Source organism: Athene noctua, chromosome 3 (assembly GCF_965140245.1).
Source record: "Athene noctua chromosome 3, bAthNoc1.hap1.1, whole genome shotgun sequence".
NCBI lineage: Eukaryota > Metazoa > Chordata > Aves > Strigiformes > Strigidae > Athene > Athene noctua.
Genome location: NC_134039.1, coordinates 24,815,284 through 25,103,641, shown reverse-complemented (window position 1 = coordinate 25,103,641; position 288,358 = coordinate 24,815,284). Strand labels below are relative to the sequence as shown.

The following is a 288,358-nucleotide window of genomic DNA, read 5'->3' as shown; positions in this document are numbered from 1 at the left end:
GCTCCAGTACCTTTTTGTCAGACTCCTTCCCCTTCCACTTCCCTTATGGGCGGGCCGCTCCCTTCCCCTAGGCTCACCCCACCTCCTGCTAGGGGAGGGCCCTGCTTTATCAAGGTGTCTCTCTGGGTGGCCGCTTAGATTGGCTCTCCGCCCCTCGCCCGGGCTCTCCACCCCTCCTGGAACACTTCGCCCACCTTTCCTTTTGTTCTCTCCAGCTCTGTACTCCTCACCCATACACTCCTCCCCTCTAGCCTCATAGCTGGCTCTATACCCCTCACCCGTACATGCCTCCCCTCTAGCCTTGCTCGTGGTTGTTGGCACTTCCTCATTCTTTTCATCGGGACCATTTTTATCTTGTCCTCCCCCTCTTTTTTTGGCGCCATTCTGGGGCACATAGGGCGGTGGTCGGTCCCAGGTTTGTATTGATTCTGATATTTCTGCAGCGTTCCTTGCCTCCTCTACCAAATCACCCCAGAAGGATTTTCTTGCCTCCTCTACCAAACCGCCCTGGAAAGATTTTACTTGTTTTCGCCCTTCCTCTTCCATAAGCGGATCGGGGTCCGAGGATTGAGGGAGTGTACCACCCTCCTGCGAATCCTTTGGCTCAATATAATCAGTATTGCTTGGGAGGTTAGTAGTCTGAGCTCCAACCCCTAATCTCAGGGTGGCCAATAAACAGTTTTTTGCTGCCTTCCCAGTTTTCTGCTTCTGCACAGTTTTCTTAAGGGCTAGTTTAACCCTCCCCCACAACTTAAAGTCTTTCCCACAACCCGAGGGTTGTAAAAGCCTCGCGCCAGTGCGAGTAAAATCTTTAAACTTGCACTCAATTCCCCACTGCTTATGTAACTGTGATACGACCTTCACGACAGCTTCCATCTTCCTCGCAGGTCCTTGGGAACTGTAATCCGACCTTCATAAGGCGACCTTCACAAGGATGTTCCCCCTCCTTGTTGGTCCTGAGAACTTATATTCTCTCCTCCTTGTTGGTCCTGAGAGCGTCTTCCCTACAGCAGTGGAACACTGGGCGTCTTCCCTAGCAAGCCGTTTCCCACTTCCCGGGTTTCGGCACCATTTGTTGCCTAATGATGCTTAACGACCTGGCTCAGGGAAAAACAACACAGCGGCCAACCCCAGGCCACTTGGTCCATCTGCACACAAACATCAATGTGATGGATGGCAAATGGTGTTTATTATTGTATAACACTGCTTTTTATACCCTGGGTTTATGACGTCACATCTGTCTGCCTACATTTTATCTTCCCGTACAACGCGATATCTTTCGAGCGCCAGACCCTAACTCCCACAGTCCCAATTCTATAAGCTCTAAATTTTTATTAATTATTGCATATCCTTATTTTCTTTTTCCTTCTATTACTCAGGAGGAGCCGTCAATAAATAGTATTTCTCCTTTTTCTAATTCAATATCACTTAAGTCCGGTCTGGTTTTTGTTTGGGTCTCAATTACTTCTAAACAATTATGTTGTAATATCTCTGATGGTTCTCCAAATAAAAATTGGGCTGGACTTTGAGCAGAGGTCACCCTTAATTCTAAATCAAGGGAGTTGATCAGTATTGTTTCATACTTTAAAATTCTGCTATCTGTTAACCATTTTTCTGCTTTTTGTTGTAAAACACCTCTGACATTATGTGGAGTATATACATTTAAAGGAGCACTAAAGGTAATTTTCCTTACTTCTTCTATTAATAAAGCTGTGGCAACCAAAGCTTGGAGGCAAGCAGGCCATCCCCTGCTTACCAGATCAAGTAACTTAGAATAATATCCTACAGGTTTCTTAACTCCTGCCCAGTCCTGAGTAAGAACTCCATATGCTGTCTGATTCAATATATTCACAAAAAGATATGGCTTAATAAAGTATAAGGATTTGCCACCACAGGGAACTTAGTGATCATTTGCTGATTTACAGCTCTCAAATCCTGTACCATTCTATATGATCCGTCCTGTTTCTTTACAGGGAGGATGGGTGTGTTGTGAGGTGACATGCATGGCTCCAATAGTCCCTTCTCCAAAAGTCTATCAACTATTGGCTTTAATCCCTTTTGACCCTCCATTTGTATAGGATATTGTTTTATTCTAATTGGACGGTGCGGGTCTATTATTTGGATACTTATAGGAGCCATTTCTATTTTTCCAGAGTCCCCTTCTTTATACCACACTGAGGGATTAATATCTTCCTCGTCTTCTTGTGTTAGATTATATATTTTAATTTGCAATTTATTCCCCTGGCTCCAGATGCTTAAGTTAAGTTTTAGAATGAAATCTCTTCCCAATAGGTTATATTCTGCTTTGGGGAGCAGAAATAAATCATTAAGACAGATTTTTTCTTCTGCTTCTATTTCTACATCTTTTAAAATAGGCACCTGAAAGGGTTCCCCTTTTGCTTCTATTACTGACATGTAACTTTTCCCTTTTTCTGTTCCTTTTGGTAGTTTCAGTATGGTTGATTTTTCGGCCTCCGTATCAACTAAAAATAAAACTTCTTCTCTGTGGGGACCAATTAATAATTTTATCAAGGGCTCTGTTGATGTTGAAGTCCCCAAAAGATATAGCCCCTGACACCACTATTCTTCTTGAAAAATTATCTCGTTCTCGTTTTCGGCAGTTTCTTTTAACATGTCCCTTCTTATAGCAGTAGTAACAAATAGGGGCAGCAGACCTTTCTTGGTGAGGTTTTTCCCGGGTCGGCTGCTCTAATTTCTTCTCCTTCTTTTCCCCAGAAGGAGTCTGATTTTTCAGGCTTTCCCTTACGGCCACTACTAAGACCTTCACCTTTGTTTTCTGTTTTTCTTCATCTCTCCTAACATAAACTTTTTGGGCTTCTCTAAGTAATTCTTCCAATCCCCTTTCTTGCCAATTTTCTAATTTTTCTAATTTCTTTCTTATATCTTCCCAAGATTTTGCCACAAATTGTGTTCTGAGGAATGCTGTTCCCACTACTGTATTTGGATCAATGCCAGAATACATCTGTAGGCTTTTTCTTAACCTTTCCAACCATTCCGTTGGAGATTCATCTTTTCCCTGTTGTTCATTAAATGCTTTATTAATGTTCTGTCCTCGGGGAACCACTTCCCTTATCCCTTGAATAATTAGCGTTCTTAGCTCTCTCATAATTTGTCTCCCCTGGGGTTGTTGGTGATCCCAGTGGGGGTCCACGTTTGGCCATTTATGATCCCCTGGAGGTCCTGCCTGATTTTGTCTCTCCCAAATTCTCATTCCAGCTTGCCTGATCATTCCTCTTTCTTCGGCAGTAAATAAGATGCCTAAAATGGACTGTACTTCTTCCCAAGTGTAAGTATTTTCATCCTTCTCTGTCCCTTCCTTGTTCTTATCCCCTTTTTCTTCAGATTTCTCATCCTTTTTTAGTGTAAATATTGAAGCTGGATAGGGGCGTGAAGTCCTGATCCACAATTTTGCTCAATCACTTTCTTCTTGACTAAAAGGTCTTCTTGAGTAAACATATGTACTTAAAGCCTGGCAAATCCCGTCTTCAAAAGATCCAAAAGTAGGCCAGAAGACATGTGGTTTTAAAAGTTCCTTTGGACATTCAACTATGCAATACTGGACTAGTTTTAACTTACTTTTTCCTCTTCTAGGACCTCTTTCATTCCAATTTCTAATCATTATGCTTAGTGGACTATCTGGTGGTATATCCAGTTTTTTCTGGTCCCGGGTTTTTGATTCTCTTTGACCCATCTGGGGTTTTACTGTGGCGATTCCTCTCACCCTTGTAGGGGGTTAGATCCAGGGAGCTGAATCTCTTACCCACCCACGTATCTCCTGGGAATTTTCTACGGCAATTCCTCTTGCCCTTGGTTACCGGTAAGTGTCCTGTGGGGGGGCTGAACCCTTTACTCACCCACGTACCCCTAGAACCCATGCTTCCACCAACGAGTCCTATAGGATCCGCTTCGGTCCTTCTCCGGCCAAATCCCTAGCGGGAGGTTGGAACCGTAGTTAGAAGACCTACACACTCGATTCGGAACTCAAATCCTGTCTCCAAAACTACTTTCGTTTCCAGAATGAGGTTCCGTCTCAATCACACTCTCACACACAAGCAACTGAATCCCACCCAACCGAACAGTATCCCTTATACTCACGAATCCATCGTCTTCGTTCGGGTCTTTGTGCACCAGAATTACAGGTATTTTATACTGCAGTCTTTCCTTTGGAGCTCCGATTCTTTTGACAATTGCTTCTCTTTTTGTCCGTTAATCTCTGGAGACTGACCCAGACTGTTGCCTTTGAGCCACAACCTGTGGGGCGCCCCTCGAGAAGCCACAGTCCAGGAAAGCACACTGAGATCATGTCGAGGTCACCAAATTGTTATAATCAGACAAAGCCAATTTTTATAAAAAAATATTTTTATTTGGGTTCAATCGATTTAGGGTGAGAAGCAATAGGCAAAGCAGTGCTGGGTGCATGGAGAGCCACAACTCTGCCACACGCACACCGAGTTCCAAAAACCCCACGTTTTTATACTCTTGTGTCACTGTTTTTAACAAGTGTTTCTCGTCAGATGATTGTCCTGCTCTTTTCCATTGGTCATTTGGGTTGCTGGGGTCAATGTCCTCCTCCTATTGGGTCTTTTGAAAGTCTCGAAGCCTTGGTCTCCTGGCGCACTTTTCTCCTATTGGATCTTTTAAAAGCTTCATGATCTCATCCTTTTGGTGGGCTTCTCTTCAAACAGCAATTACTTATCAGCTCTTGGTGGGGTTTCTGAGACACAGTTACATTGTTCCAATCTGAATGGCCCATTTTACATTTAATTGTCTAACATTTACAGGTCGTTCAAGTGTATCATACCCGCCTTGCCCAGCCTAGCAGATTAGTTACAATAGTTTTATTACAACACCCGCCCTGCTTAATTTAGCAAATTAGTTACAGTAGTTTATCACAGTGGCATTCTTGTTTGCACTGCAAACTAAATTGTTAAAGCACATGTGTTCAATGACAGGTAGGATGCATTTGGTTCAAGTTGTGAGAAGGATGCTCTACAGGCTTGTTTTGTTTAATCAATTGAAATTATTGAATGTGAGGTGCAGAGCTAAGCCATTTTCCATTGTTTGGATTTTTGCATCACTTCACTTATTTGAGGTGTGTACAAAGTTCAGAGATTCTGGACTACTGTGACAAGGCCTCTTTTTGAAATGGCTACGTAGATTTTAAGACTAGAAAAAGAGACTGATTTATAACTGTGATTCTGAGCCTTGTAACTTCCCCTGGTTTGCTATGATCATATTCTGAATTTGAATCTTTTCTCATTCTTCATGCCAGGGCCTGGTTCACGTTCAAGTGCTCAGTTGCTTAGAAGAGGGCAAAATTTTACCTTGGTAACAAACCCAGGATTATGCAAGTCTGTCTCAGACTTGGAATTTCCAACTCTTAGATCATAACTTTAGCCCCCCTGGAAAATCCATTTCACTTTAAAAACAATTATGATGTTGCCTTAGATTACATATATTATCAAGCAAATGGCAGAAAGTGAAGGCAAAGTTTACAATTTTGGCACTGCAGCACAGAAAAAGTAGACAATTCTGTAGCAGAACAGCACCCACAAAGGTCTGATCTGCTCCTTGTGCCTGGTAAAATTGCTGGGTAATAGGTTGTTTTGGAAAACTTTAGATTTCTGGAAAGCTTATACAGCCAGTGAATGTCTTGTGTCTCAACACTGAAGTACTTTTGTGGACTCCCATATGTAGTCCTTAACTTCTCAGTAGAAATATCCATGCGTGTCACTGGTACATTATTCTTAAAGTTAAGAAAAAAGGCTTATGTTTTAGTAGGATTGAATCTTAAATGTAACTAGTCACTTAAAAATAAGAGCAAGAAATGGCCTCTGGAAAGCATTGAAAGTCAGTTTAAAATATCTTTAACAATGAAATAAAGTATGAAGAGTGAATATGTGGTAAAACCCTATGACATCAAGAATCATGGGAGCAAGCAAAAAGCCTCCTTCTATTGTTTTGCTTTGAGTCATATCTGTGTTTCTTACATATTAGCATGTCTCAAGCAAGGCTAAACATTTCATGTAACATGATAACCCTGGAAAACATACTGTAATTTTGGAATAATTCCTGATGAGGGTTTATGAATTTGTCAGCATCTTATACAAGTAAACGAACCAGATCTCCAAGCCACAAAATGCTGCACTGCTCTGTATTACCACAAGGACCACTTTGTGCAAAGACTGTTTTGCTCCAGCATAATGAATATGATCTCTGCTATTCAAAAGTAATAGGAACACTGAATAAACCATGATATGAGAGAAACTGACTTTCTTGTTTTGCTGGTTTCGCAGGTTTTTGGGTTTTGTTGGTTGGTTTTGGTTTGGGTTTTTTTTGGGGGGGGGGGTTTTGGGTTTGGGTTTTTTTGTTGTTGTTGTTTGGTTGTTTTTTGTTTTTGTTTTTGTTTTTGTTTTGTTTGATAGTTCTGTGCTGCCACCTATTAACTTTCTGTTATTGTCACTTGAAGCCCGAATCAGGTCACCTCCCTCTCCTGCCTCTTACTGCCCAAGAGGAGCATTATAGTCCTCTCTAATAGTGCCCCAGCAGCTCAGGGCATCTTACTGCAGTGAAAAATATGTGTTTGGAGTTATTATTTCATATAATGTAATGCTTTTGAGTGGGGGGAGTTTACGTGAATGATTGTGTTCAAGTAGCTGGAGATGAACAACTGGAAAAACTGAAGGACAGAGAAAGACGAGCTTCTGATCCATGGGGAAAAGAGGAGATGGCAAACACCCTGTGGTCCTTGTTCTCTAATATCTGTATGTTTCTATTACAGATCAAGGCTTTACTTAGCAAAGGTGTTTTTCAGGCAAAATGAATATTGTCATTCAACAGTATGCAGATGCTTATAACTTTGGCCTGGGGGTGAAACATCAGATCGTTTCTTTAAGAGGTGACAAAGGAAATCTGGCTGGGATTGAACACCAAAATGAGTTTCTTAGTGGGAAGACATAGGGAGTGGTAACCTGGCATGGAAATGGTGTATGAACAAGACTGACTTCAGCTGACATGTTAGAGTGTGTTGGCATCATTTGGCAACTAACTCATGGATGCAATGTCTTTTATGTCTTTCTGCACTAAGCGTGTATTGCACAGCCACTGAGACACAGCAACATTTGTTTCATTGATGCAGCTAGTCCCTGCTAGCCTGTGTTGCTCATTTTAAAGAAAATGATAATTTTCTCATAGTGTAAACAGTCCTAATTCCAGTCAGTTCCTCTAGCTAGCTTTTATTATTCAGATTTTAGCAGATGTTTTTCATAGCAAAAGCATCCTGTGTGTATTTAAAGCAAGTATCTACTTGATGCAGTAGTGCTGTGTTAGGTCAGAGCGATGTGATTGAAATATCACCATAGAGCTCTACGAAGAGTGTCAAAGGGTCATGTCTGATATCCACGTGCTGCTTGTCTGAAGTCCTTCTTTTGTCTCATAACAGAGCTGTATTCTGATTGCAGACTGGCAGTTATCCATACCCTCCCTATTTCCCCTACTCCTTATGTGCCAGCCCACATAGAAGCTTTCTATTAATTTATCAAATTTTCACTGGGTTCACTTTGTTATTTTGCAACTGTTAGCCTGTCCGTTTGCTTAATTGGTCCATTTCCCGTTTGTCTGTGAATCATAATTTGAAAGATTTTTAGCTAACTATTAATTGAATACCATTTATAACATGATTACATTGTCTACATTCTCATTTTTGCACAATCAGTAAGAGAAGGGCGTTTTTATTATGATGCATATCAAAGTCTATGGTTAATTGGTGGTTGGAAAATGGAAGAAGGTGGTGGCTCTGTCCAGTAATTACAGAGTAGAGGAGTTTTAACCAGTTGAAAGTGGGGAGCCAGTTCAGGTTTCTGTTTCTGTGTTTGGCTGAAGAAGGCCACAGGGATAAATGCATGGCTGAGGTATGTGATCTTACTAAGCTTGTTAGGCCTTGGTGGATCAGAAATGGTTTTAAGCCTGCCACTGTGCCTGTTGGGACGGTAACGTGACTAATGGTACAAATGCTGGGACTGGGCCCCACTACTGTAATCCTACTTTGTGCCTTCAGAAATGCAAGTAATAGTGAACCTGTATGTTAGTTCAGGTTCAGCAAGGAACCATTGGGTGCACAAAGTCTTTTTCAGCCAGATACTTTCTCCTCTCTAGGACCACAGTTCAGCACCCACTGAAGTCAGCAGACACCCTCCAACTGCAGTAGATGGGCTTTTTACCAGACCTTTTTGCACCAGTGAGGGGTGCAGCAAACTCTTGAATTTGTGGTATATGATAGCCATGTAAGCAGCCTTTATCCTAGGCTGCTTGTGTGACTGTTGGTTGGGCAGCAGCATGTGAGACTGTCAAGGTCTCTCAAGCTTTCACAGTTGGCACAAGTTCTCCACCTGCCTTGTCCTCATATGCAGTGGAGGGCAAAGGTTGGGATAGAAGCTGATCACCCACCACTACGTTTAGTTTCAGTCAGGAAGGCAGTACCCTGGCATCACAGCTGCTACTTCTCCAATCTCAGTTTGGACATGTTGAGCTCAGCATCCAGGGCATGAATAAGTCACAATTGAGGAGAACAACCTGTTCTTTCTGTTCATTCATATCCAACATCCTTCATGATTTAAAGTGAAGCCTGTTGTCCTGGTTCAGCTAGGATAGGGATAAATTTCCCCAGCAGAGAAGGGGAAGGGATCTGCGGGGGGGTTATTCATATCATGCTGATGTCAGGTCCAGCGCGGCAGCACAGGAATTTTTTCCTTTGTGGCTTTGGTGATGGGGAGCATCAGGAGCGAGCTGTCTGTAACCATTGAGGTATTTCTCTGTATAACTTTTGTCTTCTTTACTGTTATTACTGTTTATTGTTGTTATCATTGCTACTGTTGTTGTTCGGATTATTATTTATCACACTGTTGTATTAAATTTCTTCTTATTTTAACCCGGGGTTTGTGCCTCACTTCCAGCCTGACCGTCTGAGGGTGGGGGAGGGGCAACAGCAACGTGGTGTCTGGTCCCGGCAGGGCCTAAACCACCACACCTGTATGAGAAGTTGATCCATAAGAGATGGATGAACCTCACTGTCTCTTTTGTGCTAATCCCACAGCTGAAGGTTTATACAGTGTCCGCCTTTGTAACAGCTTATGATTTATAGGGAACTTGGGAGCAAATAGAAGTGTGCTGTTAGAAACGTTATGATGGATGACGGAAAGTACAATGAACTTTGTGAGAGAAAATGAAAGCTATAGAGAGCTCCAAGGCTGCACAATGAGACAGAGAAGGTCCTCCAGGTTTGCTGAGTTATGTCTGAGACTAGGCTGAGCTCACGTTTGTGAGGGCAGGGCTTGCACTCAGAGACAATTGGAATAAATGTTGACGCAGTCTTCAGGTCCTGGCTTTCTTCCCAGTTGTGCCTGGGACTAGGAAGATCTGGACTATTGATTCAGATGGATTTTGGGTTTGTAGTCACCAGAGCCAGATTTTGGAGTAGCATTTAAGTTCTCAGTCATGGCATGGTTCCCAGAAACAGTTGCCCCTCCCCGTGGCACAAGCAGACAGAGTTTGGGTGGTGTGCATAAAGGGTGCTGGGCTCCTCCTCAGGCTGCAGGGGAGCTTCTGAAGAGCCAGCCTGAAGTATTGTCTTTGGTTACAGCAGAAAAACACCACTCTAAAATAAGAGAGGCATAAAGATGCCTCAGTACTAACGTCAGGCAGAGTTGGAGTCTGTCCATCACTCTGGTGTTTCTGTGTGTCCAGCTTGGTTCTGGTGACTATAAACATCCACAGAAACACTCATCTGTGCCTGTGGTACTGCGACAATAGACAGTGTCTAGGCTTAGTTGTTCCTGGCTAAATTATTTAAAATAAAACTTGTAGGTTTAGCCAAACATAGAATTATTATTTTGGCAAGCAATAAAACTGCAGGGCTGTGAACCATCTAAATAATCCCCCAGCTGGCCAAGGGAAGATTATAACTACAAACAAAAACAACTCTCAAGTTCGAGTAACCCTACAAACTTGCTGCCATTCCAGAATAGTTGCTAATCACAGATGTGTGTTAGTCTTCTCTGAAAAATACACTGAGAAGCAACAAATTTCAAAGTTGCAGTAGTGTGGACATAATTTTATTTACACTTTCTGTGCGTTGGGTCCTAAGTGGCTCATTCTCCACTATTAAATTTAAAGAGAATGATATTGCACCCCTGTCAAAAAAGGAATGGAGCCATTTAAATGTTGACTGGGAGGAGATGTGTGTCCCTGCTGAGCTGAACACCTCCCCAACTGAATTTTGGAAGGTTCCTTAACCTTTGTTCTTGAGGTCATTATGCTGCCAGTGTTTAAACTCTTTTACCTAAACAATGCTGGTAGGTTGTGGAGCATACCATTACACTTGGTTACCTCCAGCTCTGGGAGGGCCTCTTGCTTCAAGTGCTTCCCCTGCTGCCATCTCCCATTAAATGGAGTGGGCCAGGTCAGTCCAGCATGAAAACAGTTATGTCAGTATTGTAAAAGAAATTAAAAGCTCTGTGGGAATCCAGGAGACAGACCCCCAAATTAAGGCTCTTTTAGCTAAATACAAGCATTAAGATATAAAGATCAAGATAGTATAGCATTCCAGTGTGGCATTTGATGTAAAAGATAAAAGGGGAACTTATTTCAGAGGCGAGATTGTTTTAGCAAGAAAAAGAAATCTCAGTATCTGTGTTCAAATGCATAAAACTACATTTCCAATACTGTTTTCTCATATACTAAGTGAATAGGACATCTAGTTATGTTTTTAAAAATTAAATTAAGTGACACTAAATCAGTGCTTTACAAAGCAAAAGGTAGTAAACCAAGAACATCTAATAAGGTAACAATGAAATATTTGGCCAGACTTCAGAGTATTAGAAACTCACACAACCAAAAGGAGCTGAAATATCTTACTGTGATATATAGGAGGCCTTAGCTTCTCATTTATCTGTGGTATTTCTTACTACACTTCACAGTAATATGTTGTGTTCCCAATGGTATAGATTTCTATATGTTTTTGCTAAAACCCCAGATGTTTTCTAGGTAAATCTTGGGAGAGTATTTTATTGTGTTTCATTTCTCCTTATTTACAATTCACTCATCTTGAACTCCAGCCATTGGTAATAAAAATCCATAGAGTCTGCAGCTGAGCCGAGTGGACACTATTGTCCTTTTTTTTCAAGTCAGGGATGGGTTGATCCAAGCCTTGAGCAGAATCCAAACCACTAGAGTTTTCAAAAAGTTTATCTCTCTTATTTTTTTTAACCCTTCATGCATCAGGAAATAAAGAAACGGTTGCTTTGTCTTCCTTTTTTTCCCCCACTCTCTTGTAAAAGGTTTAATACTTCTTCACCACTGCATCATTTCCACAATTGTTGCCCACAGGATTGTCCTTTAACCAAGCCCTTCTGCAAAGACCAGGTCCTGCCTGTCCCCTTCTACTCTGTCCCCACTGAGTAATTTCATACATCACATTGGAAGAACATCACTCATTACACAAAAGAGCAACATTCAGTTAAGAACTCTTTTTTTTCTCACTTCAGCACACCCGTGGAGATCAGAGGCCTGACATTGCTGTAGCATTAGTCAAAGAGATGGCTGTCCCATCCTCTGTGTGCCCAGCAGCCCAGGGCTCTCTGTATCCTGCTGCCAGGCTACCTTCATCACTTATCTGCCATTTTTCTCTGCCTTCCTCTGGATTAAAAAAAAAAAAAAAAGCAATATAGAGGCACAGTCTTGCCTCATCCCTGAGCCACTTTGCGCTTCTTAACTTATTAAGAATACTTCCTTTTCTGCCTTGCGGGTACTGCACAGTGTTCCAGCCGGACACTTACAAACCCAAGCTCCACTTCCTCTTCCAGAGAGTTGTTCAAGGCCGTTATTAATGAATGAAAATGTAATAAAGCCTGCTGTCTCTTCCTTTTCTTGGTCTGCCATCTATTTAAATTGTAAACACCTTCAGATTCTCTAGTACATCAGAGAGATTGTGGTGCTCGACTTGCACTGAAATCAGCCTGTGGTTACTGGAGAATTCGGGTCTCTACATCTGACAAAATCCCTGCTTAATGACATAGAAATAATTAGCCAGCCACTTTGCTGCAGTGGGGCTTCAGTTAATTTAAAAGAGCTGAAAAGTTTCATTTCAGAGTTACTGTGGTCAGTGGCACATTCCATCACAGGCATGTTTGATTCAGGGATGTCAAACAGATTTTTATATGTATATACCCACCCACCATATGTATATAAACGTGAATCATTCCACAGCATAATCTGATCATGTTTTCTTAGTGATTCTGGGGCTGACTGATCTGTTGGGATTCTAGAGGGCTTTCTGCGAGAGCATGGACATGTGAGCAATCCTGCGTGAGAACAAGACTGAGAAGAGCCTCAGCTAAGCAAGAATGCGATAAGGATGTGACCCTGAATGAGGGGGAGAAACTCGACAAGACAAACAACCCCCGGAAGGGGTTGGGACGGAAGAGGAACTTACACAAGGCAGGAAGCCTGGCAAGGCTGATGTGGCACTTTTTATCCAATCGTAAGAAGGTTTAAAGCGCGGGCTAAGTTAACTGTCCAATCTTGAGGACTTGTACTGCATGTTACTCACGTGTGCGGGAGAACATTATAAAAGGGCTTTCTTAGTTGCAATAAACGGGCATTGCTTGATCACATTGGTCGTGTGCGTGCTCAGCTCTCCTGCAAGTGGTGTCTCTGAGTGGGGCCCTCAAGACTGGCACAAGTCTTCATTGAGGAGGACTTGCTGGAGTGCAATCTGAGGGGGAGAAAGTCGGCCGACATATCCAGGCACTGCCCCGGTGTCTGAAGGTGAGAATCAGCGTGCTGTAACTTTAAAGGGAGAGATAGAGGGAGAGATTGAAGATAAAAGATCCGCGAGAGGCGGCGGCTGGGGAGGAATGGGGGCTACCCTTGCCAAGGACGAACAGGCAGTGGTGAAACTCCTCCAGTGTGTCCTCTCTATGAGGGGGGAAAAATGTAAGTTCACTCTGGAAAGTTTAAGGTGGAGCCGAGAAAAGGGACTTATACAGAGTGTAGGTCTCGCGTTTGATATATCTACTTGGGAATCTATAGGGAAACAGCTTTGGAATTCGATCAAGGAAGGTCAGCAAAAGAAGTGAGCAGCTATAGCACACTCTGGAAACAAATCCGAGAGACTTTAGGGATCGCAGCGGCATCTCATTCTGACAATCCGCCTCCGATGCCGGCGCCCCTAGCGGCTCTCGTCGCGTTAGATCAGAGAAAAAATCCGTTCGTTTCATCGATCGCGCAACCGGGCTCGCGGCGGGCAGCGGGGGCTAAACCGAAAGCCGCGCGGCCGGGAGCTGAGAACACCCGAAGGGCACCTGATGCCCTCAGGAAGGAGAATGAGGCGGCATCGGGGGAGTCCGCGGGGTCCGGCAGTGGGCGGGGCGCGCAGTATGGAGTTGGCGGCGGCGGCCCGGGGCCTCCCTGAGCCCCACCCCCTGCCGCGGAGTGACCGCCTGCGGCCCAGCCCGGCACCGCGCTCGACACCCCCCCCCCCTGACAAAAGTGGCGATTTTTTTCACAGAGAAGGTGCTGGCGCTGTCATGCAGCAATGGCTTCAAATATTCTTAATGATGTTTTCATGATTGTAGTATTTGTCATTTTATGTTGTGTCAGTAATAAGTGTAAGGGGCCTCTTTGTGTGGTTGTGTGATTGTTCTGCGTGTGTGAGACACAGCCCAGCTGCAGCTGCAGAGTCATCGGTGCTGCGGTTTGTTTGGGCTCAGTGTTCTCAGTGTTACAGGTAAAATACCTCCTCTAACGGGAGGCAGTAATTCTGTGTTAATTGTTGTCTTGAATTTAGGTGCATACTCTGCGGGGAGAGTGCACCTCTGAACCATCTGCCTAATGAAAATATTGTCAAAAGATCATCTACAGGCTTACATGGGTCGTAGATGCTGGTTATGAAGAGGAAAACCAGAATTATGGCCTGAACCCCAGTGTTCTGTAACAAAAGGGTCAAAAATTGTTCAGCTTGCTTATTTTATTACGGCTCCCCCTAATAGTATGCCAAGAAGCCACAATTACTCAGGATTTGGATCAGCAGGTACCTCTTAAATATTTTAGGCTCAGACAGTGACACAAGATTGACTTCTAGTAAAATGTACTCTCACTAAAGCTAAAGCGTCTGTTACAACAACAAAAAAGGGGAGATGCACAGTATCAATCTACACCTCATGAAAGGCTAAATAAGGCATTATATGTCATGAACCTTTTAAGCATTCCCCTGTCTCACAGGTGCCACCAATATTGTGTCATTTCTCATCACAGATACCAGATCAACAAGAAGTCCAAAGCAAAGCTCAAGTGGTAACAAAAACCTAGAAAGGGGCAACTGGGAAGGACCACATATCCTTTAATAACCTGGGGAAGAGGTTATGCTTGTGTCTTCACAGGTCACAGTCCCTGGTGATTACTGGCAAGGTGTGTGCAACCATACCTGAGGTGTGAGAGGCAGCCAGCACTCAGGATCCAGCTGTGAGTGCTGTGGATGCCCCTGTACCAACAGTTTGCGATCTCTTCGACTGATAATTTAAGTAGAATGTCTGGGTAATGTTTGTTACTGCAACAGAACAAACTACGCTACAGTTGCCAATTCTTTTAAGAGAAAATGCTAACAGTAATTGCAACTCCTTAATGAGATATATAGGCTTACTAGTCACTAGTGAAAGATGTAGTTTAGATGAAATGTAGTTATTAATAAGGATGAAATGTTGTAAGAATGTGTGTATTCAACTTTCTTTGTTTAGCAATATTAAGAATTAAGAACTCAAGTGTTTAACCTTATTAGAAACTCCCTTGGTTTTCCCCCTGGAGTGCTGGCCAGGCTCGGGGTGGAACCCAACAGGAGGATGGAACCAGATGTTTCCACTCAAAGAAAAGTGCCAGTTATTTTGGCCTGTTGATTTAAAGGCTGGACCTGCTTGCAGCGACTTTGGATGCCTCACCTACGGATGGACGCATCATGTAGGGTTTCCAGTTTGTGAGGAAGGGTACTCTGAATTCTCACTGCATCCAGGGTTCCCTAGCAATTGCGGATCTGAACGTTAGTACTCCTATTAATTAAGTGTGCTACTCTGTATTTTCCTTACTGTTTATTTTTGTAGTATTTAGTTATATCCCTTATTTATGGGTAGTGAAATTAGCCTACTCCTTTTAACTAGTAATTGTAACTGCTGTATTCTTTTAGCCTTCTGTGGAACTATTCTAAGTATGCTGTGTTTTTGAAGTTTGTCTAAGCCCCAATTGATACAGCTCTCAAACAAGTCTTGCAGGTGCCACAGCAAAACAAAGAAAGGGGAGATCTGGGAGGCATTGGCCTTATACAACTCTGACACATGGTTGGTATAATCAGACAGTCTAGCTAGGATGGCAAAATGTGACTTCTTCAGCAGTACCAGTAAATGACACTTGGTTTTGTAGTGATGCTTACACGATGAGTTTACATCTTGAAGAAGGAAGAGTATTTAATAATGATTCGGCTAAAAGGTTAGCAATTACTAGATGGTTAAAGGATTTGGTTTTATATTGAATAACAGTTTTGATTGTCATTGTAATCTTTTAATGATGTTAAGCTGTGTGTGGAAGTGTTTTGTAGAAACAATGGACCGAACAATAAAAGGGTTCTAGATTGCTCAAAAACAAAAAGAGGGATTCGTGGAATGGTTAGAAAACAACAGACACGTTATGAGCGATCCAGACCGAGTGGCCTCACTGTAACAACAGGCTGTAGCTGGTATGAAGAACACCTGCAAAGCCAAGGGGCTGAGAAACTGCGTGCGTAGCAAGAAGATAAGGAAGCTGAACTGTTGAAAACAAGATGCTTGCTTAAGCAGGAGAATGGCACGTGGACACCACAACCTTTTGGCAATGTCAGCTCATCATGAGTCTTAACAAAACCATGACTGAACCACCAGAGTTAGATTTGTTAGGCTCTATGCCACCCAGCTTTGATGCAGTAGTGTTTAAAGGGAGTGGGAAAATAGCTGCCTTATTAGTTAATCCTAATGTACCCCTGACTGTCAGCTGAACTGTGTCACCAAGCAACCCTTCATATACCGGGAACCAACCTGGTGATTACTGTACCCCAAAATGTCGGTATTCCAATGTTTGGGGCAATAACACAGTGGGATTACGTTTACCCGACCACACCTTCTTGATCTGTGGGGACAGAGCATGGCCTGGAATTCTTTCCAAACCAATAGGGGGCCCATGTTATGTGGGAAAGTTAACTATGTTTAACACAACCATGACAGATCTTTTTAACAGAACATTGTTTAATTACACAAAACGCCATCGGTCCAAACGTCAAGTGTTCCAGCTAGGACCTAGATGTAATGATCGAGTGCAATTTTGGAATAACCCTACAAACATTATTGCTTCCCTAGTGTCTCCAGTTGGGACCAAAAAGGCATTACAACTAGTTACTCGTCTTGCATGTTGGAGTGCTACACAAATGAACTTGACATCAAATATAATAGGTGATTTGGCTATGGATGTCGAGAGTCTTAGACATGCTGTACTTCAAGATAGGGCTGCCATTGATTTTCTGCTTTTAGCACAAGGGCATGGGTGTGGAGTTTGAAGGAATGTGCTGTATGACTTTATCTGACCATTCGGTATCTATCTATAATAATCTGAGAAAACTAAAAGATAACATGAAGAAGTTAACTGTTGTAACATCACCCTTATCAGAATGGTTTGCTTCGTTGGGAATCACAGGATTGAAAGAGTTGTTATAATGGGGAATTGTTGTAATTCTTGTAGTTATCATGCTTGCTGTTATTTTGCCGTGCTTAGTTTCTTGTATTAGACATTCGGTACAAAAGGGCCTGCAAGAAATTCGGATTGCTCAAAAACAAAAAGAGGGATATGTTGGGATTCTAGAGGACTTTCTGCGAGAGAATGGACATGTGAGCAATCCTGCGTGAGAACAAGACCGAGAAGAGCCTCAGCTAAGCAAGAATGCGATAAGGATGTGACCCTGAATGAGGGGGGAGAAACTCGACAAGACAAACAACCCCCGGAAGGGGTTGGGACGGAAGAGGAACTTACACAAGGCAGGAAGCCTGGCAAGGCTGATGTGGCACTTTTTATCCAATCGTAAGAAGGTTTAAAGCGCGGGCTAAGTTAACTGTCCAATCTTGAGGACTTGTACTGCATGTTACTCAGGTGTGCAGGAGAACATTATAAAAGGGCTTTCTTAGTTGTAATAAACAGGCATTGCTTGATCACATTGGTCATGTGCGTGCTCAGCTCTCCCGCAACTGATCCTTCAGGGGAAAGCACTGCTGCTCAGAGAACACCAAACAGCGGGCAAGACCTGCTCGGATCCTCATAAGCACTGCTCCCTTTTCACGTCAAGTAGAAGGGTAATGGAAGGAAGTTGTTGCAGCTCTGAAAAGGTGATTTATCTCCCCACGTGCCCAGTTGAGGTTGACTGGCTGTGAGTCCAGCCTCTTCCCTGACCTGTGTTTTCTGTGCCAACATTCAGGGACTGTGCAGTGCTAGAGACCTAGAGCTGTGATGCAGCTAACTGGTAACTCCAGCTGTCTGCAAGGCTGGAGGAAATTCTTTCTTGTTCTAGTAAGCAGCTAGAGTGGTAAGTGCCATTCTACTAGATTTTTGAACAATTATTTAATTTTCCTTTGATTTCTTGTTACTTGGACAGCTGAAATGCACTTAAGCAAAGCAGATAACAACCTTTTTGCTTTGTGCTAATTCTTGTGAATTATTTACTTATTTGAAGTGATAGAAGTTATCTATAGGGTGTGAAGTTTGTAATTTTTGCTCCATGTATCAGTAGGTCTGACTGACTGTAATTACCTGAAGATCTGAATCTTTCTTGTGAGTAAATCCTTCAAAACAAAACAAGTTAAAATGGACCAAACTCAAAATGCCAGACAGGAGCACTCTCACAGTGGATCTAAGAACACGTAACAATTTCCAGGCTCCAAACTCAAGTTACACAAATTGTATCCCAAAAGGTACTATAATTTTTAAGTTTAGATAAAATTATTTTCTTAAGGCACCACAATTCAGTGGCAGTGCTAGCAGTTGATCTTCAGTCCCGTATCCTAGCTACTGCCATTAAAACCTTCAATGCAATGTGTCCTGAACTTCAGAGAAAACTACCTCCAAATGCCATGCCTCAAGCTCATGTCTAGAAATATTTAATGAGCAAAATTTTAATTCAAGTTGCATTAAAATAATTAACAGAGAGAGCATCAAAGTACAGTATCTTCCCAAGCTAATAGTATTATACAAACCCTAAATTTCTAGCAAACCAGAGAAAGGATTATGCTGATCAACCATTTTCAGCAGGGAAGAATTAATACAAGGCAGTCATTAAGAACCAGCAATCATGGCTGCTATTTACTTTTATTTTTCTTCTCATTTGGAAACAAGTGCTGTGCCTGTAGCCTACAGCTTTATTTACCAACAGTGAGGCTTCAGTCTGGACTGAAGCTGCATGGGTCACGGATTCCTCATCTGAAACCTGTGGATCTTCTGTCATGGTGTCTTTTGGGTGCATTATGTAAAGGTCACCCTTATAGTTATTTCCCCCCTCTCCATTTTTCAGCTCATTCTGACTCTACTTGTGCACTGCTAAGGACCAGCTAAAGAAATTTTAATTCTAGAGTGTGAAGCTGTGTACATATATAGTACTAAACATTTATATAGTATCTGCCCTTAAAATGTCAATGTTTGCCAAGCGATTCTATATATTGGCATCTTAGATGAGATAAATATCCCTCAAAGACTTTCAGTGATGTGATGGTTTTAAGACCTGCTTGGACCGGAGACCATGTTGCTGTTGCCCCTCCCCCACCCTCGGACACAAGTAGGGCACGAACCGCAGATTAAAATAAGAAGAAATTTAATACAACAGTGTAAAAAACAATCTGAACAACAACAGTAGAAATGATAAAAACAATAAACAATAATAACAGTAAACAAGACAAAAGATATACAGAGAAATACTGCAATGGATACAGACAGCCCCGTGCTTCCCATGACCAAAGCCACAAAGGAAAAAGCTTCCCACGCTGCCGCGCTGGACCTGACGTCAGCATGGTATGAATAACCCAGCTGGAGATCCCTTCCCCCTCTCTGCTGGGGAAACTTAACCCTATCCTAGTTGAACCAGGACATAATCCACCCCTTTATTCTATACCATCTGCGTCATGTCCAGCTGCCATTTAGCAGTTGACAATAACAAAACAACAATTTAGAAAGGCACAGCATAATTCACGGCATGTTCTCACCCAGAATCAAGTCCCCCTGTGGTACGCATCGGACCTCTCCATTGTCCTGCATCACCCACCAGGTACACCCAGGTCCTTGGGCAAAAGCAATCCCGTGGATGGGTTTGCCTTTACCTTTGCCTGGCGCAGGACTAAACCAGGCCATTTCCCCCAATATATTCCTCATGCACACCACAGGGACTCTATCCCCATCTACAGCACGTGGAGGTTTTGACTGAGCCGGGCCAGCTCAACTGGCAGATCCTCTTGTGTTGACTAGCCAGGTGGCCTTTGTTAGATGCATGTCCCAGTCTTTGAAGGTCCTACATCCCAGTGCTTTCAATGTGGTTTTTAACAGTCCCTTGTAGCTCTTGATCATCCCAGAGGCTGGTGCGTGGTAGGGGATATGGTAGACCCACTCGATGCCATGTTCTTCTGCCCAGGCATTTATGAGATTGTTTCGGAAGTGGGTCCCATTGTCTGACTCAATTCTCTCTGGGGTGCCGTGTCGCCACAGGACTTGGGTTTCAAGGCCCAGGGTGGTGTTCCGGGCGGTGGCGTGGGGTGCTGGGTAAGCTTCCAGCCATCCAGTGGTTATTTCCACCATTGTGAGCACGTGGCGCTTCCTGTGGGGGGTCTGTGGCAGTGTGATGTAGTCGATCTGCCAGGCCTCTCCATATCTGTATTTCAGCCATCGCTCTCCATTCCACTGGGGCTTCACCCGCTTGGCATGTTTGATTGCAGCACACGTCTGACATCCGTGGATGATCTCTGCAATGGTGTCAATGGTGAGGTCCACCCCTCGACCTCGAGCCCACCTGTATGCTGCATCTCTACCTTGGTGGCCCGAGGTCTCATGGGCCCACCGGGCTATGAACAGTTCACCTTTACGCTGCCAGTCCAAGTCCACCTGAGCCACTCTAGTCTTAGCAGCTTGATCTGCCTGCTGGTTGTGTCAATGTTTATCAGTGGCCCGACTCTTGGGTACATGGGCATCCACATGGTGCACCTTCACAACGAGGTTTTCCACATGGGCTGCAATGTCCTGCCATACTTCAGCAGCCCAGATGGTTTTACCCTTTATGTTGCCAGTTGTTCTGCTTCCATTGCTGCAACCATTTCCACAGGGTATTCACCACTGCCCACGAGTCGGTGTAGAGGTAGAGGCTCGGCCACTTTTCCTGCTCAGCAATATACAAAGCAAGCTGGATGGCTTTCACCTCTGAAAACTGGCTCGATTCACCCTGTCCCTCAGCAGCTTCAGTGACCCGTCGTGTGGGACTCCACACAGCAGCCTTCCATCATCGATGTTTTCCCACATTGCAACAAGACCCATCAGTGAACAGGGCATATCGCTTCTCCTCATCCGGCAGCTCATTATATGGTGGGGCCTCCTTAGCACGTGTCACCTCCTGCTCTGGTGACATCCCTGAATCTTTGCTCTCTGGCCAGTTCGTAATCACCTCTAGTATCCCTGGGCAGCTGGGGTTCCCTATTCGAGCCCGTTGTGTTATCAACGCAACCCATTTACTCCACGTGGCATCGGTTGCATGATGTGTGGAGGAAGCCTTTCCTTTGAACATCCACCCCAGCACCGGCAGTCAGGGTGCCAGGAGGAGCCGTGTTTCAGTGCCAACCACTTCTGAGGCAGCCCGAACTCCTTCGTACGCTGCCAGTATCTCCTTCTCAGTTGGTGTATAATTAGCTTCAGAGCCTTTGTATCCCGGGCTCCAAAAGCCTAGAGGTCGGCCTCGGGTTTCCCCAGGTGCTCTCTGCCAGAGGCTCCAGGTAGGGCCATTCTCTCCGGCTGCGGTGTAGAGCATGTTCTCAACCTCCTGCTCTTTCTGGACTGGCCCGAGGGCTACTGCTTGGGCAATCTCCCTCTTAATTTGTTCAAAGGATTGTTGTTGCTCAGGGCCCATTCAAAATCGTTCTCCTTACGGGTTACATGGTAGAGAGGGCTCACAATCAGGCTGTAGTTCGGGATATGCATCATCAAGAACCCCATAGCGCCCAGGGAAGACTGAGTCTGCTTTTTAGAGGTTGGTGGGTCCATGGCTGTTATCTTGTTTATCACCTCCATTGGGATGTGGCGACGCTCATCTTGCCATTTTATTCCTAGGAACTGAATTTCCCTTGCAGGCCGCTTAACTTTCTTTTGCTTAATGGCAAAGCCAGCCTTCAGGAGGATTTCAATTATCTTCTTCCCTTTGTCAAAGACTTCCTCGGCTGTGTCCCCCCATACAATGATGTCATCAATGTACTGCAGGTGTTCTGGAGCCCCACCCTTCTCCAGTGCAGTATGGACCAGTCCATGGCAAATGGTGGAGCTGTGGTTCCACCCCTGGGGCAATCGATTCCAGGTGTACTGGATGCCTCTCCAAGTGAACGCAAACTGTGGCCTGCACTCTGGCATTATCGGAATGGAGGAGAATGCATTAGCAATGTCAATCGTGGCGTACCACTTGGCTGCCTTCGACTCCAGTTCATACTGGAGCTCGAGCATGTCTGGCACTGCAGCAATCATTGCTGGCCTAACTTCATTCAGGCCACGGTAGTCCACAGTTAGCCTCCATTCGCCATTAGGCTTTCTCACTGGCCATATAGGACTGTTGATGGGTGAATGAGTTTTGCTGATCACCTCCTGGCTTTCTTGTTGATGGATCAGCTGATGGATGGGGACCAGGGAATCTCGGTTGGTGCGGTACTGCCGCCAGTGCACCGTCCTGGTAGCAATCGGCACTCGCTGCTCCTCAATCTTAAGCCGCCCCACCACTGAGGGATCCTCTGAGAAGCTGGGTAAGGTGGACATCTGTTCAACCTCCTCCAGGGCAGCTACACCAAAAGCCCACGGGTACCCTTTTGGGTCTCTGAAGTACCCTGTCCTGAGATAGTCCATGCCCAGGATGCACGGGGCATCTGGGCCAGTCACAATGGGGTGCTTATGCCAGTCCTTCCCAGTCAGGCTCACTTCAGCTTCCAGTAAGGTCAGCTGTTGGGATCCCCCTGTCACTCCAGAGATGCAAATGGATTTAACCCCACTGTAGCTCGATGGCATCAGGGTGCACTGAGCGCCAGTGTCCACCAAAGCCTTATATTCTTGTGGGTTTGATGTGCCAGGCCATCGGATCCACACTGTCCAGTCAATCCGATTATCCCTTTCCTCCACCTGGCTGGAGGCAGGGCCCCTCTAATCCTGCTCATCATCACTCACTTCTTGCAAGAATAATTTACTGGTCCCCTCAAGAGGGTCAGACATAACGTTGGCCATTCTATTCTGTCTAGGGGATTTCTGACTGGACATTGGAGTGGCATTTTTCTTGGAGGACTCCCCTTTCGTGATGGTCTTCCCTTTCAGCTTCTCTACTCATGCAGCTAGGGCGGCAGTGGGCTGTCCATCCCACCTCCTCATGTTTTCTCCATGGTCGTGGAGGAAAAACCACAGGGTGCCTCGTGGTGTGTACATTCTACTGCCTTTCTCTTGGTGGGAGGGAAACATTTACTTCTAATGGCTGAGACATCAGCCCATGCAGGTGGAATGTAGGACATGTCCTCTTCCATTTTCTGGACCCTCTGAGACAATTCCTCCACAGCTGAAACCCAGGAAATTTGGGATGAAGGGAAATTTTCCTCATATTGCCGGAGCTTGCCAAGCACTCAATCCACTGTTAGAGTGTGGGTGTCTGTCCACCAGGACACTATTGCCAGTGCTTTCGAGTGTGCTTCTGGTGCACTTTTCAGGAACTTTCTCCACATCAGGTGTGTGCAAGGGGCCTGATCTGGGTCCATGGGTGACTGCTCATCATTCAGATCACCATAGATCATCTCAAACACAGCCAGTTCCCTGAGATTCTGAATTCCCTTCTCAATGTTGGTCCATTTGCTTAGCTGACATAGGATATCATCCTTGTAGGGGTGCCTCTCTCTTACACTGAGCAGGAATTGCCTCTAAAGGCTGAGGGTTTGAGTCTGTTTCCCTATTTTCTTATCAATGCCAGCATCCTTGGCCAAATATCCCAGCTGCTTGGCCTCTCTCCCCTCCATTTCAAAAGCACTGGATCCATTGTCCCAGCATCAGAGCAGCCAGGTGCAAATCCGCTTGCCTCCCAGGCGGCCGAAATCTCTCCGCATATCTCACAGCTCAGTCGGGGATAGAGATGGGACAATCACCACTGGCCCTTCCTCCTGTTCCCGTGCTGGGCCTGGCTCATCCCCATCCCCCACTTTGGGAGCTGACTTTCTGGCATATTTGGTTTTCTGTATCAGGGCGACTGATACCGGCACTGGCTGGCTCTCTGGCTCAGCTGCTGTGCTGGTGGAGGCAAGTGATACTGGTTCTGCCTGTTCCTCCGGCCCAGCTGCTGTACCAGTCAGTTCATTCTCAGATCCTGCAGCCCTTTCTCCCCCTTGAGGGCAGTGGGTGGTATTAAAGAGGACACAGTAGGCATGGGTAAGTCCCCAACACATTGCAGCCATTTGTGTCTCCTGGGTTTTGCCAGCTTGGTAACACACCCTTTCTAAGCACTCCATCAGCTTATCAGGGCTCTGCATTTGTTCAGGAGTGAAATTCCAAAGCATTGGAGGTGCCCACCGACTCAGGCCTTTGCCCATCTTTTCCCACAGCCCTTGCCACTCACTATTATCTGACCTCGGGGCAGGTTTCTGGGCACTGCATTGTTAGAGAAGTGCCGCATGGCCCAAAACAAGATCTGGCAGACATTCAGAAGGCATAGTGCCGCAATCACACTGGCCTGCAGGCTCCAAGGATAATAGAAACTCTCAAAAACCGAGAGGATCTCTTCCCCTGACTCACCCATAGAGGGGGTGAGACCCCTAACAAAAGCCCAGGCAGCAAACAGGTACCGGCGCTCCCCCACAAACAGCGATACAAACGCATTATAATCAGTCAATAACCAGTACATCAAAATAAGACCCTTTATACATTTTCCACCCATAACAAACACCAGCACTGGTATCACATACTGGATATAAAGGTTAATCCAGCCCCATCACCAAGCAAATGGGCCAGCATTGCAAACATTTTCTTATCAAACAGTACAAATACAAACAGAAAAATTACACCCAACAGATTGTTCTAACACACTCTGGTCAGAGTCTGTCCCCTTTTCATTCTTATTTCAACCCTCTTGTGCCCCACTTTGGTGTGTCAAAAAGTCTGTGATGTATTTAAGTCCTGCCGGGACTGGAGACCATGTTACTGTTGTCCCTCCGCCACCCTTGGACAAAAGTAGGGCACAAACCCCGGGTTAAAATACAAAGAAATTTATTACAGCAGTATAATAAACAGTCTGAACAACAACAGTAGCAATGATAACAACAATAAACAGTAATAACAGTAAACAAGAAAAAAGATATACAGAGAAATACCGCGATGGATACAGACAACCCCATGCTCCCAGACCAAAGCCACAAAGCAAAAAGCTTCCCACATGCCCCGAAGGACCTGACATCACCATGGTATAAATAACCCCCCTGGAGATCCCTTCCCCCTCTCTGCTGGGGAAACTTAACCCTATCCTAGCTGAACCAGGACAAGTGGTTTTACAGCGTATTTTAGATTGCACCATTACTCTCCTTCAATGAGAAGGGGAAAAAGTCTGTGGTATCTAAAACTCTGTGTGTATCTTCCTGCAAATGCAGTAATCTCACAGTAGCCTGTTTTTCCAGTGTGATGCTGCCTTAGCCAATCCTTTGCACCAGAGAGGAAAAGCTGTGATATATTCTCAAATTCCAGTAGCCACTTACCTTATAGTCTTTCCTGCTGTCTGTCCCTAAAAAATGCAGAGTTTGAGAAGTTGTTTTTTAAACATTCCTTAAAATGAAAAGAACGACTGTCTATAAGGGAAGAGAAAAAAACCCTATACATTTCAAACATAATTCTGAACAACACCTGAATTTTTAGTATGAAATACTTGTAATAAATTGTGTAAGATCAGTCTTGTGAAGTACTAACATTTCAAGAGAGGGAAAGATTTTAATTTCAAAGACAGATTTGAAGATCATTGCCTGGACACAAAAAGAGGATAACTCGAGATTTCACTCCAGAAAAAGGCAAGGATGCTGCATTCATTGAATAAGTTATTAGTGTTAAATTATTAATTCAGTTCTGTGTCAGCTTTGAACTACTTATTAGCTGTTAATTGGTACAGAAATTTTATAAAATGTACAAGTAATTTTAATAAATACTTCTAAACACTTTTTTTACTGTATGCTAAATGAAGAGCATGTGGAAATGGATGCTCAGTCTTCATCTGCATCATTGTAATGTATGGGTTAGTCAGATTAACAGTGCTCTTCAAGGAAGGGAAGCAGGCACTGGTACGCTGGGTAAGGAACAAAACTTTAGAGGCACCTATGCTGGTTACTGGAGACAACTAGTAACAGCCTCTCAGCGCACATGAAATTGTGTCTTCTCTTGTGTTTTTTGTTGTGACCATCTATCTATGAAAGTCCCTGCCCAAGGTTTCTGTTGTGTTCAAGCATCCGAGGTCCATAATATGAATTGAGCAGAAAGAGATTGCTATAAATATTAAACAGAAAATGTTTGCTATAATGAGAGGAGTAATTTCCCCTTGCAGTATGGGGAGAAACAGAACCTGACAAAGCAGAGGAGGACACTGGTTCTCTACAGCATACCTGTCCCATCCTTTCTGGCTCCCAAAAGCAGGGAGGGCCCATGAGCCGAGTTCAGGGAGACATGTCCATGAAGGGAAAGAGTTAAGGATCAGTTAGTTTTTGCAGCCTGATCTTCTAGGCTGGAAGTCTTCTGCACTGACTATCAAGGTCCATTCAGATTTCTCAAGTTTACAGGACAATATACTATTGTGATTTAAACTTTATTTCATGAGCTTGTTAAGAAATATAATGAAAAAACATGACAGACAGGGGCTCAATCTCCTTTTGCCCAGACTAGTCTATCACATTAAATCACTTATTCACCATTCAAGTCATAAGATTACATAATTTATATCTCATGATTCTTAATATCATGCACCTATGAGCAAAAGGAAAGAATTCATTACCTAGCCGATGGTGAGAGTGGTCATGCTTCCTCTGTCATGGTGCAGGCATCCTCTATATCACACTGGGAAGCACAAATACCTCAGCAGTCCAGCTGCTGTTGGATTTGCTTCAAAAGTTCTTTGGGTAAACTGATGTTTTATACCCTTCAGCCTGGAGGTTTGGTTTTATATCATTTCCATATGTTAGTGGATTCTGAGGAAACTGCCAGATAAAAAATAATGGTCACTGGGGATAGCAATATGCAGGTGATCATAGCTACATAATAGCCCTTCACCTTTTCCTGGCCACCTGTCCTGATAATGTGTTGCCCTTTCTTTGACCTAATGGCGGTGGTCCCAGCATACATCAGGCCTTAGCATGAGCTGGATTAGCCAAAATACGAGCAGGAGTTGAGTGAACAGTCTCAACTGATCCTAATATCCCTCAGCACAAGAGCTTGTTGTAGGATTTTCGAGTGTTCTGCATGGAACTCCATCTGGTCTCACTCAGGTCAGTGCTCAGTGGAAGAGATGTTGAGCCACCCATAAAATCTTCTGGAAATCCCATTCTCTCTGAAATACACATCTGAGCTTTTTCCCATTCCAGGAGAGCAGGAACTTCTCTTACTACTTTTTGAAGGCTCTTTGAAGATAAAGAATGTACTTATTCTGATCTTTTCCACATGCTCTTTTTTCTTTCATCACTGATTATTCTTTCCTGTTTTCCTGTTCTGTCAACTTCTCTATCTAACCTATCTTTCTGTTTGGCTGAGCAGTTTCCACAGGGTTGGTAATACTTATACACACACCAAGTGAAGATCCTTAAGCCAGGCACAAATGCCTTTTAAACTACATTTTTTTTCTGTTCAGTAAGAGGACAGTTGAAACTATACTTTGCCACCCATAAAAATGCACCAAGGTGGCTGCATGCCCTTGGTGAATGCATGCCCTTGTGCACACACACAGGCACTCACTAGAGATGTAGAAGCATCTGTTTGAAAACTGCCTCTGATTATCTGCGTCAAGCTTGCATTTAGATAATACTTTCATATATTGTTAGGTGTTTTATAGCAATGTGCAAAGACATTGTTATCCTTTTACAGATGGGCACATGGATACATGGACACAGGCACATGAGAGTTCCTCGGGAATTGATAATCCTGATCCCATTGATCTCCAGTAGAATTTAGGTTCCTATGAACCTAAATCACTCCTGAAATCAGATTCTTGCTTTGGTGTGTATTACATTCTTGAGATTACCAAAGTAGCTTCGCTCAAATTGTCATCAAGCCTGTTGGTGAGCATGGGAACATTAAAATTTGTCTACCTCAGTTTGGGTTATACTGAGAACTTGATTTGCACAGGGAAAGAGGAATGAAACAAGTAGCACTGATATACACAGACTTGCAAACACCCACAAGACTTCCTCATGCAGATTTATTTAATGAATGCTATTTCTTTTCATCTCCCCTCCAGTGACTGAACTGAAGCCTCCTGAAAAATTTTTGCAGCCTTTGATGGCATCATGACTGAATAAGCATGATGTTCCAATGGTACAAATCTGTACCCTGCATGCTATTTGATTTAACCTGTGAAAGGACTGATAAATATTTTCTCAGTAAAAGTTATCAAAAGTAATTCAAGATATAGAGCAGAAGCAGAGATGATTCATAGTTTAGTGAAGGAGGACTTTACCTAGGTCAGGATGTATGCTTTTATTCCTGCAGGTACCACCCTTGGAGAAGCTATATTAGCTTTGTCACCAAAATGGGTTAAAAGAACTTACCAACATCAGTGTGATGTAGATAAGCAGATACTCATTTGTTAACAGCTGGGTGCGTAGGGGAGTCCTCTCACCAACAACGCACGCCTATCTCATGTAACATGCTGATTATATAGGATACAGTAATACATATTAATCAAGTTCTCATACACAAACATGATAATTCCTGTAACTCATTTCCTTATTCCCATCTCTTTCCAGTCATGTGCACTTGAGTCCTGAAATGAGTCGGGGGCTGCTTGTGCGACCACCACAGACCACTGATCTAAAAGAAAGACCCCCCAGTCCTTTGACTCAAGAAATTTGGCTCACATTGCAATTCTAACATGCTTTGAGGCCCTTTCACAAGACAGTTTTTAAAACACCTGGTCTGAAGGGCAATAAATCATCCTTACCGAACAATCTAATAATGGTACCTCATCTAGCAGTGTAACTGCTTGTATGGTTACTTAAACTAAAACCAACATCTCTATGACTACTTAAAACATTACACCACTATCTTTTATAAAAAACAATATTCCTGTGAAATTCCATTTAATTGATTAGTCCGAATCATTCCTTATCAAAATCTCCAAAAATCATCAACTCAAATTAATAACAAATCAGTAACAATCAGTAACAGCTTCTGTGTCTGTTTTCTCTTTGTCTTTGCTTCGTGTGTTAGGGTGGGAAAAATGTCTGTCACTAGTCTCATATAGTGGATTTCAAAACTGCCTACTGTAGTCTCAGCAGGGCTTCTAGGAATAAATGTAACACAAATAATTATAATGGTTCTCTTCAGAGCAATAAAGCACTAAAAGCTTCTCATCTTTTAAAACATGCTTTCTGCAGTGTAACCAAACAGTGCAAAGACATTAATGCTGTAATAGCTTTCTACAGCACTATAATGTGAATTTTTATTCCATCAGAGAAATAACTAATAAACAGCAATATCAGATAGAAGAATACATTTTGGGACAGGGCAGTCCATTTAAGTGGTTACACATCCAAGGAAACTGTTGTGAGAATCAGGCAGGACAAGGAGGTAGGGATATACTTCAGTAATGTCAGGCATCTTAGTCTGTTCTGAAAAGTATGAGTTCTTGTCATGTGTTTATACCTACAGAAGACCAGAGAAGTTCCCACTTGGGAGAAAGTTGCCTTTGTAAATGTTTGTTTGTGAATGCTGGTTTGGGATTTCCAGTCAACAGTTTTGGTCAGGATAATATTTTTTTTTCACTTAGTGGTTTTCAAAGGAAAAATGACAACAGAAATTTCTCAGCACTTTAGTCATTTTTGAGTAACTCCCTTGAGTAACAGGAACACAGAATTATGACACAATTTATAGCTTTCCCATTTATTTGAGTATAAATATATTTCAATGACCCCTTTATGTAATGGCTTTATCTGCATATTGCCTTTAACAAAATTTATAAAATCTGGTTTTTGTTTTGAAAAGCATCTTTTCTGTTCTTCCTGAGATGTGTGCTTAACCATAAGGCAATTTGTGCTGATGTTGCAACAGGAAACTTGAGTATCAGCTGTCATGTTTCTAGTCCTGGCTCTTAGTCTGCAAAACACGGGTCCTGAGATCATTCTTGCCTTTCCAAGGCCATAATATACTCAAAACTATGGAGCAACATAAAGTTCTGCCCCTGAGACAAAATGGTACATAAAAGATGGTCTGGATCATGAAGCAAGCATCAGTCCGGATGCCCAGCCAATTTTTACTCCTTGCTTGTGAGAATTAATGCTGAAGTGAGGGACTCTGCTTGAAGGAAGCAGAAATCATCCACAGAAGAGGTTTTAAAGGTTGGACTTAAAATAGTACATTTTGCTGTTGTGATGAAAAGCCCCTTTTTGCCCTCTGAGTTTAAAGTACTACCTTTGTGCTCTGAAATATTTAACAACAGAAAAGCAAAATATCTTGGAGTTTCACTCTTGCTTCTACTCAGGTATGTGCATGTGACCCATTTTCACAACCTGAAAATAATGTTTTCAGTCTGACTTCAAGCTTTATATGTTTCAGATCTAATCCTATTGTTATAATTTTTGAGTGTCTGTGAACAAATAAAACCAAAACAGATCAGGCAGTGCATGGTGAAAGTAAACCAACTCTAAAACATGGCAGTTAAAAAAAGATTGTGAGTAGTAGAAAACGTACATGCAACCAGGTGTGTACCTGAGCCAGCATTGCTAATGATCCTCCTGGTACATTATTATTGTCTTCTCCAGCATGGCATGCTGTATTCAACCCAGAGCTGGCTCTTTGTACTGCCTGAAATGGAAAAGTGAATGAAACCTTGCAGCTTTTTTCTACCAAGAGGTGCTTATAGGATTGCAAGTCCCAGATCATAACATTCCCAGTGTGTTTCCTGTCGCCATTCGATCAGGACTCAGACCGGGTCTGCCTTGCATTAGTTATGCTGACTGTGGTTCACATAGATATCTCCCAGACTGTCTCGCATCCAGTGGGCTCAGGTAGTGCTACGGGAGTAGCCATAGCAACATGGCACTCGACAGGACCTGCACATCCACCCAAATTGCTGGATAAATACAGAGACTGCATAATAAATGTGCTCTCAAAGCTGCCACTACTTCCACTTGTATGCTGGATCCTGAAGATACTCCTACAGCACTTTCTTGATGAGAAAATCCATCAGAATTAGAAAGAAAAAAAGTAATTATTGTGTTAAGATACTATTTCAGTCCCAAATATTTTTCTCCACTCAATCTTGGCTGGTCCCTTTCCTTTGTGCTTAAGTCCTCATTTTAGCAAATCATCTGAGCCTAAAGCCTTTCACAGGTCTAAATGATGGCAATTTGGAAATGGGAGAAGGCATGACAAAATGCTGGGATGCTACAGCCTCTCTGAAGATACCGGAACTAGTGGCAAGCTTTAAACGTGTTTCTTGATCCAAATTCTGCTCCAGGAACCTAAGGCTTCATCAGCCATAAACAGGGCTGATTGCCAGTGGGTGTTGGGTCTCTCATACATCTATTTCAGCTGGGAACTGTGTGTTCTGGGGCAAAGCCCCTGCCTGAGCATGGGAGCCTGTGTTAGCTGAGACAAGGTGTCACTGAGGGTTGTTAGATGGGTTTTGAATTGTTTCATAATGATAAGAATTCCAATTAATATATTGCTTTTAATGTCCTGATGATATATGGTTTTATAAAGCTAGTTCATCTGTTTAAGTTTCTAATAGCGCCTTTAAAGGCAGCCCCACCATTTTTTTCAAGTTATAATTTAAGCTGACAAGAATAGCAATTTTCTCCCAGTGCTTAATATCACAAAAGATACCAAAGTTTATACTTCTGAAAACTTGCTCTGTCAAATAGGTATTTCTTGGTAGTAAGATCACATATGCCCTCTGCTGTCCCTTCAAATTGTGTGGAGTGAACACATATTATCAGAATATTATTGTTATTATCATTGCTGATATTTAAATATTATATGAAATCTAAGAAAGAAGAAATATTCTGAACAAAAATAGTATTATTTATTAGAAATTAGCCTGAACCAAACAATAGTTTTATATCTAAACCTTGACTGTTGGATATTAGGGAATGTCACTGAAAGCTCACTGCTGTAAAGTTTAATAGCTGAATCAGAATGAAGGTATCAGATGCTGGTTTTCCTTGTAAATGTTTCCCAAAAGGCCGCACACAGAATGATACAACTGGTACACTATTGCTGTCACATCTCCCTTTAAACTGGCAGCCCCATGAAGCTCTACCTCTGCCTTAATATAAGAATCAACAAAAGCCTCATTTTTTAAATGTAACTCAAGTCCCTGTAGAACTACCATTGCGTTTAATGAAAGAGCTGTAAAGGATCCTTGCTGAAGATTTGAAGTCCCATTTGTCAGGGAGTAGAGAGTCCTGTTTATAGCTGATGAAGGGACCTGGCAGACAAGCTGAAGTTTGTATCCATCTTATTTAGCAAACTTAAGGGCCCAAGCCATTTGCAGAAGCATGCACAGCACAGATCCTTTTCAGCCCTCTGTTGTGTTTGCCTGAATTTTCAGAGAGGTGTTCTTGCGCAGAGCTACCTGCAGGACTGTGTGTCCTAGGGAAGGCATTGTGTTGCATGGGGGCATTCAGGTAGCTCCATCTTTGAGTATGCCGGTGGAGTCTTTGGGCTTACACTAGGTGCAGAATAGTACAAGGCGATATCTTTGGAAAGCTCTGCAGAAATAATGCTTTTCAGATTTTCAGTTTTTGTTTTTCCTAAGCACATAGTCTGATGTGCCTCACAGTTCACAAGAGTCATTTGGAATAAGATCTTATATACAAAACTGCATGCCTTTACAAATAGATCTATAACAAAAACCTAGATAAATCTCTAAATATAGATAGATATAGAGGACATTACGGTTTTTCAGTAAGCAAACTGCTTGCTGTTTTTACATTCTGAATTTCCTTGATTTTTCAGAGATGGTTAATTTTAAGAAACTAATGTGTTGATAGCAAGCAAGCCATTAACAATCTTGGGTACACTTTATATTGTGCTTAATTTACTCTAGCAGCACAAGTGTTGACTAGAATGCACTTTTCCATATTAATTCCTGTCTTCTGACAGCACATACTTTTCTTGACAAAGATAAGTTTCCAAGCACTATTCAAATTGCTCCCTGCTTTTTGTGCAAATTGTACACACAGTATTACTTTAATATTTAATGATAGCTGAGTGACTACTGGACACCCTACTTTTAAATTATAGCCTAATCCTGATCTCATTGGCTCCTAAGAACTCCCATTTTATATGGCACTTCTGAAGACCACGTGTTCCTCTGAAAGTCACACGGCAGTGGTCAGCTAAGGTGTTGAAATAAACTCTCCACAAGCCATGGGGAACATGGTGGAATTCTAACAGAACCTAATTTTGCTAACTGAGAGAGATAACTCAAGAGGCCAACCATTTTCCATGGATGTATGCTAGGCTGGCACAGGACAGCACAGAACGGGATTGATAAGGTTTTCTTTGAGCTACTGTGATTACTTAAGCAGACTGAATTTTGTCCCCTGCCCAAACTCTTGGATAGACTCCTAAATTAATTACCATGCCTGTCTAGCTAGCTCATGTATGATCATATGAACACATGTTGTGCCTTCATACAGATTATTTCTGCTAATGCTCTAATTAAAATGCCCCCTAAGACACTGTTCTCAGTGCCTGTATTGGAAATACGCATTGAATGCTCAGCCAAAATTATCCGTTAGGGTGCAATTAGCTGTGAGCAGAGCACTGAAACCTGGAATAATTTTGACTAAGAGGTCAATTAGTGTGATTGGGAGGCAAAGGAAGCAACTAGCCATAGTATGGTCAGAGGGAGCAATCAAGTTAATTGAGCAGTCAGCTGATTAGGAAGCAACTAGTGAGAGCAAGATGAATTTTCACCCTGGAAGTGATGAATGTAGATCTGTCTGGAGTGTTCAGCCAAACAGAATGCTCAATCAGCATTTGATTAACCTGAGCTGCCCCCTAGGTGAAGTCATATACATAGGATATAAATATGTATATGATAGTCTTATCACATATGACGCTGCCAAGAGCTGTCCTGTATGTAATAAAATATTAGCAAAATTAGTAAATAATAACTGAAAAAGACTAAGTAAAAGATAACTGTGTATTCAAGCAAAATATTTGTATATCAAACAGATGACTCCTTTGCAACTCCTCTGTTTTTAGATTACATTTTTGTTTCAAATCTAAATATAAAAATTTTTTCTATTGTCTAGTAATGTCTTAAAGTAAGACTAGGCTCTGAGGTTAATTAAAGTTCACTAGAAACGAACTTTTTACTATCAGACCTATGCCTTTGTCATTAACATTTAGAATTGTTTGCAATGTAGAATGAAGAAATTAAAAGCTTTGAGTTTGATTTTGAGGGCATCTTTTATCAACAGGGAAACTATCCTGATACATGAATATTGCTGTGGAAGTCCCTAGTTCAGGTCCAGAGGAGGAAGGGAAAGATAGGTGGGCTTAAGGGTTCTTTCAATACCCAGCCCTGCTGTCAGTGACACACCTGCCCTGGAACCTGGGGACAGTCCTTGCAGGGTGGTGGCACTGGGGTGATGCACCAGCTAAAGGCGACTTTCCCCTCTGTGTAGGAGTGGTTGGTTTGGTGTCTTCACCAGATTCCTAACTACTCACATGTGTGAGTAGTATGGCTCAGGGGGGCTGCAGCTTTGCCCACCCTCTGGCTAAGCAGCTATGTAGGCATGGGCTGAGCTGGAAGTCGCTGAGGAGCACCAGTCTAGTATCATCTCTCTGTTCTGGTAGTTAGCTGCAGCCAGGTGACAGGGACAGCAATTTCCCCAAAACTGGGAGTCTCCTCCAACCTCTCAAGGCTTGGTGGCAGGAGCTGGTGGGCATCCATGTTTCCAGCTCTGCCATTGTTCCCACAAAACATGCAGCAGCCACACAGATGGAGTAGGTCACACTCTTCTAAACAAATTCCCTCATTTCCTCTGTACAGCACTTTTAAACCCAAACGGAAACACGTATCGCTGGTCAAGCAAATGAGTAAGAATGTGTAAGGCGATGTCTGGCAGGCAGTGGAGGAGGCAGGCTGGAAACTCCTCCACATCCCTGCAGCAGAGATGGCTGTCAACAGGGCTTGCTTGTCTGAATGTGAGCAGTGAGCCAGCTCTTGTCCTGAACCACTCCTCCCACAGGGAGAGGAGTTTGGCCCGGTGGCAGCAGCGTTTCAGCTGGGACTTTGCAGACATGCTGTCAGTATTTTGCAGAGGAGCATCAGGAAAACCTCTGGAGAAGGAAAAGCCAGAGAAGTGCTTAGGTTTGGCTCTTCTAAAGGCTACCCCAGTTAACTTTGGTTTTATCTCCATGACTCAGAAATGTATGAAAGTAGTCTATTTTTATTTTTTTAAAATTAGGTCATAAACAGCATTGTGCCAATCTGAGCAAAGGCAACACTTTCTTTATATTGGCCATCTAGATCACCTTTCCTTATAGTGGAAATCATTACTCCCTACATTTATTTCTTGTTCCTGTTTATATGTGAAGAAGTAATTGTTTAGCATTTGGGATATATCTTTTAACCCAGACTAGTTCTGTTTATAAGTGTATTGTGGTATTGGATTTTATGTTGCAAAATTTCCTTTATTAGTTCCTCAAACCATACCAAAGTTATATTATTTTAGCATTGAGATAGTTGTTCTTTTTTTCAAAATACTTATATCTCAAAGCTCATGCTCCCAAATCTACTGTAGTGTAGCAGTCACCAGTTCACTTCTCATATGTATTGATTTGGCAGCGATCAAACCACGTAGATGTCAGTAGACCTACTCATTTATTCTGGAGAAGGATGAGATCTCCAGGGGCTATACAAATAAGTCTGATTTAAGATTTGTTTTCCAGAAATGTTTCAAGTGCCGTGTACTCTGTGTCCATAATTAACATGGAGTCTCATAATCTTTGAAACCATAGTTTATATTACTGATTGCACAAATCATTTGGGATGCAACTGCAATACAATTCTGGAATTTTTTCTCATGGTAAAAGAAGAATTATGACAGTGGAAGTGTGATGCTTAGCAGTAAAGCACTGACCCATCCTACTCAAGCCAAGAAGTAGTTCAATTGGTTTGCAGATTACAAGAATATTGCTTTCTGTACAGAGTCTAAAGAAGGTTGAAACACTCAGTGAGCAAATTATTCCTGCATGTCAAATGATGCTCTGGGGTAATGGTTATTGTGGCTTCCAGAGTCCTGTCCATGGTAAAGCTCTGTGGTGCATTTTTGGATTGCCACCCATTGCCCATTGTCCCAGTTGATCCTGAGATGTATTGGCCCTGTCTGGGGAGAAGTAGATAGCTTCCTGACTTGCAGTGTGTCAGGAGGGTTGTGTGCTTCTGGTTGGACTTGATGATCTTAAGAGTCTTTTCCAATTTAAATTACTCTATAATTCTATGTGCTGCACAGAGACTGCCTTGTGCTGCTCTCCCTGCTCAGTAATGCAGAGCAGTAATTTCCCAGGAGCCCGAGGAACTTCTTTTCCTGATGCAATCGCATGTGTCTGGATTTACTTTGGTGGTATTAGCCTTCTTCAGAAGCTGTCAGTGCATAACTTGTCAAGACATGCCTGTACATTTCTATAGCATGTTTTGTCCAGTTGTTCAGTGCAACACACAGTGCATAACTGACTCTCACTGTCCTGTGGGGAGCATCTTCTGGCAGAATGGCGTAACTGGTGTGTGTGTGTAGATGACAGTTCTTCCAGCTTTTTCCTGGCTGAGAGTCAAGAGGTCAGTTTGAGTTGGTAGGATTTGGGGTTTTCTCTTTTGTCTTTAAAGCGCACACCACTATATGGTTGTTTAAAGAACTTCTTTCTGTATGTATGCACATATGAGAGAAATTCCAACCTGGTACAATCAAGTTAGATCTAAAACATTAGCTCTGTTTATCTTCTTTGCACTGTGTTTAACTATGGTGACTACTGATTATAAATGATCTTGCCATTAGTTAAATGACAAATACAGACACACACTTATCTGAGAAACTAATGACAAATGGCTGAATGTTATAATTTAATGAATATAAGACCACTTTTGAAAGACTGCAACTCACAGGGACACCATCCTGTTTGGCTCATAAAATCAATATCATAGGTAGCCAAACTCATAAAAGATATGAAGTTCCTTTGACACAATGGTCACCCAGAGATGTGCCCGGCAGAGGAAACAGGTGGGAGAGTTAACTGAAAAAAATCCAGTCATTTTTACCTTATTTCCTGTTTTGCTGTACATCTCTTTTAAAACTATATTTGAGTAGATACATCCCAGATTTTTTCAGTTTTAGAGTAGACAAAGAAAGGTCTGTGCCACCACACCTCACAACTAATTAGTTCTTTACCTGAGGAAAAAGAATGCCAGGTGTGTAAAGGCATCACTGAAAGAGTAGGACAGTATTTCTTCGTTGTGTTGTTGTAATGTCATGCTAGACACAATTTTGTCTCCGGAGTTCCTACCAGTTCTTCCTTTCAGGAGAGCCCCATCTAACCTCCCAGATCAGTACATTGTTGTCCTGGCTCAGTTAGGATAGGGTTAAGTTTCCCCAGCAGAGAGAGAGGGGGAAAGGATCTCCAGCCAGGTTATTCATACCATACTGATGTCAGGTCCAGCATGGGAAGTATTTTTTACTTTCTCCTTGGTGGTCTTGGTGGCAGGGAGCTGTTCCGTGACTATTTGCGGTATTTCTCTGTATATCTTTTGTCTTGTTCACTGTTATTGCTGTTTATTGTTGTTATCATTGCCACTGTTGTTGTTCAGATTTTTTATCACACTATTGTATTAAATTTCTTCTTACTTTAACCCAGGGGTTTGTGCCTAAATTCCAGCCCAACCGGCTGCGGGTGGGAGAGGGGCAACATCAACGTGCTCACCAGTCCCGGCAGGGCTTAAACCACCACAGCCTTAATTGGCGCACCGACGTGGGGCACAAGAGGGCTAAAATATGAATAAAAAGGGACAGACCCTGACCGGAGTGTGATGGAGCATCTGTTGGGTGTAATTTTTCTGTTTGTATTTGTATTTGTTTGATAAGAAAATGTTTGCAATGCTGGCCCACTTCCTTGCGTGGTGGGGCTGGATTAATCCTTATATCCAGTGTATGATCCCAGTGCTGACGTTTGTTATCGGTGGAAAATATATAAAATGTCTTATGTTGTTATACGGGCTATTGACTGCTTATAATGCCTTTGTATTGCTGCGTGTGTGGGTGGGCCGGTACCTGTTTGCCGTTTGGGCTTTTGTTAGGGGTCTCGCCCCCTCTGTGGGTGAGCCAGGGGAAGAGATCCTCTCGGCTTTGGGGAGTTTCAATTATCCTTGGAGCCTGCAGGCCAGTGTGATTGCGGCACAAAGCTTTCTGAATGTCTGCCTGATTTAGGTTTTGGCCATGTGGTATTTCTCTAGTAAGAGCAGTGCCTGGAAACCTGCCCCGAGGTCAGAAAATAGTGAGTGGCAAGGGGTGTGGGAAAAGATGGGCAAAGGCCTGAGTTGGTGGTCACCTCCAATGCTTTGGAATTTCACTCCTGAACAAATGCAGAGCCCTGATAAGCTGATGGAGTGCTTAGAAAGGGTGTGTTACCAAACTGGCAAAACCCAGGAGACACAAATCGCTGCATTGTGTTGGGGACTTGCCCATGCCTACCGTGTCCTCTTTAATACCACCCACTGCCCTCAAGGGGAAGAAAAGGCCACAGAACCTGAAACAGTATCTGGACTGGGGGGACAGGCAGAAAGTATCACTTGCCTCCACCAGCACAGCAACTGAGACAGAGAGCCAGCCAGTGCCAGTGTCAGAAGCCCTGATACAGAAAAGAAAATATACGAGAAAGTTCGCAGAGTGAGGGATGAGGATGAGCCAGGCCCATCATGGGAACAGGAGGAAGGGCCAGAGGTGATTGTCCGATCTCTATCCCCGACTGAGCTCTAAGATATCCAGAGAGATTTTGGCCACCTGGGAGGCGAGCAGATTTGCACCTGGCTGCTCTGATGCTGGGACAATGGATCCAGTGCTTTTGAAATGGAGGGGAGAGAGGCCAGGCAGCTGGGATCTTTGGCCAAGGATGCTGGCATTAATAGGGAAATAGGGAATCAGACTCAAATCCTCAGCCTTTGGAAGCGACTCCTGCTCAGTGTAAGGGAGAGGCACCCCTACAAGGATGATATCCTATGTCAGCTAAGCAAATGGACCAACATTGAGAAGGGAATTCAGAATCTCAGGGAACTGGCTGTGTTTGAGATGATCTATGGTGATCTGAATGATGAGCAGTCACCCATGGACCCAGATCAGGCCCCTTGCACACACCTGATGTGGAGAAAGTTCCTGAAAAGTGCACCAGAAGCACACTCGAAAGCATTGGCAATAGTGTCCTGGTGGACAGACACCCACACTCTAACAGTGGATGGAGTGGTTGGCAAGCTCCGGCAATATGAGGGAAGTCTCCCTTCATCTCAACATTCCTGGGTCTCAGCTTTGGAGGAACTGTCTCAGAGGGTCCAGAAAATGGAAGAGGACACGTCTTACATTCCACCTGCACCAGTAGAAGTAAATGTTTCCCTCCCATCAAGAGAAAGGCAGCAGAAGGTACACACCACGAGGCACCCTGTGGTTTTCCCTCTACAACCATGGAGAAAACATAAACATGAGGAGGTGGGATGGACAACCCACTGCTGCCCTAGCTGCACGAGTAGAGAAGCTGAAAGGCAAGACCATCACAAAAGGGGAGTCCTCCAAGAAGAGCGCAGGTCCAGTGTCCAGTCAGAAATCCCCTAGACAGAATAGAAAGGCCAACGTTATGTCTGACCCTCTTGAGGGGACCAGTAAATCATTCTTGCAAGAAGTGAGTGATGATGAGCAGGATTAGAGGGGCCCTGCCTCCAGCCAGGTGGAGGAAAGGGATAATCGGATTGACTGGACAGTGTGGATCCGATGGCCTGGCACATCAAACCCACAAGAATATAAGGCTTTGGTGGACACTGGCGCTCAGTGCACCCTGATGCCATCGAGCTACAGTGGGGTTGAATCCATTTGCATCTCTGGAGTGACAGGGGGATCCCAGCAGCTGACCTTACTGGAAGCTGAAGTGAGCCTGACTGGGAAGGACTGGCATAAGCACCCCATTGTGACTGGCCCAGATGCCCCGTGCATCCTGGGCATGGACTATCTCAGGACAGGGTACTTCAAAGACCCAGAAGGGTACCGGTGGGCTTTTGGTGTAGCTGCCCTGGAGGAGGTTGAACAGATGTCCAGCTTAGCCGGCCTCTCAGAGGATCCCTCAGTGGTGGGGCAGCTTAAAGTTGAGGAGCAGCGAGTGCCGATTGCTACCAGGACGGTGCACCAGCGGCAGTACCGCACCAACCGAGATTCCCTGGTCCCCATCCATCAGCTGATCCGCCAACTAGAAAGCCTGAAGGTGATCAGCAAAACTCACTCACTCTTCAACAGCCCTATATGGCCAGTGAGAAAGCCTAATGGCGAACGGAGGCTAACTGTGGACTACCGTGGCCTGAATGAAGTTACGCTAGCAATTAGTGCTGCAGTGCCAGACATGCTCGAGCTCCGATATGAACTGGAGTCGAAGGCAGCCAAGTGGTACGCCATGATTGACATTGCTAACGCATTCTTCTCCATTCCGATAATGCTAGAGTGCAGGCCACAGTTTGCGTTCACTTGGAGAGGCATCCAGTACACCTGGAATCGATTGCCCCAGGGGTGGAACCACAGCTCCACCATTTGCCATGGACTGGTCCATACTGCACTGGAGAAGGGTGGGGCTCCAGAACACCTGCAGTACATTGATGACATCATTGTATGGGGGGACACAGCCGAGGAAGTCTTTGACAAAGGGAAGAAGATAATTGAAATCCTCCTGAAGGCTGGCTTTGCCATTAAGCAAAAGAAAGTTAAGCGGCCTGCAAGGGAAATTCAGTTCCTAGGAATAAAATGGCAAGATGAGTGTCGCCACATCCCAATGGAGGTGATAAACAAGATAACAGCCATGGACCCACCAACCTCTAAAAAGCAGACTCAGTCTTTCCTGGGCGCTGTGGGGTTCTGGAGGATGCACATCCCAAACTACAGCCTGATTGTGAGCCCTCTCTACCATGTAACCCATAAGGAGAACGATTTTGAATGGGCCCTGAGCAACAACAATCCTTTGAACAAATTAAGAGGGAGATTGCCCAAGCAGTAGCCCTCGGGCCAGTCCAGAAAGAGCAGGAGGTTGAGAACATGCTCTACACCGCAGCCAGGGAGAATGGCCCTACCTGGAGCCTTTGGCAGAGAGCACCTGGGGAAACCCGAGGCCGACCTCTAGGCTTTTGGAGCCGGGGATACAAAGGCTCTGAAGCCAATTACACACCAACTGAGAAGGAGATACTGGCAGCGTACGAAGGAGTTCGGGCTGCCTCAGAAGTGGTCGGCACTGAAACACGGCTCCTCCTGGCACCCCGACTGCCGGTCCTGGGGTGGATGTTCAAAAGAAAGGCTTCCTCCACACATCATGCAACGGATGCCACGTGGAGTAAATGGGTTGCGTTGATAACACAACGGGCTCGACTAGGGAATCCCAGCCGCCCAGGAATACTAGAGGTGATTACAAACTGGCCAGAGAGCAAAGATTCAGGGATGTCACCAGAGCAGGAGGTGACATGTGCTAAGGAGGCCCCACCATATAACGAGCTGCCGGATGAGGAGAAGCGATATGCCGTGTTCACTGATGGGTCTTGTCGTATTGTGGGAAAACATCAACGATGGAAGGCTGCTGTATGGAGTCTCACACGATGGTCACTGAAGCTGCTAAGGGACAGGGTGAATCGAGCCAGTTCGCAGAGGTGAAAGCCATCCAGCTTGCTTTGGATATTGCTGAGCAGAAAAAGTGGCCGAGCCTCTACCTCTACACCGACTCATGGGCAGTGGTGAATACCCTGTGGAAATGGTTGCAGCAATGCAAGCAGAACAACTGGCAACGTAAAGGGTAAAACCGTCTGGGCTGCTGAGGTATGGCAGGATATTGCAGCCCGTGTGGAAAACCTCATTGTGAAGGTGCGCCATGTGGATGCCCATGTACCCAAGAGTCGGGCCACTGATGAACATCGACACAACCAGCAGGCGGACCAAGCTGCTAAGATTAGAGTGGCTCAGGTGGACTTGGACTGGCAGCGCAAAGGTGAACTGTTCATAGCCCGGTGGGCCCATGAGACCTCGGGCCACCAAGGTAGAGATGCAGCATACAGGTGGGCTCGAGGTCAAGGGGTGGACCTCACCATTGACACCATTGCAGAGATCATCCACAGATGTCAGACGTGTGCTGCAATCAAACATGCCAAGCGGGTGAAGCCCCAGCGAAATGGAGAGCGATGGCTGAAATACAGATATGGAGAGGCCTGGCAGATCGACTACATCACACTGCCACAGGAAGCGCCACGTGCTCACAATGGTGGAAGTAACCATTGGATGGCTGGAAAATTACCCAGCACCCCACAGCACCACCCGGAACACCATCCTGGGCCTTGAAACCCAAGTCCTGTGGCGACACGGCACCCCAGAGAGAATTGAGTCAGACAATGGGACCCACTTCCGAAACAACCTCATAAATGCCTGGGCAGAAGAACACGGCATCGAGTGGGTCTACCATATCCCCTACCACGCACCAGCCTCTGGGAAGATTGAGCGCTGCAATGGACTGTTAAAAACCACATTGAAAGCACTGGGAGGTGGGACCTTCAAAGACCGGGACATGCATCTAGCAAAGGCCACCTGGCTAGTCAATACAAGAGGATCTTCCAGTTGAGCTGGCCCGGCTCAGTCAAAACCTCCACGTGCTGTAGATGGGGATAAAGTCCCTGTGGTGCGCATGAGGAATATATTGGGAAAAATGGTCTGGTTTAGTCCTGCGCCAGGCAAAGGTAAAGGCAAACCCATCCACGGGATTGCTTTTGCCCAAGGACCTGGGTGTACCTGGTGGGTGATGCAGGACAATGGAGAGGTCCGATGTGTACCACAGGGGGACTTGATTCTGGGTGAGAACATGCTGTGAATTATGCTGTGCCTTAGTAAATTGTTATTTTGTTATTGTTAACTGCTAAATGGCAGCTGGACATGACGCAGATGGTATAGAATAAAGGGGTGGATTATGTCCTGGTTCAGCTAGGATAGGGTTAAGTTTCGCCAGCAGAGAGAGAGGGGGAAGGGATCTCCAGCCGGGTTATTCATACCATGCTGATGTCAGGTCCAGCGCGGGAAGGTTTTTTTACTTTCTCCTTGGCGGTCTTGGTGGCGGGGAGCTGTTCCGTGACTATTTGAGGCATTTCTCTGGGTATCTTTTGTCTTGTTCACTGTTTTTGCTGTTTATTGTTGTTATCATTGCTACTGTTGTTGTTCAGATTTTTTATCACACTGTTGTATTAGATTTCTTCTTATTTTACCCCGGGGTTTGTGCCTCACTGCCAGCCCGACCGGCTGTGGGTGGGGGAGGGGCAACGGCAACGTGCTCTCTGGTCCCAGCAGGCTTAAACCACCACAATCGTGTTCATATGTTGTTGGCTCTTTCGTCTGTATTTCAGAAGTATCCATGAGCCTATGTGGTAGAGCTAATATCAGATCCCCCTTTTTCTCTGGCTTCCAACTGGCCTGAGTCCAGCATTTTACTTCCAGTGCTATGTGTACTCTTACTCTTTGCCCTGCTCTGTTTCCCTTCCTTGCTCAGTTAAACAGGTTCCACTTTGCGGAACCTTTGTTAATACCTGTTCCCTTTCAGGGAAGTAGTTTTGTAAAGCCCAGAAAGGACCCAGCAAGCTCTCATAGCTTTTTACTTGTATTCTTCCAAGCCAATTTCCAGTCTCCTGTATGCTGAATTACTAGAAATCCTTTATTTGGGAGGCACATTGACTCACCCAAGGCAATGCAACCTATGTAGATTTGCCAACCCAACCTCATCCCCTCTTTCTCTGAGCTACTCCTGACTGGACTCAAGGAGCCCTTTACCTCTCCAAGTAGACTCTGAGAGTGGAAACCATCACCTGGCACTGCTGAAGCTCATAGTCAGCCTCCTAACCCAGGTCCATATCACCTTATTTTATTCCCTGCACATACAGTGTTAAAGACAATGGCTTCCTTCTCTTAGAGCAGTGCTTCTCAATCTGTGGTAAGCAGACCCCTGGGGGTCTGTGATGTCATCACAGGGGGTATGCTGAAGGTTTAAAGCAGAGGTGGGGAACATCCAGCCCGGAAACATTTGGTCTGGCCCACAGCAAACACTGTGCATCCTTTTGCCACAGCTGCCTCCTGTCAGTGCTACTTTCATATGCTCCCCCTGCCTTTCCCCACTCGCCCTGATACACTAGTATATTTAGTACTACTATGGTTGGTGGGACTCACTTTAACTAGGTGTTTTTTCTCTTAAAGACATTTTCTTAGCCTGACAGCCCTCTTTAGAACCACAATGGGACTGAAGTTGGTTCCTCCAAGTGGTAACCCTGGACCCATAAACAAAAATATATGGTGAATGAACACAGATAAACAAAGGGGGAGGTGAGAAGAATTGTAAAAACTTTTCATCAAATCTTCATCTAAAAATTGGCATAAAATTCAGAATTAACATATTAAAATACCATAAAATGGGCCATTTGAGCAAGGAGAGTGTTGATGCTATTATTTAAAATTCATATGGAATCATTGCAATAAAGATATTACAATAGGAGTGTGTGTGTGTTAAGAGATTAACTTATTTCCCCTTCTCTCCATATTTGAAGATCCTTCATGAAAAACTGAAATAATTATTGGATGCAGTCTAGGGCTTTAAATCTTGAATTAAGTCTTGGTGGTCCACGGCCACATAAGGTATTTAAAGGGGGTCCATGGTGAAGGAAAGGTTGAGAGCAAAGCAAGACAGCCACAAGCACTTGCTGGAACAGCTGTGCCTGGAAAAGGCAGAGGAAGAACAGTTGTGAGAGAAATTACTGAAATGACCATGCCAATTTTTCTTCACTTAACAAGAACTGTTTGCCCAGGTTCCACCTAGCAGTCAGTAGCTGAACTGTGTTGCAGGCTCCTGGAGTAGGCATGAGTTTCACTGGTGTAGTTCTTCTCTTGCTACTCCCTGTAGTTCAAAGCTTGAGATCTGAAAACTACAGTGGAAGGAAGGGGGTTCACTAGCCAGCTGTGGCGCCAAACCCCAAAAATTAAAGGTCTTGTTAAGGGAATGGATAACTTGAAGAAAAATGTAAGGGCTGCGTATACATCAGTAAACAGAGGCCCATCTGATCTCTTTTGATTAGCAAGTGTAGAGAAGTAAAGAGCAAATTCTGAAATATAAACCAGGTTCAGTGATCTGGTCTCCCTGTCACAAATGGTGTTTTTTACACTGACATGTTGATTTCATGCAGGAGTTCATGGAGTTCATGGCCTGCTGAATCTTGCTGACCATTCACAGATACATACCTATATAGGTTTCTGTATGTGTACATGCATAAAATCACAAAATAAAATAGATCATATAACGTAACATAGCATAGCATAATTAACATAACATACTTAGATATAATTTATGTGTTATATAAAGCAAGTTGTAAGGGACTGTGTTGGACTGTATGTCTCAAGCATTGCTGTCACATCACCACCATTTCCTGGCCTCAGTGTCCCATGGACAGGGAGAAGTACGCTTGGGAGAAGAGCAACTGTCCCAGACGAAACCATGACATCCGCCCGAAGTTAAATCGGGATGAAGAAGATGTGCAGGCCAACACGACCACTGTGAATGCCGGGGCATGCACGCTTGAAGGACCATGAGATAATAGTCCCATGGAAATGGGCGGACTGTCTGGAGGAATCTGGGACAATAAAAAGACTGCGTACTTCTCTCCACATACACATATCTTCACATCTCTTCACATGTCTGCACTTCTGAAGCTCGGAGCACCATCATCTGCACTGCGATTGGGCCAACAATACATCACTGGATTCGTGGTGGTGGTGGTAGTAACTAACCTTGCTGCATCTCTGCTGTTTTTCTTGCTTAGGGATTCTGACTTTTCCTTCCTTTTCCTCTCTGTCCTATTGCTATTACCAGTTGTATGCTAAATAAAGTTCACAAGGTTGTACAGCATCTGACCTCGTTTGTGTCTTAATCTTGCTCTTGGGATAGTTTAAGAACCCTCCCCTATATCGGATCAGGACACAAGCCCTATAGTTTTTGCTTTCCTGTCTGCCTGGAGCCATTTGCTAGTTGATAAACTAAAGAGCCATTTTAATCAGCACAGGCTCATCTTTTGCCTTGCTGACTGGAAACTGCAGAGACTTACACAGAAAACAAATCTGAGTGGTTTTGGACAAAGACTTTCTTCTGAAGCACTTAATATGGGGAATTCAGCAATTCTTGTAAGATCATGGTGAAAGATGCTCGTGTCATCCCCAGTACTACTGCTGTCATTAGCTGCCTCCTTTAACCCAGGGAGACTTTGGTCCGCTCCTCTGTTTAATCACAACACATAGTGCAGGCATTGAATGTTGTACTCTAAGCAGTGCCAGAGTAGGCTGGACATATTAACATCCTCTTATTCTATCCAGTAAGAAGATCACAACAAATTTACCTGTATTTTAGATTTTGTAATGTATTTTAATGCATAATTCTTGTTCATGACATCCATTGCACACAGAGGTTTTTGTTAGGTATTAGCATCATTTTGCCAGTCTCTGTAGATGTTTTCTGTGAGCTAGTGCTTGCTCTGGGCTCAGCTGTGCTCTCAGACACCTGTATAAACCCACAAGTAATTTCACTGAAGTTATTGAAGTTGCTCTGAACTTGTACCACCGTAGCTGGAATCAGGAGGTAATTCATTTTGAAATTCTTCAGCATACAGCAAACACTCAGCACTACCCACCCACACAGACAGAGAGGCATAGGTACATAAATGCAGGTGGAGTTCATAAAATAAATGGCCTGACCAAGTGTATCGACCCAGATGAAAGCCAGATGCTTGGGAAGGAAACACTTTCCTCACCAATTTGGCCTAAAACCCACCATCTTGTATACAGTCAGCCTCAGCTGTGTTGTCAGGACAAAAAATAGTATTCTTGGGAATATTTACAAGGATGACTACACACACACTTTTTCTTCCTTTGAGGTTTTCAACACATGCTGTTAGGCTTTGAGTTTTCTAATTAAAATAAGTCCTACATGTGTCACTATCATATGAACTGTGGTACTTTTTCTGCTAACCTGTTTCATAGTGTAGATCCAGGGAAGTCCTTCGAGTGCTGGTTGCTGTATGTGTCCAGGGGGTGCCTCTGCATTTACAGGCACATTTTCTTTAATCACATACATTCCTTAAAAAGTGCATGTTAATGTACTTGTGTCTGATAGGTAAATGCCTCCACGTTTTCAATGGCCACATAGGGCTCTCATGGACTTGCAATGGCATAGCCCATCTGAGAGGCAATGCAAAGGACCGGTGCCTTGAGTGGAGCAGAGGAATTATGCTTCAGAGAACAGTGGGCAGCATATTGTCACACACACTTTTTTAGGCTGTTGGAAGAGATCCCACATCCTGTCCCATGAGGCAGGCTGGATGATGAACAACACCATGTTTCATCTTCTTCTTTCCCTGAACCTCTTTTGGTGTCCTGGCTTTGCAGCATCGAAGCTTGGTGCCACAGTGAGGAATTGTGCAAAGTCCTCTGGATGATATAAAATGAACCAGGTAATTATTTAACTTCAAGAGAAGGACAAAGAGTTTCTTCTGAAGGACTTAATATGGGGAACTCAGCAATTCCTGTAAGATTGTGGTGGAAGATGTTTGCAAACCTCATGGCCCTGTGGGCCAGATGTGCTGGCATATGATCGGGAGCCTCTCAAACCACTGTCTGGTCATCCTTCTAAAGGAGCATTCCACACACTTGGCATCTAGAAGCATGTCTAAGTCTAAAAAAAAAAAAGTGCAAACAAATCCAAATCTGTCTATTTGTGCTCCTAGCAGGATGGATATAAACTTACTGTTTAGTGTCAGGGCCTGAATAATGAACTCTGAAACAAAGTCGACCTCTAGATGAACCTCACAACCAAACATTATCCATTATTAGTATCTGCTAATTAATAAAATCTGTATTACCATTAGCATTTATTATTAGTATCTGATCACTAAAGAAATATGTATGCTCACTAGTGAAAGATGTAGCTTAGACCAGATCTAATCAGTAGTGAAGATGAAATGTTGTGAGAATGTATCTAACTTTCCTTGTGTGACCTTGCTGGAAACTTTGTGGGAACAGAACCAAGTAGATAAAGAGACTCCCTTGGTTCTGTTTGGCATTGTTCAAGGCTGAGAATCCAGGTGTTTGGTCTTGTTGGAAACTCCCTTGGTTTTTCCCTCCTGAGCCCTGGCCAGGCTTTGAGAGGAATCCCACAGGAGCATGAAACCAGATGTTTCTGCTCAAAAGAAGGTGCAAGTCATTTTGACTGGATGATTTTTGAAATATAAGGCTGGACCCTCTTGCTGCAACTTTGGAAGCTTCACCTGAGGGTGGACGCACCGCGTAGGATTTCCCACTTGCAGGGAAAGGCTCTGGAAATCCTCGCTGCAACCGGGGCTCCCCAGCAACTGCGGATCTGGATGATGGTAACATGTGCAAGTGGTGAGCTATCTTTCTTAATCACTATTCTCCCTGTCATGTAGTAATGATTAGGTGCATTACCTTATTTGTTCTTATTTTCTATAATTCACTGTATGAAGTAATAATTAAGTGTACTACTCTGTATTTTTCTTACTGCTTATTTTCTGTGTTATTTGGTTATATCCTTTAATTATTAACAGTAAAATAAGTCTACTCTTTTCACTCTGGTGTCTGAGTTTAATTGACATCCTCGATCAGCAAAATACTCTGGTCTAAAACCTGCATAGATGTGTTATGATAAGCAAGTATATTAGTTAGGATGTGGTGCTGTGCTGACTTGGCAAGGTGACTTCCAGATAGGAGCTGGCTTAGGTTCATCTGGCCCAGGAAGCAGGTATTACATGCTCAGCTCTTGTCTGCTCCTGCCCATGGTGCCATGCAGAAGAGAATTAGAGTTACAGATTTCAGCCAAAAGCCACCACAATCTGACAGCTTAAGTAGCCTACAAGAATACAAAGATCTCATCACAGATATGGACATTCTCAGCTGGCAGGATGTGACAAATGGTCAGCCCAGCATGCAAACACATTAGATGGTACAAGCATACTTCTCAGAGCTGAAGATAGGTTTGTTGGCTGTATCGCGATGCAATATTGCTCAGCTAGGACTGTGTCCACTTTAAAATGAGGAAGATGTTGGGACATCATTCTCTGGGTTAACATGACTTGTCCCTATATAAGATCCTGCTCTCACTTATTTAGTAGAGAAAGAGACCAGTGTATGCTTTGGTCTGCTTTTAGAGATCATTTTCTTGACAAATTTCTAAACGGTCAGTTTTTCATACAGCACAGAGACAACATCCTCCCAGCTGTCTTCTGAGCTATTGGTCACAGGCTCCATCACTACAAGCTCCACAGCAGATGGGTCAACATAGTCTTCAGACATGTCCTTTGTGGGTTTATCTCATCCTGCCTCTGTCACAGGGACCACAGAGATGCCCCACTCTGGCACCATCTTCTGGCCTAACTCAGGCTTTGCAAAGGAGAGCCATAGGTAAGCCTCTGGAGAATTGACTGCTTTGTATTTAGGACAGGAAAACACAGCCCTTTGTTTGGCCATGTGCACACAGTATAAAAATATAACACTATAGTATGAGAGAAGGCTTTGGTTATATTTCAGCTAATGGAATGGAGCAGCCCACATCCCATTTCACATCCCACTCTCTGGCTTTGTGTCTCCAAACATGAGTGGCAGGTGAGGCCTTGGATGGTAGAGAATATGCCTGTGTTCCCTGGACTAAGTGTTGTTATTTTCTTGTGTTTCACAATGGGTACAGCTGCAGTAAGGACTCCATATGTAAAGAGAATCTTTTATTTTCATGCCTTATGTTATAGTAAGCTTAGCTTTCCTATGTAAAAAAATCTGCAACTGTCCTCCAAGCAGCACATAGATGCCTGGAGGAGGTTTCTGGAAAGATGTGTTCTGGGAGTGCAGAATAAACTGCCTAATAGTGAGCATCTAGCTCTTCCCTGTTGCAGGGGTTGTGATTATTTCCAAATCACAGGCAGGGCTGAGAGCAGCCCTGATGCCCACAGAGGTTCTGCATCCTCTGCCTCCTCCCCCTGTGTCATTATCTAGCTCTGTGTTGTGAGACAGAAGGCAGTAACACCAGCGATCTTGCAGCAGGGTGCTGCTGATAGGGCCTAGGCTTTGAACTTGGCCACTGCATCTTTTTGACTCCTACAGAAAGACATGGCAAGTCCAAGAATAAATTGGTGCTGAGTGGGGATTTGTGTGAGTGCTGCTCTGGCCAAGGTAGGCTCATGAGAGAAGGAGGACAAATCTCCATTACATGTTTGTACAGTGAAGCAGAGCATATTTGTCCCCAGAGCAATGACGACAATCATATCAGGGGGTTTGCTGAAGATCCTGTGAAAAACAGGATGCAGCACAGCTCTTGAAACACAGTTATGGTTAGAATTTCTAGTCAGTGGTTAATTCTGATTATTTTGGCATTTGGTATAGACCTGCATGTGAGAAACGCTCAGTTGCCAGTTATCAACGGCTCAGACAGGACGCGGTGTGAAGCACTCTTTATTACGTTCTTGCAAGACCGGGCGCCCCACCAGGTGGACGCGCCTAACAGCCATCGTGCAATGGTTTATATCCCTTTCTCCCAACCGTGAGTTCCCTCCCCTGATTCCTCACTGGCTGAGTACCACAGGGTGTACAGACTTCCCAAACCGCTTACCGATACGCCCCTTCATGTATGTGTTCATATGTCGCATGTTCATGGAAATGAACCTTGGCTTTCTCCAGGGCAGAGACGTTGATGTGCATGAGCTCATCACGCAAGTGTACTAAGACAGAAAAAGTGTGAAATTCAGGTTCCCCAAGTCTCTCAGTATCTGCATCCATCTGAAGCCATTTCTAAGTACTGGTCATCACAGTTGACAAAAGGGCTACCTGTCTTCTCACCCTAGGCCAGGAATTTCAGTGGTTGTGAATTGCTCTCGTTAATTGCTTTGGTGAATCGCTCCTGCCATTCCCATCAGGCTGAATATGCAAAACCAACATTCTTTCCCTTACATGCACAATGATAAAAATGGAAACACTGACATTTTGGGGAAAACAAAAATTTTTTTTTTTAATTCTTGTTGGTACCTAGCTACTGGTCTATGTCCCTACGTGCCCATTTCTCTAACTTTAATAACTTTGGAATACATGGACCAGTTTCTCACTCCCAGGTTGGCATGGGGATACTGTACTCAGGGATCAGGTCCCATCGTTTTTCTGAAAATGGATGCTCAGGCATGAGAGATACTGTTAGTGGTCCTATTGAAGAAAAGGTTGATATGTCCTTCCTTCCACTTTATTAGCCACCAGAGAACCAACATGATGCCAGGGATGGAGAAGCAGAAGGAAGGGGGAAAGTATTTGAAACCAAGCTTCATTAATTCAGCTGCTTGGGAGAACAGTGTGTTTGGAAAGGTTGAGATGTTTCATTTGACCTAAACAAAATTCTTGGACATTCTTCAGTTGAAATGTTTCATTCCTGCCTATTGAACCAAATCAAAACATTTAGCTTTTGTGAAGCACTGTAATGAAGAGCTTGGGAGGGAGCAGCTGCAGCTCATTCTAGCAGTACTTGTCTGCCCGATGGTTGGGAGAGGGTGACGTTCCTTTTCAAAAAGGGCAATGTTGATCATCTCCAAGGTATTGATGAATTAAGATGGATTTCTCCTAGGTATTAGAAAACAATGAAAGACCCCAGTCTGTCTGCTGTCCAAAAAGAGTGTATGTCCTCCTGCCATAAACAGCTGTCTGAAGGGAAAAACAAGTTGTGAAAATGTCTTAATGGCCCAGACTTCTAGGAAAAGGAGCTGATGTGACCTCCCTCTGTGTGTGTGAGTGCTCACATTTGTCAGTCTGTCCTCTAAGTTGTGTCTTTAGTTAATGACCCACTTCAAACAAATTTGGGCATGTTTATACATATATGGGGCAGATATTTGGAAAGCAGTTGGCCTCTACTGTTCCACCTTTTCGAGTGTGATCTAGCCACTAGCCTCAAGTCCTTCCCTGCTGTTCCCATATGTGTATCAGTGAACAGTGAAGCATGTTAAGACAGTGAAAATTGTTGACAGAACACTTCTCCTTTCCACACCATTGCCTGAAAGTTAATCCAGACCCCTAAGTGGAAAACTGTGATTAAAATCATTTCCCTAATTTGCATAGGGTGAGTTTGAACTTGGAGCCTCCTCTCTCTTAGGACACCTATCTAAGCACTCTACTACAAATTTTGTGGTTTAGATGTCTCTTGCTGTGTCATGACACAACAAAATGGCACAAAAAAGGAAAGGGAGACCCTACAGGGCAGAGCTGGTGTCCCAGGGTGAACCACTTAAGGCAGCTTAATGACTGATGGAGATGGAGTTTCCCTGGAGTTCAGGGTGCCACAGGAGAGGAGACTTTGCCAAAGAGATGCTGCCCTGGAGGCTTCCCTTAAAGCATTTTTCCCTGTTGAGTGTTTGTGGAGTGCAACCACAGTTTAGACAGTAGTTTCCAAAGGAGCATAAGAGAATTAGTAATTTGATCCAACTGAGTTTCAGAAGTGTCAGGGCCCCTCCTAGAGGCTCCCCAAAGCCCCTTTTAACGATGCCAGATCCTAGCAACAGCAAAAGCAACCATTGGTCTGTTCCCAGGAACAGATTGGCTTGTTGGCACATCAGTGAAAAGGAGCTTTCACACAGTCTGTTCACCTTGCGGCTGCCAGTTCGGCTGCCGCTCTAAGTGTTTGATCTAGCAAAGGCTCCAGCCCAGAAAAACAAAGCTCAGCATTTCTAGTTTCTGGCTTCAGGAGTTTGTTGCCTGCCTTGTTGCTTTGCTACCAAAAGCCCAAAGGCCATTCTTCAACGTTTCCTAGTTCAGTTCATCCTCAATAAAAGTCACACTCTGTTAAACTGTATGCCAGCTGTAGCTTTCTCTTTAAATTGCTTGCACTGTAGCGTTTCACCTCCTTATTACCCCTGTGCTATTACATTTGCTTGCTACTAACTACTAATTTAACACAGGCAGGTGAGCCAGCACCACTGTCCAAGGTCTGGAGTGGTGCTTCCCTGGGTATCCCAAGGGAAGGGATTACAAATGATGCTGGAAAAGTGATGCTATGACCTCACCATGCCATGATGAAATGCACAGGGAGAAGGGACTACAGAATTTCTAACACACTGCTTTTTACAATTAAGAAAGACCTCATATGGAAAAAAGTAATACTATAGATGACATTCAGGGAGTTGGTGAGGCTAATCTGCATTGCAGTGATCCTGTTTAACCCAGACACTCATCCAAGCGAAGCTGATTTGTGCTTCAGTCATTTCAGAGCTAAGATGAGCTGAGGGACACATCTTCACACCAAAATCTGCCCCACCAGATCTGGTTACAGATAGATTGCCTGGTGGAGTGAGTCTCATACAATACTCATAAAATATTTAAGGAAATCTCAAATGTATAGTCTGAGAAACAGGCACTGAGAAGAACTGTTTGTTGGGGAGACTTTGATGTGAAAGATGAGCTACGTTTTCCTGGTGAAAGACAGGTTCATTGGGTATGTTCCCTCTGTCTGGCTCTCCCTGCTTTTGCCAGGATGGGGAGTCCTGCATAGTCCTTCTTGAACATTTATATTTGAAAAGTAGAACAAAAAGGGGATTAGGAGATGTTACCACTTTCATTTTGTAACTGGAAGGGAGCCTTGATATATCCATTATCCACTCACAGCTGATGCTATGCTGTCTAGCAGCACTGAAATTGCAGGATGACATTTATACCGCTGATGGCATGATTTATCGGGGTTTTGTTACCTAAGGTAATTCCAATGAGGCAATAAATCTACATGTCAGTAGGAAAATACTCAGTTTACCAGCTGTGCTCTATTTTATAGCCATAGGTTTAACGCTTTGAGAGGAGCATTTGCTAAGCATCATTTTGCAATTAAAGGCAAAGAGGAAATTAAATGTTCCATTTTTGTTTTCAAAAAAAGATAATATTTGTTTCTCGTAATTTTTCTTTCTGTTAATATTATGTAACTCAGTGTCTTTGTCTTTTTGCTTGCTCATCAGCTCAGCCCAAAGATGGTATTAAAATACAAAACTGGAACTCTGCTTCACCAAGAAACCCTAGCCTTTCAATGATGTCAACCACTTCAGCCCTTTGTTTACTGACTCAGCGAAGATTGCCAAGAGCCTTGGATGTATGGAGAATCACAGAAGTGGGCGTTCTGCTTATGAGGACTACCAAAAGTCTACATCCAGGTACAGGCATTGTTGGGACTTTCCTTCAGGATATTTCTGTAGGGAAGAGATGGTGTTTGCTGTGATATCTCCTTTGGAGGAGCTGCAAAATACAGGCAAACCCTTGATAAGAGACTGAGTCATTATCCCAGAAGATACTGGAGAACATAAAAGACTTTGAAATGTAAGGATCTCCCTCACTGCTTTAGGGATAACTGGCCCCAAATTGCATTTCACCAGTTCACCAAGAATAAATCACCCTTCATTCATCATGTCCCTTTCAAGGTTTGTTAATACAAATGCAGAGACACCTCCCTTGTGAAGGTAGTCCACAAAAGGAGCAGAAACACAATACATCATGGCTGGTTTGACCTTGTCTTCAATTGATTCCACCTAATTTTGAATCCAAGCATAAAACTGATATTGCAGGGGATTTCAGAGGGTCCCACCATGTGGGCTGCATGTAGATATTTGAGGTAGTGACAGACAGCCAGAGGAGTAAACTGGGCTGTATGTGGTTTACAACACCTAGAAATCCCATTTAAAAATAAAGCATTGTCTCCTGGAGAAGGTAATTGTCCCAAAAAGGCATTTGCCATCTTTAAATTAATTTCACATATACTAAGGGTGAGAAACACCTATCAAAACAGATCCTTAGCTGGTTTCAGTTATCTTGAATCTGTCTCCTTCGGAGAAATGACGACAGTTGACAATGTCAATTTTAAGGCTAGCCCCTATGTGGACACTGCCTGCTACAGACTGATTCCTACTGTGTTGTGCAGTGGATAGGCCTGCACATGCTTGCTGCTAAGGTTACTTTCACAGTACTCAACCTACATTTCTCCTTTTACAATGATATTTCACTGGTGATATTTCAGCTGCACAAAGCCTTTGCCTTTTTTGGGATTTTCCACCCACCTGCTGTATCCATCCTGGTATCGCATGTCCCTGTGATTATTTATTGAAGACAAGCATTTTAACTATTTTACTTTTCCCCTCCCACAAATTAGCCCCTTGATCCCTCATAATTTTTGTGTCATTCTGTAATTCCTTGTTTATTGTCAATATTTTTCTGGTGATGAGATGTCCTAAAATGAACCCATATATTTTATTCTGGTCTCATGTCAGCCTAAATCTAGAGTTTCTAGCAGAGTAGTACTTAAAGCATCATGGATGAGGTTGCATGTTTGGTGCCTCAGGCCAAGATGCAAGAAGTGGATGAACTCTATGTTGCCTGTATTAGAAGTGGGAGAACTCTATTTACCTGCATTTATTAATAGGAGAAATTTTCTTATAGTCAGTGAAGCTCAGTCACACCAGGCACTGGTGTATATGAACATTAGTATTTCCAACTTCCCCTCTACACAGCTGCACAAAGGGAATCTTCCACTTTGTCTCCCTACTCCACAAGGACATTGCCATAAAATTGTAACAGCCTTTTTTGTTCTGTCAGATTGCAAATGCATCACTGGCTGCTTCTTAGCCTTCTTTCAGCGTTATTGCTCTCCATACTTTTCCCTCCAGTGAATGCCATTTCCCCCCAATAAATTAGTGCACCATTTCCAAGACCTGCATCTCACTTATTTCCTGCCCATATTTCTAAGCTCTCTAGGGCTCTTTGTATTATTTCTCTTGCTCTCACTTGTCTTTCCCTACTCTCTCCTCTCAACTTAATGTTATCAACATATTTTATTAACGAGCTGTTTTATTCCCCCTTGCACATCAGAAGTGGAGATGATCCATGAAATGAGAGCTACCCATTGTCCCTATAGGGAACATATGAGATGCACCCCCCTTGTCTATTATTATTCCTTGTTTGCAGTCCTTCAGACAGTTCCTGTGACAGTATTTATGTCTAATCCAATGGGAGATAATATTCTGAGAGTCACTTTATCAAATGCTTTCCTAACTCCCAGATCCTTGATGCCTGCTTGTCTCCCTGCTCTCATTCATTTTGTAATTCTGTCGACTTTATATGCATTTTTTTCATGGATGTGGTCTTTGTAAACCCATGGTGCTCCTTGCATATGTTTCCATAAAGAGGTCTGTGTAATTCTCTGGACATTATAGGGAGAGCCATGAAAAAGATAGCTTTGAAAGACAGCGTGAAAGCTCTCGTTGTGTTCAGAGATCTAAAGCTGTTTCCAAATAGTGACATACACCATACTGTTTGACTGAGCTTGAGGAGAATAACTCTAGATAAACATGAGGAGATAAAAGAGATTGCTTTCATCCTTATGAATTTCCTTGTATTGTGTGAACTGTTTTCCAGTGGGGATCGAATCACATCTTGTCTCATACAGAAAGCAGAAGAAATCATTAGCTCTGCTAATTGTTGAAGATAAAGAGTAAAAGGCCATGACAGTTTGCTTTGTGTGTGGTTAAACTTGTTAAATGCATAAATTAAGCAATTCTTTTAATTCTCATTTTATTCATTATTATTATGGTATTCCACCATGCCATCACACTAGCACTCTTCTTTTTATGCAATTTGAATTTAAACTATACCTATTCTTGTTATACACATTAAATAAATAGAATTACGTTGTAGTACACAATATCCAATATTTTAATTTTGGTATTACATTATACAACAACCTTTGAGCATACACAGTGTGAACACAATTTAGCAATGCTTCTGTAGAGAACTGATAAGTAGTACAGTTGAATCTTAGGTGTTGTGAAGCCACAGTATAAGTATACACAAATTTAGTAGAAATATGTGGGTTTGGCCAGCTAGGATATTTTGGGTTTATTGTTTATAATTGATTTTAATTTACAACCATTTGCTTTTGAGAATATGTGAACATGCTTAAAGCATCTTTAAGGTTATATGTTCAATTAGATTCTTAACTAATGTATCACACTGAGAAATGGATGGGAGTTGAGCTATCAGGTTTTTCAGCGACATCGGGTTTTTCAGCAGCATCAGGATTCACTGCATTAGGATTTTCAGCTATCAGCTGTGTGCAAGGAAGGTGATAGTATTATCACATGTCTTTTGACACTGAAGCTTAGAGACATCATAATGTCTGTTCAATGTAAATGTCACCCTAAACTTTTCCCTGACTTTTGCACCTGAGCAGTGTTAAATCTGATGTATTTTTAGGGTGTCTGTCTTGCAGAAAATGAGAAAATTAGAAACTGATACTTGCAATTTTGTGCATGGCTATTGAAAATCAACAATATATCTTTTGTACTAAATGCAAGTGCTAAATACCAAGGATGAGTTAAAGCCCTGATCTGTAAAGCACTCTGGATCTCATCTGAACCTTGGCATTTCAGGCCTACAGTTGCATACAGCTACTATGTATACAACATTTCACAGCCTTTCACAAGAGGCAGCTGAGCCTTCTCACAGAAATTTTCCTGTTCTGTCCCTCTAGTATCTGTTGGCATACAAATAAATAGAATTGTACTTCTGGAGATAAGCCTTTCCTAACATAATAATAGTATCAATCTGTGACTTTCTTAAAGACTTAGAAGCTTAGAAAGACTTGAATTCTTGATGCGTTTTACAGTTAAAACACTTAAACTGCTGCTACCTCTAGCAGCTCAGAGAGGAACAGTTCAAATAGCAACCCAACGGCAGGTCATAGGTCCACAGCTGATGCACCCAAAGCACTGATATTTTTGCTCCCCTCTGTAATGTGCTGTGCTATGTATGTTATAGAAAACGTTGGATTCTATTCCACCAGATAATATTAGCATGTAGCAGAAGAAACTACAGCATCAACACACACAGACATCTCCCCACGCACTTTAGCACTTTAGCTCCTGTCTCACAGGAGCTGGGCCACTATTTTGAAAGGTAAACTAACTTGCTAACAAAAAGTTTTGAAGCCTTCAATGAACATCTGCTTAGAGAAGTTATTGCCTCATTTAGACTCACAAAAGTCTGTTGCCATCCAGCAGCTAGCTGGCTACATAAGTTCTTAGAGAAATCCTACAGGTCTCACTTTCCCCACCAGCTCCCTCTGTCCTGTTACATGTGGGGCTTTGACATGGGACTAAGAGCTACATGTACACTTAGAGTGCAAAAACCAAATGGGTTTGGGGAAATTAGTTCAAATGGGGCCTATACCTTTGGGATTTTTAAGGTCAGGGGTAGGAAAGGTGCAAATTCCCAATGAGATACACATAGATTGTGATATTAATAAATTCAGAGTCTTGCCTGGCAGAAAATAATATACCAGAACATGAAGGTACAAGCATATGTGTTTTGTTATAAGGTTCCTTTAAAAATAGGTGCTGGCAAAACAGGATTTCCAGTTCAAACAAAGGATATTTTCTTGGGTCAGTCCTTTGTTAATTTAGTCACTCTGAATTTCATCAAATAGGGGCTATATCCCCAGGAATTCCTCTGACAAAGGGGTCCTCAAAAATATGGAAGATTATCCAATTACAATTTAAAGAAGCATTACAGCAAAGAAGTCTCTGAGGAAAAGAGCAGGAAAGAATGAGAGGGAGTGTGTGTGAGAGAGCTTCACTTTCTCTTATAAGTAAACTGAGGACAATTATACCTGCTGTTAAATTTTTATGGTGAGTGGAGTCAATGTCCCTGATGTCAGGCATGGACCTGCCTGCTCTCCTTCCTTTCTTCTCTTCTGACACATCTCTGTCTTTTGCTATGTGCAGGCGCCGTGCCTATACAAAATACTGATATTGGGGGTTTTTTAGATTTACATGTGTTAACAAAAAAAGGGATTCATGAATTAGATGATCTGTTTGGGATATATTGGCAGAGAAAAAAGATCACTGTTAATCCCAGGCTGAGTCAGGGGACCAGTGGATGGCTTCTCCCAGGAAAAAAGGGAGATGCCACAGAGCCATTACCTTTGAAATCCCACCCAGAGCAGGATCCTCAAGAGCTACCAGCTATTCCTAGGCTATTCTAGGTACTGGGAGTTGCCCACAGAAGGAAGCTGTATTTTCATGTCCTGAAGAACTGTGTGATGGTGGGTTCCTGTCCCATGACCAACAAAAGTACTGTGCTCTCTGGCACAGGAGAGTGCTCAGCTGATTCAGCAGCATTTGAAATTGAAGGATGATCAAGTCCATTTACTCTTCTTTATCACTAACAACACTTTCCAACCTTGATCTTGTTGTTTAACCTTGCTGTTTAACCCTTGCAGCTTTGGATCTGACATCAGCCTGGATGCAAGCTGGGAGCTCTGCATTGCATGCTTCAGCAGCTTCCAACACCAAATTCCCATGTCCTATCATTTGCTCCTTTACCAGTCCTGTGTATTGTATCCAAAACTCCTGTTAGCTTAATTTCATGTTCTCAAGTTTCCCTGGCTTCACTATGTTCAACCTAAGGTCTTGTTTAGGGCAAGTTACACTACCCTGGACCCTCATTATTCACTCCTTTATCAACCAGGATTCTGCTGTTTACAATGTTACATCATAAAACTTTTAGGACCATTTTAGGAATTGTTTTTCCCCACCTCTTTTTCCTGTCCTCCTAGATATATTTTGGCACTCAAAACCTTTGCTTCACTTTCCTTGCACAGATAGAGATAAATGGAGATCATGAAGACCTTTGCCTTCTGTATGGTTTAAAAGCCTTCTCTCATTGACTTAACTGGCTCTGCACCCTTCCAGACGTCAGGGATTTCTCTTTGTTGCTGGTGTCATTCTGGTTTTAGAGCCCAGTGGAGTCCTAGGCCACTGTTGGAGCTCTGGAACTGTAGTGATCTATATAGAAAGCAACTGTGGATTTGAGTTGCAGCATTTTACATCTGCATGTGTACTGCATGTATAAACAATGACTTACAAACCAAGGAGTCCTGCCGGATCATTCTCTGCATCAGCAGTTTGCAAAGTTTTGAAGCACAGCGGGCCATTGCTTTGTCTGCACTGATACAGCAGCTTGCAGAGACTGCCAAAAAAGACCAGGTTAAAATATTGTGTCCCCCAAAAACACCTTTTACACTGGGTTATTTCAGCAATCCAGCTTGGAGTGTGGGCAGGGAGGAAGGAGAAACATGCCAGACTATGGCAGCCAGATGAAAGCAAGCAGCCAGAAGTGGGGGAGAGCCTGAAAGTGAGGAGCCCCTCAGTCTGGCTGTGCTTCCAAGCCCCTCCAAGGCTCTGTGTTTCCAGTAAGCTGTCTCCAGGTCTCTCCTTGCTGACAAATGAAACCACAAGTAGAGCAGGTCTGAGTGGGAGCTCTGGAGTTCCCAAAGTTGGCAGGAAGGCAGAGGAGAGGCAGCCAAGTGTAACATTTGCTATGCTGGCCATGGAGGGGGCAGCTCCCCGCGGGTCTGCTTCCAAATCTATCAATGCCATCATCAGCCTGGAGGCAGCCTGTCTGTCCTGAGCAACAGTGACTCACTGCTACACCACACAGCTGGATTATTTGGAGTGGGTGCACAGTATTTGTCACACTGTGGATGAGGATTTGGCTATGTTACGCAAGCACAGAGGCTGTCTGGGCTGTGGGGTCAACCTTTAATATACACACAGAGGTCTCAAACTTACTGCAACAGGACAAATGTGGCAAGGGCAAAACCATTACATGCACAGAAGAAGGGTAAGACACCGCACCAGTGCTAAATAATGAAATTTATTGGAGTAGACAACACAAAAGTTGAATGATTGTTAGACTTCATTCACAACCTGTCTAATAAGACCTATGATGAGTATTACAGTCTGGGACTGAGTGTTTAAAAGTGCACCCTTGACATGCGTGCTACTTTAAGGAACACTCAAGTGATAAATTTGTTTTACAGTGCTTAAGGGAGATTGAGTGTTCCCCTGCTCATAAAAGAAGTCTCTGATCTTACTGCAGATGCAAAACAGAGCTTATTTTGCTGTGATTCTGAAACAAGGGAGGGATGAAATCATCAATACAAGCCTGGCATTTGCGTGACAAGTCCATCGTTTCATGTTGCACAGCAATGTGAAGCTACCCTGGAAAGTCCTTGTTTGATACATTGTTTTTCCAAACATTTCTCCCATAAAAAGCTCCCCATACTGTCAGAATACTGAGTTGTGCCAGTGTTTGCCAACAGAGTTGTGAATTTTGGATTGGAAATCCACAAATAATAGAACTGGAAAGGAAACAAATTTTATGTGTTGCTGCTGAAGTAATTAATATGGTTCTGTGTACAGCCTGAGGTATCACTATGGTAGGGTCTCAACTGAAAATAAAAAGAAAAACGATGTTGCTTTCCAGACTGTGCCCACTATCTGAGGACAGCTGTTATCCAGCAGAGAAAGCCATAAAGCAGTGTTCTGGCAATGGGGCTCTGTTCCTGTCTTTGCCTTGGATAACTTTAGGCAAAATGGTGACACTCTGTGCCTTAGTTTTCTATTCTGTAAAAAAGGAAGATAATGATGTGCTCTCCTTTGATGTTGTGCTAGAACATTAACAATTCAATGTATGGGCTGCTGCTCTTCAAAAATTACTTCCCCTCCAGCTAGTTTAGATGTATCTTTTTGCCAATTTGAATGAGTTAGGGAGGTAGGTAGCATCTAAGATGCAAAGAGTCAGATAACTTCATCACACCCCAGAAGACCTTTAAGTAGAAAACCACAAATATAAGCATCTGATATCCATGGTAATGAAAAAGGCTTGAATGTGTGAACTAAATGTGATCACAACTCAGTTGTAGGTATAGCTGAGGAATGTCTGCTGGTGTCTTCACACAGTCTCCAGCAAACTCTTGGATGTACCCACACTCAGAGAAGGCTCAGCTTTTGCTGTGCTGGGTAAAGATGCTGGCTGCTTGGTTGGTTGCAAGACACCTTGCAGATCTCACCAGAAATGGTTTCCTCTTTGTTGGCTTTGATGCACCAGCCATTCCCACCCACCCCAAAAGTAGTCCTTTCTGAAGTGTTCTGATCAGTGCTAAAGTCATTGACAAAGTTGCTGTTCCATTATCATTAAAGGACTCTTGGGTGAACAACCAACTGAGGAAGAAGGTCCACCACAGCTTCTGTTTCCCCATATGCAAGCAGAAAACTTCTGATGGTTTATTAATTTCAAAGGGTCATATTCAAGCTGCCAACTCTTGCATCTAAAATTCATGTACAAGAGCATCTATGTCAGACAGCCAGCTAGGGAAGACTTCCAGGCCCCAGCTCACTGTGAGAACAACAGATGATCCAAGGCAAAATGCTCCAGTTAGATGCCAGTGTGGAAGGTTGGGATATGGCCTGAAGCCTCTTTTACCACTGGTCCTTGTTTCTTCTTCTGAGATGAAAATTGAGGCCTCACAGAATAAAAGGAGGCAAAGCTGATGTTCATCACCAAGCTCTACGCAGGTCAATGCAGCCCTGTGTGAGCCCTCTTACAAGAAAGCTGGAAATACAAGCTGGCAGCATCCCAGAAGAGTCAATGCTGTCTTCTCATGTATGTGTGAAAAAGTCACAGATACACCTTGGCAAAGTGCTGTATGGTGAAGCACTTTTGAGAGAGACCGTTTTATTTTTTTCGAGATACTTCTCCTTTAAAATTTAATAAGAATTGTTTTGGATCCCAAGAAGTGGTTGAAACCATTTTCTCACAGATGGCAAATGCCAAATCCTTTAGGAACACCGTTGGCAAAAGCATGTTGTGGTTGTCTTATGTAAGAGAAATGTTTTCATAATGGGTCCTTTTGCTACTGTGATAGTAATAAAGGTCACAGGTAATTGTATTCACTTTATAAAGTACAACGTTGTTAAATCTTTTGTATAAAGATAAAAGTACAAAAAATTTCTAGTCTCCAGTAGAGACAGGTTCTCCCTGAACAGAGGGAATCCAGAATCAAGCAGAGACTGGAATTTTAAAGTTGTTATCACAGATCTTTTCCAGTGCCCCTGGTAATGCAGAAAATAAAAGAAATTGCCTATTTTTGATCTTACTCTCAGCAAGCCACATAAAAAAATCCAGGATTTACTATCATACCTTGAAAAATGTGCCTTTGCTAATCTCTGTTAATCCACCGGAGAGGCTCTTGAAAATAATCACTATAACTAAGCCTCGAGCCTTGAAATATAGTTCTTTCAGCCTTGATTTCACAGATCAAATAGTCACCAGTGTTAAAAAAATCAAAAAGAAAAAGGAAAACCTGATGTTTTTACTGAGTTCTTATATTGTATAAATATCCAGGAACCATTTGTGTTTAACCTAACAGATGCTTGGTCTTTGCAGGTTTGGGCAGCAGATGTTACAGTGCTTCACAAACATCCCTCAGATTTTCTTTGGAAGAACCTGGAGAGATTTAGGACAACCCTTGACCGTGTGTGCAGGTTTAACCCCTGCCGGGATCTGAGAGCACGTTGCCGTTGCCCCTCCCCCACCCGTGGCCGGTTGGGCTGGAAGTTAGGCACAGACCCGGGCTAAAGTAACAAGGAATTTAATACAACAGAGTGATAGAACAATCTGAGCAACAACAGTGGCAATGATAATAACAATAAACAGCATTAACAGTGAACAAGACAAAAGATATACGGAGAAATACCGCTAAATGGTCAAGGAGCAAACCCGCCGTGTGTATAGCAACCCCCAAAACCAGAAGCGAAAGTAAAAAGGCTCCGCCCCTGGACCTGACGTCAGCATGGTATGAATAACCCGGCTGAAGATCCCTTTCTCTCTCTGCTGGGGAAAAAATCTTGACTCTGTCCTAGCTGAACCAGGACACCGTGCTATCATTCTCTGTGACCCTAGCAGTCAGGTGAGTGCCCTGAGAAAGATCAGCACATTCTCTTACCCAGATGGCTCTATTGCTGGATTCCCTTCAGAGATTTAGGATCATGTTGTTAAACTCCTTGTAGAATCAAGCACAAGCAATCCAAACATGGCAAAGCTGTGATCTGTCTCTGTTAACCTTGCTTCAGCGTGGATGTTAATTATTAGCAACTGAAGGACTGTAGAAAAACAGTAGATTGACAACCCCGCTTGCTGAATAAAAGGCTAACATCCTCACAATGATCGAAGCAGGGTTTCCATGAGTGTGAATTGCCAGTGCACTGTTCTCTTCCACTGTGTTTCATGAAAGATCCAGCTATGCCTAGGGCTATTCAGCCCATGGCTGCCCATTAGTAACTGCTATCAGCTTGGCAACTGTGCTGAATATTTTTAGGCAAACTTCTGTTGATTTGGGAATGAAAAAGAGCTCAAGATAATTTTTTACCTTGTAGTTGTCCAGTGGCAACTACGGTTTTGGTCATTTTCAGCTAGACAAACTCAAACTAGTGACAATAGGGAAGACGTGTGATTTTCATAAACAGTGTAAGTTACACAGCTTCCGCAAGGTAGCATAATTTACACTTTACAAACTGTTATGTGAATGTTGACTTTTGGTCACACAAAAATGTGACTTTTCACATTTACTCCTCTTCTATCTCAGTTTACCCATACTAGCTATTACAGCAGTGCCAGGGAATTGGAGGCTGAAACTTGCAATATGATTACCTCTGCCAGGATTGCTCCTGGCTGTGGCTTCCCTGGGTAGTTCTGGAAGACCTTCAGTAAGGGAAAACTCCCCAGGCAGTCTGCTTTAGTGTCTCACTCTATGCTTAGAAAAAGCTTTCCTAGTGCCTAAACTGAACCGTTTCTGCCTCAGTTTTAGGCCTTTCCTTCTTGTCCTATCCACTTGGACATAGAGAACAGATTGCTTTTTCTTCCTTCAGCAGCCTTTTGACATACTTGCAGAATTGTCATGTCTTCTTTTCTCTCCTCCTTTCTCTGGTTTACTTAATTGAAACAGTGGAATTTCAAGGGTCTTAGATGATGAGTTGACCTTAAATATATTTAAAGACTGGAAATGGATTTTAAAGACCAAAGAAAAAAAGCTAGAATTTGGTAGTGGTGATTAGTATTTATCTTTTAAATTATAAATAGCTCAGAAATACATTGGAGCACCTACCCTTTCAGCCCTTTCTGGTTTGTCTATAACAAAAAATTGTCTTTATGAAAAAATGTAGAATACAAATAAAGAGTGGTATGTTGAGTTTGGGTTTGTTTTTTTTTTTCAGGCTGTGGCTTGGTACACTCCTCTCTAATGGAACAGAAGTCAAGGATGGGTGGCAAAAGATTAAAGTAAAATTTTAAGAACATTGTTATATCAACTTTCTCAATAACAAAGCAAAAAGAGGGATGGGAAACTGAACAGGAATTTACAATAATTGATACAGAGTGGAAGAGGGCTGACCCACGGCAAACAAGAATAAAAAGACAAAGCTTCATAAAAGGTATCTGACATTCACTGTGTGTGCTCTGTAATTGCAGCATTGTGCCAGGCTGGCTCTGTAAGTGGATGCTTTTAAATGAGCATATTGGCAAGCAATTTTTAAAAAGCTTTGGAATTTTGAAAATAAGTATTAACCTTAACCTTCGAACAGGAATCCAGCCCAAAACTCCTGATAAGAGTGTGTTCGTTGTCAGTCAAGACTAAGTGAAAAGTAATATCCAGGTAATGTTGTTCTTAAAATGTGACTTTATTATTATATATTATCCTTTGAGCCCCAAGTTGGAGACCACAACTTGGAAAGCTTTCCGCCAAAAATGTTCATGTTCACAGAATTATTTAACTTTGTCTTGAGAAGGGTGTGCCTGAACTCAGTCTTCTCTCAGTCCACTGTGCTTTGAATGGGGATACGGACTGATAACCATTGCTTTCTAAATTGCTTCAGAACTGTCTTCTAGCCTTTGTATCAAACTTAAAATTGGTAGCACTATGAAAAGTGTGGTTCACTGGTCTAGCTGCAGACAATTCAGTCTGGACACCCAGGTCTAGTCAAGAACCCCTGAGCTGAGCTATTCACCATTTTGAATCAGGAACACAATATTGGTGTTTTTTCCTAAGTCCCCTTCAAAATATTGGTTCCAGGGACTTTTGAGTCAGGTTCAAGACAGAAAAACATGTATTTAAAAAATAAAGGACTGTCCAATCTAGATATATTTTTGCAAGAAACAGTGGGTGACCCTTCTCATGTTTGTCATAACTGCTCTCTCTACGTTTCTTCTCCAGACTGTAGCTGGAGATGTTCAGAAGATGAGCAGTTTCCAGAATAGATTAAACTGACTGTTCTTCACAAGCTTTGTTCTTAAAAATGGCTATATCACTTTTGCTCAAACTCAGCAAAGAAGCCAAATCAGAAGCAGGAAGAAATTATGTAAAAATTCAGTGCAAAGACTTCAAGTCTGGCAGAAGTACAACCAAAGGCAAATGGTAAATTATAATGTGATCTGTCAAACAATATAGACATTGCAGTTCTTCCAGTTACAACTAAATGCAGAATGTGTCAAATATGTGTGTGCTGTTTGTTGGGTATATCACATAAATGTCACATATGTGTGTAGTAAACACAAATCTATGCAAAATAGAATAGTAAATATGCTAATGCAATACAATAAATAATGCAGTAATAGAGAAAATAGACGTATTTTTTATATTCTGTGCACATACATGCATGTGCAAAATATGTGAAATACACACAGTAAACTTAACTGAATTTCTGTTTACAGGGAAAAAAAGACCTCTGCATCCCTTTTCCCTAATCAGAGTGCCTGGTGCCAAAGTCCAAACACTCCCCCACACCCTCACTTTTCTCTGGTTAGACCACTAACCACAGGGAATGATGGCAGCAGTTTGTACAGGCAGTTCCAGTGTCAGTCATCACAGCCTGACCCTGTGCCAGGTGAGTTCAGATGTGGTGTATGTTGTAGCATTCACAGTGGCAATAGAGTGGATTTTCTGACACAAATAGCTCAAGACTTAAAATACGTGTAAGTCACCACCTCTTACTTCTATAGTTGTGGTCTCCAAACTTTTTTAATTGTGCACTGATATCAGTAAAAAAATTTTTGAGCACACACTCCCAATATATATACATTTATTTATTTGTAAATTAGATAAATTTACCACTGCAATAATATATTATGTACATTATAAAACATACACATGAATAGAATTTTAAAAGGATGAGATAAAGATAAGAAAGTACTATTTAAAAATTTAATTTTATTTATTAATATTACAAAAATATTTTCTTCCTGCACCCCAGTGGATTTTCTTGCATTGCCCCTGGAAGACCACTGCTCTATAGAGCTGCATGTGTCAGTAAGATGCGAGGAGGCTGTTGTTACTAATACTAATGTATTTAGGAAATGAACCAAAATGTTAAGAATCAGTAAGAAAGAGACTCTTATACTGGCTGTGAATTTTTAATTAGTCAGTGATTAGAAAGTCAATGTGTAGTTCGGATACATCAAACTCAAAAAGATGTTGACACACTGGAAAGAGTTCAGGGGAGGATGACGGAGTGACAAAGCATTTGAAAAGATTGATTCATAAAGATTAAAAAGACCTAGATGTGTGTTGGGCAAGCAAGGTGATTGTCATACAAGGGGGTTAAGACATCACAGCAGGAGAAGAAACAGTCTTAGATCCAGGAAACAGAACTAGAAGGTATAGGATCAAAGTGAATCACAGGAAGGCTTAGGTTGAATATGTAAATAAAAAGGAGTTTTGATGATCTATATATAGTCTTCCAGTTGTTCTCATTGCCTCATTCTGTATTTTTAACCCCTGGCAAGTTTTAAGTGCTTAGCTGCCATTAATTTTAAAGAAACTGGGTATCCAGCTCCTGAAGACACCTTTGTAACACTCGTTCTGTCTTTATGAACATTTAAAACCAGACTGGTCAAATTATTTGAATATACTAAGGAGGTCACCCTGTGACTGATGTAGATAGCTGACTGCGTAACTGTCAGGAGTTTTTCCCCGTTTCTAGGAATACCAGCCTGGGAAAAGCCTTTCAGCTTGAGCCAGGAGACCATTTATGCACCTGCTTAGCTTTACACACCCAAATAGTAATCCTGCAGGAAGGGAAGACTCTCAGAAGATCCTTGTCAAAAGTTAAATCTAGGCAAAGTAGATTAAAACCTGATAAAGTCAGTTGTAATAGACTGTCACGTCCCGCTCCGACGAGGGGGACAAGTGACTCAGATTCGCAAATCCCCAACTGGAGCGGACAACAAGTCTCCAAGTTCAAGCATTTATTAACTACCTACAATGCACTAACTGAACACATGATAATTGGCTAAGTACAGAGCAAGTTGTGGTGAGCAATATAATATGCTTTGCATTTCTTAATAGAAAAAGGAAAAGAGGGAGATAGAGGGAATGGGGGGATACAGATCACCGGTCTGGGTTCCTGCGCTGATCCCGCCGGCGAGGGTTCCAGGAGGCCGCCGTCTTCTTCGCTGGCATTCGTCTTCTTCCCTTCACTGCTTTCTCCAGACGGTCGGGGCGGGGCAGAGAGAGAGAGAGCCCTTTCTTCCCCCCTTTGATTTATACCCATTTTCCTTGGGTCCGTCCCCTAGATCGACCCACATAGCTACGTATCCCATGTACAGGGAGGGGTAAGGTGTTTCATGGGATGATGTCATTAGCATGATCATGACAGCCCTCGTTAGCATATTGAGGGGTGTCAACTTTAATATGTATTTTGTGGATAATGAAGCAAAGTTCATTCACCGGACACATGGCCCTTGAAATTTGCCCAGGTGCCCCAGGGCAGAGCCGTCCTGTCTCCACAGGGCTCTCTCCCCCAGCTACATCGGGCAGCGTTATCAGCTTCGGCCTCCACAGAATGCACCCTGTGACTCAGAGTTTTGTCTTGCGAGTGTTTGAGGCGTTTCTTCAATCAGCCTCAACTTTTGCTTTCCCAGGTTGTTTGTCTTAGTTTCTCACAGGCCTGGTTTCTCATCTCTCACATAGACTTAATTTTATGGCTTGTTTCCTGCTCTGTCTTAATCACTGGTAGCATCAGCTGCCGAGTGTCTATTTTGTGTAATCCCTGTTTTGCTAAAACTTAGTTTGTCTTAGTGTCACTCTGGTCTTCTGCAGAGCTGGGTCCCCCATACGTGTTCTGCTATTCTCCAGGACAGGGAGAAGCTGGGGACCAGAGAGGGAATTGGCACCTACCAGCTGCAGGTGCTGGTGGCATTGGAGGTTGTGCTCTCATGAGTAAATGCTGTGGACAAATAGGAGCAGGTCTGTAAAGCAAACCCCATGATGCTGCAGACCTGGCATCCACCCTGTACACATGTCAAGGGCTATTTATTTTGTACCAGCTCTAGGCTGGTCCAACAAGCCATGAGAGGGCACCTGCCTCTGCATAGCACAGGTCCTTGTTGGGTATGAAACTTCACGGGCTGCTGTGTAGTCCACTCATGCTCACCGCTGGACTGCACAAAGTGCTTTGTGCCTGAATACTTGCTTATGGCCACAGTACCTGAGGTGTGACTCTGGAGGACATCTTCTGGCTCAGTTTCATTCAAGAGGAAACCAGCTTGTCACTTGATAGTGCTCCGTGATGTGAACCTGAGCACAGCGCATGGGGGGAGTGGCAACTCCACTCCATGTGTGTACTCTTCTTTGGACCCAAAGTGCTACAGACACATGCAAGGACATCCCCCAGTACTTCTCCCAAGCCAAAGGGAGTTGACTGGCACAGCATGGATGAGCTGCATGCAGTCCTCTTTGTACATTCCCATCTTCTGTCACATCTCCGCAGATGGAGGTCAGTGCTCTTTGCCACAAGCTATATGTGGTTTCAAGATTTTTTCCCTTGCAAATGTTAAAAATAAAAACTTTTTCAATAAAGTGATATGAAACCATACCTCTGAGACTGTAACACAATCACATTGTTCCAGGACACAAGGCCTTCAGGCAGAGAGAGAGGGCCTGCCTGCAGATTTGTTTCCTGCATGTAAGAACTCTGAAGGCAGAACTCAAAGCAAGGTGGTCTGTCACACATTAAATATTTCTGTAGGTTTTCACATGCAACCTGCATACCCTCAAGTCTCTCTTCCTCAGATCTTTGCAACAGATAATTTACTATTTACTTATGATTCATTTTCAGGTCTTTTGACAACTGAATTATCAAGTTATTCCTCTTAATACTGCCAGGAGAATTAATATCATCCAAGATCTCAGATTAAAAATTAAATATGGGTATAACCATTATTTTCCCCCAATAAATATTGATGTATAGTATATATTTCTGCTGGATTTTTCCAGAAATGAATATATAGAGAGATGTAAGCATCCTTGTTATTTTATTACAGCACAAAAATTACAAGTGTTTTAGGCAGATTTATACAAGTACACCTCTAGACATTATTGCTGATGGTGGTGGAATGATGATTTTCAGTTGTATGATGGAATTATGATTTTGAAATGTATGATTACTTCCTTTTTTTCTTTTTGATTTTTTCTTTCCTTGCTTAAAAATTTTTAACTAGCAGGCTTATAAAAGATGAACAAATGGAGTCCACAGTAATATGCATAAATGCAGTCTTGCTTAGGTTCTGATTTGTAAATGCTTCATAAAATCAGACTTACAGAAATCAGTATTTTTAACTTGTTTTCCCCTGCAAACATACTTTAATAACTATTATCTTTAAATATGTATAGTCACTTTCTTAATGCCGTAGTACAGCAAAGTTAGGTCAATGTCTTTGAATCAAATTAGTGATTCAAAGTTTTTTGCATTTTCCTCTTAGATACTTAATTTTGCTTTTCAAAATCAGTTTAGCATATGTTCATATTTCAGAAGTACAAAGGCCCACTCAAAACTGCAAAAAGATGGGCTATGGGCTTCACAGATGACATTGTTTGATGGTATTTTCTTATTAACTTGAAGTATTTAGTTTCTCATACATCTGTTGTATCCTTTCCAGCTCCTAGCTCTCCTCTATAATAATCAAACATTATCTTTTCAGACTCTTTTTTAGGGGATGTCAATAACAGCAGTTCACCATATTCTAGTACAGAATGAAGTGTGTTTAGTGGCATGATGGTGTTTTGAGAACTGTTTGCCTCTCCTCTCCTCATGAAGCTCAGCATTTTACCTTTCGAGCTGCTACAGAACAGGATTTTCACTACTTAGTTCCAGTGACTCCTGTGGCTTTACTCTTGAGTCATTTGCAGTTGTTAAGATGGTTCCTTTCAGCAAACATCCATCCACATGAAATTTTAACTGGCACTTTACTGTTTGTCCACTTTGCCTTCTGAGTCCCTCCTGAAGCTCTTCTGAATACTTTTCTGTGTTGCTGATGACAAAAGACCTCACAAGTTATCTAAAAATGGTTTGACTTCATTTCTCACTATAATTTATTGTCTTTTTTTATTAATTGTTGAACTGTCTGTCTGGTTTTCTCTTCACCCAAGTGGCCTCATTTTCTTCTCAGACTGAGAGATAAGAGGGGAAAAGCTACTACTGCCATAGGTCACAAAAGTTCAAGCTGACCTCCTACCTCACATTTTCCTCAGAAATGCATCATTCTGGTGACAGCTTTTTTTGTTGTTTTTGATTAATTTAACTCTGAATCAAAATGCTCAGCTGTGAATTTTGCAAGGAGTTTAAAAATAACCGTGGAGTGTATTGTGAAGCGAGCACTTTGAAGCCTCAGCCAAAACCAGGGAGTTTTGTCAACCAGAATGTTTCCATGTTGCTGAGGAACACTTAATAAAGCTTTCAGTGGCAAATTGAACCTGCAGACAAGGAACATATTTAGCACACATTTTCAGTGAAAAGGAGCCAATTTTGTCCCAGAAATTGAGAGTTGAGTGAGATGCATTTGCTCTCTTGCATTGTCCCAATGACTTCTCTAGTTTATGGGACTGCCCATGTAATTTCTAGTTAGCAGTGAAAATGTTTGCAGATTCATTTTCAGTACTCTGGGGAAAAAAACAAACAGGTTATTCTACCTAGAATTTTGAAGGAAGGAAAAACTTGGGAAAATCAAGGGGACAAATAATAATTCTCTGTGGCCAAATATGGAAATTGTGAAAGGAATTAAAGATTATTGCCAATGTCTTCAAGTAATATAAACAAGTACAGCTCTTTCAAACTCACATCCTTCCTTCATGGTCAAATAAATTACATTATGAATACTTCAGTGTCACTGCAAAAAATCAAAGATTTATCCATGATTTTGTCAAGAGAGAGAGGAGGTGGCATTCGATAAGAGGCTTTTCTTAAGACTTTAGGAAACCCAGATATCTCTGCCACTTTTGATGTGGGTGACCAGAGGTGACAGTAGGGTGTGTGTAACAGGCTGTCCTGTGAACTACTTCAGAAAGTCAGTAGCGCTGACCTGCATGGTGTTCATTAGCATCACTTACCAATGAAAACATCATCACCATGCTGAGATGTGCTACCACATTTGGCACTTGCAAACTCCGGTTGCCAGAGAGAGGAAAATCTGGAGAGCTGCAGTGCCTTTGAGATGTGAACACTTCCAAGCACACAGGTCCCCTGGAAATATCACCAGACCTGTCTGAATGAAAAATATGTTTATTGCTCCTTGCTCCTCTTGAAAACTGATTGCTATGGGGAAACTGTGGTTGTAAGTGTCAGGCTGGCCTGCAAAAATGCAGTTCTCTCCTGGATAAGATGGCAGAACAACCTGACCCTCAAGAAGCCATGACTAAGGATGGCCCTTTATCTTCTTGTTGCCCATTGCAGCATACACTCTGTGACCAGGTCATATAATGGAGTGATAAAAAGAAGTCCAGAGGTTCAATTCTGAAAATTACTCTCATATAGTAACAATACTTAGTTCCCATTAAATCTCCAAGTGAACTTGCTTAAAGGTGGTGTTCATATCAGTAGAAATGTGGAGACATTTACAAGCTGATTCTATGGTAAAAGAATGTCCAGAGCTGAGATTAGGTTTGAACACAGCTCCAGGAACTGACAGAAAGCCCGAGTCAAGGAGTGAAAAAGCTTGTTCCCTCCCTGCCAGGAATTTATGAAGAATTGCAGGTAGTGAAAACAGGGAGCCAAAACATGATGATTTGCAGTGAGACTTGTAGATATGTATAAGGCAGATAGTCTGAGAGCATCAACTAGAGGGAAAGTGACAGTGAGGAGGAAAATAACACAATCTCCATTCAGATAGTGCTAAGGGTTTGAAGAAGTACATGTTCATGGACAGCCAGCGCAACTGTGATTTTGGCCAACCAATGCTTGGTGAAATCCAGTTCAACCAAAAGTCTGCAAGAGAGAGTTTGAGCCTTTAAAGCAAATGTATCTTAGTGATAGCTAGCGACCTCACATGTGATTATGTTTATCCCAATGTGTCTTTTATTTAAAATGTTATTCCATAAAACAGAAGAAACAGAGAGTTTTTATTGGTAGCATGCTTGTTTCTTTAATTTATCTTCTTTTTAAAGTAAGTATGTGGAAATAATGACTGTTGTCATCAACAGGCACTCTGTATGCAGGAACTAGCTGGAAGAAAAATCCTTCAGTTCCCAGCTACGTGAGTCGGGAAGGCAGAAGAAGGTCTACTCAGTCAGCAGGGGTGGGTAGAGTTGCTACAATACAGTTTTCAAAATAGCCAAACAAACAAAACCAAAGAAAATAACAGTAGAGTTTTTTAAGAAAATACAATTCAGAATACAATAATTTCTTTATTTTGTTGGAAATTCTTTAAGCGTTCTTTCTGTGAGAAAGACCTATGCCAGACCACAAATACAAAGCATCTGGATTTGCTCATTGCAACTTGTTCACAGATACATGCATCTAAGTCTAGAGAACTTTATGTCTGCATCTTAGGTTTCCATTAAGTTGGAATCTATTTATGCTCCTTGTAGGAAAAAGAACATATAAGTGCACACCCAGATGTGTTTTTTAATCTATTTGAAGACTCTGTTGCTTGCACTATCCTACCTTAAGACCTAGAATCGAGCGTCATTAATGAAGCCCTCATGTGTAAATATGTACACCCTGAAACTTGAGTTATTGCAAGTTCCTCTTTCAAACTTCTTGGTTTCTAGACTCTTCACAGGAATTGGTTGTTTGATTTTGCTTAATATCAGTTGCATGATTCAGTCTAATGCAGAATATTTTCTCTATATTTGTATTTGTACTACAAAATATCATTAGATATGCAGATGTTGGCAATATCTTGCAACATGTTAAATATTATTCCAATTTCCTATCTCTACTTTTTAGCTTCTATTACAAAAGCTATAATAATTGATGGATTTTGTTGATCAAACAACTTCTATATGCAAGTTATTATTATTGCCATAATTATTAAATTGTGCAATATGTATCGGTATTACTCATAGTGGTTAATGTTCTCCAAAGTGCTATATATATTTTAATATCTATATATAGGTAATAAGAATGAATAGTCAGCCGATCTACATCAGGTAGAAATAAAGATGAAAAGAAACTGGAGGATTATTGTTTGTGCTCACTGTGTATGTGAAGCATGGGGCTCTTTGCCCAGTTACAAATTTAAACAAATAAATACGTTAGTTTTGCCTTATCTAAAATGATAGTAATAACACGTATCTCCTAGGGGCAGTGTGAGTCAGCAGTGTTTGTAAAAAAACCTTTTCTATCTTTAGATGAGAGTCTCTTCAAAAGTGCAATGAATCAGTGTTTTTTTCAGTGGCACAAGATTAAATGCTTTTTTATTAAGAACCCGCCAGTTCCTGAGAAACTTTCTGAATTAAAATTACACAAACACTCAAGAAAACCATGGCCAAGTAACTTGCTTTCTAATCTTTAGGTTTGCTACATGATAGTCAGGGTTTAGTGGAACAATTGCAATAGCCAAAGACAACTATGTGACATTTCAGAGATTTATGGGGAGGAAGCCCTTAGCACTACAGGCTTGATGCTGGTTCACACTGTGAAAACAGTTCATCCTGTGATCTGTGCTGTTATCAGCAGTAACTAACTCTGTGCCTACAGTTATCCCAGAGCAAATGAAAATGAGGATGTTTGCTTTATTTTCAGCAAAAGAGATTTAAAAGAGTACTTCATATTACAGTGTGTTAAAAGTTTGGCCTGACACTAACATGACTGACTTGTAGCAACTTATTAAACCCTGGTATCGCAGCTGTGCTGTAGACCCCTATAAATATATCTGCTTCACAGATGAGTCAAGCTTTCATTCAGATACTCCTTACAAAATCCTTTTACCTGATAGAGTTATGCTTTCAGTCAAGGCAGATTGTCAGGAGCACTAGCTTAAATCCCAAGAAAAGCTCTCATGTGGGCTGGCCACTTGCCCATTTTGTCACGAAGAGGTGTCCAAACCAGCTGAGACAAAGAGGTGAAGATCTAGAAGTTCTTGCACAGGGTAAGAAATAACAGAGCAGCTCAGTTTACTGCAACTTAAAGGACCATGGGATGTGCTTCTGAAAGTGAGGTGTGTACAGCACCCATGAAGACACAGTACCTCAAATGTAGCTTTGCAGTGTGGCCTCTCATGCACAAGCAAAACTACATGCTTATAGAATAAAGATAATTTTATATATTTTACTGCTATTTAACTATAATGATTGTTACAGACAGTTGTTGATGATTTTCCCAAATGCTCTCTATATTTGTAGTGCTATAATGATGATTATTAAGAAAACATCTGGGTATAAGGTATTTTGACTCACTATGATCTTATTTTTTTATAGAAACAATCATAATGATCATGTAGTCCTAACTCCTCAGTCATGAAACCACACAGTAGACAGGAGATTCTGAGAGACACCAGAGACTGATGACTCAGAAGCACAAAAGGTTTGGTCCCATATGAAGGTAGTTTCAATATGGGAAACTGGAGTAAGTAAAATTTAATCACTGAATGCATACTGTATGGATAGTCTTATTCCAACTAGAACTTCCTTTTTCTGGCTTAATCTGTTGCACTTTCAAAATGACATAACTAAACAAGAAAAAAAACCTCTTATTTTGAATGGAATATCTGTAGAGGCAGTTAAATCCCTGTGACCTCAGTGGTATAACCATACTAGTAAGTTCTCCCATACAGACCACCTTAATAAACACCTTCACAAAGTATCCTTTAGACAACATGTTCTCTACTATATATTAACTGTAGAGGAATATCCGTGAGTATGAACTGAACTCAGATAACTTAATAATGACAGTAAATTCCTGGTTTCCCCATGAAATGCATCTCAGATTGGTACTCACGAACTGTGAGCTTCCTTCCAATTCCCAGTGGACAGTGTTTGCCAACACAATAAATGGGTTTCCTTGGTTTGTTATATCAGTAGACAAACAAAAAATGGCGTGGGAAAGGACTAACATCTGGCCCCTCTGGCTCCAGGATGAGGCATTTCTGAGGCAAGATGGATGTACCATGTTGGGATGGAGTAAGAAAACTTGCAATGATCATAGGCTTTAAAAATTCACTTAGAAAAAATGCACATGTGAGGATCGCATCTGCCTCCCCCATTCAGCCTGTCTCAGAGTGATGTTCTCATCTCAGTATGTGCTACAATTTTACTTTTCTCCGGGAGGAGGAAATGCGTATCTAGTGAGCAGTAGGATTTCCCAGGGTGTGGTATCCAGTCACCAGCTGTTAGGAGGAAGGAGACACAGTAATAAGGCATCTAGTTGGCTTAAAAAGGAATAATTTCTTGGACATCAAACTTTCAGCTTCTTAAGACAGGAGAAGAGGCATAAATCCAGTTCAGGTGTTTCCCAAGCAGGAAAAAAACCAAAACCAAAACAAAAAAAAAAAAAAAAAAACAAACCCAAAACAAAAAAACAAAAACAAACAAACAAAAAAAAAACAAAACAAAAAAAAAACCAAAATGAACGATACAGAGATAAAACAGTCTACTTGTTAGTACTCATCATATTTCTGAAAAACATTAATACCTTTCTCCTTTACCTTTGCTGTGCGATTTCTGTTGTTCTTGAATTGTTTTTTTCATAGCATTTAATGTAAACTGCAGCTGTCCATCTCAGTGCAGGTGTCTGCTTCATGGGTAAGAGAAAGCAGGATAGAGAAGACAAGGCTGGCTGCATTCCAAACTCTTCAGTGGGGCTCAGTGGGAACCAGAGGAAGGGAAAAGGGGCTGGTTTATCTGTGAGCCTGTGTGTGGACTGCAGGAGTCAGGACAGAAGGAGATGCTGCCTCACTTGGCCTTCTCTCCATTGTCCCCACAATTCTTTCTCATGAATAGTCCTAGCAAACTGCTGAATATACATTTAACATCCAGATTTCAAATCAGCAAGGTCCTGCCATTGATAAGTAATCATTTTGCCTTTTGGTTTGGTTCTTCTGCAGTAGCTATTGCTACGTTACAAGGTATTTTCTTAAACAATGACATAGAAACAGTCCAAACAAGACACACAGTCAATTGTCAGAATACTAGTGCAGAATTAATGTTGATCTCCTCCTCACTGCATTTCAGGTCATCTGGAATAGCTCAGAAACGCTCTAGATTACTGTTAGAAGATGGACCAGGCAGGGACTCCTGGTACCCTTTTGATTTCTCATTTTCTTCCACTGCACTCCAAGTACTTTTGCAGTCACACTCAGTGCTGGGACTAAACAGCTCCAGCAGTGGGGATGCTAATGGCTGGGATTTAATTGCAAAGGCTCTCTCACCTGTGTGTCAGCAGTGTGGGTTGTTATGATCCAGTTGTTTTCACAAGCAGTCTGTGTGGAACATGTTCGTAGGTCTCAGTTTAGTAGAGAAGCCACTGTTCTATGTGGTGCTAGTAGCAATCCCAATAGCAAAGACAGAGACTGCATGGGCATAGAAAAGAAGCAAATCTGTGGGACAGAGAAATTAGATGGGTAGCACAAAAGCACCTGTGTTGTGGATTTATGAATTTCTGAAGTTTAGTCTCCAAAGCTAGCAATATTGCTTCTTTTACAAGCTAAGTGATTATCAAGCACCCCAAAACAGACCCAGGCATTTCAAGACAAGACAGACTTGGTGTAATGTTATCCCATGCAGTTCTTCACACCCACCTGAGGCTTCTTTGGACACTGTAGAATAAAACAGGGTATTTCAAAACAAGGAAATTAAATCTGCACCTTATCTCTGATCCCCATATATCCTGCAGTTTACAGTTTTCATGTTGTGGAAATCTTCTATCCAGATTTATCCTATAAGTAGTGTAGGGCAAGGCCACTCCATATTCTGTCTTACCCTTTAATGAAAGAGATTGTTTCAGAAAAAGCTTAAGTATTAGTTGAGAAGAAAAGTAGTTCTGAAAAACAATACACATAGCATGGGGAGGGCTCAATTTCATTCTTAATCCTATGTATATATGTTACAGCTACAGGCAACACATCAGCCTCCTTAGATGGAGGTTAGAAACAGCAGCACAGAACTGGTGGTGACCCAGGTGATGTTTGTGCTCAAATTGCACTCTGACTTCAGGAGAAATCAGACAAGTTGTAAGCCAGGTCCCCTGGCTTATATGCAGGACTTGGCAGAAATAAGGAAAAAGTGAATGTAGTGCCTATTTAGTGGTTTTTAAATCTTACTAAAAGGATACAGTTATTCCCCTTGGAAGTGAATTTCAGCCTCTGTCTAAAGTGTTTTAATGGGAGACAGAAGAAAGCTGGATTTGTTCATTACAATATTTTAGTAGCTCGAAAAAGGAGTATATTAGCAAGCAAAGATGCTTGTTGGGTGATGTTGTATTCCTGCATGGAAGACTGTAAAACAGGTGCAGGGGCCTCCCCAGCATCTGGCTAACAGTTTTTACATCCAATATCATATCACATGCACCAGTCATGTTTGCCTGTGGGTTTGGGCCCTAAGCACTTCATTTTGCAGGAGTATAAGGTACAAGTGCCAAACAAGAGAAGCACAGACATGACTCCATTCTGGAATATCTGCACAGTCACAAGAGTGCACAGGCAATACATGGTGGACAGAGAGTGCCCTGTTTTCTTTTAGTCTGTCTCTTTTTCTGTTAAACAAAATACTTGGTGAGTCACAATTTTGCTGCATGCTCCATCAAGAAGACACTGTAACACACAGTGAATTCCCCCCTGGACTTGATTTAAAAATTTATTGCCCAATCTGTAGGTTGATATTACTGCATGTAACCCCAGAGAGTTGGTACATGTCTATGTGTCACTGCACGTTTTCTTTAGATAGAGCTCTGAAAGCAAAGTAGTATCACATGCTATTTATATCACAGTTATTAGAAACACAGCAGATATAATAGAGCTTAGAAAGACAACAGGGGTTCTTGTGAATCTCAGGGAACTGTAGAAGCCTAATTTGTAACCTTGCTGAAAGAAATAAATTCCCAAAACCTTACAAAAGAGCTGTACTTTTGACAAATCCCCTTTTCTTCCAAACAGTGCTGAGATAAAGTTTCATAACAAAACTTAAAGCCCCAAAAAATTTGTCGTTGGGTACATCTGTACAGTTTCAAAGCTCAAGCCATAAACACTGAAAGGATGACTACTAGTAGTCCATATGTATATTTTGTGACTAAGTACATGCATGTAGTGGATTAACAACTTCATCTGTTCAGCTCAGGGCCCATTTTTAAGTTTCAGTGGCAGTTTTACATGGGAGGTGACTAATGGCGAAAATAAAGATTTGGTTCTGATCAATTGCCAAAATGTCCTGGTGCATCTCAGCAGACAAGCCCAGGGCTTCCCAGTGTTATGGTGGAATGTTACTTAGGACAGTGAGGTGTAAGTGCATAAAACTGCTTGTAAAAGAACTTTAAATGAAAATATATAATTTGAGTCCAGTAGGGAGAAATTACATCTTATTCATTACTTTACTGAAAAATTACATTACACAGAAAAAGTTACATTAAGAGTCTGTTCATGTTGCAAAACTGTGTGAGTGAAAACTTGGAAATGCCAGAATTAGGACATTCTGTGTAACCTCAGTTTAGATCCCTGAGGAATTTTGCCCTCCATATGTGTTGTTCTACTCTCAATGCCTTGCGTGGTTTATGCCTGGCCCAAGCTTTTGCTAGCAAGGCCCAGTATCCTCCAGATATGTTTCCCATTATTTCTGACTAGACACTTCCTCTATCTGCTAGGTGGCTTCTGTCCTAGATTCCCCAGTTACATTCCTTGTTTCTTACAACCTCTTTATCCAGCTACTCCATCCTTCCATCCTGCTATGGGCACTTACTGGCCCCTTCCCAAATGTGTGGATCTCTGTCTTTTCCAACCCTTTGTCATAGTCTCTGCCTTCAAAATATTTTGATTTACATCACATTTCTCACTAGCATTGGCTTTGAAAACGGTTTATGCAGAGGTGTACAAGACTTGTGTGTGTGTTGGAAATCCTGTGTGGTCCCAGAAAAGTCATGATGCAAATTGCATCGCATCTGAGAGCTCACTGTGCTGACTAATGACAAAGACATAGGAATTGTCAGAAATCATTGATCCACTCTATTTTTATGGTAATTTAGTAAATTAATTGCTGAAAGCTTTGTTAGTTTATTTTCCATAGTCCCTTGAAGGGGATTAATATGACTCAAGCAACAGGAAGTGTATTGGTTTTTATGTCTCTTTTGACTTTCAAATCATGGGATTTGTGTTCATCTGTTCTTTGTCTATGGACTTTTCTATCTGACTTGAGCAGACATTTCCAATAGGATGACATTAGTGTCTTTTTCCATCATAAAAGAACTTTAATTTTGGTTTCCATTTATCCTAAAGTTTATCCTAACAGAACTGCAGCCTGTGAAACAGCTGGCAGGTAAATACACTATGTAAACAGCTTTATTTCATTAGCTGGCATTACATTTTAAGGGTGTTGTATTGTCATTTGCCTCCCTTGCAGATGTTGTAGCATGTGCTGGACCATTTCACAGTGTATGCTAAATATAAGCATATCAAACAGCTGCAAGGTCCTTGTCCCGATCCAATATCGGGGAGGGTTCTTAAATAATCCTGAGAGCGAGATTAAGATACAAACGAGGTCAGATGCTGTATAACCTTATAAACTTTATTTTCTATAACAACTAATAAGAGCGATAGGACAGAGAGGAAAAGAAAGGAAAAGGTTGGAATCCCTAAGCAAGAACACAGTAGAGGCGCAACTAATTACCACCACCACGACCAGGGATCCGGCGATGTTCTGTCAGTCCGATGATGCTCCACGTTCCTGGCTCCGAGTTGGTTCCCCTCTTCGAGTTGGTTCCCCTCTACAAAGGAGTACGCAGTCTGTCTTTTTTATAGTCCCCGTCCCCACAGTTTGTCCGCCCATTTCCACGGGGCTCGTTGTTGTAGCTGTGTCACGTCCCGCTCCGACGAGGGGGACAAGTGACTCAGATTCGCACATCCCCAATTGGAGCGGACAACAAGTCTCCAAGTTCAAGCATTTATTAACTACCTACAATGCACTAACTGAACACATGATAATTGGCTAAGTACAGAGCAAGTTGTGGTGAGCAATATAATATGCTTTGCATTTCTTAATAGAAAAAGGAAAAGAGGGAGATAGAGGGAATGGGGGAATACAGATCACTGGTCTGAGTTCCTGCGCTGATCCCGCCGGTGAGGGTTCCAGGAGATGGCCGTCTTCTTCGCTGGCATTCGTCTTCTTCCCTTCACTGCTTTCTCCAGACAGTTGGGGGGGGGGGGGGCAGGGAGAGGGGCAGAGAGAGAGAGAGAGAGCCCTTTCTTCCCCCCTTTGATTTATACCCATTTTCCTTGGGTCCGTCCCCTAGGTCGACCCACATAGCTATGTATCCCGTGTACGGGGAGGGGTAAGGTGTTTCATGGGATGATGTCATTAGCATGATCATGACAGCCCTCGTTAGCATATTGAGGGGTGTCAACTTTAATATGTATTTTGTGGATAATGAAGCAAAGTTCATTCACCGGACACATGGCCCTTGAAATTTGCCCAGGTGCCCCAGGGCAGAGCCGTCCTGTCTCCACAGGGCTCTCTCCCCCAGCTACATCGGGCAGCGTTATCAGCTTCGGCCTCCACAGCATGCACCCTGTGACTCAGAGTTTTGTCTTGCGAGTGTTTGAGGCATTTCTTCAATCAGCCTCAACTTTTGCTTTCCCAGGTTGTTTGTCTTAGTTTCTCACAGGCCTGGTTTCTCGTCTCTCACAAGGTGCCACCCCGTGGTCCTCTGTGCGTGCATGCCCGGGTGTCCATGGTGGTCGTGCTGGCAAGGGGCTGATCTGTCTCGCCGTGGTTTCCCCTCCACCCGGCTCACGCATAGGTGCAGCTCGATGGGTGACTGATGAGACTGCTGATGTTCTCATCTAGGGCAGATGTGGTTTTCGTCGGGGACTATGTGTCTCCTTCAAGATGTGCTCCTTTATGCTGAGTCAGGAAGTGGTCGTCGTGGAGACAGCGATGTTGAGACATACTAAAAGTCCAAAAAGTTCCTTACAGTCCTACACAGAGGATAGCTTCTTCCTTCTCTTTAATTATGAATTACATTTTGGAAAAGTAGGTGCAATCTATCTTGGCTTTGAAAATAGTTCTTGCAGAGTTGTACAAGATCAGTACGTGTGTGCATGTTCGAAATGACATGTAGGGCAGGCGGTGCTTTATAAACCTGCAACATTGCATCACTGGCCTAGTGACCATGGGGAAGTGATTGTGCTGGCTAATAATGATATAAATTGTGACCAGCTGTTTTGTTAGTCTGTGGAATTGCACGAACGAGAGTGAGAGGTGTGGGCAACAAACCAGAGCGAGCCTGTCACAACACAGGGCAGGAGGTGTAAAGGACATGCAATATGCTCTCTGAGGTATGTGCATAGGAACAGAGCCTGAGGACTTTGCAAATAATTTTTTTTTTTTTTATTGATAACACTTCATTTAGTATTTTTTATTTTTCTCACTTATGGGTTTTTTTGTTTGTTTCATTGTTTACACATGCTGAGTCTTACAATCTAAACACAGTTAATCTAGCCACAGTAAAATCTTGATCATTCTCAGTTAGCTCTCTTCTGCAGACTCAATAATTTCCATCTGGAAAGGCAGTCAATGATGAATTCAGAGTGCTGTGGTCAGATCTTCTGTCGTTTGGGGAGGAGTGGCTGGAGAGCTGCCAGTCAGAGAGGGCCCTGGGGGTGTTGATTGACAGCCCACTGAACAGGAGCCAGCAGTGTGCCCAGTGGCCAAGGAGGCCAATGGCATCCTGGCTTGTGTCAGCAATAGCGTGGCCAGCAGGGACAGGGAAGGGATCTGACCCCTGTACCCGACACTGGTGAGGCCTCACCTCAATTACTGTGTTCAGTTTTGGGCCCCTCACTACAAAAAGGACATTGAGGTGCTGGAGTGTGTCCAGAGAAGGGCAACGAAGCTGGTGCAGGGTCTGGAGCACAGGTCGTATGAGGAGCGGCTGAGGGAACTGGGGTTGTTTAGTCTGGAGAAGAGGAGGCTGAGGGGAGACCTCATCGCCCTCTACAGCTACCTGAAAGGAGGTTGCAGAGAGCTGGGGATGAGTCTCTTTAACCAAGTAGTAAGTGATAGGACAAGAGGTAATGGCCTCAAGTTGCACCAGGGAAGGTTTAGACTGGATATTAGGAAGCATTTCTTTATAGAAGGGGTTGTTGGGCATTGGAGTGTGCTGCCCAGGGAGGTGGTGGAGTCCCCATCCCTGGAGGTGTTCAAGAGTCGGGTTGACATAGTGCTGAGGGATATGGTGTAGTTGAGAACGGTCAGGGTTAGGTTAATGGTTAGACTAGGTGATCTTCAAGGTCTTTTCCAACCTAGATGATTCTGTGATTCTGATTCATGTCATTGCTTTCACAACACACTGCTACAGAACATTTAATGGCCCTCTATGAAGTGTTAATACAAATACATAAATCTAACTTACAATTCTTTTGGAGGTGCAATATCATCAACAGTATTAATCATGGGAGTTTGCCTTTCTAATTTGCAAAATTCATTAAACTTTCAGTACGTGTAAAACCCAGGGCTCCTCAGAGTTTCTGCTGATCTTCCTTGAGCCTTAACTTTCATCCACAAAACAGACAGATCTTGAGAAATGGCAGGATGAATTTCCTCTCATCATCTTGCCAGTGTGCTGAAAACTGTTCATGATACTTTAGTCTCTGTGCCCTTTCATTTGTAAGTGCCTCTGCTGAGAGTGTCAAAAGAGATAACAAATTATGCCAGCTGTGTAGTAATTTTATTGAGGGTAAACAATGTCTCAGTAAGAGTTAGGTTAAGGGCGACCAATCATTCACAGAGGTCACCAAATAAGCACATTACATCACATTTTCATAGCACTGGGTGAATTATCTGTTTTGAGATAAACTTTGGCCTTGGCCAATTTCAGACAGGCCCTAATTTTCATAAATGTGTCAGTCACACAGATGAGTTTGCAATGTTTGTTATCAAGAGAATATTACAAATGCACTTGGTATAAATGCACTGGTACATTACTGTGTACGATTTATAGATAGTCTGTGAGCTTGGCCCTTTTATTCTTTAGAGAGCCATATTGTTCATATGAATTTCAAGCTGTGATTGAACCTTTAATAAGAAGTGTTGAGCAGTGATGAAGCTTTAGAGATCTTAGGCAATACTGCAGCCTATAGGACAGACATTCCAACTTGGGGTAATTTAGACACACTCCGTGACCCTGCCTTGTCCCCGTTCCCCATAAATCATGACTGGGGCCTTTCCAGTCTCCCAAGCAGTGCTGAATTGAGGTGTTACAGGGGGCTGGAATTGGGAGCATAAAGTGTGGGGACCAGACAGAAATAGAGGTGGCAAGTTGGGTACAATCTGAGCTCTTGTTTGGAGGGTGGTGGGGATCTTGAGAAGGTACCTTCAGCTCATCTCCTACCACTCCTCACTTCTGTGGGCATTAACATGTAGTAAATCCTGCTCTGCATCTGGCAGTGTGAAGATGCAGTTGCTGAAATAAGATAAAAAAGCCCAGAGCAAAGGCACAAACCATGCATCAGAAATCATGTAACTTCAGTTTCATTCAGTCCGAGTCTGATTTCTCATATTTGAAGTTGGCTGCAGCAGACCAGTTGATCATATAATAGCAGCAGATACATCACATCACATGTTACAACCTCAGTGTACTGAACATTGCCAAATAAACAACTTCCTCACATGTTTTATGAGGCGAGTGATGCACTATCAGACACAGCAGAAGTAACCCTTCCCACATGGTGTGCACCACCACTTTAACTAGACCTCAGGTCTCTTGATGTCCATTTTGTGCTTTTCCTGCAAAGCCCAGGGAAAGAGTAGAATTAGGTTTTCTGGGGAAGCACAGCCCTCCATGTCTCCCCATGTAAGTACTCATGCTCAATGGATAGTAAGTTACATTAAAAATTAATATAAAATCATGTAGCCTACAGATAGTTTAAATTCATTCTCAACAGCTAATACTTTGTAGTGGTAAAACAAGACATAGTTCCTCTTCCCTCTTCTTTCCTGAAGGAAACAATACCCAAGGCTGTGTTTCTCAGCTGAAAACGGACTGACTTCAACTTATGTATTGAGCCATCTGGGAGTCTACCTCTGGACTCTGAATTCAGCACCTCCAGCCTATCTTTGAAAAAATCTGCTTCTTCTGTCATACACAGACTCTGTCTTATGTTCAATATATATAAAAAACAACTGTAAACTAACCAAACAGTGACCTTGACTGTAGCATCATTTAAAAGAGAAACAAAGGACTCCCCATGGCATGCAGCATGATTTATCAAGGCATGTTTCTATCGACTGTGTTCCCTGTAAGGAAAATATCTTGATCTCAGGCATTATTACTGAAACTTTGGGAAAAGTTTGGGTAAATCTTGGCAGTGGAGGCTTAAAAATTTGAAATCAGTCAAGAGTCTTGTACTTTAGAATCTTTCTCCTCCATAGTCCAAGCAATTGCCACAATGACCACACACTGACTTCCCTTGCCACATGATGCTTTCCAGTTGCTGCAGTCCCTCCTCGTGGGCAGTGTATTTTGAAAAGTGGCACACTGACTGTGCTGTAAAGTACCTCTGAATGCTGCAAAGTGGTAGTTGATATGCACACAGTATAAATTCAAACCCAACTTAATGAGATCTTGTCCCCTTGTAAATCAGTGATGTTCTGCTGGCTTCACAGGACAGATGCTGTTTTACCTCGGTTGAGGGGTAGGCATATAGACCAGTAGAGTATATTTAAAAGATTTTTAATATATAGCCTCAGAAATTCAACTAGTAATTGCATGGGAGGTTTCAAACTCTTTTCAAAAAGTCCTAATAGCATAAAAATGCATCTATTTATTGTTATGTAGATGAAGATATACATAAACTTAGAAACTGGCAGGAGAGAGAGTGAGAGAGGGTAATTCTCAGTGAATATTGTATTAGATTTTTCTTCCTTTATGGACACTACCTTTTCAGATCTGGAGTGCAGCTCATTTCCCAGTTATTTGCTTCTGACAGTTTGGTTTTAAAAAGGAAAATGACAACTGAATGATCTTCCACCATTTCCTTGCCGTTTTTACAGGTATTATTTCCCTTTGCTGTCCCTATTCTTTCATTTAAGCTGTGCACAGAATGATCTGTCACTTCTTACACTTGAGAAATATCTACACAATATAGAGATTAGATCCTGATCCAAGTTTTATTTAAGCCAGTGTGAAATTTCAGTATACTTTGGATCAGGTCCCAAACATCCCTTGCACAAAGATTCTCCCCACTTGGGAAACTGTTTATTTAAAGGTAGTCCTCTGTGCTCTCAAAATCCTGCATTTCTTTTCCTCATGAAAATGAAATCTCTGGCCAGTGTATCTGTGTCAAGAACATACTGTGGCTTTTTATATCGTATTTTGATGACAGCATTGATTTTTCACTCCAGAAAAAGGGGCAATACTTAAGGATCAACAATGTGATAGTTAACACACTGGACTTGTATATTCAGCTCAGCCTCCCAAGGAAATTGTTTAGCCATTTGCCTCAGTTTACCCACCTGAATCCAGGGCATAGTGCCTCTGTGAAGTTTAAATGATGCTTGTTTTTAAAGTACCTGAAACAAAGGAGTTTAATTAATGGGGGAAAAAAAAAAGTTATTAGTTTAGAAAAAAAAATTCTACAGCATTTTTACAGATCTGAGGAATAACAAAAAAGGATTTGCTAAATACCATTTTAAAGCCAACATTGAAAATGTCCTTTTACTCTTTGTTTTGTATCTCACAACAAACACTCCAGCTTCATAATTTCAAAGAAATTATTAATGAATGGGAATCTTACCCATACTCTAATCATGCTTCATGGTACATAAATCAAGCAGATTGCCTATTAAACTCGGGTCTCTCCAGAACAGCAGAGTCTGACTCTAAATGTATTGTGAAGACACATCCTTTTGGGCCAGAACACTGTGTCCTCAGTCAAAGCCTGGGCCTATAAAAAAACATTGCAAATTGGAAAGTAATGAGCAGCACTGAGAAACACCTAGTCATGTTCAGCCTATAAAGTGAGGTTTTACTGCAGTAACCTGCAGACACAGAGTTAATTCATTCAGTAGCAGGGCACCACGCTGTGAAGAAGCCTGAGCACACAAAAAGACATATGATTGTTTCAACCATTGCTATTGCAGGACAAATATATTTGCCTTATAACTGTACCACATTTCACTAAATTACATGCTTCGTGGTTTACTCTAATTGTATGATGGCATCGCTTGCTACAACTGCAAACCACAGGGAATTGACATTGTCTCCATGATTTCACTGGCTTTGTCATAACCATACCCTTTGGCACTGCTGCCAGTTTCATCAAGAGGAAATGCTAAACTGGCTGCACCATAGAACATTTCTACAAACTCTTATTCCCAGACTCTTTTAAAGGTATGTGTCTATAGGCAGTGCTTCTGTCTAGCATAACCTCCTTGTAAATGCAACCAAGAGAGCTCCCTCCTGCCCTCCCACGTAGTGGCGCTGAACTCCACATCACCCAGAACTGAAACACCACATGCTTTGGGGTAGGTCATGGGCCAGCCAGCCCTTCCAGCTAGCAGATTTAAATGCGCTTGTGGTTGATAATGAATGAAACCGGGTAGTTGCTCATCCTTGATTGCTACAGCTGAAGCATGTGATAAAGATACCACCCTACAAGATGAGTTGACAGATGGAGGTCAGGAAACATCCTCACAGTTACCACAGTTTAGATGGCATAGGACTGGGAAGATTTGGGAAGTGAAATACCCTGTGATTATTAGAGGCTCTTCTGGAAAAGGAGAAGAATGCCAGTGGCTTACGGGGAGAGTGGCTGATCTTTCATTCCTCCACTCCCTCCCTCTGCCCAGAGGTAATGGCTTTCACTTGTCCAGTTTTTCAGTTTTGATGTCCCTTTAGGACATTGCATATCCTCAGGCAGCTGGAAAAGGAGTTTTCAAATTGCACTCTCAGTGTGTATGGCCAGAATCTCCTAGAAATTGAAAGCCCTTATAAAATAATATTGATATTTAGTAGGGCTGGAGTACTTTTAAAAGATAGCTGGTTCTTCATTATCTGTGATAGTGGAGGTCTAGGAAGATCCAACTAATAGACTAATTAAGGTTTTACACATACAATATGTTATGGTGGAGAGCATGTTGGAAATATACCAAAGCGGTGCAGCATGGAGCCAGCTCGGGTTGTCCAGAGTGATGCTGTGCTCATCTTAGGGGGCTTTTCCTTAGTCATTCCAGTACCTGCACCCTGTCCTCTTCAGCTGGGTACACAAGGCAGAGCCACTCACACCTAGCACCGAATGATGCCACCTCAAGTTTGTTGGGACAAAACTGATCTGTCTCAGCTCTTGACACAGCTGTGTTTCTTTTAGAGAAAGCGGTGTAGTTTCATTCAGTATAGCCTCATTCCTGAAGATTGTGCTCTGCAATGAACCAGAAACCGCTTGGATTTCACCAGTTCCACGGTATGACATGTCTGTGCCAGACAGGCTGCCTGCAGAAAAGGAAGAATTGATTGTAGTACTGTTTCTGTTGGCAGAACAATCTCATTGCAAGGATGAGAATACATTGCCATTTCTTAGATCTGTTGCGTGGAAGAACAGAGATCTTCATTTTCATGTGCTATTTATCTGTCATGTTTTAATAGTGCTGAGATTACTTCTAAATGATAGAGGAATGGGCTGAACAGAGGTATAGCAAAACATGAGGGTGATTTGTTCCAGGCAGTCATGGCATCACCAGCTTGATTAGTTTTTGTGTCATCCAACTGCACTATCTCAATAAATTAGAGCATTTTTATGGCTGAAGTGAACACTCTGGTGCATAGTCCACTTGTGTCATATAGATAGTTTCATATATATCTCCTGCCAAGTAGGTAGTAAACAAAAGCTATGAATATCTACACCCAGCTGGAGTAGCTCTGTGTCCCCATTGTAATTTGTGATCAAAATAACATAACAAGATATGTTGTATACTAATGCTACGGTGTATATTTGGCTCTTCTGAAAGGGCATCCTCTGAGATTCTGCATCCATACACACACACTCTCCCACACTCAGATGCTGTCCCTCTCTGAGGGGCTGTACAAAGAGATGTGAAGCACATAAATCTTCCCATTCCAAGAATCTCCTGCTATAAAGAAATCCTTGGCTAGAAACAAGCTTGTGTATAGTGGTTTTTCAAAGCAGCAGAGCTAATGTTTCAACCAGATAAATAACTCACAGGCTAGATTCTTGTTTGATCCTCCTCTGTTTGCAAATGTAATTAAAAAGAAGCAGGATAATCACTGTATAGTCTTTTTCTCCCAGAATTTAGTAGACTACTTGAGAATCTGGAAGAACTAGGTGGATATTTTCTCTAATGTGTTCCAAACATCAGAGTTTCTTTAATTTCAAAGAAAAATAATGTTTTCAGTCCTGCTGATTCTTATGATAAGTATTGTTAAATACTGAGTTGTTACCATTGGCACCTATCTTCTATGAATATATCAGTCCCTATTTTTGTGTAATTATTGATGAATGAATAAGATCTGCCATTTTTGCTTTAAATCTAATGATTCCTCAGTTATGGAGAAGTTAATGAGTGTAGAAGGTTCCCCGTAGATCCTCATCTCTGTACCACCACTGGAACAGGACTCTGTTGGGAAGGGAGAAAAGTGGGATTGACATCTCTTCTGCCTCTCTATCAGGAACAGAAGGCTGCAGCTGCATGACCTGTTAGCCTTATTATATTTTGGAAGTTCAGCATTCATTTGGTAAACAAAGGCAGGATGAAACCTTCAGGTGGTATAAACCAGCATAGCTCTGTTGTCAGACATGAACTTTGCCAGATGACTCCATCAAAGGAATTGACCCAACGTAATGGGAATGTGTTACTGAAATATATGTCAAAATTTTTTGCACTGTATTCCTTCTCTTGAAAACTCACTTTAAGTTTGGTGATCGTCCAGAGGCATTTGTAAAGACTTTTTTTTTAAAATTAGTTTGAGTTCAGGTAGACAGGAAAAAAGTCACTGGAGTTGGCTGGAACTCCAGCAAGAAAAGACCTTATTTAGAGGAAAGGAAAACACTGCTGCACTGAAGTTGCCTTTACTTGTCAGAAAGAGGGGGAAGGAGGCTGTGAAATGAATGATTGGAGCCAAGGTGTCTTGTTCCATTTCTGTGGGTTTTTTAATCTTTGGCACTACTATTATTGTGAAGCAATACAAAGATTTAAGGCAGCTCATGCAGCCACTTCAGAGGTGAGGCAGAGAAATTCAGCAGGCACTGCAGACAGAAAACCAGCCTCCACCCACAAGGTGAGAGGTACACAGTGGCTACATGCAGATGGGGTCCTGCCAAGAAGTGTGTAGCAGCCTTGGAAAGCTTCTAAAAGCTGGCTTAAGGTGCATGGTCTGTGTGTGTCGATACCTACATATTCCCTAACTAAGCAGTGAATAGCTTCTCAGACAGTTTATTTTTCCGTACCCTCTGTGCCCATATGCACAGGTGATATCTTCTCTGGCTACAATATCCATGGCGTAGAAAGCCTTGTGCCGGGTGATATAATCAGTTATAAAAGCTGCATGTGTTGACTTCACTGTGCACACCTGTTTGGGATGCTCTCAAATTCAATGTTGACTCTATTTTTTTTGCATAAGGAAGTGATTCAGAGGGGAGCCAAAAGCTCACAGGACTGATTTATTTACCAAAGGGGCACCAAGAAGTTATATAAATCAGCATGTTAAGAACTTTAAATCTTGTACTTAAAAATTATTTGTGTTACTACACTAGGTACCAAACAAGAGGAATAGCAAGGAAATGCATGAAGTATACCCAGAGCTTTTACTGTATTTGCAAGGAGGGAGTGCAAGCGCAGCACTAGCATCTGGTTTTCTTTACTGAGGTTTAAGATAGCCACCTAGTTTTCCTGAGATTTCCCTAAGCTTGATCAGGCCTACTTTTAAACTGGCATTTTTAGAATAAATAGCACATTTTATTATCAGGATCATTATCTCTGTTCGATTGTCTTTGTATGACAAATTGGTGTTTTTATACCATGATGATACAATAAATTGTTTGGATTGAAACATAATGATATTGTGGTTTAGAGTAAGACTCCTTCATTAACCTTAGACATTAAAAAATTAGATGTCTAATCTCAGTCTGGGCTCTATCAGTAGCCAGTGAAGAGAGATAGGCTTCTAGAAGATGATTCATCCTATCCAAAAATAGATGTCTAGGACTGACAGGATGATTTTCCAGCTGGAGGTATTTTTCTCTCTCCGTACAGCAAGGTACCTGTATAACTAACTTGGCCAGGATACTTGCCTTCTAGATGGTTACATATTTGAGAGAAAGGGGTGCTGAAATGTGTTTGGTTACAGTCCTTCTTTGTGGCTTCGCTATTACAGTCAAGGCTTTTGACCCAGCTAGAGCTCTAATAAGGTTGTAGCAAAATTGACAGAAGCAGGTAGTAAAGATAATTTCATTCCCAATGAAAAAAAAAAAAAAAAAGGAATGTCATATCTGTATGCACTATGCTATAATTTTGCCCTCCATTGAGAAATATGGGTGTGTTCAACAAAAACGGAACTGAGCTATATGATTTCTGTCAACTGTCAAAAAACCCTCCACTTATTATGAATTACACAACTGTGACTCCTTTGGGGCAAAACACATCATGAGTGGTCACATTAAGCAAGTTGTAAAGATAAGGATAAAATCTATTTATCCAGAATTCACAGCACTGTTTCCCAGTCAGTACAAGTAGATGCAACTTGTGTAACAGACCTGTGCCTATTCACATCTCTCTGCAATTTGGCATCCAGTTGTGTGCCCCAACCTTCTTTTATAAAAGGCTCTGTATAAAAGACCTTCCAATGAAGTGTGCACTGAGTGATGCATGTGTGGATGAAAGGGAGAAGGGTCTTAACACTCTCTCCACTCTAGAGATGCTGATTGTTTCATGGATCTGAGCTATCATGCAGCAAGATTTTGGATCTTGTGAGAGCCTCTGAAAAATGTGGTTTCCCACTATCTTCCACATCCAATTTATTACCTTGACTTCCAGACACCAGGTTTTATTAAAATATTCTAATTTATCCCTTTTTAGCAGTAATTAAAACTAAAGTGGAACAACCCACCTTCTAAATGTGCTACTTAGTAACAACCCCTGTAAAAAACCTTTTGCTGTCATTAATAGATAGATATACTCCTTTGCTAGGCCAGCAGAATAGTTATGCTGATCCATATATTAGGCTGATAATTACATCTTCTTTCTGATTCATCCCAGATGTAGAAGAATAGCCCAAAAGGCTATATTTGTCCTTTTAATATGGTCATAAGCCAGGCCACCAGGACCACACTGTTTCCTTCAGATGACCACCTAATCCCTCTGACAATACCAGGTGCAAGAATGGCTAAATGACAGAGAAATCCATAATGAGGAAATAAATCATGCAAGCTGGAACCCCTTAAAATGAAACATTTATGTTAACTTCCTTCCTGAATGAGGATGCTTTTCTGACTTGGAGAAAGACATTTTATGAAGTTTTACTGCCCCTCTTTAGCAGCTCTGTGAGCTCATCTGCCCTGGGACAATTAGCTGCAGTCACTGCTGTTGGAGTGCATCACTGCACAGCAGATACTCCCACAGTGAGTAGGTCACATTGGCAGAGCTCACAGTATTGATTGCCTTTGCTGCATTTTCCAGAGGTGGGATGCAACGTTGTGCCAGAATTTGTACATTTTCAATTTAATCACTAGCCATATCAGACTTCTTCCCCCCCCCAAAAGATATGATTCTAGGAGAATGGTGTCTTTATCCCAGACTAACCACTCTGGCTTTAGAAATGCACTCATTCCAGAGCACAAGCATCTCTTGTCCAGCATACAGCATCAGCACAGAGAGTTATTTTGGTCAGTATCCCATACAAAAAGCTTTGTATTGTGTGGGTCTATACTGTTTACAGATAACCCTGAAGCTCAAATTAACTTGGTCCAGTGGATGAGAATGGGGTATCCTTTTGCTGCCCTCTTTCAAACTTGCAAACATTATCTCCTGCGTGTGTTAGTTTAGTCACTTCCACTTTTATTCAAGGAAGCCAACACTTTGAAATGAGGTGATATACTTAAAATCAGATTATTTCAGAAAGATTCAAAGCCTCTTGAATCTATAGCCTTACTAAATCGCAGCATATAGAAGTTGAGCTTTTTAAAGACAGTTTTTAAAGGTGGTTTCATGTATGTACAGAAATTATCTCTTCAGAATATCAGTCCCAGCAGATTTATTCCTAGAATAGATCTCCTGGTTTTAACAGGTAAAGATAATCACATTTTCCTCCATTGTACATAATGGAATTTATTTTCCATCAAAAAACACTTATTCTTCCCATATATGTATTTAAGACCGCTATTTTAATAAACAAAAAATATCTGAACAGTTTTGATGACCATATTGCATTGAAATATAGAGGTCAAAAATATCAGCAGGCTGTCTTTATATTCCTCCATGATATTGGCATTTGAAATGCTGGGGTTTCAACCCCAAGCCCCAAATTAAGGTTGACATAGGGGTGATTCCCACAGCCCTTCACAAAGGGGGGGTGAGTTACCTTTAAGCTTCCCTCCAGGGTGCAGCCGGCCTTGCAGGGAGAGCCATTGGGTAAATGAGCCCCAGGTGTCCCACATGAAGTAAACAAAGGTCGGGTGTCCCACTTGGGGATAAAAGCTGGGACCCCTTGCAGGAAGGGGCAGTGTCTGTCTGTGAGGTGGGTGCACTTTGCAGAGTTCCCTGTTGGGGAAGGATCTCCTGCCTCCCTGGAACTGGGCTCCAGTCAGGTCTGGCTTTTGTAAACATGGGCTGTGTAGAGATTCAGGATGTGGCTTCCTTGGTCTTATGTATTTGGCTTGTTGACTCAGTTGTCTCCTGTCCCTTCTATGGGAGACTGCATTTCACCATTTGTTCCACAGGTTGTTGGTTGTGCAGTGGTGTTGGGGTCAGTGGGATTGATGTCAATTATGTATAATCTGACTGACTTGTTTGTACCCCCAGGGCTCACCCATGTACTGACCCTTTTGTATCAAATACAATTTGGTTATTGGTTCATCTTTATGCTGGCTGTGTCCTTTATGCTAGGCCTGATAATTGGCAGAACAGCATTTCAAGGACTAATGCAATTTTACATTAGGAGCATAAGGAGAACAGACAACATCAGTGTAAGATGAGAATCATCAGAGACAACTTTTCATGCAGCAGTTCTTATTCAAAGCACTTCTTATTTCATTTCACAGTGCCAATATCTGAGAGATTTATTGGGTTTCTTGTAAATATCTTAAGTAACAGTTAAGACAAAGAAAATAACATCTGAAAGAAATTATGCACTTACACATTGGCAAAGGATTAGTAGCAGGTGTCTTAATGATCTGTACTGTCAAATGTATTCTCTGCTGGTTTTATTAATGATCTGTAAAACTGAGCAGTGAGGTAACAAATTTTGCATATGACACAAAATGGTTGAAGGCCATTGAGGACTAGGGATGGCTATGAAAATTTTTAGATGCTTTCTAGGAAAACAAGGTGAGATAGAAATATGAGAGCAAGCAGAATCTTAAGTTTTGAATTAAATACAAAATCAGATTTGGAGGAAAAAAGAAACCCAAATATCAGCTACTCTTAAAAGCTAAAACAATTACTCAGGAAAAAAAGTGGGTCATCACTGGTGACAGTGAAAATCCCTACTTAAAATGCAGAGTCATCCAAAAACCAAATGCTGTGAGTACTACACAGCCCAGGATGAAAATAGGCTCTATAAATATTACAGCACTGCTTTATAATCCAAGCACATTGGCATATCTAAAATACTGTATTCATTCCTGGTTACTTTTTTCTTGAAAGTATGTTGTGGAAATAGGAAGGTCTAGAAATGGGGCACTGAAATTACTAGGTAAGCTTTCACTATTCTCAGGAAAAGAAATTGAAAAGATTGGAGCTGTCACTGAGAGATGAATAAAATGAAAAACACTAGAGAGGGTAACTTTTTTACTTCAGCTATTTTTTTCTCAAGAAGAACAAAAGGAATTTAAGTAAACTGAACATTTAAAACAGATCAAAGGGAACTCTCCTCCACAGTGTATAGTTAATTACAAGATCTTCCTGATACAAGGTATAATTCAGCCCGGGAGTCATCCTGTGGGGATGTTGCTTTGTAAACTCCCACTTCTGCCTCTGTTTCCTCTTCTCTGGGAACTTTTGGTCCTGTCCACCCTCAGTGGCTGCATATTGAACTAAGCGAATCACTGCCCAGCAACTAACACTGCACTACTCCTAAATTCAATATCAGCCCACCAGCTCCTTTGACTTGTGCTGTAGGTTCATTTACTGCTAAAAACAGTGCCCCTCAGCGGGGAATTATTACTGTAGGGGTGGTCCCTGCCAACACATTTTTTCCTAAATCATTCTAGATCCTGAACATAACATAGGAGTGAAGAGTGTGCAACACCAGCAAAGAAAGTCAACAGGGTGATGGGTTGCATCAACAAGGGCATCACCAGCAGAGACAAAGAAGTCATTATCCCACTCTACTCAGCACTTGTCAGGCCACACCCAGAATACCGTGTTCAGTTTTGGTCCCCACTATACAAAAAAGATGTGGACAGGCTGGAGAGGGTCCAGAGGAGGGCCACAAAGATGATCAAAGGACTGCAAAGCCTGCCACGTGAGGAAAGGCTGAGAGAACTGGGCTTGTTCAGCCTTGAGAAGAGAAGACTTAGGGGAGACCTTATCATCATGTTCCAGTATTTAAAGGGTGGTGGCAAAGAAGATGGAGACTCCCTTTTTACAAGGAGTCACATGGAAAAGATGAGGGGCAATGGGTACAAGTTACTCCTGGAGAGATTCCAATTGGACACAAAAGGCAAATTTTCCACAATAAGATCTATCAGCTATTGGAATAATCTCCCCTGGGAAGTGGTGGACTTCACAACACTGGACACTTCTAAGATTCAGCAAGATAAAGCATTGGGCCATCTTGTCTAGACCAGGCTTTTGCCAGAATGATCCTTGAGGTCCCTTCCAACCTGATATTCTATGATAACCAGCTAGAGGGCCCAAATTGTTATAATACTGGCTTTCATGTCCCTTCTGTGGATTTGAGACTTCAAGACCATCATTAATTAAGCCTCTCAACTACCCTCATATCCTAGGCATTTTGATACTGATGCCTAATGTAATCTTTGACAAATGTGTCAACTCACCTGTATCTTACACCTCATCTTCTAAGTAAAGGGACGATCCCAGCTGGGTTGAACATAGTATAGGAGAGAGATCTGGGACTCGCAGTGACTTAACATCATCTTCAACCTTTTTGACTGCCTTATGGAAACCACACACACAGCATTTTCATCTTTAATAAGGAGAATTTATATAGTTAGCGAAATATTACTAAGGTGCAAAAGCCCATATAAACCAGTGGAAGATCCTATTGACCTGACAAATGCCATATTTTGGCTCTTCACTCCATGAATGCTTTAGCAGTAATAGCATCACTGAAACAACTTCATACTCATTTCAGTGGTTCGAGAATTACAGATTTTGTTTCCATGGTGCTTCTTTATGCAACCATCTAAAAATGCCTCTTGTTCTCCTCAGGTTCTCACATACTGACCAGACCTTAGGAACACAGTTAAAGATTGCAAGGCAATGAAATTATCAATTTGTTGGCATGAATTCTTGGGTGTGGTGGCTAAACTTGGCACACACTTTTTTTTCCAGCTGTGGAGTAGAAAATGCAAACTTTTGAACTTCAGAGTGTTGTCTGAATGTCATTATTTTGAACAGTTCCAGTCCTTTCTGTTTGGAAAGGGACCAGTGATCTGCAGTGACTTGGTATTTAGGTGATCTCCTTGAGTAACCATTGATCTTTCCAGAAGTGAATGAATATTCATCACTCACTGAAAACCAGACCCTGTTAGAATAATACCATCTGCAATCTCCATGGTTAGTAGTACCCTTAGAAAATCTCAATTTATCTTTTTGTTTGATATTTTTTGCTCTGATGAAATTCCAGAAAGAAGGTAGGCAGAGCAAATATGGGACAGAGAACTCAGAAAGTCAGGGTGTATATACTACCAGGGTCCCAACCTGAGTTTTTTTCCAATGTGATTTACTAGTAGTGGTCAATTTACAGCTGGGAAAGGGAAGTATTAAATATAAGATTGTGTGCAGCCCAATTCATAGTGAAGGAATGCAAATGAAAATAACACCATGATTTTCCTGACACCAATTAGCCTTTCCATAGGAGTCTCAGGAAAAGGATCCAGACACAGAATGGACATTTGTTGTACCCTTGGTGTCAGGGCTGAGGCAGCAAGTGTGGCACAAGAGATATTTCTGTGGTCAGTTGACTTGCCAAAAACTGAATAAATAATCAGAAGTACTCAGGAGCATTTAGATTACTAAGAGGAAAGTAAAGTTAAACTAAATCAGCAAGGATGTAGTTAAAAATTACTGACTGAATGCTGTAAGCACCACCAGTAAGTTGCTGTAAGCAACCACCAAGAGATCTTTTTTTTTCTTGCAGCTTAATGTTGGTAGAGTGATGTATGTAGGGTCTCTCCCCACAGCTGGCACTGCTCCCCAGAAGTACTTTTCACTGCATTTTACAGCTCCATGCTACAAAAGCACAGCTTGCTCTAGCTTCCAGCACCACTTCCATGAACAGGCAGAGATTATCTGGGCCCTTAAAAAAAAAAAAAAAAAAAATCCTTTGCAAAACAGTTGTGCAGGTTTTTGCTTCAAAAAATGAGGAGATCTGGCTCTGTGGTGACACCAGAGACTGTCAGCCTTATCAGTACAGAGTATCATGTCCCATAAAATTTACTTTAATGGTTCTTATCACTAGAATTTCACATTAATTCCCTATTTGTACCAAAGCACAGAGTTTATAAACTTTATGTGTATACATACATGTATGTAATGTTTAAGAGAAAAAAAAGTTGCCAGGTAGGTATTTTACCTCTAGAGATCTTCAGAAGCAACAGCCATTTTGCCTGCAAAAGCAAGGGATATTGAGATTTTGCAGTGTGCTCTCTCCTGCAGTCAGTGTTTGCTTTCTGCATTAGTCTTATAAGCTACTGGCAAACCATCCACTGGAGAGGAAGCTGCTCATATATTCAAATGGGTAGGCAGAGCTGATCAGATGGGGTGTCCTCAAGGCCAGCAGGAGGGTAAAGATCTGCTTAGCTAAGTCTTAACAACCAACCACAGCTATATGTATCACGGCTCCACTTCCAAGGAACTCACCTAATCATATGTGTCCCCAGCAATATCTTTATCCCATCTAGAGCCTGATTTTTGAAGCAATTTTTTTTAGATACTGAAGTCTCTGTAGACCTATGAGTGCTAACATCCCAAAGGCCCTTTTGTTTCGCTCATTATGAGACCATTATAAAATGTAAATCCCAGCTCTAAACGCCTAGTTTTTGTCCAGATACGGAAAGCTGTGGTTCAGCCTCAATCTTGCTGTCATCAAGAAAAACTTGCTCCAGTTCTTTCCACAGATGTTTACAGATATTTTTTTTTTCCCCCCCACAGGCTTTATTAAACTAGTCCCTGAGCTTTGAGCATCTTCTCTGGATTGTGAAATCACTCCCTTACCTGAATGACAGAGAATAGCTGCCCTGCAGGAAGCTACAGAGGTGTGTGGTGTCTGCCACCAGGAGAAATGCCTGTGCTTCTCAGTGGCGAAGGATGAAGACAGTTTTCATAGGCTTGCAGTCTGCATCCCAAGAGGTACATTGCTGATCTCACTGATTTTTACATTCCAGTGAACAACCCATATAACAGCAACAAAGCCAAAGAAGCTCAAAGCTTTCAACTGATGACCCCAAAATGTGAGGGGAAAGTCAGCTGAAGCCATATAGGAGGAGGCAAAACAATTTTCATTTCCTGCCTCTGAAGCCCAGCTTTCTCCTTGGTGGCTTGTATTTGAGTCTTTCCCCACCATTAACCCCTGCAGCACCGTTCAGGTGACCTGTTCTGATCCATTAAGGCATAATGTGGAGAAGTATGTTAAATAGGGGATTCTGGGGTTTTTCCTCCAAAATCTGTGTGCGTGGATTGCGCCAGTGCATCAGGTGAGCTCTCTGCTCCTTCCCAGACAGCCTCTCCATCCCAGTTCTGCAGAAGCAATGCTTCTTACAGCTAATATGACAGTGCAGCAATTTTGAGCCAATAAGCTCAACTTCTTGTTGCTGTTTATTTGCAAAAAAAAATTAAACTTTTTTGTCTCGATTTTGAGAAGTGCCTTTAAATCCTGGGTCTAACATGTGCAGCTGAGAAAGGGAAAAGACCTGGGAACAGTGAGGTTTACCCCAAACCCCATGGAGATATTGAAAGTGCAGTTTTGGAAGCAGCTTTAACTGATGAGCCAAAGAATCTCTGCTATACTTTAATAGCACAGAAGGAGCTGCATAATTACCTATCAAACATGGAGGAAAAGCGCATCTCTCATTAGTAAAGCCATGCCCATTTGCTGTGTGCTTTGTTTTGCATTGCATTTGTACCCTTGTGTTTGCCAGCTTTGCTTCCCTTTTGCCAGGCTGTCACTGCTGCATAGAAGTCAATAAACACAAGTTTCAAGTACTTTTTGGCTTCTAATTATGATATAATGTTGCCATTAAATTATTTTTTCCATATGCTGGCTCATCCATAGGGATCTTTTAGCTTCTGTTAAACTCACAATTTTTACAGTAAGCCACGTGCTCAATAAAAAGAGCAAGGACCATGAGGCTCCAGTTACTAGTGGTGGTGGTACCTGAGTATTCAATACCTGAAAGGGAATGGATAGCAGCTGGTGGAAGATGATCGAGTTACCTCTTTCAAGATAGCTCCTGATGTAATTTTACACCCCTGTGCTCATTCTTTATCAAAAGGATGATGGATAACGTAGTAACCTGTCTTTTACAACTGCTGACTTCCCTTACCTCTAACATGGGCTGCACTGGCTTCCGGCATCCTTGCTGCTGGCTGCCTTCCCTCATACACTGCGGCACCTTCGCTAAGGGCAGCCTTTGGTGAAAGGGAGCTGCAGCTCTTTGTAAGATCCAGCTGTCTAACAAAGAGCTTTGCTTAGACGTGTGAAGCTCCCGAAGTCCCTTAAACCCATTAATTTGAGTAGGCATGTCACTGGGTTAGGCACAGCCAACATAGCAGCGAACGCCCCCCCTCTTTTTCCTCGCTCTCCCAGCTGCAGCATCACATCAGGATCGCTAGTGCAAATCATTCTGCAGGCTAGACTAAAAACATGCTTATGTGTTACTCCTGTATCAGTCACCCCCTTCTTTTCTGATATGCACAGGAACAGTATCAGTGCAAGGAGGGAAAAGGAATTGTTTAGGGTGGGACAAAGTGTAACTAGGGCAATGGGAGGAAACAGAGCAGAGAAATGTCTACACTGACTATCAAGAAAAACATCCTAACATTGATGCCCAAAAAGACTGTTTAATAATCTCCCAAAGGAAGTAATGGGAACCTTTATCAGTGAGTCATTCCAAACTGTGAAGGACAAAGCTCTGAGTCTGAGGAATAGTCATGTGTTGGCAGGGCATGAAGGGTCTTTCCCATTCCTCCTTGCTGACTCTGTGCCCTCACCCTTCTGAAAGAAACAGAGCCTGAAAAACATAATGCAAGCAGTGTTTTCCTAATACACACACAAAAAGAAAAACAACATCCTTAAGTGATACTTTGATATTGGGAACCTGGGAAATGCTTTTTAAATTATCTTCAATAACATGACAGATGATAACAAGTTTTATAGTTTTTTGGTGGTGTTTTGTTTTTTTTTCAGCTGTGTTGCCAGAGTGTGTGTCTATCCTGGCAGCAGCTTTCTTGCAAATTAATGGAACATCAAGGCTGCACCACCAGCCAGACTGGAGTAGTGTATTTCCAGGAAAGAGCCTGAACTGGCAGATTGTCGGCTGCTACAACTCAGTTAGGTTCCCTTGATTACAGCATAGAGGGCCACCAACTTACAGCTGCAGAGAATCTGGCGATTTCATGTTGGAACAGAAATATTGCTTTCATTTTACTGAGAGCTGGACTATTTAAAATTTAAATGTTGTTAAAATTTAAAATCCCTATGTAATTTAAAATTCCTTTTGCAGTTTCTTCTAGTGACAGTGTTGCTTGCTCTTGCTCTAAAGAGTTGAGACCTTACCTTTCCCTGAGACAACCTCATCAGGGTTTGCAGGGCTTCAGTGTCCTTTGGCCAGCAGGCATGATATGCCTTGCCCTCAGATTTTTTGCTGATCCAAGTTTCTTGCTCCTGTTTGCTAAATAACTGTAATAAGAATAAATAACATTAAAAGTTATGCAATGCTCACCACGCTGCCTGAATCCCTGAAAAGCAGCAGCATCCCTCAGTACTGGGAGGGGAGTGGAAGCAGGATGGAAAAGGACTCCCTTGCCTATGGAAAAGCATTTGTGGCTTTGAGGATCATACAAATAGCTGCAAAGACAAAGCCTTGCTTCTCATCAGCATGCCCCAGCTCTCTGAGCGTATTGGAACCTTCAGGTTTGGGAAAGAGAGGATTCCCCCCATCTCCCTGGACAGATTTGGGATCCTCAGGACATGTTGCAGGGCTGTTACAATGCTTACTAGGGAGTTTGACCACAACCATGAAAAGAAGCTTGACATCTGACTGCGCAGACCCTGGCAAGCCATGATGTGTTTTGCCATGTCTCAGATTGACAGGTGGGTGTTTTGCCTTATTAAAAGCTATTTCATGTCATCTGGTCCCCAGTTAGTTGGGTGCTGGGGTTGGTATCAGTGAGGAAGAAAATCCTCCTCTCCCACAGCCATGAGGGAGGATGCTGTCCTGGTGAGCTGCAGAAAAAAGTAATAAAGAAGAGGGAATGGTGTCCAGAGACAGGGACTGGGGGAAGGAGACCAGGGGTTAAAGCAACCAAGAGAAATGAGGGTTAAAAGGAGCTTGAAGGGGCTGGGGATGTGTTGGGAGACCAGGGAGGGTCTAGTACCTGTGCTTGGCCCTGGCAGCTGTACCTGTGCTCACGGGGAGAGCTGCACCCCAGCAGGCAGCGCTTCAGGTTGGGCAGCATCTGTTCAGTTCACCGCTTGCCACCTTGTAAAAATGGGAGATCTCGCACTTCCAGCTGCAGCTGGGTTTATAATTTGGCAAAGAAACTAAAAAACTAAACCAACCCAAAGCATGTATTACGAAGTGTTACAGCACACGCATTACTGCCTCACTACAAAGCCAGCTTTCCAGTGTAATTTTCCTGTGCATCTGCCAAGCAGTGCATGGAAAGACCCATCTGTTGTGTTGTATGGAGGCATTTCCCGTTCACAGCTTCCAAAGGGTAACTAAAAACTGAGCTCTGTAAAACATACGCCATTGTCCAAAAGGGCTTGAATTTTAACAAGAATATATGTTTAAGTTGAGAGAACAAGCGATGATTGCCACTGTTTGTTCTGCTCTGTCTGCATGTGAAGCTAATCAGCCCACTCGGCAAAATTAACATCTCCCAAGTACTTGTCTTAGTTTCGGTTAGGATAGAGTTAACTTTCCTTGGGCTGAGAGGAAGCATAGCTGGAGGGCTGGGCCCCAATGGGTCACTGGAGTATTCCATATCATGTGACATCATGCTTAATATATAAGGGGACGGTGCTCTCTCATTTCCCGGTTGGCTGTGGGATTTCTGGTGTGGTCAGGGATCGCTTCTGGGGGTGGGCTGCATGCCAGTCGGTGAGCCACTGCTGTATATTACCCATTTGGACTTACTATTGTTACTGTTGCTTTGTTACTATTACTGGGTTTTTTTAATTCAACCTATGAATTTCTTTTTTTTTGTCCCTCCCTTATTTCACCGGGGAGGGGAGGGGGGGAAGTAAACAACTGGCCATGTGGTGATTGGCTACCAGCCAAGTTTCAACCATGACAGTACTTCATAATCCAAATTATATTTTAAGAAATATTTTTTAAAGAATTAATAGCATGTCTGTCAGCCACTGTTCATGAAACATTTTTGGATCAGGCAGTATCTTGGATCACCAAGATCCTGATTATGCTTACATTTTAATCTCAGAATGACTGATTACCCATGAGAACAAGCAATCAAGGGAAACAGTGCATTGCCCACCCCTGGGAATCACCCATCTGGACTGAGTGCCTTTCTGGGATGCAGGTTTTTGCCAAGCACATCATGTGCAGCTCAGACAAAGTCTGGATGAAAGTCCATACACAAGAGGCCAGACTGCATGATCTAATGGTCCTTTTTGGCCTTAAAATGTTGAATCAGAGAACTGAACTCTTTCTATGAAAAAGAGTTCCCAGCTGTAGGAATGAACTGGCTCAAATGCAAGTAAGTCAATTAAACACAAACTGACAACTTCCTGGATCATCTTTAAAGTTATAAATTGGATTGAAAGGGATATTAAGTATAATTATCTTTACTGTAGTTTCAAGCTAATACAAAATTTCTCACTTCCTATCCAACACTCCTGTGTAATGTCCCTGTACTCCCCTAAAAAGCCGTTGCACTATTTTCCATCTTTCTCTACAAAGGTAGTCTCTAGTTGGGCCACACTGTAGTGAGCACAAGGCTGGATGGACCAAGTGAAAGCCCCCATCCTTCTCTGGGCAGGTGGCAGACACAGATGTCCCTTCCAGATGTTAAGCCAGGTAACTCTTGTGGTGAGCAGGAAGGATCCCCCAGCCCAGATTGTGCCCCTCCGGCTCAGGCTTAGCAGTATCTAAAGGTCAGGTTCACCCACTGACATGGTGGTGGCTGTTTGCAGGGCTGGACGTTGCAGGTAAACCTCTCTGCTTCATGTGAATGACCCACGGAGCAGGTCGGTGGCCAGGCACCTCCTCTGTGCCCTGTCCCTGCTTCTTGCATGGCATTACACCCAGATCCTGGTGGACCAGCTTACCTGGCCTGTGCTAGCGTCTGCAACGCCACAGCAAAGCAAAACCTCCATCATCTCTGTGATGCTCCTGTGCAAAGGGCTATGGTTAGTAACACACCTCTGAGCTTAGCATAGAGGGACTGCAGGGCCTGGAAGGAGGCAATATTTTTATTTTCCATGAGTATCTGTACCTGGGCCATTAAGTCTCATTTATGGACTATGGATAGAAATTTCTTGCAGTTCTTCAGCACTACAGATTAATTGCATATTCATCACAAGAGTAGGGCAGGGGGAGAAATTTGAACAAGGCCAGTTTATCATCTCCCACCCCACCTTCTTTGTCCTGTTCCTTCTTCCTGGGGCCTTGAATCTCTTTGCTCTTTCCCTGTAGACTGGCCCCTCTCTTGCCTTCCTTTCTTCGCTTTCCCCTTGTCTCCCACTGCTGACACATGTCCTACCCCAGCGCTCTCATCCACTCCTTCCCACAGCTTCTCATCCCCTCTTCCCCTCCCCCTCTCCTGTTTCTCCCTGTACCCCATCTCACTTTAAAACACAAAGCTGTTTCAAAATATTAGGAATTGGATTTTAGAGGAATCAGAGCTACTGTTTTGCCTTGGATGCTGACAAGCAGGTATGGATAATGCTGCAGAAAGGCCTGCTGCCACAACATGGTGGGCAGTGAAATTAGCTCCCAGGGAATGAAGCAGGGCTGCAGTGAAGTCGGGCTGTATCTTGTGAGTGTTTCAGGGGGACGGCCGGTGCCACCGCGGGAGCTGAGCGCAGCTGCAATGTTAACAGTGCCATCTTTTGGATAAGGTGGAAAACTGTATTAACTTCCTGGTGCCTGCGAAAAGCTCTCCAGGCAGCCCTCCCAGAGAAAAAAAGCACTTTTTCTTTTTTCCCTTCCCAAGATCGCTGCCTGAATTCCCCTTGAAGTTTTTATCATGAAAAGTTACTCTTACCTCCAAATTCAGAATTGCTCTGTGGCATGTCTGCACAGCATCCAGCAGTGCTGTCTCACTTCACCCAACTGCATTTCAGCAGTACAGCACAGAAAAAAACACTCTGAGGTTTTTTCGAAGGAACCTGGGTGCCTGATGGCAGCCGCTGCAATGCATGTACGTAGGTCCTGATATCTGAAGGTCTGGCTGTGTGCAGAAGCAGCACAGAAGCAAAGGGGGCAGCAGTTCCAGGATTTGTCTGCACTGCAATGCGCTTTAGGGCTGAATAAAGGGAAAAGGTTAAAAACTAAAAATGCCCTTTATGTAATCTTGTACTGCTACACATAATGCACAAGTGATGCTATCGTAGAAATGAATACTACATCTCCAGTGGAACTGTGCTTTTAAAATTCAGTGAAACGTCCCGATTCCTAGAGGGGCCTTAATTAAGAATACACTTATCCTTGGTAGTCATGCTGATGATTTTTGCCTCTAGGCCAAGATTTTGTAAATCTAAGTCAGCTCTGTCTCTTGTGCCTAATAATATGAAGCAAGAAATAGCCCAGCCTTACAAAAACCGTGGGGTTTGGCCTCAGTCCACATTGATTATCTGGCTCATAAATGAAGACCAAACATCTGGTTCTTGTCCAAATAATCATATTGGTGCTTCATGCCTACGGATCAGACTGGCAGATATTAGCTGTTCTGAATTTGCTCAGACTTGCACTTCTCAGTTTAAGCTTAGCTTCCTTTTGTTTATGCACGTTTTTCTTGAGTAAAGTCTTCTTTCCAGTTGTGTGCTCTTCACTGAATCATAATACTCCCTGACCTCTATAGATTTTCTCTGGTCAAATCCTACTGCCATGAAATTAATGTCAAAATGCTGCTGATTTTATTCTAATCAAGATTTCCCCACTGGAAACTCTAGTCTTTGAGGTAGCTGCTTAGAAAGCAGTGCTATAGGAAACCAGGACTAAGCAATGTGATTAAGCAGATGATGTTCTGATGTCCACGCAAGTATCTGCATAAATGGGTGCTGAACAGAGACATCTGAACTACTTCTTTCAGCTCAGCTAGGAAAATGCATAACTCTGACTAGCCCTGGTCACCCCTGAGGGCCAGCCTCTGTCATCAACCTGCATATTGTGTCAGCCCATGACTTGTCTCATTGAAACTGGCATAACTAAAGTGTGGCAGAACGCAGCCCATAGCCTGGAGTGCTGTCGCCCTGGTCGGAAGACTAGAACAGCCTCCCTGTGTTTGCATTTCTGAAGATTACAGCCACTGATTGTCTGCAATGACTGCACCCAGCCTAGTTTCCCTCTCCCAACTTGGCAACTACTGTCACACCTGGAACCCATTTATGCCACTAAAATACCATTTGCTGTACATAAAGGCTATATTGAAATGCTGCTTCTAATTATGCCAAAATAAGCACATGCTTTTCAAGAAGTGAAACAGACCCATAGCAAGCTTTAATTTGCTGGGTATTGATGGGAGGATTTTGACCACATAGCTAAGTGAATTCTGCTTGATGCTGGGGTCTCTCAGCATGCTCAGAAGGACAACCCCATTTGGAGGGCTGGTTCACCTTCTGATCCCTCTTTCCCTGCCACATGGAGCTGGAGCTCTCCAGAGATGAGGAGGGAAATGCCCTCACTCAGCGTGGTAGCATAGACAGAAAGCTCTTGAGTGTGGGTGACTTTCCATGCAGCTGGAGAGCCTGTGGATGAGGAGATGGCTGCTGCCTGGGCTGAATTAGATTTCTCAGGACTGAAGGGGAGGGGAGGGACAAAATGATCACAAATGGGGAATGTGGATCAGTCCGTGGAGAGCACTGGTGCTTTTGAAAGAAGAGTCTCTATTGCAGGGAAAGCTTGGCCAGCTGGGCAGAGTGCTTGTCCCAGGGCATTGAGGACTTCTGCCCTATCTGGGCAACTGACACCCCAAGGAGAACATTGTGAGTGATGAAATACACTAAGATCTTTAGTGGACTTTGAGGGAAGCCCTCCAAATGATGGGATGATGACTGTACTGTGTTATACATACACTATTATTGTCTCTAAGCTGTTTTCTTTGTGTGCTGGCTGAAGTGCTTTTTGATCCCATGGAAAAATGTATGAATCTCTCCAGCTTCACAGGTCCCTGCAGAGGTGGGCTGTATGCCAGGATGCCCTCAGAGATGACATTCTAAAGCCACATGGTGTGAGTAGGTGGAGGAGGAAAACCCTCCTGGGGTTCATGAGGGTGGTTTTGCTGGGAAATGCCAGGTCCTGCCTGTGGATGCTGCTTGTGTGCAGCAAATGTGGCATGGGAAGCCACGAAGAGTAACCCTGGAGACCTGCTCGGATCAAGGGAAGCCTTAGAGAAAACCAGTCCAGCAAAAGGAACTTTACTAGGTCTCTGTGACAGATGGATTGAATTATTCAAGCTTGAACTAATACAAACTTTCCATTTCAGACACTATGCGTTTCACTTCACAAGGACTAAAGTGTTTTGGGCAGTGTCTCTTTAATGTGCTGCTGAAGTTTGCACATGCAGATACATATTTTGGGCTGCTAAAATAATTCTGTGTAAGAGGGAAACTATGAGCAACTGAGGGAGGAAATAACACTTCTGAAAAATAAAATCTGCTTCAGAAACCAATGTATGCTTTGAAAACAAAACATTTTATCACTGAGGATTTCTGCCTCTTGACCACATGCCAATCTGAATCCAGTTTTTCAATTTCCACTCAGCCATATCAACTCTTGCTCTCAGTGGAATTTTTGTCTGAGTGGAAACACAGAGTTGTTCCTCCTCCAGAGAGAGCCTGAACAGTAGGGTATGGCAGCAATTTTTCCCAGGAACGTGACATTGCAAATGTCCACATTTATTTAGCAAATCACCCTGGCGATTCACCCTGTGCATTTTTGGCCCTGTTTCTTCAAGACTCCTGCTTAACTTTATGCTTACAAGCAGCCTCCTTTAAACGAAGCTTAGCATGTCCTTGCGTATTTTGCAGAACAAGGGTCAAAATTTTCATAGCCTGAAGACCAAATAACAGGTCTTTGTTCTGTAAGCTAAATGCTATCAGTTCAGCTGATGGAGTTAACAGCAAAAATGTAGAAGGAAAGAGAGCTGGCAAAATTGCTTGTGATTATTATCTGAGGGCTGGGTGGAGTACCTATTGGAGAGGCAGCAGCTGGGAGCCTGTGTATACAGAATAGAGAAGCTGACATTACAGAACTTCTTTCCCTGTTAAATGCTTTGGTTTTCTCTGAACTTCCTAACCTCCCGAGGGCGGGGGGTGGCAGCTACATGACCTGCAACTCCGGGGAGACCTGTCCCAGCTTTTAGATCAAGGAACTCCAAGTGACAACGGGAACAGAGAGAAAAACAAATGCTTTTTTTCAGGAATGCACTTTGAATTATTCATCTGTGCATTACTGAAATCTGTTTTGTTCTTCACCACACTAGTTATGAGGCATTCTAATTAAAAGTATTTAAGACACACGTAAATTACCTTGCCATCCATGACAAATGCTGGTTGTAAAGCCTAGAAGTATTATTGCTGCAATTGCAACCAAGAACCCTTAATAGACTACCTGTTAGGGGAGATGTGAAATGATTGCTAGCACATTACAGAATTACTATCAGAATTCAGTGAAAATAGCTGAGACTTCTGTCTTGGAAATCTCTAGACATCCTCTGTCTGTTTGCTACACACCTAATACCAGTTCCTTAATGGTGTAGCTGGGCTCATTTTTAACTAGATGCTTGGAGAACCAGCAAGGTACTGGGAGGACAGTGACCTGGATGTGAGTGGTTGTCCAAAGCTTTGCTGTTCAAATGCCATGGGAGCACCGTACCCAGCATTCCCTGGCTCCCCATCCCTTTTCACTTTCTTGCTGGCCTTAAGAAGGCATTTTGTGACATCCCCACCAAGACGCAGCAGTTGTGCTAGAGAAAAAATGACAACATAAAACATAAACATCGACATGCAGCAACTCCATGGGTGGTGGTGACACTGATAGAGGAATACTTCTGAAAATACATGACAGACTTCAAATGTCAGGTTGTTTCTTGAGTCCTAAATAAGATAGGTTAGACAGCTCCTTTTAGTTTTTATGGCTGCAAATTTAACTCCTTGCAAACATATCTTGTGATCTTAAACATAGTTCAAAGCTGTGATACTTGTGTGTTTCATCTCAGACACACTGTCTTCCAAAAGCCTTAAAATGGCCTGAAGCAAAGGTCCATGGTGGCTGGGGAAAAAGCACACTTGGGATTGGGATGCAAAAAAAAAAAAAAATCTCACTCGGGTTGCCATCGGATGCAAAATTATATGCCCAGGTTACAGTCAGGTGCCCTTTGGTGATGAACAGTTGGGAGCAGTAAATACCACTCAGATGCAGCCAGGGCCATGGGTTCCACTTCTAAAAGTGGCTGTCTGGGAGAGGAACATTTTCATCCCACACAAACTCATGTCTGGGTCATACAAGGCCTGTGTAATTCTCTAGGTTTCAAACTAGACTTGCACAGGACAAGAGTAGAGTGTGGACTTTGTGTGAGATACAAGAAAGGATTGAACCTGCTTGGCCTATGTATGGTTCCAAGGAACGGCTACCTGCTAGCTAGCCTGGGACTGCAGTCCCTTGATATATGGCCTCAAACCTGGGCTTAATGAGGAGCCCACAGTGGGGTTATTTGACTGTTATTTGGACTGGGACTGCAGGGACAGCAGGGGCAGAGGCGTCCCTCCACTGGCAGCGAGTGTTGGCCAGCTGGAATTTGCAATGTAAAGCATCAAGCTAAACTTCAGAGAAGTTTCTGGGGACTTTCTCTGGGGCAGACTGCTTCCTCAGCAGTTTTGGGAAAACACCATTGGGATGTGGGAGAGCTGACAGTGCTGAGCAGCCAGGGGCACTGCTTGAAAGCCCTTTTCTGATCTGCATTAGCACTTCAGTAGGGAAGGGCTGCAGGAGAGGTTTACTGCTGCAGCTCCTCAGGCCCACCACAAGCTTGGTCTCTCTCATCTGCGTATTTGCAGCTCTGTAACTTGCCTTCAGAAGTGACTTCACACACCAGCTCTGTGCAATAAGGAATTTCAAAGTATGCAGTTACATTCAGTGGAAGCAACTGCACCAAGCATTTGCCAAAGCAGATGTCAGGGTTGCTCTGCTCTCTGAAGAAAGCCTGCAAATTGAGTGACAGCCACTGAGATCACCTCAGCAGTTGAAAGGATGGCATCAGACAATTAGCTCTTGTGGCATGCAGTACTGTTATGCCTCTCCTAGCAAAATAGTCCAAGAAATCATTCATGTTGACAACATCTGTAGTAACAAGCACATTGGCCAAGGCCTGTTCTCTGGCCCTGAGGTCAAGCAAGCGTATGCAGAGCCCAGCTCATGTCCTCGGGGCTGACCTTGTTTTCTCCCCAGGGACAGGGTGAGCTCACCCATTCTGCAGTCAGGACCAGCCTTGGGGCTGCCAACTGGGAGAGCCCAGGGTGTCATGGGCCAAAAGTGTGTCGGGGAATGTGGTAACAATTTAAAAGCATGGAGGGCTGCATGTTCCTGCTTGAGCCAGTGCCCTGGCCCTCTTCGGTTTACTGATGTAGATATCATCACTGGAAATAAAAGGAGCTGACTGAAGTGATGCTCTACTCATTTGTAAATGAGGCAAAAGCTGAAATTATTGTCCCTCCCCCCAGCAAACTGCCTGCCTACACAGGCTAGCTGAGGAGACCTTTCCTGTGCTACATGGCTGTGTGGTGTCTCAGCTGCCCCAGCCCCTCTCTGCCTCTCCTCCCTGTCTGTTCACCAAATAGATGGGAAACATGATAGAGGCATCAAGCACAGCAAGGTTCATCTCTCAAAGCCCGGGAAAGATGGCAGTTTTACAATTCTGCACTATTTAGAGAGTAGCTTTCAATGGCCTCCCTGCTGCACCAGGATTTGTGTTGTGTGGTGTGGCTGAATCCAATCCCTCCAGTTGAGCTGCATCTCCATGTAATCCCACCGGCTGCACAGGCAGCCAGAATTCAGAGCCTGGCCAAGCTGCTTCCCTTGGATGACAAAGGCATGAGTCAGTTATATGCTTGGTGTAACCTACTTATTTATAAAGACTGTATACAAAGACATTTTTTTTCAATCCTTGGCTATGGCAGACACTTCCAGCAGGGAGAAGCCTCTTTGCTCTGAACTCACAATGAGTCCCCACCAGCTCTGAAGAGCCCTCGTTTCTCTTTTTCTTTACAGGATCCAGTTGGATGATTTGCAGTCCATGAAGTTAGCAGTGAGCCACACATGCTTGTTTGCACTTTCCAGTTTGCAGTACGTGCCCGAGGCAGAGCAATGGCAGCAGGAGTCAGGCTGTGGGCAAGATCATATCATGCATGTAGCTACCTACAGCATGACTGAGAAGGAACCAAAACTCTTAAGTCCAAAACTGGTTATACCACGACACCCCTCCAAAAACACCCTTTCAGTTTTCACCTAACTCTCGAGGCAGTAACATTCACTCTTGACCTTCATTTTTTCTAAGTGCTTTGTTTGTGTAATCTGTGTAGTCCTGTAGACCAAGTCTCCCCTTCGCCAAGCACCAGGTATTGAAATGACGTAACAGGGCAGAGTTCACCTAAATGTAGTCACATAGTGCTATTTTAAGCACATTTGTTTCCCCTGCTCAGCCTCTAACTGGCTGCTTTACACATCCTAGACTACCCAAAACACACATACAGGCCTGGCATGTTTGACACACAACCCATGAGAGATCCACACCCTTCTGGACTGGCAGGGAAGGTAAGTGGGATACACATATATGCTTAAAATAGCACTAGACACCTCTGCTTAGGCAGCTAAATCCTTCCCACCACCAGCTTCAGTGTTTCCCTGGCCAGTCTACAGTTCCGCTGGTCCAACTGCTAAAGTCTTACCATCAGGGGCTAATTTTCCATGTCAGTGCAGTTTTAATTTGCCTGAGTTGCACCTGGTCTGGACTGGTTATTTATTGTTTCAGCAAGAGTAGAACTTGATGAAATGTTCAAAGTCATATATGATAAAGTTCAGGATAACCTGGCATGCACAAGAGCATTGAACAGTACAGAAATGCCAAAAGCAATAGAGGATTTGATAGGACTTGGCTGGGTGCAACAGTGTGACTGCTTACAGATCATGGACCAGAATCTTTATGTCACTGCATCTTGTGTGATCATTTATTATAGCATAAAATGGGAGTGTTAACAGTCAGCCCTAGAAGTACTTCACAGCAACTTTGCAGTGGAATGAATGACTGTAAAACATGCTAGCATTTGGTACCTTAAATCTACTAATACAACAAGATCTTCCCACCTTAATGTTTGTGTTTTCTCACGATCAGGTTCCAGCTGTATTTGCCTTTTGGAGGAAAACTGGCAAACTCTGGATATGCCTGTACACACAGGTAAAGCAATAAATTTGCCTTGCCAATTGCATCACGTAAGTAGGTTTTGATGACAACACACCCCCTGTGCAAAAAGTATTTCATTACACAAACCAACTGTTGTCGTGGCAGAAGGAGAAAACAGACCATGCCACTGTCTAAATAGGCTTGAGCCAGTGAGAGAGTGCAGATCCATGGGTGCCACAGTGCTCAGTCTGGTAGCGCTGCTCCAACAGGCTTCGACTTTTGAAACTTTGACGTTATCAGGAAGCAAAGGGGAAAAGGGGCAGGTATGCAAGAGCAGCTTCCCCTTTTTAGCCTGCTCCGTTAAGCCAGACTGTCTTTTACTGCTGGGATAGAGGGTCTGTGTTCAACAGATCAAAATGTGTTGGCACCTCGTGGTTACATAAAGCAAGTGAGAGTGCTTGGGTGCAGGTACTCAAATCTACCTCTGGCCACAGCACTGCCACTGCTGAGCATGCTGGACATCTCAGAAGTCAAAGAGGGCTTGAGGGCCAGCTGAGGCAGCCAGCCAGTCCGCCGTGGGCCCTTGAGGGCAGTGGGATGGAAAAGTCCATACGTGGAGAGTTTTCGCTGCCCGCTTCTGCTTCAGCGCCGTGCCTCCAGCAGCTTCTCGGGGACTCACCCGATCTCCCGCTCTGCGAGGATCTCCCGCCCGTGCCAGGGTTCTGGACGCGGCTCGACGGGCGGGGGGAAGGGGGCTGTGGGGGTTAGGCGGGTAAGCCGGCCGCAGGAAAGCCAGCGGCGCGCAGAGGGCGCTCCGCCAACGCCGGGGCCGTCGCCGCCCCGCAGGGAACGCGGCTGAGCCCTCCAGGCGTTATTGAATGTTGCCAAAACAGGGCAAGGTCTGACCTGCGGCCCTTCACAAAGTCCAGTCTGCTGGTCTGTCTGCCTGAGCCTCTTACGAATCGATACCACGTCTTGGGGATGCAAAGAGATTGTTCTTGCAGGCAAAAAAGATTTTGCATATGAGAAGTCTGGACTCTTCTCCCTGACAGCTGAAATGGTGAAACCGGGAGAGGGAAATACGTATGAGCTGCAGATTTTAACTGTTACCTTCTAATGCACGAACCCAGTTGTACACTGGGTTATGAACACATTCTCTGCTTTTCTCTGGCATGCAAATGCAAAGGAGCCATGAAACGTCAGCTAACGTGACAACTGAAACCTGCGGCCTGTGGTTCTCAGCTTTTTGGTTTCCTTCTTTTTACTCTGCATTTTCTTCTCTTGCCCCATCGTACAAGCCCTTTGACAGCCCGTCAGGCTCAGACTGGGGCTGCAGTGAAAGCAGTACTTCCAGGTTGTGACAATGGCAACCATTACACAATATCACATCAAGCAATATGCTGAAAGCCTACTTGTTCACCCCACCCCGGCCCCCTCTCTGTACCATGCATCCGCACTTTAGCCTGACAGTGCCTGCAAGGGCTCTGCGGGTCGAGGCACCCTCCGGAAGGTGGTTCATGTGGCTGCTTTGGGTCGACCCAGCGATGCCTTGTCTCTGAACACGTCCTGGGAGAAGGGTCACAGGAAAGCTGGTAGGTGTGTTTTCAGATTAAATACTGAACATGGGCAGTTTTTAAGCTCTGGGCACTTTTTGTGATCTAAAAAATGAAATTTATTATTGTTACTGTTGCTGTTAATAAAAGTAGGTCCTGATGCAGCATCCCCCGTGCAGATCAAACCCACATTTGTCACAGAAGTAGCACTCCTCTGCCCTGCTGGGTGTGCAATTAGGTCTTCTTCCAGCTCAAAACTTGTTTTCTGAGAGCCACTCCCCTCAAAAGAGACAGAGGGATGGAGGAGCAGCAGCCACTCTCCCTCAGTTCATTTATAGCACAATTCTTCATGTGAACGGTGAAGAGTCCTCACACTGAAGACCAAATAGCAAGGGAGCTCTGGATGTGTTTAAATAAAGTTAGGTTTAATTAGAGCTGCTCAAAAATTAAATGCAGAAACAGAGTGTATTTGTGTTTGCACTCAAAAATATATCAGCTACTTAGGAGGCAGATCTAGGTCAGCATAGCTCAAGTAAAATTACTGGGAAACACAGCGTGTGGGAAAGTATTCAGTTTTGCCTGTTCACTGCGAGTGGATTAACTCCTACAAGTGCTGCATCACCCACACCCACACCACTGGCTTTCAGAATTGCGATGCGGCACAGCCAATGCCAAGAATCCAGAAATCATGAATTATCGTTCATACAACAGATTCTGGCTTGCTTTGCTTTTTGGTTTGGCTGCTTTCTCCCTGCTTGTGCCTCCTTTATAGCTACCACAATGCATCTTCCTGAATAGTCATGAGATACAGAAACATTTTCCTTTTCTTTAATTAAAGCTGAGATGCTGTTATAATCATATGACCCCGAGTGCCATAGGTCTAAGAAAAACACCTGATATCTGAGCTTTGAGATAAATCTCCATATATTGGCAATTCAGAGTTGCAGTGATAAGTTGTTACATACTAAAAAGTTTTAAAAAAGGCATTTTGTTTCCTAATAAATACTCAGGGTTTTGAGTGTGCCTCCTGTCTTCCAAGCGCCAGTCAGCAGGTCTAGACTCTGCCTCAGGAAACCAAGCTGAATCACTATTTATGTGGATCACCTTGTTTTGTTGAGGTTGGGACCAACTGTGGTAGGCGTTGCACAAGTCTGGCAGCATGGTGGGAATTCAGAAGCGTCAGAGATCAAAGGGCCAGGGAAGGCCAAGTATTTTGCGTGGATGTGCTTTGGGATCAGCTGGGCTTAAGATAAAGCCTCATGACTGCTGCAGAGCACTCAGAGATCTCACTCCTGTGGGCCTGAGAGATCCCTCCTTCTGCTGGCAAAGGAGAGAGGGTCTGTGCTTTGCTGAGGAATCAGAACAACTGTGTAAATTCCAGGACCTGTTGAAACTTCAGATTTTTGAGCAAAGAAATCTCAGCATTTTCTAATATTATTTCAGAGTGAATCAGCAAAAAGCCAACAGCAGTCCTCATTCCTAATTTGGCATCATTTGAAAGAAAACAATTTACACAAATTTTAACAGACCTAAAGGAGCTCTTTGAATAGCCTCTTGGGATACGAAAAAGCAAAATTTTGCTCCTGCAAAGCACCTTGGGGTTTTTTGCCTGGCAACTATTTCAAAGGGGAACTGTGTTCTCAGAAATTTTTGGACATCTCTGGTAAATATGCAGCATTTGATTCTGCTAAGAGCAGTGCTGCAGGAAGCAGGTGCTCACGGCATCCTGCATTTATGCTCTGGACTTCCCTCTCTGTCCCATCAGCCAGTCCAGCCTCAAGCAGGCATCGACTCCCAGCTCCCTTTGCCTTCCCCCCTCCACTGTTTAGTGCCCAGCTGTGGTTTGCACTGTCATCTGTTGACCCTGGCATGACACAGTGTTGACGTCCACAGTTTCAAGGGCCTTATTTGCCTTTCCCGCCCCACCTAATTCCAGAAATACATCAGTGGGACTGCGAAATGTTCTGCCTTCAGCCTGGGTTTGAACCCTCTGCAGGGCAGGGGGATGTCCTCTGGCCTCCTCTTGCAGCCAACCGCAGGATTCCCAATTGCCTTAGGGAGCCAGTGCCTTGGGTGGCCCCAGGCGCGCAGGCACCACTGAGGGTCTGCCAGCAGCGGACAAAATCAAGGCAGAGCAGAGCAATGCAGCGCAAAGCAAAGCGGTGCAGAGCAGCGCCGAGTGAACAGCGCGGGACGGGACGGGGCAGGGCTCTGCTCGGCTGCGCTCTCCTGCGGGCGGGACCGAGGAGTGAGCCGGGACGCGCCACCGCCCGCCCGGAAACGGGTCACCGCGCGCTTGCACAACCCACCCCGCGGCCACGTGACCCGGTAGCCCCGCCCCATGCAAATCAGCCGGGCACGGCGGCCAATGGACAGGCGGCCTCCGCGGGTGTATTTATAGACCCTATTTAAAGAGCCCCTGGGAGGCTCCTGGTGGCGCCGGCGGCGGCGGCTCCCTCCCTCCCTCCCTCCGCGGCGGGGGCTCCCTCCCTCCCTCCCTCCGCGGCGGGGGCACGTGGCCCCGGGCCCCCCTCCCCCGGCGGGAGGGCCTGCCCGCCGCTGCCGGGGATCCGGGGCGCGGCTTGGCGCCCCAGCCCTCTCCGCCCGCCAGCTCGCACGGCCGCTCCGCGCCGGGGAAGGTCCCTGGTTTTCAGCCCGACCTGAGCTCCTGGGGAAGTTTGGGATGTGCCCCAAAGTTAAAATGCAGAGCTCGTGGTTTCGGTCCGAAACGACCGATTTTCCAGGCGGTGGGGGTTTTGCTTTCAGGTCTTCCTTTCTGGACAACAACTTAGGGATGTGAAAATCCTTTTTGATGCTCCCCTCTATACCCCCTTAAAAAAAGCGCGCCTCCTTATTGGAGCCTTTTGTTCAGTGAGAGTTAGAAGGGAGACATAACGATCTAGGGCTGACTGAGGGTTGCCGGCATTTGTGTCTGTTCCGGGCTGTAAGGCGTTAACAGGGCGGCAGGATTTTGTAACCATTGCCACAGAAGTCATTGCCGAAGGTAAGCGAGCGGCAGTGGTGATTCGAACCCTGTCTTACGTGCTCACTCCCACACGGGTCATCTCTGAGGAGCTAGAGCCGGAGGAGTTTTCTGTCAAAACTTGCACATGAGAAGAACAGCAGTTTTGTGAGTTGTGTCCCCAGAAGTAACACTTCTTCCCCCTCTTAGTCAGCGTTTGATACGTAGCTTGCAGTCCTGCTGAGATCAATACCATTTTCCCTTTCACTTGGAGACTAAGCCATCTTTTTCTAGGTGTGTGTTCGTACAAATCCTCTCATTCAGCTGATACCCTCTCTCCTTTCCATAGTACTGTTGGGCACTGACTCTGTAATGAGAATGGCAAATGTCTTTAGTCCTGTATTAAAGAAAACCTCCACACCGTGTCCTTGGCAAGACAGTGTGGTTACTCTGCTAACGTGTGACTGAGAGAAGGATGTGGACAGAACTGCTCCACTTCTTAACTGGCCCACCAGAGGCAGACATAGGTATCTCTCTGGCTTTAATTAGGATTTGCCTCTAAACCAGGAAAAAGAGGAAAAAAAAAAATCTTAACACCCCCACCCCCCAACCACCTCAAAGCTTACCCCTGTGTTGAGAGTTGACTGACTGAAGGGCTTTGAATAGCCTCAAATACCTGCTGCTAGTTTCTAGTAAGTGGTTTACTTAGATGGTACTATAAGTGCACAGATTGAATTGACCCCTGTTTTATTAGAGCACAGCAGTAGTTTCCAGGTTAAAACCTAAATGGATCTGTGAGATGGAGAGACCTTGTGAGTAAATCAGCAAAAAGGACAACAGATTCCTTGTTCTTGTTGTGCATTTAAAATTGTAACCAATGTCCATTCAATTAGTGCAGAGACTTACTAGAATAACAATTTTAATAGAATTTGGGGCAGGACCTTGAAGAACCTGTGTGCTGAAATACTGTGATGGGTAAGTGCATTTTACACAGGCTTTTTGAAATGCTTAAGCTGCTGCAGTGGGAGGGAGGAAGAAACGTATTTCATAGATGGAATGTCCATCAAGTGTGCTGATTTTGTTTGATTGCGGTTTTTCTCTTTTTTTTTTTTTTTTTCTAACAGTACCTTTGTTGGCATCTAACTGAAAAATTACTGCAATGTTTCATTCAGTTTGAAAGCTGTAAGTTTTCATACCCTCTGCAGTTGAATCAAGTGAATATAGGGAACTTTACATAGCAAACTTCTTGACTTTAGTGTATGAAGTTGACTCGGCCAGTAATGCTGCACCTTCTTCATGCTCTGAATTATATTTCATAATAAATGAAAGCACAAAACAACCAGATCCAAAAAGAGTGAATTTAAACTGGTTGTGAAGCATCACCAGCAAATACCATCTGCATAGTCTCATATTGGTCAGTAATATAAAGGATTCCCAATTCCTCACCCCTCTACTCTGTATGTACAGGAAATGAACTGCTTTCAAATTTAAAATGACCAGATAATAGTGGGGAGAAAAGAAAGGAATGAGGCTTTTGCACATCTCAGTTTAAATGTGATGGAGCTGGGCAGCAAGGCAACAAACTTGCATACCCAGCCCCCTGGGGCTGCTGAGTAGGCAGCTTGTGTTCTGCAGGGCAAGATCAGGTGGAGAGGCAAGGCCTGTGCTGGCAGAGGAGAAAGCAAGCTCCTTCTCTGCAGCCTGTGAGGGTAACTTCTTTCTGAAAGGCTTTTGCTAACAGCCCCTGGTGTGTTCTGGCAGGGTCTTGTACTTGTTGGTGAGCTGCCTGAATCAGGGAGTGATGCTGAAATCCCTCTGTCCATCTCCCAGGTACTTACCTGTGTACCTGATGTTCTACTAAAGACTCATTCTAGTTACAAGCTGTGATACAACTGTGTTGGTTTTTTTTAATCACTACCCCTGAAAACTGAATACCCTAGTGGGTGCCTCAGGCTGTCAGTGTTTTGTCAGCAGGCCCACAGCTCCACAGATGTAAAGTCCCTGATAGCTTTGGGAACAACAAATGCTCGCTTACTGTAATTGTGTCCACACTGACACTTGTGCCAATAAAGGTCTTTAGTAAAAGATACTGTATACTAATCAATGTAGTCATACCTGTATATAGAAAAAGGTGTGTGTACATATAAACATATAAAGAGAAAAATCTGGTTTTGCGTCTTTGCAAATATTTCACCAAGGTGTAAGTTTGGGATTCTCTAAACCTGGAAGTTTTCTGGTTTGAACTGCACTGGTACAATTAAAGCACTATGGGGCCTGTGACAGGGTTACTGTTACACTGGTGTTTCCTATTAATATTTATTCCCTTAGATCAAAACAAAGTAACTGTGACTCTTTGGAGTTTGCAGCTATGTGGCAGAGACTGTGCAAATCTAATGGTTTGTTGGCACCAGAATGGAGGTGACCTGCTCCCATCCTTCCCTACGAGGCTCCAGGGTGGGTGATAACTGGTCTGTCTCATGCATTCACTGTCTCTGTTGTTTTTTTGTCCCCAGGTAAAGCTGACTGAATTCACTCATGCAGCAGAAGACTACTGGTACTAAGGCTAATCACAGAAATAATTCACTAGCTCTTTGACAGATTAATGAGCTGAATTTCCCACATGTTTTGATGAGCAATAGAGGTAGTGCAAGGGGCCAGGCAGGGCAGCCTAGAGAGGGAAGAGGGGATGCACTGCCTGTTTTGGAGGCCACAAGCCACTAGCTAGGTGCAGGATAAGGATGGACAGCACAACTAAAACATTTTTTGTACCAGAATTTCCACATTTGCTTTCCCAGTATGGTTATTTCTGCGAGGCTGTAGGAAGATACAATTTTTTACATACAGCTTTTCGGCTGTTTGTAATTGTCTCCTGGCTGAAAGCTGCTGTTCCCATCAAGCTGCCTGTCTGTGGGAGCACATCCTAATTTTTTTCACTCAAAAATCAGACCAGTTTGAATAATTGCAATAGTCTGTCTGAGCTCATTTGAAGTGAAAGGAGGAGTGCTCACTGGAACTTGTTCCATAGGCAGTTGGATGAGGCTAACATCCATCAGAGGGGCTTGGGATGGTAACAGATTTTACCAGCACAGTCAGATTCACATGACTAAATTCACAGCCAAAAAAAAATTAACCTTTAGATCCAAAATATATCATACCCTTACAGAAAGCAGTATTCAAGTCTTTTTTAGTGTAGCACTCTGACTAATGTACTTTCAGTGGAATTTTTCTGCCTGTAAGTTGCACTAGCATGGGAATTAAGAATTGGTGTTAGAAAATGTAAACTGACCTTTAGGTTAGAAGAATGATTGTGGATAAATGAGGCAACATTACGGAACACCGTGTTGTGAGCGTAAGAAGCAGCAGGTTGGAACACCACCTGCAGAGAGCGTGGTGAGAGTGTGAGCAGTAAACAGACAAAATCTGAAGGTCAGTAGGATGTAGAAGTACAAATGAAACTATGTAAACAATTGGTAATAAATTGGGAGCTTGCATACAGTGCAGCAGTATTTGCTCTTGGCAATGCTCCCCCTTCAACAAACTTGAGTTTGTCATGATTCAGAGCATTGCCCTGATCCTGGTTGGTCCGAGATCGGTACACTGGTCTTCAAATCCTTATACCAACTTGACTCATGTCAGTAGTGAGCCTGAGGGCATATGAGCATGTGACAAGGAGTCAGAGTACAAAAACTGGACTTTTGAGTTGTGGAGTTCAGCTTGCCATCTGTCTGACAGCATCAAGGAATTGCAGGAGTAAGGGCGTGCTGAGTAGGATCCCACATGAGACATAAACCCAGTGGAGTTGTTGAGGAAGGTGGTTGCATTTTTCACTTATGCTAGAAACCCAAACAGGGTGGTTGGTTTTTAGCTATATGAAGGATACTCTAAAGGAACATTGTGAGAATGGATTTTGTCTTCTGGAGATAGCCCTAAATGTGGCTCTCATTGTGGTCTTTCTTTTCTCCCTTTTTTCTGTCCTTCTGTCTTGATAATTATTAATCCAGTGTGTTGAGAGCTACATTGTTCTTAGCAATGTTTCTCACCTAGCCAGCTTGTCTGGCATTATTAGTCTGTGGACTAAAATTGCTCCTTCACAAAATATTGTACTCTGGAAAGAAACCCAGGTGACAGAGTGTACAGAAGGTGTGTCATCCAGACTTGTGGTTTGTTATGGGAGCTGCCTTGCTTATACATTATGCTGCTTTCTTAAATGACCTCAGCAGCATTCAATAAAATGGCCTCAGGTTGTTATGGACTTTGTGGACTTTTCAGCACATGCAATTAATCAGGAGGGAAAAATAAATCTAGCATTAGAATGAGTGTTTTACTGGAATTGAATTGCAATTTCTGTGCATAATTTAACACTTTGGGGATTGAATGTTCTCTGCTTGCTTGAAATAATTTAGAGGTGGTTCTGCATTTGTGTAAACATGTCTTGGGATTAAAGATCTCATATTTAGTTTTCTCCAACATTACATCTCTGTCTATAGGATGTGCCATGCAGTAATCTCCAAGCTCTCTTCTGCAAACTGTTTCTCTTATGAATAGACTCAAAATAGTTTTCTTGTCATAATTTCTTTTTTTCCCCCTAAACAAGGTACTGCAGGGTAAAACCTGATGTAGGGTAATTCTGTGCTTGTTTTATAGAGGGGAAACTGAGGAGAAGTTTGACTGAATAGCCTCAAACTAGTAGTCCACATTTTTCAGTACTTAGTAAGGAAAGCAGCTGTTTTAACACATGGGTTTCCCCAAAAGTGCAACCCTCAGAGTTCCAGATCACTTTTTAAAGCTGTCCCAAAGTTACCCATTTTATCTGTGGCAGACCCAAGTGTATAGTTCAAAGGCTAAGTATATAGTTCATTCTGTGTCTTCTCCTGCATTAATAATACAGCCCAATTTATGGACCCTTATTGAGAGATCTCACATTGACAAAGTTGATAATAATTTTTGGTATGAAATTTGTGTGAAATTTGCAAAAATATTCAGGCCCACTGACTTGTGCTACTTATGAACACCTTCCTTTTTGTTTCTTCTGAGACCTGCGAGCTTATTTGGGATCAGATGTTAACCTGACTCTGAAAAGATCATGGATTGTGTTCAAGAGCTAAAGGATCTCTTGGCGTGCACCACTGCAGCAGGATGTGAATCTCAGGCAACAGTGATGGCATTGAGAGATTGTTTTTTGCTGTGACAATGTTGTGACATTTGCTCAGCTAAGAATAGGCAGTTGTAATGAGTTTTCCATATATGCTTTAAATATCAGTAAATAAAAGCTCTCTTGAGTAAATGAGCAGCTTTGTTCTTGGTTAATGCCTTTTTAAAGCTAGGGCTCATTTATTTTACAGTTAAATAAAACCTGTTGGATAGGTTAGGGTGTAGGTTGCCACACTTCAAACTACAGTAATTTACACTCCTTTGCCAGTGGCCTCAGCGTTTCCCTTCATGTGTGTTATCTGTAAGAGGGCAGAAGTTTCGAATTTCTCCAGGACAAGGAACCTTCTGGGTTAGTACAAAAATGCGTTTTCAGATTTCTCATTTTCAGATTTCCTGCAACGTCAAGTGGTGTCCTGGTCATAGCCACTGCCTGAACAGCATGGTGCTGCCTTACCCTGGTGAGCTTTTTGTGTTGATGACTTGAAGCTATGCAAAGCACAGAAAGCAAGAACCAGTGAGTTCATTCACTGTGTGAGACTGAGGGTTATAGCTGATACATGGATTATGGGCCAGCTTTGGGTTTAAGTAGAACTGAAGGGGCACCAGTCTAAGATTGTCACCTGAAAGTCCCTTTCTGAACAGCCACTGACCTCCAGAGGTGTCTGCGCTTGGGTTGTGCTGCCTTCTTGGACTGTGTGGTTCCCAGGACCTGGTGTTCTACCTTGGGCTCTCACAGGGCCATCCCAGCCTCTGCCATCCTGTTCCTGCCCTCAGCGGGGCACAGCTGAGCAGTGTGCCCAAGCCAGGCAGCCCTTCACCTGGCTCGCTCTGGAACTGCTTGGGAGGCAGCCTCAACTCATGCCCAGCACCTGTTGAGAGGGTCAGAGTGTTTCAGTCACCTCGATCAACTCAGCAGAGGGGATATAATACCCAGTGGTTAGAGCACCTGTGCAGAGATGAGACATAAAGAGGTGTGTTTTGCTGGTGTCTGAGTTTAATTGGTATCCCTAATCAGCAAAGCAAGGTGTTACGTCCTCTCGGCCAAAGGAGGCTCAAAACTGTATCTCAGCATGAATGTGCTCTTACCGCTGTAATATCAGATATTCTGAGTAAGGGCCCTCTCTTCCTCCTCTTCAGGCCCCATGAGTTTGATTTTTTTGAATCCAAGTTTCCTAATGTTCCTTTTGCAGACAGGTAAGCAGCTTAAGAAAGGCCAGGCCCAACAGCTATCCCATTCCAGGAAAGAGGCCCCTAAAAAAGGCACGTGAGACTCTCATTGCACCCAGCTCTGTGCATTTTCATTTGATGCCCTGAAGCTGAATCACTGTTGCTCAGTGGAAACCTGCTGCTCTGAAGCCTGAATCCAATAGCTTGCTTGTGGGGTTACGCAGTCAGGTTCCTGGTTCATCAGATAGGGCCAACCTTGTTTTCCTTTTGATCAGCTAAGCAAGAACTTTCAGTCTACTGTGTTCAGGGTACAGGATATTCAGGACTGCAGCAAGGCATGCTGCTATCTTGGGGCAGGATAGTAATTCAGCACTGCCCTGCTTGCCCCCCTGCTCCATGGAGGCTCCCTGCAGGGTCTCCCACTGATCTCCAAATTCATGAGGAGCCACTGTGTTTTGTTCCTCATTTCATGCCTCTTCTGGAGGAACATCCAGAGCTGGCTTGCTTTCTGCTTCACCCTTGGTACAGCCCTGAATATACTCATGGCCCATGGTTCCTGGGGAGCCTCGGAAGAGAACCACAGGATTGATTTTGGCTAGAAGTGATCAAAATGAGGATTTTTAAACAGGTGTCACAGCTGCTACTAGTAATAGGTTTTGGAGGGGGGTGATTACTTCATTATAAAGCAAGATAGAATTTTGCCAAGTGTTCTTACTAACCCTCACAACTGACAGCAAAACACCACCAGTACAAAGCCCAGTTTACCCTCATGAGCTGTTATTAATAGTCAGGGGAAAGGTACTTCTGCAAAGCAGACAAAAGCTGCATTAAGCTACCTGCATGGAGTGGCACACCGAGAAAAAAGAGAATGACTTATTGAGTAGCCAAGTGTTATGTCTAAAACAATGACTAACTTGTGAGATTGATTGAATACCTTGAGCACTCTTCTCTTGCCTGTCTGGGATCTGTTGCATGCACTTGCAGCATGAATTCTTGCACAGTCAAATCTGAAATTAATTTTCTGCAAATGCTTACGCTGACAACTGAGGAAGTGCACTGACTGAAAGTATTTACCCAGGCACTTCAAGCTTGCAGAAACCCTCCACAAACAAGCTATGAAACTGACAAAAAGTTTAACTGAACAAACTGAATATATTACAATATTTGTATTTTTCCCCTCAACCCCCACTATAACAATACCTTGTATCACAGAATCACAGAATCATCTAGGTTGGAAAGGACCCTGGAGATCATCTAGTCCAACTGTTGGCCTAGCACAGTTCCCACCCACAGCATATCCTTAAGCTCTAAATTGACCCTGCTCTTGAACACCTCCAGGGATGGGGACTCCACCACCTCCCTGGGCAGCCCATTCCAACACCTAACAACCCCTTCTGGAAAGAAATACTTCCTAATATCTAGTCTGAACTTTCCCTGGCGCAACTTGAGGCCATTCCCTCTTGTCCTGTCACTTTCTACTAGGCTAAAGAGGCTCAAACCCAGCTCTCTGCAGCTTCCTTTCAGGTAGCTGTAGAGGGTGATAAGGTCTCCCCTCAGCCTCCTCTTCTCCAGACTAAACACCCCCAGTTCCCTCAGCCGCTCCTCATAGGACATGTGTTCCAGACCCTGCACCAGCTTTGTAGCCCTTCTCTGGACACGCTCGAGTAACTCTATGTCCTTTTTGTAGTGAGGGGCCCAAAACTGAACACAGTAATCAAGGTGCAACCTCACCAGCGCCAAGTACAGGGGCAAGATCCCTTCCCTGTCCCTGCTGGCCACACTAATCCTGATACAAGCCAGGATGCCATTGGCCTTCTTGGCCACCTGAGCACACTGCTGGCTCATGTTCATCCGGCTGTAGCTGGCATTTGCATGAAAAATGCATGGACGAGGAATACAGAAACAAAACCACAGCTGTTACTGACTGCAGTTACCGACTGCTTCTGCAAAACAGTTCACACACAAAAAAGTTAGGCTAACAATTTCACATGAACAGCTGCTGTTCTGTTATCCCTCTGTTATTCCTCATCAAACTGTGAAGTAATGAGAAAATTATATGCTGACAGTTCCTATCATTATAACTCTTGGGCTTTCTTGCTGGGCTGTTGCAGGTTTACTGTGTCATCCTGAGCAAGTGATTTGAGCCTGTGATGCCTCAGTTTCCCCTGCTGCAAAATGGAGGCAACACCTACTGAACAGGAGTGATCTGGCCTTGGGAAGCAGCTTGCAAAAGCAACTTGAGAGTCTTTTTGACACAGCCCACCTGCAAGATTGCAAAATGTTACTTTGCAGATTGTTTCTTAAAAGATCGTAATGAAAAATCAGCCTCATTTTTGAGTCTAGACTTGAGCCCAAGGGCTTGGCCAATACCCATTGTCTCTGTAAAATGTACAGGGTGGTATGTGAGATGTTGCTGAAAGGTGTTGCCACACTTGCTGCACAGCTGTGTCCATTAACAGCTAGTTCATTAGCACAAAGGCTCTCACATCTGTAGTATAGGTCTTCTACTGTGTCTTCTAATTGGTCCACTTCTATCACAGGATAAGTAGAGCTGACCTTTTTTTCCCCTTCTTCCCTCCTTCTCTCCAATGTAGTTTTGGTGGGGGCAGGAACCTGTTTCTGAGTTCATTCAACACATGTAAAAAGTGTTGGAGAAATTAAATGTTTCAGTTTCTTTGAATACTGTTCTTTTTTTTTTGAGAATTACCAAAATAAAATAACAGCAAGATTTAGGACTCTGGAAGCAAAAACTTTTGGGATAGGTTTTTTAAAAAAAGGTTTCTTTGATCTAAATTGAAAGTGATGGGGTTTTTTTCCATATCCATACAGAAGACAAATGAAAAAACCAAAAAGACATGCTAATCATTGTGAGGCATTATAAAGTAAGAATATACTTATGCTTATGGTAAGGCAAATCAGAGTCTGAAAATGAGTTAATTCAAACCAGAACCTGAGATTCAAACACTGAACACTTTTGAGGATTTCTGAAATCCTAACATTGGTACTGCAGACTTTTAAAAATTAAGGCAGAACCATGTGAAATGTCAAAAATTGAGATTTTTTTTTTTTTTTAATGTGGCTATCTGTTCTTCAATCTTTTGTCCTTTTTTGACTAATTATTTTTCAGTAGCTATAGTGGCTACTTGGGCAGTCTCCTCCTTCCAAAGAGATGCTATAGAAATGAAGAAAAAGGGAGAGCTCTTCTGTCAGTAGAAAATTTCCCCTGGATCTCTATTACATGGTGGCGGTGCTACTCCACTTAGTAATGCTGTCATCTGCTACAATGCGGGTGGTCAGTCTGCTTGGACTGGGTGTATCAGAGGGCAGTACAATAGGCTTTGATGTGGCCTGCACCATAATGTATTACCACACTGGCTTTGGGAAATATCCATGGAAAGAGCTTTAAATTAATTGCTATTATTTATGCAGTCATTATTTCAGAGTATTCTACTATAATACTGAAAACACCACACTACTTAAAAGTTATGGAAAACCTGCTGTTTTACAGAGGTTTTGAAGAATTTCAGGAATGATTTCTCTTTTATTAAATGTTCCTTTACTTATCATATTATCTTGTGATTTTATAGATAGCCTAGTCTCTACTTTTATTTATGCTAGACCTTATCTATAGCTTTTCATGTGTTTCAGTTTTAAGCTGAGATAGTAGCAAATGGAGGGTATGGCCTATCTTTCATTGTTGTCTTTTTAAAAGCATAATTTAGGCATGATAAGGGAGAGAACGTCACAGAAAAGTTCTCTCACAGGGACTTCAAAGTCTTTCTAGCATTCTGTGGCATATTCTCTCTCTCTCTCTCTCTCTCTCTCTTGTGTGGTTTATTTGGGGGTAAACAGTGGGAAAATGCCTTTGGAGGCTTTGTTCTAGTTCTGATCGCTAAAAAGAGAATGGATGTTTGACTCCAGGGTGGAAATGAGAAACAAAGAGACCAGTTCAACCCCCCCCCAACACTGTGACCCTTTAATGCCTGTGAAGCTGTTCAAAGCAGACATCACATGGTAGAACTGGCTTTCTTTGGAGTTCCACTGCTACAAGTAAAGCAGTCATGGGGTGCCTGTAGTCCTTCTATCTTGCTCCCAACATAGGTACATGCCAAGTATGGAGAGGGTGAACAGGGCAGAGGTGACACTGAGTGTTTGACTACTCCTTTAGATATAATCCTCCAGCTGTTTTAAATTATGCTGAACACAGGGCTGGTTCCTGCAAAGAGCCAAACATTAGAGGCCACCATGGTGGTCGAGAATAAGGGAGGTGCCTTGATGTAGAGTCTGATACAAGCCTGGAATAAATCATATGAAATCCTTTCAGGTCTTTGAGCTTAATGTGAAGGTATTAAGAGTGAAACTGATGGCATTAAAACCCTTTCTGCTTTCTTAGTTGCAGAGCAGGCTATTTACAGCAAAGATTATAGACCATGGAAAATTGATTCAGGGAGCATTGACCTTGAATCACACTGCATGACTCTGTTGAAATCATTGTAGGACCATTAGAACTAAGTGCACATGTTTTCAGTGCCACACAGGACATAAAGAGACTTTGCCTACCCAAAAGGAATAGTCTGGATAGATGCGTTATGAGCTGAATTTCCCAGTTAATGCAGAACCAGTTTGTAGTGACATGCATATGTTTGACAGCTTGTATTATGTAACTTGGAAGCACTAAGATATACCAGCTGATGGGCTGTCCTTTGGTGATGTAGCAGAAAGTGTTTTTTCCAGGGAGAGCTGTGCTGGAAAGAAGTGGTTTGTTCCCATATACCCGTACAGAAACTCCTGCTCTCCTGTAACTATACTGGCTTCATTTTTAATTGCAGACCAGGACAAAGACTTAGCACTTTCACAATGAGCAGTTGTAAACAGAGATGATGCAAGGACTAAATTTTACTCATGCAAAGTTCTATTTTATGCCTAATTTACATGTGTAATTGTCTGTGTAATTGCATGTGCAGGCTGAGAAAGTAAATGAGCATATGGTTCTTAAAATTCATTCCATAAGGTAAATTTTCTTCCCCCTCTTCTTTTGGAATGAGAGTCTGAGCCTCATCACTGGGACTTCAGCAGGATGTGCCTGAGCCCTCTAGGGTTAGCACCAAAGCTGTTAATGTTTCCCAGATAGGCTGATGCAGTTGGAGTGGATGATTATAAAGTGCAGAGATGCTCTGCTCTGTTTTGACTCTCCTGCACTAGAAGGGAGATGCTAAAACTGCGGAGGTTATGCCATCATGCTGATGGTGAGCTCTGTAACCTTGACTTTGAGGCAAACTCGTGTCAGTTCTTTGGATGTCGGCAATGTTGGATATGTCTAAGTTTAATTGATTTTTAGTTCTTGCTGCTGTTGTTATTGTTGCTTTATAGACATGATCTCGGCTGCAGTTAGAGATTTCAACCTTCCCATCTTTTTAAGTTCAGATTAAAGTGCATTGTTCAACTGATCACCACAATGAGTGGAAGAGTAGAGAACAATATGTTTAAACATAGGAGATGAAATACTTGATTCTTTGTCTGTGTGATATTCCGTGGTGGGAGAAGTACTGGTTTTTTTGGTATGAAAGATGGTACTAACGAAGGTGAGGGTGATGCTGTAGGGCAGGATAGTCTCCACATATTTAGCAGTACTGTGGAAACAGAAGTAAATGCAGGAGGGCAATGTATGAAAGCTAACAATGAAAGGTTTCTGTGAGACAATTAGATGAACATACAAAATTTGGAAAGTAAAGAAAAAGAAAAGAGAAGAGTCATTCTTGAGGAAGACCTCATTAGGAGATACAAGAAAGCTGCCTTCTGTTCTGCCAAGAGCAAGCAAGCACAATTTAGGTGGGGCAGCACAACGGCTGGAATACATGTGCATGGTGTGAATGCTGGAAGAGGTTGCAGTCATTGGCTTCAGCGTAATAACTGGGAACACATGGGCAAGGACCGTAGACAGTACAGAATTTCACCTAAGTCACTGATGACTTGTAGGTGTGGGAGGTTGTTCTCTTACTTTTGATTGCAGTATCTGGGCCTTAGCTGGCAAAAATTCTTCTGAATTACTGCTCCTGGAATCTGGTATTTCTCAAGCTTTCAAACATGCCAGAACTTGGCTGGCAATATACTGTTCTTGCTGGACAGGAGCATATAAAACCTTAATAGAAACCTCTCTGATCAAACTGATCACTTGATTAGATTTTCTCCCAGGGAACATATTTGGTGCAATAATCATAGTAAATGGAAGTGGCTCTTGCTTCACCAAAACAGGATTGTTCTGATGCAGATCTGCTCATTGGTGGGACTCTTTGATCAGTGTTCAAGGGTTATGCTAATGGAAGTTAGCTGGTGTGTAACTAGTTGTTGAGTAGATATTACACTCTCAAATACATTTTTGATGAGGGAATGAAGAAATGAAGATGAAATGTGAGTCTTTATTTTTGTTCTTATCTTTTGAGTAATCATAGTGTTCTCCTGCAACTTTTAGAAAATCTAAGCTCTGAAATGGTTTGCCTCTGAAATATCTGAAATAATACACCCAACACAGATAAACATGGAGTACAGGAGGCAGTGGGAGGTTACAGCAGGTGACCTGGGTTCTGTTTGCACCTCAGATACTGATTATTATGTCCATTTAAGAAGTTTACATACAACTTCCTGTGCCTTATATTTCTATACAGTGCGCATAATAGTATTTCCTTTATTTAAAAACAGTGATCTGTAATCCTTGGACAATATGCTATTGCAGTTAAAAGTACTGTGCATGCACATTAACCTGTATGGCTCCCTTGTGATAGGGCATATACTCTTCACTGTATTTCAGATGGGCCAAGTCACATGGCAGTCCTTCACCAAGGTACACTCAGACCTCCCCAGTCCAGGTTCCTCTTGGTCTGAAGGGTAGGAAACTGCTGGTCCCAGCTGCCAGCTGCAAATAAGGGAAGGGGGTGGAGAGAAGTGCTACTAGTCCAAAGGTAGGAAAGGCTCCATGTTGCACTAATTAAAGCTCTCTATACTCATTTGCCTTCTGAAAAGCCATTTGTACTTAATTTTTATCCTTGCTCCTCAGGGAAGGAAGGGCCCTTTATAAAATTGAAGGTATCCTGGAAAAGATAGAGACCATCCTCTGTAATGAGGGCAAACAGAGCACAGACTGTGCAGAAGTGCCTGAATACGAATTAACTTTTCCATACTGAAGACTCACCTATGCCTGACATAGCCTTGGATCAGCTCTGACTTCAGCCTAATATAAAATGGGTGGTCTTTGTCCCAATTTAACTTCCACTCACTTAAATGGAAGTTTTTTTCCTGGAGACATCTGAAAGACTTCTTCCAAAAATTTGTATTCTTTCAGATATATTTTTGTAGGGGGTGCAGGAGAAGCTTAATTGATTTGTGTAAAGTCTAGGAGTCATAAAATGTTCCAGAAATATTATCATTACCCATTTTCACTGTCAAGCCTCGTTTCCTTAGAGACCTAGAAGGCTGACAGCCTCTTTTTAATGTGACATTCAGTTTTTACATCTCTACCCAAAGATTTGAAAACAGACTATATGTTCACTGTAATTATGAGTCAGCCTTTACTGATGGTGACTCAAATATGCAACTCTGGCACCTGTTTCATGTCTGTCTGGGTTTTGGATAGCGCTGATGGTGGCACATAGAGCAAAGGTAAACATGAGCGTGTACCTTCCCAGAAGCTACTTGCTCAACGCATTGGATGATAAAGAACAAAAGCTGCTATAAAAAGGTGCTTACAAAATTGCAGCTGTAATAGTGGGCCTTTGTAGGGGCTGTCTTATATCACTTCCTTCACAGAAGGAGTGGCCTTAGGACTGGATGCCAGTGTCTCTAACACTTCCTTTGGCTCCTTATTTTGCCTATTCTATACACATTCAGGGGGAAGGAGGAGGGAGAATTAAGTTAGCTAATTGTATTAACACTAGTGAGGCACCTTGTGGATGAAAAGTGCTATTTAAGTGTTCAATATTATTATTATCAAGGGAAAAAATTTACTCAAGAGAGGAAACTGTTCTGCATCTTACCCACTCACACAACTGCAGACATGTAAAGGGGGGGAAAATCAAGGCACCAATTTACGCTCACAAACAAGGAGGTACCAAGTGTTAAATTTAGGTACATAATGCTGGTTTTAATTTATGCTGGCAAATTTATGATGTACACCTGCAATAACACCCTCAAACCTAGAACTGGTTGCTCAGCTTTCCATGTATATTGATGCCTAAATTAATTAATCACTGTTGTGTGAAGTCTTGGTCAGGAGCCAGCACTGCACAAAATAGGCCTGCATAGATATCTGTCTTAAGTGTGGTTGCTGATGTGCATATTCATGTGAAAAATAAGTTCAAGTGTAGGGAAATCTTCCTCACTGAGTATTGCACTGTCAGATGAGCAAAGGCATTTTGCACCTCCTCAGGGACAGTTTTGACTCATCAGGCCTGGCAAAGGGATTGGTATTCTCAAAAAAGGTACAGTTTCTGGAGGTGATGTTTGAAACCAGTTTTTAAGAAGAGATCTATAATGATTGGAAGCAGGGCCAAGGTGGGAGAAGTGTGAAATGTCAATCTGAGCAAGTCCCCAGACAAACCCTAAGCAAAAGTAAAACTTCAGAGCTAGTGTGGTTCTAACACCTGCAAATATATTGTACACACTCCTGAGTGATAAGTCCTGACCATGTGGGTTAAGAGTAGATCTAGTTTATCAGCTTATGTGGGAACGAGGAGAGGAGGATGACTTAAGGACTTAACCATAGGAGATACATTTTTCTGCCCATCTTGTTTGTCACCTCTGCCTTTATAAATCTTCACAACATGTCATGGATTTTGGATTTTGTACATTAATGCTCTTATTTGCTTTTACCTTACTATGTCTTATGTTAAAGGCAATTGTAAGGGTCTACCATCAAGATATACCCTACCTGCATTAGTGGCAGTCTTAAAATCAGGATACAAGAATACAGTCACTGTGCCCAACAGCTCAAAATCTTTCTGCAGGATAACCCCAAAACTCTCCAGTATATCTCCAGTGATCCAATGGGCCTGTTCATGTCTCATAACTCAGGAGTCCATGTACAAGTGTTTTCTGGTGACTGGCATTAATCATGATAGTCAGAACAATGCCAGAAGCCCAGAGCTATGGAGGATATTTTATGATTATGGTAGAATTGCATGTTTGCTTGCCAGTTAGCATGAATCACAGTCTGTTCCTGATAAGTCAGGTGATAGCTGTAGTGTTTCAGTGACAAAAAGGGAAAATTACTGTAGTTTTGTTTTTCCTGTTCGTTTTGGATGTACACCTTTGCTAGCAGAGAACCGTTTTCGAGAGAAAGGTATGTTTCTGCTTATCCTAAGAGGTGCTTGTTTTGGTTTCTTAGGGAACAGAAGATAACATCTTGCGCCTCCCATGTGTCACAAAGAGTGTTGTAACTGGGGAGGAATAACCCCATGCACCAGTAAAGGTTGGGGGCCAACCAGCTTGAAAGTAGGTTTGCAAAAAAGTACTTGGGGCTGGTGTAGTTGACTGTTAGCCAGCAATATGTCTTACGGACAAAGAAGGAAAGAGCCTCCCTGGATGCATTAGGAAGAGTGTTACCAGCAGGTTGAAGGAGGTGATCCCTCCTCTCTGTTCAGCACTGGGTAAAACACATCTCGAGTGCTGTGTCCAGTTCTGGGATCCCCAGCATGAGTGAGATATGGAAATGCTAGAGTGAGTCCAGCAAAGGGCCACTAAGATGATTAAGGGGTTGGAGTATCTGTCATACAAGGAGAGGCTGAGAGCATTGGGCTGAGGAGGCTTGGTGGATTTTATCGATTTGTATAGATAACTGCCAAGAGGATAAAAAGAAAATGGAGCCAGACTTTTCCCAGTGCTGGCCAGTGACAGAACAAGAGGCAATAGGCACAAACTGAAATACAGGAAAATCCACCTTAAACATAAGAAAAAGCTTTTTAACTGTAAGAGTTACCAAACACTGGAACAGGTTGCCCAAAGAGATTCTGTCCTTGGAGATATTCAAAATCCAGCTGGGCATGGTCTTGAGCAACCTGCTCTAGGTGACCCTGCTTTGAGCAGAGGGTTGGACTAGATGATCTCCAGGGGTGCCTGGAGAAGTGATTAGCTTCCTGGAAGACCAGCTAGACAAATCATGATGTACCATATTGGAATATGTGTGGAGTCAATAAACCAGACTCATAAAACTCTTCAGAGAGACTGTGATGGTATGAGAAAAAGCCATAGTGAGCTTAGAGTGTTGCTAATTGCACATGACTGTACAGAGGCTGTTGGGTCAGGTTTACCCCTGGTGAGTCAGCCGTGATTTGTGGTAGACAAAAGCATCTTTAGCTTACCTGTCTGCTTGTGTGACAAAAGGGACTGAAATCAAAGCGTGCATCATGAGAGGCTTAAGCTATTCTAAGTCAGGTGTGGAAAAATCAGATGCCCACCAGGAAGCCTCAGAAGTGAGGTTTGGGGACGTGAGTGGAACTGCAGGAACAGGGGCAAGGAGCCAGACAGGCCAAGTAGGACACCTTGCAACAGAGGCAAATTAGCATCTAGCATCTCAGGAGCAGCATATCTGTTGCATCACCTGTCTGTAGGGGACTGTATTACATGGAAGACTCCTGTCAGGGTGATAGCTGACATATTTCGAAAGGCTGAGTGATGGCTCCACATTACCCCCATTAACTCTCCCAGTGAGAAGGAGCAGATTTGGCTATTTTCAGGCCCTTAAGTCCTTTACTTACAGAAGCTCCTTTTGCTAAAGTTTTGCATTATTCCAGGGACACTTCACCAGAAAATCTGAAGCTTCAAGAAGAAAAAAGATGCAAGTATCATGGGACTGTATGTTAAATTTCATATATTTACTAAGAAATTAGTTAATAACAAGAGAGCAGTAAGAAACGATGCGTTTTTCCTAAAGAGGGCACAGAAAGGAAAGAAATCTAAGGTTATGTGCTCTCTTCAAGAACACATCTGGAGAGCAAAATCCCTTTGCTCCTTCTGCCTTCTCTACATCTAGCTGACAAGCTGTAGAAACTTCCTAATATATTCAGACATTCAGTTCTAGTGTACATCCTATGTCTCTAGATTGTTTTCAGTAAGAAAGTCTCAGTCTAGGAAGATATTCTAGCTTTCATATTTCTTCTCATGTTTATTTATGTACCCTATATTTACCTCCAATTTATATTTAAGGCAGGCAAATGGATTGAATTTCTTCATTTCTACCCTCTCCCTCCCCTCCATTTCTCATTGATTAGCCAGGCTCAGTTAACTTCTGGGTTTGATCCCTGATAAACTGGTAACTAATGAAGATTTAAACTGCTCTCTGCCTTTCTCAGCAATGTGCTGACCTCAGTCTGAGGTGTGTCCTCCCTAAATATATGAATGTGTGAACTGATGACCATACTTCATGTAGAGTCACATCTGGGATACATGCATCGAGCTCCTGGTAGAAACTACATCTCATGGCAATCAGCCACTCTGGTTGACAAAGGGTGTGTGGTGAAGAACATTCTATTAGAGAAAGATGTCCACAAATAAACAATTGGTGTTTGTGCCACATGGGTGGGCTGCTCAGGTGTTTTAAAAGGCTTTCCAGAGCGTAGAAGTGTTTCAGAAGTAGTGGTGTGCTTTGCTCAGAAGCAGGAATGAGAGGACAGAAAGTTCTCCATGTTGTGGAGACCCCAGTAGCTAATTAACAAGAAGGATGTGCTTCATGGCCTTGATCACACCTTTGCCCTCTGGGCAAAACCTAGGGAATCCGAAGGAACGCAAGAACACAAGGCAGCTCATCGTGCTGAAGCATGCATACATGGAGAATTGTCACTGCAGTCATAATTTTTTGTGCTAAAATCTTTTTAACTTACTAAGAGAAATTTAATTCTTCCCATATACGCATTAACAAACAATGTGATCCCACCCACGAATATGCAAACAAATGTGTAAGTTATGCCAAGTATTTCTCCTTCTAGTTGCCAAGTAAGAAAGGGAGATTGTTACTGAGACTTCTATTTTTAAATACTTGGGAGGTGTTCCAATACTACAGCTAGGGGGACTGTATAATACCTAGATTCGAGCTGAAAGAACTCCAAGAGCAGCTCAAAGGCTGGCTGGAATAGCTGAATGGTGAGATTCTCCATCTAAATGATGTTAGCAGAACCATAACTTCTGCCTTAAGTGAATACATGTATCAACCTCCTTAAGTGTAGCTACCTTGCTAATTGCAAGCAGGCTGAAAATATCCTAACTGCTGTCCCACAGCTTTGTCTTGTATGAAACCCAGCCCATGAAAACATAGCCCAAACCTTGGCCAGTCGTCCCTCTCCTTACTCTATTCTATTTTGGTCTGTGGCTAGGTGTACGAACCAAGCTGTTTTGTTGGATAGAAGCTTGAAGAAAAGGCCTGCTGTTTTGAATGGGAGGTGTGTTATTGACATGCCTTATGAAGGATGTGTGTTTGGAAGGGCTGATGTGCAGAAATCATTAGTAGGGTGTGTACAGCACAGAGGGGGGAACCCAGCCACAGGAGGAAGGAGCCAGGGAGGGGAGAGCAAGGGACAATGTGGGTGGAAGGAGCAGGGTTGGAGGGATAGAGATTAAGTAATTTGGCCTACAGAATTCACTGCTGGATGTAAAACATCTGAAGATAAAGGCCTCCTCTAGGGTGCCTAAGGGGGTGAGAATTGCTCTTAAATGCTGATTTGATCCCCTTAGAAAAGCTAGATCTTCAGACCTAAATGAGCTGAACTGAATGCAGAACCTGTGGTAAGAGTTAAGTCTGTCAAAAAGTCATCTTTCTGTTCCCTTAAAACTTTGCAGGGCTGTTATCAGTTTGGCTCCAGGTTTTTTAATCCCCTAGTTTCTTTAAAATGGTCTCATGTGGGTGGCTCTGTTGCAGGGGGTGCCTTAGGTCTGGCCCAGTCAGTGTCCTAAAGAGTTTCCTGGTCTGGGTTGGGAGCATGTGGCATGAACCATCTTTATACAAAATCTGGATTTCTCTTCGTGTCAGGAAAATGCCAGCTACTCTTTCAGGACAGACCTTTGTCTTGCTGGTACAACACTAGCAGCCAGAGCTGAATTTGGCCCACAATGTTAAAGGGAGTATAAATCACAGAAGGGAGATTGTGAAGCAGAAGCAAACAAGAAGGTTTAAGTTAAAGACCAGAAATGGACCCTCCTGTTTGCTCTGCCTGCTCTACACCTTTTCTGCCCCCCTGCTTCGCTATACCAGTGGTTTAGCTCTTAGTCTCTCTGGAACCACTAATTAAAATCCTGGAAGGATTGACTCAGCCCCTCTGTAATTTTGAGTCTGAACAAAACCATAAAACCAAAGCTTTTGTGGTGAAGTGTTTGCCCCAGTATGCTTGACCAAAATTGTCCTAATGCTTTTTCGTATGTGGCATGCTGACCTGATTGGTGTCCTCTCATTGGTTCTTCATTTCTTCTAATGTATTAATTACTTTAATTGCTTTACTGCCTCAGTATTACTGAACTAGTCATGTATTTTGAGGGAGGTAGTGTAGTATATGTTTACTATCCACAGTGCTAGCTGAGGTAGTTCTATTGCCATTCCTGGAGTTATGATGACTTGTATGAGTTGAAGATCTGCTCATTAAACATAACCATTAAAATTCACAGCAGTGTCTTCATTTCAGTTTTTAAGGATTATTAGCTGAGATGGATTATTTGCTCTTGAATATGAAACAGACCTGTGGGCAATTATAGAAAGATAAATCTGAAATATCTGTCAAGCTGGAAGCAGGTTGGATGAGGATTTTGTTGCTCTTCTTTAAGGGAAAAAAAACAAACATGGGTGTTACAATGTAACCCAACCCGAGCTTTTTAAAACTCTAACTTTCTAAACCTAAAATCAACCATCTATGTTTTTCTTTTCTTTTTTTTTTTTTTTAAGTAAAATACTGCTAAAAATATTCTCCCAACCTGAAAGCGTTGACTGCCAAGATTCAAGTCTTCAAGTATGCTTTAATAGTCAAGTTACAAATCCATGAAGAATAGATTTATCACCTAAGTAGAAATTAACTTGAACATCCCTAAACCAAAATCCACATGATTCCTTTATGTTTCAGGATGGAATGTCTGTTGTTCTTGCTTTTCCCTCCCAACTCTTGTAAAGGCTATATATAAAAGGTAGATATGGCGACAAATACTTTTTAAAAATATGTCATAACTCATGTTGTTAAAAGATAAGGGTCTCTAACATAAAAACAACTCAAAGCAACTTATCACTCTGTTCTTTCTCCAGAGGTCTTCTGTGCTCTAAATGAAATAATGAAAACTAACTTACGATGTTGCCAAATACAGTGGTAAGTGGACTCCTGAGCAATCACAGCAGCAGCAGCATTTAACTTATTGCTCGGGAGTCCATTTAGTTTGTTTCTGCAAATAAAATTCCAGCCCCAAGGGACACAGATCTCACTCTCTAGGTCTGTGGGACTCATGGTGAGAACATCTACCTCACACTTCAATGTTCTCCTTGGGGGAGTCCTGGCTGTGTAGAACTGTCTGAAACCCCTTGGATTATGGTGGTTTTCCAGCACATAAAGCTAACTTTATGGTACCTCATATGCTCTGTGTCCCAGTCTAGCTCATGTTCAAGTCTGAATTCAAAAGTGAACAAAGTCAGTAACAAGTATCTTTGTGCATGGATATACAACTCAGCAAGTTCATACAACTCTTGGGGAAGCTCAGCACCCCTGCAACCAGCTCCCCAAAGCCTGCTGCAGCAAGTCCTTTCAAGTCTGTTGCTGAGGTCCCCAAAGTTCAAAGAGGCTCCACCAGCAGTAAGCACAGAGTTTTGAACTGAGCTACCATATTTCTAAAAGTAAAAATGAGGATGAGGAAGGTAAAGGTAATTGATAGGGTAGTAGCATTAAGTAGCCCTAGCTACCTCCCGTTAGACCCCAGGTGTAACTGGGAATGCCTGGGAAGGAGCATGTCCCAGGCAAATCCAACTTTGAGCCCAGGGCATCCCACCTATGAACCCATCTTGTCCCAGAGCCCTACTGCACTTCCCATCCACCAGGACTTCTGTTTCAGTTGCCTAGCACCGCCTGCCACAAAGAAGTCTGCCCCTCCTCTGCTTCTGCAGAGCCCTTCCAGTTCCCCATTTCCCCCTCCCTCCTGCCAGGACTGTCCTTCCCCCAAAGCCCTTTTCCCACCAGCACACTCCACTCCTTCTTAAGCCCAAACCCCTTCCTCTGAATTTGCCCCAGCAGCTCCAACCTCTCACTAATAACGCACTGCCTCTGTCTCTTGGCTCCTCCAGCTCTGCCTGCTGAAACACTGCTGCCTTTCATGTTGGCTCTCCTTGCCTGCTACCTGCTGCTGTCATACTACTGCCTGCCAGGCTCAGACATAAATGCCAAAGCCATGGGCCTGCGTTTGGGGGAACTGTGGAAGTCTTGGCTTTGCTTGCACTTCCTACAAGTGTGCTCAGGTGGGACGCTGGGAGAAGAAAAGGGCACATCAGAGGCAAAACTGGATCTGTGGTAGCTCTCCTCAAGAGCCTTGTTTGTTGGTTTGGAGCAGCTTTTTGGAGCTGTCAAAGCTGTAAGTATTTATCTTTTTTTTCCCCCGTCACAATGGCTGCAGATTAAAACTAAGTATTTCTATAGCAACATCTCATCAGCATGGATTTTGCTAAAAAGCTGTTGTTTATCTGTGGTATTACAGTAAAGTCTGTATCACTCATTGAAGGTATTTCAAAAGGCTTGTGAATAAGGGAATTCAGAGAAGATGGCATTTTATACAGCTGGATAAAGTTGCTGGCAGTTGGTAGCGTAAAAGTGATAATAGGGACAAAATAGATCTTTTATGTAAAACTACACAAGATTTAAGTAAGCAATTTCAGAGTGTAATTAGGGTGGGAATAACCATCTCCACATAGGAAGTAGTAAGGAATACAAGCTATTACAAGCTATTTTCCCATGTAGATGTGCCCCTGTGGCTTTAGCACAGGCTACTTTGGAAATGGATCAAATTAAACCACAGAAAAGGCACTTTTGGTAGAGAAGAGCATCCACGTGGGAACTTAAACCACAATAACTAAATTCACACCCTGGCAAGTGTCACAATAGCTTCCCCAAACAGTAATACCTAATTCTTGCAAGCTACCTGCAGCTGAGGACAGAGACTTGTAGGATTCCTGTTATGGAGAGGTGGTTAGTGTCAGTTGTAGGCTAAAAGAGCTTGAAGTGACGGAAGAGGAAATGACTCAGGCTAAGAGAGGAAAATCATTCCATGGCACTGTTTATTAAAGGAGGTGGGGAAAAAATATCCATAACATCATCACGTCTGTGCAAAATATTTTCAAGGTATCAAATCCCTTTTGTGAATTACATCTCAGTAGATCAGAGGATCCTGTATTTAGAACATAGATAGACAACAGCCTCCCCTCCCCCTTCCTCTTCTCCCACCCACTCTTTCCCTTCTCTGTAAGCTCTGGTGGTTCAGATAAACCGAAACATGGATCTTCCCTCACCTCCCATCAGTTTGCAAAAATATCCACAAGCAAGATGTTATAAAACCAGTACTTAGCCATGTGCATCCTTCCTTTATAGTGACTCCTCACCTCAACTGTGGATTCAACCTTCAAGTTACGCATTTTCAGTGCTAGTAGAATACAAAATTTGAAAATGAAAGTATAAACAGTTTGTTATTTATTCATACCTCAATTTGTAAATGCACAACAGCATCATAACCACTTACATTAGCCTGAGACAATAAACCACAAGAAGTAATGCCTTTACATGAACAAAAATAGATTTATACATCATTTATAGAAACTCCTTCACACAAAGAGATTTCAGAGCCATTGATGTACACTATGCACTAAGCAATTTTTCACCCACTTTTGTGGCTGTGTCTGAAGTAGAGCACATTTTGAGAAAGACTCAGTATATTTATGTTGTAGAAACTTTGTAAAACATGGCAATATAGAACCTGCAGCACAGTTTTTTCTAACAAACTACGTAAGAAATCTAGGTAGGTAGAGTGCATTTATTTGCTGAAATTTGGACAGGATTTTGAGAGTAACATTACTCCTGCTAGGCTAGGAAAGGCTAGGAACAGGCTAGGAAGCAGGATTTAGGTAAAACATACAGTGATTTTTATTTAGGAGTCAGCCTCCTATATAACGGGATGAAGGGCAAATAGGGAGTAAGCATTCACAAATAAAAGCTAAATCTAAGCAAAAAATTCTGTGTCTGGAAGTTTGCACTGACACAAGCATTTCATAGTGGTTTTGGTCAATCTTTGTTTATGGGGTAGAGCACTCAACTTCATTGAGAATGAGTTTGAAGATTGTTCTCCATGCATTAGACTCTGTAACACTGGCTTCTTTCCTCAAGTTTCTGAACTACTTGTTTGCCACAGAAATGGTATGTTTAATTTATCCAAAGTTTTCTCTGTCTTTCATACATGTTTTTATCACAAGTATGCCAGTGAAGAAGTATGCTTTGAAAAAGCATGTTTGAAAAAGACAATAGCATCTCTTAAGGGCTGAGGAGGGAGTCTTAATGTGACTTCATTTAAATGCCACACAAAATATTTCAAAAATTTGTGAGAACTAGTTCTTGAAATGCTGCTAAAGAAAAGATGCATTCTTACCCTGCCCCCACATTGTTAAAACTCTGCTTTGCTAGGTTTAACCTTTGTAGCTCATGCATGCAGTGTAGGATTTGTGTCCCTCAGCTTACAAGAAGAAACATAAAATTCAAATATAATAGTAGAATTCCTTCTCCTTTTCATAGAACACCTAGTTTAAATGAAAATACATGCTTGCTATTCTCAGTAAAAATATCTTATTTCTACAATCTAATCTACTTCTGTTCAAGACAGATCTTCCCTCACTACCTGTTTCTGTCATTGTACAATAGTTAAGACACAAATGCATTTCAGGAGAGTGACAGCAATTAAACAAAGTAGGTATTGATTTCATTGCCAAGTGAAGCCTGAATTATTTTTTTCAGTATGATCACGCATGCTGCTCTGCATATATAGTGTCACTCCAAGACTTGCATCTAAGTAAAATATGTGTCTATAAACACAGGTGGAACAAATTTTTGTGCATATGTATGCACATATGTGTGCATGTGGACTTGTGATCTGAAATCAAGGGAAGTCAATGGAAAGACCAGCACCAACTTTACTTGCTTTATGTTAAGATCTTCTGTTAAAATGGATTAATTCTCCCTTTTGCCTTTACTGAGTTGCCAGGCAGGAACTATGTTTGTCTTTGTACAGTGTCTTGCACAATAGGCCTTTTGAACAAGGTTTTACTATCTGATTACTGTATATTAATATATGTGACATAAGTTTATTACTCACCTAGCCAGCCTTTATCAAGTTTCTCCTTGAAATAAAGGAACTGCAGAGCAGAATAGGCTTAAATAAAGTCAGCCAAATTAATTTCTGTAAAGCACTCTACTTGTACTGTTTGATCACATATATACATACACAAGCTTTATTTCTGACTGTAATGACAGATGACACTAATTCCTTCTCTGCCTTCAGTAAGAATTTTACTAATGAGCATTTAAAGGAATAGATGGGCATTAGCTACAAAGTTCAGGTGCTAACATGAGTTTATATTTTCAAAAAGTAATGTTTGTTTTAACCCAAACAAGTTTTCTCCCAAATTTAAAAAAAAATAAAATCCCAGAAGAACATTGACTGGAGCATCACAGAAAAATTAAATTCTAGGCTGATTGCTCTCACAAAGCCTAGGGAAACTTAGATTTGAGCTTCTTCTATGGAGCATCTCTCTGGTAAAAGGAAAGCTTTGATAAAAATGTAAGAGTGATGTAAGATGATACTGGTCCATAAGGAGCAGGGGCTGTAGAAATATGTCAGACACATGTGGAGTGAAGAAGAAAATCAAAAGGCTTGTGAAAGCAAGTCAGAAATTACTCTTTCATTTAGGACTGTATGTGGCAAGGAGGAATTTTCATCTCAACAAGAGCTGTTGAGAAAAATAGCAAGCTAAGCTCATTCCCTGCTGGCTTCTGGCAGTCTGACTATAGGCTCTCAAAAACTGTTTGAAATTGTAAGATCTTCTAGCTTTAAGATGATACAGCAAGAATGAAATGGAAGGGTAGAAAGCAAAGAGAATGTAGGAAAGTGATCTTGCAAAGTATGTGTTAGCTGTCAAGAAACCGTGAATTAAGTGAACTAACTGGATAGGGGTGCAGTTTGATTTGTTTCTGTGATAGAAAATCTGAGAGAAAAAGTAAAGAGAGGAGAGTAGTTATTTTACTGCTTTGATTATTGCCCACCCCCCCAAAATCTCTTTGTTTTATTTTTCACAACCACAAGCCCTAAATAAACATTAGCATCCTCACTAATTATCTCTGTCAAGGTGCTCTGAGAACTGCCAGGAGGCCAAATATATTCCATGGTGTCCTAAACGCTGTGTTCTACAGTCACTCCCTCCCCATAATTGCAGGGTGAGGACAGGGATAAGACTTCAGGATCTTGGTTTTGGTGAACTACATCATTTGTACAATGACATCTTGCTGTGCTATATCTTCCTTTCCTGGGTCTAAAACACATTTATAAACTTTACCAGCAGTGATGCTCAATAGGAGTTTTAGAGGAATTCTTCAAAAGTCTGTGACATTCCTTGTATATGAAGAATTGTTCTTCACAAAAAGCAAAGCTATGCTTCTGTGTTTCTTTATCTTCTTGATAGAAAGCATACCTGTCAGCTCATAGGCTTCCACTGATCTATTGCTGTCCTTGCCTTTTACATCAACAAGCTTTCACTCTTCCCCTTGCTCCATCTATGCTCCCCAGTGAAGTTCTTCCTTGCATTGGCAGAAGTGGTGGCAGGTGCACCTTCCCTGGCAAGCGTGTTGGGGGAAAGAACAAAAGAACATAAAAAATATGTCTCCTATAGAGATGTATTTTCCTCAGCAGCTTCATCTCTTTATACCACAAAGCTTAAATCAGTCCATGGCATGAAGAATGATTTGGTAGGGCTAGTAGGTTACTCCTTTATGGACGTGTAAAGCCTCACAGACAAGCTCAGAGCTTGCTGCAGAAATGTCTGGGTGAGCTTTGTTCTGTGCTGTGCGAGGAGTCAGACTGGCCACTGTCTGCAAATGCAGAGGGTTCAAACCACGGCAGTCATACTGCTCATGCCTATCAACTGCTTACAGGATTACTGATTACAGAGGGCTGCTAACCCCCCCACAGGACCCACTAGGAACAGAGAGTGTAAATGAATCATGATTGTCCCTTTCAGTTTGATCTGTGAATGTGTGTAGCCACTCACTGTCCACAAAGACTCACATGTGTAGGGTCTTGCCCTGTTAAATAGATGTGGAAACTTAAAGGAGGTTGTATAGAGCCTCAGAACCCCAGGCTGCCGGCGTGCTCAGGACTCATCTTCATGTGCCTTCGCAGCTCTCATGAACAATGCTTCCAAATACTTACACAGTGCCTACAATATATACCTTATCCCAGTTAAGAGTGAGGTGGTTGTGGTAAGAAAAAGAAAACATTTTAGGTCTTCATTAACTCTTTGACTGTGTCCTCTGTAGAACCATACAGTCTCTGGTCCTTAAACACCAGTTAACATTAGTTAACTATGTCTTCCAATAGAGCCAAGTGAAAAAGAAGCTCTCACAGTGAAGTCCACATCAGAAGTACATATGCTATATCTACACAGACAGTTTAGCCTGACTCTCAGTTCTCCAGATTGTTTTAACATTGTTTGCATCTGAACAAAGAAAAGCTGCCTGTGAGTGGAATTCCCTAAGTATGCTGGCCAGCCAGTCTTCTCTCCCCATATCAGAGGCACAGTAGGACTGTGTCCTCCCCTGTGGTCACAGCCAGGACTCAAGTCGCCCATCAGCACCACTACTGGTGCTAAGCTCCTGCAGGACTGGCAGTGCCCCACAGGGAAGTGCCCTGCTACTCCCCATTCCTGGTAAGGCCTCAGGTCAGTCTTCCCACAGAGGCAAGGTACAGACTGGAAGAAGGTTATTTACTTTATCAGGTATTGTCCTCTGAATCCCACTGCTTCTGTCCCTGGCACATGCTCTTGTCTCCACGACTGGCTATACCTCCCCATTGCCGCTGCGCTCAGCGGGAGCTGTGTGAGTCAGAAGCTCTGGACTGTCACTGAAGTTAAGATCTTGCCTGTGTGAGGAGCAGGGATGGCTGTCATCTGGGCAGACTTAAGGCATGGCCAGAAGTATGGCTTGGCCACAGCTCAGTCATGCTCAGTCTCAAGCCAAATGTGACTGTGAACACAGCAATTTAAGAGTTAGGAGGGCAACAAACCCAGTGTTTCTGCCTTAACCACAACACTTTTCTTCCTCCTACCTGTTCAGGGCAGGTTGACTGACAAGGAGCTGTTCTAGAGAGAGAACTTCTCTCAGACACGCATTAAGTGAGGTGTCAGCTGTTCACAAGAAGTTATTTAGATGTCTTTGAAAAGCGAGAATGTGAATCAACAACTCAAAGGGCAAGTTTGGGATAGGGATGGGCCTTATGGCAGGACAACAATGTAAGGAAATGTTAGCAGCTGACAGTCTGAAGTGTAGGTTTGTAAAGCTGATTCCCTTAGACTAAGTCCTATGAAAACTTTAAGTGTATGTGCACCCTTAGTACATCCGCAAAACTAAATTTATTGCATTTCCTCCAAAATACATTTTCCTATAAATGGCAGGTTTTTCAGGAAAAGCTGATCAAAATCTGACAAGTAACAAGAGAAACATTACAAAAATTTCTTTTCCTCCACTCATTCTGGTGTTAATGAAGTTCTAATTATTACAGTTAATTCTGATCTCCCTTATGGTAGGATCATTCCCAAGGGGCTTCGTTGACTTCAAGATCCTCACTTTAGCTTATACAACCAGATTCTGATGTAAAATACTGTGTAAAAAACCTAGCATGTTACTAGCTGTCTTCTGTTTCTTGTTGATGATTGCAAAGTTTCTGACTGCACTGAGATAGGAAAATGCAGTTTAATGGATGTGTGTAATGCTAGTTTGCAAAGGCTTTTCAGTGTTTTTTTTTTCCCCTTCTCTATCCCAAATGTGTACTTGTATAATATTTTGGAAGTCACATTTTTCCAGACATCACCTGATTATGAAGACCTCTTTAGAGATAAATATTTCAATGAAGGTCTTTTTAGAATTACTATCCCAAGCATCATGTCAGTTAAGAAAACTATAGTACAGAACTTCCTTCTGTAGGCCTTGAGAAAGGAGGAAGACTATCTCATCTGTTCTTCTGATCAGCTGCAACTCTGTCCTCATTTTGCTTAACACACTCTGGTGGTTTGTCTTGTCTAGTTTTAAATGATTTATACAGTAAGATTTGAGTATCAGATAAAAGAGCAGTCATTTCCTGAGACAAATATTTGGAAATATATATTTTCATATTTAACAGCAGTTAGTGAGAATAAATAAGGAATCTATTAACTAGTCAATTCCTCAATCATATCCTTCTTGCTTTACTTAGGAAGCAGTTCCTTGAGGCTTAGTTCTTTTCTCATTGCCACTTGTGTAATTAAGGAGCAACTCCTCTAAGTAACTGGAGTCACCTCAGAGTAAAACTGACATACTTGAGAGCTGAATGAAGGGTGATGGAGCTACCTCTCCAAGAAAAGCAAGCAGCAGTCAGGCCTTAGCTAAAATATTTCTGCCCCTTCACTAAGCAGAGGCAAATTTTGATGCCTTGTAGGCCAGCTTTCCTCCCTGAGAGCAGGATACAGAGGCACTGACTTGGGTATTTCCTTAGGGTAATATGTCTATTTAAAGAACATACAGACACTTGCTGATTACTACGAGGGTAGTTATAAACAGCACACAGCCAATTCTCCTTTGCAGAAACACCATGGCTTTGTGCCGAGAAATAGATGCTTTGACATCCTTTCTTTTCAGGGTGCTCACAAGATGCAGCTGTTTAGAGACACCCAGTACCCCTTTCTCTCCTCCTCAGTCCCTGCCTTTGAATGCCTTTGCCCAAGGCTCTGACCCTGTGCTGTGGAAAAGTGGCTGGTTCATTAAGCCTGGCTTTTATATCTGTACTCTGTTACATGAAGGACACTCAGGAAGGTCTAAATGCTCAAAGACGAGGGCTTCAAGCCACAGAGTATCCTTAACAATTCTGTGTGTGTGGTTACTGCTTGGGATTTTTAACTCTTCTGTGAAGAATTTTATCATGGGTGTGATACATCATGTGAAAACCATTAACTCCTTTCACCATAGTCATATATTTTCCAAAACAATAGTGCTCTTTATTATAGCACTTAAAAATAGCATTCTAGTGCAAAAGGTTATATCCAGTGCCTTTCTGCTGTAGAGTATATCAGCAATACTTCTGACAGTTTGCAGTACATGTCAGTGATTTATTTGTGAAATTCCTAGAGAGCAGGGTCAAGCTGTGTAAAAGTCTTGCTGTTTCAAATTCAATGATGTGTAATAAAAAATGTAGGAGCTGATGATGCAAAATATTGAGGAAGTCACAAAGAATACACTTCCATTCTGCAAAGCTGTTGAGACTTGGGACCTAAGGACAGGCAAATGGGAGTTATTGTTGCAAAGCTCAAATTTTACGTTAACGTGGTCAGGGAGGGACTTAAGAGGATGGTGGAAAGAGAGGAAGAGGCTGATGTTTATTGACACAACAAGGGACAGGGGCCGCTGCCTGGCTACACAGGTCTGCTGCAGACAAAAGCTGGATTGGTCCTAGGACAAAGCCCTGGTCTTACCCTGATGCAGAAGTCTGGTAATGCTGACTCTCCTTAAGGCCTCAAATCACCAGCTAATGTAAATCAACATTGCTGTATTGCTCTCTATTGATACAGGACATGAGCTGGTTCAAATAATTTTAACCTAGCCTGCAGATTTACACCAGCTGAAAACCTGTCTCCAAGATGACTGTGAGGGAATTTCCTTGACTTTTCTCCTCTTTCACTTTAGAAATAAATTACTGCTGCAGGGTTTCCATTTTCCTATAAGCTTTCTGTGCAACGATCCAAACACTCCAAAATAAACACGTACATTTCCTTCCTTGGTACTCTATGTCAGGATCTATTTAACTGCCTCTGCAAGAGCAAGTGATTCTAAAAATCACACTATTGTGATTAAATAGAAGCTTTTATTTTTAGAACCATCTCTGAGTGTATGTGTTATACTTCAGCAATACTTCCTGTCTTATTCACACTTCTTGCAGCGCTTCTAGGTGCATTTCCTTGGGCTGTACACTGCTATTGGACTTACTAACCACCATTAGACAAATTTTGCTATAACTTGTTCTAATTCAAGTCTGGAGTAAATGCAGCCATTCCTGAATAATTCTAAGTGTGTAAGCTGATAAATGTACAGTGCAACCTCCTGAAATGAAATAGGATGAAAACTGAATTACAGAGCAGCAAAGTAGGACCTGTGATCTCGAGTACAGTGACCTTTTCTTCAGATGAAATTCTAGCAATGGAGTGTATGTCTGTGTGAGGTGTGCAGTGTGTGTATGTGTGAAGCAGGTAATGAAACTGCTGCTGCTGCAGATATGTTTTACTTCTTCCTGTATTTATTTATTTATTATTGGTTGTATCATACTAACAACCAAAGGTTTAAACCAAGATCAAAGAATTGTTTTGTAGGTTGCTATAATATATATCAACATACATAATTTATTTGGGTTGACTCTAGATGTAGAGCGAGGACAGCAGATTAGGACGGTAAGGGAAGAGGCAGGAAAAGTGTGTCCTCACTGTCTTCTTTGCCCATGGCTGTGACAGTGTGTGGAAGCTGCCATGCTCAGGAAGAGTTTGGTTATATGGGATAAAGATGACTAATATGGCCTGGACTGGCTGTACCCAGCAATAGCAACCACTGCCCCATGGCTCCCCATGCCTTGGCAGCAATGGGAACGAACAGTTCAGCTCTCCAGAGATTTTGTCCCAGTTACAGATCCTTGTTTCTCCCACCACAGAAGTCGCAAGGCTCTCTCTGCCTCTGGCCATGCTATCATTTGAGTTGCAAAAGACAGTTTCATCTCTAGCCTTGGGAAGCCCAGAACTGGCTGCAATGGGGTATACTGGTATCACTCCACACACACGATATTCCTTTATGCTGGTGGAGGGTCTGGCCACAGGGGTTGTCCCAGACCATTTACCATCTAACTTAATGCATTATGCAACCAAGAGGTGTGAGCACAAAACTGGTATATTCAAGCTTGGTTTTTGGTTTATAGAATAATCTGTTCAGAGACCAGATGTATTTTAAGTGCCCCATGACTGGGAACATGGATGCATGCTTGCCCCTCTCCCTGTGTAAAATCCCACCACTTTCATTTAGTGGCCTTGTAAATGCACCCTGTTCACACAAATTTTGGCACTGGTATTCCTGAATGCAGAAGTCACAGGACACAGCGTGTCTAGTCCTGCATCATTTGGATGGGCCAAAAATACCATTTAATGGGCCATATTTTAGCCTTTGGTTCAGCAGTGAATGAAAATCACTGACAGGTCATGAAGGTACCTCAGCAAGATATGCATGTTTCTTCATAGAAGGGGCAGCACCACATCTTCTATGGGAGAGGCTACATGAGATGAGGCCAGCATGCTCCTTGCCATCTGCATTCAGGGCATCCCAGCAGGAATTAACATAGCCCTGTGCTGACCAAGCTTCAGCTGGCAAACAACTGCATCCAGACTATGGCCCTCATCCAGAAACAGGGATCTGTCAACCAGAACTTTCTGTGTGAAACTGGTGATTTAAGTTTAAACTTCTTGCTTGCCTCTCCTTTGCCTTGCCAGGATCTTGGGCTCCAAACCTGTCAGGACTGCAAGCCCAAGTGCCTCAGCTTTTCAGGCTCCAAGCTCTTCTGCTGTCAGAGATCTGTGGACCACTGAGATCAGGGGCTTCCAGCCTTCACGAAATCTGCAAGCTGTCCAGCATCTCCAGCAGCTGAGTCTCCCAGTTTGGTTCATATCCCTGAAATAGCTGACTCGCAAGCACAGTGGTTTTTGAGGAGGGCTGCCCTGGGATTCTGCTTCCAGTTTCCCAGGGGAGCTGGGGAAATATGTCCTGTACAAGAAAAATGCTAACTGCTAGTGCTGCTGGAATGCTTTTTACTTCTTTGAAAGTCGTTAGGTCTTCATGCATTGTCCTGAGCTATAACAACATACTCGGCTTACAGGTCTAGGCAAAATAGGAAAAAGGGGTGGAAAAAGGGACATTGTTTCCAAGTGCATTTTGATTTTTTTTCCTGAAGTGAAAAGTCTGCAGCAAAAGAGTAGCTGTCTTGGAAAGAAAATATTTAATTCTTTTTCTCTCTATGCATCATTTTAGTATTTTCCCATGTGTTTCTGATCATCTCAGGGAGATATATAATATTACCAAACTACAGAAAAATAAAACTTCTGGTGAGCTAGAAATCAGCTAGATCTCAAAGATTTTAATAATGTGTGAAGGCTAGTGATGCTGAAGGGTAGGCAATGCTACAGTGTAAACCCAGGCATAAGCAAGTGACTGAACGGCCATTCACTGAGAGCAGGATTGAACTCTAGGTCATGCCAAAAGGCAAAGTTAACCCAGTTTTTTACTGTGGTGTCGCTCTCAGCCTGGCTCAGCTGCACACACAGATTCCACTTGCCCAAGGACAAGGTGCTTTTAAGCACAATGGACTTAGCTGGAACCAAAGGTTTTGCTCAAGGCCTCTCAGCTCTGCACTGAGCGCACAAGCTCTGCTAAGGCACTAGTTATTCTCCACCATTCTCCCCAGTTGAAGAGAGACACAAAACTCATTAGGACTCTGTCAGGGAGCAGCTGACCCTAGCATGATGCTGTCCTGGTTCAGCTAGGATAGGGTTAAGTTTCCCCAGCAGAGAGAGAGGGGGAAGGGATCTCCAGCTGGGTTATTCATACCATGCTGACGTCAGGTCTGGACACGGGAGCGCGGGAACTTTTTCCTTTGTAGCTTTGGTCGCGGGAAGCACACAGCTGTCCGTAACCACTGCGGTATTTCTCTGTATATCTTTTGTCTTTCTCACTGTTATTGCTGTTTATTGTTGTTATCATTGCTACTGTTGTTGTTCAGATTGTTTTATCACACTGTTGTATTAAATTTCTTCTTATTTTAACCCGGGGTTTGTGCCTCACTGCCAGCCTGACCGTCTGAGGGTGGGGGAGGGGAAACAGCAATGGGTCTCTGGTCACAGCAGGTCTTAAACCACCACAGCGTTTTTGGCACACCAAAGTGGGGCACGAATTGGGTTGAAATAAGAATCAAAAAGGGACAGACCCTGGCCAGAGTGTGATAGAGCAATCTGTTGGGCATAATTTTTCTGTTTGTATTTGTACTGTGTAATAATGTTTGCAATGCTGGCCCATTTGCTTGCATGGTGGGGCTGGATTACTCCTTATATCCAGTGTGTGTTCCCAGTGCTGGTGTTTGTTGTCGGTGGAAAATGTATAAAGGGGATTGTTTTGTTATATGGGCTACTGACTGCTTATAATGCCTTTGTATCACTGAGGGTGGGGGAGGGCCGGTACCTGTTTGCTGCCTGGGCTTTTGTTAGGGGTCTCACCCCCTCTATGCGTGAGCCAGGGGATGAGATCCTCTCGGTTTTTGGGAGTTCCAATTATCCTTGGAGCCTGCAGGCCAGTGTGATTGTGGCACAATGCTTTCTGAATGTCTGCCTGATTTTGGTTTTGGCCATGCGGCACTTCTCTAACAATAGCAGTGCCCGGAAACCTGCCCCGAGGTCAGATAATAGTGAGTGGCAAGGGCTGTGGGAAAAGATGGGCAAAGGCCTGAGTTGGTGGTCACCTCCAATGCTTTGGAATTTCACTCCTGAACAAATGCAGAGCCCTGATAAGCTGATGGAGTGCTTAGAAAGGGTGTGTTACCAAACTGGCAAAACCCAGGAGACACAAATGGCTGCATTGTGTTGGGGACTTGCCCATGCCTACCGTGTCCTCTTTAATACCACTCACTGCCCTCCAGGGGAAGAAAAGGCCACAGAACCTGAGGGTGAAGTACCTGGTACAGTATCTGGGCCGGGGGGACAAGCAGAATCAGTATAAGTCGCCTCCACCAGCACAGCAGCTGAGCCAGAGAGCCAGCCAGTGCCGGTATCAGTCGCCCCGATACAGAAAACCAAATATACCAGAAAGTCAGCTCACAAAGTGGGGGATGGGGATGAGCCAGACCCATCAGGGGAACAGGAGGAAGGGCCAGTGTTGATTGTCCGATCTCTGTCCCCGACTGAGCTGTGAGATATGCGGAGAGATTTCGGCCACCTGGGAGGTGAGCAGATTTGCACCTGGCTGCTCCGATGCTGGGACAATGGATCCAGTGCTTTTGAAATGGAGGGGAGAGAGGGCAAGCAGCTGGGATCTTTGGCCAAGGATGCTGGCATTGACAGGGAAATAGGGAAACAGACTCAAACCCTCAGCCTTTAGAGGCAACTCCTGCTCAGTGTAAGGGAGAGGCACCCCTACAAGGATGATATCCTATGTCAGCTAGGCAAATGGACCAACGTTGAGAAAGGCATCCAGAACCTCAGGGAACTGGCTGTGTTTGAGATGATCTACGGTGATCTGAATGATGAGCAGTCATCCATGGACCCAGATCAGGCCCCTTGCACAAACCTGATGTGGAGAAAGTTCCTGAAGAGTGCACCAGAAGCACACTCGAAAGCACTGGCAATAGTGTCCTGGTGGACAGACACCCACACTCTGACAGTGGATGGAGTGCTTGGCAAGCTCCGGCAATATGAGGGAAATCTCCCTTCATCCCAACATTCTCTGGTTTCAGCTGTGGAGGAACTGTCTCAGAGGGTCCAGAAAATGGAAGAGGACATGTCCTACATTCCACCTGCATGGGCTGATGTCTCAGCCATTAGAAGTAAACGTTTCCCCACCCAAGAGAAAGGCAGCAGAAGGCACACACCACGACGCACCCTGTGGTTTTTCCTCCGCGACCACGGAGAAAACATGAGGAGGTGGGATGGGCAGCCCACTGCCGCCCTAGCTGCAGGAGTAGAGCAGCTGAAAGGGAAGACCATCACAAAAAGGGAGTCCTCCAAGAAAAGCGCAGCTCCAGTGTCCAGTCAGAAATCCCCCAGGCAGAATAGAATGGCCAACGTTATGTCTGACCCTCTTGAGGGGACCAGTGAATCATTCTTGCAAGAAGTGAGTGATGATGAGCAGGATTAGAGGGGCCCGGCCTCCAGCCAGGTGGAGGAAAGGGATAATCGGATTTACTGGACAGTGTGGATCCGATGGCCTGGCACATCAGACCCGCAAGGATATAAGGCTTTGGTGGACACTGGCGCTCAGTGCACCCTGATGCCATCGAGCTACAGTGGGGTTGAATCCATTTGCATCTCTGGAGTGACAGGGGGATCCCAGCAGCTGACCCTACTGGAAGCTGAAGTGAGCCTGACTGGGAGGGACTGGCATAAGCACCCCATTGTGACTGGCCCAGATGCCCCGTGCATCCTGGGCATGGACTATCTCAGGACAGGGTACTTCAAAGACCCAGAAGGGTACCGGTGGGCTTTTGGTGTAGCTGCCCTGGAGGAGGCTGAACAGATGTCCAGCTTAGCCGGCCTCTCAGAGGATCCCTCAGTGGTGGGGCGGCTTAAGGTTGAGGAGCAGCAAGTGCCGACTGCTACCAGGATGGTGCACCAGCGGCAGTACCGCACCAACCGAGATTCTCTGGCCCCATCCATCAGCTGATCCGTCAACTAGAAATCCCGAAGGTGATCAGCAAAACTCACTCACTCTTCAACAGCCCTATATGGCCAGTGAGAAAGCCTAATGGCGAATGGAGGCTAACTGTGGACTACCGTGGCCTGAATGAAGTTACGCCAGCAATGAGTGCTGCACTGCCGGACATGCTAGAGCTCCAGTATGAACTGGAGTCGAAGGCAGCCAAGTGGTACGCCACGATTGACATTGCTAACGCGTTCTTCTCCATTCTGATAATGCCAGAGTGCAGGCCACAGTTCGTGTTCACTTGGAGAGGCATCCAGTACACCTGGAATCGATTGCCCCAGGTGTGGAACCGCAGCTCCACTGTTTGCCATGGACTGGTCCATACTGCACTGGAGAAGGGTGGGGCCCCAGAACACCTGCAGTATATTGATGACGTCATTGTATGGGGGAACACAGCCGAGGAAGTCTTTGACAAAGGGAAGAAGATAACTGAAATCCTCCTGAAGGCCAGCTTTGCCATTAAGCAAAAGAAAGTTAAGGGGCCTGCAAGGGAAATTCAATTCCTAGGAATAAAATGGCAAGATGGGCGTCGCCACATCCCAATGGAGGTGATAAACAAGATAACAGCCATGGCCCCACCAACCTCTAAAAAGGAGACTCAGTCTTTCCTGGGTGTTGTGGGGTTCTGGAGGATGCACATACCAAACTACAGCCTGATTGTGAGCCCTCTCTACCACGTTACCCGTAAGAAGAACGATTTTGAATGGGGCCCTGAGCAACAACAATCCTTTGAACAAATGAAGCGGGAGATTGCCCAAGCAGTAGCCCTCGGACCAGTCTGGGAAGGGCAGGAGGTTAAGAACATGCTCTACACCGCAGCCGGGGAGAATGGCCCTACCTGGAGCCTCTGGCAGAGAGCACCTGGGGAAACGCGAGGCCCGACCTCTAGGCTTTTGGAGCTGGGGATACAAAGGTTCTGAAGCTAATTACACACCAACTGAGAAGGAGATACTGGCAGCGTACAAAGGAGTTTAGGCTGCCTCAGAAGTGGTTGGCACTGAAACACGGCTCCTCCTGGCACCCCAACTGCCGGTGCTGGGGTGGATGTTCAAAGGAAAGGCCTCCTCCACACATCATGCAACCGATGCCACGTGGAGTAAATGGGTTGCGTTGATAACACAATGGGCTCGAATAGGGAACCCCAGCTGCCCAGGGATACTAGAGGTGATTACAAACTGGCCAGAGAGCAAAGATTCCGGGATGTCACCAGAGCAGGAGGTGACACGTGCTAAGGAGGCCCCACCATATAACGAGCTGCCAGATGAGGAGAAGCGATATGCCCTGTTCACTGATGGATCTTGTTGCAATGTGGGAAAACATCGACGATGGAAGGCTGCGGTATGGAGTCCCACACGACGGGTCACTGAAGCTGCTGAGGGACAGGGTGAATCGAGCCAGTTTTCAGAGGTGAAAGCCATCTAGCTTGCTTTGGATATTGCTGTGTGGGAGAAGTGGCCGAGCCTCTACCTCTACACCGACTTGTGGGCAGTGGTGAATACCCTGTGGAAATGTAAGGGTAAAACCATCTGGGCTGCTGAAGTATGGCAAGACATTGCAGCCCGTGTGGAAAACCTCGTTGTGAAGGTGCGCCATGTGGATGCCCATGTACCCAAGAGTCGGGCCACTGATGAACATCGACACAACCAGCAGGCGGACCAAGCTGCTAAGATTAGAGTGGCTCCGGTGGACTTGGACTGGCAGCGCAGAGGTGAACTGTTCATAGCCCGGTGGGCCCATGAGACCTCGGGCCACCAAGGTAGAGATGCAGCATACAGGTGGGCTCGAGGTCGAGGGGTGGACCTCACCATTGACACCATTGCAGAGATCATCCACGGATGTCAGACGTGTGCTGCAATCAAACATGCCAAGCGGGTGAAGCCCCAGCGAAATGAAGAGCGATGGCTGAAATACAGATATGGAGAGGCCTGACAGATCGACTACATCACACTGCCACAGACCCCCCACAGGAAGCGCCACGTGCTCACAATGGTGGAAATAACCACTGGATGGCTGGAAAATTACCCAGCGCCCCACGCCACCGCCCGGAACACCATCCTGGGCCTTGAAACCCAAGTCCTGTGGCGACACGGCACCCCAGAGAGAATTGAGTCAGACAATGGGACCCACTTCCGAAACAACCTCATAAATGCCTGGGCAGAAGAACACGGCATCGAGTGGGTCTACCATATCCCCTACCACGCACCAGCCTCTGGGAAGATCGAGTGCTACCATGGACTGTTAAAAACCACACTGAAAGCACTGGGAGGTGGGACCTTCAAAGACTGGGACATGCATCTAACAAAGGCCACCTGGCTAGTCAACACAAGAGGATCTGCCAGTCGAGCTGGCCCAGATCAGTCAAAACCTCCACGTGCCGTAGATGGGGATAAAGTCCCTGTGGTGCACATAAGGAATATATTGGGAAAAATGGCCTGGTTTAGTCCTGCGCCAGGCAAAGGTAAAGGCAAACCCATCCACGGGACTGCTTTTGCCCAAGGACCTGGGTGCACCTGGTGGGTGATGCAGGAGGATGGAGAGGTCCAATGCGTACCACAGGAGGACTAGATTCTGGGTGAGAACCTGCCGTGAATTATGCTGTGCCTTTGTAAATTATTATTTTGCTATTGTTAACTGCTAAATGGCAGCTGGACATGACGCAGATGGTATAGAATAAAGGGGTGGATTATGTCCTGGTTCAGCTAGGATAGGGTTAAGTTTCGCCAGCAGAGAGAGAGGGGGAAGGGATCTCCAGCCGGGTTATTCATACCTTGCTGATGTCAGGTCCGGGTGCAGGAGCACGGGAACTTTTTCCTTTGTAGCTTTGGTTGAGGGAAGCACATAACCATCGCAGTATTTCTCTGTATATCGTTTGTCTTGTTTACTGTTATTACTGTCTATTGTTGTTATCATTGCCACTGTTGTTGTTTGGATTGTTTATCACACTGTTGTATTAAATTTCTTCTTATTTTAACCCGGGGTTTGTGCCTCACTTCCAGCCTGACCAGCTGAGGGTGGGGGAGGGGCAATGGCAACGTGGTCTCCGGTCCCTTCAGATGCACCACAGATGCAAAAAGCATGTGATGTAGCAAGGTATGCTGGCATGCAGCACTGCCACGTTTCATCAGCTACCTGGTTTCTCCCACCAGGCAGAGCTGAGGGGCAATTCGCAGTCAGTCCCTGTGCTGTGCCTGGCACAACAACTCATGAGAACTGAAAGATGAAAACATGCAGGAGAGAGGTGGGAGCTGCTTGCAAGGAGTGGTCATGCCAGGGCTGCATTCTCTGTTCACCTACTGCAAGTTCCACTTGAGGAGCAGTCCGGTGTGTCTCAGGACTACATTTTGTTGCAACTGACCCAGTCACACTGCAAGTGTTTGGTGTAGAGCCCCTCCCTGCCCCCCCCGCCCCCCCCCCCCCCCCCCCCCCAGCTCTTCCATGTTGTCTCAGGTAGGAGAGATCTATTTAAATCCTTCTTCCTAGTGTTTCTTTTTTGGCACCCTGGAGGCATGGGTGCAGCAGAATTGTCAACTTCCCCTGTGTCTAATGCTCTCTTTTTCTCCCCACGAGGTAGTCTTCAGTCCCTTGAGAGATCCATTAGCTCTGCAGTGATACACACTCAGTTTTGGGTGCTGAGCTGTGGGTGCCAATAATAGAAATGAGGCATCTAATTGCTTGGTTTAGAGAGACAATTTGGACACCTCACTGATGTTTTCAAGCATTTCTGGGCCTAATTGTAAAGAAGCCTGTTAACTTCAGTGGGCTTTGGATGATTTCCTATATACACAAAACTTGAAATATTATGCTTTAAAAGAAATACCAAAGTTGAATTGGGAAATTTTAACAATTCTTTTAGTATTTTAATTTAGTGGCTGTATGCTGACAATATGATTAGAGAGATGCTATGTTAATTAATGCCAGATGACATTAGTGGGATGGCAAAAGCATCCAGATTTCTAAAGAATAGTTCACAGTTGAACTGTTCCTCTCTCCCCACCCCATTTTTAGGAGAGAATTATATTCAAAATGTCAGACAGCTGAATTAAACCAAAAGTCAAACCATTTATAAATACCAGTAACGTGGTGTATCTTAGCACGTTACTGTCAAGTCAAATCTAATGTTATTGCAGAAAAATACATTAACCATGTTTCCTTAGTGCCTACATATCAAAAAGAAGGAAGGTTTGCAGGCCCTTGCACTATTCTTGTGTTTAAAGTGGGTAGTGGACAACTGAGTTACCACTGAAGCCAAAAAGCAAAACCTAGACTTGTGCTTTATATAGCTGAGCATTTGAAAGGTAATTTTTGGTTTAATCCACTTTATGGATTTCTTGAGAACTATCAGATAATTTGAAAAGGATTTGCAGTGACAAAGCAAAACATGTTTACATTCAGTGTGAGTCCATATATGCTGTGTTCATATACTGTGTAAGTTCATCTATGTTATACTTCAATCTATACATGTAAAATTACTAGCAGGTCCATACCACTACAGGAAATTTGATGGGGCACAAAAGTTAACACCCTGTGAGAACTATAGCCTTTATTTTAATATAATGTATTTAAAGTTCCATATATAGAGATACTTACCCATGGATGTAAATATATATTTAAGTTCACTGTATGCTCTCCTATATATGTCTTGTTGTTTCTGTCTTGAATAGAGTTTGTGAGTTAAAAGTCTTGGGAAATATAATTGTACCTTCCTCTGTCAGCAAACAAAAATTTGTAAGGGCATTTGTACTGCTCTAGATGGGACTTAAAAAGATAAATTTTCTGTAGGTGGTCTTAGCAATGATAGGGCAGCATAACAAAGTTGGCAGGACTTCCTTAAAAGTCTTAATTTTCCTGGGAGGTGAAGAAGAAAAGGTGAAAACTGAAGGCTGGTACATCCCAAATGACAAGAATGTCTCAAATACAGCTGCTGGGTGATACATGGAATCTTAGACCAGAGCAAAGTAACATGCCTGCCTAAAACAAAACACACAGCCCATATAAACCCATACAGTCAGGTCCAATATCTTCAAAATTTTGTCATGTAAACACTTTGCATGTGCAGGCTGATCAGGTAGTGTCTGTCCTCATGCAAAGTGCCATAATGGTGGCCTAAAAGCATGAAACCACCATTAATGCCAGTATTGTGGCTCCTGGCTAAACCAGCTGAAGCATAACCATGTGCTTAGGTGGTTATCTGACAACCTGCATTGCTACTGGCCATACTGGCCAGGGACCCTTGGCCTATCTATGTGTGACAGCAAAATTATATTTACTAATATTTGTAATTCACACAGGCAAACTTGAAGTTGCACAAAGCCACTTAACTTCCTGTAGTAACTCTACATTGGCTTTGCATCTGCTTTGCATAGTTCAGTGCTGGGAAAAGCCACAGGAAAATTAACTCTTGTCTCAGCTTGTCTGACACTCTCTGTTAACAGGGAAAGCTTACTATTTATCTTGAGGCTGGAGCTGTATTTTACAGTTCCTCTCCCCCATCTTGCAACTTGCTGATGGGTGGTGAAAGTTCATATATTCTCAAAGTTAAAATGTCACTGAATTTATTGTATAATGTTTAGGATTGGGCAAATCTAAGTAGCATAAATATGTGGCTGATTGGTTTATACTTGGCCTAGTGCCTGATATGATAAGGGAAGCATCTTGTCAGACTAAGGAGCTGTGACTGGTGATTTGCCCTCAAAGATCGTATCCACAGAGGATCCAGAAGACTGGGCCTGGAATATTTTAATGCAAATGTGAAGAAGCTCTTGAATATGCTTTAACTTAGCTAAAGTATTTAGCTCTAGCACACTGAAGCATTTTGGGATTTGAGGACGTGCATCTTCTTTGCCTGTGTTCAGAATTCTCTGTGCAAATTGCACTGAAGAAATAATCACTAAAATGAAGTCAGTAACTCACAGAACAGCACTTCCACAAAATCTAGGGGGTTTTGCATCGCTTGTGCTGACTTTTCACCAGCTTTTTTATCAATGGGCTAGCACAATATTTTTGATCAGCTCACTTATTTCAGCTTCTTTTCAAGCCACTTCACACATAAGCCTGAGAAGATATTTCTAAACAAAATTTAATTAAAGCAAACACAAATTTCATAATAGACATTTATAAACAAACCTGTGCACAAAAAAAGCATGCTTTGCATTCTGTTTTTTCCAGAATCCTAACAATTCTTTTTTCCTCCCAATGATATGCAAAATGATTGTTTGCACATTTCATTGAGATTGCATGGAGATACTACGATTCAAGGTGTTGTCAGGACCTGAATTTTTCACAGAGAAGTTTCTACCAAAGACAGCTGCTCTCCAGATACTCTTCTGATCCTAGCTGTGACTGTGTGGGTTTAAAGATGAAGAACAGTTTCTCCCCATATTAAGCCCTGTAGATGAGAATAAACCATCAAAGCTGTTTGTGGAACACCAGCATTATTTGCAGAACTGGGCAAGTTTTTCTGTTATGCAGGCATTTTCCCACCACATTAGGAAGAAACACAACACTCAGTTTCCCTAGGGAGGGCAAAATACGAAAGTGAGATCCGGCTATCCTGAAATTGCTGATCAGGGCGTTTACTTCAGTTACCGAACATCTGCATTCAAATCTTTTCTTTGCCTCTTTCACACCACAGATGGGAATGTGGGTTTCCCACATCCCAAGCTTGTGGTTTTACCACCAGACTACTTGTTCTTTGAAAGCAGGTCTGCCATTTGGTTTTTACATCTGCTCATGTGAGGTAGCCTACTTAGTAAGCAAACTGAATCACTCAGTTTTAACTCTAATTTGTTAGATGACTTAATGTTACACTGTCACATGTTTTTTTAAAAGTCTTTTTAATTGAGGCTGTTGGGAAACAATCTAACTAAACATTTAACACAAAAATGATCAGGTTACTAACACCTAAATCCCTGGGAGAGGAGAAATGGGGATCATAAAGAGTTTCCCAATTTAATTTTCTCCTCAGTTCATGACCCTTCCACTGTGTATGAGTATCCTGTACAGAAGATCCCACTGGAGTCCACAGGACTTTTGTCACTGATTTCAGTGACAGAAAAGACTTGTTTCAAGAATACAAGAAAAGATCGTGTCATCTTTTGCAGTCTCTGCCTGAAGAGATACCATTTTTCACCCAGCAGCTTAAGGATGTTTGTTTTCCACCTGAGTCTTAACACCTTAGCATCAGGGAGTAGCACTGAACAAAGAAGGGACTTTGGCTTATTTACTTGAATTAGAGGAACATACTTTCTAAATCAGATGGCATAGTCCCAGAGGGTTAATGCCTTCCATGCTCAGCTGGGTACAGCCCAGAAGTACCCTTAGATGGTACACTGTGAATGAAAGAAGCTGGAAGTTGTCACATGCAGTTGCAGGGAACAAAGCTCCAGCCTCTTAAATTAAAACTCTTGCACACCAGATGTGCAGGCATGACATTTTTGTGTTTGACCTTCAAATTTAAAGAGGGAAATTAAAACTGGCCAAATTAATCCCTTGAGTGAGCCTGTTAACGTCCCTGGAGTTACCCTCAGAATAAGCTTTGTTAGAAGTAAGGTTCGCTACCTTAGGCTGAGACCTGGTGATGTGTTTCAAAAATATTTTACTGCTTGGGATGTAACACAGGAGTATATATGACATTACAGTGGATTAATCAGCCTTGCAATTACAGGGAATTATGGTTTTGGGAATTGTTTTTGGCCTTTCAATAAGAAAACAGGCTTCACTATGCAATTAACTTGCTTCCAAAAAACCCCTGTTTATTAACTTTTATACAGCGCACCCCGGTAGCTCATAATAGAGCCTTGCATTGTATTTGGAAAGGAGTGCGAGCCGGCCAACTTTACCGGGCGCCTAAGTTTCGCAGCAGTTCCGCAAGGCCTCTGCTGACGTTTTCGTGATCGGCTACCGGTAAAAATGCTTTTTATGTTTCGCCAGGAGCCGTCTCACGCCCGCCCCGGCCGGGATGCGCCACGCTCCCCTCAGGACGACCCGGCGACAGCCTGGGGCGGCCGCCAGCCTGCCCGCCTCCTCCTTCAGCCCGCCCGCCCCGGGCCGGCCGCCCCGCGGCGCAGAGGAAGGGGGCAATGGCGAAGAAACGCTGGAATTGCGCTCATTTCCCTTCGCCACCCTCCGGCGCACGCTTCCCAAGCAGCCTTCCCCTCACGCTGCGCAACACAAAACGCCGCCGCCCCCCTCGCCCCGGGGCGGCCCCGACCCCGACCCCTCCCCCCCGCCCGCTGAGGCGGCGCGGCCAGAGGGGGAGGGGGAGGGGGAGCGGGAGCGGGAGGGGCAGGCTGAGGGAGGGGCCGGGGCTGCCGCCAAGGGCCGAGGGAGCGCGGAGCACATCGATCGCGCCTCTCCACCCATCCACCCGCTCGGTGCTCGACTCCCTCGGCAGCTCCAGCCCCAGCCCTCCCCCGTCCCCCGCCATTTCAGACCGGGACGGAAAGGGACGCGCAGCGACCGCCGTGGCGAGGCCGGCAAGGGAGGCGCCGGCGTGTTCCCGCGGCGGCGCCAGACAGGTACCCGCCTATACTTACCCCTCTGAACCGGGACGAGCCCTCCGCGCTTGTCGTATTTCTCCTTTCCCTTCGAGATGGGACAGGGGGAAACGGTGCGCCTTCCCGGAGCCTGGCACCCTCCTCCTCCTCCGTCCCCACTTTCCTCCCGGCGTCGCCCCGCGGAGGGTCAGAATCGCCGGCAGCCGGGCGGTGGCCGCCTCCCGGCGCTTGTCCCGCTGCCGCCCGCGGGGCTGCGCCCTGTCCCACTTCCCCTTCGCCGGCATCCTCTGGAGCAGCCTTTGCCCACCTCTCCACCGTCCTTCCCCGCGGCGCGGGCGGTGGCTCGGCGGCTGCTGGAGGTGGCGACGGGACAGGTGGCCAACGCCCTCCGGGAGCCCGGCACCCGGCGGCTTATGCCGAGTCGACCCCCCCATCCCTCCCTTTTCCTCATATAGATACATATATATATTATTTTTTTCCCCTTCTCCTCACAAATCCTTAAAATCCCCGCGCGTTGGGCCGAAGGCACCGGCCCGGAAAGTTTCGGCGGCCCGGCTGCGTCGCTGGCTCCTGGATGAGGGGAGCCGGGGCGAGGCGGGCAGCGGCACCCTGAGCCCCGGGGGAGCTGGGGGGATCCTGCCGCTGGCCCCGCGGCCGTGCTCGGCAGGCGGTCGCGCTGGGCTCTCCCGGGAAAAATTAAAATGAAATTTTGGCGGTGGAGATGTCAGGTGAAGTTGTGCTTGCACCCGCGCCTGTCCCGTCCCAGCCGTTTGCAGGAGGCGAGTTCCCGGGGTTGTGGCTCAGCCTGAGGGGCGCTTGGTTTGGCCTGGCTTTCGTAAAAAACCGGGAGGTCTCCCAGAGCCGACAGGGCTTTGGGAGAAAGCGCAGAACAAAATCTGTGCCCCGCAAGAAATACACTAAATTCTGCGGGGTTTTTATCGCTTTGTAATTAGTGCCTTTCAGTTTAGCGCCTATGCTATGTTTCCTATGTATAATTTTGTTTGAGAAATAGCATTCCCTCATAGCTTTTTGTCTTGTCTTTCAGGGAGGCAGTTGCTTTCCGGTAATAGTAGAGGAACGTGACACTGAAGGAAAACACACCAACAACATCCTTAGTAGTCGGAGCCTGATTCTTTCTGCTTAATGTTGGTTTCTTTGTCATCAGGTCTGCTAAAAAATGACAGAATATAAACTTGTTGTTGTTGGAGCTGGTGGTGTAGGCAAGAGTGCTTTGACAATACAGCTAATTCAGAATCACTTTGTGGATGAATATGACCCTACAATAGAGGTAAACAATTCCATCTTACACTTTTCGTGAAATTATTGGTAATAACGGTAGTAGTTTGCTTTTGGACAGTTACCACAAAAACACGGAACAAGGCTTTATAATGAAAAGAGCTCAAACATAATGGTCAGCATCAGACCAGCATGGGAGAGGGAATCACTGTGCTTCTTGATATGGCTGTGGAACAGCAGCTACAGTAAAAAACCAATTTTGATCAATTAAAATGTAGTGTTAATTGCCATGTTTTGCTGGACAGTGTGGATGCATGTTTCAGTGACAAAGTATTTGCCAAATTCACTTGAAAATGCTTGGCAAAGCTTCATGGCTTTGTATGTAAGCTGTTAAATGTGATGTTCGTTTTTGATATCACAAAGGAAAATCTATACTTCTGAAGTGTATGCATCAAGCTTTTGCAGCTCCTATCGCTAGGATCTGTTTCACACAGTGAGAAGTGTGTCCTGGAATGTTACGGTGAATGAAGCAAAAATTCTGATTATTTTTTTTTAACACACCTCTGTGTGTTTTTGTATCTAGAAAAAAATGTTATAAGATAGCTGCTGTAGTGGATTATGTGAAATACATGGTACAATCCCTCAGAATCTGAAATTGTATTAAAGCTTTAAAAGTTGCAATATTTTGAAGGTTTTTAATGAACAGGCAAGCTCTGCCTCTTAAATAGAAGATGCTAGTGTTGTCTGAAATAATCTGGATTGTTTTAATAACCTCAGACCATACAAAAGGAGAAATGACACTGTAATTTATCCAAGGTTTTTATGTTCCTAGCACTGAAACTCTGTAGCTTGTGACTTCATTTATGTGTTTATACAATGAGGCACTTCCAAGCTCACTTGAAAGAATCACAAGGGTTTAAGTCTAGGCTTAAAATGGTGTCAGAAAATGGCAATGCAGTCATTTTCAGATAGACATAAGCAAAAGGAGTCAGTGCCCTGAGATGGTAGGAAGCTGTCTTACTTGAGTGTCAAGTACAAGCCTGAGTTAATGTTCCCCAAAGAGAGATGTGTTGGCTTGAGTTTACCTTAATGTCCCTATGTCTCTGTTGCATGGCCAAGTAACCTCATGTATGCTTGTAGAGATTCTGTGAATAGACCTGTGGAGTGTTTGACTTGCACTAGGAGAGCAGCTTTTTCAGTTACTAAGATGGGAATCTTAAAACAACAAACCAAAACACACTTAAACAGCAAACACAAAATTAATTGAGAGGAACAAGCAAAATGGGATTTTACTTTTTCCTGCAAAAGGAGCTTCAGAGGATGTTGGACTTTGTAATGCTTGTTCATAATCATCTGGGTTTCTCTTGGGTTAGGGGTGTGTTTATGCGTTACAAAGAGTACTGTGGAGGTTTTGTTATGAATTGCCATATAAAGCCAGAACTGTGTAAATTTTGCAACACAAAAACTTAAATGCCAGTATTCTTAAGTTACTTGAGGGATTTTGCTAATCAATAAGCTGAGTATTTTCAGGAATACCGAATACATTTTAATGTAAAATAATAAGAAATAACAGTTTCTTATAGAAAGAACCTGAAATTCCAGAACTATGGCTTTTATTTTGTAGTGTGCAGGATGACTGTAACACTGTGCTATGGTCCAGAATTGGTATGTTCTCAAAGAAAGAAACCTTTGACCTAATGGGCTTTACTGGTGTCCGCAACTTGTTGCATGCAGCAATATGGATCTTTTGCAACTCCTGCAAGTTCTTGTCTGAGTAGTAGCTATCATTTTTGTCTTGTAAATTCTGAGACCTTGAGGATGGAGACTGTATCTTCCTACTTGCCATGAATCACCTTGTGTGTGCTCACAGTGCTATAATCATGTAGGTAAGCTTGTAGGGAAGAAGTAATTCAGTTACAGTAAGAGTGGTCTGTGATTTGAAGTGGCAAACAGGTTGCAGAGAATGGGCTTGTAATTGGGTTTAAATCCTTCAGTCCTTGCCTGGGCAGAATCCTGTTCTGTTGAGAAAGGTTGCTTGGTTGTGCTTCCTGGATAGATGCAGTTGTGGAGGTAGGGGCTCATCAAAGAACAATGCTGTAGAATGCACTTTATACAGTATGAGGAAATAAAGCTGAAGTTGCTTCAACTGGTAAATAATAATAGTTAAGATGGTTCAGTAGTGTCACTGCTATTCTTTCTCACTGCTGTTTCTTTCATTGCCTTGTGGCTGTTGCCAAAATACTCATTTTCCCTTGCAGGAAATGTGTAGACAGAGAAGGGAGTTCAGTGTTTGTTATCTACAGCTGTTAACTACATAATTATTGAATAATTTTAAATCTCCTTTTTTAACAAACTGAAACTCAACACTTCTAAAATTCTCATGTTGTAAAGACATGATGCAGTTGGAGAGGGAAAAATATACTAGTTACTTAATCACAGATGCATTTACATCTGTGATTGTTGTTGCTGTTATCAGTGGAATAGACAATGATTCAACAAATAAAACTTGTTTGGAAAATGTCAAGTTTCGTGGCCTGCTTGAGTATTTTATTTACTTAATCTGAGCATAGCAGATGATGGGGGACAGGGGGAGGCTTTAAAATGAGTGTATGTTTGACTGGCTACTGTTATTCAAATATATTGCTTTATATGTGTTTCACAGTTTTGTATCTTATTGGAAGTAGATGTCCAAGCACAGATTTATAGCCAAGCAATTTTAAGTGTGTTTTTTAACAGTATGTGCACTAATGCTTCGAAATCTGGCCTAATAAACAGACTAGTTGGACTAGTGCCCTCTCCTGGTCGAGGCTTTTTAAATCTTTATTTGTGATCTCTTGTGTGATAACATAATTTAAATTTTTATGTTTTCTACACCTTCAGTACATTTTAGTGCTAAATATATGTCATCTTTTAAGTGTCTTAGGTAAAGAACATCTTTCCTTGTTGCCTGTCAGAGGCTTTTCAATTGGATTAGCAAAATCCCTCCGCTGATTTAGGAATACTGGTATTTAAGTCTGTGTTCTTAAATGACCTATGCACCTCTGAAATTTCCACTAATATTTAGTAATAGCTTAGTTTTAGTAGCTGTGATACTTTAAATCTCTGGTATAATGGATTTTTATAAAATAATAGTTATGTGCTTGGATGGGATTTATTAAGCAGTGGGTTTTTTTAGATAAATTCCATATGTAGCTGAGACTTCATCTCACATTTTTTTTATCAGTGCTTGTGAACAGATGGAATTATTACTCCTTTAGCATAATCCATGCTGATTTTTATGGCTTTGCAAAAGGCCAGTAAGAGCGGGTTAAGTGATTAATGAAATTAAAACTTTTATAATGGAGATACGCTGAGTCTCAATGCTGGGGGAAAATTACAGATTCATGTTTGGAGTCTGTACTACTTTGGAACTAACTCTAGTTAGCATTTTGTTTTTACTTAATAGCTTTATACTGGATGTTTCTTCATTGCATTAATTACTGCAAATCTTCCACTGTGCAGTAAAGCTACTCAATTTTTACCAATCACAAAATTCATAAATTAGAATGGGGTTTTCCTGTTGTTGAAGGGGAGTCTGGCCATTTGGGTTCTACAATTGCATTTTGAAGCAGAAGTGCCACAAACACTATAGTGGCATAACTTTTTGTTACCTCCTACATTCTGTTTTGCAGGACTTTTAAATTTTACAGTATGGTAACAAATAAACAGATTTTTATCTTGAGTATGTTTACAGTGTTATTCACCATGATGAGAGTGGGGGTCCCAGTAGCCTGAGCTTTTAATGTGGTGCTTCAGTTTTCCTTCCTATAGTGACAAATGCGATTTCAGGTTTGATGTTTTGCGGGGATGGGAAGGCAAAAAAGCAAAGTGTTTATTATTTCAGTAGCTTGGAAGGCAATCATAAGCTTGTATTTTCTCTCCCACATCTTTCTTTTCCTTCTGTCTCAAATCCCCTTTCTAGTTAGTGACAAAATCTTCTCTCCAGAGGTGGGCAAAACAACTACCATCTCAAAGTGTTCCTTCTTTTTTGTACCTGTGCTGTGCTTTGTGCTGGTGCATCTTTGCTGCTACTGCTAGCATGGTAGGCATGCTAAAGCCAGCAGTTCTTAAAAGAAAATTACTTTTCTCTTAAAAATTATTTTCTTTTATGAAAATTACTTAAAGCTGTTGTTTAGAGCTCAGTTGAGGGGAATTTCATTGCCTTTGAAGTGCTAAGACATAAAGGAATCATACAGGCTTTTCAAGAACCGTTTTTCATATTTTTAAACTAGCAGTCAAAGCTCTGTAAATAAGCCTAGTATGATAGAAGTTTCTCTAGTATTTCACTGTGAACTGTGATAAAAGTATCATAGGATGTGGGGATCTGCTATTGAATTGAAGTGAATTGGAATAAAGATGTGTCCTTTGGGTGGTTTTTGGGTGTTTTTTTTTCCTTGAACAATAAGATAAAATATAAACCTTATTTTAAAACACGTTGGAGCTTTTGTATGTCTCATCTGTATCAATATTTAAACATGGCTTATGTTTTTAACCTAATTCTTACTTGAACACAGATTTTGCACTTCTGTGAAATAAATATTTCCAAAATCAGGTTAGAGGTAAACTTCTAGCTTTAAGGTAAACAGTCAATATTGTTTTACCTGATACTGTTAAATGTCATCTAGGCTTCAGATAAATGCGAGATTACAGAGTATGTTTAGTTTAAGATACTGATTCTATAAGCAAGAGGAAAGAAGAGAGCCTTTGGTAAAACTACAAATAGATGGAAAGTGCATAGGAATAGGTGTATTGTGCCTTAAAATGGGTACAGAGGAAGGAAGGTCATACTGAATTCATCTTGAAGTTGGCTAGAATTGCAGCTTTAATTCTTTAATTTCCTTCCCCCCCAGTAGTTTAGGTTCACTTCTGTATAGTGTTAAAAAGAACAAAGGCAATATTGTGTTAATCTCTAGCTAAGGAATCTGAAAGTATAAATCTGAAGCTTATCCTTTTTATTTGTTACAAGTATTGTTTATGGAGAATAATTCATGGCACTACTCAGTGACCTATTTTTAAAGCTTATTGACATGGTTTTATTTCAAATATATATATGTTTATAGAAATTATTGGGAAAGTAATGCTTATATTCTTGTCACTAAAACTGTGTACTCACAGAAGCCTAGCACCTAAAAGAGCTGTAAATAGACATTAATATCTAGTTGCTTGGGACTTTTTAGCCACTTCAATCAGTGACCTGAAAACTTTGAATTGATAGCATTGAAATGATTTGTTCCAACATCTCTGTGCACCAACCCATCAGAGCTTCTGTAGGACTCTGGTGGTCTGTCTCAGCTAAAAAGCTTGAACTTGAAACATATCAACTCAACTTTCATAACTTAATAACAAATGTAATTATGTGCACATACTTAGGTGAAAAAGCAGATTTCCTGTTTCATATACTGAAGGCTTTTTATGCTTGATTTCTTTTTCAGTGGCATAGATTTTTGGAGTTGTCTTATTTATGTAGTCTCTCTGTTCTATTCTGTACATTTGTAGCACAACGCTTCCATAAACATCCACAGAAGGAAGGTCAAATTTTACTTAAAAAAAAAAATTTGGTAGATTGAGTAAGATTAAACCAAGTCAAACCTCTTAAAATCAGGATTATGAGTTTCTTCAATTCTTCTGTTAACAGAGACAAAGGGGAGATGCATTTAATCCGGATCCAATTTGTACTTTCTATCCTTTTGTGCAAAATAAGAAATAAGAACACTGCTCTTTTTCTGTGTGTGTCCACACATGTACTGTTACTCACTGAAGATTCAGAATAAGAATACATCCTTTCAGTGCTCTTACTACTTCTGGATTACTGTATACATATAAATATGGGACAATATTTTCCTACTGTCATTCGTCCATCTGTAAAGTTGGATTTTGAGTCTTAAGTGTTTTAGTCATACTGGATTACTAGTGAACAACTTTAATATATCCTGAGTTATAGGTGTTTGAAATCTTACTTGTTTGTGTTTAACCAAGGTTTATGTTTTTTCTTTTCTAGGATTCCTACAGGAAGCAAGTAGTAATTGATGGAGAAACCTGCCTCTTGGATATTCTTGATACAGCAGGTCAAGAGGAATACAGTGCAATGAGGGACCAGTATATGAGAACAGGGGAAGGCTTTCTATGTGTATTTGCTATAAACAACACAAAGTCTTTTGAAGATATTCACCATTATAGGTGTGTATATTGAAAGATAATTTACTAACTCTTGTATTGGGTGGATAGGTTGCTTGTTCTTCCATTAGGTAATAGGATGATCTCTTATGAAATAGCATCTAAGCGGAGGTTTGCAAATTAGCAATACTGCAACTTATTTGTGCATTTGTAGGTCTGGAATTTTGGGTAATTGGAAAATCTGTTGCTTCATTTGCAAGTTAGGCAAAGTATGTGAAAGCTCTTCTGGTGTAAACTAATGTGACTTAGTATTTCTGCCTATTTATGGTGAAGACTTATCTAAAGGCAAACTGCCCATTCCATAGATAAAATTGTGTGCTAAGATGGAAGAACTTATGCAACTGAAATTGTACAGACAGTAATGTCAATTGTTAGCTTTTTATTCTGGGAGTGGGGGAGAAATACCTGTGGAATGTTACTAGAAGAGTAACGTGTGAGTCCTGATGCCTGTGAAGGGCAGATGCACAAAATCAGAGCTCCAGGATGAATGCTAAAAACAAACTTGTTATTAGTTTCTTCATAGTCTCTCTTTTTTTTTTTAATAATTTGTTAAAAATTTCAACTCGTATTTTCTGTCAGGTACACAGATATAGATAGTATATAGAAATAGAAGCAACCTTTAGTGATTACCATACCAGATAATTTATAACTTAGTAGTAGCTTACTATTATACTGAACTGTCCTTGGGTATTCTGTTAGAAGGCAATGCAAATGCCACTTAAGATCACTGAGTTTAGCAGCGTTGGTTCAAGATTAGTCCCAAACACACAATGTTAAGTGATTCATAGTTAGACATTTATAATGCTGTCAGATCTGTGTTGCTGTAGGGTGGAGGAGTGTTTTGCTATCAATATTACCCACAAACCCAACACCTACTCATAAACTGAAGTTGCACATTTTTGTTAACGAAGAGAAGTTACAGTTCCTCATTTAAGGTGGGATACCATGACAGTTCAAGGCAATCAAAGTCTGCATACATAACTGCCCTGATTGTATAGTTTCATTTTCTCCTGTATGCCAGCAAGGGGGCTTGTTTGATTGTGTAGTGTGCTGATGTGAGCAGTTAAACAGGTCGATGCCTACCTGCAGAAGTAGTTTACTGCTGGTTTATATCCATGGGGCAGCTATGGGATCAGGGGACTACTGTTGTGAGAGGCAAAATTGCTGCTTGTTAAACCAGGGAGAGATAAGTATTGAGAATGTGGACACTTTCTTTCAGGACTGTTTCTTTTTTATGTATTTAAATTGAGCTAGCCAGTGTTTGTATACATTTCATTATATATAAAATCTTCTAATGGAATGTATTAGTACTGGTGACTTTAAAAAAAAAAAAAAAAAACCCACAAAAAAAAACCAAAAAACAAACAAACCAAAAAACTGTTAAGAGTTAACACAACAAGGATGGCAAACTAAAAAAAAAAAAAAAAAAAAAAAAGAAAGTATTTATTGCTCTCAGAAAACACAAACTTCTCTGTTATCTAACCAGATTCTTATAAATTGATTTCCTTTGGTTGTAGAGGAAGAAGGGAAAAAGGTAAGATAGATGTTAACGTAAGTGGAAGAAGGAATGTAGAGGTTTTTATGTGGAATTTTTTATTTTTAAAGAGAGTTGCAGATTTGCATAAGAAGGCATTCCCAGTTTATTTTAAAGAACGTTGTGAGTTGAATGTGGAGTTTCTACTGTGCATTTACACACCTGTGGATGACCTTGCAGACTGAAGCTGAAGGCTTATAAATAACTGACAACAGTGACTATATTAATAAAGGAACATACTGCCAAGTTATTTGGGAAGACAGAAGTAATGAAACTAATGATTGTTTGAGATTCTTGACAAGTACATCTAACTAGTATTACAAGACGCTTTCTAACTAGTGTTTGAAAGGACTCTCTTACCAAATTTCTCTTTCTAGACAACCAAACCAGTGGTCTTCAAACTTCAAAAACTCCTGTCTAAATGCAGAGTGTGTAGTGCTGTCTTTAATTAAAAAAACCACAAAAAATAAACCAAAATTGAGACAATGGATGAGTGCTTTTGACAGTATTTTATCTTAGCAAATTAATTGAATGTTATGAGTGCTGAGTATGAGGGATAGGTAGTAAGTTTTATACCAAAGCTTCTTAGACTTGTTCTGGCATTAGCTGTTAAAACAAAAAAACACTTTTTTTAAAAAAAAAAGTGTAATGACATCAAAATCTATAGTAGTTTGCAAAACATCCACTTTTTTTTTAACTAAGATGATAAACTCAATGGTGACAGGATTGGTCAGTTTGGGGGTTTTTGAGTGGCTTCTAATAATGTAGGTGCAGTAAATTAACATAAAGAATGATGTTGGAATCTGTTAATTCTTTTTCATTGTTTTAAAATCTACCATATAAACTATTAATGCTTATTAAATATGGTCTGCCTTTTTTTTTTCTTTTTAGGGAACAAATAAAGAGAGTTAAAGACTCTGAAGATGTCCCAATGGTGCTAGTAGGAAACAAATGTGATTTGCCTTCCAGAACAGTAGATACAAAACAAGCTCAGGATTTAGCAAGAAGTTATGGAATTCCTTTCATTGAAACATCAGCAAAGACAAGACAGGTAAAGCTCAAAACTTACCAGATACAAGTGCAGAACTCTCATCAGAATTATCATAATGTTAATTAATCAAGGCATTGACAATTGCTTGGTTGTATCAATAGATAGATTTCTCCAGAATAGAAATTCTTGTGGTGTCTCTTCTTTCTGTCAACTCACTGGCAGCTGGTAATTGTTTATTAATGAGTGATTTGCTTCAGTTGCACAAACTCAAGGAATGAGACCTGACCTGCTATTGCTCTGTACTGTCAGATGGTTGCAGCATTCTTAACGTTGTGATAAGTTCTAATAACATAAAAAGCACTTCTACTTAGATGTGAGATGCTTTTGCCTCAGCAAGAGTATTAAGCAGACAAACAGCTAATTGGTTTATTCTGGTTTAAGCCTTTCCGTTACTAACAAAAGGAATTTTTTTGAGGCATTGATTCGGTGTTAGTGGCACATGCTTGATATACTGTTTTATAGCTAAGCAATTGACCATAATCTTCTTTTGAAATTACTGGATTAATTGCTTGTGTAAACTGATAGTCTTCTAAGACTAGAGCTCACTGTTGGTTTATTGTACCCCACAGGTATAGGTAAAAGAGGCAGCCATTAGCGTCCTGTCAGTGCTTCTCTCTGGGTTTGCTAGGACAAAGGTGCACATAGTGGTACATCTGTGCATTTAGGAGAAGATAAGCTAGACAGATATAGAGGAAACTAGTTTTGTACTTCTGGAAGAAAGCATTCTTTTTGCAAAATGCCCATTTGTGGTATTTCTTGTAAGAGTTAAAACTTACTATGAGTAGAGATTGGATCAGTCCTGAGTGGCTGATTTACTTGTACTCCCTACATAATCGGAACTATCACGTGCAGATTATGAATCAGGAATTAGGTGTAGCAGAAGGAGGCAAATAAGAGCAAAATACTGCAATTTGAGTAACTGCTAAATATAGTCAGCTGCATCACTTGTCAGCATTTTCTCACAGGCAATATGGAAGTTACTTTTGCATATAAGAAATAAAAATTTTATTAGTGCAAATTTGCTACACCCTCCCAAATTTCTGACAAGTTGAAACCTAGACAAATTAGTAAAACTTTACAGAAGAATCAAAGGAATGCTAACTTTTGACAATAAAGTCTCTATTAGGTAGGATTAAAAAAACAGAGCTACACAGCTTTAATGGATGAGAATAAATTAGGCCACAAGAGTGTTCTGAAGAATGTGGCATATAAGTGGACTTAATTATTAATTACAGTGTTCTTGTTTGGAAGGTCCTGTATTAGTGGCTGACACTGAGATGTTAGGATAAAAAAGAACTCTGAAATTATGTTTGAGGCTTGAAATAGTGAAGTTCTGTACTAACATCTAGATTTTACTTTGTTCAGCCTGTTTATAAAATAGTGTCAGTCTTTGAAGAAATACTCCTTTTGCATAACCACTTTTTAATAAAAGTTTGTTGATATAATAGTGGATTTTCAAAGATTTCTTTTTCTCATCCCACCTGCAGTTTACTCCTACAAGCAGCCCTGCCATGCCTAGCCAGGACAAAATAACATGCTCAAAAACCACCGCTCCAGTTTCACAATCTTTGTTTACAATAAGTAATATCTGCTTTTTTATCTTTTAGACTTTTAAGAGGTCTGCCGGGGGTTTGTACTTGTTTCAGAGGACAATGGATCAGTCATATGAACTGTCATTCTGTAATTTAGCTGCTTTTATCTGTGACTTTATATTTCTGGAGGTGCCAACTGAAATGTTACAGAAGGGATCTGACTGGCTTTTGTTTATCAAAGCTGAGCTTTACACCCTCTACAGATAAGGAGTCCCTAAAGGTGTCTTGTGGATTTTAAAATAAAGATACCCAATAGGCTGTTTTGAGAATGTTGGCTTTTTAAAAAATTGGAACCCCCAAGGTATGACTGCTTATTGTTTAGCAGTGCTGGTCATAACATGTTGTGTTATGAAACTCCTTCATAAGATGATGTCTTCTCAAAAATATTTTGTTAACACAAAAAGGAATTAGAAGAAGAACCTGATCTTTAATTAAAACAAGATAATCTAAATATTTGTGTATGTGTTTGTATATATATATGTGCATACATATGCATTGACATGATATTTCAGTCACACTGTCATATATAAAAAGCATATGCATATATGTATATATACCTTCTTCCAAAGTAACATTTTTAATTAGGGGATTCAAACCATTTTGAGAGCTGCATGTGGCCCATGAACTAGATTTTTATTGGGCAGAATTCAGTCCGTGGCTATAAACAAACAAATCTGGTCCTCTCTGGTTACGTGCAGAACTTCCAAGTATGAACAGATGATGTATTTAGTGGTCTGGTAACTTCTGGAGTCTGTAGAAAGTCCGACATGAATATTTAGTAGTAGGAACCTTCTTTTCCTTTCTTGTACACACCTCCTACCACACTGAAATGCCAGAAATAATGCCCTGACATGTTGCTTCAGCCCTTGCCTGTGCCCCGCTTCTGCTGGAACTCAGAGAATCAGAAAGGTTTCTGGGGAAGGAAACAGGGGAGATGGAAATGGAAAGGAGTTGCCCATGTAGTCTGTTTTGACTGCCAAGACACTTCAAAATTATGACATTATATGCTTCTGCAGAATGATAGTTCAGTTCCAACTAAGTCAGTTTTTAAGATTTTCAAAAATTCATAGACAAGGTCAAAAATAGGAAGAAGAAAAACACTGAAATGAAGAAATAAGTTATTCTAAAAGTTAGTGTGTTTATTTTTATTTGGTTGTGACTGGCAATAAAGATGTAAACTGTAACTTACTGCAAAAAAAACCCCTTACTATAAGCCAGATCTCTGTGTGAATTTTCATACAAATCATTGAGTTCACCAGTGAAATGTTCACTTAGTGGACCCTGCAACTTGGGTATAAAGCTTCAGGTTACTAATTTTTTAAAATTAGACCACTGAAATGAAAATAACGTAACTTATGAAAAAAGCGATAGTCCTATTTCTAAACATAAATGTGTCAATACTGGTGGCTTTGTAAGGCATGTTGCATCACTTACACTCATCCTTTCACTATCCTTGTGCAAAGGGTATGAACTTCTTAAGTTTTTGATAGCTGTCTTTGCTTTTCTCTGTTTGAGACGAGCATTAAACTCAAGCTCTTCCCTGTCCACATGAGCATATTGCTTCCAGTATTTATCAATGAGAGATGAGAGGCAAACCTGATTTATCCCCATCAGGGCTGTATCACTGGGCTTTCATTTGCCTGTCAGTTACACAAGAAAAACCTCTAAGGGGGTACGCCAAATCTGGTTTGATGGTAGGTTTTTGTCTTCCTTGGAACATTTTAACTGTCCTGCTAGTATTTAATTCAAAGAAAAAGTATATATATGGGCATTATTGTAAGCATAGTAAAGGATTCCCCAAAGCATTAGGTCTCGTTGCTGAGAATATATACTTAAACACACTTTCGAAGTGTCAGTGAAGAAGTTGACCTAAATAACAAGGATGCTGTTAAAAAAGCATTATAGTTATTTCAGCTGTCTCATGAAGAACAGGTTAGGCTCCAAACTTGTGACAAAAGTTGAGAATGTGTGCCTGGTCTGATGAAGTAATCAGTGCAGTATTTACAGAACTTCATTCCTACATTTCAGTTAAGATTCACGAATAACTATAATAACTTAGTTTGCTTGGACAAACTTGCCAGTTCTAGGGATTTGTCATACCTGTTCAATGATATTGTATGTGTTTTACTCCAAGCCATTTTAAATGTAGTTCATGTGTACAGGTTCTGTTTTATAACTTTATTTTCAGTTAGTTATAACTTTGTCAGACTTCAGTGTGGGTTGAGTTTTTTTTGAGTTTTTTCATATCACTTATTTGTTCTAAGGTAAAACTTTTCCAAAAAAGCTTAGTCCTTGTCAAGAACAGGGCCTAAAAGAAAAAGTTTGGATAATGTTGAAACAAATGCTGGCATCCAGCTTGTGTGCTGAATGACTCCAGGATGCTGAGGAAACAGGTTTGTTATTTACCTAACGTAAAGATTAAACAGATGCAGCAAAAAAAGGATATATGTGCACAATAGGTGAAATTCAGGTAGAACAGACAGCTGTAATTCTGACACTTCTTAACTTTGGAGTGATTAGCTTTGTCACTTTAATCATGATTTTGTGCAGTATTTAATATTAATTTACTATGTCTGGTATTTAATCATCATAAGATAACATTGGCTGGGCTGACTTGACCACTGTGAAGTTTTATGTTGGGAGTGCTTTTATGCAAGTGAGTAGCGTTCTTTTTGCTTGTGTCCTCATGAACAATTTCATTTGTCTAACAGTTGGTTTTAGGAGACCAACTCAGATAAAGTGTATAAAGGTGGGCATAGAACAAGTTTGAGGTGTCAAGGCTAATTTTCATTAATTTCCTTTAAGCACTATTTACAGAGGTGGAACATACAAAGATTCCTGTTTGTACTTTGGTCTGTATTTGAAATAGACTTTCTGTGCACATAGTCATATTTTAAATTTAATGTTTGGCTGTCTTCTAGGAGTCAAAAGCATCTTGAAAACTTTGCCTCAAGTTTATGAGTTCTTTGGGCTGTTTAGATTTTGAAGCTTTTAATACCTGTCAAAGGATATTTTTGCTTCCAGTTCTGACAGCTAAAAGGACTGGTTAATCATATTTGAAACACACGGTCCATGCTTCTTTAAGGAAAAAAACACTGAAGACTCTTAAAAGAAATTGGTATTAAAATGACTTCTTAAAGTTTATAAGACTGGCACCTGGCTCTTTAAAATGTCACCTTGTACTATTGAAATTAGCTAATGTATCTCTACAGATTTTATTTCAGAATAATTTTTCAACAGGATTTGTAAGACTGTTCTTGGTGGTGGCAGTAGTAGCAGTTTCTTTTCTTACTCTGTGTCTCTACCTCTCTCTGCATTCCTAAAGCAAATTACAGCTCGTATTGGTGATGGGAAAGTTGGCAATAAGTGTTGACTGAAGAATTGATATCTGATTATTCATATGAAAGCTCCATAATCAAATTATGTATTTCTACTGCAAAACAGAGTTGCACAAATGTTGATTCTTGCGCAGTCTGTTCTTTGGCACATAGCAGCTGATCAGTGTTTACCATTTCCTCTTCAGGAGTGAACTTACAGAAAAATGTGAAAGTATGAGCTTTACTTGGGTTTTTTTTCTTTTTTTTTTTAATGGCTTACTTAACATTTTGAAAACTCAGATCTGGAATCTAAGACTTGTCACCTCATCAATACTACATTATAATAGGGCATATTGTATATAGCAGAAAAATACAAGCCAATAAATAAATCTAATCCTTAAATTCAAGTGGCTGTAGATCAGCAGAACCCTCAGATGAGTAGCAGTGTGTTAAGAATGAGTCATATGTGATAACTTACAGCACAATTCATGCAAAATTCATGTAGCTCTGTGTCAGCCTTGGAATACTTGAAGAGCTCTCCTCAACCAGAGTAAGATCTGAGCAGCAGCACTTCACAGGCTGTATGCACTTCAGTGGTTATTACAGGACCCTGGCAGTTGCCTGGGTCTGGCCCAAGGAGAACAGATGAGGTGTGTCTGAAGGTTCTTGTAAACCAATCATAATAATGAACTTGTTGCTTTTTCTGCATCGAAGAGTAACTTCTGTAATAACAATTAGTAATTACTTTTGAAAGTTACTCTGAAATATACTTAAGGTGCTGCTTAAAAGCTTTGCCATGACTCAAATACCCCATTTCCTAAGTCTAATAGCATAGTACTTGCTCTGTAAAGTAAGTAGCTTGAGAGACCATATTACCCAAAATTTAGTATTCTTGGAAGATTTTATTTCTTTTTAACCTCTTAGGAAATTACCTGTTTAGACTTTTTGTATACTTTGTTGGTTTGTTCCCCAAATTTCTGCAAAGGAAGTACACCTTCTTGCATAAATAACAGAACATAAATGAGCTTACAGTAACAGGTTCTCACTCTGGCTGTGTGTGAAAATAGGCGCGGTTAACTGTATTTCATTTCACACACAATCTAATAAGGTTTTGTGCCTGCCAAATGTATCCATGCCCACAAAAATGTGTGAAAAGATTCAGTAACACGAGTGGTGTTATTTTCAGCATGGTGTGCAGTGGAAGAAAATCATACTTTTTGTCAGAGTGTTACCTTGTTCAGGAAAAAAAAAGGGCTTTAAGTATAGATATTCAAAATAATTGTTAATAACTGGTGTGTCTCTTGCTTGCATTAACAAGTATTTATCAAGCAGCAAATGTGCAAGCCCAGCATTTTAAATATATAAAGGGAGATCCACATATCTCTCTCAAGTAAAGCTCATCATTTCAGTGGTTTTGTTGTGGTGTTTTTCCCCTGCTATGGGTGCCCAATATGTCACGATTGCTAATGAAGCAGTTTTTAAGGAGTTGTGTTTTACAATGCAGAGAGTGGAGGATGCTTTTTATACATTGGTGCGAGAGATTCGACAGTACAGAGTGAAAAAAATCAGCAAAGAAGAAAAGACTCCAGGGTGCGTGAAAATTAAAAAATGCCTTGTAATGTAACAGGGTAAGTTTTACAAATCACTTGCCAAATAAAAATGATTGACAGCATCTTGCTAATCAGACATTTTAATCAGTGACATAATTTACGATATAAAGCCAATCAGAATTCAGTATAGTAGTCCTGAATAATAATCTTAGCAAACACCCAAGTACTATGGATTTGCTTTTTTAATGGGTTTTTGATAAATAGATTAACAAGAAGTGTTTACTGCATATTGAGTTTTCCATTTGTGAAACGGAGACCTAGTTGTGAGTGCGGAGAAGTTAAGAGGAAAAAAACTTTATTACAGATAGATTGCGGATACTGTTGCAGTGAATATTGATTGGATCTTCAGGTTGATGAACTGAGAGGATCATCATATTTATAGCCCTTATTAGCACGTTCTTAATCCAGCAAAGCAGCATTTAGTTAGCAGCTGGCGTACAGGATTTCTTAAGTCACAGGCCTTTCCTTATGCTATGTCATTTTCCCCTTGTTTTCCCCCAGTTAAAAAAAAAACTCTAAAATACTTTCAGAAATACATTAGTTAGGGGCTTTTTTTGTCAATCGTAATGCCATGGGTGATCCAGATTTGGACAAAATGCTAAGGTTTCACTTTTTGGAGAGCTTTTACATGCGGTGGGGGGAGAAGTAACAGTGAAGTAAAACTGGAAGGGGGTGGGAAACAAGAACAACAAAAAAAAAGCACCAAAAACCCAATACCCAAATTCTCACAAAATAATTTCTTATCCATATATTCCACTGTAAGAAAAGGAAGAGGAGAGGGAATAAAAAAGTGATAAGGAAGCAGTGTGAATAAATCACTTCCAGTGATTTTTGAACATCAGAATAGCTCCTTGCATATATTACTATCCCATTAGTTCTTTACTTCTTATTGTACCAGTGCAGAGGGGGGGGTTGTTACTCCTCACATACTTGTCCAGCAGGAGGATGACCTGGAATTTCCCATTGTGTAAAAGAAGAACTATTGTCTTTTCGGGGTGTTTTTTCACACTTGAGAACATCTTGCAGAGAGGCAGTGGAATTTAACTTGTATCCTGAAGACACTGTCACAACTGTAGGAATATTCCCTTCAGTAAGGGAGTTTTAGTGGGCTGTTTGGAAATTAATTGCCAATTTCAACTTGTGTGTTTGAAGTGGCGTATCTCAGCTCAGAATAAAATTTATTAATCAAAACAAAAACCATTAGAATCAACACATTTTTGCCAATGAGAAACAAGTATATTTATTCCGGTTGGATAAAATTCTGGACTTCTGGAGGCGATGAAGTCATCAAAGGCAGTTTCGGCCTCCCCTTGGTTTCTGAAGCGTCTCCCGCACAGGAAGCTGTCGAGATGCTTGAAGAAGTGATAGTCGGTGGGCGAGAGGTCTGGCGAGTATGGTGGATGAGGCAGAGTTTCATAGCCCAGCTCGTTCAACTGTTGCAGCGTCGAAAGTGCAACGTGTGGCCACACGTTATCGTGGAGGATTGAACCCTTTCTGTTGACCAGTGCTAGGCGCAGCTGTTAAAGTTTCTGGTGCATTTCATCGATTTATTGGACGTACTTCTCCGCTGTGATCGTTTTACCCAGATTCAGGAAGCTGTGATGGATTAAACCAGCAGCAGACCACCAGACAGTCAGCATGCCCTTCTTTTGGTGCAGATTGGGCTTTGGGGAGTGCTGCAGAGCTTCATCGCGGTCCAACCGCTGAGCCGATCGTCACCAGTTATCATAGAGCATCCATTCCTCGTCGCACGTCACAATACAGTCGAGAAAAACAGGTCGTTCTGGTTGCGAAAAAGAAGCGATGACAACACTTCAAAACAGCAATTTCTGTGATTCTCATTCAATTCATGTGGCACCCATTTATCGAGCTTCTTCGACTTTCCAGTCTTCTTCAGATGCTCAGAAACAGTTGATATGCTTACCACGAGTTCTTTTGCAAGTTCTCGAACAGTTGTGCCTGTATCTGCTTTCACCAAAGCCTTCAATTCATCGTCATCAATAGCAGAAGGACGTCCACGACCTTCTTGATCTTCAAGGTCGAAATCGCCATGTCAAAATTTTTGGAACCAAAGTCGCACTGTCCGTTCATTAACACTTCCCTGGCCATATACCTCATTGATGTTTCGAGCAGCTTGCACTGCATTACGTCCAAGTTTGAACTTGTAGAAGTAGATCCGTTGAAATTGTTGTTTTGACATCTGAACTTCAAACCTCCAAAATTTGTCAAAAACGCAGTTTATATTATAATTTAGTTATACAGCGTGAAAGTTCATAACATGAGCTTTTCAAAAATATATAACAGTCGAGAAGGGACTATTCCTGAAACATATACAATGAAAATCACATTACAAAATGGAAATTAATTTCCAAACAGCCTAATATTTCTCCTTCTGGGGCAGGGAGTAGAAATTGTGTTTCGTATCATCTAGATCTGCTCAGGTGTATTATATTCTCAGTGATGAATGACTGCTCTGAGATAATTCTTTAGATGTTTCCTTAAAAAAGGTACACTTTGTTCGTATCAAAGGTTTCATTTGCAGGGAAGTGGAGGATTCAGTTAAGAAGCTCCCCAGTCTTGTGTCCAAGTATCAGTAAAATTGATACTATTAAAATACCGTGTGTTACTCTTTCCTAGTTATCAAAAAACAACTAACAGAAGCTTGGCAAGATTACTTTTGGTGAGAGCAATGTGAATTAAATTGTTTAAGTCTACTTCCTGAAACCTCCTGAAAACCCACTTTACTGTTTCTTGCTCTTACTAATGTATCCATGTATCAAAGTAGAATTTCTGTTTTGTATACTGGGACTTTAAAGATCCTGAATTCTGTCTGCTTTTCCTTTCTGTGGACTTCTTTGGGAGAAGGACAACAGGATGGTGGGAATTGTGGTTTCATTACTTTGCATCTTTTGAGATTTTAAGGTTCTTTTTGATAGTTCAGTGAACATATGCTTGCTTTCTACCAGCTTCCTATTTAATTTCTGCCTATATCCAAGAGCGGTATGTTTTTGGGTACTTGTCTGTGTTGTTTGTTGGGTTTGGTTTGTTTTTTTTTCACAGATGGGGGAAATCTCTTTTGTGAAGAATGGATATTGGGTTTTTGGTTTTGTTTTGTTTTTTTCCCATACCCTATTTAGAAATAGAGATGGATATAAGACTTGAACTTCAAGAGTCTGCTCAGGGGAGGAAACATTTGTTTTTATACTAAAGTGAATTCTATATAGTATTGGTAGTCATTTCAGCAGTGTATTTCAGAGGTTAAGCTGGAGAAGGTATATTCCAAAATTATTTATAGCTGTAGCTCAATAGTAATTCTAGTGGAATAAGAAATCTGACATTTAAAACAGTCTGGCTTGTATTATTTTCCATTCAGTAAGATGATGGGTACTATGCATCAGACTAAAATAATAGATAGCTGAGGAAAACAGCACCTAATGATGTGAATCTTTCAACTGGGATTTTAGACTTGAAAAATATTCATTGTTACACAGTTTGCAATGATAGTATTTATTGTCCTTTTCTGTCTGTGGATAATCAAATTTGATGGTTGTTGAAAATGTGGGAAAAGCAAAACAGCAAAAAACCTGCATAACACATGTTTCCTTATCACGTGGTGCCCAGAACAAACACAGGATGGGATGGAGATCCAGTGATTTGTGTTGCCGTGGCACCAAGGAGGAATGTGAAATGCGGTGGAGGCCATGTGGTCCCATTCTTCCACTTTTTTCTCAAGGAACATTTGACACGACCATGCAGATTTATCTCCTGCTCTTCCCGTTCTCTTAAGGACTGTTTTGCAGTACTCTGCAGACCTTATCTCTCTTTCTTCCTCTTTCCCATAAAACCAGTGCACACCTTGCACCAAGGAATGTGCTGTGTTGTTACTCAAGAAACAATGGTTTGACCACAGTCCTGCCCACTCACATATACATTCTTAGAGTATCTTCCCTCGGGTACTATTTATCTGATACCAAATCTGAGGGATGGATCGAGGGGTTTGTGCTCCTTGCTGCCCACCCCCCCCCCCCCCCCCCACCCCCGGGGTCCCTAGGAAGGGATACCTTTTAATAAGATTCAGGCCCTTGACTATGCCAAGTGAGTTCCTGGAGTTAAGTGTGTGTGATTGCAATCATTTTTTGTGTGTCGTGCTATATAGCCAACCTGCAGTTTGTGCATTTATCGTAGGCACTCTCAAAGAATCTGTAGATGTTGCATAAGAATAAACCGAACTATTCATGAACCTGACTGCTTCTCCTGAATGCAGCCAGACCTGCAGCATACGAGCTGTTCGTGCATCTGGTGTCAGGCCTAGTTACGGCCATAATTGACCTACCTATTAAGAGAGAAGTCCAGCCTCCCCTAGCCCCTCTGATCTCTGAGGACCAGCTAGAATGCAAGGGGATTCATCTCTTACCAAATTAATTCATTACCTTAAATGCAACAGTGGTTCAGAGTGTTTTGCTACCTCTTGGAATACTCAGTTTTATCTTCTTGCTGCCTATGGGATGCTTTCTTGTTTATATTGATCTTGTACAAGGTAACTGAAAACTTTGACTACCCAGATTACCATTAACTGCTGATTCTTTCCGAGAGGCTTATTCCTTTTGGCTGTTACACACTAAAGCACAAAGTACATAACATCTTTTGCTCTGTTTGTAATTTCCAACTAGCAAGAACAAATTTCTAAAACATAATGTAAAATCAAAAGACCATTTTCAAAGCATTCAAATTTTACATAAAAAGCATACGGTAACAAAAAGTTTCTCTAGGGCATAGATTAGACATCTAGATAATGTAATTCAGCTTGAGCTGGGTTAGTAGTGAAAAAGTTTTAATTCAAATCTAGAACTTTTATAATTCAAAATTTTCTAGATTCTTGATTAAAGCTGTAATTTGACTTTTGCACAGAGTACTGCAGACGTATGGAAATAATTTACTTGTGACTGATACATATGTGTATATAGTATATTAAAAATAATAAAAAATACTTTTCTGCAATTTAAAACTTGATTAAGGGTTTTGGGGCTGAGGTATTAAGGAATTCCCAATTCCTTATGAATTTAGTGTTTCTTATTGGTAGCCAGATTAGCTGCCAAGTCTCACATGTGCTTGTAACCCTGCAACTACATATGCAGTCTGCTCTGTGGTGATGGGACCACGTGGTGCTCCAAAGAAAAGTTGTAGCCAGGAGCAGGCTGTTTCTGTGGGAACGGTTCTGACTTTTCTGTACCCTTTGCCTTTTGTAGTTGCCCTTTGGAAAAACAAGTGTGAGAAGCAAGCTCCACCAGTACACCTTTATTAAGGCAGTTGTGGTGTAGTTCCAAGCATGCACAGGGAACTTTGAGTTTCTAAGCCTGAGCCTGGATTTAAAGTACTCATTCAGTACATCTTACACTTTCTAAAAAGCTTGCACACAATAACTCTGCTGTTAGAGGGAGGAAGGTCAGCTGCATGTAGTCCCTTCTTACTGAAAGAAGTGACTAGAAAGGTTGTCTGCCTTTGATCTTGTAATATTGATGCCTTTAGGGACCTTCTCTAAACAGAGTAACCATTACTTACATTTAAAATACAATCCATAGACTGAAGAGTAAAAGACCTCAGTTTGGCTTGAGTTCTCCAGTTCTAATTCACAAATACTCTAAATGTAGTTTTGCATGCCATGCCTGAATGTAAGAGGAATTGTGGCAGAATCACAGAATCATCTCGGTTGGAAAGGACCCTGGTGATCATCTAGTCCAACCATTCGCCTAGCACAGTTCCCACCTACAGCATATCCTTAAGCTCTAAATCGACCCTACTCTTGAACACCTCCAGGGATGGGGACTCCACCACCTCCCTGGGCAGCCCATTCCAACACCTAACAACCCCTTCTGTAAAGAAATGCTTCCTAATATCTAGTCTGAACTTTCCCTGGCGCAACTTGAGGCCATTCCCTCTCCTGTTGCTTTCTACTAGGCTAAAGAGGCTCAAACCCAGCTCTCTGCAGCTTCCTTTCAGGTAGCTGTAGAGGGTGATAAGGTCTCCCCTCAGCCTCCTCTTCTCCAGACTAAACAATCCCAGTTCCCTCAGCCGCTCCTCATAGGACATGTGTTCCAGACCCTGCACCAGCTTTGTAGCCCTTCTCTGGACATGTTCGAGTAACTCTATGTCCTTTTTATAGTGAGGGGCCCAAAACTGAACACAGTAGTCAAGGTGCAGCCTCACCAGCGCCAAGTACAGGGGCAAGATCCCTTCCCTGTCCCTGCTGGCCACACTAATCCTGATACAAGCCAGGATGCCATTGGCCTTCTTGTCCACTGGGCACACTGCTGGCTCCTGTTCAGCGGGCTGTCAATCAATACCCCCAGGTCCCTCTCTGACTGGCAGCTCTCCAGCCACTCCTCCGCAAGCCTGTAGCGCTGCTGGGGGTTGTGGCCCAAGTGCAGCCCCCAGCAGTTGGCCTAAGCCCATGGCTCCAGCCTGTCCAGGTCTCTCTACAGAGCCTCCCTACCCTCGAGCAAATCAAACTACTAAATACCTAATTGATAATTTTAAAGGCTTGATCTACAAAGGTGTAAATATAAGGACAAAATCTAAGTCAATTCCCTAATATTCTGCAACACCACTGTATTTAAAAGATCATCAGCTTACTCGGTAGAATAAAGATTTCAGCCTTAATTGTGAAGTCATGCTTAAAGGTCCGCAATAGTCTCTGGATATGATTTTGTACAAGTTATTTTCTCTTTATTTATTTTAAAACCAGTTTATTGAGGGAGGGGTTGCTCTTTTGAAGACTTAAATTGCAATTTTTGTTTACCATATCTTATTTGAAGAGACCACTGAAAGCCAACAACTGTCCTCATAGTGAGTGTTTTTCTAACACATTAATGATATGTGGTAGTTTTGTAAGGAAATGTGAAGTCTTGAAAAAAAGAGATTTTTTTCTTAGACCATTCTTGGTTTGTAAGAATAAAACTATTCTGTCTGTTGTGATTCTTAATACTGTTCTCCAGGCTGGCTGGCTGAGATGAGAACTGCAGTACACACGTTTTGAGTCATCACTACTTCTAGATCGTTTTCCATTGCTGCTAAATACTCACTTTGTGCATTAATGCTGAAGGTATAAGCAAAATACACTAGCTCTCTGTAAAATAATACCAAGCATTTCTAAATCTCAAAAGATTCATGGTAGACATGACCTCTTCCAGAACTAAGGCTACTCTTCCATTAGGCACACTACATCAATTTTATATTGATTAATGATATTTTAAAATGTAGAATAAGTTATTTGCAAGGGTATTTTGTATAAGACCTTGCAAAAGTGTGCTCTTAGGAGATAGGCTGCCAAAGACTTTGACTGAACATCAGTTATTTGTAAATGTTTTACGAATGTGAAGGTTTTAAATAAATTTACATTATACTGGGAGCATTGTTTTATAAGTGAGGCTATTTAACACCTCAGTGTTGTTTGGACTTTGCATATTAAGTTTCATCACCACTTGGTGTTTGACTGAAGCAGTAATGAATTTGGTGATTTGGGGCTTTTTGTTGGGCTTTTTTCAGAGTTCACTTTCAGGTTTTTTTACTGAAGTAGGCATAGACAGTAAAGAGAGACTGTTAATTTTTATTGGCAGCTTGAAGGCAAACTCTATAGCTGACAAGAGGTAGGAAGGTGTCTGCCAGTTGTAGACCTTTTAAATTTCTACACCCAGTTTTACAGTTGCGCAGTTGGCTACTGTGATACATTAAATTATACAACTGTTTCTGATCTATCTAAAAGGTAATGTAAGGAGTTAGGCAGTGAAGCATCGAGATCATTTTTTATCTTAATGATTTAATGAAACTATTAAATGGAAAAGCTGACTGACAGGATGGGTACTTAAATGGAATTTGGACAATGTGAAAGCTAGGCAGTAAACTTTCACCTCACTAGGTTGTTACAAAGTATACAATAAAACATTGTACTCTAGATATGCTGGTCTCTATCAACCAGAGTTAATTTTTGTCAGCTATAATTACCCCCGGGGGGAAAAAAATTAAAAACCACTCAGTGTGAAGAAACATTAGCTTTTGTGCCCGTGGCTTAACTACCAGAGCCGTGGAGATTTTAAGTGCCTGTACATGATACAGCACCATAGGTAGTGTGTTCCACATGTCTTTAACTGCGTAAGTTGAATAAATGATTTCTCAAGTATTTATCATTGGAACATGGAATTGATTTGATTGATTTGCATAGGTAAAGGTTTATAAAACTGGTGTGATTACTATATTAGTGTGTCTGAGAAATGACTTGAATATGTAGATTAACTGTAATGACGTCTCTGGTATTGAATTCTTGCTACAAATATTTATATTTACTTTTCAAAGCTACATATAGATTATTAAGGCATAAACAAAGCTAACTAATGCTTCACAACTGTATTCTGTGGTAATAATATACACATAATTCAAATGTGTGGTACCTATACCCTAGATTGAAGTGGAACAACACGTGCCTTCTTTGAGATGGAGAAGAGGGCAATACACTAAATTACTTTCCTTACCATATTAATTATGGAATCGGACCTATGGTGTATGTGGTCAGACCGTGAGCAGTGAGTCACCTGCAGGCTGCTGTAAGCACAGTTTGGAGAACATCTGAGAGAGGACAGGCAGGTGTTAGCTGTTGCTGGCATCAAACTAGTTCATTCAAGGTGTTGTTTCAGTGCTCCTTGGAACTCAGGAGAGGAATAGCTTATAACCAGGATTAATCGTTCAAACAATGGCAGCCCACTCCCCAAAACTGCTCTCCTGCAGGCCCCTCTGCCCATGCACAGTAATGTAGTCAGATGTGTTCCTCTCGCATGACAGGACACAACTGTAGTTCCTCTTCCATCTGTTTCCCAGCACGCCCCTTCCCAAGAAACAGGAATGCTTCAGAGGCCTGTTGCCCTGGCAGTTCTTCCAACCCACAGTATACTCAAGGGGATGTTATAAAAGCCACAGAAAGGAGGAGACAGTATAACCTCTTCTGGCAGGCAACAAAACACATTGCGGATAGAACAGACTTCACCTGATCAGCCAGATGAAAACAGGCTGTAACTAAGCAGGCATGTAAGTCCGTTAATGTGATCTTAATGTGTGCATATGTATCTTTTTCAGGGTGTTGATGATGCCTTCTATACATTAGTTCGAGAAATCAGAAAACACAAAGAGAAGATGAGCAAAGATGGTAAAAAGAAGAAAAAGAAGACAAAGACAAAGTGTATAATTATGTAAATACAATTTATCCTTATTCTTAAGAAGTACTTAAGTAATTTTTGTACATTACACTAAATTATTAGCATTTGTTTTAGCATTACTTTACTTTCTGCCTCGTGATCCTCTTAGCTTTACCTGAATGCTTGTTTTAAATGACAGTGGAAACTTCATTCCTCTTAAAGTGCCAGTATTCTTTGACTTGATTCTTGAACTAGCAATGCCTGTGGAAAAAAAAACAAAAACAAAAACATCTAAAACAACACAAAGAAAACAAACAAAAAACCACACAAAAACTGTCTTAGGACTCTTTGCTGCATGCACAGTTGCTAACTTCATATTTTTCTTACTGATTGTGAACTTCTGTTCTGTGTTCAAACCAAACAATGAAACGATGCTCTGCACATTCTAACATCCCCTTTAATTTTTTGGGTTTTAAATCTGGTTGAGAAAAATGACCAGTTAGCAAAAGAGACTTCATTTTAGCCTTTCTTTTTTTTTTTGACTAACTGCAATATAGAAAGACCAGAAGCCTTTATAGTCTTCCTGTAGAATTTGCTTCTAGGCATCTAATCTTGTAGCATTTCAGATCAACTTCAATGAATGTAAAGTGAAACTTTCACAAAATTTTTTTCACCACAATTTGTCACAGTCACTCCTTAAATACTCTTTTTTTTCTATTAAAAAAAAAAAGACAACAATAAACATCTGGCAATGGAAAAAGTAAAAGTTCTAATTAGGTTGATTTGCTATTGGTAATGCATTGTTTTAAGACTTTCACTAAATTTATGTCTGAAGACCAAGGTGAAATCCTAGCTCTTCTGACCTCCTGTAGCAAATCTTTAAGTAGCTTTGTTCAGTAGGCACAGGATTTCACCCTTACTGTCTCTAGGAAATACTAGAAAGCCTTAACAGATAAGTTGATTCAAATTCTTAGATTAATTCATACATGGATCCAGAATTTACCATAAGAATTAAATCAGAATGAATCCTAAATTATATAGCAAAGTAAAACCATTCTTTTTTTCCCCCAAGTGTGGCATTACATATTTCCAGATGCCCATTTTGTGCAAAATAGGGGAGGAATTTTAAATTCTAGTAACATCAGATGAGTGAATGAATGAGCTGAATTTAGCTGCTTCGTGCAAATAATTTGGAAATCCACTATGCCATCAAAATGGTGTGGAATTTGCACAAATCATCAGCGTAGAACATGGTTTCCAGAGTCAATGTTGTGTGTGTGATGTTCGTGAAGTACTAGTTTTGTTGCACAGATTAAATGGTTGGTGAGTGGCGTTCCAGTGTCTAGACTGTCATGAAGCTAGACCAAGATTTTAATGTTGTCTTTCTCTGTGATTAAGTTCCCTTGTGATTTCCTCCCTCTTTTTTTTTTTTTTTTTCCTGATTGGAATTAATGCAGAATTTTTGCAGAAGCTTTCATTTTTTGGTACTGTAGTAGTCCAGTTATTTTGCACTAAAGAAAGAGCTGGCAATTCCAGTGCTGCCAGTTCCTGTTGTCTTACTGTAAATGTTGCATTGTTTGATTGTTTCATTAGAGCCTGATTTCCTGAAGGTACACTTCTTCATAGTACCTAAGCTGCGGAGTAAAATTTGAAAATGTGAATCTGGCATACTCCAAAAAATAAAAACAAGACATTGAAGTAGGATAGTTCAGGACACTGGAAAGTTTGGAACAGGGAATAGCAGCATTGCCCTAACCTAAGGTATACCTAAACAACTATGTGGAAATTTTACACAGTACAATTTTCATATACCTGTGTAAGTTGGACTGTTTATATGATGTCAAAGGTGCAACTGTGTGAGAAAAGTATTCTTTTGCTTCTACCAAAAAAACCCGCCACAGTGACTCATATACTGTCTGGATTGATGCGTGTTTAATTTCAATGTGGCTGAGAGAAATAATGCCTTTCCCTGCCTGTGCCCCCCATTCCCCACCCTCCACCAAAACCCAGACCCCCTCCCCTCCCTTTCAGTTTCCATGTGAAAGACAGATTATTAAATATTCTGAAAAACAGTATTAGGAGAACCTAACATTATATCTTAAGAACAGATTGTTAATGTCACAAAACATTTTACAGCTTCCAAGATTCAAACGTTTTGGAGACAGTTATTTGCACGTTTTAGATGCTGTTACATATGAAGAACATAGCAAAAGTAAATAGTATACCTTGGGCAAATGGAAGTAATCTTAAGATTTTTGGCAACTGAGTCACACTGCATGTAAAATTAGGGCTGGTCTAAAATCCTTATGTTAATTTAACTAAAAACTGTTAGGAAAAATTGTAGCTGAAATGTCTTAATCATCAAATGTGGATTTATATAACTCTTAATATAAAGCTATATATAAAATAGGGGGTTTTTTTCAGTAAATGTGATCTGTAGCTACCAATCTAATTAAATCAGTACAAAATGTTTAGATTAGCCCTTATTTACTTTTTTTTAAAAAAAGAAATACACATCCTTGCCACTGTTGTGCAGTTTTGTCTTAATATTTGTTGAGATTTGGTGGAGCATGTTGGATTGCAGCTTGCACAAGTTGATCTCATAATTATTCTGTCTTTCCCTATTTGAAATGCTTTCAGAGAACATACCTGGATGCTGTCTGTTCTGATAGCAACTACTAAATGAACATGTGAATCACTTACCGTGTTAATACATTAAATTGCTATGTGTCAGGGAGTAACACCTTCTTACAGTAGCTTTATTATAACTGATAAACAACTTTATCATCGGTTTTCGCAAAAATGAAATTTAAGTATTTTGGCCAGTCTCATTGCCCTAAAATTTTTGCTAACTTAAAAGTTTCACTCTATAGTTTTTGTTACAGTAACAGGATCTCTGTAATAAGCTAATACTGACACACAATTTCTGCTCTTGTCTGTGCTATGAAGCAATATAATTACTATCTTTAAAGACCATCAAACTCTAAACAAATCATTTTGTCTCAAGTTTACATAAAGCTACATAGATGGTAAATCTTTCCTAACATTTCTTTATTCCACTGTCTTGTGTTTTCATGTTGAAAATACTCCTGCTTTTTCCTCTTGAGTGCCAACTTCTTACTAGAATGATTTCTTAATGTAATATGTTTACCTGGAATGTATTTTAACTATTTTTGTATAGTGTAAACTGAAACATGCACATTTTGTACATTGTGCTTTATTTCATGTGGAACATATGCAAGTGTGATCCAGTTTTTCCATCATTTGGTTGTGTGACCTAGGAATGTTGGTCATACCAGACAATGTTAAAAAAAAAGAAGAAAAAAAAAAAAAGACCACTGTTTGTTTTAAAATTTTGAGTGTTTTTAGGAGTATGTGCTGTGAGGTGATCTGGAATTTGTCATTTTTTTGTCAAAACTGTACTGCTCCTATTTATTGTAATGTCATAAAAAATAGTTATTGTGAGTTTGTCCCAGTTTCCTTTTCCTCCCCAAGAATTTCAGTGCCTCATCTCTGTATAACGGAGCATTCTGTGAATTGCCTGTTTGGCAGTTGTTCTCGGTTTATTTCTTGTACTTCTTGCCTGTCACAAAGCTGCTGTCCTTGCCCACTGGTGTTCTCTCCCTCTTGAGAGGGGGTGCAGTGCTTTGACAGTGCTTTCTCCTATGGATCCATTGCCTCCAGTCTGTTCTGCTCTTCCATTCTGTGGTCCGTGGGGAGCAGAGCCTCACTTCAGGTGAGGCTGCACTTCTCACTCAGTGGTGCAGGCTGCTCGGGTTGAACCGTCTTCAGTCATGCCCCAGAGACCTTCTTTTCATGAGTCTCACAGCAGACTTGATTTGGTCTGCAAGTTTTAAATTCTCAAAATAGCTACTCTGTGTCCATTCCCAGGTGCACATTTGTTTTCTTCAATCAAATGCCTTCCATAAATTTACATAAATTATGAAGGGCATTCTTTAGGATTGATTGGTCCAGGGGGGTGGGGGGAACTTGAAAATGCTACTGTTCTATAAACTTATGCTTTGGCTCTTTGTTACCATGTCTGGATACTCTTTTTATCAGTTATTAAGAAGGGTAGGTTAAGTTTTATCTATAGACGTATTTGTGCAGAATAGGTTTTAACCGCAGCATGTTGTAGAGGAGTTAAGTTGATGTGGAAGGACTTTTTCACATCAAGGTAGTGCTAGAACCTCAAGCACATACATTTCATCACAAGGCAGTGGACTGTCGAATTTGTCATCTTTTTTATTCTACTCTGAAATTCACGCATGTGGTGACTTGCTTTTGCCAACAGTTCTGCTGCAGTGATTACTTACCTCTCTTTCTGTTCTGTCTCCCCCGTGTCATTTAGTTCTTGGGGGGCTGAAACACCAACCCACCCTAGTACATACAGAGTATCAGTTTTGGCACAGGCTTGTGCTGGTCGAGCCAAAGTCTACATCTATGATCAAACTTCTCTTCCAGGGGAAAGGTTCAAGTTCTGTATTCCTGCTACAACAGTGACACATCAGAAAGCAGCAGCAGCAGGAGATGTCTTCAGGGTCTAAGTGCATAAACCACTATGGTTCAAATTCATCCTTTTCCTGACCCCGTTGTCTTTCTAACACAATAAGACAGCACCTCTACCAGCCTGCCACTGTGACTCTTGAATGTCACATAAAATCTTTAAGAATTTACTTTCGAGAAGGTGCTCATTTATGGTGGATATGAATCATTAAATGTTGAAGACTTTCAAAATCAGATTAAGTAACAAGAAGTGTAGTGCCTTGAATCTGCATTCAAACACACAGCTATCGGGTAAGAGCTCTTTTCAGTGCGTGTATCAAAGTGAAACAGAATCATGTTACCACTACTTCCTGCAAAATTGTTTCATACATCAAGTTTTAGTTCAAGGAGGTCAAAAGTAGTTGAGATAAACCAGTTTCCCACATAATACAAATTTCAAATCCTTCAAGCAACTACTTAAGGGGAAGCAAAATTAATTTGTACTTCAGATGGGTTGGAAGGATCTACATTTAATTTCTGTTGAGGTTACAGCTCTTTTATTGTTTATGGATTGTATTGTTACATGTAAAGTCATTAGCACCAGTTATGGATTGTCGTCACTGTAGTAGCGCCGTTTCAGAGCTCTGTATTTTCGGAGAAAGTACAAAGCCTCCAACTCTTTTATAACAAATTCTCCTTGTGCAATTAGTTGCTTAATTTTTTCAGGATCTTTCACATCTTTATTTTTTAGAAAAGCTGCTTTCAAACGGCTTCTAAAGTAGTCTGCTCCTTTGGGATACTCCCTTCCAAGGTACAGCAGCTTGAAGAAAAAAAAAAAAAGTGTCTTTTTTAAAATAGAGTGCAGTGAAAGGCTCTTACCTGGTTAAGGGAAGTGCTCGTGGCATTTAAGACACTTACATTTTTGTATAGAGTCCGCACTTCACCTCTTAAAGAACTGGCCATTCTCACGTTTCAGTGAACTCTTTATTCTCGTCTGGTTTTGTTTTTTTTTACCTGAAGAATAACCGGTTTGACATTAGCCTTCCATGGGAGTCAGTAAATCCCAGCCTCATCCTTCACAGGGATGGCTTCTAACCAGATTCCTTTATCTTACTGAGCACTGTTTGCTGTTATTTTCTGGTTCTACTCTCTGTCTCTTCTAGTACTGGCTTCTTTTGTTTCCATTTAACGTCTCTTCTCCCCTTCTGTCTGCCCTCATCTCAAACACAAATCAAGAAACTTCAAGAGCTTTCAACTACTGTATCTTTGTGCTGTGCCTCGGCTAATGACGTGCTTCCCATTCCCTGTTGGGCTGCTAGCCTGGCAGCTGCTTTGTCTGTGGTCTGCTAAAGGAACAATTTATATACATATGCGTATATATACACATACGGTAGTGTGTATATATCTATATGAATAAAACTAGGAATCCCTGCAACTTCTGCGTTCGTAAGTACTTATTTTTAAAATTCGTTTAAATGCCTTCTGAATTGAAGCCAGTGCATACGGGTAAAACCTAACATTAAAAAAAAAAAAAAAAAGCGCGTTAGTAAAGAAATACACCGGGTTTTATTTTAAGTAAAAGCAACTGGAATCCACTCCAGCTTCTACAGATGGCACTAGCGGGGCCCCGGCCGTCCCCCTGGAGGCCCGGTGGGGCCGGGGCCGGGGCCGGGGCCGTCCCCTCGGGCTGCCGCCTCCCCCTGCTTTGCCTGCGGGGTCCAGGGCCTGTCGCCCTGCCCTGCGCCTGCGCCGCTTTCTTCCCCCCCACCACACGGACGCCGCGCCCCCGTCCCAGGCCGGGCCGGGCCGAGCCGAAAAGGAAAAGTTCAGCGTCTCACCAGCCTCCCGCCGCGCCGTAAAGACCGCCGGCACCGCTTTACGGCAAAGCCGTAACAGGGCGCGCCGCCCTTCTCCCGGCTGGCCGGGGGGTGCGGCAGCTCGGCTGCGCCGGGGGCGGGGAGGAGGAGGACGCCACCGGCGGCGGGGCGCACGTGGGAGGAGGAGCTGGTCGCCTAGGCGACGCGGCGGCGACATGGTGAGAGCGGGCTGGCGGCGGGAGCTGGCGGTTCGGAGCGGCCTGAGGCGTCTCCCCGTTACGGCGGTTTGTCCCGGGGGCCCGCACCACGGCGCTGGGGGGCTACTGCTGCCCGGCCCGGGCGACCGAACGGTTGGCGGTGAGGGCGTGCTCTGCTGGTGTCGGCCGCGGAGCTGCACCTGCGCCCTCAGCTGCTGCTGCTGCCGCGGGCGGGCGGGGGGCAACGGCCGAGGCCTGGGCCTGAGCTGGGGGCCCGGGCGGTTTGCTAGTGCCTCTGTGACCGCAGGGCTTCGAGCTCCTGCAGGTGAAGAGGGGAGGCAAGAGCAACGGTAACGGGCTCCTTGAGCCGCTGATCGGACGGTGAAGCGGGTAGTGGGTGGGCTGAAGCATTCCTCATGGGCTACTGAAGTACCAGTACATGGGAAAAAAGATTTAAGGCTTTGAAAAATCACCTGAAAGGCATGTTAACTTTTCTGCAATCCCCCGATCTAATTTCTTGTGCTGTGGTTTGTCACTGTGGCTGTGTAGTGTGAAACCCAGCTTGGAGGTGACTAAAACTTTGTATGTTAGAATCACTCCACTGTAATTTTCTGCATTCCCTTGCACAGCCTGTCTTTGCCTTCTCCCTTCTCCACCCCCCAGGGTGGAGATTAATTACGTGGGTAATTAATCACACTGAAGTTATATAAATTCACATGGCAATATTTTAACACTGCAGAGAAAAGGTAATTATTTGGTAAATCAAATAAGGGCTTTGCTGCTAGGTGTTTGGCATCCTAGAACCTGTTCATATGTCCTGTAGTAATTTGGAGAAGTCTAATTACATTTGTTTCACTTCGTGCAGTTTCCCCATAAATAAGAAAAGACTGGTGGTGTTTCTGTGTTTTTCTAGGTCATGTCATGATGTAATGTAGTGTTATTCAGAGTAGCATACAATATCAATTGGTCAGTTCAGAAAGCATATTTTGACCAAATTGTATATTGGACTAAATTGCGTATTTGTTGTACAATGATTTTTTAACGGTGGAATAAGTAAATATATTTCTATAACCATGAGTGCAGTCTAGCCTGATAAATTATTATATCATGGTCTGGAGTAATGTGTTAGTGGCTAATTTTCTGCAATATTGAAATTACTGTCATAATTTTTTCAGTAGTTAATCTCATCTAATTTTACAGAACAGTTGTATCTTCTAATTATTCCTTAATACTTCATACCTTGTTCTCTGATGCTCATGTTCCTTTTTTTTTTCCCCCCTCTGGCTTTCTAGGGTCGAAAAAAGGTAAGGTAGACAGAAACATGCTCAAATTCAGATACAGGATTTTCACCCTTGCAGTGTTTAGACAGCATGCCAGCACAATTCTGTTATTTTGGAAATTAAATGAGTAAAATTGCAGAGTGCTTCATGCTGAAATTAAAGTAAGGATCAGTTAGTTTTGGACTTAACGTTTACAAAAGGTTCTGTCATAATAAAGGTGCTGTGACACCATAACTGTATGCAAATGTGCTTTGTAAAAATAAAAAGGTGGGGATTTTTTTTTTTTTTTTTAATCTGCATTTCTTCTGAAACAGTTGGTCAGGCTCAATTGCATTTGAAAAAAGGAGGAGGCATTTCCAGGGCAATAAGCTTATGTGCCTTTGTCAAGGAGGCGGAGTCATGTTCCTGCAGAGCTACTCAGAGAGAAGGTGGCAGAGCGCAGCCACTCTGTGTTTTGCTTGACAGTGAGTGTCTGGGCAGAGAGCTAGTGCCCTGGCTTCGAGCCGCAGGCTGGATGCAGAACGTGATAGGTAGAGGAGACAACAGACAAGTCCACGGGAAACTGTATTGCTTTAATTCATCCTATGGATTATTCTTAATTCGGTGATAATGAAATTATCCACTCCTCCCCCAGAAAAGAACACATTCAAATGTGTTCCTTGGAGAACTGTGCATCTCAGTTTTATCAGTACTATGTTAAGTCATAAGAATGTGAAAAGAAGTTGATCAAAAACTGATTATAAGTAATTGAAATAAGCAATTTATCTGTTTTCACTGGAAGAAAAATTAAAAAAATATATATATATATATTTTTAATCTGGAAGGAACTGATTCTTCCCTGAAATCTTAATGGGTGGTTTTTACTGACTCTGTTCTAGGAGAATTTTGCAAGTAAATGCTTTGGTAACAAAGTGACAAGATGCACATTAACTCTGGTGGGTGTACATTTGTTGTTGGCACTAAATTTTCACCATGGATGTTTGTATTCAAGCTTTGTGATAAACTTTGTATTCAAATTTACATTTGCGTATACATTTATTGCCATGCAAAGTAGTGTGAAGTGAATAGCTTTCCAAGTAGTTATTTATATCTGAAAATATGCTAGTCAGAATCAAAATGTGAAATAACAGTATTTGTAACACACTTTTTATATGATCAATAGCAAAAGTTCTCCTTGATTATTTTTAAGTTCTCTATCAATTGGATTGCTTGTAACAATATTTACCAAATTATTAGGAATACTTGGGTGGAGTGGGTGGGAAGACTTCATAATGCCACCGCGTTTATTTGCATCTGTCTGGACTTAAGTCCTCTTCTGTTGTCTCTCCCTGTCAGCTTTGTTGGATCTCTTTCTTTAATGCCTTATTTACACCTCTACAGGATGGGCACTGTACTGCTATGCTGGTTTGATACCATTCTGTACCCCTTTCTCTGTGGAAGAGGAGAACTGGATTCCTAACAGATGCCTTTGATCCTTAGTGCTTATTTACATTGTGATACTGTCCAAGCAGAGTCTCTTGCTGACACTGTGGATGAAACTCATACTCTTTTAGTTGTTTCACCTTACTCGACAGAATCCTTCTAAGCCCTCGTCTCTCACCAGTGATGGCATGGGGGCCTGGGATTCAGGTCTCTGATGTGCAACATGCAGGCTAGATGCCAAAGTGGAGGATATGTCTCCCTTTCACGTTGTCTAGCACTCTGAACCCATTTACATTTCATGTTTTCTATGTTTTAAAAAAGTAAACATTTGATTTAATTTAATTCTCTTTCATTTGTGTGTCAGTGGCAGAATACTATTGTTCAGCCAGTACATAGATACACCACCAAATTAATTTGTTCTCCTTGATGTCTTTTTCCATCTATACCTTTGCTTTCAACCTTAGTTTAGACTGCTGTCACTCTTTGTTTTCTCCGTATGTTGGAGCCTGTGCAGAATATCATGGTTTGTTTTCTCATGTGTACAAAAAAATAGCCTTATCTCTACCACTCATAAACAATAATGTTGGCTATGAATTAATTTTGCAGCCCATCTTTCTTCCCTGACCCTCCTTTTTTTTTTAAAAAAAAAAAATCTGTTGTATTTGGGCCTTGTGTTTGCAGCATCTGCCTTCAGGAACAGCACTCTTCCCTGGTATCATTCCATCAACCCCAGGTGGAGTCAAGGGAGTCAAGGCACGTTGACTGCAAGTGTATTATATGTGCAATACAATGGAAGTGTTACCTATGGAAACACTGAGTAAAACTGGATAAAGATCATTTAGTCCTTGGTAACTTTGTGCTTGGTGAGGTGAGGACTGCAACCTTAGGCTGCTTTTGCTACTGCATTAACAGGAAATCAGTATTTTTCTTCTGTGTGTCTATATTTTAAGTGCTGTTTTGTAGCGAATGTTAATCCTACCTGTTTGATTAAGCATCCCAAGACTGCCTCAACACGAAAACCAAACAAACACAAAAACCTAACAAAATTGTAATAAAAAAAAACCCCAAAACAAACCATCCAAGAGTCTTCCTTTTTTTTTGGTGAGGAAAAAAGTGAGGGGCCATTAGCAGCATCTTCGAATCCAAAGAGAATTACGCTTTCCACATCCTAGCTGTTGAAGTCTTTTGTAGACAGGGTGGCCTCATGTCCAGATCATAGAACTGCAGAATCACAGAATGGGTTGGGTTGGAAGGGACCTCAAAGATCATTTGGTTCCAGGGACACCTTTCACTAGCCCAGGTTGCTCACAGCCCCGTCCAACCTGGTCTTGAGCACTGCCAGGGAGGAGACAGCCACAGCTTCCCTGGGCAACCTGTTCCAGTGTCTCACCACCCTCACAGTGAAGAATTTCTTCCTTATATCTAACCCAAATCTACCCTAATTCTAAATTACCAGATATACAGATCCAATTATCAAATTTTTATGTGTATCATCAGTGAGGAATCTATGAATGCTGTGAATGACAGGACAAACATAAGTGTTCTGGTTTGATTAATCTGTTACATGACGGTAGATTTTGCTTGTTACTTACCTTGTCTTTTACCTTTTTTAAATGTATACCTGGACCACAAAGAATCGATAAGGAAGATAATGTCTGAGAAACACAAATTTAAAATTTAGTTATTCTAAGATTAGCCTTGAGGTTGAACAGTTAACTGTCTTGAGTTGCAGTTAGGATTTTACAACAGAAAAGAAAACTCTGTTAGCTGTCTTGTGAATTAGATGCTTCTAAATTCCAGGCTTGCCTATGTCCCAAAACACATTTTCCAGTATTTCCTAAAACATTGGAAGTTGTAACATCTATTTTCTTAGCAGATCTACCTGTTATTCCATTTCTACAGTAGATTTTAATGTTCTTCTATTGTGGATATTAAAATCAGGAATGTCTAGCATGGAATAATATATTAATTGTAAGAGCATATATTGCATCGTGAAAATGAGAAGAAAATTGAGTCCAACATGTGGATTTGCGTTCTGAAGGCTTCATTGACTCTGTAGGGAGTCTAAAATCTTCATTCAGGGATCACATTAGAAGGGCAAAGTTATAGTACCTCCCAAAATCTATTAAAATAATACTGACATTTGTTTTCTTTTACTTTATTGCAAATATTGTCCAGTGACAAAAAGAAAGTTAGAAAACCTGAGCAACTGAGATTACAGAAGGAAGAAGAAAGGAGGCTGAAAGAGAAAGGTACTGTGCACTTAATGTATAGGGAATATGATGCACAAATCACTTATTTTAAATAAATTGACAGAAATTAATTTCCTAGACTGTATGTGCCTCAATATCTATTTCACAAAAAGAGGGTGATTCCTTCCTCTTTTCATGTGTGGGCCAAATTCTATGTTACTTGTTACCACATCTCACTTTCCTATTAGAGCCATATTCTTTTCTCCAGTTATTTCCACTGTGATTAGGAACTTGGGAAGGAGGGTGGCTGGAAGAATTAGGGATATTTTTTATTTTATTTTTTTACCATTATCTTCTGAAATATTCTCAGCAAGTTAGAAAACAATGGAACATTTAATTTTATTTTTTTTCCCCTCTGCTCTCAAGCCTAGTTATCAATAGTTAAGAGAAATTCTCTGAAAAGGACTTCTAAGAGAAGGCCAACAGAATACCTCTGTTGGCAGGGGGCTAGCTGGTGTTCTGAAGGGGTAGCAGTTAAGGATAGATTAAAGTGTAGTTTGCTTGGGCTTCTTCTGTCTCTACTGAGTGAGTGGTTCTCCACCCACTCCTTCAGGATCTTTCTGTTGTATATGACTATATCCCTTAAAATGAAACCCTGGTTGCATGTCTTACCTGTCCTCACCATTGGAATGTGTCTGCTTCTGCTGTTTAGTATCACAAGCCAATACTGCTGTCTGAACATCAGGTCCATCTCTTCCTTTTCTACTGTTAATCCAACCTGGTGGGGGCTTGGTCATGCTATGACTGCTAGTAATACTAGGTGACTACTGATCAGTAGTAATCTTTGTGGATGGGAGTGGCATCTCGGGTGAGTACCAGCAGATTTGAAAACTGCCATTACTCTTGCCTCTGTGCAGCACAGATATACTTGAAGTGATTTGTATGTAGGTGGTGACATTCAAGCCACTCTTTGGGAACAGCTGGATTGATGCATAGGTTTTGCTCATTTAGGCTGAAGACTGAGAGGTTGAGATCGATTTTAGTTTTCACATCCTCTCTAATTTTGTAGTCCCTGTAGCAGCAAAGAAAAGCTAAAACTGTGATCTGGAGTAACTGATCCTGAAGAGGATTCCAGTGAAAAAATAGCTATAAGATTGAAGTTGTAGGAAACCAAAGGTTATAGGAAAGAAGAGGAGTAACTTGGGCCTGAACCACTCGGACAATTTCACCATAGATTTTGGATTAAGAACCTGGGTCTGTTGAAGCTGTACATAAAAGGAAAGGACACTTCTGCTGCTGTGTCTGAGGGGAAAAAGAGGGCTTGCTGATCCTTGTTTTCACTTGTATTGTCACAGGCTGCTAGGGGTAGTGCCATAGTGTGTTTCAGTACTGTGATTCAACTCAGTTTGGCTCATTTGGAGGATTTCTGTGCAATAGAAGATATATGTTTGTGTTGCTCATTATTATGGTGGTTTTGTCATTATAGCTAATAACAGAATAATTTCTCTCCTTTCATTAAGCAAAATATAATTATGCTCTTGATCTATTTCCCAATCTTCAGGGAAAGATACCTGATTTCAAACTGAACAAGAAGCAGCAAGACTTGAAAAGGAGAGAATTGAACAAGAGCAGATGGAAAAGCCAGAGGCAAAAGTTAGTTTGCACTCACTGAAAAAATCTAATCCTATTTCTAAACTTGTGACAAGGTCTGTAAAACATTAGTAATTTAGTGTGAGAATAGAAATTAATTTCCTTATGTCCTTACTGTTGGGAACAATGTAGAGGAAATTTTTTAGAATCATCAGATCAGAATTAATCATGAAAAATCTGCCCAAGGCACTGAAAGGTACTCTTATATAAGATCCCACAAATTGATAGGGTAATGAGCTGGATTAATAATAAAACATAATACATGTAAGGTCAAGGAAAAGAGTGCTGAATTTTTTTTCACTAGCATTCTTTCACTAAGCAAATGTTTGGCTTACTGTTGCTTTGATTCAGCAAAATTCCCTGAGACAAGATAATCTGGCCTGGTTTTGATACATAAAGATGCTGTGGTTAAATGCATTAACTTTTGCAATATGTGATACTCCAGTTTGAATAAATACCTCTTTTTTCAATTTCCACTATACTTTCAATTGGATGTATTTTTTGTGTTCTACATTTGGGACACCTGTGACAAGAATTTTGATACAAATTCTGTAAGTGATTACATGTTAGAGCAGATAAATTGTTTTTTGTGTATGCCTGTATATATATGTGTATGTATTAGAATATATATATATTTATTTTTCTGAGAAGACTGGAATTCAGAACGGAAACTGATTGGTAGTATCTAAATATTTTTTTGTTTAAAAAAAATATTTACTACAAAATTTTTTTTTCTGTCCTTTTTTTTTTTCAGAAGTCACACTTGCCTGTGCCCTTATCCTTCACAGAATATTTTTTCCCCTAGGGAGAAGAAGAATTAAAAATAATAGACATTATAAAGAAAAAGAAAAGTAATCTTGCACACATTTTTTCAACATATACTCTCATTAGAGCTAGTTCCAGGATGATGATATGGAAACGGTTCAAGTGAGAGATTAACAATCACGTGACACATGGTGTTTATCATACGGCTCAGCGACTAATGTGATAATAACACATTGTGAACTACTGCAGTCTTCTCAATTAAATGTTTCATAAAAGCAACTTCTGAGTGTTTGGATTTGTTTAAATGATAGCTTATTCAAATATCCCAATTTTTTTTTCTTTGATACAAAAAATTGTAAGAATTAAGCCAAATATTTAACTCCTCTGATATATTGTGGTGGTTTAGGCCCTGCCGGGATCTGAGACCACGTTGCTGTTGTCCCTCCCCCACCCTTGGACCAGACCGGACAGGGAGTGAGATACAAACCCTGGGGTTGAGATAAGGAAAAATTTAATACAACAGTGTAATAAATAATAAACAGAACAACAGCAATAACAATAACAATAAACAGTAAACAGGACAAAAGATATACAGAGATATACCGCAAGGATAGAGCAGTCCCATCGCGGGTACTGTCAGGGACAAAAGCAAAACACAAACTGTTCCTGCGCTTGGGCACCTGGGCCTGATGTCAGCATGGTATCGAATAATCCGTCTAGAGCTCCCTCCCCACTGCTGGGGAAACTTAACCCTATCCTAGTTGAACCAGGACATAATCCACCCATTTATTCTATACCATCTGCATCATGTCCAGCTGCCATTTAGCAGTTAACAAAATAACAATTTACAAAGGCACGACATAATTCACGGCATGTTCTCACCCAGAATCAAGGCCCCCTGTGGTACGCATCGGACCTCTCCATTGTCCTGCATCACCTACCAGGTACACCTGGGCAAAAGCAATCCCGTGGATGGGTTTGCCTTTACCTTTGCCTCGCACAGGACTAAACCAGGCCATTTGTCCCAAGATATTCCTTATGTGCACCACAGGGACTTTATCCCCATCTACGGCACGTGGAGGTTTTGACTGAGCCGGTCCAGCTCGACTGGCAGATCCTCTTGTGTTGACTAGCCAGGTGGCCTTTGCTAGATGCATGTCCCAGTCCTTGAAGGTCCCACCTCCCAATGCTTTCAATGTGGTTTTTAACAGTCCATAGTAGCACTCGATCTTCCCAGAGGCTGGTGCGTGGTAGGGGATATGGTAGACCCACTCGATGCCGTGTTCTTCTGCCCAGGCATTTATGAGGTTGTTTCGGAAGTGGGTCCCGTTGTCTGACTCAATTCTCTCTGGGGTGCCGTGTCGCCACAGGACTTGGGTTTCAAGGCCCAGGATGGTGTTTCGGGCGGTGGCGTGGGGCGCTGGGTAAGCTTCCAGCCATCCAGTGGTTATTTCCACCATTGTGAGCACGTGGCGCTTCCTGTGGGGGGGTCTGTGGCAGTGTGATGTAGTCGATCTGCCAGGCCTCTCCATATCTGTATTTCAGCCATCGCTCTCCATTCCACTGGGGCTTCACCCGCTTGGCGTGTTTGATTGCAGCACACGTCTCACATGGGTGGATGATCTCTGCAATGGTGTCAATGGTGAGGTCCACCCCTCTATCTCGAGCCCACCTGTATGCTGCATCTCTACCTTGGTGGCCAGAGGTCTCATGGGCCCACCGGGCTATGAACAGTTCACCTTTGCGCTGCCAGTCCAAGTCCACCTGAGCCACTCTAATCTTAGCAGCTTGGTCCGCCTGCTGGTTGTGTCGATGTTCATCAGTGGCCCGACTCTTGGGTACATGGGCATCCACATGGTGCACCTTCACAACGAGGTTTTCCACACGGGTTGCAATGTCCTGCCATACTTCAGTAGCCCAGACGGTTTTACCCTTACGTTGCCAGTTGCTCTGCTTCCACTGCTGCAACCATTTCCACAGGGTATTCACCACTGCCCACGAGTCGGTGTAGAGGTAGAGCCTCGGCCACTTTTCCCGCTCAGCAATATCCAAAGCAAGCTGGATGGCTTTCACCTCTGCGAACTGGCTCGATTCACCCTGTCCCTCAGCAGCTTCAGTGACCCGTCGTGTGGGACTCCATACAGCAGCCTTCCATCGTCAGTGTTTTCCCACAATGCGACAAGACCCATCAGTGAACAGGGCATATCGCTTCTCCTCATCCGGCAGCTCGTTATATGGTGGAGCCTCCTTAGCACGTGTCACCTCCTGTTCTGGTGACATCTCAGAATCTTTGCTCTCTGGCCAGATCGTGATCACCTCTAGTATCCCTGGGCGGCAGGGGTTCCCTATTCAAGCCCATTGTGTTATCAACGCAACCCATTTACTCCACGTGGCATCGGTTGCATGATGTGTGGAGGAAGCCTTTCCTTTGAACATCCACCCCAGCACCGGCAGTCGGGGTGCCAAGAGGAGCCGTGTTTCAGTGCCGACCACTTCTGAGGCAGCCCGAACTCCTTCGTACGCTGCCAGTATCTCCTTCTCAGTTGGTGTATAATTAGCTTCAGAACCTTTGTATCCCGGGCTCCAAAAGCCTAGAGGTCTGACTTGTGGAAAAATCACTCTATAACTGTGGAGTTATAAAGTAGGTATGTTTATTCAGCGCTGGGCGCATGGGGGATCGCTCCACCACAAGCATGCGTGCCATTTGCAGCTCCCGTCCGGCTTAAATGTTATAAAGTAGTGCATATTCATAGAACGCCTATACATATACGTAGCCTATCCCCGCCTCTCCTCGCTTCTCATGGTAATCAGGTCTCCTCCCCTTGCGCCTCTGCGATGAGCTCTTGAAGTTCTGGGCAGGGGTCGCATAGATGAAGTACCTCTTCTTCCTCACTGATGAACTTTTCACCCTGTTGCTCTGCGCAGCCTCAGTTGTTCTCTGGCTTCTGACCAGACTGCCAGGCCAGTTTGTGGGGTGATCGGTTGCTGATACCCACAACTTCAAGGACCAGAGGAGGCTTCTTTTTGAGCTAGGAGATAGCAGCCTAGCAAGGTTATCAGCACCTGGTATGTCTTTGCAAACAGCCCCATACGCCTCCTTTTGTCTTTGCGCAAGTTTCCCAGTCTTGTACCATCAATCTAAGATTGTTTAGACTCCCCATCTCATTCCCCCCTTTTCTTCCTACTTAGTAAATTCTTTTACTACTTATTTATCTACTTAATCTATTTCCCTGGCCCCATAATATGTTAGTACTATCCTACAGTTAGTTTATTGCTTAAAGCTCAGATTGTGATATAAAGCGTCATATATAGCTTGCAAGCATTTTTTAAGTCTCCACATCCATACATATATAGCTACAGTAAGGATCAACAAGATTGCTACAGATATTAATAAAACAACCACTAGGGTGAAGGGCTGTGTTTTAAGATTTCAGTAGTTGTAGGCGACCATCTGAGGAGCATATCCCACTAATTATGTTTCCCATCTTGCTCAACCATCTTTAAGACCTTTTTTATCTTTTCCCCATCATGAAAGGTTGTGAGTAAAGTTTCTTCCCTCTTCTCTTTGACTTCCTCCAGTATCCGGTGTAAGTCTGGGTGTTTTAATAGGCTTTGTATATGACTTACATTTAACCCTATGGGGACAGGAAGTACCGTTACCATAAGGCTACTTTTCAAGAAGGAATGTGTAACCACCGGGGCAGAATAAGTGAAATCACACCCTAGGATGATGGTGAAATTACAAATACAATAATTTAGATACTGTATTAGTTTCTTCTCTTGCCCATCTATGGTTATTGTGTCACACAGTGTCCTTAAACATGCACATCCCTTTCCGGTATAGACAACAATGGTTCTCAAATCTACGTTGGGACATGCTCCAATGTGACAGATTTTTTGGTCAGTATCTAAGTAGGTATCCTGGGTTATTAAGGTATTACTTTCACATATAAATCCCGGTTGTTCTTTCATGATACAGGGTTCGATCCCAAACTATTTTTTGAATTTCAGTGGGAAGCATACCCTCCTCTCCTTCCCTTATTACAGAGTCTGCTACTGTTTGCATCCATAACTGGGCTTGTATGCAACTTAGAGCTATGGCGACATCACCTTGTAACACTCCCAGTGTTTCAGCAATAAGTGTGTGATCTTTTGTTTCTTTTTGCTCCCAATCTGGCATTACTTTTGACATTGCCCACTGATGTACCCCTAATGCTGATAGTGAATACCTCAATGGTTGTTGTAATTTTCATTTTGGATTGATCAGCACTTGCTGTTGGTCTGCGTGTCTGATCACGTACGGGCCAATCTCGTATGTGTTGGGTGTAAGATTTACAGCGATTGGTGTGGTTGTCATGGTCACCATGCTTTCAGTGGTGGTTGTTACTAGGGTAGTCACCATGTTAAATTTAAAAGATAGCCCTAGTTTATCTTTGGCCCAGAGACATGTCACAGAAACAGCAGGTTGAGTCAAAGTAAAATTATACCAGCATTTTAGATCTTTCGGATTACAAATATGGCCAATACTTGACACGATATATTTGGGAATTGATATCTTGATCTCCGACACTGTAATTTGACGCACTGACCAATGGGTGATCTTATCCATTACTCAACACCCTACTCTAATTTCTTGCCCTACCGTTCTCCATAATTGCAGTACTCCATTGATGTCTCTCCGTTTGGTTTTTGTATACACCTCTATTCCCCGTAATACTACAGTAGCTAAAGTCAAGGCTGAGTTAGTATTGGTTATACCTATGCTTCCAGTGTACCCAGTGTACGCCTGGGACCATGGCCATTCAGTGAACCTTTGACTGGGTATTTGGGGAAAGGAGATTATTAGACTTATTGTGAGAAGTGTAGTCTTCTCAGCTGAGTTTGTGTAACCTTCTATGGGGATTTGTGGGCCCTCTTTACTCGGGTGTGATGGATCCAGGTTGAGTATTCCTTAATCTTGATGGTCGTAAATGTTGTGAGTAGCACTTGAAACGGCCCTTCCCATTGTGGTTCCAACGTCTTTTCTGTAAGAGACTTAACATACACATAGTCTCCAGGCTGAATGTTATGTACAGGCTCATCTAACTCTCTACCCCGAGCTCCAAATATATGTTTCCCAATTCTATTGAGTTGTTTACTTAATGCTATTATGTATGAAGTTATAGGTTCCTCCCCAACTTGCATCGACGTTCCCTTCAGTACCGCGTAAGGTCTGCTATATAATATCTCAAAAGGGCTCAACCCTTCCCTGGCCCTCGGTTTTGCTCGTATACGCAAAAGTGCCAGAGGGAGAGCCTGGGGCTAGGTCAAGTTTGACTCCTGCCCGAGTTTCACTATTTGCTGTTTAATCAAATGGTTCATCTTTTCTACTTGGCCACTAGATTGGGGATGATAAGGAGTGTGAAGTTGCCAGTCTATACCCGGACAGCGACTGATTTGCTGAACTACTTTTGAGATAAAGTGTGGTCCTCTACCTGAGGATATAGTCGCTGGGACCCCAAAGCGTGGAATTATTTCTTGTACTAATATTCTTGTTACTTCCCGGACTTTGGCAGACCTAGTGGGGAATGCTTCTGGCTAACCTGAAAAGGTATCCGTTAATACCAGTAAATATCGATACCCGCCTTTTCTTGGAAGTTCTGAAAAATCAATTTGCCATTGTTGTCCCAGTCCATTTCCCTTTCCAATTTGGCCTACTTCTAGAGTGGGGGTATTCTTAGGATTAGTCTGGAGGCAAAGGTCATACTGTTGAGTCACCTGTCTTACTATGGTATACAAATTTCTAGCTCTAATACTCTTGACCAAATATCGGTATAGGGCCTCCACTCCCCAGTGCCCTTTCCTGTGTTCCTCCCGTACCAGGTGTCTAGCTAAATAAGAGGGAATTACTACCTTCCCTTGGGGAGTGATGGCCCAACCTTCTTCATTATATGATCCTTCCAGGTCTGTAATTAACTTTTGATCTTCTTTAGTATAAGTAGGCTTACCTTCTGGGATGACTTGCCCATCAGGAACTAAAGCTCCCTCCAATTTTACCTCTCTTTTGGCTGCTTGTTTTGCCTCTCTGTCCACCAGTTCATTTCCTTTTTCCAAATCCGAGTTCACCTTTTGGTATGCTTTAATATGCATAATTGCCACTTTTCTTGGAAGTTGGACAGCTTCTAGTAGCCTCAGAATTTCCTTCCTATGTTTGATGTATATCCTTTGTGGATTTAGCAGTCCTCTTTCCTTCTAGATTGCTCCATGAGCATGAACTACCCCAAAGGCATACTTTGAGTCTGTATAAATGTTCACAGTCTTGCCTTGGGCTAATTCTAAAGCACGGGTCAGAGCGATTATCTCTGCCTTTTGTGCAGATGTATTCACAGGCAGCGGTCCTGATTCCAGTATTTCTTGGGTGGTAGTGACAGCATACCCAGCATACCTTTTGCTGCTCAGGACATAGCTGCTCCCATCTGTAAACCAGTTCTCAGCATCTTCCAGAGGGGCATCCTTCTGTGCGGCTTGAGTATGTTGCCTCGATGGTTTCCAGGCAGTCATGTTGCACTGGTTCTCCTGTGTTTCCACTCAGAGAAAGAAGCTGGGTTAATAATGTTAGTTACTACAATCTCCACATCATCTTGTTCTACTAATTCCACCTGATATTTTAAGAACTTTTGGGGCAAAAGTCAATGTCCCCCTTTAATTTCTAATACTGTAGACACCGTGTGAGATACTAGCACAGTCATTTTCTGGCCTAAGGTGAATTTTCGTGTCTCCTGTATGTTTAAGATCACTGCTGCAACCGCTCATAGGCATCCAGGCCAACCTTTAGCGGTTGTATCTAGTTGCTTGGAGAAATAGGCAACTGCCTGACGATACGGGCCTAAGTCCTGTGCCGGTATTCCCAATGCAATTCCCTGTTTCTCGTGTGAAAAGAGAAAGAATGGTTTACTTACATCTGGAAGTCCCAAGGCCGGGGCTGACATCAGGGCCTTCTTTAGCAAGTCGAAGGCTCGTATGGCCTCCTTATTCCATTGGAGGTTTCTCTGTTCAGTGGCGGTTAGTGCATATAAAGGTTTAACAAGTAATCCATAATTAGAAATCCATAGTCGGCACCACCCAGTCATTCCCAGGAGCGTTCGCAGTTCTTTCACTGTCTGTGGCCTCGGAGTCTGGCAAATCGCCTCCTTCCGAGCTTGTCCTAAAGTTCTCTTTCCAGCACTGATTTCGTAGCCCAGATAGATCACTTCACTCTGCACCACTTGGGCCTTCTTTTTAGATACCTGGTAGCCCTGAAGTCCCCCAAAATTTAAAAGGCTTACCGTCCAGGTCACACAGGCCTCTTTTGTCTTGGTGGCGATTAGGAGGTTGTCTACATACTGCAGCAGCTTTCCCTCTTCAGGTGGAGTTGGGGTTTCCCATAGTTCAAGGTCTTTGGCCAATTAGTTACCAAATATAGTGGGGCCGTTTTTAAATCCTTGTGGCAGCACCATCCAGGCCAACTGGGTTTTACATCCACTCTTAGGATTTTCCCATTCAAATGCAAGTATTTTCTGACTGGCTTCGAGGAGAGAGAGGCAAAAGAAAGCATCCTTGAGGTCTAAAACAGTAAACCAGATTAGCTCAGGAATTAATTTTGTTAACAAAGTGTATGGGTTTGCCACCACTGGGTGGAGATCTATTTATTAATCCTATTTGTAAAGATTTTTCTATAACTGGCTGGATCCCTTCCCGATCTTCCTTTTTAAAGGGTATTGCTTAATTCTTACTGGTTGTTGTCCTTCCTTAAGTTTCACCTCTACGGATGAGGCATGCTTTGCCCTTCCAGGCGTGTCAGTGGCCCATGCTCCGGGATACACTTGATAATTTCCTCACTGATTTCTCCTCCTGTGGGGATACTAGTTAGGGACAAGCTCATGATTTGTATAAGTTCTTGGTTATCTACCTCCAGAGTAATCTCTCCATTGTTAAAGGTAATGGTTGCTCCTAATTGTTCTAGTAAGTCTCTTCCTAGGAGTGCTTTTGTGGAGTTAGGCATATACAGAAATTTGTGTATGCCTAACTGCTTTCCCAGTTTATATTTCAAAGGTTTGCAAAAATAAGCCTTTTCACTTTGGCTAGTAGCTCCCACCACCATAATATAGTCTTACTTTCATTTCTCCCTTATAATCTTTTTCCAGGGCAAGCACTAAAGGATCTTATGGTGGAACTAGTCCACAGTTCCTCTGCCACTCCGGGTGATTTCGGAGGGTAAAGAACATGTCTGCGTAAGACACCTCATCCTACTTCCCTTCCCTCTGTAAAAATAACATTAATTGCAAAAGCGTGTTATAGTCTAAGGTACCATTTAGTGGCCATTTAGCTGCTTCTTCTAGTTTGTAAAGTGGCCACCACTGATTACAATATTTAATCAGGATTTTCTTGCTTTCCGTGCTTCCCCTCCCCGCTATGTCTTTCCAGTGCGTGAGTATGCAATCCAATGGGCTTTTCTTTACAATTCTTCCTTGTTTATTTCCCATTATTATTTCTCCTTCCCAAAATCCTTTCTCTCCACTTAGAGCGGCTTCTACACTGTCTTTTAACCTTCTCCCACTCTTCCTCCTTCACTTCCCAAAGTTCCGGTATCTTATGATTTCTTCCACACACAAATTTAGGTCTAACAACACCTCTTCTTCCCAGCACTCTGCACACCCCGACTTCCTCTTATCAGACGCACAATACCACTTACACTGACAATCTACGCACTCTGCTAATACCCAAGCTTGATGAAAATTACCAAAGGTAGGACCGTGGGAGCACAGAGAAAGCAGGGGATTCTCCCACGAACCCGGGGAGTATAATCTGCTGTTTGTTCCCAGTCTGGTGCTACCAGTTGCCCAGAAGGATCTGTGTACAATCCTTCTAGCAGGTATAAATAATTTCCCCGTGCTGACCATTCATTCCTTCTACACAAGTAATCACTAGATTCTAACCCAAACCGACAGAGAAGGGATTCACTTTCCCGTCTCTGGTTCATACAATGTTTTCACAAGACATACAAGGACAGCGTATTATTTAAACAGACATAAACTTCTCATTTGTTTTGCAGCGGCTGCCTCTCACTCGCACAGCAGTGGCAGCGTCTCACTCACGCCCTGCCCCAGCAGGCATGCAGGCACACAGACACTTAAAGGGCCCACCACACTTTCCACTCATACCACAAAATATACCAAGTTTAAACAATCACCAAGTCCGTTTGTAACATATATCATAAACCGTTAACAATTTGCAGTCAGTTCAAAGCCAGTATATCCACAATTAGTGCACTATACAATGACCTGAAGCAAGATCCTGCAGGTGACGGTAATTACCAGTACCCTGCCCAAAATGCAAACTGCCTCTTATATACCAGTCATCAGTAGTTTGCCCCAAAAGATCTTGCTCCTTTCCCACGGATTACCAAAACCAAAACCAAATGGGTATACCCCCTCCTTGGGACTGAGCCGTGCGCCAGACATCTCTGTGCGTCTTACCAGCAGCCCGTTACCCTTATAAACATACCTTTGTCCGCAAATCAGATGGTCCTTGTCTGCTCCCGCAGTGGACAGCTGGTAGCAGAGTTCCTCCGAGAAAAGCTCGGGGTGCACCTAGGAAGTCCACCCGTCAGCAGTCAACAGCAGCCGAGCAGAGATACTCCCATCTGGGTCACCAAGATGACTTGCGGAAAAATCACTCTATAACTGTGGAGTTATAAAGTAGGTATGTTTATTCAGCGCTGGGCACATGGGGGATCGCTCCACCACAAGCATGCGTGCCATTTGCAGCTCCCGTCCGGCTTAAATGTTATAAAGTAGTGCATATTCATAGAACGCCTATACATATACGTAGCCTACCCCGCCTCTCCTTGCTTCTCATGGTAATCAGGTCTCCTCCCCTTGCGCCTCTGCGATGAGCTCTTGAAGTTCTGGGCAGGGGTCGCATAGATGAAGTACCTCTTCTTCCTCGCTGATGAACTTTTCACCCTGTTGCTCTGCGCAGCCTCAGTTGTTCTCTGGCTTCTGACCAGACTGCCAGGCCAGTTTGTGGGGTGATCGGTTGCTGATACCCACAACTTCAAGGACCAGAGGAGGCTTCTTTTTGAGCTAGGAGATAGCAGCCTAGCAAGGTTATCAGCACCTGGTATGTCTTTGCAAACAGCCCCATACGCCTCCTTTTGTCTTTGCGCAAGTTTCCCAGTCTTGTACCATCAATCTAAGATTGTTTAGACTCCCCATCTCAGGTCTGTCTTGAGTTTCCCCAGGTGCTCTCTGCCAGAGGCTCCAGGTAGGGCCATTCTCCCCGGCTGCGGTGTAGAGCATGTTCTTAACCTCCTGCCCTTCCCGGACTGGCCCGAGGGCTATTGCTTGGGCAATCTCCTGCTTAATTTGTTCAAAGGATTTTTGTTGCTCAGGGCCCCATTCAAAATAGTTCTTCTTATAGGTTACATGGTAGAGAGGGCTCACAACCAGGCTGTAGTTTGGGATGTGCATCCTCCAGAACCCCACAGCGCCCAGGAAAGACTGAGTCTGCTTTTTAGAAGTTGGTGGGGCCATGGCTGTTATCTTGTTTATCACCTCCATTGGGATGTGGTGACGCCCATCTTGCCATTTTATTCCTAGGAATTGAATTTTCCTTGCAGGCCCCTTAACTTTCTTCTGCTTAATGGCAAAGCCGGCCTTCAGGAGGATTTCAGTTATCTTCTTCCCTTTGTCAAAGACTTCCTCGGCTGTGTTCCCCCATACAATGATGTCATCAATGTACTGCAGGAGTTCTGGGGCCCACCTTTCTCCAGTGCAGTATGGACCAGTCCATGGCAAACAGTGGAGCTGTGGTTCCACCCCTGGGGCAATCGATTCCAGGTGTACTGGATGCCTCTCCAAGTGAACGCGAACTGTGGCCTGCACTCTGGCGCTATCAGAATGGAGAAGAACTCATTAGCAATGTCAGTCGTGGCGTACCACTTGGCTGCCTTCGACTCCAGTTCATACTGGAGCTCTAGCATGTCCGGCACTGCAGCACTCATTGCTGGCGTCACTTCATTCAGGCCACGGTAGTCCACAGTTAGCCTCCATTCGCCATTAGGCTTTCTCACTGGCCATATAGGGCTGTTGAACAGTGAGTGAGTTTTGCTGATCACCTTCTGGCTTTCTAGTTGGCGGATCAGCTGAAGGATGGTGACTGGGTTATATCGGTTGGTGCGGTACTGCCACCGGTGCACCGTCCTGGTAGCAATCGGCACTCGCTGCTCCTCAACCTTAAGCCGCCCCACCACTGAGGGATCCTCTGAGAGGCCGGCTAAGCTGGACATCTGTTCAGCCTCCTCCAGGGCAGCTACACCAAAAGCCCACCGGTACCCTTTTGGGTCTCTGAAGTACCCTCTCCTGAGATAGTCCATGCCCAGGATGCACGGGGCATCTGGGCCAGTCACAATGGGGTGCTTATGCCAGTCCTTCCCAGTCAGGCTCACTTCAGCTTCCAGTAAGGTCAGCTGCTGGGATCCCCCTGTCACTCCAGAGATGCAAATGGATTCAACCTCACTGTAGCTCGATGGCATCAGGGTGCACTGAGCGCCAGTGTCCACCAAAGCCTTATATCCTTGCGGGTCTGATGTGCCAGGCCATCGGATCCACACTGTCCAGTAAATCCGATTATCCCTTTCCTCCACCTGGCTGGAGGCAGGGCCCCTCTAATCCTGCTCATCATCACTCACTTCTTGCAAGAATGATTTACTGGTCCCCTCAAGAGGGTCAGGCATGACGTTCACCATTCTATTCTGCTGGGGGATTTCTGACTGGACACTGGAGGTGCACTTTTCTTGGAGGACTCCCCTTCTGTGATGGTCTTCCCTTTCAGCTGCTCTACTCATGCAGCTAGGGCAGCAGTGGGCTGTCCATCCCACCTCCTCATGTTTTCTCCATGGCTGCAGAGAAAAAACCACAGGGTGCCCCGTGGTGTGTACCGTCTACTTTCCTTCTCTTGGGTGAGGAAGCATTTACTTCTAATCCTGAGACATCAGCCCGTGCAGGTGGAATGTAGGACATGTCCTCTTCCATTTTCTGGACCCTCTGAGACAGTTCCTCCACAGCTGAAACCCAGGAAAGTTGGGATGAAGGGAGATTTCCCTCATATTGCCGGAGCTTGCCAAGCACTCCATCCACTGTTAGAGTGTGGGTGTCTGTCCACCAGGACATTATTGCCAGTGCTTTCGAGTGTGCTTCTGGTGCACTTTTCAGGAACTTTCTCCACATCAAGTGTGTGCAAGGGGCCTGATCTGGGTCCATGGGTGACCGCTGATCATTCAGATCACCATAAACCATATCAAACACAGCCAGTTCCCTGAGATTCTGAATGCCTTTCTCAATGTTGGTCCACTTGTCTAACCAGCATAGGACATCATCCTTGTATGGGTACCTCTCCCTTACACTGAGCAGGAGTCGCTTTCAAAGACTAAGGGTTTGAGTCTGTTTCCCTGTTTCCCTATCAATGCCAGCATCCTTGGCCAAAGATCCCAGCTGCTTGGCCTCTCTCCCCTCCATTTCAAAAACACCAGCTCCACTATTCCAGCATCAGAGCAACCAGGTGAAAATCTGCTCACCTGGGAGGTGGCCGAAATCTTTCCCCATATCTCACAGCTCAGTCAGGGATAGAGATCGGGTGATCACATCTGGTGCTTCCTCCTGTTCCCGTGCTGGGCCTGGCTCATCCCCATCCCTCACTTTGCAAGCTGACTTTTTGGTATATTTGGTTTTCTGTATTGGGGCAACTGATACTGGCACTGCTTGTCCCTCTGGCCCAACTGCTGCACTAGTGGGGGCAATTGATACTGGCACTGGTTGTCCCCCTGGCCCAGCTGCTGTATCAGTAAGTTCACTTTCAGATCCTGCAGACCTTTCTCCCGCTTGAGGGCAGTGAGTGGTATTAAAGAGGACACGGTAGGCATGGGCAAGTCCCCAGAACATTGCAGTGAGTTGTGTCTCCTGGGATTTGCCAGCTTGGTAACACACCCTTTCTAAGCACTCCATCAGCTTATCAGGGCTCTGCATTTGTTCGGGAGTGAAATTCCAAAACACTGGAGGCAACCACTGACCAGGCACTTGCCCATCCTTTCCCACACACCTTGCCACTCACTATTATCTGACCTCGGGGCAGGTTTCCGGGTACTGCTCTTGTTGGAGAAGTGCCACATGGCCCAAAACAAGATCTGGCAGACACCCAGAAAGCATTGTGCCGCAAACACACTGGCCTGCAGGCTCCAAGGATAGTTAAAACTCTCAAAACATGAGAGGATCTCTTCCTCTGGCTCACCCATAGAGGGGGTGAGACCCCTAACAAAAGCCCAGGCAGCAAACAAGTTCACCCCCACACATAGCGATACAAACACATTATAAGCAGTCAGTAGCCAATATAGCAAAATAAGACCCTTGACACTTTTTCCACTGACAACAAACAGCATCACTGGGAACAAACAGTGGATATAAGGATTAATCCAGCCCCACCACTCAAGCAAGTGGGCCAGCATTGCAAATATTTCTTATCAAACAATAAAAATAAAACCAGAAAAATTGCACCTAACAGATTGCTCTAACATACTCTGGTCAGGGTCTGTCCCTTTTTGATCCTTATCTCAACCCTCTCATGCCCCACATTGGGTGCCAAAAAGGCTATGGTTCTTTAGGCCCTGCTGGGACAGAGACCACGTTGCCATTGTCCCTCCCCCACCCTTGGACCAGATGGGGCAGGGAGTGAGGCACAAACCCTGGGGTTGAGATAAGGAAAGATTTAATACAACAGTGCAACAAATAATAAACCGAAGAACAACAATAACAATAAGCAGTAATAACAGTAAACAGGACAAAAGATATACAGAGATATACCGCAAGGATAGAGCAGTCCAATCGCGGGTACTGTCAGGAACAAAAGCAACACACAAACTGTTCCTGCACTTGGGCGCCCAGACCTGACGTCAGCATGGTATCGAATAACCTGGCTAGAGCTCCCTCCCCACTGCTGGGGAAACTTAACCCTATCCTAGCTGAACCAGGGCATGTATATATATATAAACAGGATCAAGAATGAAGGGAGTCTCAACTAGCAGAATTTCATTCACTGGAACAGAAGTTTTTGTTTGCACAGCAGTGGAAAAGGGATTATAGAGCACATGCAAAGGCAAGACTGCTTTCCAAAATCTGCCCAGTGTTGTAGAGGTTTGACAATGATGAGACTTTAGGCTATGTCTCCATTACAGGATCCAGGAGTTTCCATTTCTCGGTGTGTGCTATGACTGCATTTCAAGTTCTGTCACAAGGTAGCCATTAGTCACACTCATTCTCTTCTATACTTTGGTGTACACAGCAAAAAAACATGGGCAAAGAGGAGACTGTCTGGGTGATCAGAGTGTTAGGGCCCCACAGCTTACCCAAGCAGTCAAGAGGAATTGTAATTTCAGGTGTCCTGGTATTTGTCCTTACTTTTCTATTTGTTTAATTCATTCTGCTTTTAAACATTTCACAAAAAAGCTTTACCAGGGCTTAAAAATATTTTTGTAGAATTTGAGACAATTGACAACACTTGTTCCAGTGGTTCCTGGATGTCACAGGTCATTTGGAGACAGGTTGGCCAAAACTCTGAAGGACATGACACAAATCTAGGTCAGATAACAGGGCTGGAAATATATAAAAATGCAGCTAAGAGTCATTGTCTGCAGTTTAGGATGATATGCATGGTGGTTGAATCATCACCCAATAGTACTATATACCTGTAAAATTAAAATTTAAATAATAAGTTATGGAAATACACTAGTAAAACATTTCACTCCTGTGAATCCATCCTTCAGAAACATCATTCAGTATGGTCTGATATGAGATTTGGTCAGTTTTGTTGCAGGTAAAATTAAAGAGACTTGTGGGCACAAGGATTTTCTCTTTGTCTTGTATATCATTTAACACTCTGTAAAGCCTCTGCAGAACAAGTTTAGAATCATAGGATAAATCATGTTAGGAGGGACTTCTGGAGTTCATGTAGTTCAACCTGCTGCATAAACCAGAGAAAACTCAGTTCAATCTCCTGCACAAATCAGAGCAAACTCTGAAGTGAGATTGAGGTGCTCAGTTGGGTTTTGAAAATTTTTAAGGATAGGGATACCACAGTATCTCTGAGCAACCTTTTTGACTGCTTTACCACTCTCATTGTAACAATTTTTCTTTAAATGCATTGCCATTCCCTTGTTACAGCTTGTGATCATTGCTTAATTGTCATGACATATCACCCCTGTGCGCCTCTGAGGAAAGTTTGCCTTTTGCCTTCCCTATAACCCCTCTCTAGGTACTGGTAGATTGCATTTGTTAGTCCTTTCCAGACTAACAAAGCTCAGTCTTTCCTCATGTGGCATTTTCTTCAGTACCCTAACCATCTTCATGTCCCTCCTCTGGACCCTCCAATTTACCGATCTTTCCCTTGTACTGAGGGACACAAAACCGGATGCAGCATTGCAGATGGCCTCAGGAGCCCTGCAGAGGGAACAGTCCTAGCCTTCCTGGCTATGCAATTCCCAGTGTAGCCCATGTGCCCTTAGCCTTCATTGCCCGAGGGTGCAGCAGGATCACTTCACAGTTGGGTCTTGACACCTTTGGATGATGATTTTTCAGTTACATTTTTCAGTTGATGACAAGCTCTGACTTTATTATCCTTGTGAACAGGAGAATCTGTCAATATTTTTGAAAGGTGACAGTTGTTTATGGATGTTTCTGAAGAGTATTTCTTGGAAGGAGAAACATAAGATTTATTTTTATTTTGAAAAGTAATGGCAAAACACAGCTATTATTTTAAAAATAAATCTTCAAATAAAATTAGTATAAAAATTCTATACTAAAAAAAGATTATGTGAAATACCAGAGTATTAGTCTATTATTAAGAATATTTAGGGCAAAAGAAATAAGACTTGTGTATGTCTGTGTGATGCAGCAGGTCACTGACTGTCTCCTCCTGGATTGTGGGGGGGTTGTTCTCCCAGTCTCTGTCTCCTGGCTCAGGAGGCTGGATTCCCTCAGTACAACTAGTCTTGTATTAAAGACTGAGGCAAAGAAGGCATTAAGCACCTCAGCCTTTTCCTCGTCACTTGTTACCATATTTCCTCCTGTGTCTGTTAGGGGATGGAGGCTCTCCCTGGTCTTTCTTTTGCTGCTCACATACTTAGAGAAACATTTCTTGCTGTCCTTGATTGCTGAAGCCAGATTAATTTCCAGATGGGCTTTAGACCTCCTGATTTCCACCCTGCATAGCCTCACAACATCTTTGTGAGTGGCTAACCCCTTCTTCCAAAGGCTGTAAACTTTCCTTTTCTCCCTGAGTTGCAGCCAAAGCTCCATTCAGTCAGGGTGGTTTTCTGTGTCACCAGCTTCTCTTACAGCACCTGGGGACCGCCTGCTCCTGAGCCATTAACACTTCCTTCTTAAAGAGTGCCCAGCCTTCCTGGACCCCTATACCCTTCAGGACCATCTCCCAAAGGATGCTGTCAAGCAGTTGCCTAAACAAGACAAAGCCAGCCCTTTGGAAGTCCAGGATGTCTGTTCTGCTTCCCCATCTCCTGGCCTCCCTAAGAATAGAGAACTCTATTCATGATCTCTCTGCCCTAGTCGGCCTCCAACCACCACATCATCCACCAGTCCTTCTCTGCTCACAAAGAGGAGATCCAGCAGGGCACTTTCTCTGTTCAGTTCACTCACCGGCTGTGTCAGGAAGTTATCTTCCACACATTCTAGGAATCTCCAGGACTGCTCCTGCACTGCCGTGTTGTATTTCCAACAGATGTCTGGGAAGTTAAATTCTCCCACAAGAACAAGGGCAAGTGATCATGAGATTTCTCCTGGGCACTTATAGAATATTACATCCACCTCTTTGTCCTGGCGGGGTGGCCTGTAGTAGACTCCTACTACAACATCTGCCGTGTTGGCCCTCCCCCTGACTCTAACGCAAAGACACTGCACCCTGTCTTCACTACACTTGTACTGAAAGCAATCCTAACAGTCCCTAACATACAGCGCTACCCCACCACCTCTTCTTCCTTGTCTATCCCTCCTAAAGAGCTTGTACCCATCAGCTGGCTCACTCTAGTTATGGCAGACATCCCACCATGTTTCTGTGATAGACATTACATCATAATTTTCTTGTTTCATCATGGCATCAAGCTCCTCCTGTTTGTTACCCATGCTGTGTGCATTGGTATACAAGCACTTCAGATGGGCTGATGTTTTGCCCCCTTCCCCCTTCAGCTCTAGATTAAAGCTCTGTCAATGAGCCCAGCTAACTCCTGCCCCAAGATCCTTTTCCCCCTCAGGGACAGGTGCTTTCCATCCAATGCCAAAAGGTCTGGCGTCCTGTATATCAACCCATGATTGAAAAATCCAAAGCCCTGATGGTAACACCAGTCTTGGAGCCACAGGTTCATCTGTTGAGTTCTCCTGTAATCTTCCTCATCCATCCCCACAACTGAAGGGATGAAGGAGAACACTATTTGTGCCCCCGACCCCTTAACCAGTTTCCCCAAGGACCTGAAATCTCTCTTCATTGCTTTAGGACAATGTTGTTGCTACGTATCTGAAAAAACAAGAGAGTGTAGTAGTCCTTGGGTCTCACTAGAGCGGAGAGTTTTGCCATGAGGTCCTTGACCTAGGCCCCAGGGAGGCAGCAGACTTCCCTGTGAAGCGGGTCTGGTCTGCATATGGGGCCTTCGACACCCATCAGAACGGAGTCACCCAGTACAGTGACTCTTCTGACGTTCTTTTTAGAACTGATTTTTAACACCTGGTCTAGAACGACCCAGCCTTGGTGGACCTTGGTCTTCATCCTTGTTTGTCTCATTTTCTTCCTCCTTCTCCATTCAAAAGTTCCAGGATCTCGAATCTATTGTGAAGGGACACCATGGAGGGTGAGGGAGGTCATGAGAGGATTTTCCTGCCTCCCTGAGCAGGGACCTGTTTCCAGCCTCCCCCATCTCTTAGGTCCCCTCCTTCTACCTGGTAGCAAGAGTATGAGGGATTACCTGCCTTGTTTGGAGCCTCCATTTGCTCCTGTTGCTTCATGGGTGCCAAGGTGCTACTCCACCAACCAATCTCCCTTTCACACTCCCTAATACTTAAACTTTCAAACTCTTCTTTGAGTTCCACCACTAGGCTGAGCGGGTCATCCAGCTGATGGCAGTGCACACAGGTGTTATCACTGCTGCCCTCCGGCAGGACTGACAGGCTGAGGCACTCCCTGCAGCCCGGGACCTGGACCACTGCATGTTTGCATGGCAGCTCCGTCTGGGTCGCCACATTCTTTCTGGTGGTAGTTTTGACACGAGTGGAGACCGTGGTCCAGTCCACTTGTGGAGGACAATAAGATGAAACTAGCTCAGATAAGTTCTAGATCCAGATGGACTGTGCCCTGTCCACGTGAACTGCTGCATAAACTCCTTCTGACTCACCACAACCTTCTGATGCACCATGCCCTGTTTGCCCTCCCTGTTCACCACACTCCTGGTTGCTCATGCTCCCGGGGGGGGGGCTGCTCTTGTATGTGAGGTGTGTGGGCTGTCGTCATTCCAGTCTCTGCCCACTCTGAGACACTGCTGTGCTTGTTCACAGCTCACTCTTCCCACTCAGGGAATATTTCTACACTGAGCTCTAGTTTTCCAACATCCATCTTCTCTGCTATGTACATTTTAAACAGTCTTGAGCCAGAACATGTAAGATTGTGTCATATATAGATGCTCCAGTGGAAAGCAGCCTTACTGTGTAACACTCACAGCCAGTGACATGTCATGGAAGAGCAGGAGTTCCCAAAATTCAGTCAACCAACCTTTGATGACTTGTGGACCAATTTTAAGCATTTTGTGGCTGCTCTGTGTATTTAGAATTTTATTTTCATTTATGCTAACTTTATAGTGTTTTTCAGAAAATTAAATGGGGTCTGCCAGAAATTGGGGGTGAAAGTCACGTGTGGGATACAGATTTCATTGGGCTATTTTGGTTCCGAGTGTTAGATTTCCTATCTTGCGATGTTTGCTGAGTGCTGCAATATTCATCTTCTAAATACTGCCTTTTTATGAGCCGGTGGGCAATGTGCTAGTCCTTTCCAAGAATTTCAACAGGTAACTCCTCTCTTTTTCTTCTACACTGCAACCCAAGCAAAAAGCCTGGCAGTTGCCCACTTCTGTTCCTTCTTGCCATTCTTCTCCCTGCTGTGATGTCTTTCCCACAAACACACTTCCTCCGCCCCCTGTATGTTTCCCATCCAACACGGAAGCAGGTACAGCTTCTTCAGGTCCTGTAAACATATATGCCTTGCACTGTATGCTCAGTAGAGTATTATGTGCTCAGTAGAGTATTATGTGATGCTAGAAGAGAGGTATGTTTAACTCCTACTGGAAATGCAAGGTGATGTCAGAAAGATTGTCTGTCTTCTCTTGGTCTAAAACACTCGAGCATTTCTTTCCTATTCTACATGGTTTTAGAGGAAACTGTTAAACAGTTGACAGGGACCACGTCACTGTTGAGATAGACCATGTTAGAGGTGCAATACAAAAGACAGTAGTAGTTTAAATTTTACTGCTTTGGTATACCTTTAATGAGCAGTAGTGCTGCGATTCCACAGGCTAAAAGGAAGAAGACTCTGGCAAGTCTGGAAGGGAGGCCTAAAATATAATCTGATCCTCCCTTTGTCTCAGTGCTGTGGGTCACTTTAGCCAGCTAGGAATTTTCTAGTTCTATACAAGCATTTAGATGTTAAGATACTAGCATGTAGTGGAAGACAATCATATGACAGAGTTCCAAACTTCATGCTAAGGATTGTTCTGAGGATTAAAATGTAATTGCTGTATGCCTTTCTATTTTTATTAGATTTCATAGTTGCGATTATTATTACAGAAAATACAGTTCCACAATAAAGTTGTAAACTTTTCATTAAAACTAATTTTTGACCAAAAGGTTTCTTCATATGACCAATCTCGTTCAACGAATGATCTATTGCATAAGCTAGGTTTTTACAGCCCACAGGTTAAGGAATGAAGCAATTGGACTAGAAGAATGAAAGCAGACAAATTTGACCCTGGAATTTCCAGCACTTTTCATGGTTGACTGTCTATGTGATAATGCTGGCTCAGCATAGTTTTTAGAGATGTAATATAGAAAGATTATTCCTGCAGCTAAGGTATGTTTCGGTACAAAGGAAGCAAGTTGGCCTAATTTTTTATGACAGAACACTATGTAAGGGTGGTGTCAAAACAGAGATACTGTTCCCACATATAATGTATTCTAGTTAATCGAGAAGTTGCAGTTTCTTTTATTGGATGCACCACCAAATGAGATAACAGAAAAAGAAAAAAAATCCAGTATCAAGAATCTATTCTGGAATTGCAGAATCTGCTTCATCAGAAGTATATACAATGGAGCTACAGACCACCTGATTAAAGTAAGACTGACTACTTCAAAGTTGCAATATACACAATGCACGTAAGGTTGGCTACAAGTGTCTTATTGTGGTGGTTGGCTTTGTTTGTTCTTAAATTGTCACAGAGATTAGTATTTGAGTTTCCAGATCATGTGTACAGCAGATACCAGACTTGTAATTTTTCAAAACCGCTGAAAATCTGAGCTTTACAGTGGAAATTCCCATCAATAAGACATTTAAGATTAAATTGTTGTGAAATTTTGTGAGATTTGGAGATGTTGAAGATAAGGGATGCTATATGAAATTTGTCTCCTATTTTGTCTCAGTGATTTAAATTAAAGCTAGTTGACTATACAAAAAATGCAAATGTGAAAAGCAGGTCATAAGGTTAGCTTGTACACATTTTTTAATACAAGTTCATATGACTAAAATATTTTTAAAACTAAGATCTTGGGAAGTGTAAAGAGTATTTAAACAAAATTAAAATGTATTTGGGAATCAGTTTTCTGGGTTGCATGTATAGATAGTGATTTTGCTTGCTATTTTAAAGTATGTTTAGCAAAAGAATATTGCTAGAGGAAACAAAAATGGAAAAGGAGTAGAGGAAATAATGAACCAATCATATGTATGCAAATTAAGAAATGTTAAATTTTTGGTTGTATCTACTGAGTTTAGGATTAACCTCCATATAAAACTTCACAAGTTTTATATTGACAAAATTATAAAATAATCTGTGCAGTGACTGTGGGATAGGAGTGCTGTATTGCTCAGTAAGTTTTTTGTAACTTGTCTTGGACAGTATTTTAGAGAGCACGTGATTAAGGGAGATAGGCAGTACCATTGAAGGAGATAATGTAAGATCCCATATTTGGCAGTATTTGGCTGATGAAGTCAGAGGAAGATAAAGAACATAGTTCAAAATTTAACAAAGCTATTTGAGTTTATAACTGTCATGCTTTAGTATATAAATACAACACATCTGAGCTTGGCCTTGTGTATTTTTATTCCTACATTTCTTTTTTTATTTATTCTAAATGTAAGTAAATCAGAATGATATAAATAAAAAGAAAACATGATTTAATTGGCTTTTTTCTTTGTAGACAGCTAATATGTATGAAGATTCTGAAACTGGAAATATGCAGGCAGTCACAAAGGATCAAAATGTTATCCTCCATATTTGGGCCAATCTGAAGAGGTACACCATACTGAAATTCTTAATTTGAAATGAGACCTGGCCTTGTCTACCCATCTCAAGTAAACACCAAGAACCAGTTTCTCATAATCTTTTCCATGTTGAATAGCATTCATTGTACAGACTCCCAACTGATGGATTTCATACCAACCTGTTGCTAAGGTAGGTACTGGTTACATCAGAGTTTTATTAAGGAGACAGGAGTGGTTTATATATGTATGTACATACAAACATATAGTTTGTTTCTTAAAATGCTACAGTAGAACTCTGTTACTGCCAGAACAACTTTGAAGGAAAACAACAAAACTCGTGCAGAGAATTGAAATTCCTCTGGAAGCAGTTACTTACGGATCAGTTAAATGATTTCTAAGCTGTTAAAGCTGCTTGCAAAGCAGTGAATGATGTGTTGTTCTCAGTTCTTTGTTAGATAAAAATTCTAGAGCCTGCGATGCATACCTCCATAGTGGGTTCTGAATCTAAGATTTTTTTTTTTAATTAGATTACCATTTAACTGATATATTTTTCAAAACAAGATTTTTGAGTGGACTTCCTACTCCCACTCCACAAATATGAGGAATAAATCAGTAAAAGTACTTTGCCTTGACTAAAGTTGCTGTCAGCTTTGCTAAGATAACTAGAATGCTGGGTGCTGAGCAATGTCAGACTGACCTGCAGGAAGAGCCTGTTTGGGTTAGCATTAAAGCCTTTTGGTCAGCTTAGAGATGCACTTAAAATTTTCAACCGATCATTAAAAAATAAATGTTGCTTTACTAGAAGATTTTTAGAACTTGTGACTAGCTGATCTTATCTGAAAATAAGCATTATTTGAATTGTTCTGGCTTTGGTTGGGCAGAAATTGCAATGAGCAACAAACTTCCGTAGCTGATGAAAGAACCCAAGTTCACAAGTTAGATGATCGATTTGATGCAAGTTTGTCTCCTATGCTTGCTCTTGGCCTGTTTTCTACACTGTCACAAGGATCAGTAATACTGTTGATTATGAAAATTACCTTTACATCTGTGTATCTGTTTGGGTTTTATGTGGAAGATGCTGAGACTGATGTAACACAGGCAGCTGGTGACTTCACCTCTGTAGGATTTGCCCATGAAATTAGTCAGTTTTACCAGGAATGTGCTGTGTAGAAGAGCTGCTCTCTGATTCTGCCTCACTGTCATCCTATCAGAACAATTATTTTTGCAGCCTCTGATCCCCTTAATGCAGTTACAGGTTTTCTGAAGGGGCTTACAGACAGCTGTCAGTACACAACAGGAAGTGTATCATGACATCCCACTCTATTTCTTAGACTGTGTCATGCAACAAAAGTGAATTTAAGTGACTTTTAGCGTAGAACATCTGTTTGAATACTTATGAAGAAATATAAAAGTAAGTGCTGCCAATCTTACTAAGGAAAACTGTGGATTTAAACTGTTATTTACAGGTTCAAAAATCATGTGTATTGTGATACACAGCATGGATTTGATCTTCCAAAATCACTGGCTGTAAGCACCATTGCTGTTCGCATATTGAATACTCATTATGATCATGTGTCTCCACTTTGGCTACAGTGTCAGAGTGTGCCGAAATTGGAAGTCTTAGATAGCAGAGTTAACTTGGCATTCAAAAGACAATGTAGAAGAACCAGAAGAGGAAAAGAAAGCCAGATTAAGAGCCCAACATGCCCACTGAAGAAGAAATGTGTTCTGATGGGAGAAAGGTAGGTAAAAAGTCTCACAAAAGTGAGTTCTACAGTGCTGCTGTTACTCAAGGCCCAGTCACAGTGCAACAGCCTCTTAATGGTGTCCTGTGCCTGAGAGACCCAGGTTCTTAAATGTTTTATAGAAAAAGGCAACTTGTGTTAATAGAGTGCCATAGATCTTCTTGAGGGAATGGAAGGATGAATGACCAACAGTTGTCATACAGAAGGTAGAACGGGAAATTGGGGCCAGGTGTGTTATTTGCCATGCAGTCAGCATGCATGAGTTGGCACCTGGTTGACAGTTTAAGAGTAAGATTAAGCCGTGAAGAACATCAAGTGCCGTTGTAAGATATTTTCATAAATCTGTGACATATGTCCAGACAAATGAATAAAATCATTGCAGGAATCCAATATTAGGAAAATTTGCAGCATGTGGAATTGGATTCAGAGTTCAACAGGTCTTGGTTGTGCTGTTGCTTGATTGCTCCGCATCTGTATGCTGGAGCTTTGCCCCGAGAGGGCTTTCCCAACACAAACTGGCTGCTAGTTCTCTTATTCGGCACTCTTCAATGAAGTATGTTGGCTTTAGGTGGTGTGGAGGTTGCTTGGTTTTGTATTCCTGTACTGGGTTTGGGTTTGTCACTTTCAGTATCATCTGTGACCAGCAGATAAATGACTTGGGTTCTCTATCTAAAACTTCTGCACAAATAACTAAACTGTCATGTTTTATGGTGCCTTAATGTTTGGAGCAATGATCTTTGCCTTTTTCCTTTTAGTGAATCAGTGCCTGAAATCCCATTTTTCTTGATTCCTTTTTTCTTTCTTTGCTTGACAAATCTTGTATTTCAGCCCCTTTCACTTACATTTTTCAGACTTTCTTTAAGCTCTTAATTTCATTCCTTTTCTTTTTCTTTTCCAGGTCTTAGTCTCTCTCAATCCAGTTTTGTGAATTTTCCTGTTCCTTCTGGAGACTCCACTTCTCTCAGCTACTGCAGTCTCTCCTTCTGTCTGGCTCTGCCTTGAGTTACCCCACATTGATGTGCATAAACACTTCTTTCCCCTCACCTTCTGTCCTGGTTCAGGAGATGTGTGTTCTTCCCACACACTGGCAGACACAGCACAGGGCCCAGGAGGTGCCTGTGCCTCCAAAGGAATGTCTTCTGCAAACTGCTGTTTGTCTGCTGCTGTGCTTCCAGAGGAGACTGCTATGACAGGCATGTATTCAGATCTGGCTTAGAAATTTGGCTGGAAATCTAGAGTAATGTTTTGAAAATAGAAAACAGCGTAAGCAAGGCAATAAATATCATGGGCAAGGCACAGGCTGACTGCAAGTGGGGGTTCTGTCAGAGTTGAACTGTGGCTTTAGATTCAACTGTCACTCTTCTAGCTGTAAAGTCAGCATAAACATAGTATTTGAGTGCACACACGGCTAAAAAGGTTAAGTGCTTGTATGATACTTGGGGAGCTCAAGATGAAATCTTCTGTGGAAATGAAGTAATTATTTTGTTTCTCTGTGTATCCAGTTCTAAAGTTGCAGAGTACCTTTAATGAAAAACTATTTTTGCTAGCTAGGTAGGAATGATTTCTCCTAAAACCTTAACCTTGTAGCAAGATTGGTGCAAATGTCACTGGAGAAGTGGGACTGTAGTCTTTCTCCTTGGTCCTCCTCGAAGGAGGTAATACTCTCTTCTTTATTGTGTCTGTCTCAGACTAATTAAAAAATGTCTTTTGATTTTTATATAGAGTGCTATCTCCTTCAAAGAAAAGAGCAATAGCATAGCTGATATAAATGAATCAGAGGAGGAAACTGAGAAGAAATCAGAAATCTTAGATACACCATCACAAGGTATTTGGTTAGTTTTTATGTGCAGCATTACAAAAGTATTTTTTCTAAATTTTTTAAATTTATAAATTTATTTTATATATGGAAACATGATCTAGATTTCTATGTGAGTGGAACAAAGTTTCTAAATATATTGATGTTTTGATAACACTTGAGTTTTGTTGACATTTCTATTAATGATTGTTAAATGCAGGGAGAAGATAGGACAAGATGGATTTTGTTCCCAGATTTCTTTTAATTTATTTATTATTTATGTTTATGTTAATGTACATGTTTGTTCTGTTTCTATACATTTCTGTATTATTATGCATGTGTTTATGTGTTATGTGGGTGAGACACACAATCTTTATGAATCTGCCAGGCTGTCTAGTGAGATTGACTTCCTCAGAAAAAACTGATTCAAATGTGTATAATGGTAGGCACTGTTCTGCTGATCGAGGATGCCAGTTAAACTCAGACACCAGAGTGAAAAGAGTAGGCTTATTTTACTGTTAATAATTAAAGGATATAACCAAGTAATACAGAAAACAAGCAGTAAGAAAAATATAGAACAGTACACTTAATTATTACTACATACAGTTAAGCAAGGCAATACACCTAATCATTACTACATGACAGGAAGAACAGTGATTAAGAAAGATAGCTCACCACTTGCACATGTTACCATCATCCAGATCTGCAGTTGCTGGGGAGCCCCGGTTACAGTGAGGATTTGCAGAGCCTTTCCCTGCAAGTGGGAAGTCCTACGCGGTGTGTCCACCCATAGGTGAGGCTTCCAAAGTCATGGCAAGTGGGTTCAGCCTTACATACCAAAAATCATCAAGCCAGAATAACTTACACCTTTGTTTTGAGAAGAAACATCTTTGGATTCCACCAAAAGCCTCGCCAGGGCTTGGGGGGGGGCAACCAAGGGCCAAACACTTGGGTTCTCAGCCTTGAACAAGGCTAAGCAAGGAAAGTTGGATACACCTTCTCACAGCATTTCATCCTCACTACTGATTAGATTCTGTCTGAGCTACATCTTTCACTAGTGAGCATACATATTTCATTAATGATACTAATAATTAATGGTAATGGTAATACAGATTTTACTAAATAACAGATACTAATAATGGATAACGTTCATTTGTGAGGTTCATCTAGAGGTCAACTTTGTTTCAGGGCCTATTACTCAGGCCTTAGCACTACAGGCACTCAGGTAGCATAGGTATTACTGAGTATCACTTCGATGTGTGCCTGAAGTGAGACACACACTGATACACTTTACTGAAAGAGGGCCTAATTCTATGAACAAAAACTGTTCATTTGTCCCACTTAAGTATAGTTATGAATTTCTTCAGTGTTGTGGTGTCCTTTGGTTTATTGAGTTTTCTTGTAGTAGTCTTAAATAAAACAACTGCAAACTAGTCAGCATAGTTTAGCTGATAGATACAGCCTTTTCCTTGTAAAAGAAAAAAATCAACCCCACCCCACAACACTTCCTGCTGAGCACAGTCCAAGCAACCATTTGTCAGACTTGACCCTAAATACCACCCAAACAAGGTGGTTTTCAAGAGAATATAAAGAACTTGGGCTTCACTTGAAGGAATTTACTATTTTATTTTGGTAAGGCTTTGAAAATCCTTACCATAGTATAGGCGGAATGTATGTGCACAGAAGTGTACTAATTATACCTGAATGTCTTTAAGCTTATCTGCTTTAATAAGGAGAGAAGGCTTATGAAACTGTGCTTTTGCTGGCATGCTAAGGATTTGCAAACCCATTCAACCACTTGTCAGAACAGTTTGAAAGGATATTCAGTTATCACAAATTCAGTGAAAAGAGAGTGCCAGGTCAACCAGAGGAAAAAAACAGAAATGCAACAACAGGGAAAAGAGCAAGAACTACTGCAGTTCGCTGGATTTAACTTCTCTGTACCAGTGTCATTTAGCTTGGGAGAATGAATAGTTTTGTTCAGAGGACACATATTTTTGTATTAGTATTTTTTTAAAGCAAGTTAAAGTGCAAGCTGCCACTGTGGCTGATATTAAAATGGTTTTTACTTCCTGTAAATTTTTTGCTCAGAATAACTGCAAAGGGACATTATATTGTTTTGTGAATAAAGTAGAATGAAGCCTCTGCATAATGCAAGTAAATCTGACATTATAAAGTCAACACCATTTTCACCTGAAAACTATCTTCAAGCTTTTTAAAGGCATATTTCTAATTTTCTGACATTATCTCACTCTCTGAAAGCAAATTTCATAACACTTACCATAGCTGTTTTTACAGTATTGATCACTTTTTCTCGATCCCTGTCAATGGTAACTTCCATCCTCCTTCTGCAACATCTTGTGCAATGTTTTATGTGGGATTTTTTTTTTTTTTTAAGAAAATATTTCTAGGCATTTTTTTCCATGGCATTGTGTGGGTGTGTATTCCAGATCGTGAACTTTCTGCATACACTGACAATGTAAAAGTATCATCAGCATTCGGGTTAGAAGATTAACGACGTCTAAATTAATGACGCACTTGTGTTAGAAGACTAACAGCATCTAGATTAACGACGGCCAAAAGCAAAAGAATTTGTGCTTGTTAGGGAAGATACAGATAAGTAGAGATTCTTTAAAATAACAAAGCAGAAACTTATCTACTGGCTGCACAAGGTTAGTAGCCCTTATCGAAAGTGCTGAGAGGAACAAGTTTTTGAAATGAGCATGCACAAGAGCAACACATGGATTTGCTGTTATTTTTAGAATGTACAAGAATATATAAGGACTTGTTTTTCTAATAAACGTGGGAGCTTGACTATTAACCATATTGATGTGTGTCTTGTCTCACAGCCTTGTCCTGAAAAAAAAAAAGGGTTCCTGCTACAGCATTGGTACCTTCTAATAACATTTTCTAATTAATTATAACTTAAAATCATATATATATATACATAATTATGCATAGGGAAAAAAATAATTACCTTTGTTATCTGAAATTTCATGTTAAACCCCTCTTGCTCTTCATAAATATCATGTTTTTCACCTTCAGCACATGACATATAGGTGCCTTAAATCTACTTGCCTCATGTATTATCATACTAATGCAGTCTTGTATTGTATACTTGTGAAATTCTTTTGTGATTAATGACGTGACTCATTTTGTCAGTAAAACCTTATCCCTATATAAAGCATTTTGAATTGACTACAAAGTTAGAGCAGAGGTTAATCTGTTAAAAAGTTCAGTATCAAAACAGTAAGTGCTTTTCATTGTCCAGCTGTCTGTCTCTCCCCCCATTTCAATTAAATGTTAAAAGATTTGAGGAACACCAGTAGATGGTGCTGAAGTGCTGCAGAGAGTGAAGTGCTTCAATCACATGAGCTTTGTGTGCAAAAGTGAAAAATCATACAAGTGGGAAATTTCCGGGCCTTAATTTAAGCACCAAATTAACTCACAATGTTTGGTTATTTTTTAGTTCAGGATCTACTGATGCAAGAGACGACAAATGAAAAAGAAGAGGCAATAACTGATAAAAACGTCGTTGATTTGCAACAGTTTGTACCGGTGGGTGGTGTGTGCCATATTGATGCTCTGCAGCTTCCACCTCAAGTCAAACAAATCAAGGACTGGTGGAGGTAAGTGAGGAAAGAGATAACGCTCCATACAGTCCTCTTCCCTTTCACCCTTGAAGAGCTGTTCCTGAGGTATGACACTGCTGAACATACACAGTGTACATGATTTCCTGAGCAGCAAACTAAGGGACCAAGTTTTCAAATAAATTTCAGTTACATTCGGCCAATTTTTGGAGCAGCTGGAGGGAACAGATCAGCCTGCACTTAGAGGCATGTGCTTATTCAGTGCTCATCAGCGTGGCTAGCACAGATTGTTGTGCTGGAAAATGCTCTTGACCAGAATAAAAGTTTATAATTTTTCATATGAAAAAGAAAAAAACATCTGTATGATTGTTCTGCGAAGTTCCAGTAAGTGCTTTGATATTGATAGTACCTTGCTCAATTTGACTGCTTCACCATCTAGAGACTTAAAAATTGTTCCTCTCTCCTCCCAGCTATACTGAGAGAAATAAAAGCGTTTCAGACATCCTACTACTAATGCTACTTGTTCATTCTGAAGTTCAAGTTACGCATGATTATCCAAATGCTCATTGCTATATAAATCAGTTCGGGAACAGACATGATGTCACAGACCAATGTAATTTCTGAAATCCTACAGAAAAGCGGCTTTCTTCACGATATGTGAAAGTTTACAGCCTAGAGCAGTAGATAATGTATGCAATATCCAGAAAAGCAAGGATATTAATATTTGATGCCTGAAGCAGAAAAATGCTTTCATAGCCAGAAGCTGCTTTCACTGGTTTGTACAACAGGGTAATCAGTATATGTTGTCTTCAGTAGTGGCAGAAGGGAAGGGTGTGCTTTTCCACATCACAGGAAAATTAATAAGTCCAGTTGACCTGAGAGGAGTTTTGAAAAAAAAAAAAAAAAAAAAAAAAAAAAAGCTGTATTTTTCCAGTAGAGTATTCTCACAACCATGGCTCTGTGAATGTGAAGGTGAGTGCAAGGGTAGACAGTTTTCCTTTTTTTTCCCCCCACGTATTTTTCACTTAAGTAACATTTTCTTTTATAAATACCTGCTGTGCAGAATCAGGTGGCCAGTTTACAAGCAAGCTTTTTCTTACGTTTGTATAACACATGGAATTAGACGGAATGATATATGTATTTTCTACTCATACTTTTGCATTACAGGCTCCCCTGTAGCAGAAGTTAGGACCTATCAACAGATGGCACTGGTTGCACCTGCTTTTGCCTGGAACAAGTGGAATCTAGAAACAGGTCAAGAAATACTAGTGTTCAAGTTTTGTGGATTTAGACTAAAATTCTGAAGAAAAACCAGCACAGAACAGTTAAACAGATATAAACAATTAACTTGGAGTTACACTCTTCTCAAAATATTGTCTTTAACGCCTGCCTATGCTCTTCATGGAGCAGTTTTAAGATTTGGGGTTGACTGCTTAACAGCATTCAGTGTGTGTCAGTAAAACTTCAGAGCCTGCTTCACAGCTCACACGTTTGTGACATCTCAAGTCGGACACATATCTCAGTAACAAAGACACTTGCTAATGTGCTAGGATGTATAACTGATAGGTCAGCTGTTGAGGCTTTAGCTAAAGTTGAGATGATGTAGCTAGATGCTGATTTTCATGAAGTACCCTCTGTAGGGGTCCTCTGAATAGCAATCTGATCTGCAAGTTTTAGAATTAATATCTGGAAATTTCTTCTTGTCTATATGAGGTTTTATCTGTTCCCTAGTCTAAAGGAAGGAATAAGCAACTTGTGTTTTAGTTCACAGGTGGAAACAAACCAATGTTCATGTGGTTAAAACTTCTCCCAGACAGAAAAATAATCCCAGCTGTGGTTGTAGATACAGAACACACAATACTGTTGAAATCTTGAGCAGCTCTCCCCCTCTTCCAAGTTAAATGCATGTAATGTACAAATATTTCACCTAATACTTAATTGCAGGAGCAATTGCTTGTTGCACCTAGCTGCTCTCTCTAGAAGAGTCAAGATCAGCAGCTGGAGGGGCCAAATGTTGCATTTTACAGGGGCAAACTGGATGGAAGATGTTTTTTGGTGTTGATACAGTACCTGGTACAGTCTCTTGGGCACATAGTGCTAATATTGTTTTAGGGGTTCAAAGTAGCAGCTTGGTTTCGTTTCTTTATTATACTTATGAGTATACTAGAATTTAGAATTTCATACTAGAATTTATACTGTCAGTGTCATGGGCTTCATTTCACAGAGCATTTTTTTCTGCAATAGGTAAGTGAGCATCTTAAATCAGATTCTGTCAGAGACAAAGACTGGTCTCTCTGTATGTTTAATGGTCAGAAAGCACAGAAACTCAAGATAATCAAAACCAGTGAAGCTTTTTCAGAAGAGCTAGGTGACAATTATGAATTTCACTTCACACTCTACCATATGCTTAAGGACTTTGCCAGCAAAGAAGAAATTGATAAAATGGAAAGAGCTAATTTCCTGTTTATTGATGTTGTATATCAGCTACTCCTTTCTACAAGAGTTGTAACACTTAAAATACTGCATGCTTTCCTTTGAAACTTTATTATCAAAAGCTTTCAATAAAGTTACAGTTCAAGTCTTGAATCCTTTTCTATGCAAATCATTGGAACAACTTCAGTGACTAAAATGCAAACATATTATTTTTGTTAAAGCAAAATAAGTCCTTTATTCTCTTGTGGCTAGACCACTTCGTCAGATTTACTTTTACCTATGTTCAAAATTACTAGATGTTTTATTGTAAACCTGAATGGAACTGAGACCCTTTTAGGTACTTGCAAAGATGACTTTTGTTAGAATGGGCTTGGGGGGGGAAAGGGGGAAGGGGTGGTGGGATAGATGGATTTTCAATGTCAAGTCATGCTTTCAAGAAGGAAAAAAAAAAATAATCTCCCCAATAAACATCCACAACACAAACCCAAACATGTAACCTTAAAATATAGTTTCTCAGCTGCTCATACATCATCCAGAACCCGGAAGTATAACTACAAAAGTCAGAACCTTTGTTATACTGGGGGGGGTCCATTGTGCTGGAGTCCTGTATATGGCCACAACAGTTGCTGTAGTGAAGTCCAGGAGTCCCCGGTTCCTACAGGTGCTGCATCTGCTGGTCTTTGAAGAGACAGCCCGGTGAGGAAGCTTGTCAGAGCAGCAAGCAGGACCAGGATGGAGACAGAAACCCAGAGAGTTTTGTTAGCACTGGAAAAGGAAGTCTTGAAATGGGATGCCCACGATGACATTAAATTGCACCTGCACGGAAGAGTCAGTCATAGAGTGGTTCAGTTTTTCTTCAAAACTTGGAAGCCTTCTTCCCACCACATCCCTCCACCATGAAAACCCCTAAAGCAAACCAGACCCCACAAAAAACCCATACAGATCCTTAACTACCAAAAGTCACAAGGTTGCTACTGTACTGGGAGCTAAATGCAGCAGTAGCTTATGTTCTAGATTTAAAACACAAACTTCAGTAAGCACATTCTCAATAAGCTACTTCAGTGACTGACCCAACTCATAAGTCACCCATACTCCCTGTACCACACACTGTTTCTGAAGGGGATTCCCAACAGCTGCCTTGCAGATCATCAAGACATCTTGCTTGTAGAAAGCGCTGAAAGTGCTGGCCTCATCTTTTATTGTTTTCTAGGGCTTTGGTGCCTTCCTTGAGGTTAGGGAGAAATCTTGCCCTCACTGACTATTCTGACATTGGGTATCTCTATCCTTTATCAAACAAACAGTAATATATTTGTTCTTGCTGTCTTCTCAGTTTTACACACTAGCATATTTGCATCCTGTCTGGATCAGGAGCACTCACAGTGGAGGCTTAGCCTCATATATTCATATGGAACAAACAATTTCTCTGCAGAGAGAGCAAACCTCCTTTCCTGTAAGGCAGGGTCTTCCAAGGGATAACTGTTTAGGACAGCACTCTTCCTTGACTTGAGATATTTGGAAAAAGTAGCTGGAATAGGCTGGAGTTAGTCTTGATAACCATTTGTGCCACAGTGTGTGCCAAAGCTGCTGGTAAGTTTTGCCCAGGCCTCAAATCCTTGATCTTTTTCACAAGAGTGCATGTTGGCATGACCTAGTAGCCTAGCTGTAATTGTCACAGAGTAACCAAAAGAAGTGAGATCATGGCATGAGGCTCCTCTTTACTTCACCATTTAAGATTAGTCATGAATCCCTGGTAGGGGGAGTCTCTAGCACCTGAGATTCCTCAATCCCAGTTGGTTTAAGAAGTGGGCATTAATAACCAAACCAAAAGGTATAGCTTTGCTTCGATTTCCCATGCCCACCACCCAAACATTGCTTTACCTCATGATGATGTGAGAAAACTTACACTGACTCTAGGTTCCATTTCGATGAATATTTTCCTTTCTCAGAGACACTTTCCTTCCTGGATGGTTTTTCTTGTGCTTCAGCAGGTGATTCCAACTGCTCATTTCTGTAAGCAAGCATCAACAGTTCCAAAGCTTTGCCGTCAAGCATTCAATTTCACAGAGCTCGCAACAGCTTGACTTTATAGCCCTGATCATGTGGTGGACAGTTAAGAGTTCATTACAAACAAACCAGCCAAACCTGCACACACACACCTCAGAGGAGGTTGCTGTTGAACTTACTTGGTTTCAGAGTGTTCATCTTCATACTCTGCCCAGGAATATGTGCTAATGAATCGCTGTAGCGAAGGACGCTTCTCATTTTGCTTTGCGCCTAGTCGCCCCCTGTCATATTTTAAACAAGATTTGCCTCAATTATCCCATGAGATATATAGCAGGAAATTAGAAATTCAGCAGCAGCCTACTTATTTGAGTAGGCCTTAGACAAATAAATTTCAAAAGTAGTGGCCCGAAATCAGGATTGTTTTTTAGAACACTAAATCCATCAGTGCCAACTGCCTAGTTTTCATATTCTAATTTTAAGCCAAGGTAATTGAAAAGTTGTAACATTTAGTCATGGAGGCTCATTTACCTATTGGAGCATGTAAAATTAAAGTGAAAGATGCAGCCTACATGTTATTATACCTCAAGATGCTCCGTAAGCTGCTTAATACAGGCACAGTTTGAGTTGAAAATTTAACCCTACTCAAAGACAAGCCTAAGTAACTTTACCAACTGCTGGATCTCCTCTTGAATTTATCACTCTGTTCATCTCCATCAGGTTCATGGAGTTGGGCCTAGAGAAGAAGTTTGACACACTTACTGCATTGGCATTTTCTTGCTTCAGACCAGGCAGTTTTGAGAAGGTAAAGCGCCTCACCATCTGGGAACCCTTACTTACCAGTGGCAACCCAATACCTGCATTTCCAGCACTCCTAGGCAATGTTGCAATGCTAACTCTTCGTAGGGATGATGATGGCTATACAAATAAGAGGCATTACTGACTATCAAGGAATAACTAGATTACTTACTGATCACATAAGATACCATGGTTTTCTACAAACTGTTTTAAAAAAATAGATGATGATACTTAGCTTGAAGTGACACACAAAGAAAAATCAAATCATAAGAACAACCCAAACTGTATTCTTTAAAGCATCATTTTTCCACATTAACTGCCTTCCCCCGCCACTATGCATCTGAAGTGAGGCTGGCTACACAGCTTCCAGCAAAACACCAAAACTAAGTGTGTCTAAATTCCTCCTAATGCTGCTCACAGAATTCCTACAGTCAATTTGAACTGATCCCATCTATTTTTTTCATCTTTCTTTGCTAAACCCTGCTTCTGTAACCACAATGAGAACACAACACCTGAACGATATTTCTTAAGCACTGCATGAAAGCACAGCCATTTCAGCTTCTGCAAACTCTTCATTTAAGTGGGACCATATGCAGTTCCCTTGGGTTGGTGGGGGGAGGTAGGGGTGATTGAAAATAAGCATGTTTGGTGACATCAGCCCATATCTGAGACAGAAAACCACCAAGTCAAGCATGTAGCAGAGCACCAGCATATGACAAAGTAAGAAAGACAAACACACACTTGAAATTTCACATTAGGCTGTAAGGGCCATTACCTTAAAGTTAAAAGAATTTGGTAGCTTTTTGTGCGCAGATTCATCTGTGAAAAGATCAAACATCAGAAAGGCTTACAGGAATGCCGTAAGCTTTATCTGCAACTAAAGGTCTGACTTTTTGCAGTACCTCTTTATGCAAAGAGTGTATCACAGAACTCTCAGAAAGAAGAAATGAGATTTCAGGAAAATGCTTTTTATTTCATTAGATAATTTCATAGTATTTGCACATTATACATCCTCTACAAGCATCAATTTCTGTTGCTACTATTAATGTATTCTCCTATTACTGAGGCAGCATCCTGTTACAGGACAATTACAGTCAGGAAAGAATAACCTGTGATTCAGAATGCTCCTGTGAGGATTTTACCAGTGTGAAAGACAACCCTTCCTGCTTGTAAAGTACATGCTCTACTTTTCGGAAGAATTTAATCCTTCTATGGCAAAGTCAAAAGTGCACAGCGCCATCTGAAAACCTGACCACTGTATCATCTGCTTAGAGGGGGAGATTCAGAGCACCTGTGCTTGAGTGCATAATTCCTATTTATAAAAGAGCAGGAAGCATCTGCAGAGAGCAGTCAAGCTCAGCTACCTAGAAATAGCTACTGGGAATGCTCCAGGATGCAAGCACCCAAATTTACTGCTCACAGGGAATAAGATTATCACCACCACATGAAATGCACCTTTCTAAAAGCCAGAACATTACTGCACACTTGCAATGTTTCTCCACCACCTCAAGATTCATGACATATCTCACAAGTCTAATTTCAGAGTTGTTTCTAATACTGTTAATAAATAGCTATTTTTAGGAAAGGAGATAGAGCAGTCATATAACCCTTCCACCTAATATCTTAAGCTTCACCTAGATAAGGGTCTATTTGTCAGGTGCTAGAAAGAGGAAAGGCTCTTCTTAGTTACCTCGATCTCCAAGAGCACTAAAGGATCTCTCATTCTGGAGCAGGACCTGTTTCAACTCCTCAAGTTCTGCATGTTCTTTTGTGTACATGCGCTTCAGGTTTTCCACATGTTGAATCATTACTTCCACAGCCTTACTGACACGACTCTCCTAACAGAGCAAGCAACAGCAATAGGAAAAAGAAGCAGCTCGTTAAGGAACTGTGTCAGGTTTAGAGTTTTTTAAGAAAGACTATTTGCCCCCCTTAACCATCTACTCTCATCTTGTATCACCATGATGCAACATCCTCTCATTTTTGTCCACCTTTTAAAAGTTTCACTACAACCCCTCACCTAACACTTGTCCAAGTTGCACAGGTCTTATTTCTCCAGTGATTACTCCTAAAATAAATTAGTCTTCATTTTCTGAGCCCTTACAACTCCTCCTCATCTTTTTCTCTGATCTACAGTCTCAGCTGCCACCACGCATTTGCTAGTATTGCCAAATCATATTTTCATGCTGTTCTTTGGCATTATGCACAGTTACACATAACATTTCAGCAGGTCTCTGTAAATTTCCATAGATTTATCTTATTAGCTGCCCTTTCCATAAGGCACAGAAATACCATTAGAGCATCAAGAGTATTGTTACCACATTGCATTCTTGTGCGCTCTACTATATAGATCCTTCTGCTGAAAATTCTTTTTTTTATTTTTGTTTGTTTTAAATTGGGACCATATTTCTGTTGTGTGTTTTTGCACAATGCTAATGCAATGTAGCTGCTCTCACAGCCTGGGTTTACTTATAACACCACACACAGTGATCTGAAGAGAAAGCCAGGACTAAGCTGTACTGGTCAGTCTGCATTACATACTCAAGATTCCCAAGTCTAATTCTGGAACCAGAAGCCTAGCAGCAGATACAGCTATCCCTTTACATCTAGAAGCTTTTAACTTTGTACAAAATACATTTACATGGAAACGATTACCTGATTAATAGCTCCCAACATCTCTGCTCTACTGGCAACTCGAGCTGCATACTGGCTAAGGAACTGCAAGCTTTTCTGCAACTTCTTAATGATCTCCTGTGCTTGGTTATCTTCTTCACATAAAGGGACTAAAGCCTAAGAGGCATATTCATAAGAAAAACACTGTGAGCTATTAGTATAGAAAGAGTGAACCCAACTGATGACACCATGCAGTTGTGTTCAGGCCCACACAGTCACAAGGTCCAATACCCTTGCTCAGTGTAATTTGGATACAGACCTCCAGTGGGAAGAGACTTCGGCATAAATAGCATAAAATCAGCTGAAGACAGAGGTTCTTGCCCAACATCTGTGCAATAGAATTTCCTCACTGCCCCAGGGTCAGATAAAGGCTACCCCTCAACTGCAAAGTCTCTCATATTTCAAGTGTGTCACTTAAGAACTTCATTCAGATTTGTTTATAACATGTTACACATACAAATTCTAAAAAGAGCCAGATTAAGAGAGACCCTTTCACAACCATCCATCCCATCCACCCTACCAGCCTTGGCCAATGCTAACCTCTAACATCTTTAGAGCATTTGTGATCTCCTTTTTCAAATTTTCTTCAGCCAGGTCTCGGGACCTTTCTTCAAGCCTCACTCTCTTGTCCAAGGTAAACAAGTCACATTTAAAACCTAAAGACAACCTCAGAAATTCAGCCTGTCATGGAAGAGGAAAAGATTTCAGAATAATCCAGGTGATGAAGTTTTTAAAGCAGATTTGGATACTGACATTACATTTGGGACTATACCCCATGAATAAAGTTATAGGGGAAATACAGAAGTGAAAGTGAACATGGCCCACTTCCCCAAAGCCAGTCTTCCCATCTTTAGTGATGGAGGAAATAATCTACAGCCAGAATAGGTGGTATCCTGGCAGCATACAGTGTGCCATCTGTGTCTTGACAAAACTGTCTTAAATCAGAACATTCTGTCTGGGAGGAGGTCACAGCAATGCTCCTTCAAGCTTGAAAATAAGTGTTTCCGTAGCGACAAATCTTTTGTTCAGTTCCACAGATTTCCACCTTTTCTCCTCTCTCCCAAAATTTCCATTGGCCTTGGAAAGACAGATTTCAGAATCCAACTTATAGAAATACATCCAGTTTAAGCTATTCTTTTACATAGGACAAGATATTTATCAGGGCTTATCTATGAGATCTTTTGGATGTCTAAGATACTTAAGTATACAAGCAGTCAAGACTTACCTCTACTTCTTTCTCATTAGGGGAGTCACTGTAGGATAAGGAGAAGCAATTATGCAACAGATTGCAGCTTTAAAATCATACCTGCAGGTGATCATTGAAAGTCAGAACACTTACGACTCATTTTGGTTGGTTTTATCTCCTTTAATGCCACCTGCAGTGTGTGAACTCTCTGAGAAGAGAAAAAAGTGAAAAAACAGCCTCCCAAAAACAGCTTATGAAAGTCTTTTAAACTTCAGCAGAAACCACTATTAAAGATTTCCAGTGTTAAGCTCTTGCCAACAAAACCCACTCATGTGCCTCAGAGTACATTAGGGTTAGAGCATCAGTAAGACAGCACAACACTGTCAGTGGTACAAAGCCCCAAAAGTTAATTTAGTTGGCTTCAACTGGAATCTAATTAGTACAGGAATGGTTGATTATAGGCTTTGGCTTAAGTTCCCAGCCCACAGGTTCAGGATGTTATATGACTTACTACATCACTAGCTTTTAGTGAGCGCTAAAGGCAAAAGGTGAGGGGACTAGAGGAGTGAAGATGTCTAAGCACAATTCAGTAGAAACACCATTTTGCTTATCTGTATATTACCCCAAGCTCTAGCTACCATAGAGGATGCTGCTTTGGGGATAGCAGGCATGCCAGAACTGTTTCAAATATCCCAACTCCTTTGCAGCTCCTAAGAATTTTCCCATCCTATCTAGAGGAAGATGGAGCTGTAGAAATCAGAGAAGCAGATTTTGCATGATAACGTTTTCCTTCTCTCCACTATTAATCATTTTGATCTCTAACTGCAGCTACTATTCCTTAAAACAAAAACACCCTCATAATAATTGTTGCGGTGCAGGCAGCTCTCTGCACCTCTTTACACATCTCTTGACTCCAGTGACCAAGGCATGTACTACAGTGAGTTACACAGATGTGTTCAGCAAAAACCTCTTACCTTTCCTACTGGGAACCATAGCTGGTGCTTCCTCACTCTGCTCTTTATTATTTTTCTTTTCCTGGTACACCTCCTAAAGACATAGCAGAGAGGAGTTATAGCAAGGGAACAGCCACAACACCACTGGAGGGGCCTGTCCCCTCCTGCAGTATTTTTCTTTGTCACTGCTTAGCCAAACCAGTTCCATGTTTCACTGTCACTAGGATTCTTACCGGATCTTGCTTCAAAATGTTTTGAAATGCAGTTTTGTGTTCCTCCATCATGGGGCAGAATTCCTTCTTGGTCAGATCTGCTCCTGGGGAGAAATATTCCAGAAACCAAATATAAACTATAAAAATAAAGCAAGCCTCCAACACCCAATGTACTAGCCATCAACCAACAGGGATAAAAAACTGCAACAAATGCCAGGAGAGGGCATTAAAAAAAAGAGAGGTAGCAGCAAAGAACACCAAAAAGACATAAAGGAAGAAGCAGGATGATAATTACGTTTGGCTTGGGGAAAAAATAAAAAAATTAAAAAAAAAAAATCACAGTAAGAAGTGTAGATTACCAGTGAGATTATTACTCCTGGTTGCAGTTGCCAGAGTTACAGTAATATTCCTCTGTATAAATCAATTCCATTATTTTGCTACCAGCATGGGGGTTTTTTGTTTGCTATTTAAAGAGACAATTTATAAGTAATTAATTGGGGGGGGGGGGGGGGAAATTCTGTAAGTGCAAGAATATGTAAAAAAAAAAAATCAATCCCACACACAAACAGAAGTGATGGGTATTTCTAATTATCTTCTTGCACATTACAAAATACCAGAAGTCAAGAAATAGATGCTACTTCAGCTGCTGTTACTGAGGAGCTCGAGCATAACCAGGCTGCACACAGCTGTGGTATTTCAGGGGTCCATAAGCTTCAAACATAGTCTGACACTTGGACTGTCATTTGTACCTAAAAACTGAACCATCAGGGTGCTGACAGAGCCAACAAAAACTCCCTCCTTTTGCCAGAAGAGGAATGGTAATGAACTGGGAAGTTCAGGAACGCATTATGCCAATTCAAATGTAATTTGTCCCACAATTTAGAAAAGTTTTAAAGGAGGCAAAAATGACCTCCAGGAAATCAGCTATTAAAGATTTTTAAAAGAAAGTAGTTAAGAAACTGAAGAAAGTCTGAGAGTCACACTAGTTTCTTGTGTAGCAGTAGCTTTGGTAGCTATTTATACCTTTTAGAACTTCTAGAGATTGGGGTTTTTTTGGCTGTTTATGTAGTCATACACCCCCACAAAGATGCAGACCAAAGAAATAGCACAACAAGCTGCAGATTTGAAGTGCTTTTCATCCTTCACACTAAGAACCTGTACCTAGGACTCCCTTTTGTCCCTGCTGATTTTTGTAGCAGCCCTAAGTATCTAACCAGTCGCCCAAGCACCTTTGGAAGACATTGTGTGGCATTAGCAAAAGCCACACATGGAGAGTCATCAGTGTCTCTGTTCTAATACTAGAAACACTTTCTATTCAGAGATGTACAACAAGCAGCAGGATTTTCAGACTTTAAAGCTATTTGGGCTCTTTCTGATCTATTTTGCATATCTGTTTCCTCCTTGCCAAAGACATCTAGACCACATATAAAAATTAACAGTAAAGGTAAATTAGTAGAAAGAAAATACATATAATTGAGGAGACTGAATTAGATTTCAGAAAGATAGTACTAAAGAAACAAACAAAACCAAGCAAGAAGTTATGACAAAAAGACTTATATTTAGGTAAAGATTAGAAAAATGGTTACAAACAACCATGTACACATATTCTGTGATGCTTATTCAGATCAGCTTTTTTTTAAAGTATCTTAAGTACACCATGTACACACACTCCAGTTTTGTTTTGCTTTTAGTGTTTAAGTGGAAGAAGCACCAGCAGATCTGGTAAGAATAATTCTTCTTGGTGTTTATGACTATAGCAAAAGACAGAACCATACACAAAAGTCTCTATCCTCATCTCTCCTCTTGATCCATCCCAGATTCTTCTTCTGTGGTGAGCATCAGTTTTGAAAGAGAGGAAAGTGTTACCTCATCTAGCTATGTCACTAAACTTTTTAAAACCATGAAAACATTCTCTCTTCTCCCAAAATTACCTGGGGTTTAGTACTTGCACCCTGTTTTGCCAGCTGAGCAAGCATAAAGATTTCACTAAGTTATTTCATGTTTGCTTCTTGCAGTGCTGTAGGCTACTGGCCTCCTGCAAGCAGGTAAAGCCTTATTCCTACTCAGAGTTTCAGGGAGGTTTGAGAGCACTCACAGGCCAAAGTGTGTTCAACAACAAAAAAAAAATTAAAATCACAAACTATCATCAATTTATTTTTCTTACTTAGCTTCCTCACTTCAAAGATGTGCTGGAAGCAAGCCATTTCCTCATTGCTCGAGTGCCAGTGTGCTGCAGCAGTTACTCTACCTGATACAGGAGCAGCTGGATCCTTATCACTGTTTTTCTCCATTGCTGCAGAAGTCGGCAGACCTTCCTCTTTCTCACATGAGCACTTGGGTGATTTTTCCTCCATAGCAAGAAAGCCTGTAATACCAGACAACAGAAGACAGAGCTCTTGCTGTTCAGTAAGTGTGCAGGCTTGAGCATATCTATTTCCAAGACTTTCAGTGCAAAAAGTTCACACATCTGTGACCCAAATTGAGGGCTTACCCGTTACTGGTGTGGTGCTTTCCAAAGAGGATGTAAGAACTTGGGGTGATGTCAAGTGATCACTGTCAAAACAAAAATTCTTTCAGATATTCATCTATACTGTATAATCTTGATAAAGACTTTTAAAAGCTTGCACAAAACCTGACCTGGATGGGATCAGACTGACTGGTAGTGTTGGCTCTGCACAGTCAATCTTAAACAAAAGAGAGAAGAGTTAGTATCAGGGAGAGGGTTGCCATGTGAGTAGAAAATGTGTATGTCAAAGTCTCCATAATTCCCCCAGCTGTGCCTAAATTATTTCAGCAGTGAAGAACTAGATGTTAAATGCAGGCAGATTCTTCTGCTAGTCCAAAACCACCCATACATACAGTATGTATCTTAGTATGTTATCATCATTAGGAGCAAAAACTGTATTTCTGCAGAAATCTTGTCTCGGGAATATCGTACTTAGAGATGTATTTTGGTTCCTGACTTCATGTTTTGCTTCTAACACACATTTTCAAGTGACCGACACGTGTTACCACACCACTGTTCTATCTTAATGTCATGCATCAAGATACATCCATTTTCAAAGTCTTGACCTCAAACCCTACAAGTGAGGTACACAGAGCTTCAGTTGGCTATAGATGTCAGATTTGTTTAGGTAAATAAAAGTGTTGACTATTAACAGCTTAACAGAGCAAATGATTCAGAACACAGAACTTGTGTGCTGTGTTGTACATTTTGATGTCTGTCTTTGAATGATGCTGGTTTTCAATATTATATATAACAACTACCTAGCCAGCTCAGAAGGTTTCAGGCCTTCTCCTTTGTATGCAAACAGCAGACAGGAATTCAGTAGTTAAAGGCTAGGTTTGCTCATGTTTCTTCAACCACTACAATGTAGTTCTGGACCAGAGTCTTATTATGTCACAGACAAAACCAACATCGTCTTTAGTCTTTTATTATGGCAAGGGAAATACTGAATGAGAAATATTCCTCTTCCTCATTTCACCCCAGGGAACTCCAGCTTACTTATTCAAGCGATAGATTGATCTCCCTTTATAGGTGAAAATACAGGGTGAAACAGAGGTTTAAAGGTTTAGGTCGGTAATGACTTGTGACAAACTCCACCCACAGTTGAAGAGGAAAAAACCCAACCCAAACCAACCAAAAAGTAAACCTATCTCCAAGCAGAGAAGGCATGAGGCTAGCCAGCTTTGGGTAGCTCCCTACATATCAAGTGTCGGAGAGCACTATTGAAGTGGGGGGCAGGACAAGAGAAAAACCATATCAGCGAATGATTACCTACATTCTATTATCTTCCCTCCTGCCTCAAATGTCCTCAGAGGACTCAAGAAATCCAGCAAAGTAGGAAAGGAGGTGGCCAAGGCCCCCAGTCACTTCTGAGAGCAATCTCAACAGCTTCCAGCATCAGCAAGTGCCTTTTCTCTTCTCCCCACTCCCCCACCCATGGGAGCTCAATCACACTCACAGAGCCTTGCCCCAGTCAGCGGTGTGTTTCCTCTAATGCAAATTCAGGCTATTTTTATTCTTATTTGAATTCTCTATTAAGCTTAAGGAAGTACAGCATTGTATGTGTTTTGTTCAGGCCATTAGGTCTACAGGAGTGTTGGGGAAAGAGAAGGTGAAAATGAATAGTATGTTGGAATGAAAACAAACATGCAAACACACCCCACACCACCACCCCCCAAAAAAAAATATCCATGTGTCACCTGAAACAGACTACAGCATTACAGTATTCTACAAGCTCTCTCCCTCCCCAGGTAATCACATGGTCAGTGGCTTGTTTGCAATGAAGGAAAATCCTTAATTCAGTTTTTAAAACCCCATACTGACTATTAGGATTGTGAGTTCCTATTGCACAGGGTACACTTAAAGAGAAAAAAAAAAACAAGAAACACCCACATTCTAGATTGCCTAACAAAATTTGTTTGCATAGGGCATTAGAGAATGGTTCTTCTTCTTAATAAAAGGATTGAGTCAAAAAAGATCCTAATCCAGTACATTCCTAATCACTTCCCCTCTCCATCATTTCAATTAGAGGATCCTTGGAATATTAATATGCTATCACAACAGACAAATTCTGGCCACAGTCTTGTATAACTCCTCCAAAACAAGCATTAACATGCAGAAGGCCTATCAACTGTTTCTTGGACTGTGATACTACTTTTGCATTTATAAATCAAAACAAGTATAAGAAGCTCAAGCTTCAGCTAGCTCTCACAAGAGCTCTTTTAATAAATAGCCCCTAAACTCCTATGGTCACAATGCTTTGATAAAATAACTTGAGTTACTTACATGCTGAAGGGCTTGTGCTGTGCTGCTCAGACACACCTGCAACCAGAGTGTAACAAAAAACCTAGGGAGACTTTTCCTATTAAACGTGGTTATTCAAATTTTGCTGCATGTCACAGTTTTTAGAACAGATACTGGACACAGCCCATTTTCTTTTTCTTTGGGGCAAGCCTTAAGGTTTTAACTTTCTCCCTCTAGAATATTCATGCAGAAGAAAAGCAAAAATGGAAAGTGACATTTCTGAGCCCAGCTGGAGTTACAGAAAGCTCCAGAGCAATGAAGCACAGGCATTTCAAACAACTTTGCAAGGATGTGACTTTCCAGATGGACTGGATAAAGCAAAAGCCCTTGAGATTACTCTCTAAAATAGCTTAAGTAGTAGCAGCACAAGATAGGAGTTCCTCACCTGTTTTACCCCAGCAGAACAGTGTGCTAAAACCACAGGCGGCCCCACCACTCTTGCTTTTTACCCTCACTGCACTTTCTGCCTTGATTTGCTGCCACAAGTGAACCGCTACTACACTTACAAGTACCACACACCAGCTAGAGTAGGTCTGAGGTTCCTGCTTATCAGTCTTGCAAAGGTTATTTCCAGGTTCACAGAAACCACTGACCAGTATTCTTCCATCATCACCACCAACATTGGATTTTGTAAAGCTAGACACCCTGGTGGCACCCTGAGGTCTAGACTTCAGTAGTGAGTATTGTGGCACTGAGCACAGAGCACAGCTAGGTGTCCTGAGCTGCAGCTCATCTTGCTGTTGCCACAAGAAAGCGAACTGACAGTTCAGGCTGTAGGTTCAGGATTCAATACAGCAGCAAATGCCTATCTGAGCACACCAACTGAAGGAAAGTTTTCATACAGGAAAGATTTGGTTTTCAGCTGTTACATGGTAGCTGTAGGAGAAAGTGCAAAGAAAGGCAGCATTCACAAGTAAAACATCCTGCAGCTTCTTGCAGGTGGATAAAGAGCAAAAATCACTTAGAATTCCCTGGCAAATCACTGCAGAAACAGTGCTAGCTCAAGCCTTGAAATCACATGTAAAATACTCCCCAGCTAAAAGCATGACCCAGATGCACACGAACATTAAGACGTTTTAAGACGTTTTGGTCTATAACTATCCTAGAAGTGTGCCCCAATAGAAGGGGCTACCCCACACAGAACAAAATGTCATAGCACCCTGCTGACAGATGCCAGCTCCATTCACCTTGGAGCAGTGCTGATTTATAGCTGCTCAATCGGGATCCAAGTAGGGCACTAAATTCTTGAACCCATTCAAAACCACATCTCGGGCATCAGCAATAGCACTCACCTCAGTAAGTGAAGAGTTCATCATTGTAATGGAAACAGGAAGGTCTGCATCAGTACGATTATCAGCAGAGCATATTTTCCACCTGGCAATACACACTTTATTTGCATATTGCCCAAACAACAGTAGGATATATTGCCCATTTTCCTTAAGCACATAACAACCAAGTCACCCCTATCTGTATAGTCAGACAGCTGGTCTCTCAAAGAAAGACAGATTCATCACTAACATCAATCCCTCCTCCCCCGAACAGCAAAAACCACCACCAGTCCTTCTCCCAACCTCCTCCACACTACACAATTCTACAGAAAACCAGTGGCAAAAGCTTCAAGAGCTGCTGAGTCTTTTCCTGCAGACTGCCTGCCTCTGCATCTCCAGGAACATCCTTATCTTTTAAAATATTCACTGACAATAGCGAGTTTTCATAATCTTAAGCAATTCAATCTCAGTTTTAAAGATTTAAGGAGGCAGCTCAATAAGCAAAGACCTCAGAACTCCTGCTGTAAACTCTGGAAAAAAAAAAGTGACTCCTCAAAGCTAGTAGGATTTTGGCTGCTGAATGCGAGTGTCAATTGTGAGTTAAATACTGAAAATAGACACAAGAACGCCTACATCATGCCTCAGTTCTACAGCATGAAATGGAAACACCATCATTGTATTTGGCTGGTGGTTATACCAGCTGTTTCAATAAAAAGTTTTAATATTACTTTTGTGAATAGAAGCAAATATTACCCTGTGACACTATTAGCTGACCACTGAGTGTCCAGTATTTCCTAGGAGGGATACTCTGCTGTTGAACTTGGCATGTTCTGGGGATACAGCTTTCCCCTGGAACCTGCTAAATCCCATGGACTCTTCCACCCTTCACCCCAAAGAGGTTATTTTACTGTCTTACTTGCACCCCACCAATGTCACATCTGAAGTGGATGGATGTCCCAGGTCACAGCTTTCAAACTTGCAGCTGCCAGAGCTCTGTCTACAAGGCTGATCCCAGCCCTGCACATGAAAGTTATTCAAGCATGAGGTTTCCAAGGTCAGAGCATCTGTGAAGAGAGACAATTATGAATAGTGGAGGTCATCGGCAAAGCTGGATTTAGTCACCTGTCAATTTTTGACTAAGTCTAAAATAATCAAGCAGCAGACCAACCAAATACAGATTTAGAATAAGGCAGCTTCCACCTTGGTATGAAAGGATTAGGTTATGTGGCATTAGAAGTATTTTGTAGATGGAGGGTCTGTAGCACCTGGGGATGGGGATTTTCCATCAGTCAGGTTATAGAAATGTCCATGTTGGACAGCTTTGCTGTTGTGAATTGTTTTGTTTGTCAGAGAGGTCTGGGAAACAGATCATCTTTTTTTTGTATCAATACTTGATTGGTAAAAGCTGAGAATACCAGCCTTAATTGTGTCTGGATCATGATACCACAGCAAGTTGTAAGAACACTCTGAGCTGGACCACTGAAACAGCCCTTTCAAAGCAGCATAGTAGTTAGTGCTCTTATAAGGAGCATGTGCAGTCAAGCAAGATTTTCTTTTGTTTCTCCCAGTATGGCACAGAATTACATCTAAGCATTTTATAGTTTGTGTGAGAATAGACACTGTGTTGTACCAGCTTACTCTGGAAGAAATGCTTTGTCTATAAAATCCCAAACGCACTCTGCAGTTCTGTGGCCCTGCAATGCATATCTATCAGTGGTTGTATTTAATATTAATAAGGCTCAAGAGGCACAGGGAAGTATGAACAGCTTATGAATGCAAGAGAAATCAACAAATACAATTATTTGATTCTCAGCAGCTATGTTACCCATTCAACTTTTTAAACGAGGACTGACCTCAGCACAGCAGCAAAGTAGCAGGACATTTCTTGCAGTGTGTGCCAGTCAGAGTGAACAGGAAGAACAGAACTCAAGCCCTCTTGGTCCACCTTGTCAGGAATATACTTGGATGTATGATCGATACCAGTAGTTCCTTAAGCTTCTGGGGACTGCTGTTAGGTTGACAGACCTTTTCAGGCCTTTAATTGCAAGCATTATAAACATGGTTCAGCCTCCTGGATTTCATGCAATAATAGGCTAAAGCTGACAACAGCTTTTCCACAACCTGCCAGCATGTTTAGCACCAGTGATACTGTTCTATACCACCTGTCAACTCTTCCTATATTTTAGGAGACAGAACAATAGCCAACACCACCAGGTCTTACCTAGCAGAGGTGTACTACGGCAGTGTGAAACATCTGAGGCCAGTGTCCTGGGAAGTTCAGAGCACAAGATAGGTCCTTCACTCCACAGTTGCTTAGAGCAATGGAGCTGCTAATCAAAAAAATAGAAACTACTGCTGCTGTTCAATAATGCTGAATACCACCAACTCCCCACACACATGCATGCAGTTGCATCTGTGTATTGTAATCCTAACAGTTACACAAATACATCATCTATTGCTTTTTTGTCTATAAAAACTCACAGCCTTAATAGACAGAACACATACATGAAGAGGGAGAATAATTCAAGTTTACATTTGCAACAGACATGTTGGTTCAAACTAGGTCTGGAACCAGATACTACAAAACCAGGCAAGATGAGCAGGACAGGAGACACCGCCCACCGCCCCCCCCCCCCCCCCCCCCGAAAAAAACACCACCCAACCAAACCCTGTGGAAAAAAAAAAACCAAAAAAACCAAAAAACCCACACACACACAAAAGGAAAAAAACAAAACAAAACGTTTTCAGTCAAGCCAAGCCAACCAGACAGACTGAGTAGGGGGGCATTGGCCGCATGTACAGCACCTGCTACACAGGTCAGATTTCCCTCAGCAGGAGCATGAGGACAGCTCTGGCTCAGCCACATGGAGGCAAAGCATTGCCCCACCATCTCCTGCCCCTCAATGCACACCACTTGCTTGATGTTTAGTGCTGAAGAGGTGTTATCTGAAGATGGCTAGAGGAAACTTCTGAAGCAACACTTAATGCAGCTGCATTTGACCTAATGTTACTCAAGTGATGAAAAATGGAAAAGTTGGAAGTTGTAAACCTATCTGCAGACTCCGATCCTTCTCAAAACGCAATTTATCAAATGCCTCTATTTTGTCACAGTGACTGTTCAGAAGCAATAGGAAACTGGTTCTGCAGTAACGTTTTGAATATACTTTCGTATGCGTATATACATATGCATGCATATATACATAAATATGTATCTCAAATTATTTTTACTGATTGTTTAACTTGGCAAAGTTTCTCACAAGGAAAGTTATTTATTTCCTTCAGGCCATGAAAAGAAATAGGAACAAACAAAACTAGCATCACATTTTAAACAGGCTCAGCAATGGTCATAGCAAGCACACTTACCTTCCCTTTTACCGGCTCAGCTGACGTGGGCAGCAGACCGTAGTCAAATTCTAACTCTGCACAGCACTGTTGCAATAGAGAAACAGTTTAAGGCAGGCAGACGTAGAAGGAAAAAAAAAGTTAAAAAGAAGGAACAGTACTACTAATTATGAACAAAATGGAATTTTATCTTTCTAATTGAACTATTTTCAGCTATCAGGAAAACTATGCAATTGCTTCCCCTTGCTACTTTCAGGCTTTAATTCTGCAGACCTTTATGCACAAATAGAGGTTTGAACTAGCTGCACGTGAGTAACAGTTCTGATTATGTTCCTGATGCCTCTGTTACAGCCTAGGATACACTTTAGGTTCTTCTGTTTGTCTTTATGAATACCTTGTTATTCTACGTTAAATCTAGACTGTTCAGATCCTGAGCTATAGCATTCCTTACTAGAGCCAGTTGGGAACAAAGTCTTCCCACAATGTCTCCCCCTCCACCCCCTTCCAAACTTGAAGAAAGTATTTTTATTCAAAGCAAAGCACAGAGTTATATAATTTCCAGCATACTTCCACGGAGGGGCACAATGGAAATAACGGTTTCACCACCTATTCCAGTGTCTGGATACTGAAAAATATTTTATTGCGAGATTTTAAATATTTGTTTTCAAGAAGAGAGGGCTGATTGTGGGGACAAATCACATCAATGCATCAGGGAAAGCTTCCCTCAGCCCCATTCGATATGATGACCAATAATTGTTTACAGCGAAAGCCAACACCACACATGTAAATTCTAGCCCATTTTTTCCAGGAGGCTGAAGAAGGAAAATAATGTGCAGATCAGTACATAAAATTTACTGCCTCCACAGTTATGTACACCTTAGAAAAGAAAATATCAGATGCTGCCAAATTACTTGCAGTTTATCTCAACTACAAATGTCCTTCCACCAGAGCACCTCCTGTGCAAGCTTACCTTTTCTTCTCCCACAAAACAAGCATCATACCTGACACAGCAATCCACAGAGTCGCCTTTGAAGAAGTTCCCATCTCAGTGCATTAGCAGTTGCTGTGAAGAGACATTTACAAGTCTTACGGGGTTCCTTATAATTTGATAATAAGTTTAGTGTCTTTAAACCCAACTACTGCCCATCACAAACTGATTGCACATTGTTTTAGTCTATTTATACCTACAACAGTTTTTCACAGGAAAGAGGATTTTAAAAGTGCATTTTGGTTTGCGAGTCCTACCCTACAGAAAACACTGAGCGCTTTTTCTTCCCTGTGGTTACATCATTTCCCCTTGCTATAAGGGGGGGCAATGCTTCCCCACATTGTCAGAGTGAAGGTGCCACAGTTCCCTGTGGAAATGGATGTCTCCATTATGACTTACTGGAAGAAAAGCACTTGTCCTTCCAATTTGACATCCAGTACAGAATTTTTAAAGTTAATGGGTTTTATGTTATGCTTAGAAACACTCTTTGTTCAAGTTTAACAATGCTAGGTCCTACTTCTGATGACCTCTACCTTGATACAAGTCTATTAAAGATTTTATACCACAACTAATAATGGGGGGTTGGAGGTGGTGAAAGGAGATTTTGTAAGCACTGTCACTCGAGTGCCTAAGCAAAAACGGAAGGCAGCTCTCAGTAGCTTGTTCAGCTTTTTCACTGGATGAAGGCTGTAGCAATTAGTTGGCAGACATGGTTAGACATCTGAAACATAAAAGGAGCTCTGCCAGGCTGATGTAGGTTGAGCAGTAACTTCCTTGGCCAACAGGTTCCCTAATTTCTCATCTCTTACCATGCAGGTGGGAGGAGGTAGGGGAAGGAGTGGAGAAGTGGGTGGGGAAGACACCACAGTCCAGAAGGTTCACTAGACCTGCCTGACTTTCTGCAGGAACCAGTATAAAGCCTTGTACTCCTCTACTCCCATCCTCGTTTGTCAGCCCTGTTCTTCATAACACTTTGCAACTCCTCTACTCATCTACCAGTTTATTTTTATTTATCTACAGAAAGGTATTTCTGCAAACTACCTGGAGTCATTTAAAGCCAAATTCTCAGCCATTTTCAGAGTAGTAGTGGTTGTTTCAGGGAGTCTTGTTTCGTTTTGTTGGTTTTTTTCTTCTTTAAGTCAGTGTCACCAGTCTCTTCCACAAATTTGGGATTCTCTCTCTTTTTATTTACTCTAGCTCTCTTTGCAGAAGAAGATCAGTGCATAACAGTTATGCCTTAGAGCTAAGACTCCAAATTTTCTTACAAGACAAAATGTAGTTGCAAATAAAGTTGTTTACAATGCACGTATTTGTTGAGCATTAGTCACATTGCCCTTGGAAATGCACGCCTGAGCCCAAAAGTTCAGTGGGCTTAAGGCAGTCATTTTTTTTTTCCTATAAGCAAGTGATATACACTCCAGAATTTCAAAAGAAATGAATTTAAAAATCACTGCAATATTTAATTACCTAAGCATTAGAGGTGTTGATGTTAGCAAATGAGCAAGAAGTAGTATGAAGTTTCCATGGTTCTATACCAAGTGTTGCATGTGTATAGAGAGAGGGACGAGAGAGGGACGAGAGAGGGACGAGAGAGGGACGAGAGAGGGACGAGAGAGGGACGAGAGAGGGACGAGAGAGGGACGAGAGAGGGACGAGAGAGGGACGAGAGAGGGACGAGAGAGGGACGAGAGAGGGAAGAGAGAGGGACGAGAGAGGGAAGAGAGAGGGAAGAGAGAGGGAAGAGAGAGGGAAGAGAGAGGGAAGAGAGAGGGAAGAGAGAGGGAAGAGAGAGGGAAGAGAGAGGGAAGAGAGAGGGAAGAGAGAGGGAAGAGAGAGGGAAGAGAGAGGGAAGAGAGAGGGAAGAGAGAGGGAAGAGAGAGGGAAGAGAGAGGGAAGAGAGAGGGAAGAGAGAGGGAAGAGAGAGGGAAGAGAGAGGGAAGAGAGAGGGAAGAGAGAGGGAAGAGAGAGGGAAGAGAGAGGGAAGAGAGAGGGAAGAGAGAGGGAAGAGAGAGGGAAGAGAGAGGGAAGAGAGAGGGAAGAGAGAGGGAAGAGAGAGGGAAGAGAGAGGGAAGAGAGAGGGAAGAGAGAGGGAAGAGAGAGGGAAGAGAGAGGGAAGAGAGAGGGAAGAGAGAGGGAAGAGAGAGGGAAGAGAGAGGGAAGAGAGAGGGAAGAGAGAGGGAAGAGAGAGGGAAGAGAGAGGGAAGAGAGAGGGAAGAGAGAGGGAAGAGAGAGGGAAGAGAGAGGGAAGAGAGAGGGAAGAGAGAGGGAAGAGAGAGGGAAGAGAGAGGGAAGAGAGAGGGAAGAGAGAGGGAAGAGAGAGGGAAGAGAGAGGGAAGAGAGAGGGAAGAGAGAGGGAAGAGAGAGGGAAGAGAGAGGGAAGAGAGAGGGAAGAGAGAGGGAAGAGAGAGGGAAGAGAGAGGGAAGAGAGAGGGAAGAGAGAGGGAAGAGAGAGGGAAGAGAGAGGGAAGAGAGAGGGAAGAGAGAGGGAAGAGAGAGGGAAGAGAGAGGGAAGAGAGAGGGAAGAGAGAGGGAAGAGAGAGGGAAGAGAGAGGGAAGAGAGAGGGAAGAGAGAGGGAAGAGAGAGGGAAGAGAGAGGGAAGAGAGAGGGAAGAGAGAGGGAAGAGAGAGGGAAGAGAGAGGGAAGAGAGAGGGAAGAGAGAGGGAAGAGAGAGGGAAGAGAGAGGGAAGAGAGAGGGAAGAGAGAGGGAAGAGAGAGGGAAGAGAGAGGGAAGAGAGAGGGAAGAGAGAGGGAAGAGAGAGGGAAGAGAGAGGGAAGAGAGAGGGAAGAGAGAGGGAAGAGAGAGGGAAGAGAGAGGGAAGAGAGAGGGAAGAGAGAGGGAAGAGAGAGGGAAGAGAGAGGGAAGAGAGAGGGAAGAGAGAACAGATATTTTACTGTATGACGTGCCAGTCTGTCCTATCCACCCTTGCCATAACTAAACCATAAAGGCTTTGCCCATGCAAGAGTGAATGCTGGCACACTGCCAGCAGTTACTCACTTTTCTCGTCTTCCACCTTTTCTTGGAGCAACTCGCAAGTGCTTGTTAAAGCTGCATTTACATCCTTGAGTTTTTGCTGCTCAAAAATGGCTTCCTCTAACTTGCATTTCAGGGATGCTGCTTCCTCACAAGCAGAGTGAAAGGCTTCAACTTGATCCTCTGCCTAAGCACAAAGCAATATTTAAGATAAAAAAAAAAAAAGAAGGGAATACAAAAGGAAAAAACTAAAAAACCCACCAAAACAGCCTGGCTAACACAAGGAGCTTCTACAGTTCATGTAAATGAAACCAAACTGCTTCTGTTCTTTCTCAGGAAGTGATAAAGCTCCTTGTGAACTTCTGCATTTTTACATTGGGGTGGACTGTGTATGGAAGCTATTTTTGGGGCTTTTTATCTTTTTTTTTAAGCCACCACAAATATGCAATGCTGCCTCTTTCATCAGCAAACTGTTGTCACCACCCCCTCAAATTCTACTTCCTCTGCTGGTTCCACTTTTGCAGTGAGGCACTCCATTCCGAACATGTGATTTTCTTCCCCAAGAGCAGCAATGCATTGTACATAGCCTTTTGCATGTTTGCTTGTTTCCTGTGTAGGAGGAACTAGACTGTCCCTTACCTGTTTGCTGGCATCCTCAAGCTGCTTTGTAGCTTTTTGCAGCTCTAAACCAAGGGCTTCTGCCTGGCCAGCAGTTTCTTCTTGTAACTGTTTGACAGTTTCTATTTCACGTTGCCTGTGGGGTGACAGAGCACAAACCACAATCCGTTACTGACGTTTTAGAGCAGTCATGCCCAGGAGATGACACATGCTCATCGTTGAGACACTCATCCAGAACCACATTCAGCTGTTACATACTGCAGCTCCCCAGGATGCAGCACCAGGGACTTCTTGTGAAGCACAACTCAAGCCAGTAAGGCAGACAAAGCTTTTCTACAGCAGCTCTAGAATTAGGAAGGGGATGGAGGTTTTCTCTGGTTTGTCCCCAGCTGAACAGTGCAATGGCTGTGTCAGCCCCAGCCAGCTGGGTACCACAGTGGAAGCTTGTGGAATATCCAGAGAACTTTCAAAGCGCACGAGCTTAGCGGGGCAAAATTTTGCCATTTGGTCAAAAGAATACTGTTTCTCCCAAACGATGAGACAATGCAATCAGATACAGAGTCAGTCATTCTAGAAAAGATACCCTGGAGCTATTACTGCAGATACACAGCTTAATCAGATTCATTTCCCAGTGTTTCAGAAGGTATTTCACTTGACAGCAAGCAGATGCCATCAGAACCAGTGCTAAAGATCATGGCTTTCTAGCAACCCCTTCTTTTTCCCTGCAGAAGCCCTTTGCCCATTTCTTCGCTAACTCACCTTCATAATTTATTTTCTTGTTGCTAGCACCATAAACAATTTTGATAGAGAGGCAGCTTTAAGAAACTAAGCCACCCTTATTTTTATCAGCTCTTTTTCAAGTGAAGGGAAAGTATGTGGGAGGTCTACATTAACAACATTAAATGGAAGATAAGTCAGGCAAAAGTGCAGTATGACTGCTCCACATTAGTTCTCAGGCATGGTAAGCCCTAGGAAGCTGCTTAAACACCAACCCCAGGTAAAGGCATGAGCGCAAAAAATTTACATTCAGTGTAGCATAGCAGAAGGTTGACACTAAGTAAGCCTGGGCTCCACAAAGACAACAAGTTTAGTTGTTCTGGCAAAAACCCCTTGACTAACTACTTTCCTGAATGTCTGAGGAGAAGAGGGAGGGTGGACATGCAGAGGTTTACCCTGCTGTCTCTTGCTGCCACATTTGTAATATCAAAACTCATAGCAGGAACCACGTGCCAATAAATTAAATGTGAAGTTATATTTTCATATGAGATAACTAATTGAAACTATACCCTTGATAAGACATTATATTGTCTGGGGCTAGAAATTGTCCCAAAGCAATAATACCTTCAGGCATATATTTTACAGGTCTTCTGCTTCTCACAAAATCAGCAGTTATTATATAATGGTTGCACCTGCTAGATAGGCAGTGCCCTTTTGCTTTAACTGCTCAGTCTGTGGTCTCCCTGATGTTTTCAAAGACATCTCCAAGATCATGTTACTTCAGACACAGACCTTAACTCCCACATAGTGTAAACGTTATACTAAAACCAAACCCACTCCCCAAAACAGCAGATAATTTCCTCTCTGAAAAGAGTCTTCAGAATTTAGTAAATTTTGTTCCACAAGGCAAAAAACCCAACACAAGCCAAAAACAAAACAATCCCCCCACACCAAATAGCTAAGCAACCAACAGAACCAAGACACACATGCTTTGTGGTGGTACCTGGCAGAGAGCTCTCTTCTTAGGTGAAGTTGCTCTGTCTTGGTTCTCCTCAAGTTGCCTGCCATTTGAATAAAATCCTTATCTAGGGATTCTTTGTATTTTTGCAAGAGATTAAGTTTCTGGATCCAAAGGTGTCTCTTTTCTCCTAGCTCTTGCTTGAGAACCTGTGGAATTTTGAAACTTAGTTGCCATGTGGTTAGATAGGCAGAGCCAGAGAGTAAACCAGAGCCCCAATGTACATGATTAGAATTGATTTCCTGCTCCACCATTTAGTTTCATCACCTACAACTAAAACTGTCAGCTATAAAAAAGGTAAGAGACTGACAATATTTAGTCTATTTTTGATGCACAGCATCTGGTTGGGGGAAGAGAGAGATAAATGAGGAAAAAAAATACATTTCATTGGAAGATACTATAAAGAAGAAACAGGTGTTTGTTTGTACAAAACAGTGTTTTGGGCAGTCTAACAAAGCTACCTAAACTTCAAACCTGTGCCTTCCAGCTCCTGAATTGGACAGGATGTGAGAACAGACAGGCTAAACTCCTGCTGAGTGTTAGTACTTTAAGACTTTTTTTTTTTTTTTAAGATGGAGCAAACGCGTAACAGTTCGCACAAGAAAACATAAGCCTTCCATATGCTAGTTCAATATGACAAATGGCTTCCACTTTTTTCAAAAGGTTACTAAGTCAAAAGTCATCCTTAGCCTTTATTTCTGGCAGATGTAGGGTACACAGATAGTCCTCTTCCTCTTTATCCCTTGTAAAACAAATACATGGTTAGCAAATATTTATTGTAAGCATGGCAGGAGATTACATGGTGCAGAAGGGAATCTTTACAACTTACCCCAGAAAAACTCGATCACAAGATGCCCAGATACAACAAAAAAACCATATTTCATAACGGGAAGTTTTAACAATTACCCTCTTGCAAGAAACCCTAAAACTCATAATTTAGACTTCTGTGACCCTTTCCTCAAAGTATAACTAAGTCCACTGGCAGCAATTTGAGTTTGTATTAATGCATAATAATAATAAAAAGAAAATATCATTATTTCAGTTTGCTAAACATGCCTAGCAGATTAAATCTGCCCAAGGGATGACCCCTGTGACAAAGGCTTTTAGTTTTACCTCTGATTTGTAGGTAGAAAAAGAAGAGGGTAAAAATAAAGCATTAAAGTAACACTGCACCCTCTGCATTTCTCTGAACAATGTCTTGCAGATAAAGTACTGAAAAAGAAGAATTCTGGCCTCTTTCTCTGACCTTGTTCAGTTGAACATACAAAATAGAGTCCTCAGCTTTTAAAGAATGCTTAATGAGAGCCAAACAGAAGTCAAGTAAGAATGAGGTTCATATTTCTGGGATTTTACATTAGTTCAAAAAGGGGAAGACATCAGTCCTACAAATACATGCCACGGTATCTACCTGCAAGCTAGAGTTTAATGCTGTTCATGAGTTTCAAACAAAAAAAGCATAACACATCAAGTATCATGCTACAAAAAAAAAAAAAAAAAAAAAAAAAGGGCCTGAGCAGTTTTGCTAGATAGTTTTACTAGAATGTCTTGGAATGCCACTATATGCTAGTTCCCACATCCTGAAGATCATTTTCTCAGCCAAGGCAGGCAGCACTTGCTCTTGGAAATGTCATGGTTTCGACAACTTAAGTGGCATAGGCTTACCAGGGCACATGGCCAGTCTTATCATCCAGCAGGAGAAGGGCAAAAAAAAAATTTTACTATCATCTATATATGCTTAAATACATGCACATACACACAAAAATACAGGCACACTTAAAATTTACTTTACTAAATTATTTAAATTTACTAAAATATATGTTAAAACATACTTAAAAATACTAAAAGCCAGCAAAACATGTCCGTGATATATTTTACAGAAAATGGTGGGGTTTAGGCTTCAAGTGATAGTGCATGGTCCAAGATTTAATTCATTTTTCTATGAAAGCTTTCTTTAAGGCTGGAAGAAACTACTATGAATATTTCTATTTCTGGATTTTCTGTTATTCAGTTCTATATACGCTACTTCCTACATATCTGGGTTGTTCTAGCTTGGTGAATACAATATGTTTGACATGAAGTCACTTCCCCTCCCCACAGGTCCCAGAAGGACAGGACCTTTCATTAAGAATCTTGTTGTTCTTTGATCCTCTGTTAGCTTAGTTTCCAAACACATCACTCTCTAGGAGCCAGAACAGGACTAATTTACCATGATTAATGCCAACATCCACACCAAAAGTTTTTAAGCTTCACATGTTTAATGGGAATACAATCCCAACGTGAACGTTAAGTTTACAAGCATTTTTCAGCTGTGATATCTTTGAAGGAGGAAGATTTTAGTCAACATCAAAAAGTTACATCAATGCATGAGCCAGTAGTTTCCTAAAGCCTAGAAGCTTTTCCTGTGGAGCGGGTCCAGTAAAAGCAGAAAACTTTGCCTTTCAAAAGAAAGCAAACCCTGTGAAGGTTTTGATATAGAAATCTGCTTATAAAGCCATCTCCCTCCTCCTTTTGACAGTGAAATCATCCAGTACTGTAGCCAGACTGAGTACAGGGGAAGATGGGTGCTCAAGGCATACAGAAACATGCAGTAGGCAGAAAAGCTTCATAGCTCACAAAATACAGTATTGTCATCTGACCTCATTTTCCTCTTGAAATCGATTTGCTTTATCTACCCTTTCCTTCAAGCATAGTTTTAACAAAATGAGATCTTGCACAAAACAAGTCAGGAAAAGTACAGCATTTAAGTGAAGAGCAGCCACCCCCTTTCTCCTTAAAAAAATGTTAAAAATGATATTTCTCTCCATACAGCCATTCCAGACCTCAAAATGGACTGGTATGATCTCAAGTAATTAATATACATAGCAGTAAGATACCCACCTTAAGTTTTTGCACAGCCACACAATTTCATAGAATAGCTTCAGAGAAACAGTTGCTTACCATAAGTTTTCTTTCCCAAGCCTGTTGCATGTTCACATCAGGAACTTCTATGCATTGTAAAGAAGTCATGACAAGCTCCTCTGCCTCAGAGGCTTCCTCTTGCTGGGGAAAACCAAACAACAACAAACCACACACATACAAAACACCAAACCGAAGAACTCCCAATCCAAACCCTGGTATTCCTAGTCTGACACAATGCTCCCCAGAATTACCCAGGTTATAAATTACAGTATTAGAGTAGGTGCCAAGTGATATTGTTACAGTAAGCATGCACTCACTCCCTCCCCAAAGAAGCTATTTTTATTTTTTTCAAAAGGAACAAACACAATCTAATTAACAATGTTTGGAGAAATCCTAATTGAAAGGCTGATAGAAGACCACATCCTTATTCACATAAGATCTGCTACTGACCAGGTTTTGCATGATACTCTTAAATTTTTCTCCCTCATATTCAGGTCCCTGAAGTAAAACCAGCACTTCACGGTCCAGTGTTTCATCCAGGGACATCCATTCAGCCTCGGTAGTCTTTGAAGAGATAGAAGAGCCAGCTAGCTTGTTTTGACATCTCCTTATTACAAACCAGCATCAATGACATTTAGACTTTTCTGAAGTAACCCTGCATCATATTTGCCAGAAGGTCAGAGCTACTGAAACTTGAAGCTTGTAAAATCTTTTCAAAACCATCATGTCATGGGAATTTAAAAAAGCAAGGCAGCCAAGCTGCTGAGTGATCTAACATACATTTTCATGCCAGGAGTAGGCAAGAAAAAGTCAATAATTAGTTATCTTTATTCAGAAGCTTTACCCAGTGATGAATAAGCAGAGCCCTTACTTGCTTTACAGGTGATTTGGTGGAAGTGCATCTAATTACAGCATTTGAGAGGTAAATGCAGTGACTCACTGCAGCTGTGGGGAGCTGCAATACAGGATATGTTACTTTTGAAACAGAGCTGCCTAGCCAAGTACAACCTCCTATTTCTGGGTCTGTAGTTTTAGTCTATTAGCAGAATTTTTCCTGTTGCAAATGTACCATGTACAAAAGGAAGTAGTAGCACAGTGAAGTCTTGCAAGAAAAATCACTGCAATAGCATATATTTGTTTTCAGCTCTGCTGCAGAGCTCGCATCTGAAGGGAAGAAAGCACTGTAAGGAAGGATGGGGCTCCATGGAATGTCTTTAGGGAAATGAGCACATGATAACTCAGATAATCTGAACCAAAACCATAATGTACATGTAAATATTTTTTTCTGGATTTACATGTAAATAGTTTTTTCTAGGAGTTGGAAGTGATGAATGGTATAGGAACAGTAAATCAGAGACCAAAATTCCAGTGTTATGTGAAGTGTGTCTGATCAAAAGTGCAGTTCCCAAAAGTCACCAAGGCACCTGCTGGGTGTTCTGCAGAGGACAGTGGGGACACTAACTCTAAACCAAAAGGCTCAGCCACAGTACTAAGACTTTTGTCAGCCTGCACCAGATTCATCAGAAGGATGCCTCTCCTGTCCTTCTCCAAGTCACTATCCAAAGACCCCAGAGAAAGAAAAAAAAAAAGAAAAGAAAAAGGAAAAAAAGACAGCTGGACAGGACTTCTGAAGATTGTTGTACCTGCTGATGGGGAAGGGATTAGGGTACCTAATGCTTATCAGAGTTTTTAAAGAATACCTTGTCAAGAATACCTTGTCAAGATGCTTACTTTTCTTTTTCACTACACTAGACTGCACAGAAAAAGAAGTGTTCCCTCCTGCAATTGAAAGTCATTGTTCATGTCCAGTATAAGCAGTACAAGAAACAGACTATAACTTTTTCCAGCATAATAGCCCTTATATTTTTGAAAACTCATATCTTCTATCCGTCTGTTCTGCTAGCTAAATGCATGACCCTAACTCTTCCAGATTTACTTTGTAGGTCTCATTTTTTTAGATATCAGTGTTTTGTTTGCTTTGGACTTTCTCCAATGTACTTGGGACAACACATTCTAAGCTTGAGTGTTAGGATTAATGGCTTTAAGTTCCAAGGTTACTAATTATCTACCAGGAATGAGCTTTGTTCTTCCTTTACTGATGCAAGACAAGTGGGATGAGATTCAATAAAGATTTGATTCATACCTCAGAAAACTGAGCAAGTTCCAGTTCACAGTGCAGTGAATTCATCCCTTCAGGAATATTACTGTTAAATTTACACAATGGGAAATTCAACCCATTTCTAAAAGAAGCAGGAAAAAAAAAAAATCTGCATCAGCCTCTTTTTACTTTTGAGGAACTCCATTCCTGGGACTTGTTCACAATACTCACGAGATCAGCTCTTGCTGCATGTGTTGCATGTTCTCCAGTAGCTTATTTTTTTCTGCCCGCAAAGTCTAAAACATACATCAGACCTGGTTAGAGTGTTAGTTTGTCATGTAGAATAAGCATAGGATATGCATGCTTTCTCCTCATAGTCAAAACTAAAATCAGTCCCATACCTCTATTATTGAGGAACACTCCACAATGGTTAACTTCAGTTCTTTGATGTCCTGCTCCTTCTGCAGAGGTTGTAGAGAAAAGAACCTTTAAAGTACACAACCTGACAACTAGCACATTGAAGTGCGTTTGTAATACTTATGGCTACGATGCTTTGTAACCAAAATAGCACTATAGTCAATCCTATATCACAGCAGTAAGCTGTGCAATTTAGGTTTGAGCAGCATCTTAATTTTACATAACAAATACAGTGTCAAATTTAAAAGAATATAGACAATATGCAAGGTAATTGACTAACAGAAAGTACTCAGGAAACATTTTCTATGTAACTCCTAAAATTAAGGAGACAGAAAAACTCTTTCCAGCTACTGTGTTTTAATTTATTACTTACCTGTCTTACTTTCTATGTCAGCAATAGCAGATTAAACTGGACAGAAGGGCTCTAGTTTTAGCTGAAAATCTGGACTACGTTATGACTGGCATGAGTGTTAATCCCAATGAACCCTTAAAACAAGTTTCAAGGTTCTGAGTTTACTCTCATTTGTTTTCATGATTAAAGGCATAGAGTGAAGGGCTCTGCAGAAGGCCTAGTGGAAGGGCTGATACAGAACATATCAACACTCATGGTAAGACTGAGGAGTTAGTAGAAGTAGCAGCCTTCTTAGCTTCACCAACTAGCAATGGGCTTCAATCATGTTATGTCATTACAATAGAAGACACTGCACAAACAGCATTTCCTATAGAAATTAGGAACTTCAAGTAGGACTTCTGGTCCTCTCACCCCTTTTAGGACTTCTTCCTACTCTTCCTCTTTAAAACATTTCTTTGAAAGAGATGAAATACACAGAAAGCTAATCAAGAAAAGTGATGTTACAGAACCAGGTTTCTAGCCTTGGCAGAGACAACTGATGTATGGTGCTGAAAGTTAAAAAACAGAAAAACACCACAAAACTAAAACAAACACCATCCCCACTTCCCCCCAGAAAAAAAGAAGGGGAAAAAAAAAAAAAAGTATTTTCTATCTTCACATAGCTTCTGCAGGCCTGGAAAAGAAAGGTTGCCACACTCATTTTCACTGACCATCAATCCTACCCAATCTATCTTTGGATAAAGAGCTATGAGAGGGTTTTTTAGGTTACAGGTAAATCCTTATCCCACAAACCCTAATGCCAAGAAAAGTCAGTTTTTCACACCAGCTTCTTCAGGATTATAAGAAGCAGTCACCTTTACCTACAAGAACATGTCGTCTAGTGGACTGTTTTCAAAGTTCCCATTTAGCCAATACACTAAAAAAGCTTTTTTAAAACAAAAGGATCTCACAGAAGCCAAAAAAAGCTTTGAATCATTTGAGGAAGAGAAAGGGAAAGCTATTTTTTTTTTTTAAAGAAAAAAATGTGTGTGCTTAAGCTGCTTCTGGCAAGAAAAAAAAAAAATCCTATTAAAAAAACCGCTCAGCTACAAAATTATCTGCCAGATCACACTGAAGCTAGGTTCTCTCTTATTATTTGAATTCAGGTGCACTCATTTTTGCAGACAGCCTAATAGTCAAATATTTCATCAGCTGATTTAGAACATGTTCTGCTAAATAGAAAATCTAAGAAATTAGCCTAGAAGGATGTTTGCATAAATTATGAATCCAGAGAATGCCAACACCCTTATGTAGTCTCATGTGTTTATTTTCTAATACAAAACACAAGTTTAAAAACATCAGAAACGTTCATTCTTCAGCAAAGCCTACATATTTACACCTCAGTAATAAGAAAGGACAAATTTGATTTTCCAGTGGGCTCTGAATCATTATTTCTGGTTTGACACAAAAATTAAAGTTTACTTTAAGTAAAAAATATGAATGGAAGGATCTTCTGCAGGTACGTACTTTTACCAGCTGTTGAAGGAAGTAGCATTTAGAAGTCTTTCTACAGTTTTCTGAAGTTTGCAAGTTTGTTTTGTTTTAATAGGTTGTGATTACTTATTTTTTTAATTGAAAAGAAAAATCTTGAAACCTTTAATTATGCTGACTTATAACCAGGTCCTAAAGCAGATCTTGCTTACTTTGAACCCATTTATAGGATCAGGTTCTGTAATGTGAAAACAGTAGAAAAAAAATGCCACAGTGAAGACTACTGCCTTGACTTTTTACAAATCATCCCACAGTCAGTGTTTTCAGTCAATACAGTAATGAAGTAAAAGCAACTAACCTGGATCAAGATTGCCTCTTTACTCACCACAGTGTTCTCATAGATATGTGCTTGGATCTAAAGAATGAAATGATCAAGAATAATTCCAATCATCAGTATGCACTATCATACAAGTCTGTTCCTATCTCATACTTGGAAGGGAAAAAGGGTATCAAGATTCCTTGCTTAGAAAAACCAAACTCTTCTTCAAATATGTTGCATGGTCTGTTTCAAAGTTCAAATCATGTATCCAGTTAAAAGTGAAAAACTTCTCAGCTTTCAGTCACCTTTGTTTCCTCTTGTCTGTCCAGGGTAATAATTTCAGCAAGGCATGACTTTCTAACATTTTTTCACAGAGGAGGGAAAAGGTTTCCTAGAGGTTTAACTTAGAGGAAAGAATGTAACCGCTGATTGTTTATATTAGCCCAGTTTTTTACCTCCAGACAGCAACTTAGTCAAACCTGTCACACTATCCAAGCTATGATTGTACTGCAGTTCTTTATACAGACAGGTTCATGGCTGTCTACTGTCCAGAGGTAGAAATTCCCCTCACTAGACCCAAATAAGCTATAGGCTGTCTTTTCATTCCTTCTAGAGTTGACATGCTTACTTGAAGTTCTGATGCATTTTTAGACAGCTCCAAAATCTTCTTTTGAAATCCATCGGAGTCCAGGCTATTCCTAATATTCTGAACAAGATACAAAGTATTTAGGCACAGCTGAATGGATTGACAGATTCTCCTTGAAGGAGAAGGCAAAATGACATCTCCACCCCCAAGCTACTGCCTACTCTAAAGCACTACCAGCATCTTACACACATACATTGTATGTGCTTGCCCCACTGAAACTGTTTCTGCTCATTTTTCCTTTATTTCTCCAGTGCACTATTAAATGACAAAACCCCATAAGCACTACCTGACCTAGAAAGCTAAAGAAAAGCTTTCAAGCCTGAAGAATGAGAATTATTTGTGGAAAGAGGCCATTTAACAGCTATTTGGACTTATGAGCTTTTTCAGAAAGACTAATCTTGAGCATGGTAAACACACAAAAAACAACGACTACCGTGTTGTTATAACAGGCAATAGATTCCTGAATCCACGAAGTGCTTCTTTTCATTACTATGTATTATTTAAGCTGTTTCTCTACTTCGTCCTCAATGGCCTAAAATACAGGCTGTAAGCAAGTATTTATAACTTTATCAGATAATAAATACTGATTTATAAAATATTTAAATGAAATAAAAGAATGAATATTTATCTGAGGGAAAAAAAAAAAAAAAAAAGGGGGGGGGGGAGCCTAGAGATATAGCTTCACTACAAGGTGATATATTCCCTACAAACTTCCTGTAAGTCCTTGGTCAGTGTCAATGGATCCATCTGTGAATGGAGCCCACAGACACTGCTTTTTTTTTTTTTCCTCCCAGTTACAGCTCTATACAGGGCTCCTCCTTTGAATCTTAAAGAGGGAAGGAGAAGTAAATATGAAATGGAGACTGTTTCAGTAGAGTTAGTATATTTACAGCTATGTTAACCAGAAATATTTGTCTAAAAAACTTTGAAAAAAGAGAGAAAAAGCAGCTGTTTGTCTCTGTCCCCCACACTTCCCCAATCTCGTATCCGTAGTTACCCAGCAGATGGAAAGTCTGAAGCACAGTGCAACTTCAGGATATAAAGTTTTATAAGTAATCGTTGTAAAATATAAGGTATTTTGATACCCTAATTAGCATGTCAGCCTTCAAAGTCTGGCAAACATTTCATTTCTTAATGGTGAGCTTTAGCTTGACAAGAACATTTACTTGCAAAGTCATGATTTATTTTACCTCTTCCTGGAGAGAAGTAATTTTGATGACGAGAGACTGATTTTCTTTTTCCTGATCACGTTTATTTAGAGAGGAGGGGAAAAAAAAAAAAAAGAAAAAAGAGGAAAAAAAAGAAACTGGTTTTAGCATGTCTAGTTCAACATTCAAAGCCAAAAAGCAACAGACCACAAACACATCTAGAGCCCAACATGAAGCTGTGGTTTTGTATTCTTTTGCTTCAGAGACCCCAGCAAAAATGGGAGTGCTGAGACTGGTCCAGCTCATGAACCGTCACTGAAGGGTTTGACACAGGCATTTCAAATCAGAGTAAAACTCAGACCACTAGATAATAGGAAGGAGGTATTCAATGCCAGCGAGCAAGTCTAGTTGTTCTTATGCTTGAGTTCAGACAAATCTAGAAAGCCTGTGTGCCACGCTCTGCTTTTTTCACATCAGTTATGAAGAAAGGTAGTAGTATCCCTCCACTGTGCAGGGAACAGTAACTAAGGGACTTATAAGCACAACTATAAAACTTCTGATAATATTTCTCTCTCCCACCCCACCTCCTTCTCACAAGGTGAATTATGCATGTAATCTCAAATTAAAACCAAACAAAAACATACATACACTGCAGCAGAATAGCACCAAAAAAAGATTCTTGTGTTCTTGCTCAGCATGGAAGACTTTTTTTGATTTCTAAATACCCACCATCAGCAGCACACAGACCTATGGAACACCAATTTACAGCTACACTCACACAGCAACACACAGAGATGCCACTGTAGTGTGAACAACACACATGGCAGCAATGCAAACAAATGATCAGAGAGGCTAACTCTGTGTCTGTCAACACCTGCTAAAGCCGCAGCCACATCAGCCTTGTTACCAGGCTGCTTTACACCTTTCACACAGGCTTTGCTACTCAGACACCTGGGGTACAATTCAGACACTCTCACATAGGCAGCTTGTGCCCTTTGAGACATGCCAAGGTGTGCTTCCTGGCTTCCAGCTGTCAGCCCAGAATGGACAGGTTTCTGATAGGCCCTTATCATATCTGCCAGCCCATATGGACATCTTGTGTGGACATCTGAACAGAGAGTCTCCTGTCCCTACTGGTTCTAGAAAAGTCACATGAATTTCTGGCAGAATATCACAACTTCAAAACAGAGAGGGCTCAGTGACGGCAGTACAAGACCTGTTCTCTTTAGGCATGTTTATATGCAAAACTAGCCTTTTTAATTGTCCTCTTCATTGTAACAGACAATTTTTAAAGAAACCATGCGAAAACTTCACAGTGTTTTCATAACACTAATAAATCACATTTCAAAAAACGTTCTCAAAAAGCCTTAGTACCTACTGGTACAAAGAAGGTCATACTGCTGGTTTTTACAGTCTGAGCAGTCATATCATTGTTACAGCAAGGTGTGACATGCTGTACAGTGTAAGCTAAGAAATAAAAGCACCTACTAGCTGTTTAGTCTGGCAGAGAATCTGCTGTCTCATCTCTTCTGACAAGTTCAGGTTGGTTTTTGCTTCTTCTAGCTCTTCTTCCAGTGATTTGGCTTTCAGCACAAAATGCTGGATGCTGCATGGGGGGGAAGTAAATCCAAAGAACCTTTAGAGAGTTACTGTTGGTCATTAGATGGGTTTGAAATACCAAGAACATGATTTTTAGCCATGAGGGACTTATTCTTTGGCACAGATATGTTACAGAAGAGCAACAATCAAGTTTAAGCCTGTTGTTTTCGTCCAGTAAATAAAGGCTCATGGATTCACCCTCTATTTATCACCCCCTTACGCTCTCAAAGTAAGGGATGAAATCCCAGGCAAATACAGCATCCAAGATAACACACTTTTGTTTGCATCCACCTAAAAACGTAGCTTGTCACAGTCAAATATATCAGGTTACCCAAGCACATAAACCCACTTTTACAATGCTTTATTGTTAGCAGCTACAGAAATAACTTCAGTTCAATTTTCAAGGATAAGCTCTGCATCATTTTCTTATCCTGATCTGATATCCCAAACAACGTATATTTAACCAGTGGGGCAAGGCCCTTTTCCTGGCTCACTCTGGGCTGCAGAACACCCCAGAGCACATGGTCCAACATGAGGGCACACATCCTATGCAGCTACACTGCAGGACTCTTGCCTTAATCTTCCCAGAAGACACTGGGAGTGATTTGGCAGTTGACATAACTATCTCACATCTGAATTAATTGGGTCAGATGAGCATTATGAACTCACTGTAAAAACAGGCTCATACTCATGGCATGCATCCCCAGGCTGCAGCAATACTAAGCTAGTGAGACAACTCATGTTAGTTCCTCAAGGGACTAGCAAAATAGCTCTTATGTGACCATTTCCACTCTGCTTGGCAGCAAGTCTGTGGTCTAGCTTTGGAAGCCTTCGAAGTGCTTGGCTAGTCTCTTCATAATGTTAAGCTTCCCCCCTGCTTTTTTTTTTTTTTTTTTTTTTTAAAAAAAAAGGTTTATTTGATTTTCCTTACCCTAAGTTTTTGCCTGTGTGCACCTGCAGTATCTCATGCTCATTTCATAAGATAAATGACTGATTTCATAAGAACCAGGAGGTACAGAGCAGAACAATCAGGGAAGAGGATTAAACCTTACAGATACTACATTAAGTCAAGAAAGTTGCTGTCTTGAAGCACCAGTGAGGCAAAAAGCATAAAGCAAGGCTGGACCACTTGGAAGAAGATAGGTCTGCCCACAGCCATTACCCTGTAGACCTGGTGTCATCAGGGCCTCCCACCTTTTTATTTGTTGATGTAGATCTTTATTATCTGCCAATAGCTTATTGTTGGTCTCATCCACAGCTTCCAGTGTGAGCTTCAGTTTGTTATTCTCTTCCTGAAGCTTATGATTGTTGTACTGCAGGTCCGCAACACAGGTTATCAAGTCAGAAGAGTCCCTGTTCCAGTAACAAAACCAGGAAAGATTGAGAAAGGCAATTTGATTTAATTTCGACTTTTCTAAAAATCCTGATGCTGTTGCTGCAATATCATAGAGGTGAAAGGAGAGCCCACAGAATACTTACAATGCTACAGTGCCTCGTCATTTGCTCTGCAAAGAGATATTGGATCATCTTTGAATAGTTCTCTAATTCTATGGACATCGGGAAACATTTTGCTTTTAAGCACTTTTTTTTTTTAATGCTCCCTGCAATTCCATGGCTTCATGACAGTGTCTTAAGCTTTTGCTAATCACCTCTTTGACCATCACCAATACTTCTGTGTTAACTCTAAAATTTCTGGATACTTTCTTTTCCCCTAGAGCATCCCCCACTTATGCTTTCAACTGAAACTTGAACAAGAATAACCCTTTTGAGACACTGAGAAATGATAAGGAACCATCAGAAAGCAGATCTTAAGAATTTTGACTATGCATAAAATGAAAAAGTTATCTTCGAAACTTCTGGTGTTTGTTAAGTGCTTTACTATTAACCGAATCCAAGTCAGTCATGCCTATTAAAAACACCAAAACAAAACCAAGGACTAGATTTTCATGAGATAATGTCTTCTATTGTCATACATCTAAGAACTTGGGAGAGGCAAGGAACCAGTTTGAAAAGAAACACATGGCAAAACTCTGACCACAGGGAATTAAAAAGGCAAATTACACAGAAGGACCAAGATATCAGTAAGAAAAATTACTAGTGTGTTTTTAAGTCTGAGAAGAAGCTGGAGGAAGACCATGATAGCATCAAGAGCTAGTGCAGACTAAGGCCAGCATTACAAACTCTGCCAAGATAACTTTCTGCAACAGCAGTTCTAGGAATTGCTTTCAAGTAATTCAAAGCTAGGAGTACTAAATTGTGAGAAAGAACTGCTTAAATGAACTTACATGTCTCCTTTAGATACATCACCCCCAAAGGCCTCCAAGCTTCCTGATGTAACATTCATCTGGACATGCATCTTTCTTGCTGAAAGAGGTGGGAGTTTTGGTTATAGAGTAAGAAAATGGAGTTTTTCTGAATAAAAATTGAATAAAATGGTCTGCACCTTCAGAGGTGTTTTTAAATGTTTTAAATTCTGGGTCTTCCATGCTTGCCGTTGGTTCCTTGATGGCACCATCTTCCCTAAAACAATGAAGCATAAAGAGTCACAAAATAAGTATGACACTGGATTGGTTACTAACTTTGTGACATTTAAAAGCTTTCAGCCAAAACTCACACTGCAGTCAGTGTCCTGATACCATCTTTGTTCCAGAATATGGAATGTGCAAGACACAGGAGAACTTTTTACTCTCCTGGTTTCACAGAGGCTTTTATGGTATAGATTGATAAAAAGCTATTACCATTTTCTCTTACAGTCTTCAATCCATTCTTTCATGATGGCATGATATGTTTCCAGGTCCACGGAAACATCTTTCTGATCTGGATCAAGCATGTTGCACAGCTCTTCAAGACCACTATCTTCCGATCCCCGACTAGTTGTATGTCTCAAATAATCAACTATCTGGGAAACTGCTACTTTTCCTAAAATAGATACAGGTGTCCACACATCAGACTCTGAAGTCTAGTAGGCCATTATAACAAGCTATAAAAGGGCATGCTACTGATGTGCACTACTGTGTATTCAATTGGCCTCAAGAGCTGTAGACAAGCAACTGATCCCTGCAGCTCTAGTGTAACCTGGAAAGGAAAAGTTTAGACCTTCTGTTTGATTTTTTGAATATGGAAGTGTGAAAGTGCAGTTTACTAGTCTTGTGGACTTCAGTTTAAGAAGAGCAAACTCAGCACATTTGTTATGTTACTACTTTCAGGTCTTTTATCAAATTGGTCAAACCCTGGGACTGACATTATCTTACTCTGCTGGACAATTCCTTTCTCTACAGCTTTTAGTCAGGTGGAATACAGAGGAACTATCTCTTGCTCTGAAGTTCCCCAAAGCTCTCTTTTCTAACAGGAAAAAGTGTAAAAGAAATAAACAGTCATTTCCAATAAGTTTGATTGCTAGAAGCACATTGCTCCTCTACTTCCTCTGCATTAAAATAAAGCAAAGATCAGCAGTGGGCTGGGTGGGAAGAGAAGGGAAGAGACAGGCACCATGCAGAAGAGGCACAGGCATTTATTCTGCATCTGCCACACATACAGCCACCTAGGTAAGTGAGCTAGTTAGACTAAGCATGTCACAGATTGGCATGTCTCAGGAATCATAACATGACCTCAGCCTTGAAAATGTGGTGAGAGGAGAATAAAAAGGAGCCATGAAAAGCCACTGTCAAACCTGTATGGTCTATATCACATGCACAGAATATAGTGGTCAGTAGGTCTTCTTCACAGATCAAGCTCACATCATACATGTTGTCAGCTCTGTACCCCACTGACTGCTTCCATCCTACGAAGGATAAGTTTGTTATTGTCCATCTTTATTTTCTCTCAGTAACTGGTGCACCACAGCTTCTAACTACAATATTACGTTTGTAATAGCACGAGCACGCATAACACAACAGCTTGAATGGGAATTGTTAAAGATTTTTTTTTTTTAAGGTGATATAAAACCCAAAACCGACCATCAAGCTCTCCGCCCCCCCCCCCCCCCCCAATAAAACCAGAGCTTTGACTGCCAAATAACACCAGGAACTCTTCATAGCCAGAGCCTCTGAGTTGAAAACTGGTTTATACCATATACTTCTACACATGCATTTTGGGCAACTTTGGATGTTCTTTTACATGAAATAAACATATAAACCTGAATATTTTAAGAGGCCAGCTATTTCTTCCCTCCCCCTTCAGCTATACTGTAGAGAAATGATCACGGTCACATTAAATTATTAATAAAACAATTATTTAAAAAAAAAAAACCAAAACAAAAACCCAAACTAATTTACCTTTTAATATTAAAGGCAGACAATTATTAGCCAAATCTCTTATCCACAGAAAGGAATAAGCAAATTAGAAAAATTTTTTTACTTGACTCATTACTTCCTCACTGCTTATTCACATTAATATTTTTTTGAGAAAGTTTAATATTTTATTCAGCTCATTTTGCAGTCTTACTAGATTTAAGTGATTCTAAATTGTATCATTAAGTAGTAAATAAATGTCATCTATGTATGCTGAATATTCAGATGTCTAGGATTTTGGAGTGGGAGGGTTTTTTTCCCCACAGCTTTTTTACCTCTTTCACTCAAAGATAATCTCTTTGGCACAGGAGATTGGAGCACAGTGCTTTCTGACTTTTTATCAGATGTGAAGAAATATAAATTTGGACTTGACGTAAGATACTTCTGTTCATGAGGCACATCTTTAGATTCAGTATTTGATAAAGCACACAGTTTGTTCTGGGTATTAGCCTCTCCAGATCTGAAATAATACGGAGAACAGTCCTCCATGTGGCACATTGGCACCCATGAGTTTCTGGATCTCTCTTTGCTTTTAATGACTGAAAAGGTAGCACTTGCAGAATGAGAATCAGAGATATGCCTGAGATAAGGCGACAGCACCTGCAAGTCTGCAGAGAAAACACTGTCACTGCTGGGACTGATTAAGCATGGATCATTATTATCATGACTTCTAGAAGTCATTTTCTTCAGTATTTCTTCTAGATTTTTCTTTATATTGCACTGTGGACTGTCAAAGTTCTGTGACTGAAATTTTGGTATCTGCAAAGCAGGGTTAGAGACTTGGTCCATCATCTGGATAGATTTGATCTTTCTGCATATACTGTCCACTGGATTATGATGCCGTTTGTTAGCTCCATGTTGTGAAGACATTTTCAATTCTTCTGTCTTGCAAAGTATCTGGAAATAATAGGGACAAGATATAAGAGTCAGGATGATCAACATACACATTCTTCATGCCAATTTTTCTGTTCAGCAGACAACTTAGAGCTTCAGTATACAGTGGTTTGAAAATCCCTCTTTCACACACTAGTTGTGACAGAAACTTTCAGTCATGATGTTTAGCTCTCCAGGGAACTAGAAGTGATGTGGATTTGGAAAAGGGAGGGAAGAAAGAAATACTTTCTGAAACCTCACTGCTTATTCTTAAATACAATAACCACGTTGGGGAGGCAGGAAATAAAAATAAAAACTGAAGGTCTCCCTTCAACCTAGAAGCTGACTATCTTTTTTGCTTAAAGGAAGCACTAACCAATAACCAATATTCAAACCAATTTATCCCAGACTGGATATTTCTTTTTATATAAAAAGCATTCATTAAAAAGAAAAAGTCTCACACAATTTTTGTAACTATTACTTCTGATCACATTTGTATCATGTTTCCTGGTTACATGTTTTTTTGCTCAGGTGTAACAGCAACAACTGATACTGAAGGTATCTCCTACAACTGTTGACATTATCAGCTACTGACCGCTTTCTGTGTCCTCCCAGTCAAACCCTGCAGCCACAGCCACACAAGTCAGTGTGAAGTGTTGAGAGCTTGCAGCTTTCTCAAAACCATCCTGTGACAGGTTTCAGAAGCCAAGGTTTAAATGAAGTTTACTTTCAGGAAAATTTTAGGCTGTCTTTCTGGGTTTGATCTTTGCAGGTACTGGGTTGGGGAATGGGGAAGGGGAAGGCAGGAAAATCAAACCTACAAGAACAACTACAGTTATCACGCTACCACACAGGGAATTACCCAAGAAACATACCCTACAAAGGCACTTCACTTCTGTTTGTACTTTTATAATCTATTCTCCCAGGCAATATTTTAAAAGATATTTCCAGTAAGATATGTATGTGTGTGTGACCAAGGCACAGCATTTTGCAGGGATAAAGCCATATTTCAAGTGAGATATCCATCTCTATCATGCAACTTGCAAACAGCTTCTCTGAAGTGATAGTTGGGGGCTTTCATCTGACACTGTCCCACTGCAGTCTTCACCCACATTTTCTCACCCCAAAAAGGAGCATCTGCTAAACATCAGTACTGAGAAAGGCCATCCACCAGCCAGTATAACCCACTGAATGTGACTGGACTTGAACAGAGCACTGTGACAGGCATCAGCAGCTTGACTGGATCTTAATCATCAGAAAGAAACAAGAGGGAGACAAGCAACACTATTGAAAGTTAGCTATGACACCTAGATCATTATTAATTTTTTTAGTAATATATCCCTTATAACGTAACAGATAAAGCTCCCAAGAATCTGAGTTAAGTGATATTTTGCACCCAATATTGCAGCTACATACCTACTTCCATCACTCTATCACTTTCAACTCCTCAGCTCTGAAAATACACTATATTGTATATAAACTTGAGAGAAGTAGTATTAAAAAACAAAATCCAAAACACACACACAAAAACCACACCACTTGCGTTAAGGTAAGAAGCAGAGAAGATCCCAGTGCATGTTAACTATATAACCTACATGACTGAAAACAACTATCCTCAGATCTTCCAAGATTGGGTTTTACTCACAGCCAGCATATCAGACTAGCATCATCACAAACCAGACTTCTGTTGGGGGTAGAGGGAGAGGGAAATTAAACAGCAGCTTTATAACTAGAGCTCACAAGGTAGCATGTGAGTGGCACTGACCTGGTTGCCTGCAGAACACCAGACTACCTTGATCCTGAAGGGATTGCCCCCTGTGTAGTGCAAATACCAGCTTGCACCCAAAAGGATATAGACTTCACTGAACTCTGCCTTTTTACTCAAACTGTGCATCAAGACACAAAATGGGAAACTTCCACAAGTTATCTCCCTGCTTTTCTTTTAGATAGAAAAAATAGTTATTTTCTCAAAGCCAGCAATGTGCTTCACTAACATTTAACACAAGAGTTGCACTTGTATAAGCTTATGACATAAAGAGAAAAATCACATGTAAGTATTTATTAATCCAGATTAAAATAGACATAAATACTCAGTGTTTTACTCAAATTGGTGTATTGTAAGCTTCCTGCATCCCAGCAGCTAGGTTTTATATATACAGTCAAGAACTCAATTTATTTTTCTACTGTTATTGCTGTAATTATTAACATGTCCTTAGCCACAGGAAAAAATATTTTTTAAAAAAAGTAAGAATCTCACAATGACTTTAGGAAAGAGACTGCTTTTTAGTACTACAGCTGTTTCAAAATATCTAGTCCTCAAAAATAAATGCCAGGAAGTTGAAACAGTCCCCTATATTACAGATACAGAAAGTCTTTTAAAACAAAAACTTAAAAACATTTCAGTTAGATTTAAGTATGTTTTCTAAGAGTCTTTAAGCAGGTATAAGTAACTTTTTATTAAAGAATATTAGTCATTTTACCTACACTGTGCTTTTTATACATTGCTTGTAAATTCCCATTAAAAAAAAAAACAACAAACAAAACAACAAAAACCATCCCAGACCAAGACCTCATACTTACACTAGCATATGGAAAAATACCTTCTATTGCTCCCTAGGAGAGATAGCACAGGATAACAAAAACCTGTTTTACCTGTTTCTCTGAGGAGAACTAGCTAAATGAACTTTAGTCCTCAAATTAGGAGAGGGCTCATTTACTGGAAAATCAGCCTTACAAGGTACACCTGTGGCTGCCTGCCACTCAGCTCTCAGGCTTCAAGGGGCAGCGAGGTGCAAATCACACATCAGTCTCCAGCTTTCTGGCCCTTCTTGTTTTCTTCTCACATTTCTCCTACAGCTGTTAAATAAATTGCCTGGAATTTCAGTGCATCCTGAAGTCTCACTGCTCTCCTACCCTTATTTTTAAAACAGTGAGTAAATAATTATGTAGCTTACTGCTGTATCTGAACTTAGGTACCTGGGATGGTTTTTACTTCTATTAGTAGTTCCTTCTTACTTTTCCCACCTGCTGCAAAATTTCAGGCAGGAGCAGATCTCTCCTAGTTTCTTCTGTGACAGCTAGAGCAGAGAACACAGAAACTGTATAAACTTCAAATTTCTTAACACTTTTTAAAGGAAGGCAAGTGTTTAATTCTCTTGGTCTGATGGTGTATTAAGGAGTCTTGTTGCTGTCTGCTCTGCATTGGTTGGGTGTGAGGAAAAAAAAAAATTGTCGTTAAAACTGTTAATCAAGTATTCTTTTTATTATTATAGTCTCAAAAAGGTTTGCATTTTAACACTGTGGATCTTTAGGTATAAGCTGTACAAATAACTGGAAATAGAATAATGTTTTTGAGGAAATATTACTGCTTGACCAGTACCTACTAACTGCACAGCCCATCAGACTTCTCCAAACACTTGGAGAAAAGACATCTCCCAATCTACCACAGGCTATTTCAGTACTCCTGGAAAAAAAGTAAGAAGTGCTCTCACAGGTGTTTTGTGATTAAAACCCAAAATGTGGAAGTGAGCTGATATTTCTGTTCCCTGTTTTGTGAGAAAGCTCTTAAATAAAAGTGCTGTCACCCAGCAGCATTACCAAAGACTGCGGAGCTGATGCAATTGGTTCTGGTTTGATTAGCAGGTTGGTGCTTTTGACTAGACAGTCTCAATTCCAGGAGTAAAGCTCCTAAAATGATATAGAGATAACAACTCTGAGATCAAACCAATCCAGGTGAGGATTTCTTCTGTTTTCTCTTATCTTTGAGAGATATACGTGTGTGGGAAGACTTCTAACTTACTGGTTTGAAGAGAGGTCCTCCCATATTAATACAGCACGCCTATTTTTTCATATCCTGACAGAAACAAGTGACCTCTACTCAGGGAGGTTCCTCCAGGTAAAGATGTTATTTGTGCTGCTGTACAGCTAGGCACTCTGCAGGAGCAAATGATCTTTGCCTATGGACCCTGCAGTTTAAACTGAGAAAGATGGAGAAAAAAGCGGGGGCACAGGAAACAGTGGTCTGAGACATAAGCTAGGTGTCTGATACACTCCTAAGAGTCTCGTTGGTTTAGTCAGCTTCCTCTTCACATTACTTCAGATGATAAATGACACAGGGCCTTGTAAAGAGTTAAGTCTAACCATGTAACAGTTAAGCTATTAAGCTGCATGGGTGCAAACTCTTGTAATATAAAAATTCACAATAAAGTTTCTAATTTTAAAAATAGCACTTGTAACAAGTCCTTTCCTTTGTATTCCTTCAGGACAGGTGGAATCATAGCGTCATGCAACAACTGAAGCAGCTTGTGTATTTTGTGCTATTTTATTCAGCTCTGCAAAAGGATGTGTAATTTCAGTGATGGGGGGGATCCAGCAGCAGGAAATTCCCACCATCCCCATTTGCCTGGTGTGCAGTTCAAGTGCACATGGCTCATGGCCCATCTTTGATGTGCTACACCATGTTTTGCTTAGGCTTCACTGTGGGCTGAGACAGGTAAGCACTGACAGACCTGGTTGAAGTGGTTTCCCACCTGCTTTGGGAACATCTGAAATGCCTCTAGAACCAAGCTTTGTTTCAAACAACAACATTTGTTGTTACAACACAAAAAATTACTCTTATTTCAGTAGGGTTCCTGTTCTCTGCATGGTGGGATTAAAATACATGTTATTTAAGGGTAAAGCATACCTCATGTTAGATATGCATGGGCAAATATCGAGACAAATGTTTTCAAAGTTTAACAAATGTTAGTGCAGTAGAGTTCCTAAGTTACTTGGTTTGTCTTGAAAATAGTCCTCAGGGTTTTCTGTTTGGACTTTAACAACATTTTCTTTTACATGTTAGGTATTTTGCCTATAAATATGTGTATTTCTATATAAATGTATATCATTCTATATAAATGTAATCAACCCCACTCCATCCCTCACAGCATGCATGGGTAAGGAAAAACAGCCCAAGGGGCTGCACGTTTTACAGACCATGTTCACAGAGGTTGGGATCTTTGTCAAGAATGTGGAGTAGGCTGTTTCAGTCTCTGACACCTGACTGTCTCGTTGTCATGCAGTCTCTCAGTGTAACTCACCTTTATTCCTCTCTCCCAATTCTGTTGACTGTTTACAACAAAATGTTGACATCCAGCTGCTCAGCAGCAGCATGTATTTCTTGTCCAGCTCCAGGGGTGAGACTGTGTGACAAACACACTGCTCAGCCAAAAGAAGACAACTGCATGCGTAATGGTCAGCATAGTTTGTAGCTCACTAGGTAGCTTATTGACAAAGACAAAAATCCTCTTTGCCAAGTTCATGGGGGTGGAAGAAAAGGTCAGATAACTCCTTGGCCTTTAGTGCTTCTGTCATTATGGAAAGGTATTCTGTGAGATACTTTCAGTAGTATCTGCCTGTCTGAAGAGCTGTACAGCTTCTGCTAATGTACTTTGTAAATGCCTATACTTGGATGGGCAGATCTCTTTTCCAGCTTGAAAACTGGAGATTTTCAGCTGGTCTTTTTTTCCTGGTGTTTGCGCCAGACTTGCCCATTACTGAAAAAAAAAGTTGTACCATCCTACGGCTCACTGAATTTCAGAATACCTCTTTCTGTGATGTTTGTTTCTTTCAAGTATTTGTGGATTTCTACTCTTTCCTCATACTTTTAAACATCCCTTACCCCAAATAACATGTTTAACTTTTACTTATAATTATCCCTTGAAGTTTCCTCTCTTTCATCAATACCAGAATACCATACTTCCTGACCTACCTGCTGGCCACCTGCATACAACAGCTACACCTTTTACTCAAAAGCAAGCAATGGATCACTGGCATCCTTACCAGAAGTTTAAAAATAGACAGACACAATGACTGTAGCCTGTATTCTTAGGGAAAGATTTGGGAAAGTACACAGTTGTGACTCAAGTTAGTGATGTATATTTGACTCCACTAGTTAAAACTCCACCACACAAGTACTTTTTAACCCACCTCAGCACTGAACTCCAATCCCAGAAATTGGCTTTTTATCATTTACAGTGTCAGGATAAGCAGTCTTTGCCCTTTAGACTGTCTTTAAGAATAAGAATAGATTATGTTCTTTCTAATAAGAGGTCCTGCTGCTACAGCAAGCTTCACTCTACTTACCTCAGTTAGGGTATTGATTACATGCCAAAGCCACTTCCTTATTTATGTGAATCAGCTGAGAAATGGCAGCATTGACAATGAGTGTTCTATGTACAGCTCATCATCCTGAAGTGCTATAGTTTTTTGTGTGTTATGATCCATAACCCAATTATAGGCTACTTCATTTTTCACGAGTAAAGCTTACATGTGCCCATACACATCCACATGGGTTTTTTTTGAATGTAAACACTCTCAGTACAGGCATTTCCTTCTCAAAATATTGCCTCCTGTTGCTGTTGGCAAATAAATATGTCCCATATGCCATCTTAGAAGTGGTTAGGTTTCTGGAAAGAGTGAGATGACCATCTTTTCATAGGATCATGACAAGAAAGAGCTGTGAAGGCAGAAGAGTCTTTTAAATTTTAATCACTAGAGTAGAATTGACAAACCTGGAATTCTTTGTTCTACATGTAGACTTCTTGCAGATTTCCAGGGAGTTGGTTTTGAAATATTCTTTTTCTGAAACACCAAAGCAACTTAGAATCACTGGTCATAGTAAAAATAAATTGATTTAGTGCCCTAAGGCACAAAGGCAGAGAGAATTTCAGGGACAAATAAAAACCTTCTGGGAAAAAAAACATTATGGAAAATCAATTGGGTTCATTTCACCTAATGTTGTCTGTGCAAAATGCTGTCTGAAACCAATGAAGAGACACAGAGGGGAATTCAGTCCTTCTCTCCTAATGCTCTACACTCTGCAGCCACAGAATGCTCCTTGAAGTCCTGTTTCTCTGAACTCTGTGGGAGTGATTCAGATCCTTGTCAAAAGCAATTAGTGACATTTTAGGTGCCCTAAAGATCCTCCCTGCCCTTCCATTTCTTCTTCACGAGTCCTGGGTCTCTTGCAGGTCCTGTGTCACAGCTGGCAGTCCCATGTATATGTCTCAGGTGCCCTGGATAGTGTTAGGGCAAGGTAGCCTGTCTCTTGCTACTGGTTGAAACTAAACACTTCACTTTTAGACACCTTAGTGCCATTGAAACATCTAATGGTACATCATTAAACCCATTTAATTTAAGAGGATGCTGTCAAGGTCCTGCGTTTGATCTTGAGCTGATGGTCACTTGACCCCACAATAAGCCAGTTCAGGTTTTGACCTGTCCAGTTCAGGTCCCTGCTGCCCTGCAGAAAGCCTCAAACAAACCCCAGTCTCTACAAGGAGGTGAGTGGGACTCTGGAAATACAGCCAGGTTCAGAAGAGAGAGAGAGACTCCAGCAACACCAACTCAGAGCAGCTCAGACTTTGTAAAGTGGTCAAAATAAAAGAAAAGCTGAAGTTGTCTTTTTACAGAGTGGTAACAACATAAATGCTATGCCACCATTCATGCCATCCATTCTCTTCCCCTTCTCCCCAGTTCCAGCAGAAGAGGCTGAGCTGGTTGTCTTCACAGTTTATTTTGTGTTAACTTCTCTCATTCCAGTGGCAGGAGAACCGGGCCTTATTTCATTGCTAAACACATTCTATTTTATCTACCACAAGAAGAACCATTGTGAAGAGAATATACTTTACATTGACCAATACCAAAGCTAGGGGGTTAATTTTCACAGACTTAGTTGTATGTTTTGATTCTGGCCTGTGGACTGTGCATAAAGATAAGCTCTGAAGTCACTCCGAAAGGGAATAGGTGAGTAGCTTTATCTTTTCCAAGTCTCTGCTTGTTAAATGTTTCCTGGATGCAATGCATAGTTGCCTTCTAAAGCTAAGGGTTAAACATCATCAAGGAATGTCTCTGATCTGTCAGAGCAAGAGGAAAAGAGCAGGGAAAATGTAAACTTCACATTGAAGTAAATGCAAGTAGAATCCTTTCTGCTGCCTAGGGTGCATCATGTATGGCCTTTTTAAAAGGATAGAGGTTTAAGAGCAGCTTCCAGCCATCACAAGAGCTGCATGAGGCCAAAACCTGAACTTCCCTCTCATTTCTTGCATCTATACCAGAATGAGCTGCAGCTAATGCCAGTTCTGTATATTCAATGAACAATTCTGTCTGGCATGAACAGAGAACAGAGCAATATCCCCCCAAAAACAGGAGAGCAATTGCACCATCTCTAACAGTGTGCTTCAGAGCGGTCTTCACAGACACATCGTAACAGGGAAAAGCTCATAACAAGCCTTAGCAGTGCCCATCTGCACACTTCTCATTCAGACTCCACATACATGAGCCGGTGTTTGTCACATATATGGGCTGACCCATATTTTCTTTCTGAGGCTGTCACAGTAAACTTTCTATTGGCCAATCTTCTAATGAGAAAATTTCTAGCTCCCTATTTGCTTTGCTTCTCCTTCTGCTCCCCTCTCCCATTTACAAAGGAAAAAAATGAAGGAGGAGAGATAAAAACCCTAGTTGCAGAACCAGCAAGGCTAGGCATCAAGCATGATGAGCTCTTTGCCTGAGGACCAAACCCACTATCTATGACTGCCATGAGTCCAACAATCACGTAGAAGCAGCTTATGGAAATGGCTTTCCTTCTTCTTCCTGCCTTTTTTCTGTTTACAGCTCCACCACTTGATCTATTCAAGCCCATGACCTGGGCTTTTACTCCAACCAATCCATGAGACAAAAAAGTGTTTCTGACTATTAGGGGTTGGGGATTTTTTTTGGTGTTTTTTATTCAGCTTTGTATTTTCACTTGTGTGTAAGAAAACTAGATGCAAGGGATCATTGGAGAATCAAACAAGAGACTGCATCCTCTAAATGTACGCTAGGCATAACCTTAAACTAGTGACACCGGGTAAGTCGTCTTTTTCTTGATGTTGTCATGTTATGACTGGAGAGTAATTTACTAACTTTTCCAGCTCCCACAATGGATAGCAATCTGATATATGTTAGACTATCCTAGGTAAACACTCACCATACATATTAATACCTGCTTCTGGCTGTGGTTATTGATCATCTAGCAAGAAAGTGACATATTGCAAATGCACAGGGCTGATGCTGATGTATTCAGAAGGTATTCACCTGGCTAATGCAGTGCATCTCCAAGTGTATCCATCTTTCAATCATTTCTCTGTCTTCCTGCAAGACTACAGGTTTCCCTCAGGAGTCATCAGACCTTATACTTCTCCATCTACAGGGCTGACAAGAGATCCCTTTAGACTACTCCGCCCTGCCACAGAGGGGGAGGGTACCTTCACTCTGAAGATTTAAAAAGGGACCCCCAAACCTGTAGGAGATCTTGTGACACATTATTCCAAGAAAAGAAGACTGAAGATTTGCCACTGAACTAAATATGAAGGTGAGTGAGACTCTTCTGGTGTGTGGGAGACATGTAGTTTGCAGTTTATGCTTTTTCATGTGGGTATAATATTTAGGAACTGCAGGAGGCTTAATTTTAATTTTGAGATAACCTGAGAGAAATATACACATAGTTATATTCAGTGTGTTAGAAACAACTGCATTAAAAAACATTAATAGCACATTGTGCTCTCATAAACAAGATGCAATAAACCACTGTGAATCATAATGTTAGATGCTCTCTGTTGACCATCACTGTTATCAATACATGAATAACAACATGGTCTGTGCAAACAAGCAGAGATGCAACTTGTTTGCAGAGGATTCATGTTCAATGCTTTCATTTGCATGTGCTGCATCAGTGAACAAACTCCAGGCATCAAAAAAAGCCTGTCTAGTGACATGTGTGTAATCATGGTTGATGCAAATAGGATGCTAAGTTAAAAACCTTTCTTTTCCTGAAGAAGTAGTGATCCACTCTCCTGGTTGGTTTGTTTGGTTTTTTGGAATGACAAGTCCCCTACATTTGCTTGTTGTCTAAACTAGGTTTTGTAAGATCAAGATATATTGTCTTTCCCCCTTAGTTTGTACGTATGTCTCATTTCTGGAGGATTCTTGTAAATAGGAGCACAGAAGGTGCTTGCCTTGATGGCAGTTCTCACCGGTATGGAACCTTTATAATGAATATGCCTAGAAAGAATAAAGTACATTTGATTTAACATTCATGCTCCCATCAGATCACTGTGTACTGAGGCTGAAATAGCCACTGAGCAAGAAGAGGTTTGGTAGCAAGACAGGAAGAAAGGAGTGTCTGGAATATTCTCACATTTAGATTTGGAGCTGAGAGGATCTACAGCTCTGAAAGGCTTTTCCTGTACCTTGTGGTTCTTTGTTGTGCACAGGGACTGTGTAAACTGACAGCATCTGCAATGGCACTGTTCCTGGCAGCATCCTTCATAGCTTTCTCCTGGAGTGCACCTCAGGTAAACTGCTCACACAGCATGAATGTGCAGCATCCATGAACCTCACAGGTTGGTGCTGTTTAAGTAATGACATGCAATGCTGACATGTGTCTTTTCTCTTTCTTGGCATAAAGGCTCATTTCCAAAGGAGAAATTGGACTCCTCAGGCGATGCTCTATTTGAAGGGTGCACGTAAGTCCCAAGCTCACTCTGTTTTGAGGAGATAACTTTGTCTACCATTGGATTATTCCCGATCCTCTTGGCTCCACACAAGCAGTAAACCCCTAAGGATGCTGTGGAGGTAAAAGTGCTGAGGCCTGCAGGAATGTGCTAATTAGTTATTACTTCTTGTCACTGAAACAGTGGCATCACCAGTATTATTATTTTTTAAAGAAATCAAATTGAAGAAAGCAAGTGCTGGAAACAGAAAAGCAAAACAAAGTACTGAAAATGTATAGAGTCTGAAGCTTGGTTGTAACACCTATTGGAAAAGCAGCTTCCTTAGCTGAAATAATCTTAAAGGGGGTTTAAGACACACAGATATAGTTATCATTCCTTACTCTCACTCAGGCTTTATTAAAGCATCTCAAGCAAGAGGAGAACACACATTCCTATTGCCAGCATCTTGCATTAGATTTGGTATTAAGACCACAAGCAACCTCTTCTGAGGAGAACCTGGATGTCAGTGTTATGAATATTGTGGTGTTAAGGCTGTGCAGATGATCTTTTGAGTTTCTACTGTTAGTCCAGATTTAAAGAAGCATTAAATATAAAGATAAAATTTAGAGCCAAAGAAAGATTTTGTCCTCTGATGCAAACCCACAAAATTTAACAGAAATGTTTGTATTTTTAAAAAGACCCTATTCTGAATTGTTGTTTCAAAATTAAAAGCTATCAGACAGGGCAAGGTAGGTTCGTAAGTGATCAAGAAAAATAGCTTTCTTTAAATTGAAAAAAAAAAATAAAATTGAAGCTCACAATCCTGAAAGAAATGCAGAAGGGAGACAATACAAATAACAACAGAAAATAGAGACCAAAAACAACTGTAACTGAAGGAAGTTCTAGTGACATTAATAAAATTATTTCTATTCACAAAAGCAAAGAATTAGGTCCTTTTTTCTTTTGTTTAAATCTTCCAACTGAATAACGCACTGTTACTTCTATACTTACCTGTTTATCATTTTTATTGACGCAGAGTAATGTGATTTTTTTTTTTTTTTTAGTTTTTTTTTCATTTTTAAAATAGAAATATCCCTTTAAGAGGCAATACTTTATAGTCCAGCAAAGAGATTGAAGGCTTTTGATTGTACAGCAGTCATGGAAAGAGTGAAGAAAAGACAGTAGATTCCTCCCTATGTACTGTTCCTACAGCAGATTAATACGAGAATAAAAAGTGCTGAAACACCAGTTCTATGGAATAAAGTATGTCTTGAGTGGTTCAGTTTAGGATGGGCTATTGCTGATTTGGAAAGATCCCAGGATGGATTTATGCCTTCCATTTTATGTTCACAGAAGTGTAATTTTGTAATTTTGTATTATTAAAAGACTAATTTAGGGATTGTAAAATAGGAATTATAATATTTGCTAGGTTGTTTTCCCCCTTTTCCCACTGCTTTTGTAGAGGGACGTCGATTCATCTCAGATGAGAACCAGCGAAAGGATCTGTTTGACAGAACGCACCTTGGTAAGTATGTGTGCCCAGTTGTACCTAACACTTCAGTCTTTGCTCAGATTATGGGAGAAATACGTGGAAACTTGAGAGGATTTGTTTTGCTGGAATTATATTCAAGAAAGCCATTAAACTCCCTTTTGTTAGCTCCTTCATTCCAAAAAGTACAGGATAAAGACCATCTGACTTTCCTCTCTTGTGTACCATTGTGATTTCATTTACATAAGTGATGTTCCAGACTGACCTGGCTGTTAAATGGGATTATCATCAGTACTTTTGACTTCCTTTTTCCACTGGAAAAAGTCAATTCAAATTATTAATTGTGCTGAACTGACAACAGTAAACAACATATATCTGTGCTAGACAATGTTTCTGGAGGAAACAGATCAAAGTAAGGAACATATGAAAAAAAACATTCTTTTTATCTTCTAAGGGACTTTAAAACATCCTCCTTTTTAAAAAAGATTGCTAGTCTCTTCTGGTTTAGATATTTATCAGGCTGGTTTTGAGCAGATAATGTTATAGAGCAAAGGAGACAACAGTATTTTTTTTCTCTTCGGGTCTCTAGACAAAATAAATAAATCCCAGTAAGCACTAACAAACCATGCATCTCTGATTTTATAATTCTAGAAACACGCAGCCAAAACACAAATCCTTTATCTCTTTCTGAAGCTGCAGCAGTGTTCCTTAGTTCCTTATGGAAAGCACAAGAAGAAGGTAAATGCATGTTTTGTCTTACCCTGCCTTTTTAATAAAGGGTCCATAAGTATTTAGTTTACTAACGATTTAGTAAATTGATCTAATAGGTTAAGATCTCATTTGAAATGAGATATTATTCCACAGATTGCATTATATTACAGTTTACATTTATACTGTGTATTGCATTAGGGTGTACATTTACACAGATTAGAACATGAATCAGGTAAATGATAGTAAACTTTAATATATTCTGCTTTTAATTTGCTTTTCAAATTTTTATTGGTTTAGATTCAGGGGAATGGCTATTTTGAATTGAATTTTCCAAAACAAAACTCTACTGGGGCTTCTTTTTTTGAAGAATATTATTTGCTTGTGAAATTTTTATTCCTCCATTGGCTCTTATGTCCTGGTGTAAAGGCTAAAAGAATCCTAAAAAGTCCTAGCAGAGGAGCTTTGGGATTCACACCTGACTCTTGAGACCTTTACCACTGGCACAGCTGACAAAGGGTCCCAGTTACTTTTAGAGGCAGAGCCCTGAAATATCCTGAAAAATCCCCTAATTAATTTGTGTGTTCCCAGCCTTCCAAAGATATTGTCTAACCCTCCCATCTCTATCCTCACTACATGTTACATGCCTCTGGTTCTCACTTCGAAACTTGGAACCCTCGTCTCCCTTCCACAGCACCCCCCAGCAAAACCCAGCTACTGAGTCAGGCTTAAATAACTTGTGTTTCCTCATCTCCTTCACACATACTGCACCCTCTTATATGAGGGCCCGTATCCTATCTTCCCCAACTCCCCCACCCTACTGTAGTTCACCTTTCCTCCCTACACCATCTTTCCTGCAAAGCCATTATCCTGAACACCTCATGATCTGATGCATACATACAGCTCACCAGGCTGAGACCCTAAATCTATGCTATCCATGTCCTCTATCTTTCTACCTTTCATCTCTTCAGGTACATAGATTGGTTTTGGAAATGGAGCTGGGAACAGGGAGGTTGTAAAAGGAGTATACATCCTGCAGGCTGTGGAGAGTCTGTGCTGGGCTCTGGCCTCTGGGTGCTGGCGAGGCTGTTGTAGCATATACAAGCCCAGCAGTTTGTCTGAGTTATGCTCTACCCCTCTCTGGTTCAGGACAGGTAGGAACAGAAGGTGGCTAGAAGATACCTTTGTCTCTTATTGTCCTGGTTGTGAGTTCCTTATTCAGACCCTTAATTTCTGTCATCATGACAGGAAGAAAAAGCACTTTAATTAGGAATGTGAAGTAAACCCCTAGTAAAATAAGAGGTAGTTTGTACCTTTCACAGATGAGTGGTAAAACAGGCCTGTTACTGACTCATCACCTTTGACATCATCAACTGTGTGTGATAAATAACTGCCTTCCCATCACTGCGATATCGCCTCTCTAGATAACCTAGATTTGGTTATCTAAAGTACACACCTTTCCTGAAATGAAGAGAGGGTGTGAGAAACACCTCAAAGAATTTACCTGGTGTACATGCAGATATGCTGGAACCACTCCTGTCTTCGCCACTTCCTGAAAGCTCCCACTGTACCTCATGCAGCGCTGGGGATCTGTGCTCAGCTCTCTCTTCCATGCCCTGGTAGAACTTTGCTAACCAAAAAAATTCAGTGGCATTTTGACTGAGAAAGGCAGAATTAACAATGAGCATAGTGCTTTGGACAAAATATATGAGCAGTTCTAAAGATAAATCAGTGAAAGTGTAATTTGTGTGCTAGCAGAAAGAGAAAATCCTCTGAAGTTCACTATTCACAAATTTTAGTGGTATTTTCCTGCCTGCTGTTGCTGTTCCAGGGGAGACAGTGGACAGCAACAGCCCCCTGAGAAAAAAGGTGACATATCTGAGAGTTAAACAGAACTGAGTTTGTTTGAAAAACACTATGTGGAATAACACTGCCATCATTGTATTAGGGAGTAACAAGACAGTGAAACATGGGTAAGACATGCACTTTCAGAAGATCACTTTCAAGTGATTTCAGAATCCTCTTCACTGAGAGAAATGTGCAAATAAAGAACAAATAAACTATTTTCTTCTGCATGAAAAATCTGTGCCTTGTACTAAGATACCCTCTGGACATGGTTTGTGTCTTTGCTCTTCAGCAAACAGAAAAAATCCCACATTTAAAATGAGAGAAAACATTATTATTTTTACAGATGCCTGCATCTCTTAGCTAAGCAGTTATGTTACACTAGGCCTGTGCCTGAGACACATCTATCCTGTGAAAACTTTGGCTGACTGAACTTTCCTTTATCTACCCTTTATTTTTCCCCATTGTGTCTTGTCTTACAGTTGAAGAAGAAAACAGTCATCACCCTGGCTACTTGACAGATAATCTATCAAATTGGTGAAATACTTCAAATTTCTTTAACATTTGTATGGCATATACCCTGAAATCATGACTTGTGTAAACAGAGTATTTAAGTTCCCAAAGGGTGACGTATATATGCATTGCAAATTTTGAATGCAAATGGATTAAAAGTTACTAGGTCAGATAACAAAAGTATTTGTAAAGTTCCAGCTTTGTTTAGACCATTTTGTGTGTCCCACCCAAAATTTAAAATACACTGTACGATTTTACCCAAAAATATGATTAAAACTGTCTTTTTGGACAATGACTTCATTAAAAGCAATTTTTCAGTAGTCATTGTGAAACCTTTTGCTGCATTTCACCCAGCTATATACTGAAACCTTTTTATTTCTGATAAAGGTAGATTCCTTCACCACTTCACTGCTGGGCCTGTAGGTTGGTGGTGGTCAGTAAAGTCAATGAGATATTAAAACTATCCAGCCATCTTTGACTGCAAAGCCAGTGATTCATTTTTTGCAGATATCTTTCACCACAGAGAACAGGCAACAGCACTTTCTTAGACCTCAATGCTCTCCTGTTTACATGCATGCTGAAACATACTCTGAACAATCCTACTGAGCAAGTCCCACCACATTAAGATAGTATGGGGATAGGTCTTACAGGATCAGGGCCTCATTATGACTATTGGCACACAGTCACTACTGATGTCAGGAGGTGCAGCACTGCTGGAGTATACTGGTGGTCTGCTAGGTACAAATCTAGTGTCACACGGCATGACAACAGACAGAATATTATTTGCATCGTTATTGTACTTTTTTGTTGGCCTGTTTTTTGAGCTGCAAAACTGGAATTATACATAAATTGGTTAATTATCATTCCATGCTGATAAGGATATATTTAACATTATTTATGTAGTTTGTGGTCTTACTGGAAAGCCCTCTGTAGTTCTCATGTCATTAAAAAGTAACCACATGATTCTTATTTCCAAGCAACTATGTTTTATTTTTTTAATCTTTAACCCTAGTCATGCTCTTCATCTTATAATGCTACTTTCCTCTGATCTTTCTCATGACACTGCCAATTAATTTTATTAACTCATACTAACTATAATGTTGCTTCTCAACACAAAGAGATGCAGCTGAAGAATCAGAGGCATTAATTTCTATCATGGGACTATAGGTACTTTCAGTAATTGTTTATAATCTATATCATTTCATGGAGGAACATAACTGGATAAATCAAAATGTTCTTCTTTGGTGATTTTTAAGCACTGATATATCTTTCAATAGCTGTATATGTTGTATGGCAGAATGCATTCATGATGAACTTCATCTAAGGACCAGTGGTATCCACCAGAATCTATTCATTAATTTAATTGCTCTTGGTTTCAAGCCTAACATTGAATATCTCAGGTGCATCTAAGTTATTTTTCAACATATTTTACAGTATGATTA

General features: G+C 41.9%; 5 protein-coding genes across 12 annotated transcripts; 3 read left to right on the top strand and 2 right to left on the bottom strand.

Annotated features, from left to right (window-relative positions):
- The first annotated feature begins 161,392 nt into the window (after nucleotides 1-161,392).
- Nucleotides 161,393-201,307, top strand: KRAS (KRAS proto-oncogene, GTPase). Of its 7 annotated transcripts, none has more exons than XR_012633393.1 (8): nucleotides 161,393-161,509; nucleotides 162,534-162,776; nucleotides 168,762-168,940; nucleotides 171,363-171,522; nucleotides 187,162-187,274; nucleotides 198,600-198,673; nucleotides 200,175-200,266; nucleotides 201,018-201,307. XR_012633393.1 is itself a non-coding variant. In XM_074902338.1 (8 exons), exons 3-8 carry the CDS (start codon nucleotides 162,666-162,668, stop codon nucleotides 199,349-199,351), a joined length of 663 nt encoding a protein of 220 aa, XP_074758439.1. In that variant the 5' UTR covers nucleotides 161,409-161,509; nucleotides 162,534-162,551; nucleotides 162,654-162,665; the 3' UTR covers nucleotides 199,352-200,168. The 7 variants fall into 7 exon arrangements, 5 of the variants coding, with proteins under 5 accessions (XP_074758436.1, XP_074758440.1, XP_074758437.1 ...); XR_012633392.1 differs by having other exon boundaries at nucleotides 200,175-200,319; XM_074902338.1 differs by lacking the exons at nucleotides 200,175-200,266; nucleotides 201,018-201,307 and adding an exon at nucleotides 199,326-200,168 and having other exon boundaries at nucleotides 161,409-161,509; nucleotides 162,534-162,551; nucleotides 162,654-162,776.
- ETFRF1 (electron transfer flavoprotein regulatory factor 1) lies at nucleotides 190,819-193,558 on the bottom strand. 2 transcript variants are annotated; one of them, XM_074902341.1, is made up of 3 exons: nucleotides 193,542-193,558; nucleotides 192,624-192,716; nucleotides 190,819-192,525 (listed from the first exon to the last, which is right to left on the bottom strand). In XM_074902341.1, the coding sequence occupies exons 2-3, from the start codon at nucleotides 192,666-192,668 to the stop codon at nucleotides 192,310-192,312; spliced, it is 261 nt and encodes an 86-aa protein (XP_074758442.1). In that variant the 5' UTR covers nucleotides 192,669-192,716; nucleotides 193,542-193,558; the 3' UTR covers nucleotides 190,819-192,309. The 2 variants fall into 2 exon arrangements, with proteins under 2 accessions (XP_074758442.1, XP_074758441.1); XM_074902340.1 differs by having other exon boundaries at nucleotides 192,624-192,719; nucleotides 193,544-193,558.
- Nucleotides 201,308-220,633: 19,326 nt separating the features above from the next.
- Nucleotides 220,634-232,101, top strand: DNAI7 (dynein axonemal intermediate chain 7). Its single transcript, XM_074901162.1, is given in 11 exon segments — nucleotides 220,634-220,681; nucleotides 221,324-221,386; nucleotides 221,389-221,445; nucleotides 221,447-221,476; nucleotides 222,556-222,657; nucleotides 224,084-224,247; nucleotides 224,249-224,312; nucleotides 224,314-224,361; nucleotides 226,087-226,189; nucleotides 229,629-229,788; nucleotides 230,917-232,101. Coding segments are annotated over 11 exon segments (861 nt in total). The 3' UTR covers nucleotides 230,939-232,101.
- A 332-nt stretch (nucleotides 232,102-232,433) lies between these two features.
- IRAG2 (inositol 1,4,5-triphosphate receptor associated 2) lies at nucleotides 232,434-271,844 on the bottom strand. Its single transcript, XM_074901161.1, has 39 exons — nucleotides 271,250-271,844; nucleotides 270,356-270,466; nucleotides 269,424-269,604; nucleotides 269,129-269,205; nucleotides 268,971-269,049; nucleotides 267,880-268,038; nucleotides 266,575-266,692; nucleotides 265,129-265,179; nucleotides 263,921-263,998; nucleotides 263,332-263,388; nucleotides 261,136-261,195; nucleotides 260,966-261,030; nucleotides 260,780-260,876; nucleotides 259,069-259,200; nucleotides 258,676-258,777; nucleotides 255,724-255,887; nucleotides 254,025-254,139; nucleotides 253,410-253,572; nucleotides 250,427-250,488; nucleotides 249,447-249,512; nucleotides 248,305-248,413; nucleotides 247,000-247,147; nucleotides 246,108-246,189; nucleotides 242,643-242,689; nucleotides 242,497-242,558; nucleotides 242,254-242,370; nucleotides 240,027-240,109; nucleotides 239,815-239,887; nucleotides 238,994-239,048; nucleotides 238,880-238,907; nucleotides 238,195-238,335; nucleotides 237,637-237,771; nucleotides 236,672-236,819; nucleotides 235,757-235,800; nucleotides 235,024-235,101; nucleotides 234,855-234,919; nucleotides 234,366-234,467; nucleotides 234,086-234,190; nucleotides 232,434-232,998 (listed from the first exon to the last, which is right to left on the bottom strand). The coding sequence occupies exons 1-39, from the start codon at nucleotides 271,842-271,844 to the stop codon at nucleotides 232,755-232,757; spliced, it is 4,398 nt and encodes a 1,465-aa protein (XP_074757262.1). The 3' UTR covers nucleotides 232,434-232,754.
- A 4,380-nt stretch (nucleotides 271,845-276,224) lies between these two features.
- Nucleotides 276,225-287,028, top strand: SPX (spexin hormone). The gene is made up of 7 exons (XM_074901324.1): nucleotides 276,225-276,339; nucleotides 281,080-281,241; nucleotides 282,143-282,223; nucleotides 282,337-282,394; nucleotides 283,824-283,886; nucleotides 284,502-284,588; nucleotides 286,886-287,028. Exons 2-7 carry the CDS (start codon nucleotides 281,236-281,238, stop codon nucleotides 286,942-286,944), a joined length of 354 nt encoding a protein of 117 aa, XP_074757425.1. The 5' UTR covers nucleotides 276,225-276,339; nucleotides 281,080-281,235; the 3' UTR covers nucleotides 286,945-287,028.
- Nucleotides 287,029-288,358: the final 1,330 nt, after the last annotated feature.

Excerpts from the sequence above, each read along its gene's own strand:
- KRAS (XM_074902335.1), top strand. The coding sequence starts at position 162,666 with ATGACAGAATATAAACTTGTTGTTGTTGGAGCTGGTGGTGTAGGCAAG. Across the intron at positions 168,941-171,362 it reads GAAGATATTCACCATTATAG|GGAACAAATAAAGAGAGTTA; the intron begins GTGTGTATATTG and ends TTTTCTTTTTAG. Across the intron at positions 187,275-198,599 it reads AAGACAAAGTGTATAATTAT|TGACAAAAAGAAAGTTAGAA; the intron begins GTAAATACAATT and ends AATATTGTCCAG.
- ETFRF1 (XM_074902341.1), bottom strand. The coding sequence starts at position 192,668 with ATGGCCAGTTCTTTAAGAGGTGAAGTGCGGACTCTATACAAAAAT. Across the intron at positions 192,526-192,623 it reads TGCGGACTCTATACAAAAAT|CTGCTGTACCTTGGAAGGGA; the intron begins GTAAGTGTCTTA and ends TTTTTCTTCAAG.
- IRAG2 (XM_074901161.1), bottom strand. The coding sequence starts at position 271,844 with ATGTCTTCACAACATGGAGCTAACAAACGGCATCATAATCCAGTGGAC. Across the intron at positions 268,039-268,970 it reads GATGTATCTAAAGGAGACAT|GGACTCTTCTGACTTGATAA; the intron begins GTAAGTTCATTT and ends TTACTGGAACAG. Across the intron at positions 260,877-260,965 it reads ATGCAGCAAGAGCTGATCTC|AAATGGGTTGAATTTCCCAT; the intron begins GTGAGTATTGTG and ends TGCTTCTTTTAG.
- SPX (XM_074901324.1), top strand. Across the intron at positions 282,224-282,336 it reads TCTCCTGGAGTGCACCTCAG|GCTCATTTCCAAAGGAGAAA; the intron begins GTAAACTGCTCA and ends CTTGGCATAAAG. Across the intron at positions 282,395-283,823 it reads GCTCTATTTGAAGGGTGCAC|AGGGACGTCGATTCATCTCA; the intron begins GTAAGTCCCAAG and ends CTGCTTTTGTAG.